The 288,358-nt window shown below is 44.9% G+C and overlaps 1 protein-coding gene across 1 annotated transcript; it reads right to left on the bottom strand.

The window, feature by feature from the left end:
* Positions 1 to 60,506: 60,506 nt before the first annotated feature.
* Positions 60,507 to 226,445, bottom strand: cntn1b (contactin 1b). The gene is made up of 25 exons (XM_060903505.1): positions 226,419 to 226,445; positions 221,621 to 221,781; positions 164,355 to 164,419; positions 163,573 to 163,614; positions 163,306 to 163,432; positions 162,863 to 163,044; positions 138,435 to 138,530; positions 137,820 to 138,026; positions 137,513 to 137,612; positions 136,863 to 137,044; positions 136,405 to 136,529; positions 131,749 to 131,866; positions 131,503 to 131,653; positions 129,831 to 129,958; positions 98,855 to 99,027; positions 98,478 to 98,601; positions 91,289 to 91,456; positions 90,277 to 90,426; positions 90,076 to 90,146; positions 89,706 to 89,937; positions 80,603 to 80,715; positions 65,255 to 65,444; positions 64,793 to 64,908; positions 60,879 to 61,035; positions 60,507 to 60,660 (listed from the first exon to the last, which is right to left on the bottom strand). Exons 1-25 carry the CDS (start codon positions 226,443 to 226,445, stop codon positions 60,578 to 60,580), a joined length of 3,288 nt encoding a protein of 1,095 aa, XP_060759488.1. The 3' UTR covers positions 60,507 to 60,577.
* Positions 226,446 to 288,358: the final 61,913 nt, after the last annotated feature.

Raw genomic sequence — 288,358 nt, 5'->3', positions numbered from 1 at the left:
TGCCTTTGTGATAACCTTATTAGCTGGTAAGGCGCGAGCCTGGGCTACTGCTATCTGGCAGAGACAGGGACCTGAGTGCCTTGATTTCCAGCTGTTTTCTGAAGAGATGCTTTGGGTCTTCGATCAGGCAGACATCAGTACCGATGCAGCCCGAAAGCTCATGTCTATCCGGCAAGGAGGAAGCGTCGCAGATTACGCCATCTCGTTCCGGACGCTCGCAGCAGTAAGTGGATGGAATGAGACTGCCCTGGTGTCAGCCTTCCACCATGGTCTGTCTGACCCCATCAAGGACAGTCTGGCCTCTATTGGATGCCCAAGTGACCTCGAAACCCTCATCTCACATGCTATTCGTCTGGACAACAGGATGAGAGAACGCCACCAAGCCTTGAGCCCCCCCATCCTCCCTACCTCTACCTGGAGACCGTCTACCTCCTTCAGTGACTGTCCAGAACCCATGCAAGTGGGTCGTACTCGCCTCTCCGCATCTGAGAGGGAGCGCAGAAGGAGGGACAAGTGCTGCATCTACTGTGGCAAGCCTGGTCACTTCCGAGCATCATGTCCCAAACTCTTAGGAAAAGGACCGCCCCGTCCAGCCGAGGGAGGGCTGTCACGGGGCCTACCCTCTCTCCCGGACTCCCTGGCCAAGGAATCTACATCCCGGTCTCCATCTCCTGGGGTGAGTCTGTCCACTCTTGTCAAGCTTTGTTAGACTCAGGGGCGGCTGGGAACTTTATGGATATTCACTTCGCCCAAAGCATCAATATTCCGACTGCACCTCTTGAAGTCCCACTGTCCGTGTCTGCCCTCGATGGCCAAGCGTTAGGTGATGGAAGAGTCACCCAAGTTACTTCTCCAGTCTTCCTCCAGTCTCAAGGTCACAAGGAAGAAATATCCCTGCACCTGATTCCTTCACCTGAGTTCCCAGTTATTCTAGGCCTTCCTTGGCTTACTTGCCACAACCCTCGCATAGACTGGGTAACAAGCCAGGTTGTGGAATGGGGCCCTGCATGCCATGCCTCTTGTCTGCTCTCTAGCTCTCCTGTGTCTCCTGCCGAGCCCCCTGATCTCACCGAGTTATCTCAAGTTCCCACAGAGTACTGGGATCTCAAGGAGGTATTCAGCAAGAGCAGAGCCGCCGTTCTTCCTCCGCACCGGGCCTACGACTGTGCCATCGACTTGCTCCCTGGGACTACCCCTCCTCGTGGCAGATTGTTTTCCCTCTCTCAGCCAGAACGCAAGGCCATGGAGGAATACCTCAAAGACGCCCTGGTCTCTGGGTTCATTCGACCCTCCACCTCACCTGCTGGTGCCGGCTTCTTCTTTGTCGGCAAGAAGGATGGGGGGCTCCGACCATGTATTGACTACAGGGGCCTGAACAAGATCACTGTGCGCAACCGATATCCCCTTCCGCTGATGTTCACTGCTTTCAACCTGCTCCAAGGCGCCACCGTCTTCACCAAGTTGGACCTACGGAACGCATACCACCTCATCCGTATCCGACAGGGAGACGAGTGGAAGACTGCCTTTAACACCCTGTCTGGGCACTACGAATACCAGGTGATGCCCTTCGGACTCACCAACACACCAGCTGTTTTTCAGGCCCTAATCAACGACGTCTTAAGGGACATGATTAACCTGTACGTTTTTGTCTACCTCGACGACATCCTTAACTTTTCCAAGACCGTGCAGGAGCACCGCCACCATGTCCGCCAGGTTCTCCAGAGGCTGCTACAGAACAATCTGTTCGCCAAGGCCCAGAAATGCGATTTTCATGTTCCCGAGGTCTCCTTTCTGGGATTTATTGTACGGACAGTTCAACTCCAAATGGACCCTGCCAAGACCCTGGCCGTCCGGGACTGGCCTACTCCCAAGTCCGTTAAGGAGGTTCAGCGGTTCTTAGGATTCGCTAACTTCTACCGCAAGTTCATCAGGAACTTCAGTTCTGTAACAGCACCCATGTCGGACCTCACCAAAGGGACAGGTGGATCTTATGTCTGGTCTCCTCAGGCGGAAAAGGCGTTCAAAGACCTCAAGGACCACTTCTGCACTGCACCCATTCTGGTCCTCCCGGACATCTCCCAACCATTCATCGTGGAGGTGGACGCCTCGGACAGTGGTGTCGGCGTGGTGCTCTCTCAACGTTTGGAAGAAAAGCTGCACCCCTGCACTTACTTCTCCCACCGCCTGAGTCCTGCGGAGTCCCGGTACGATGTGGGGGATCGAGAACTGCTAGCGGTCAAACTGGCCCTTGAGGAGTGGAGGCACTGGCTGGAGGGAGCGCAACATCCATTCCTGGTTTGGACTGACCACAAGAACCTGGAGTACCTCCAGCAAGCCAAGAGACTGAACCCTCGACAGGCTAGGTGGGCCCTGTTTTTCAGTCGGTTTGACTTCACTCTCTCGTACCGCCCCGGTTCCAAGAACACCAAACCTGACGCACTGTCCAGGCTGTTCTCTGCCACTAACAGGGAGAATGAAGTCGGGCCTATTATCCCTGTGCCCCGGATTGTGGCCCCTGTCCGCTGGGGTATTGAGGAGGCTGTCCGACGAGCCCAACGCCAGGACCCCGGTCCTGGGACGGGGCCACCGGGCCTCTTGTACGTCCCACATCAAGCCCGGGCCAAGGTTCTCCACTGGGGTCACTCTTCCCCTCTCACCGCCCACCCGGGAGCTCGGAGGACCCTGGACTTCCTGAAAAGACGCTTCTGGTGGCCTAACATGGAGAAGGAAGTAAGGTCATTTGTCCTGTCCTGTGAGGTTTGCACCAGAACCAAGAACCCACGACAGCGTCCCCAGGGTCTCCTGCATCCTCTGACCATTCCCCGGCATCCCTGGTCCCACATGGCAGTCGACTTCATCACGGGTCTCCCTGAGTCACAAGGTAACACGGTCATTTTGGTCATAGTTGACAGATTCTCCAAGGCCTGCCACTTCATACCACTGTGCAAACTCCCCTCTGCTCTTGAAACAGCGAAACTTATGTTTAATCATGTCTTCCGAGTCTTTGGTCTTCCACAGGACATCGTCTCAGACCGAGGGCCCCAGTTCTCCTCCCGAGTGTGGCACGGGTTCTGCAAGGTCATCGGAGCCACTGCCAGCCTCTCCTCTGGGTTTCACCCACAGTCCAATGGTCAGACTGAGAGGCTCAACCAGGACCTGGAAACCACCCTGCGAGGCCTGGCTATGGATAACCCGACATCGTGGAGCACCTGGCTGCCATGGGCAGAGTACGCCCACAACACCCTGCAGTCATCGGCCACCAAGCTGTCGCCATTCCAGTGCCAATTCGGGTTCCAGCCACCTCTGTTCTCTGACCAGGAGGACGACGTGGGGGTGCCCTCGGTCAACCAATATGTGAGACGGTGTCGCAAGACCTGGAGCAAGGTCAGGAAGACCCTCATACAGACCTCCAGAACCAACCAGACTCAGGCCAACCGCCATAGAAGACCTGCACATGCTTTCCGCCCTGGGCAGCGAGTTTGGCTGTCCACTAAGGACCTTCCACTGCGGGTGGAGAACCACAAGCTTGCTCCTCGCTACATTGGCCCCTTCAAGGTGGTGCGCAGGGTGAACCCTGTCTCCTACCGGCTCCAGTTGCCCCGGACTCTGAGGATCAACCCCACTTTCCATGTTTCCCTGTTGCGGCCCGTACTGACGTCTACGTATGCCCCTGCCCCTAGGAACCCCCCACCCCCCTGCATCTTCCAGGGTCAGACTGTGTTCACTGTGCATCGCCTGCTTGACTCCCGCCGGGTCCGCGGCGGGTTGCAATATCTGGTGGACTGGGAGGGCTATGGTTCTGAGGAGCGCTGCTGGGTTCCTGCTCGGGATGTCCTAGATAAAGAACTGTGTCGGGACTTCCATTCGGCCCATCCGGATCGCCCTGGGAACGTCAGGAGACGCTCCTAGAGGGGGGGGTCCTGTTAGGACTAGGACTGTTTTGGCCTCTAGAGGCCGCTGTTATTTCCTTTTCGTGTCATGTTTATTTTGGCCTCTAGAGGCCGCCACTGTTCCTGTGTTTTGTGTTTGTGTTAATTGCCTGTTTAGTCCTGATTATCTTCACCTGTGTTCAATTTAGTTTGTGTATTTATACCCCCTGAGTTCAGTCCTCTTGTCACGGAGTCTTTGTGCTGTTATGCTTATCTCCAGTTTCCTCTGTACCGTGTTCTTTGTTTTTCACTTTGCTTTTCTTTTGGACCTAGTAGTTACTGTGTTTTTGGATCTTCTGAGCTTTGGTATTTTTGCCTTTTCTTTTCTGGTTTTTTGGCTTTTGTTTTGTACTTTTGGATTTTTTTTATTTTTTCCCTTATATCTTCTGAGCGTTTTTGGATTATTACTTTTTGGATTTTTTGTGTATATATTGTAAATAAACCTTTTGATACTTTTTTCTACTTCTGCCTCACGCCTCTGCATTTGAGTCATCCCCCTGGTGGCCTAGTGGGGGTTTGCTGGATTATCACACCAACGAACCAGGTTCGAATCCCAGCAAAACCCTAACATATAAGGGAAATATGGATTTTGGAGGTTGGTTATACAGGTTTGATTGACCAAAGGTTGACATGTATGCCAATTTGAAGATCGAGATGGTGATTTTGAGTTAAAGAACAGGCATGTACAATTGGCATTACATATTGGAATTTTTTTTAAATCAAGAACTATAAGTTCATCTCGGCCTAAAAAATTTGGGCAGACGCTCCCACGCAGCACATGCCAGCAATTCCCCCTGTCCCCGTATGAAATGAGCAATAAGTAGGAGAGTTATGCATGGTATCATACCTAAAATTTTATCAGAAATATAGATATGATACTATGATTCTCCCCAACATGCTACATTAGACAAGCTAACCTCATTTATAAAAAGATACACACATATATGACGTGTATTTGATATATGTGATATGTATATTCATACATTGTTACTTTACGGAAATCTTCAATAAGTTTGGTCTTTTCATGACAGCCTGTTGTAGACCTAAATATAATGCACATGAACTGACACTACTCACCTCAACATGTCCGTTACAATCATTTAAGCCACCATGGGCAATGCTGAAATCACTGCTGCAAACAGTACATCGCATGAAACTGTAATTATTTTTTACCCTTATTAGACAGGGATATTATTAGACAGGGAGATTCTTTTGTGTAATCTGAGCTGAAGTGGGTTTTGTACTTTGTTTTTTTGGGGCGCGCTCTCTCTCTCTCTCTCTGCCATGCCGATCCTGTAGGCCGCACTGACTCAACTGAAAACTCCGGGTCCTCAAGAAAAGGGATAAAAGCCTGCCCACACTGAAAGCTGATTGGTTTATTTTGCTGAGTAACCCAATCAGGATGCTCTTTGTCTGGCATGCGCTACATGAACAGGCACACAGGCAGTGTTGCCACATTGGGCGGTTTTAAGTGCATTTTGCAGGTTTTGAACATATTTTGGGATGGAAAACGTCAGCAGTATCTGGCAACACTGCACACAGTCTCCCTCGCGCGCGCACATTCTATGTGTGATGCAGACCTTAATGTTGCGCGCGCACGCTATTGCTCGCTTCTATCAATATGCAGGAGACTCCCGGAAGTTCCGGGAGACTTGGGATGTCTGCGTTATAAGGTGACCACAGATCGTTAATCATACCCCCCCCCGAGAATTTCTCAATGGATTTACATTGATCTCAAAAATGATCATTTTGGTCTGAAAAAGTCGGAAATCCGCCGATCGGCGGAAAATTCTCATCCCTGTATATATTTGTGACACCTCACCGAATCCAGGGACGCATGTCGGCCGAAACGAATCCGAGATAATCGCAAAAGAAGCATTTTTTTTCGAAATTTGTGATTTTCGTTTTTTTTCCATCATGTGCAAGTTGAGATCTTGAAGAATGCAATCAGTATTTCAGATAATAGATTGTTTTGTTGGAAAAGCATACATTTTTTGTTGCAAATTGTCTCGTTTTTGTCAGGACTGTAGCCTGCTGGGGGGTGTGGGTAAATTACCATATGGGCCATTCACATGATGATTTAAGTCTTTTTTTTTTTTTTTTGCGAATCAGCTGTATGATACGAGCTGAGCTCGTGGCTACTTAAGCTGCATACAAGCATGTAATTTCACTATGGAATGAGCAAGCTAAACAGAGCGCAGAGGAGCTGAAACACCGCGAAACAAACAGACACACGGTATTTACATCGGAGATAACCATTTCTAGCAAAAAAACCGCAACCAAAAGGAAGTGTTTTAGGACTACATTCCATCGGAGGCATTGGTGTGTGCAAGGCGACGTTTCTCTTTCTGATGGGGTAAGTTTATTAATCTAAGGCTGTGTGGTTATTTTTGCATCTAACAGAGAGTGTTGTGGTTTGGTTACATGAAACTAGCGTTGTGTTAGTTGTGTCATCATCGTGTTATCTTTCTTTCTAACGGTGTGAGTAATTTGTTATTTTTGCATGTAATGGAGAGTGTTGTGGTTTGGTTACATGAAACTAGTGTTGTGTTAGTTGTGTCATCATCATGCTATCTTTCTAACGGTGTGAGTAATTTTTCAACCACAAAACGTTAAAGTACACTTTAGGACTTATTTTTGTACTTCATAATTGTTTTGGGCATACTTTGCATGGAAGGAAAATTGACGTGGTGATCTTTGTTTACATGAAAGTAGCATCATAGGGGGTAGGGCTTTCCTTAATGTCATGCAAATGGGCACCATTATGTGCCTGCCCTGCACCCGGAGTAGCTAAGATGGAAAACTTTGAGGGCGATTTTCTCCCTTTTCTGAGGGCGATTTTCTCCTTTTTCTGTTTTAAGAGGTATGCACTTTCAAAAGGCCACACATTCTTCAAATATTGTCAGATCTCCAAATGGAAGGCATCATTGGAAAGCTTAGAAACTGTACTTTCTGAATCTGTCAATAACTCAAAATGCCCCTGGGCCAACATTTGTCCCTGGATAACGTTATCTGACACATTTTTTATTTTCAACTAGCCAGCCGGGCTGGCTAGTGACAGGAATTACCCGCCAAATGAAAAATTAAGTTGCCTCGGGCGACCGGACCACCGCGAATTTCGAGCCCTGTATATATATTATATACTGTATATATACACACACACACATACATTATATATATTTTATATATTGTGGCAGTGGGGACGTGGTCAAGCATCGGTCTGTGACCGGAGGGCGGAGTCAGGGAAGGTAAGTGGCAGAATCACTACACCTGATGTGAGTTAACCTGTGTTTGTGTGTCTTCCCAGCAACCACGCCCTATATAAGGAGAGAGAGGGCAGAGGAAGGGAGCTCTCTCCCACACCAGAAGACTTGTGTGTGTGTGTGTGTGTGTGTGTGTGTGTGTGTGTGTGTGTACACGTGCGACTGGGAGAGTGTGAAGTTAAAGCTGAAAAGCTAAAATAAAAGAGTTTTGGAACTCAGTTCTGGCCTGCCGTACTTCTGTGCTCCACCCACCCACTCTGACTTCTACAGTGGTGCCAAAACCCGGGGACCGAGCACAGAAGAGAACAGCCCCATGGAGTCCTCCCCCTTCGCAGACCTGATCCACGCCTTCACCACGGCCCAACAGAGCCAGCACCAGGCGCTGCTCGCCCTCCGAAAGGAACAAGAACAACGGTTCGAGGTACTGGTGCTGGCGCAACAGGAAGATCGTCAGGCGTTCCGGCACCTCCTCGCGTTGGCGGGGGCCACCATCTCCACCACTGCAGGTCCACTCCACCTCACCCTGACGAAGATGGGCCCGCATGACGACCCGGAGGCCTTCCTCACGCTATTTGAACAAGCAGTAGAAGCCTCGGGGTGGCCGGTGGAACAGCGCGCGGCGCGCCTCCTCCCCCTGCTAACGGGCGAGACGCAGCTGACCGCGCTACAGCTCCCCGCCGACAGCCGGCTGGTCTACGCGGACCTGCGCCGGGCCGTCCTCCAGTGTGTGGGGCGCACCCCCGAACAACATCGTCAGCGCTTCCGTGTTCTGCACCTAGAGGAGGTCGGCTGCCCATTTGCGTTTGGCCAGCAACTCCGGGACGCCTGCAGGCGGTGGCAGAGAGCTGACAACCGCGACGCCGAGGGAGTCGTCGACCTGGTGGCACTGGAGCAGTTCATCGCACAATTTCCCAAAGGAATGGCGGAGTGGGTCCAGTGCCATCGCCCGGCGTCGCTGGATCGGGCCATCGAGTTGGCGGAGGATCATTTGGCGGCTGTTCCCGCCGCAGGATCACAAATCCCCTCTTCGCTTCTCTCCTCTCGCTCTCTCTCTCTCTCCCCCTCCCCCTCCCCTTCTATGTCTCGTCCTCGCCCCGTTCCCCCACCGTGGAGGCGGGGGCCGGCTCCCTCACAGCCGGTCCGCCGCACCCGCAGTGCCCTCCCGTTTCCTACTTCCGTGTCTGTCTCTCCCTCCCCTCAGGTGAGTGAGCCCCAGAGTTCCGGTGCAGAGAGAAATCCCGGGCCGGTTTGCTGACGCTGCGGGGAGCCGGGCCACCTCCAACAGCAGTGCTTGGTGATGGAGGTGGGTGCAGTGGTTCGGATCCCCGACGCGCCAGGAGCCGCCCTCGATCGGGCCAGAGCGTATCGCGTACCGGTGAGTATCCAAGTGGATACATATCAGGCTTTGTTGGACTCTGGCTGCAATCAGACCTCAATTCACCAAAGCCTGGTGCAAGACGAGGCATTGGGGGGAGCACAGGGGGTGAAGGTGTTGTGTGTGCACAAGGATGTTCACAGCTACCCTTTAGTGTCAGTCCACATTTTTTTCAGAGGGGAAAAGTTTAGAGTAAAGGTGGCGGTTAATCCTCGCCTCACCCACTCGATAATTTTGGGGACTGATTGGCCGGGATTCGGGGCATTAATGAGTCATTTAGTAAAGAGTGGGTCCTGCTGTAGTTCAGCAAGGGGAGGTCCCAGTATTGCTTTGGCGGGAGCAGCTGTCACAGAGCCGTCTACGTCATCTCCGCGTCAGAGTGAGGAGCCGCTGGCTCCTCCTCCCTCTCTCGGGGAATCCCTCATGGATTTCCCGTTAGAGCAGTCGCGAGACGAGACCCTGCGGCATGCGTTTGACCAAGTGAGAGTAATCGATGGTCAAACGCTCCAGCCAAACGCCACCCCGTCCTTCCCTTATTTTTCGATTATGAAGGATAGATTATACCGAGTGACGCAGGACACTCAGACTAAAGAACAAATCACGCAGCTCTTGATTCCAAAAAGCTGCCAGGAATTGGTATTCCAGGCAGCTCACTTTAATCCCATGGCTGGACACTTAGGACAGGATAAAACACTAGCCCGAATAATGGCCCGGTTCTATTGGCCGGGGATTCACGGTGATGTCCGTAGGTGGTGTACGGCGTGCCGCGAATGCCAGTTAGTAAATCCAGTGGCCATTCCAAAAGCACCTTTGCGCCCTCTACCATTAATTGAGACCCTGTTCGAAAGAATTGGGATGGATCTCGTCGGGCCATTAGATCGGTCAGCACGAGGGTACCGCTTTATATTAGTTATGGTGGACTATGCAACGTGATACCCGGAAGCAGTGCCTCTTCACAATATCTCAGCACGCAGTATTGCGGAGGCGCTCTTCCACGTTATCTCCCGAGTTGGAATCCCGAAAGAGATTCTGACTGATCAAGGCACCTCGTTTATATGTCACGAACACTGAACGAAGTGTATGGGTTGTTGGGTATTAAGCCAATCCGCACCAGCGTGTATCACCCACAAACGGACAGTTTAGTTGAACGATTCAATCGCATCCTCCAAAATATAATTAAGAAATTCGTAAGCGAGGACGCACGTAATTGGAATAAATGGCTCGAACCCTTGTTGTTTGCAGTGCGAGAGGTCCCACAAGCCTCCATGGGGTTCTCCCCATTCGAATTGTTATATGGGCGTAAGCCGTGCGGCATTTTAGATGTGCTGCGAGAAAATTGAGAGGAGGGACCTTCACCAAGTAAAAATGAAATTCAATACGTTATTGACCTGCGCACAAAACTCCACACACTCACGCACCTAACCCAGGAGAATTTGCGGCAGGCCCAAGAACGGCAAACCTGCCTGTATGACAAGGGTACGCGCCTTAGGGAGTTCGCACCGGGAGATAAAGTACTCGTACTGTTGCCTACATCGAGCTCCAAATTAATCGGCAAGTGGTAAGGACCCTTTGAGGTCACACAGCGAGTCGGGGATGTCGACTACGAGGTGAGGCGAACGGACAGGGGTGGGGCGCTACAGATTTACCACCTCAATCTGCTCAAACTCTGGAACGAGGAGGTCCCCGTGGCATTGGTGTCGGTGGTTCCGGAGAAGGCGGAGCTGGGGCCGGAGGTTCAAAAGGGAGTATTGGCATCGCATACCTCTCCGGTCCCCTGTGGAGACCACCTCTCCCCGACACAACTTGCGGAGGTTGCCCAGTTGCAGACCAAATTTTCGGACGTGTTCTCGCCCCTGCCCGGCCGCACCGACCTCATAGATCACCACACTGAGATGCCCCCGGGGGTGGTAGTGCATAGCCGCCCTTACAGGCTATCCGAACACAAGAAAAAAGTGGTTCGGGAAGAACTCGAGGCCATGCTCGAAATGGGCATCGTCGAGGAGTCCCACAGCGACTGGAGCAGCCCGGTGGTCTTGGTACCCAAGGCCGACGGGTCGGTCTGGTTCTGTGTAGACTATAGAAAAGTCAATGCGCAGATCACCCGTTGGTATCTGGCACTCCAACCCTTTAACTTCAAGGTGGTCCACAGGCCGGGGGCGCAGATGGTCATGGCGGACTTTCTCTCCTGTCAAGGGGGGGGAAGTCGGCTGCGGGCCGGACGGCTGCCCGGCCTGAGTCGGGCGGTGGTGGTATGTGGCAGTGGGGGCGTGGTCAAGCGTCGGTCTGTGACCGAAGGGCGGAGTCAGGGAAGGTAAGTGGCAGAATCACACCTGATGTGAGTTAACCTGTGTTTGTGTGTCTTCCCAGCAACCACGCCCGATATAAGGAGAGAGAGGGCAGAGGAAGGGAGATCTCTCCCGCACCAGAAGACTTGTGTGTGTGTGTGCGTGCGACTGGGAGAGTGTGAAGTTAAAGCTGAAAAGCTAAATTAAAAGAGTTTTGGAACTCAGTTCTGGCCTGCCGTACTTCTGTGCTCCACCCACCCACTCTGACGTCTACACACACACACACACATATATATATATATATATATATATATATATATATATATATATATACACACACACACACACACACACACACACATATATACTGTGTGTGTGTGTGTATATATATATATATATATATATATATATATATACAGTATACACACACACATACAGTTAGGTCCATAAATATTTGGACAGAGACAACATTTTTCTAATTTTGGTTCTGTACATTACCACAATGAATTTTGAACAAAACAATTCAGATGCAGTTGAAGTTCAGACTTTCAGCTTTAATTTAGTGGGTTGAACAAAATGATTGCATAAAAATGTGAGGAACTAAAGCATTTTTTAAACACAATCCCTTCATTTCAGGGGCTCAAAAGTAATTGGACAAATTAAATAATTGTAAATAAAATGTTCATTTCTAATACTTGGTTGAAAACCCTTTGTTGGCAATGACTGCCTGAAGTCTTGAACTCATGGACATCACCAGACACTATGTTTCCTCCTTTTTAATGCTCTGCCAGGCCTTTACTGCAGCGGTTTTCAGTTGCTGTTTGTTTGTGGGCCTTTCTGTCTGAAGTTTAATCTTTAACAAGTGAAATGCATGCTCAATTGGGTTGAGATCAGGTGACTGACTTGGCCATTCAAGAATATTCCACTTCTTTGCTTTAATAAACTCTTGGGTTGCTTTGGGTCATTGTCCATCTATATTATTGTAATGCTTCTTAGTTAACGTGATGTATGAGACCACTATATTACTGGAGTAATCAGAGCTAGGTTCGACTATAAGGAGAGAATTGGCAACGACCAGTATTTAAATGAAGAAAGAGGTAGTAACATTTATTAAACACACAAAGATATTGAACCACAATAGAAAAAAGTAAAGCCCTTAGTAGTCAGTCAGTATAAACGTTTAGTCAGTCAGTTACCCAATGTTCAATACAGTTCAATAAAGTTCAATCCCAAAGTTCGATGTCCAATGTTTTACCCCAATGTTCAAGCTCAAAAGCTTCAGTTGAAAGTTCAATAAGTGTCCTTTAAATCCTAAAAAAAAGGGAAAAAAAGTAGAAAAATGGAAGAAAAGGATCTTCCTTGTACGTACTTTGTATTGTTGAATAAAGAAAAAATGAAAACAAGGCCTTTTAAATCACTACCCGGGTAGTATATGTGACCCCTCACCGAATCCAGGGACACATGTCGGCCGAAACGAATCCGAGATAATCGCAAAAGAAGCATTTTTTTTCGAAATTTGTGATTGTTTTTTTCCATCATGTGCAAGTTGAGATCTTGAAGAATGCAATCAGTATTTCAGATAATAGATTGTTTTGTTGGAAAAGCATACATTTTTTGTTGCAAATTGTCTCGTTTTTGTCAGGACTGTAGCCTGCTGGGGGGTGTGGGTTAAATTACCATATGGGCCATTCACATGAAGATATAAGTCTTTTTTTTTTTCCACGAATCAGCTGTATGATCTGAGTTGAGCGCATGGCTACTTAACCTGCATACAGGCGTGTGATTTCATTATGGAATGAGCAAGCTAAACAGAGCGCAGAGGAGCAAACACCGCGAAGCAAACAAACACATGGTATTTACATCGGAGATCACCATTTCTAGCAAAAAAAACCGCAACCTCGTTTTCCAGATTGAATGGAATACTTGAATGATTGGATGATACACGGACCGTTCTAGGATTACATTCCATCGGAGGCATTGGTGTGTGCAAGGCGCCGTTTCTCTTTCTGAAGGGGTAACTTTATTAATCTAAGGCTGTGTGGTTATTTTTGCATGTAACGGAGAGTGTTGTGGTTTGGTTAAGCCTAGGTCACAACCGGACGTACGATTTTTTGGCCATGTGATTTTTGGTGTTTCCCAAATCACTGCAGTTTTTTTTTTTGTTCACGGAGAAAGACGCACGTTGGCCGTAAGTTTGTCTTGCAACCTGAAAAAAACGTAAGCGCCCGTAGAGTTTGTTTGACATGACAAAGAACCTCTGCGGCCGGTCTGCGGCTGGAAAATCAGCACATCACACGTGTGTTCTCGTGCTTTTCACACGCGCGCTCTTGTGCATTTCATGCGTGCTCTCCGTGTGTTTCTTGCGGTTTTTGCGTGTAGACCGGCTGTAGGAGCACATACGGCCGGTTGTGACCGAGGCTTTACATGAAACTAGTGTTGTGTTAGTTGTGTCATCATCGTGCTATCTTTCTTTCTTACGGTGTGAGTAATTTTTCAACCACAAAACGTTAAAGTATACTTTAGGACTTATTTTTGTACTTCATAATTGTGTTGGGCATACTTTGCATGGAAGGAAAATTGACGTGGTGATCTTTGTTTACATGAAAGTAGCATCATGCTAGCTCGTAGGGGGTAGGGCTTTCCTTAATGTCATGCAAATGAGCACCATTATGTGCCCGCCCTACACCCAGAGTAGCTGACATGGAAAACTTTGAGGGCGATTTTCTCCCTTTTCTGTTTTAAGAAGTATACACTTTCAAAAGGCCACACATTCTTCAAATATTGTCAGATCTCTACATGGAAGGTATCATTGGAAAGCTTAGAAACTGTACTTTCTGAATCTGTCAATAACTCAAAATGCCCCCGGGCCAACATGTGTCCCTGGATTCTGTGATCTGCCACATATAAGTGATGGAGATTTCAAAATCTTATCTGTAATCCAAGGAAATGTAGCCAGGATGCGTCCAGGTCACGGCTTCACAGATTGATGGACACACACAGTTACACTCCTCAGCGGAATCACTGGCTCGCCGTATCTCTCTCTCTCTCTCTCTCTCTCAAATGTGGCAGAAGAATGCACAACAAAAAAAAACCAATCTGCACACGGCAGTGTAAAATACCTCATTAGTGCCATGCAGAATTGTTTCACTTCATACCTTAAGTATAAACACTTAAACTCAAATATCACTTCTATAGCTTATGAAAACCAAATACTGAAGCAACTGTGCAATACAGTACCAGTTCAGTAAAATGACAGTGTGTCATTTGTAATCAAAGTGAATACATATACATTCATAGTAAACCAGATACCATATCAACAGTAAGCCATTTGCAACTTGGTACACGTTGCAAACATCATAAGAAAGATGCCAATACTCCCTTTTGAACCTCCGGCCCCAGCTCCGCCTTCTCCGGAACCACTGACACCAATGCCACGGGGACCTCCTCGTTCCAGAGTTTGAGCAGATTGAGGTGGTAAATCTGTAGCGCCCCACCCCTGTCCGTTCGCCTCACCTCGTAGTCGACATCCCCGACTCGCTGTGTGACCTCAAAGGGTCCTTACCACTTGCACAGGGTACACGTGGTCAGAAAAGAAAGCGCCGTTCTAAACTAACATGGCGGTTTAAAACAATAAAATTACGTTTCAAAATATCTCCAACTGGTTTTTTAACTCTACAGATGTCACACATAACATAAAGTACAACATTAATCCATCAAAATAGTTCGTTTTACCTCAAGAGTAAAAGGAAGCTAGCCAGTGCTAATACACTGGCATGCACTTTTTTCTTTTTTTACAGGGACACTCACCGGAGATGAAATGATAAAAACACAAAATACAGCTTCAGAAACGGTACATCAACTGAAAACCTCTTCTTGAATGTTAGAAACAAGGGATTACTTCAAAAATTAACTCGAGTATCAGAATATTGTTCAGTCTCTCATCTTTTCCCGCTCATTGCAACTCTATCTGCCGCTGAAAACAAAATCCCGCCATGGTGTCTTCTTCTAGAGTGTAATGCACTGATTTACTATCGGCACAGCGCCATCTAGTGACGGGGGAAATACTTCTAACTACATGCAATAAGCCAGTGCAATTTAGGTGGGCTACATCCTCCCCTCCTGAATGTGCATGCGCCTCTGCATGTACTCCTAACTTAAACAGTGGTTAAGTGGCCTACGTCTAAGAGAGCAGGACTAATCACGGGAGATAAATCTAAAGCTTTAGTAAAAGCTTGGTCAAGTCCTTTGAACAAAGACTGCATTACTAAAGTCAGGGGATTTCCTAACGTCTGGTACGTAAGTCGGTCAGGTTCTGCCCTATGTCTGGTTGATCGTCTCACTTCTGTGTCTTCCCTCTCTTGGACATCATCCACTCTAGGATCCTCAAGCTCATGTTCAGATGACTCATCATGGTTTCTCTTTTTTCCAGATTCCTGCTCAACTCTTCCTTCTGTTTCAGGCACTGTTTCCGACTCGTTCTCCTCTTCCACAAGGCTTGTCTTTTCCTTCTCCTCTTCTAGATCAGCAGACGATTCACCCTCTTCCAGTTCATCTTCATGGGAGTTAGAAGACTCATCCGCGCTGAGCTCTTGCTGCTGACTTCCAGCAGGCTGGAACACCTCGGCTTCAGGTCAGAGGTTGGACGGTGCGGGATTCATTGGAGCAGTTGCTCTAGTCTGAGGGATTTCATGCACAATGGTGATTGACGGGTAAGTTGTGTCAGGGGCACCAGAGCAGTCGACTTCTTCCTCACTTTCACAGGGATCTCTCAACAGCTCGCCCTCCTCACATGCTGGGCTCTGAGCAGGTTGGGTTGCAGTTTTCTTTTGCTTGTGCTGAGTCACTTCTGTTCCGATGGATGGCGTCAGGAAGCCACAAGGTAAGAGCACGTCACGGTGCAGCGTCCTTTGGGGACTATCAGAGTTGACTGGGGCGATGACATAGACAGGAGAATCATTGATGCACTTCACCACTTTGTAAACAGTTTGGCTCCAACGATCCGTTATCTTGTGTTTTCCCCTCAATCCAATGTTCTTGACCAAGACACAGTCTCCTTCCTCCAGGACAGTTTCTCTTACTTTCATGTCGTATCTTTCTTTGTTTTTCAGGGCGATTTTCTCACTGTGTTCAATTGCAATTTTGTAGCTCTCTTGCAGGTTCTCCTTGAGACGTTTCACATAGTCTGTGTGAGTAACTTTGTTCTGACCCGCTGGATTGAGGCCAAATGCAACATCGATAGGTAAGCTTGGCTGTCTCCCAAACATTAGCTGGTAGGGAGAAAAGCCTGTTGTGTCATTTTTGGTGCAATTGTATGCGTGTACTAAAGGTTGAACATAGTCACGCCACTTGACTTTGTTTTCTTCCTCAAGGGTACCCAGCATCTCCAAAAGCGTACGGTTAAACCGCTCCACGGGATTACCATGTGGATGGTAGGGAGTAGTTCTTGTCTTTTTAATTCCTAAGAGGAGGCAAAGGTCTTTGATTACTGCAGACTCAAAGTCGCGACCTTGGTCGCTATGTAAACGCTCAGGCAGGCCGTAATGGACAAAAAAGTTGTTCCACAAAGCCTTGGCTACTGTCTTGGCCTTTTGGTTAGTGGTCGGTACGGCAACAGCGTACTTCGTAAAATGGTCAGTGATGATGAGGATGTTCTTCATTCTGCGGCCATCAGGCTCCAAGGACAAGTAGTCCATGCAGACTAGTTCGAGCGGTCTGCTGGTCCGGATATTTACTAGACGGGCTGTTTTCTCAGCTTTTGCTTTGCGACGAACGCATCTCTCACAGGTTTTTACTTTCGCATCTACGTCCATGGCCATCCTCGGCCAATAGAAATGCATGCGGACAAGATCAATTGTTCTTTCAAATCCCATGTGTCCAACTAGGTCATGGAGACTTTCAAGAGCCGTTTCACGATACTTCTTGGGAAGAACCAGTTGGAACAATGGCTCTCCTTTGTTGACCCTCTAGCGATAGAGGACGGCATTGTCAATGATGAGTTGATCCTGGACCCATAGCATTAGTTGGACTTCTCGGTCCTCTTACTGCCTCACCCTGTACGACAGCCTTTTTCCTCCACTGATGATGTCAATGACCCTGCTGATTACTGGGTCAGCCCTTTGCTCAGCAGCCCATTCCAACTGTGACATTCTGGGGAGGGTGCTGGACCCTGGAAGCAAATCAGTGTGGGTGAACTCAGGAGGGATAGCATTCGCATCCATGGCAAAGGACTCGATGATCACAGGTAAGTGGTTACTTTCTTCCTCCTTACAGGGTTTTCCTAAGTTGCGTCTTTGGCAGACAGCCTCGACTGCCTCTTGAGGGAACGTGGCACCACTTTCATCCCTCATGAACTTCGCCAGGAACTGCTGCACTCTGTCGTCTTCGGCCTCAGCACTGGAATCTGCCTGCTCGCAGTCGTGGGGGCGCCTGGATAGACCATCTGCATCCTGGTTCCTCTTGCCAGCCCGGTACTGAATGTTGAAGTTGGACAGGGCGGCAAGCCACCGATGTCTGGCAGCATCAAGTTTGGCAGATGACAGTACATAAGTCAAGGGATTGTTGTCAGTAACAACGGTAAACTCAGCGCCGTAGAGGTAGTCTGATAGCTTGTCGGTTATAGCCCACTCAAGAGCAAGAAACTCTAGCTTGTGAGTGGGGTATCTTCGCTCACATTTTGACAGCCCTCTACTGGCATAGGCTATGACTTTCATTTGCCCGTTTTGTTGCTGATAAAGGGCCGCCCCAAGACCATGGAGGCTCGCATCAGTGTGCAATATGTATGGTAGACTCGAATCGGCAAAGCCAAGGATTGGGGCAGTGGTCAATTTCTCAATGAGGGTTTTGAAAGCTTCCTCGCACTTAGATGTCCACTTCTCTGCAAAAGGTGACTTGAGGTCGGCGTTTGAGAAGAACTTAGTTTTGTTCTTTTTCCTTGCAGGGACATAGCCAGCAGTCAGGTCATTGAGGGGCTTTGCTATTTTCAAAAAGTCTTTGATGAATCTTCTGTAATACCCGGTGAACCCGAGAAAAGACTTGAGCTCCCTGATATTGTTCGGTCTGGGCCAAGTTGTGAGTGTTGAAATCTTGTCAGGGTCAGTTTCAACTCCATTCTCCGAGACAACATGTCCTAAGTATTTCACGGACTTCCTGAAAAAATGACACTTCTCAGGCGACAACTTGAGCCCGAATTCTCTAAGACGGTGTAAGACTCTCATAAGCCACTCTTCGTGCTGTTCAAGGGTTTCTGAGAAAACAATAAGGTCGTCTAGGAAAACAAGAACTTCCTTCAAGTTTAGGGAACTCATGCATTTCTCCATGACTCTCTGGAAAGTGCTCGGAGCGTTGGTTACTCCCTGCGGCATCCTATTGAATTCCCAAAATCCCATGGGAGTGACGAAGGCAGTTTTGGGTTTATCGTCCTCTTCCATTTTCAACTGATAGAAGCCTGACTTTAAATCCATTACAGAGAACCATCTGGATCCTGTTAGGGCTGCAAAGGTTTCCTCAATGTTCGGCAAGGCGTAAGCATCCTTGATAGTCTGCAGATTCAATTTCCTGTAGTCGACACATAGTCGAATTTTGCCACTTTTCTTCTTTATGATGACGACCGGTGATGCGAACGGACCTTCAGACTCTCTTATGATGTTGGCGTCGTACAGCTCTTTCAGGTGGAGATGGACGGGCAGATAGGCCTCACCCTCTGCTTGAAGGGCGTTGGATCGGAAAGGCGGATTTTGTGCTTGACTGCTGTTGTATGTCCATAGTCAAGGTCATCTCTCGCAAAAACTTCAGGAATGGAATTCAGCTTTTCCTTAATCCTTTCTTTCCACTCCTCAGAGAGAGGTGAATCACTGAGATCGAAGGTAATGGGGCTCTCAGTAGGCACGGAGTGCTCAGGGTGGAACTCTGTTGGGCCTTCACCTTTCAGGGAGGTAAGTGGAGAAACGGATAGCGGAGCTGTAAGGTCTGCCAGAGTGCAGTGTGCTGGCACTGTGACATCATGTGTGGTTTCGTTCTTCAGCAGGACAGGAACTTTAAAAGATGTCTGTCTGGGGCTTGACATGACATACTGTATGTGGCAGATCACAGAATCCAGGGACACATGTCTGCCCGGGGGCATTTTGAGTTATTGACAGATTCAGAAAGTACAGTTTCTAAGCTTTCCAATGATGCCTTCCATGTGGAGATCTGACAATATTTGAAGAATGTGTGGCCTTTTGAAAGTGTATACCTCTTAAAACAGAAAAGGGAGAAAATCGCCCTCAAAGTTTTCCATCTCAGCTACTCTGGGTGTAGGGCGGGCACATAATGGTGCTCATTTGCATGACATTAAGGAAAGCCCTACCCCCTACAAGCTAGCATGATACTACTTTCATGTAAACAAAGATCACCACGTCAATTTTCCTTCCATGCAAAGTATGCCCAACACAATTATGAAGTACAAAAATAAGTCCTAAAGTATACTTTAACGTTTTGTGGTTGAAAAATTACTCACATCGTAAGAAAGAAAGATAGCACAATGATGACACAACTAACATAACACTAGTTTCATGTAAAGCCTTGGTCACAACCGGCCGTACCGTGCTCCTACGGCCGGTCTACATGCAAAAAACGCAAGAAACGCACGAGAGCACGCAAGAAACACACGGAGAGCGCGCATGAAATGCATGAGAGCGCGCGTGTGATGTGCTGATTTTCGAGCCGCAGAGGTTCTTTGTCATGTCAAACAAACTCTACGGGCGCTTACGTTTTTTTCAGGTTGCAAGACAAACTTACAGCCAACACGCATCTTTCTCCATGAACAACAACAACAACAAAAAAGCAGCGATTTGGGAAACGCCAAAAATCGCATGGCCAAAAAATCGTACGTCCGGTTGTGACCTAGGCTTAACCAAACCATAACACTCTCCGTTACATGCAAAAATAACCACACAGCCTTAGATTAATAAACTTACCCCATCAGAAAGAGAAACGGCGCCTTGCACACACCAATGCCTCCAATGGAATGTAATCCTAGAACGGTCCGTGTATCATCCAATCATTCAAGTATTCCATTCAATCTGGAAAACGAGGTTGCGGTTTTTTTTGCTAGAAATGGTTATCTCCGATGTAAATACCGTGTGTCTGTTTGCTTCACGGTCTGGTTGCTCCTCTGCACTCTGTTTAGTAACTCATTCCATAGTGAAATCACACACCTGTATGCAGTTAAGTAGCCATGCGCTCAGCTCGGATCATACAGCTGATTCGTGGAAAAAAAAAACAAATGACTTAAATCATCATGTGAATGGCCCATATGGTAATTTACCCACACCCCCCAGCAGTCCTGACAAAAACGAGACAATTTGCAACAAAAAATGTATGCTTTTCCAACAAAACAATCTATTATCTGAAATACTGATTGCATTCTTCAAGATCTCAACTTGCACATGATGGAAAAAAACAAAAATCACAAATTTCGAAAAAAAATGCTTCTTTTGCGATTATCTCGGATTCATTTCGGCTGACATGTGTCCCTGGATTCGGTGAGGGGTCACATATGAGCAAAATGTCAGCCCACTTAGTAGTGAGCGAGAGGGGAAGTCAACGAGCAAGGGAGCCTCAGGGAAACTATTTACATTTCTGGTGTAGCCGTCTAACACCATTTTTTGGCCTGGTGGGATGACTACAGCTTTCTTGTGCAGGAGTTTCACAACACCCACTCTGTCACTGTGTGCGGTTTTGCTCTTGTACAGACTGAGAAGGTGCTTGACAAGAACAGCATACGCACAGGTTTCTTGAACAGGCGCACTGGCACTTTCATCAAACCCTTCGTACAAAAGGTCCAGAGCATTAGTGCCAACGAGGACGGAGATGGCACTGTAATCGGGAACGATGAGGGCCAATGTAGTTACAGTCTTGGGCCTACCGACAAAATTTTCAGGGAACGTTATCTCAACTTCAATGTAGCCTGTATAAGGCACATGCTGGCCTGCTGCTCCCTCTACATCAATTATGTTGTCTAAGGGACAAACCGGATGAGAAGGTAAGTAGGTATCGTGGAATGACTGGGAGATCGTGGTCACTTGCGAACCTGAATCAATTAGGCACTCATGCTGGATTCCTCCGATGGTGACACTAACCATGGACCTTGAGCCGACTAATCCAGTCATGAGCTCCTCTCTTGTGGGCATAAGGGAGCAACATTTGGCTTTTTTCTTTTTCTTGGGACAAGTGTCTCTTTCAATGGCTCCAGGATGCCCCTCTCCTGAAGCCGTGCTCAGTTTAAATGAACACCATACCTAGCTGCCCACTCGTCCTGCTTCGCTTTCAGTTCCTTGTACTTCAGGTCGACAGCAGCCTTGTTCAGGGAGTTCTCACATGCTTTGGCTATGTGGCCGTCACCTCTGCATCGAAAACAAAACCAGGCCTTGGGCTGAGGTCTGGGCATAACTTGAGGAGTTGCTCTGTGGACTTGGGCTTCAGCTTGGATCGTGGGTTGGTTCGGGGCAGACTGGGGGGCTGCGGGTCTTTGTTTCTTTTCTTTTCTAGGTTCCTTGGAGTCAAGCTGCATTTGCAGCTCAGCAACTTGTTTCCTCAGATTCTCAGTCTCTAGGATGTACGCTTGTAGTATATTGGCTTTGTATTCAGAGACGCAGGGGGTGTTCACCACACTCTGAGCGTTCATTGAGGTCTTGGCTTTGGAGGACCCCAAGTGGCGGTTCATGCGGTCAAGCTTGGTCGCTCGCTTGTCAGTCCGCAACTGCAAGAGAAAGTCAGCGAAGTCGAGGGACTCTTCACTTTTCAGCTCCAGCTGCAGGACAAGGTCATGGTCCCAGCAGCCATGCTTAAACTGCTTCATCAGGTGGCAGTTGACAGCAGACGCCTTGACCCTGCCTCTTTTCACGGCAGTGCTCAGTAGAGTTTGCAGCCTCTGCAAGTAACTGGAAGCGTTTTCTCCAGGGTCTTGGTTTGTATTGAGAAACTTGGCGAATATTTCTTCACCATCTTCAACGATGCCATAAGCAGACTCTAAAAGCCTAGTGTAGTCTCTTGGGTAGGCAGAAGAACCTAACTGCCTCACAACATCTGACGCTGGGGGAAGCAAGCTTTCCAGGATTTTCCTTCGCTGCACCTCGATGGGGGTTTGATCATGGAACATCAGTTCTACATGGAGCAGCCATGTTTCAAAGTCAGCTTCGCCTGGTGGCTTAGGCACTTTGCCTGAGAAGGAGCGCAACCACTTGGACTGATTCTGAGAGTTGGGGGCATTATTCTTGATCACATGTTCAACGACGATGCGTCTCACCTCTGGCGGGTTCAGCACGTTCTCGTCCAGCTCTTCAAACGCGGGGAGCACGTAACTCTGCTTTGCCACAGCATGGGGTTTCGCCTTAGCCTGCTTAGGTGTCTCTAAGTAGGGTGTCGTACAGAGAGAGGTCTTTCTAGATCTAGTGATGAGGGGAGTCGCGCTATGGACAGAGTCAGCGTCGCTACTGTCATCTAGGTTGCTGGAGTCGCTAGAGTCTTGAGCTGTCAGAGTGAGGGCTTCGACACCATTTATGTACCATGTTACAGTGTCGGTGATATTCTGTATGCTAGAAGGCAATTGGGGTTCGATCGAAGCACTTGCAGCATCAGATTCAAATTCTACAATGGCAGAACATTTACCATCTACTCTGCTTGGTAATCTCACGATTTGAGCTACTTTACCGAATTTCTCGAAAGTTTTGATGATGTCTGCATCAGTATCAGTTTGGTTAACGCTGAATAAGGTGACAGAACGCTCACGTTTAACACCATACTTCTGCTCAAAATCCATGTCTCAAGTTTAAACAATTTCACTCAATGAAACAAAAACAGTGATAATTCACATAATGCTCAGAAAACACCTTGGAATGCTAAATTAAATGGCAAGGTCGTGCTCAAAACTCTCCTGGCTGGCTCGCCACGGAAAGAGATGTAACGCTTCTTAGTTAACGTGATGTATGAGACCACTATATTACCGGAGTAATCAGAGCTAGGTTCGACTATAAGGAGAGAATTGGCAACGACCAGTGTTTAAATGAAGAAAGAGGTAGTAACATTTATTAAACACACAAAGATATTGAACCACAATAGAAAAAAGTAAAGCCCTTAGTAGTCAGTCAGTATAAACGTTTAGTCAGTCAGTTACCCAATGTTCAATACAGTTCAATAAAGTTCAATCCCAAAGTTCGATGTCCAATGTTTTACCCCAATGTTCAAGCTCAAAAGCTTCAGTTGAAAGTTCAATAAGTGTCCTTTAAATCCTAAAAAAAAGGGAAAAAAAGTAGAAAAATGGAAGAAAAGGATCTTCCTTGTACGTACTTTGTATTGTTGAATAAAGAAAAAATGAAAACAAGGCCTTTTAAATCACTACCCAGGTAGTATATAAGTGATGGAGATTTCAAAATCTTATCTGTAATCCAAGGAAATGTAGCCAGGATGCGTCCAGGTCATGGCTTCACAGATTGATGGACACACACAGTCACACTCCTCAGCGGAATCACTGGCTCGCCGTATCTCTCTCTCTCTCTCTCTCTCTCTCTCTCTCTCAAATGTGGCAGAAGAATGCACAACAAAAAAACCAATCTGCACACGGCAGTGTAAAATACCTCATTAGTGCCATGCAGAATTGTTTCACTTCATACCTTAAGTATAAACACTTAAACTCAAATATCACTTCTATAGCTTATGAAAACCAAATACTGAAGCAACTGTGCAATACAGTACCAGTTCAGTAAAATGACAGTGTGTCATTTGTAATCAAAGTGAATACATATACATTCATAGTAAACCATATACCATATCAACAGTAAGCCATTTGCAACTTACTTTGTGTATTACACATCAAATTACATTCATAACATCATTACAATGGCTTTGAGCCTGTAAACATTAGCCCTATAGAGTAACCTCGTAGCTGTAAACATTATCTGCACGCGCTTGCATCGTGTCACGGCATGCCATGCATGCCCACACAGGGTACACGTGGTCAGAAAAGAAAGCGCCGTTCTAAACTAACATGGCGGTTTAAAACAATAAAATTACGTTTCAAAATATCTCCAACTGGTTTTTTAACTCTACAGATGTCACACATAACATAAAGTACAACATTAATCCATCAAAATAGTTCGTTTTACCTCAAGAGTAAAAGGAAGCTAGCCAGTGCTAATACACTGGCATGCACTTTTTTCTTTTTTTACAGGGACACTCACCGGAGATGAAATGATAAAAACACAAAATACAGCTTCAGAAACGGTACATCAACTAAAAACCTCTTCTTGAATGTTAGAAACAAGGGATTACTTCAAAAATTAACTCGAGTATCAGAACATTGTTCAGTCTCTCATCTTTTCCCGCTCGTTGCAACTCTATCTGCCGCTGAAAACAAAATGCCGCTGTGGTGTCTTCTTCTAGAGTGTAATGCACTGATTTACTATCGGCACAGCGCCATCTAGTGACAGGGGGGAAATACTTCTAACTACATGCAATAACCCAGTGCAATTTAGGTGGGCTACATCATGAAACGCCGACCAATCAGTTTGGCTGCATTTGAGCACACAGTATGTCTCTGAATACCTCAGAATTCATCTGGCTGCTTCTGTCCTGTGTCACATCATCAATAAACACTAGTGACCCAGTGCCACTGGCAGCCATGCATGCCCAAGCCATCACACTGCCTCTGCTGTGTTTTACAGATGATGTGGTATGCTTTGGATCATGAGCTGTACCACACTTTTGCCATACTTTTTTCTTTCCATCATTCTGGTAGAGGTTGATCTTGGTTTCATCTGTCCAAAGAATGTTCTTCCAGAACTGTGCTGGCTTTTTTAGATGTTTTTTTAGCAAAGTCCAATCTAGCCTTTTTATTCTTGAGGCTTATGAGTGGTTTGCACCGTGCAGTGAACCCTCTGTATTTACTTTCATGCAGTCTTCTCTTTATGGTAGATTTGGATATTGAGACGTCTACTTATTGGAGAGTGTTGTTCACTTGGTTGGCTGTTGTGAAGGGGTTTCTCTTCACCATGGAAATTATTCTGCGATCATCCACCACTGTTGTCTTCTGTGGGCATCCAGGTCTTTCTGCATTGATGAGTTCACCAGTGCTTTCTTTCTTTCTCAGGATGTACCAAACTGTAGATTTTGCCACTCTTAATATTGTAGCAATTTCTCGGATGTTTTTTTTCTGTTTTCGCAGCTTAAGGATGGCTTGTTTCACCTGCATGAAGAGCTCCTTTGACCGCATGTTTTCTTCACAGCAAAATCTTCCAAATGCAAGCACCACACCTCAAATCAACTCCAGGCCTTTTATCTGCTTGAGAATGGCATAACGAAGGAATTGCCCACACCTGCCCATGAAATAGCCTTTGAGTCAATTGCCCAATTACTTTTGGTCCCTTTAAAAACAGGGTGGCACATGTTAAGGAGCTGAAACTCCTAAACCCTTCATCCAATTTTAATGTGGATACCCTCAAATGAAAGCTGAAAGTCTGGACTTTATGTCCATGTCCATTATATAACTATAACTTGAATATGTTTCAGTAAACAGGTAAAAAAACGAAAATTTGTGTCAGTGTCCAAATATATATGGACCTAACTGTGTGTGTATATATATATGTGACCCCTCACCGAATCCAGGGACACATGTCGGCCGAAACGAATCCGAGATAATCGCAAAAGAAGCATTTTTTTTTCGAAATTTGTGATTTTTGTTTTTTTCCATCATGTGCAAGTTGAGATCTTGAAGAATGCAATCAGTATTTCAGATAATAGATTGTTTTGTTGGAAAAGCATACATTTTTTGTTGCAAATTGTCTCGTTTTTGTCAGGACTGTAGCCTGCTGGGGGGTGTGGATAAATTACCATATGGGCCATTCATATGATGATTTAAGTCATTTGTTTTTTTTTTTCCGCGAATCAGCTGTATGATCCGAGTTGAGCGCATGGCTACTTAACTGCATGCAGGCGTGTGATTTCATTATGGAATGAGCAAGCTAAACAGAGCGCAGAGGAGCAAACACCACGAAGCAAACAGACACACGGTATTTACATCAGAGATCACCATTTCTAGCAAAAAAAAATGCAACCTCGTTTTCCAGATTGAATGGAATACTTGAATGACTGGATGATACACGGACCGTTCTAGGATTACATTCCATTGGAGGCATTGGTGTGTGCAAGGCGCCTTTTCTCTTTCTGATGGGGTAAGTTTATTAATCTAAGGCTGTGTGGTTATTTTTGCATGTAACGGAGAGTGTTGTGGTTTGGTTAAGCTTAGGTCACAACCGGACGTACGATTTTTTGGCTGTGTGATTTTTGGCGTTTCCCAAATACCTGCGGGTTTTTTTTTTTCACGGTGAAAGATGCGCGTTGGTCGTAAGTTTGTCTTGCAACCTGAAAAAAACGTAAGCGCCCGTAGAGTTTGTTTGACATGACAAAGAACCTCTGTGGCCGGTCTGCGGCTCGAAAATCAGCACATCACACACACGCTCTCGTGCTTTTCACACGCGCGCTCTCGTGTGTTTCATGCGTGCTCTCCGTGTGTTTCTTGCGGTTTTTGCGTGTAGACCGGCTGTAGGAGCACATACGGCTGGTTGTGACCGAGGCTTTACATGAAACTAGTGTTGTGTTAGTTGTGTCATCATCGTGCTATCTTTCTTTCTTACGGTATGAGTAATTTTTCAACCACAAAACATTAACGTATACTTTAGGACTTATTTTTGTACTTCATAATTGTGTTGGGCATACTTTGCATGGAAGGAAAATTGACGTGGTGATCTTTGTTTACATGAAAGTAGTATCATGCTAGCTCGTAGGGGGTAGGGCTTTCCTTAATGTCATGCAAATGAGCACCATTATGTGCCCACCCTACACCCAGAGTAGCTGAGATGGAAAACTTTGAGGGCGATTTTCTCCCTTTTCTGTTTTAAGAAGTATACACTTTCAAAAGGCCACACATTCTTCAAATATTGTCAGATCTCCACATGGAAGGCATCACTGGAAAGCTTAGAAACTGTACTTTCTGAATCTGTCAATAACTCAAAATGCCCCCGGGCCGACATGTGTCCTTGGATTCTGTGATCTGCCACATGTGACCCCTCACCGAATCCAGGGACACATGTCGGCCGAAACGAATCCGAGATAATCGCAAAAGAAGCATTTTTTTTCGAAATGTGTGATTTTTGTTTTTTTCCATCATGTGCAAGTTGAGATCTTGAAGAATGCAATCAGTATTTCAGATAATATCAAATCAAATTTCAAATTTATTTGAACAGCGCTTTTAGCAATAAACATTGTCGCAAAGCAGCTTTACAGAATTTGAACGACTTAAAACATGAGCTAATTTTATCCCTAATCTATCCCCAATGAGCAAGCCTGTGGCGACGGTGGCAAGGAAAAACTCCCTCAGACGACATGAGGAAGAAACCTCGAGAGGAACCAGACTCAAAAGGGAACCCATCCTCATTTGGGCAACAACAGACAGCCTGACTATAATATTAACAGTTTTAACAGGTATAACCCTCAACTGTCCTCATGCGGCCATCCTTCACAGGAGTGGGGCGATAAAACCCCGACCAGACACAGGGCACCAGGATGGACCAAGCAGGTCCGAGGGGCAGAAGAGGCCAGCACCTCAATCCCAGGATCAACATGTAACTCAGAGGGACAGATGGGGGGGAAGAGAGAGAGAGAGAGAGAGAAAGAAAACACGTTGTTTCCCTGTGTGTCCCTGGATTCTGTGATCTGCCACATATATGCAGGGCTCGAAATTTGCGGTGGTCCGGTCGCCCGAGGTGACTTAATTTTTCATTTGGCGGGTATTTCCTGTCACTAGCCAGCCCGGCTGGCTAGTTGAAAATAAAAAATATATATATGAAGCGAAGATTCAGACACACCGTCAACTAAAGCCGCCACATATTAAGCGTGTGCTGTGTCTGTGTTAATCGATGTGTTTATCGGCAGGACGGAAACTACTGAAGAATTCCGAATCATATCGTGTACGAGTCAGGCTGTCAGTTTTGTCACTACTGCGCATGCATATGACGCATCTCGTTGAATATCACGGTAATCACGTGTAGTACTGGAGCAGGTGGGTGGAGCACAGAAGCACAGCAGCTTAGAACTGAGTTCTCAATGAACTATTTATTGCTAGCTTTTCAGCCTTTTATCACACGTGTTCTGGTTGGGGCGAGAGAGCTCCCTTTCTCTGCTCTCCTCTCCTTTTAAAGGGCACGGTCACTGGAGAAGACACACAAACACAGGTTAATCCCCATCAGGTGCAATTAGGGATGCAACAATACTCAGTTTAAAACCGAACCGTACGGTACGCCCTACACGGTTCAATACGCCTTTAAAGGTCCCATGGCATGGTGGTTTGTTGATGCTTTAAACGGGCTCGTGGAGGTTTCCGGATGTTATATCCGCAGCCTTTCTCGAAATGAACCCTCGGCACGTAGATATAGCCTCCTGGGAGAAAGCCCCATTTCAGTGCTTTTCCCAGTGCGTCGTTCTGCTAATGAGAAGCAGGAGGCGGGGAAGGGTAGAGGGTGGGGGCGGGTCTTATCATTAATATTCATGACATGTAAACGTGTTACATCTGATTGGCTAACAGCACTGTGACGCTACCTCCAGTGGGTCAGAACAAGCGGATGTGGGTGTCTTACTATGGCGAGAGAGAAGGAACAAACCGCGAAGGGAAAAATACTGCGCGCTGACATCATTAAGGTGCGACGCGAGGAAATAAAATAAATTCAACAAATGTTTGGGTTTTTACTGAACAAACAAACAAATAAAATGAACGAGTGACTTAAAAAAAAAGAATGTGGGTGTCTTAGTAAAAACTGTTTTGATTGGCTATTATAACAGAGCATGCTGCATGCTTTTTGGTTTAAGTAGCGCAGAGTACCTGGCTAACTGCAGGAAGCGGTTAGCTGCACAGCTAATGTAGCCATTGCAAGGCTAACGTGGCACCGATTTTAAAACACAGCAAAACATAAGCTCATAAGTTACAGTCAATTTCCAGACTCAACTCAGTTTAACAGAGCATGCTGTATGCTTTTTGGTTTTGTAGCGCAGAATACCTGGCTAACTGCAGGAAGTGGTTAGCTGCACAGCTAATGTAGCCATTGCAAGGCTAACGTGGCACCGATTTTAAAACACGGCAAAACATAAGCTCATAAGTTACAGTCAATTTCCAGACTAAACTCAGTTTAACAGAGCATGCTGCATGCTTTTTGGTTTTGTAGCGCAGAGTACCTGGCTAACTGCAGGAAGCGTTTAGCTGCACAGCTAATGTAGCCATTGCAAGGCTAACGTGGCACCAATTTTAAAACATGGCAAAACGACTTAACAGTTATACACTTGTTCGGTGTTTGTGGCTGATGCGGCAGGGATGCTTGGTACGGACCCAGGCTTCAGTGACAGTTGATGTGCAAAACCTGCCCTGTAGTGTCCCAAGTTGTGGAAACATTCATCAGGAAAATGCTTCCGACAAACATACACCGTCTTAGGTAGACTCAACGGCGTATTATTGGAGTAAATAAAATTAAGCCACTGCGTCTTCAGGGGCTCTCCCGTCGGCAGTAAAAACAGACTCCTTTCTGTGTTGTCACATCCATGTACAGCGCAACTTCCATGTTTGGTGGCAACTTTTGAGCTGGGCGGGCAATCCATACAGTGGGTGGGAATCCAGAGGGGGGGCGTGGGGATCATCTCCCTTGCTGACGTAGGCAAGGGAAGAGTTTATCAACGCGCCGTTTTGACGCGCCATTCTCAAATGTTGGGCATAGTTTGGTTTACACATTATGAAATTTTTAGCCACTGGGGTGACTTAAGAAGGTCAGAGGAACTCATTTTAACGTTAAAAAACTTCAGAAAGTGAAAATTTCATGCCATGGGACCTTTAAACCACTTTTTTTATTACTATTCTTATTAATATTTTTGTGTTAGAATATGTCTCACTCCGTGTGCCTGCTCCAGCATAACAAGTTACTCACAGCAGAGAACCCCTCCCCGCTACAATTAATAGCCAATCATAGGTTTGTCCCGCCCCCTCCACTGTGATACTGAGCTCAGCCAAAAGTTTGCTACGGCGAGAAACTCAGTCATGGCGACCGCTGACGAGAGGATGAGTTATGAAGATGCTCCGGCTTCACACAAATCTGTGGTGTGCCAACATTTCGGATTTGCAGCTGACTATAATGAGGACGGAGTGAAAACGGTAAACTGAAGTAAGACTGTCTGCAAGCATTGTTTGACCCACCTCCCATACTCTGCGGGAAACACGTCTAACATGGCTAGTCACCTCAGACGCCACCACCCCAATATATCACTTTCTGGAAGCAGAGCATTCGAGCAGGTAACCCCAATAAAAAAAAAAACCAACAGTCTCTCTCAAATGCCTTTCAACAAAAGTATAGCAGCAGCTCAGAAAAACACAAACACGTAAGCCACGCGGTTGGCGTATATATCTGTAAAGATCTGCAGCCATTTTCTACTGTTGGAGGCATGGGATTTCGGTACCTGATGAAAACTGTTGATTCTCATTACAAGCTGCCCTCCCGCATGCATTTCACCAACACTATAATGCCTGGCCTTTATGAAACAGCGCACAAATGTATTGAGCAAGACTTGGCTAATACACAAAGCCTCGCGCTGACCACTGATAGCTGGACATCCCGGGCAACAGGGAGTTACCTCACTGTTACCGTGCATTATATCTCGGACTGGGAACTGAAGAGTGCTGTACTGCAAACTCGTCCTCTTTATGAAAGCCATACTAGCGCGCACTTGGCAGATGAACTAAAAAATACCATGACTGAGTGGAAGTTAGAAAGGCCTAATATGATCATTCCAGTGACCACAGATAACGTAGCCAATATTGTAAATGCTGTTCGTGAGACGACTGGACTGGGGCCACAAATTGGCTGCTTTGCTCATGTTGTAAACCTCGCAGCTAAGAAGGCAGTGTCAATCAACAGTGTGTCCCGCCTCCTCGGGAAGATAAGAAAAGTTGTGAGTTTTTTTCACAAAAGCACCACAGCCCACCATGTACTGACTGTAAAACAAGAGATGTTAAATCTGCCAAACCACAAATTAATCCAAGATGTCACAACTAGATGGAATACAACACATGATATGTTGGAAAGATATGTTGAACAGCAGCCTGCCATCTACTCTGCTTTGTTGGACAAAGATCTGAAGTCCATCAACAAGAACATGGCACTGTTGAGTGATGAGGAGCAAGGACTGGCAGAACAACTCATTAAACTCCTGAAACCACTGAAAACAGTGACAACACTTATGAGTAGTGAAACCACCCCCACCTCATCAATGATTCTCCCTCTGAAGGAACTAATTCTCAAAGCTATGGTACAGGAAGAAGATGGTCCAACAATCAAAGAGGCCAAAGCAGCAATAGCACAGGACTTAGGGAAGAGATACACAGACCCTGACATTCAAAAATACCTGCAAATAGCAACAACCTTAGATCCCAGGTTCAAATCCCTGCTCTCTCTGGATGAAGCATCCCAGGTCAGAATCTTCAAGGATCTCACCACATTAATCCTGGAGCAGGAACCACAGGCATACTGTTGTTTATTTTATTAGGATGTTATGTATGATTTTATTGCATCTTTTTTATTTGTATTATTGAAAATTATTCTGTAATGAAATAAAAAAAACCAAAATACAATTCAATTGCTGTTATCTTAAACAATTATTATTATTATTATTATTATTATTATTATTATTATTACAGAGTCAAGATGAGGCTACACCATCTGAAGAGAAAGCTACATCTTCTCCCCCTCCCCAGAAGAAGACAGCTATAGCAAAGCTTTTTGAAGGGTTTTTTTTAGAACCCAAGAGGGGCAACTAAAGACCTCTCTGAATGCTGAGGAGGAGGTCAGGTCATATAGGTTTGAAAGTGGGATCCGTGTGGATGGGGACCCATTTGATTGGTGGAAGGTCAATGAAAGTAAGTTTCCCAGTGTTGCAAAACTTGCACAGTGCTACCTGTGTGTCCCTGGGACATCTGTTGCAAGCGAGAGAATTTTCTCCACTGCAGGGGACATTGTTAATGCAAACCGCTCCCACCTAGCTTCAGAGAATGTAGATAAACTGATCTTTCTTCAAAAAAATCTTAACATAGAGGAATAAATAGAGGAGAAGTAGTGGTTCTCTGACACTGCACTTAACTCTCAGAATGAGTTTCTGTTGTTATATCTAAAACAACAATGTTTCTTGTTTAAAAAAAATCCTGGCTGATGATGTTGATACCAGTGCACTTCTGACAGTCTTTAATTTAACTTTGTTTTTTTATGGACTGTTTCAGTATTGAAGACTAAGTTCCAAATTATTTATTGGAATGCACTGGATGAATATCATGCAGTTTCTTTTACAGCTGAAAATATTTTATTTTTACACTACACAGAGTATACCTGGCTTACTTGAATAAGTTTTAATTCTTTGTTTAAATAAAAGAAATTGTGGAATTTTCAGGTTTTCTTGCTTTTATAATATTCAAAGCATATCGAAACCGAACCGAAACCGTGACCCAAAAACCGAGGTATGAGCCAAACCGTGGGCATAGTGAACCATTGCATCCCTAGGTGCAATGATTCCACCACTTACCTTCCCTGACTCCGCCCTCCATTCACAGACTGCCGCTTGGCCACGCCCCCACTTCCACATCACATTATCAAATTCAATAGATGTGGCCACATTAGTGCCCATTTAAACACGTGTTTTTGTTGTTGTTTACATCTACATCTGCCAAAGCTACGTTGCGATGTGGAATTTTCTGAAAGGTGAACAGAAACCGCCAGAGACGGGGACAAAGCGACCTCGGTCTGAAGAGGAGAAACGACAAAGAACTTATAAGCAAACGTGGGACCAGGGTAGGCCTTGGCTGCGATATGATTTTTATGGAATAATTCATTTTTTCCAAGTTGATTCCTAGTCAATATGAAGCTCCTAATGCTTTCTCTCTCATAAATGGTTAAATACAGAAATCATGTTGGACATATTTTGGGTGCTATAGTCATGATAGTAAGTATATTTGTTTTCAATACTCATACACCAAGTTGCCAAGTTTTCCAATATATTATTATTTGTTGATATTATATTATGGTGCTCTGTGTTGTTCTTATTTATGTATTTAAAAACAGTGTCAAAATACTCGGGTCTTGAAATAAATGCACATTAGTCATGAACAATGGTAACTACTCTCTTTTGCGTTATTTTTGACAGAAGTAAAATTCATACATGAACAAATTTTGGCTAGTTGATTTTCTGTTTGGCTAGTTACAACCCCGATTCCAAAAAAGTTGGGACAAAGTACAAATTGTAAATAAAAACGGAATGCAATGATCTGGAAGTTTCAAAATTCCATATTTTATTCAGAACAGAACATAGATGACATATCAAATGTTTAAATTGAGAAAATGTATCATTTAAAGAGGAAAAATTAGGTGATTTTAAATTTCATGACAACAACACATCTCAAAAAAGTTGGGACAAGGCCATGTTTACCACTGTGAGACATCCCCTTTTCTCTTTACAACAGTCTGTAAACGTCTGAGGACTGAGGAGACAAGTTGCTCAAGTTTAGGGATAGGAATGTTAACCCATTCTTGTCTAATGTAGGATTCTAGTTGCTCAACTGTCTTAGGTCTTTTTTGTCGTATCTTCCGTTTTATGATGCGTCAAATGTTTTCTATGGGTGAAAGATCTGGACTGCAGGCTGGCCAGTTCAGTACCCAGACCCTTCTTCTACGCAGCGATGATGCTGTAATTGATGCAGTATGTGGTTTGGCATTGTCATGTTGGAAAATGCAAGGTCTTCCCTGAAAGAGACGTCGTCTGGATGGGAGCATATGTTGCTCTAGAACCTGGATATACCTTTCAGCATTGATGGTGTCTTTCCAGATGTGTAAGCTGCCCATGCCACACGCACTAATGCAACCCCATACCATGCAGGCTTCTGAACTGAGCGCTGATAACAACTTGGGTCGTCCTTCTCCTCTTTAGTCCGAATGACACGGCGTCCCTGATTTCCATAAAGAACTTCAAAATTTGATTCGTCTGACCACAGAACAGTTTTCCACTTTGCCACAGTCCATTTTAAATGAGCCTTGGCCCAGAGAAGACATCTGCACTTCTGGATCATGTTTAGATACAGCTTCTTCTTTGAACTATAGAGTTTTAGCTGGCAACGGCGGATGGCACGGTGAATTGTGTTCACAGATAATGTTCTCTGGAAATATTCCTGAGCCCATTTTGTGATTTCCAATACAGAAGCATGCCTGTATGTGATGCAGTGCCGTCTAAGGGCCCGAAGATCACGGGCACCCAGTATGGTTTTCCGGCCTTGACCCTTACGCACAGAGATTCTTCCAGATTCTCTGAATCTTTTGATGATATTATGCACTGTAGATGATGATATGTTCAAACTCTTTGCAATTTCACACTGTCAAACTCCTTTCTGATATTGCTCCACTATTTGTCGGCGCAGAATTAGGGGGATTGGTGATCCTCTTCCCATCTTTACTTCTGAGAGCCGCTGCCACTCCGAGATGCTCTTTTTATACCCAGTCATGTTAATGACCTATTGCCAATTGACCTAATGAGTTGCAATTTGGTCCTCCAGCTGTTCCTTTTTTGTACCTTTAACTTTTCCAGCCTCTTATTGCCCCTGTCCCAACTTTTTTGAGATGTGTTGCTGTCATGAAATTTCAAATGAGCCAATATTTGGCATGAAATTTCAAAATGTCTCACTTTCGACATTTGATATGTTGTCTATGTTCTATTGTGAATACAATATCAGTTTTTGAGATTTGTAAATTATTGCATTCCGTTTTTATTTACAATTTGTACTTTGTCCCAACTTTTTGGGAATCGGGGTTGTACTTTGGAAGGTAACTGGTCCGGCTGGCTGGTGAAAAAATATATGAATTTCTAGCCCTGACTTTTTATATATATATATATATATATATATATATATATATATATATATATATATATATATATATATATATATAAATAATATTTATATTTATTTATTTTTTCCAGCTGAGAGGTCCGTATGGTGAAATACCGTGACCGAGGCCCTCTGGGCCGAGGTCAGTATTCAAGGCCGAGGTCACGGTATTTCACCATACAGACCGACCTTAAGTTGGTAAATAATATATTTATTTTTTTTCTTTCCCAAATTCTAACAGTAAACAGAGCCAAGATTTTGAATCCTCATTCACGGCTGTAATGCCAATTGCTTTCTCCTCAGTTTAAAAGTGCACTTCCATGGCAGGAAAAAAACTACATTTTGCCGCCTATGTAGTCCCCTATTTATACAAACCGAGTCATTCAGGATTCAGCCATGTTTTTGCTCGACCAAAGTTATCCAATATTATGACCTTTATGTTGCATAAATACAGTAAAGCCATTTGGTGAAACTTTGAAGAAGAGATTGTACTGGTTTAAAAGTTTTTACCTAATGTAATATGCATTAGGATAACATGGTACAAAATGGGCCTCATTAACTAATGAGATCAAACTGTTAGCAAGTTAGAGGTTTTTAGCTTTCTCCTGAAATGTTTTTTTTTATTTTGTCTTCCTCAGGGTAGTAAAACTCGCTTTCGCTATAAACACTGTCATTATCGCTATCCATGATGTAAAACTAATGCTATTCTCCTGAGAAATAATATATTTATTTTTTGCTTTACCAAATTCTAACAGAAAACGAGAGCGCCCGAAAGGGAAAACCGAGCCGAGCCGCCATTTTGAATCCTCATTCATGGCTGTAATGGAAATTGCTTTCTCCTCAGTATACAAGTGCACTTCCATGGCAGGGGAAAAAACCCTACATTTTGCCGCCTATGTAGTGCCCTATTTATACAAATAGGAACCATTCAGGATTCAGGCATGTTTTTGCTTGGTGTTAGCAAATTACAGTTTTTAGCTTTCTCCCGAAATATTTTATTTTATTTCTTCTTCCTCAGGGTAGTAAAACTCGCTTTCGCTGTGAAGACTGTCATTATTGCTATCCATGCTGTAAAATTAATGCTATTCTCCTGAGAAATGCTGGCAAAAATTTATAAGATTTTTGATAATCTTATAAATAAATCTTATAAAAAAAAGATAAAAGTTGACAAAAAATGCTACTATGTTTGTTGTTGTTATGAACGAGTGAGTCGCCAGAGGTCCGTAACCGGGGTCCGTACCATAGGATACGGACCCGCTCGCCAGCTAATCAGAGCGCAGGATTTGGACCGCGAAAAAAAATATATATATAAATATTTTGCACAGGCAGTGTTGCCAGATTGGGCGGTTTTGAAATCTACTTTGCAGGCAAAAAAATGGCTTGGGCTGGTTGACAAAAATTGGGCAGGTTTGACATTAGTTCGGCAGGTTTTTATCAGATGTTTATAAATATTTCGCACCAACGTTCTGTGTGAGAATGCAGCCAGAGACACTTATACAGCCTTAGAAGGACTTTGATGCAGCACATTCTATGTACTATCTACGTCAGGGGTCACCAAACTACGGCCCACGGGCCAGATCCGGCCCGCCACCCCCCTTTGACCGGCCCCCCAGCCCCTCTGCCCCCCCATCACTTGAACCGGCCCTATGAGGCAATCCCCAAAAGTGGTCATGGCCTATTTTTTTTAATTGCTTTTTGGCAAATAATAACATGTCTGCATCTTGTATTTTGTTGATTTTATCAATTAAAATTGATATTTAGTTATAAAATGAACTATTCATATTTTCCGAATTTTCGTCATATGCTCGCGATCAAGCAGTGACAGGCAGCGCATGCGCAGAGAACTGTCAGTGTTCAGGACAGCAAAATGGCTAGCGGTAAGCGAAAAGCTGACAGAGAGTGCAGAGTTTTTAAAGAGCAGTGGACCACCGATTATTTTTTCGTTCAGTGTAAGGACCGTGCAGTTTATCTTGTATGTAAAGAAAGTGTGTCGGTTTTCAAAGAATATAATCTGCGTCGTCACTACGAAACCCGCCACAAAGAGTATGCTAGTTTGCAAGGGCAAACAAGAGAAGACAGGATTCGGAGGATGAACTGCAGACTGGCTGCACAACAGAATGTATTCCTTCGCCAAACCCAGATCAACCAGGCTGCTGTCCGAGCTAGCTATAAGGTAGCTCACCTACTAGCTACCCATGGAAAGCCGTTTACTGATGGGGACTTTGTTAAAGTATGCATGCTTGCTGTGGCCGAGGAGGTGTGTCCCGACAAGAAGGATGCGCTCAACGCGGTGAGTCTCTCCGCACCTACTATGACCAGGCGAACCGAAGATTTGGGGGACAACGTGTATGACCAGCTGAATGAGAAAGCGTCAGAATTCGAGTTTTTTGCTTTGGCCATGGATGAGAGCAATGACGTGCAGGACACAGCACAACTGCTGTGATCTATTGATCTATTGCTCATATTATTATCAGGGATGCAAACAGCGCACCTTTTGGCGGATGGCGCCTTTTTCACGGCTGAATCGCGCAGATCTGACTTTTTTTTTTAGGGGGGGGGGGGGCGTTGGAGTGTCTGATTATAATTTCAAAGTAAATTCTGTATTAAAATTACTAAATAAGCAAATCCGTTACAGTCCATGAAACAGGAAGTATAAGGATGAGGAAAAAACAGTTTAAATCGGGAAGCTGCGCACATTTGTGCAGCCTGAGCGGCAGGACTGCGCAAATGTGCGCAGCTTCCCGATTTAAACTGTTTTTTTCCTCATCCTTATACTTCCTGTTTCATGGACTGTAACGGATTTGCTTATTTAGTAATTTTAATACAGAATTTACTTTGAAATTATAATCAGACACTTCAACGCCCCCCCCCCCCCCCCCCCAAAAAAAAAAAAAAAATTCGGATCTGCGCGATTCAGCCGTGAAAAAGGCGCCATCCGCCAAAAGGCGCGCTGTTTGCATCCCTGTATTATAATTTAACTCTTTTTTAAAATGTGTTTATTTTATAGGCCTATTTATTTGACCTTTATTAAGTGCTGCCTACAATTATTATTTATATTATTAATAATATCAACAGGCCTACCTACAATTTATAATTTTCCACTCACCTTTGCCAGTGTCAATCACCTCAAATAGGCAGATGTTTCTTACCTTGACAGCTTTGATATTATTTTTATTAGAAAATAAATAAATGGAATATCAGTGGTATTTCAAATTAAAACAAAGTGTGAAGACTTGATTACTACTTTTGCAAACCACTAGTAAAGATAAACAAATATGTGCCAGGAATCAAGTGTTGATATAGTAGTATGGATATAGTAGTGGGGATGGCCGTGCCAGGCTAGTAATCTCTACTACACAATGAGGCCTGCTGGTGGTCATATTTGTCTGGGTCATACAATTCTATGTGATATAGCTGACCCGACCCCGGCCCCCATCACAGTCAGGAATGACAATGTGGCCCCCAGAGAAAAAAGTTTGGTGACCCCTGATCTACGTCCACTAGTCTACATCCAATCCAATCCATATTAAACTAAGCCAAATGATGTTCTTGAATATGCGAAGGAAATCAGGAAAAACAGCCATCTTTGGTCAACTGAAGCAAGTCATAGACTTAGTTTACCCAGTACCCCTTAGGTATTTTAAACAACCAAAATCGAGCATTGGCCTAAATTAATCATTAACAATAAACATTCATCTCATTAAGTATTATTTAAACAAAAAAATGTCGATGTAACTGTAAGACTAATATGAATGTGTGTAATGTAGTGCAGAAACTGAACTCATAAACTAGTAAATAAGAATGACGCAATCCATTCTCCATTTTCTCTTCTCATGTTACATTCAGCCATGCATCGTAGCCTAACTTTTTTTTTAATTGAAGTATATAAAACAGGTACAATCTAACAAATCCACAAAAATCAGGATAACAGATGAAGAAAATACATGGATGTAGACAAAAATAAATTAAGCAGAATAACAAGGCCTATAAAATTAATAAAACAAACAGGATAAATAAAAAGAAATACATAAAAGACAAATAAAAAATAAATAACCTCAGCAATGCAGATGTTATATATGCATCGTAGCCTAACATAGCCTACATAATATTATGCGTGTGCGTCACCTACTGGTGCATGTAGGATTCAGAACACAGCAGATGATTGCAAAGTTATAACCTGATTCAACCATACGTAGCCGAGTACCAGACAGCAGATTTTTCACCTCCAGCACTGATGGTCTCATGTTGCCATTTAGAAGTTGTTTGCATTGTTGTTCGATTTACAAATAGTATACTGGTCTTCTCATCTCATCTCATTATCTCTAGCCGCTTTATCCTTCTACAGGGTCGCAGGCAAGCTGGAGCCTATCCCAGCTGACTACGGGCGAAAGGCAGGGTACACCCTGGACAAGTCGCCAGGTCATCACAGGGCTATACTGGTCTTTAGCTGCATATTTTTACAAGATAGGCATCAAGCACAGTTTACACTTTGGGCAGTTTTAAGTGCATTTTGGTGGGTTTTGAACATATTTTGGGCTGGAAAACGTCAGCAGTATCTGGCAACACTGTGCACAGGATTGTTTTCCTCTGATGACAGAAACAAGGCTCCAATTCTCTCTGCTCTTAATCTGTTCTGTTCTTTCAGGATTTATCGTGCATGTTACTCCTTGTTGAGTTTTTATGCCCGAGTTGTTTGAAACCAATCTGGGTTTTCTGTGTCGAATAAGGAAGCTGCTTCACCTGTAAGAAAGTCAAACACTTTCATGAAGGAGCTAACTCGAATGCGAGCAGGAAAAAAAAAGGAGATTTTTAAGCTAAGTCTTCCATGCTCACTTCCGACTTTCTGTTTTTGTAAAATACATTTTAAATACAATCGTTACTTTCTCTGGAGTTTTCAGGCTTAGCTCCTCTCTTCGTATTCTTTAACCACTCATTTCCTTGTTGTTCTTGAAGCATTTGTTAACATTTTTCTTGAAAGTGGGGAGGCGGTAATGCCTTTATCTATTTCTCTGTTTGAACAAGCAAAGACAGAGCAAAAATGAACCATACTGAAGACAGATTAAGCCCTGCTTACATGAAAGACGGTGTCTGTCTGACCCCAGCTGTAATTATCACGTGATGCGTGACATCATGCACAAGGGGTCTGTAAACAGTACGCGTACCATACTACAACAGCAGGGGTATATAAAATAACTTGCAAAGCAGTAAATGAAACTGAGACTAAGAAAACAGCCAAGACATAATGGCGGATACGTAGTGAAGGACGTTTTTAGGAACAAAAATAAAAGATCAAAACCCCTAATTTTTGTGGTGCTAGTTCGTAATATATGCTCATTCCAACTTGCTCGGTCGGGCATGTCGGGGACATATCCCACTTGCCCGAATGCATGTTTCATTTGCCCCGGGCAATCGGGCAGTCCTTAATGTCGAGCCCTGTCAGACTGAAACTGAGAACTTGTTTTTTTTTTAAATATATGCTCATTTTGAATTTGATGTCAACAACATGTTTCAAAAAAGTTGGGACAGGGGCATATTTACCACTGTGTTGAATTGAATAATGAATCAAAAAGAAATTTGATGATACAAAACTTATATTTTTTTATGCTTACAAAATCAAGTTATTGTAACTGTTACTTGATTTTGTAAACATCAGAAATATATAAAGTTTTGTGTTGTCAAATTTCTTTTTGATTCATTACTATATGGCAGTTCTATTAAAATTTTTAGTATTGATTACCATCCCTTCAGACTCGATTTTGCTGTTTACAATAAATTGGAAATTCCTCCCCAAATGCCTTGAAACTGTGTCCCAGATAACCCCAGTTTTCCATTTTTTCTCGACTATGATTTATGGTGAAGGGCTTCAGCCTTTTTAACTGTACCCTCCTATTCTCTGCCTTTGAAAGTGTTGTTAAAAGTAGAGGTGATGCAACGCAGTGGTAAATATGTCCCTGTCCCAACTTTTTTGAAACATGTTGTTGACATCAAATTCAAAATGAGCATATATGTAAAAAAAAAACAAGTTCTCAGTTTCAACATTTGATATGTTGTCAGTGTACTATATTCAGTGAAATATAGGGTTTCCTTGATTTGCAAATTATCGCATTGTTTTTATTTACAGTTTACACAGTGTCCCAACTTTTTTTGGAATTGGGGTTGTATTTAAAATGCTCTCATCATGGAAGACTGGATATTCCCACTGCCAACCAGGAATTTTATCAAAACATTCAATAATGGGGGGAGGAGGGGTAACAGGAGGGCAGAGGATGGGAAGGAGCAGTATATTGCCTAACAATAAGCAATACTAACATTGCCTAGTTAGTACTGCTTATTAGTATTGCTTATTACCTAACAATAAGTAATACTAAGCAGTACTGGACAATGTGCAATATAAAGTGCAATATCTCTCATGCTGCCCCCCCCCCTTTCCCCCTCACCCTTTCCTCTCTTCCCCATAGCTTTTTTTTTTTTATATTTGTAAATACTTAATTGAATTTATCTATTAGTTTTTTTCTCTATTTATCCTGTAATGATGCTGCTGGAATCTTAAATTTCCCTGAGGGAACCCTCCCAAAGGGATCAATAAAGTTCAATCTAATCTCATCTAATATATTCATCAGTTTTTAAAGGTTTGTCTGGAACGTTACGAAAACAAATTTTCCGCAATGTTCTGAAAAGATGTGATGACAAATTCTACCATTTAAGGAAACATTGGAATTTGCAACATTATTTATAAATGTTCCTACATTCTCAAAACACACAGAATACACTGTGCTAGTTCATCTAAAATGATTAGCTGGATCATTCAGTTTCTTATTAAACAGGATTACTGCACTGTGCTGGGAGGCTAATTTCAGACACAATTTAAATTAAGGGTTTAGCACCTACACTTATTTCTAGCTGTTTCACTAGCTAATGTTTGTTAGATATTCTATCTATCTATCTATCTATCTATCTATCTATCTATCTATCTATCTATCTATCTATCTACCTGTCTATGCCTGTCTATGTATCAGTCTATGTATCTATCTGTATATCTATCAAACCTTCTGTCTAGCTATCTATCAATCTGTTTGTCTATCTGTCAAACTGTCTATGTATGTCAGTCAGTCAGTCAGTCAGTCCATCTACCTACCTATCCCTCCATAGTTTATGTATATTAAATTGGATATATGAAGACGTTTAAACCAAAGCTATACCAGAGAGCTGTTACAAGAACCTCTACATTATACAACTAGCAATACCTACTAAAGTATGTGTAACATGGGCAAGGGGTTGCTCGATTGGCAGTAGGTGCCTTTAATGGGTGCGGTGTAGCGTAGTGGGCATGGTTGTAATTAAGATCAGGTGCCCTGGCAATTGGCATGACACCTTAAGAGTAGCAGCGTTTCCCACTCGTGTCATTTTTTGGGGCTTTGTCTGCCTGTCGTCGTGCTTCGCCTCTGTCTGGTTTGTTTGCCTTGCCTGCCTGTCGTGGTGCCCCATCTCCGTTTGGTCGGTTTGCCTCCTTATGAGCTGGCCTCTTGCTCACTGGCCTCGTGTTTTGCATCTCTTTGGAGAGAAATCCACGTTAGTGATTTGCTGTAATCCTTCGTGCTGCCGTAATCCTGTGGCGTGTTGTGCTCTGCCTGTGTCCAGAGAACGTAAGTGCCGGTTTTCTTTTTAACGCGTTGAGCATTTATATACATTACATTCATGCGGCATGAATTTATTGTAGCGTGAACATTAGTGATTGGCTGAGGACCGCAAAACCTAGTGCATCAACTTTGCTGTGAAGGCGACCGACTAACCCCTGATTCTACGTTGTGGCTGACATTCATACAGGTAGTGTAGGTTTTAACATCTTACCCCGTTCAGACTGCCTCTGTGACCAAAGTATGTAAAATGACAGCCGTGTGAACCTGATTTTGGTATATTATAACCATGTTTCCTTGCAGGTGGAGCACTCTACGCCACCCCAGCCACTGTTTTTCCTGTGCCCCATTTTTAGTTTAAAGTGTGTGTGTGTGCGGTGTGTAAGTTGTGGGTCATTTGGGTTAGTGTTGAAGGGTAACAATTTTTGGTTTTGGCCACTTTGTGTTTTCGTTGCTTCACTGGTTTGTTTAAATTTATTTTCCTTTTTCTTTGTGTGGCCATTTGCATGCAGTGTAACCACAGTCAGTGATTTGTGCATTTTTGTATTGTTTTCTTGTCTGCTGAACTGTTTGAAACATTAAGATCTGTCCATTCTGATTGTTGTTGCCCTCAAGGTGTGTAGCCCAAGGAGTGTGTGTGTGTGTGTGTGTTTATTTATATTTTTATTGAAAAAATAAATTGTTTATTTTAATACTCCAGTCTCTCTCTCTCCTTCATTGTTCCCTTTATTGGGATCCCCTGCTTGTGGGTTTGGTTAAAGTTCAGATTTAATAGTAAACTGTACTGGTTGGTACTCCCCCTGGGGGTTACATATGATTTTAAATATAAATTATACCCAACATGTCATTAAAAGCTGGCTGCTTTCAGTGTTACTGAGTCTCGTTCCAGCTGTAATGCGACCCCGAACCCAGGAACACGGCTAACAGCTGAGCTAATGTTGCTACCGAGCGAATACCGAGCTCGTGCTGGAGTCACCGGAGTGTCCATGACGGACTGTTTTACTCAGAGTCCTGATATGGAGGAGGACAGATTCTGCTTGTGGTATAGTGAGTACCTCAGGGACAGCATTGTCAGTCTGGATCATCAAGCCTGGATCTAGCAAAGAAACATCTACAGAGGGCGTCTGTACTGGGTCTAAATACAAACAACCAAAACATCACACGTCACCCTGCAGTCAGCAGCACAGTCTCTATAATATACACTCAGAGAGAGAGATGGGGTACCTTGGGTGAGAACTGTGTCCGGGAGCTCCGCTGTTCTCTCACCATCGTCGCGCTTCTTCAAAAAACAATAAACGCCTATGGCCGTGACTGCAGCTCCAGCCGCATACAGCAGGGGGCACAGTGGAAAATCTGCAGACCAACGGCGAATTAAACTCATATGATTTATTTTAGCGCTGAATTTGGTGAAACAGCCTGTTGGTAAGAAGGTCGAGTAAACACTGAAATTCTGCAGTTCTGTTCTACACTTTGTGGAAGCAGAGTGTTCTGTTCCATCACTATGACAGCATGCATTCTGGAAGATGCACAACTTCCATCCACCTGTAGGGCTGAAGGGCTGGAAAGTCCAGTGGTACATTCAACATCAGCATCAGTTATCAATTATGGAAATCTGCTCTTTTTAAGATGTTTTAAGGCCAGACTTCCACTGCCTGATTTGACTTGCCTGATTCATCCTGATGCCCTACCTCTGGCTGGAGTCTCATCACATTACTCCTGTGGAGGACAGCCCCATATGGACAGTCGAAAGTCACATTTGGAAGATGGCTCTGGACACTTACAGTTTTGCACTCAAGTATCGATCAGTGAACAGTTGATAACTTAAACAAAATAGACTTTGTGTTAAAACTATAATAAATTTCCTGGTTACACAGTTGCACTTTGTGACTATATAGGACACAGTTATAGAAGCAAGTTATTTATAAATCACACTATCTGTTATCACCCAGATGAGGATGGGTTCCCTTTTGAGTCTGATTCCTCTCAAGGTTTCTTCCTCATGTCATCTGAGGGAGTTTTACCTCAGGATTACTCATCAAGGATAAATACATTTATTAGGGATAAAATTAGCTCATATGTTTAAAGTCAGGCGGCATGGTGGTGTAGTGGTTAGTGCTGTTGCCTCACAGCAAGAAAATTCTGGGTTTGAGCCCAGTGGCCAACGGGGGCCTTTCTGTATGGAGTTTGTATGTTCTCTCCATGTCTGTGTGGGTTTCTTCTGGGTGTTACAATTTCCCCCACAGTCCAAAGACATGCAGGTTAGGCTAAGTCTGTCCATTCATCCATTATCTGTAGCCGCTTATCCTGTCCTACAGGGTCACAGGCAAGCTGGAGCCTATCCCAGCTGACTATGGGCGAGAGGCAGGGTACACCCTGGACAAGTCGCCAGGTCATCACAGGGCCGACACATAGACACAGACAACCATTCACACTCACATTCACACCTACGGTCAATTTAGAGCCACCAATTAGCCTAGCCTGCATGCCTTTGGACTGTGGGGGAAACCAGAGCACCCTGAGGAAACCCACGCAGACACGGGGAGAGCATGCAAACTCCACACAGAAAGGCCCCTGTCGGCCATTGGGCTCGAACCCGGACTTTATTGCTGTGAGGCAACAGTGCTAACCACTACACCACCGTGCCAACATTAGGCTAAGTGGTGGTTCTAAATTGACCGTGAGCATGAATGGTTGTTTGTCTCTATGTGTCAGCCCTGCGATGACTTGGCAACTTGGCCAGGGTGTACCCCGACTCTCGCCCATAGTCAGCTGGGACAGGCTCCAGCTTGCTCACAACTCTGCACAGGATAAGTGGTTATGGATAATAGATGGATGTTAAAGTCTCTATTTTTCTGTAAAGTTGCTTTGCGACAAGGTCTGTTGTTAAAAGTGCTATACAAATAAATTTGACATGACTTCAACATTTAGGTGAATTGTTCTCTTCTCTTACTGTCCCTAAACTAACTATTGTGTGTAATATACCTTCACTAACACACAAGTATGACTCTGTTTCTAAACAAAGCATATCTAGAGTCATAACAGCTCCTTCTTTTCCTCTTATATATAAAGCATCATTAGACACAATATTTTCAATTGTACTCATGAAACAAACCTGAAAACAAACAATAAACAAATATAAAATGATTAATTTATTAGCTTACCACTATAAGTGTGGAATCCATTTTATGTATACCTTTATTCATGATATTTACTGAATCCATTTTAATTAATAATTCCGGGGCGGCACAGTGGTGTAGTGGTTAGCACTGCCACCTTACAGCAAGAAGGTTCTGGGTTTGAGCCCAGCGGCCGATGGGGGCCTTTCTGAGTGGAGTTTGCATGTTCTCCCCGTGTCTGCATGGTTTCCTTCGGGTGCTCCGGTTTACCCCACAGTCCGTAGTTAACATGCGGTTAGGTTAACATGGGGCAGCCCTGGCCTGAAGGTTGGGCTGAAGTGCCCTTGAGCAAAGTACCTCACCCCCAACTGCTCCCTGGGCGCTGTAGCATAGCTGCCCACTGCTCTGGGTCTGTGTGTGCGCTCATCACTCACTTGTTTGTGTTCACTGCTTCAGACGGGTTAAATGCAGAGGCGACATTTCACTGTGCTTAAGTCTGTGCTTGAGTGTACGTGTGACAAATCTAAAATATTACAGATTACAAAGGTGTGTTAAACACACAGATTAAAGGTGTGTTACAAACACATTAAAACAGATATCAGTAAAAATGACAGATGGAATAGTATGCAAATATGGCATCAGTATGAAAGACTTTAATTTCTTAAAGCAGTATGTTAAAATCAGCACATGCATTCTCTTCAGCTGATAAACTTGGATAAGCAGTAAAAACAACAGCACCGTTTATATGGTTGGGGACATTTACTGTAATTGGACTTTAGATCATTAGGAGCCATTATGTCACTACTTTATCTAGCAGGAGCGCGTGCGCGCGCGCACACACACACACACACACACACACACACACATGCCCGTTAGTGTTACTCACAGGACAAAATTCAGACAAAATCTTACATTTTGATCCATTTGAACATAATATGCCCTTGTGGGAAGAAAAGTGTATTAAAGTGCATTTCAGAGAATCTTCAGCAGAATGTTTTCAGGAGGATCAATAAAGATAGTTTCCCTGGACTTGCACCACTTGCCTGAGCCTACCTCTCTGCCCCATGTACAAGCACAGTGACACTTAAAAAAATAAAAAATAAGGAGAAATTGACCAGGAAAATCGCAATCGGTACACCTCTAATAAATAGCATGTTAATGTATAGTCATGGTCCCCTGAATTACTCCTCAAATCCATTATCTTTTGGTGTTAAAATTAGCAACAATATAATGGCATATTAAGTACACTGTTGTCTATAAACCACCTTTTTTACACCTGCTTTGCTTCAAATAAAATGTACTTCAAATAATTCACTTCTACAGTTTCAACGTACAACCCCGATTCCAAAAAAGTTGGGACAAAGTACAAATTGTAAATAAAAACAGAATGCAATGAGGTGGAAGTTTCAAAATTCCATATTTTATTCAGAATAGAACATAGATGACATATCAAATGTTTAAACTGAGAAAATGTATCATTTAAAGAGAAAAATTAGGTGATTTTAAATTTCATGACAACACCACATCTCAAAAAAGTTGGGACAAGGCCATGTTTCCCACTGTGAGACATCCCCTTTTCTCTTTACAACAGTCTGTAAATGTCTGGGGACGGAGGAGACAAGTTGCTCAAGTTTAGGGATAGGAATGTTAACCCATTCTTGTCTAATGTAGGATTCTAGTTGCTCAACTGTCTTAGGTCCTTTTTGTCGTATCTTCCATTTTATGATGCGCCAAATGTTTTCTATGGGTGAAAGATCTGGACTGCAGGCTGGCCAGTTCAGTACCCAGACCCTTCTTCTATGCAGCCATGATGCTGTAATTGATGCAGTATGTGGTTTGGCATTGCCATGTTGGAAAATGCAAGGTCTTCCCTGAAAGAGACGTCATCTGGATGGGAGCATATGTTGCTCTAGAACCTGGATATACCTTTCAGCATTGATGGTGTCTTTCCAGATGTGTAAGCTGCCCATGCCACACACACTAATGCAACCCCATACCATCAGAGATGCAGGCTTCTGAACTGAGCGCTGATAACAACTTGGGTCGTCCTTCTCCTCTTTAGTCCGAATGACACGGCGTCCCTGATTTCCATAAAGAACTTCAAAATTTGATTCGTCTGACCACAGAACAGTTTTCCACTTTGCCACAGTCCATTTTAAATGAGCCTTGGCCCAGAGAAGACGTCTGCACTTCTGGATCATGTTTAGATACGGCTTCTTCTTTGAACTATAGAGTTTTAGCTGGCAACGGCGGATGGCACGGTGAATTGTGTTCACAGATAATGTTCTCTGGAAATATTCCTGAGCCCATTTTGTGATTTCCAATACAGAAGCATGCCTGTATGTGATGCAGTGCCGTCTAAGGGCCCGAAGATCACGGGCACCCAGTATGGTTTTCCAGCCTTGACCCTTACGCACAGAGATTCTTCCAGATTCTCTGAATCTTTTGATGATATTATGCACTGTAGATGATGATATGTTCAAACTCTTTGCAATTTTACACTGTCGAACTCCTTTCTGATATTGCTCCACTATTTGTCGGCGCAGAATTAGGGGGATTGGTGATCCTCTTCCCATCTTTACTTCTGAGAGCCGCTGCCACTCCAAGATGCTCTTTTTATACCCAGTCATGTTAATGACCTATTGCCAATTGACCTAATGAGTTGCAGTTTGGTCCTCCAGCTGTTCCTTTTTTGTACCTTTAACTTTTCCAGCCTCTTATTGCCCCGTCCCAACTTTTTTGAGATGTGTTGCTGTCATGAAATTTCAAATGAGCCAATATTCGGCATGAAATTTCAAAATGTCTCACTTTCAACATTTGATATGTTGTCTATGTTCTATTGTGAATACAATATCAGTTTTTGAGATTTGTAAATTATTGCATTCCATTTTTATTTACAATTTGTACTTTGTTCCAACTTTTTTGGAATCGGGGTTGTAAGTTAAATGTATTAATCTAAATGCAGGTAAACAACGTGTTGTTTTTGTTGATTTTTTTTTTATCTAAATGTGAGTCGGAGCTTACCCGTCTGTGTTCTCGTTTCTTGAAGGCCGATCTTGTGGCCGATTGTTTTGAAACAATCTGACTTTCAGTTGTTCGTTCAGTTCTCCCTTCATTCGCTTCTTCCACGTAAGGGCAAGATGGCAGCAATATTCAGTTTAGAAATAAGATGGCTGCTCCACTCATTCTCTATTTTGTCCATACTGAGTACTCTGCAATTACTGCTTAGCTCAGGCAATTACTAAAACCCGGGACGGAACAGGTCATCACCAGTTTTAGCAACAACTGCGGGGAGCTAGGTCACTGCTCAAGCGATATGTCACGTCCTGTTCCATCCCAGATTTTAGCAACAACCCTCGGCTCACTCCGGGAGGACTGGTGCATCTGAACTTTGCTTTTTTTAAAAATAAAAATAAATAAATAAATACTTTTCGTGTAGTTTTCTTTTTGCTTAATTGTTGATACTGCACCCTCTTTCAATACGGGCTTATAGCCAATGCTCCTCAACAGATCACAGGTTTCGTACAAGTCCTCAGTAAAATGTGCAGAGCAGAGGAAAGACCACTTCATAGGCACCCAATGTGCCCGTGAACTTCTTCCAAAACGTGTCCAAGTCTTTGCAGTTTGAACATTCTTGGACCATGAATGCAACGTAAATCCACCTTCTGTTGTGTTGCTGGCAGGTGCAGCAACACATCTACATGGCATGCTGGCAGGTGCAGCAACACATCTACATGGCATGGTGATAAATTAGCTCAAAATGGAGGATCGGAGTTGCAGTCAGCTCTGTGCTTTAGTATAGTGGAAATGGCGATGAGACCGATAGACTTCCTACTGTGACATTACGGACGTCAAGGTCATTCACTCAGACCGCTACCTATATAAATCACTTTAATCGTAAAAATTACTATATTAGATTTATTGTTAACGCTTAAAACTATTCCTGTGCCATTCTTGAGGTCTCAAGGCATTTATAAACGAAAGTGAGGCCATGAGTCTGCATATATATTTTAAGACATGCAAAGCACCTCTTCAGAACACCATTTAAATGCTCAATAGCACATCTTGTTTTGCAATGCAGAGTGTTGAAGTGTGCCAGGTGTATTCGGTGCAAGAAAAGGGGTCATCAGCCAGGTAGGAGTAGATAGGTGCTATCTCCTAATATTATGCGATCTGGCTGGTTGGTTTGGAGCTATCTGTAGAGAGCACTTTCCCTCAGGACGTGCCACTTCACGAGTTTGTAATGATGAGGTCAGCCTCACCCACAAATTGTATGTTTATGCTGTGCCTCCCCTTTCTGTTGATGTACTTCCACTATCTCTCATGGGATGCTTGTATATACACAAGTGCAGTCGATAACCCCAATAGTATTGGGCATGTTCCCCAAATGTAAGAACTTGTGCTTGGTCTGGGAAATATGGTCATCCCTTGGAATTGAAACAAACTAATTGGCCAAGCTGGCCAAAGTGATTGACACAGCTTTCACTCCATCACTCACAGTTGATTTGTCCACTCCTATACTGTCACCAACAACTTAGTAGAAAGACTCAGATGCATAGAAGTGCAGAGCAATGAGGACCTGTTCTTCCACAGACAGACTGTGACTCCTTCTGGTTCTGTGTTGAAGTTTTGGCCTGATGAGGTCTGCAATGTACTTAATATGAGCATTCCCAAACCAAAACCGAGCATAAAATTCCTCACTGATGTATTGCTCTAGTGGTTTTATACACGCAACATGCACCCTTTGACTGTATTTCTTCAAGGATTTTCAAGGATCTTCAATTTTCTTGCCAAGATCTTCAAGGATCTACAAGAATCTTCAAAGTTCTTTTCAAGGTCTTCAAGGATCTTTAGAATTCTTGTCAAGATCCTGAAAGTTCTTGCCAAGATCTTCAAGGATCTTTGAAATTCTTAACAAGCTCTTCAAGGATCTTTAATATTCTTGACAAGATCTACAAGAATGTTAAAAAACAAAACCCACATTCAATTCCAAACTTGATGCCATCATAACAATGTATCATGAACACAAAGTTATGTTGAACATTCAGGAAAAAGCAAACAGATGGCAACATAACAGTATCCTCATCAATCTGTTTGCTTTTTCCTGAATGTTCAACATAAGTTTGTGTTCATGATATGTTATGTTATAGCATTAATGAAAAATTGTTTTGTTTGGAATTGAATGTGGGTTTTGTTTTTTAACATTCTTGTAGATCTTGTCAAGAATATTAAAGATCCTTGAATATCTTGTCAAGAATTCTAAAGATCCTTGAAGACCTTGAAAATAACTTTGGAGATTCTTGTAGATCCTGGCAAGAAAATTGAAGTTCCTTGAAGATCTTCTCAAGAAGTTAAAATATCTTTGTAGCTCCTTGAAGATCTTGCCAAGAATTTTAAAGATCTTTGAAGATCTTTTGAGGATCTTTGTTGAGATCCTCAATAGGATCCTCAAAGGCCCTCACAAAGAACTTCCCAGATCCTTGAACATCCTTGAAAGATTTTCACTAGGGAGGAGAACTGACCAACAAGATGAAAAAAGACAGATGGGTTGAAATCACCCAGAATGTGAATGCCACAGTGTCTGGCCAGAAGAGGACCATTGATCAAGTAAAATTTAAATGGAAGAATCTGAAGGCCAAAGCAGCAAAGGACCATGCAGAAGCAAAAAAAACCAACCAACCAACCAACCACCAAAAAAAAAAAAAAACCACACCAAATCAGGCAACAAGCCCCTTAGGAGAGGTAAATACACTGAATTGGTACTTGACATCCTTGGAGGAGAAAACTCACAAGCTCTACATGGGATTCAGGGTGTTGCAGGGGATGGTAAGCCCACAATTTGAGAGGAAAGCAAGCCAGTTCCTTCTAATGCAGAGGAAACATTCATTCTTGATCTCAGTTCTATTACTGTGGAGGAAGGGGGATCCTCATTAGTAGAGACAGTAGCAACTGTGACAAGAGCTCAAAAAAGAGGCTTGAAGCATTCTTTGGCAAACAAAAATGATGATGATGCCCATAGAGCACTTCTTCAAGGAGAGATGGAAAGAGCAGAAGCACAGACTCATCTGACAGAGGAACAAATTACTTTATCCCAACTACAACAAACCAAAGCCAAACTTCAGATCCTCCACCTAAAAGCACAGCTTCAAACTTTTGGTCATTCCACAAACAAAGCACCTTCAATGTGTGTTTTTTTTCCCTCCCCAACTACTGGACATTTTAAATTTGAACTTGAAACACATGGTCAAAATATCCACAATTTAAGTAATTTTAAGTAATATATTGTTGTTGTTTTTTTTTGTGGGTCAGATGTGGTTGACTTTAGAAGATAGTGAAAATGGGATGGGGTGTTTGTGCTGTTTTCTGTCCTGTTTTTTTTGTTGTTGTTGTTGTTGTTTCTTCAAATAAATACACTTTGAGTGATCCCATGCTGTCTACTCTACTTTTTTTTTAACATACCTAGTCGCCTTCAGTGTGATATACAGACCTGTTTAGAGCACTTGTAATCCAGATTTGGTAATCTTGCAAAGTTTATATCTGGATTGAACCCAAATTTTCTTTGAAAAACCAGGACAAAAGTAAGATGGATTATGTGATCCTGTATGGCAAAATGAAGGATTTCAAAATCCAGATCATTTTGATTCAGGTTAAACATTTTGAACAACTGGGCCCAGAGACTGTAGTGTGTGAAAATCCCAGGAGATCAGCAGTTCCTGAAAAACTCAAAGCAGCACACCTGGGACCAGCAACCGGTTCATAGTTAAAGCCACAAAGATCACACTTTCCTCATTCTAATGTTTGATGTGAGCATTAAATGTCCTCTTGACCTGTATCCACATTGCATTGTGGCCAGGTGATTTGCCAATTGGATAACTGCATGAATGTGGTGATCCCAATAAAGTGGATGGTGAGTGTACATAATCACTTCTCTTTACCAACGGTTTACTAATATTGTGCATAACATGAGTTGATACAGAAATTAAGTTTGATATTCAATTTTTTTTGTTGTTTAATTCAAATTGTTCAGTTTTAAGACTACTTAACCTAAAGCTCTTGCTTTTATGTGATGTTGTCTTGCAACCAGCAGGTAACAAGCATGAAGGCAAAGTTTGATGTATAGGTGGTTTAAAGGTTATGATGTGTCTTTTCAACTTTTTGCAAACTGCATAGATAAAATGGCAATTCTGAATATGGTCCTTTTTGATATTGTGACCAGGGTAAGAAAGCATTTACTCAGGATCTTTTGTTGTTTAAAAAACAGTTTAAGAAAATGTGATAGGAGTTTTAAGTGATCATTAACTAAAAGCAGCAACTCAATAGGGAGAAATGATTCCTACCTTTCTGTGTGGAGTTTGTATGTTCTCCCCGTGTCTGCGTGGGTTTCCTCCGGGTGCTCCGGTTTCCTCCACAGTCCAAACACATGCAGTTAGGTTAATATGGGACAGCCTTGGGCTGAGGTGCCCTTGAGCGAGGCGCCTAACTCCCAACTGCTCCCCGGGCGCTGTTAGCATGGCTGTCCACTGCTCTGGGTATGCGTGTGTGTGCTCATTGCTCACACGTGTGTGCATGTGTGTGTTCACTGCTTCAGATGGGTTAAATGCAGAGGAGGATTTTCACAAGTGTGTGATGAATAAAGTTGTTCTTTCTTTCTTTCTTTCTTTCTTTCTTTCTTTCTTTCTTTCTTTCTTTCTTTCCTGCCTACCTACCTACCTACCTACCTACCTGTCAGTTACAGCGCTGAAAACATGAGTCCGGAGCAGCCTCCAAACATAGCTGCTCCAGACTACACTTCCCAAGTGTCACAGTGCCCCTCATCACCAGAATTCTAACCTCAACACCTGTCTCTAATTCACCAGCAATAACTTTCCCTATATCAGCTCAACGGGGCGGCACGGTGGTGTAGTGGTTAACGCTGTTGCCTCACAGCAAGAAGGTCCAGGTTCGAGCCCCGTGGCCGGCGAGGGTCTTTCTTTGCAGAGTTTGCATGTTCTGTCCGTGTGGGTTTCCTCCGGGTGCTCCAGTTTCCCCCACAGTCCAAAGACATGCAGGGTAGGTTAACTGGCGACTCTAAGTTGACCGTAGGTGTGAATGTGAGTGTGAATGGTTGTCTGTGTCTATGTGTCAGCCCTGTGATGACCTGGCGACTTGTCCAGGGTGTACCCCACCTTTCGCCCATAGTCAGCTGGGATAGGCTCCAGCTTGCCTGCGACCCTGTAGAACAGGATAAAGCAGCTAGAGATGATGAGATGAGATATCAGCTCAACTCTCACACTCTGACTTTGTGAAGTATTGTTCTATGACTTTACCGAGCCATTTGACTATATGCCTGACTTCCTGTTATTGAACTCTATGTTTATTTCTTATTTATTTCTCTGGCATGATCTCTGATATTCTTTCACTGATTGGCCAACCCTTGCCCATCCCTGACTATGTCTCCAGTTTCCAGATTTGGCTTTGTTTATGGTTTGCGACGCACCCGCTCTCCCTTGCATTTGCATCCGTAAGTGCCTGCACCCTGACACTACCCACATATATCTTTCTAATCTTTCACAAGCATTCAATATTGATTAAGCAAAGGCCTGCTTCAAAGTTCACATGCAAAAAAAAAACAAAAACATGATCATTATTATTAGAGCAGCAGCTACAATTATTGACAATCCATAATTATTGACTCCTTTTCAGATGTACCAATAAAAAAAGCAATTTTACAAAGGTAATTTTCAGTTACAGTGGTGCTTGAAAGTTTGTGAACCCTTTAGAATTTTCTATATTTCTGCATAAATATGACCTAAAACATCATCAGATTTTCACACAAGTCCTAAAAGTAGATAAAGAGAACCCAGTTAAACAAATGAGACAAAATATTATGCTTGGTCATTTATTTATTGAGGAAAATGATCCAATATTACATATCTGTGAGTGGCAAAAGTATGTGAACCTTTGCTTTCAGTATCTGGTGTGACCCCTGCCCCGTGCAGCAATAACTGCAACTGAACATTTCCGGTAACTGTTGATCAGTCCTGCACAACGGCTTGGAGGAATTTTAGCCCATTCCTCCGTACAGAACAGCTTCAACTCTGGGATGTTGGTGGGTTTCCTCACATGAACTGCTCGCTTCAGGTCCTTCCACAATATTTCAGTTGGAATAAGGTCAGGACTTTGACTTAGCCATTCCAAAACATTAACTTTATTCTTCTTTAACCATTCTTTGATAGAATGACTAGTGTGCTTAGGGTCGTTGTTTTGCTGCATGACCCACCTTCTCTTGAGATTCAGTTCATGGACAGATGTCCTGACATTTTCCTTTAGTATCCGCTGGTATAATTCAGAATTCATTGTTCCATCAATGATGGCAAGCCATCCTGGCCCAGATGCAGCAAAACAGGCCCAAACCATGATACACCACCATGTTTCACAGATGGGATAAGGTTCTTATGCTGGAATGCAGTGTTTTCCTTTCTCCAAACATAACACTTCTCATTGAAACCAAAAAGTTCTATTTTGGTCTCATCCGTCCACAAAACATTTTTCCAATAGCCTTCTGGCTTGTCCATGTGATCTTTAGCAAACTGCAGACGAGCAGCAGTGTTCTTTTTGGAGAGCAGTGGCTTTCTCCTTGCAACCCTGCCATGCACACCATTGTTGTTCAGTGTTCTCCTGATGGTGGACTCATGAACATTCACATTAGCCAATGTGAGAGAGGCCTTCAGCTGCTTAGAAGTTACCCTGGGTCCTTTGTGACCTTGCCGACTATTACACGCCTTGCTCTTGGAGTGATCTTTGTTGATCGACCACTCCTGGGGAGGGTAACAATGGTCTTGAATTTCCTCCATTTGTCCACAATCCTCCACAGTCTGTCTGACTGTGGATTGGTGGAGTCCAAACTCTTTAGAGATGGTTTTGTAACCTTTTCTAGCCTGATGAGCATCAACAACGCTTTCTCTGAGGTCCTCAGAAATCTCCTTTGTTCGTGCCATGATACACTTCCACAAACGTGTTGTGAAGATCAGACTTTGATAGATCCCTGTTCTTTAAATAAAACAGGGTGCCCACTCACACCTGATTGTCATCCCATTGATTGAATACACCTGACTCTAATTTCACTTTCAAATTAACTGCTAATCCTAGAGGTTCACATACTTTTGCCACTCACGGATATGTAATATTGGATAATTTTCCTCAATAAATAAATGACCAAGTATAATATTTGTCTCATTTGTTTAACTGGGTTCTCTTTATCTACTTTTAGGACTTGTGTGAAAATATGAGGATGTCTTGGGTCATATTTCTGCAGAAATATAGAAAATTCTAAAGTGTTCACAAATTTCAAGCACCACAGTACAACAGTTATTATTGGTTAATTAATCAACTGGATGACCTCCCCTTCACCCTTTGATCTTGTCTGATGACAGCTGAGATGGATTTTTTTTTTTAGCATGATCAGCAATTTGAGGAAAACCTGGACGTTATTATCGCAGGTAAGAATGGTAGAAAGATCATGGACATGGTTTTATTTTTCAAATTCACCAATATTTTATGATATCCTTGTTGAAAACTACTTTGTTTCTTACTCTTTCAATTGGCAGTCGCCATTTTGTATCTAAACACGCATTTGAGAAGTCATGTGAGGTGTTGATAATAGTGATCACTTTCACCAGTGTCCACCATTATCAACACCCTGTGGAATTCTGACATTTACAACTGTTATGTATCGGTCTTTGTGTAACATTATTGAAGTAGATGAAGTACTTTTTTTTTTTTTAAAGTGCTGTGATTTATATTTTTTTCTGATTCATAACAGAATGGAATGCTTAGAGTATTTGGAATCCTATTGCAATAAATGGAACGAGACCACAATTAAATTCCTAGCATATAAAAAAAATTACATGCTTGAAATATTCAGATTTTTCTATTCCATTCAGGCATTTTGTTTGTTGTAAATATCTACCACATATTACAATATCAGTAGACATTCTTTCTATTACGTTCATTATGTCTTATATTAAATATAGTTAGTTTTTTTTTTCTTTATCAGACATCTAATTTTTGGGTTTGTTTACCTGACATGTTTCGACGTACAACTTCCGTCTTCCTCAGAGTGTCACCGGATGTTATTGGTGACGCATCTTTTATCAGCTGCTGTTTCTGAAGGCGTGGCCTTCCTGTCTGGTTTGACAGGTCGGTCACGCCTTATACTGTCTGTTCATCCCCTGCAAGATGTCACTCCAGGTATGGGAGAGCATGTATGCTCCCTCATCCCGGTTGATGGTCCTCGGGCTTCGCTTACGGATCTCCATGGCCTCCCTGATCCAGCGCTGATGTTTGTTATCTTCTGTGCGGATGACTCTGGCATTCCCCCAGTCCATAATGTGATTTTCCCTTTTGCAATGATCTGTTATAGCTGACTTATAATTTTCCTGTTGTGCCTTTTCTTTTATTGTTCGGGTTTGTCTTGTAGCTGTCTCCTTTTCGCACTCTTTCTTATGTTCATTTTTTCTTGTGTTGAAACTCCTTCCTGTCTCCCCAATATAAGTTTTATTGCATAATTGACATGGAATCTCATATATGGTGTTGCATCTGTTGTCCGGATGTATTCTGTCTTTGGGATGAACCAGGATCTGACAGAGTGTTGTGTGTGGTTTGACAGGTGTGTTAATGTTGTGTTTCCTCATTACTCTTTGAATGCGTTCAGTTATTCCCCTGATGTATGGTAAGGTAACTACTCCCCTGTGTTCTTTTTTGTTAGTTTGTTTTTTCTCTTTCTTCTGTGTTTTGTTGTTCTTAACCTGTTCCGCCCCTGATAACAAACATCAGCGCTGGATCAGGGAGGCCATGGAGATCCGTAAGCGAAGCCCGAGGACCATCAACCGGGATGAGGGAGCATACATGCTCTCCCATACCTGGAGTGACATCTTGCAGGGGACGAACAGACAGTATAAGGCGTGACCGACCTGTCAAACCAGACAGGAAGGCCACGCCTTCAGAAACAGCAGCTGATAAAAGATGCGTCACCAATAACATCCGGTGACACTCTGAGGAAGACGGAAGTTGTACATCGAAACATGTCAGGTAAACAAACCCAAAAATTAGATGTCTGATAAAAAAGAAAAAAACAAAAAAAAAACAAAAACTAACTATATCAGTAGACATTTTATATTTTGGTTAGAGATTCCCGTGGTAAATAAAATGGTGTACATCTAACGGTCACAAACCCCACTTAGCGATGAGCAATAACCATAGACTAGCACCGAATTCTTGCACCATTCTGTGTTGATGTAAATACACAAGCCACCTCCACAAGTCTTACTGCACAGAGCTGCATCTCTGTCAGCTCGGAATGACCAGCTGAATGGCGGTGTTTGGAACTCGGTCGCTGAGCCACATTTCCATGAAAACAAGGACACAGTAGTCTTTAAACTCACACTGGGTAGTCCGTTGGAGTCGGATATAGTCTAGTTTATTTTCCAGGGAACAGACATTGGAGAGTAGAATAGATGGGAGAGCCAGCCAGCTAGGGTTAGCTGTTAGCCTAGCACGGACACCCCCATGCTTGCCGCGTTTCCGCCTCCTCGCACACTGCTTTCAATGACTCCTCCCCATGTCGTGGGCCTCAGGCAAAGTCGAGGACTGGAGGCTTGTTCCTCACAGCAAGCCGAGGTCACGTAGCTTCTCCAGCAGATCATCTTTTATGATGTTTTCTGCATGGTATCTGTATTGTAGGAGTGTCTGGCGATGGTAGACATGAACACCAGTTGATCTGGTGTCCATGTGCTATACAGGGTCGAGCAGAGGAACAAAATGACGCACACAAAAAAAGCACTATTTTGGATCCGGAGAAGCCACTGTGTCCATGTTACCACTGCACTGCCATCTTAGAGTAGAGTAGAGTAGGCTGCAGTATAAAGATGATCATTTGCAACATATGTGCCAAAACCTACAGCAATACATTTGCATATATCAGGCACATGTGAACTCATAGTTGTATGCCTAATGAATCTTTTAAGTGTTGTTTCCCTGAATGTACAAGAACTGTTTCTAATTTTCAGCCTTCAAGTCTCACACTTATCACACCTATAAAGATTGAGGGGGCTGAAGTGGATAGTGCAGCAGATTTCATGTTTAATCATATTTTGTTTCTTAATGATATTCTCAAAATGAGATCATTCTTTCATAATTATGAGACACACAGCTCATCATGAGAAAATATCTCATTTTTAATTTGGTAAATGCCATGAGGTTCTGTATTAAGTGCAAATAGTCTTTCCTGACCACATTCAATATATTATGCTTTCTCTATTATTACATTTTTAGGCACCTCATTGGTATCAACCCTGAGAGGGGAGCAAAGGCCAGCCAGGGTAAGGTGGTGTCCAAGAAGACAGGGAAGCTGGTCCAGAAAAAGGGAGCAACTGTGAAACTCTATGTGGCCACCCTTATTATAAACCTCATGAAGTTTGAGTGGGGCTTTATATAGCCCACAACACATCCTCCACACAGGCCTTCACTTTCATAAAGGAATTTCCCACATTGTAATCACCTGTTCATGTTGTCATTTTAAGGTAATGAGTCTTAGCATTCTGATCTGTTCAGTCTGCAGTTTGAGGTTTGTTCTTTTACTCAATATGTATTTACCATGATTATAACTCATGAAAGATGGATACTGAAGGCAAGGTACATTCAGTATGGTATGCAAGTTGTATACAGATTGTTGAGAAGCTGTTTGACATGATTGTTCTTGATTGTATTTTACAAGAATTTCATGACTTGAAATTGGTTAGGTGTTGTATGTATTTGATGCAGTGGCTTTAATAGAGATGGCACGGTGGTGTAGTGGTTAGCACTGTCGCCTCACAGAAAGAAGGTTCTGGGTTCGAGCCCAGCGGCCAACGGGGGCCTTTCTGTGTGGAGTTTGCATGTTCCCCCCGTGTCTGCGTGGGTCCCCTCCGGGTGCGCCGGTTTCCTCTACAGTTCAAAAACATGCAGTTAGGTTAACATGGGGAAGCCTTGGGCTGAAGTGCCCTTGAGCAAAGTACCTAATCCCTAACTGCTCCCCGGGCGTATGGCTGCCCACTGCTCTGTGCGCGCGCGCGCAGAGGATGAATTTCACTGTGCTTGAGTGTGCATGTGACAAATAAAGGCTTCTTCTTCTAATGGTGTATAGCCATCTCATCATAGTTCAAGAAGAAAGGAAACTGAATTCAGGGTAGGAATGATGTTTTTATGGATTTATTTTGCAAAAATTTAATTACTTTAAATTTGTCAGTTACTGAATGTGTTTGACAGTGCACTGACTTTAATAAAAGCCTTTTGTTGTAAGGCCATCTTTTGTACATGAGCCGTTTCTATACTAGCACTTTTCAGGGGTTTTTCATTTTGAAATGTAAGATTTTTAAATCATTTGCTTCTATAGCAGTGCTATACTGTAAAGATCACATTCTACAGTACTTTATTACATTTGATGGTAATAAACTGTTTATGGAGATTACAGTAAGAACACAAAAATAGCAGCAAACATTATTATACTGTAAAGCTTATTCTATACAGCACAGTACTGTAATTTTTACAGTAATATACTGTTGTACATTACAGTAGGTATACTGTAGAAAAGGTTTCAAGGTGGCAACTGTAACTGCTAGTAGTTTACTGTAACTTAACAGGGAAATTTTAGTCCACATGAACAAAATTTAAAATATATGAAACAGTAAATTAAAAAGAATTTTGCTGTTTTTATTTTTTATTTTTACTAAATCCAATTATCAATATTGCAAAACTTGTGTCTACGGTGATGTTTTCATGTAATCATATGGACTCATCTCTCACACCAATATGGATTTTAATATTGGTACTTTAATACTTCAATTTGATCTACACATTAGGAAGGTTATACGACATACAAATAATTGCATAATGAAATAAATCGCACATTTGTCAATAGAACATAGAGATTTGGGTTTTCCTACACGCCTTTTGATTCAACTTGAGAAATTATAGTCTCCTAAATGCCCAGGTTCATGCAGGTGAACACCAGCAGCAGCAGAGCTACAGCGCAGATAGGCTGAGAGTTCACAATAGCTGCACCTGTGACAACATGACAGAAAAAGTGAAAGGTACAGGAAGGGATCATTCCAGACATTAGCTTAAAATATAGTCTATATGAATAATGTCAGAGAACATTTAAAGGAACTTGGCATTCAGAGTTCAAGATCATGCTGGCAGTAACTGAACATAACACAATACTTTGCTGAACAATCATTTGGACACAAGTGAGAGTGGAAAAAAAAAGATTCTCAGCACACCTTGCACCTGTATCTGTGATATAGGGCCATCTCCTCCTTCACAGCGAGGCCGTATCTCTATTATGTAGTCTCCGGTCTCAGGCATGGGGAAGTCAATGTAGTGCCTGCCGGTGGTGTACAGTTTCCCATAGCGCTCCCCTTCCTTCCTAAACAAAATCTAAAAAGCAAAGAAGAGAAGCTATGAACATCACACCAAGAGCCACAATAGACACAGTAGCCCTCATTTACAGTGGTGCTTTAAAGTTTGTGAACCCTTTAGAATTTTCTATATTTCTGCATAAATATGACCTAAAACATCATCAGATTTTCACATAAGTCCTAAAAGTAGATAACGAGAACCCAGACGAGACAAATGAGACAAAAATATTATACTTGGTCATTTATTTATTGAGGAAAATGATCCAATATTACATATCTGTGATTGCAATTAGCAGTTAATTTGAAGGTGAAATTAGAGTCAGGTGTTTTCAATCAATGGGATGACAATCAGGTGTGAGTGGGCACCCTGTTTTATTTAAAGAACAGGGATCTATTAAAGTCTGATCTTCATAACATGTTTGTGGAAGTGTATCATGGCATGAACAAAGGAGACTTCTGAGGACTTCAGAAAAAGCATTGTTGATGCTCATCAGGCTGGAAAAGGTTACCAAACCATCTCTAAAGAGTTTGGACTCCACCAATCCACAGTCAGACAGATTGTGTACAAATGGAGGAAATTCAAGACCATTGTTACCCTCCCCAGGAGTGGCTGACCAACAAAGATCACTCCAAGAGCAAGGCGTGTAATAGTCGGCAAGGTCACAAAGAACCCCAGGATAACTTCTAAGCAACTGAAGGCCTCTCTCATTGACTAATGTTAATGTTCATGACTCCACCATCAGGAGAACACTGGGTTGCAAGGAGAAAGCCACTGCTCTCCAAAAAGAACATTGCTGCTTGTCTGCAGTTTGCTAAAGATCATGTGGACAAGCCCGAAGGCTATTAGAAAAATGTTTTGTGGACAGATGAGACCAAAATAGAACTTTTTGGTTTCAATGAGAAGCGTTATGTTTGGAGAAAGGAAAAACACTGCATTCCAGCATAAGAACCTTATCCCATCTGTGAAACATGGTGGTGGTAGTATCATGGTTTGGCCTTGTTTTGCTGCATCTGGGCCAGGACGGCTTGCCATCGTTGATGGAACAAAGAATTCTGAATTATACCAGCGAATTTTAAAGGAAAATGTCAGGACATCTGTCCATGAACTGAATCTCAAGAGAAGGTGGGTCATGCAGCAAAACAACGACCCTAAGCACACTAGTCGTTCTATCAAATAATGGTTAAAGAAGAATAAAGTTAATGTTTTGGAATGGCCAAGTCAAAGTCCTGACCTTAATCCAGTCCTGACCTTAATCCAACCTGAAGCGAGCAGTTCATGTGAGGAAACCCACCAACATCCCAGAGTTGAAGCTGTTCTGTACGGAGGAATGGGCTAAAATTCATCCAAGCCGGTGTGCAGGACTGATCAACAGTTACTGGAAATTTTTAGTTGCAGTTATTGCTGCACAAGGGGGTCACACCAGATACTGAAAGCAAAGGTTCACATACTTTTGCCACTCACAGATAAGTAATATTGGATCATTTTCCTCAATAAATAAATGACCAAACATAATATTTTGTCTCATTTGTTTAACTGGATTCTCTTTATCTACTTTTAGGACTTGTGTGAAAATCTGAGGTTTTAGGTCATATTTATGCAGAAATATAGAAAATTCTAAAGGGTTCACAAACTTTCAAGCACCACTGTATATGGTGCTGCTTTAGGACAACAAATTTGGCATGCTACAACAACAACAACAACAACAACAACAACAAAAAACAACCCACATTTCATTAGTCTAGATTTTATCAAAGGGGGAGGATTCAATACAGAAAAGCACACTTTCATATGGGACAATTGCAACCAGACTAATTGATCATTCATCAGGCGTGCACATGTGCTGTAACACCATGTTTTCAATAAAACACAGACTGTTTAACCACCCTTCCAGTATTTTTGTTTCATCAAAATAATTAAATTAATTTAATTCACATTTATTGTAAGTAACATAGTATTTTGAATGAATTAATACACTACACTGGGATTCTTCCCTAGTGATGCTCTGTCAGGTCATAACTGCAGCTGTCTTCTGTTCCTGCTTGTTCTTGAGGCACCTGGCCTTCAGTTTTACCTTCAACAAGTGAAATGCAAGTTTCAGGTCATTGTCCATCTGCACTGTGTAGCATTATCCAATGAGTTTTGAAGCATTTGGCTGAATGTGAGCAGATAATACAGCCTTCAGAATTCATCCTACTGCTTTTGTCAGCAGTCACGTCACCAATAAATACAAAAGAACCAGTTCCATTGACAGCTATACACGCCCACACCATGAGTTGATGTGGTATTGCTTTGGGTCATGAGTAGTTCCTTTCCTTTTCCATATTCTTCTCTTCCCATCATTCTGATACACGTTGATCTTTGTGTCGTCTGTCCACAGGATGTTGTTCCAGAACTGTACAGACTTTTTGGCAAACTCTAATCTGGTCTTTCTGAATTTGAGGCTTACCAGTGGTTTATATCTGGAAGTAAACCCTCTCTATTTACCCTGGTGAAGTCATCTCTTAACTGTTGGCTTTAACACAGATAAACCTACCTCCTGGAGGCTTTTCTTTATCTGGCCAACTGCTGTAAAAGGGATTTTCTTCACCATGGAAGGAATTCTTCTGTCATCTACCACAGTTCTTTTCCATGGTATTGTGTGTCTTTTGGTGTTCCTGGTGTTCATAAGAAGTCGTCAACTGTCTAATTACTGTTAACCTCTAATTATGTTGGTCCTTTATTGATTGATTGTGTCTGAATACCTTTTTCCATATCAATATAGTTTTTAACCATCTTTTTAATATGTATATCCTATATTTTGTTCGTATTTATAATTAGAAATTCAAAAGATATGTCCACTTCAAAAGTATACACATATGCAGCTGATGTACATTATACAACAAAATAGTGTCCAAATACTTATTTCCCCTCACTGTACATCAAAAACCAAATAAAAGTGATTCCTGCTGGTCTCAAGAACTGATGTGTCTCGTGCATGTTGTAGACAATTGTGGTTCTATTAGTCAATGGGTTTACTAGTGCATCTCAAGGAATTAGAATATCATGAGAAAGTTCAATATTTTCCATCAGTTATTTAAGAATGTGAAAATTTAATATATTCTCGACTCATTACATGCAAACTAAAATGTTTCAAGCATTTTTCTCTTTTACTTTTTGGAGCTTTATGGAGATGCCACTTTCCAGCAGGACTTGGCACCTGCCCACAGTGCCAAAACTCCTACCAAATGGTTTCCTGACCATGGTATTACTGTGCTTGATTAACCAGCTAACTTGCCTGATCTGAACCCCAGAGAGAATCTATGGGCTATTGCCAAGAGGAAGATGAGAAACACCCGACCCAAAAATACAGACAAGCTGAAGGCCACTATCAAAGCAACCTGGACTTCAATAACTCCTCAGCAGTGTCACAGGCTAATCGCCTCCATGCCATGCCGCATTGATGCAGTAATTCATGGTAAAGGAGCCCCAATCAAGTACTGAGTATATAAATGAACATACTTTTCAGAAGTAGGGCATTTCTGTATTGTAAATACTTTTTTAATTGATCTTTGGAAATGTTCTAATAATTTGAAAAACTGGATTTCTGATTTTCATGAACAATAAGCCATAATGATCAAAATTTTAAAAAGCCTTGAAATATTTCATTTATCGTGTAATGAATAGAGAATATATGAAAGTTTACCTTTTTGAATTCATTTCTGAAAAAAAAAACTTTCATGACATTCTAATTATTTGAGATGCACTAGTATTTGTGATACTCCAAAGGAAGACTCACTTTGTATCCTTCCACATAAGACTCATTCCAGTAGTTGTAGATGTGATCCCAGTAGATATACAGCCATTTGCGTGTAAAGCTGACATATTTGTATACTCTTAGACGTCGATTTGGAGCTGAAAAAAATCAATAGATTATAAAGACACAGTCATGTGCAGTTGAGTCCAAGGACACAATACATATCTATAAGCCTTGGTTAGATAAGACAGGTCTGATTTTGTCATAGGAATTAGAAAGTATTGGTCATGCAAGTATCATGAGTGACTAGCAGTCTGTATATTCATATAATGTATGTTACGTATGCCAGGATGCATAACTTCTATATCCTTGTAAAGACTAGAAAGGTTACATTTATAAAACATTCTTAAAGTGCATCATTGTCTTTATTTGTAAAGCATTTTAAAATTAATATACTACATTCACATTGTGTGTAAATACCCAAGGATTCCATTATATGCTTACGTGGTCTCCTCGTAAACATCTCACAGTGCTCACTGGGTGGTCCAAGTCCAGCTCCATTGTAAGCACGCACCTCAATAAGGTAGTGTGAGTCAGGCCGCATGTTCTCCAAACGAGTCTGGTTAACTGAGCTGTGGACCAGAACACGTGAAGCTGCTGCTTCGTTGTCGTCATATTTCCTCCAGTAGCGTATCTGAACAGGAAGCAGACGCAGCCATTAGAGCTATACTTGGCAATGAGGTGCTTGAAGGATATGATTGTTAACTGTTGATTTAATTCCCATGTTAAAGTGTGCACTGAAACTGGGATCCTGTGGGACCTCAAAAAAGTTACACATACAGGCTAGGAAGTTTAACTCTTAAGTCGGCAGTGTGAGGCAATCAGAAATGAAGATGGGAGAACAGAGACATTCCTTCTGAATTCAGGGGAACTTTTTGGCAGGCAAATTACAACCCCGAGTCCAAAAAAGTTGGGACAAAGTACAAATTGTAAATAAAAACAGAATGCAATGATGTGGAAGTTTCAAAATTCCATATTTTATTCAGAATAGAACATAGATGACATATCAAATGTTTAAACTGAGAAAATGTATCATTTAAAGAGAAAAATTAGGTGATTTTAAATTTCATGACAACACCACATCTCAAAAAAGTTGGGACAAGGCCATGTTTACCACTGTGAGACATCCCCTTTTCTCTTTACAACAGTCTGTAAATGTCTGGGGACTGAGGAGACAAGTTGCTCAAGTTTAGGGATAGGAATGTTAACCCATTCTTGTCTAATGTAGGATTCTAGTTGCTCAACTGTCTTAGGTCTTTTTTGTCGTATCTTCCGTTTTATGATGCGCCAAATGTTTTCTATGGGTGAAAGATCTGGACTGCAGGCTGGCCAGTTCAGTACCCGGACCCTTCTTCTACGCAGCCATGATGCTGTAATTCATGCAGTATGTGGTTTGGCATTGTCATGTTGGAAAATGCAAAATCTTCCCTGAAAGAGACGTCATCTGGATGGGAGCATATGTTACTCTAGAACCTGGATATACCTTTCAGCATTGATGGTGTCTTTTCAGATGTGTAAGCTGCCCATGCCACACGCACTAATGCAACCCCATACCATCAGAGATGCAGGCTTCTGAACTGAGCGCTGATGATAACTTGGGTCGTCCTTCTCCTCTTTAGTCCGAATGACACGGCGTCCCTGATTTCCATAAAGAACTTCAAATTTTGATTTGTCTGACCACAGAACAGTTTTCCACTTTGCCACAGTCCATTTTAAATGAGCCTTGGCCCAGAGAAGACGTCTGCACTTCTGGATCATGTTTAGATACGGCTTCTTCTTTGAACTATAGAGTTTTAGCTGGCAACGGCGGATGGCACAGTGAATTCTGTTCACAGATAATGTTCTCTGGAAATATTCCTGAGCCCATTTTGTGATTTCCAATGCAGAAGCATGCCTGTATGTGATGCAGTGCCGTCTAAGGGCCCGAAGATCACGGGCACCCAGTATGGTTTTCCAGCCTTGACCCTTACGCACAGATTCTTCCAGATTCTCTGAATCTTTTGATGATATTATGCACTGTAGATGATGATATGTTCAAACTCTTTGCCATTTTACACTGTTGAACTCCTTTCTGATATTGCTCCACTATTTGTCAGCGCAGAATTAGGGGGATTGGTGACCCTCTTCCCATCTTTACTTCTGAGAGCCGCTGCCACTCCAAGATGCCCAGTCATGTTAATGACCTATTGCCAATTGACCTAATGAGTTGCAATTTGATCCTCCAGCTGTTCCTTTTTTGTACCTTTAACTTTTCCAGCCTCTTATTGCCCCTGTCCCAACTTTTTTGAGATGTATTGCTGCCATGAAATTTCAAATGAGCCAATATTTGGCATGAAATTTCAAAATGTCTCACTTTCGACATTTGATATGTTGTCTATGTTCTATTGTGAATACAATATCAGTTTTTGAGATTTGTAAATTATTGCATTCCGTTTTTATTTACAATTTGTACTTTATCCCAACTTTTTTAGAATCGGGGTTGTATGTTGCTGTTTTCAACTTTTTATTAAAGAGCCTGAAACAAGCACAAAACCCCCCATCATTTTCTTATTGTACCCCATTTTGAACCAAAGACCAAATTTTGTATTGATGTCAAATTTCTCTTTGGGTAGTCACAATATTAAGACACTTACCCATATGACTACAGCATCTCATCTCATCATCTCTAGCCACTTTATCCTGTTCTACAGGGTCGCAGGCAAGCTGGAGCCTACCCCAGCTGACTACAGGTGAAAGGCGGGGTACTGTACACCCTGGACAAGTCGCCAGGTCATCACAGGGCTGACACATAGACACAGACAGCCATTCACACTCACATTCACACCTATAGTCAATTTAGAGTCACCAGTTAACCTAACCTGCATGTCTTTGGACTGTGGGGGAAACCGGAGCACCCGGAGGAAACCCACGCGGACACGGGGAGAACATGTAAACTCCGCACAGAAAGGCCCTCGCCGGCCACGGGGCTTGAACCCAGACTTTCTTGCTGTGAGGCGACAGCGCTAACCACTACACCACCGTGCCGCCTGACTACAGCATAATCATAATATATTATTATGACCCATATGACTACAGCATAATCATTATTTACATCTAAAGTGCTAATTGTTGATTAACTTATTATTGATCAGGAGCTTAATGTACTGTGTTTAACAGAAACATGGTGTTGTATCTGACCAGGTGGGTGGAGCACAGAAGCACGACAGGCCAGAACTGAATTCTCAAAAACTCTTTTATTTTCAGCTTTGCCTTTCACACTCTCCCAGCCACACACACACACACACACACACACACACACACACACACACACGTGTTCTGGTTGGGGAGAGAGCTCCCTTTCTCTGCTCTCTCCTTTTAAAGGGTGCGGTCACTGGGGAAGACAAACAAACACAGGTTAATTCCCATCAGGTGCAGTGATTCCACCACTTACATTCCCTGACTCCGCCCTCCATTCACGGACCGATGCTTGGCCATGCCGCCGCTGCCACATACCCCCACCACCCGACTCAGGTCGGGGAGCTGTCCAGCCTGTAGCCGACTTCCCCCCCCTTGCCGGGGGAGGAAATCCACCACGACCATCTGTGCCCCCGGCCTGTGGACCACCTCAAACTTAAACAGCTGGAGTGCCAGATATCAACGGGTGAGCCGTGCATTGGCATCCTTCATGCGGTGGAGCCACTGCAGGGGCGCGTGGTCTGAACAGAGGGTGAAAGGGCGCCCCAGCAGGTAGTAGCGGAGGGCGAGGACTGCCCACTTGATGGCGAGGCATTCCTTTTCGATTGTGCTGTACCTGCCCTCATGCACCGACAGCTTCCGGCTGATGTACAGCACTGAACGTTCCTCCCCCTCCACCTTCTGGGACAGAACAGCCCCCAGCCCTCTGTCTGATGCATCCATCTGCAAAATAAAGGGGAGAGAAAAGTCAGGGGAGTGTAACAGTGGCCCTCCACACAGTGCAGCCTTTACCTCCAAGAAAGCCTGCTGGCATTGCTCCGTCCACTGGACCGGATCTGGTGCTCCCTTTTTAGCGAGATCAGTCAGCGGGCTGGTGACGTCTGAATAATTAGGTATAAACCTACGATAGTAGCCAGCCAGCCCCAGGAACTGCCTCACCCCCTTTTTGGTTTTGGGCCTCAGGCAGACCGCAATCACTGCTGTCATTAATTTGGGGATGCACCTGCCCATTGCCCAAGTGGAAACCCAGATACCGTACTTCCACCCGCCCAATCGCACACTTCTTCAGGTTGGCTGTGAGACCCGCTCACCTCAGCAACCTAAGGATGGCCCTTCGGTGTTCTAAGTGCCGTGGCCAGTCGTTACTGTAAATATCATCATCCAAGTAGGCAGCCGCATAGGTGGCGTGGGGGTGGAGTACCCTATCCATAAGCCGCTGGAATGTAGCGGGTGCCCCAAACAGCCCAAAAGGAAGTGTGACGAACTGGTGTAAGCCAAACGGTGTGGAAAAGGCTGTTTTCACTTGGGATAGTGGAGTCAAGGGGATCTGCCAATATCCCTTTTTCAAATCCAGTGTCGAATAAAAACGAGCCATGCCTAATCGATCGAGCAACTCGTCAATACGAGGCATTGGGTACGCGTCAAATTTAGACACCGCGTTGACTTTTCTATAGTCCACACAGAACCGGACCGACCCGTCAGCCTTGGGAACCAAGACCACTGGGCTGCTCTAGTCACTGTGGGACTCCTCGACGATGCCCATTTCGAGCATGGCCTCGAGTTCTTCCTGAACCACCTTTTTTTTTGTGTTCTGGCAGTCTGTAAGGGTGGCTGCGCACTATTACCCCCGGGGGCGTTTCAATATGGTGTTCTATGAGGTGGGTGCAGCCGGGTAGGGGCGAGAACACGTCAGAAAATTCTGTTTGCAACTGGGCGACCTCCGTGAGCTGGGTCGGGGAGAGGTGGCCTCCACAGGGGACTGGAGCAGTGGGCGATGTCAAATTTCTTTTTTGAACCTCCGGCCCCAGCTCCGCCTTCTCCGGAACCACCGACACCAACGCCACGAGGACCTCCTCGTTCCAAAGTTTTAGTCGATTGAGGTGTTAAATCTGTAACGCCCCACCCGTCCATTCGCCTTACCTCATAGTCGATGTCCCCGACTCGCCGTGTGACCTCAAAGGGTCCTTGCCACAACACGAGTACTTTATCTCCCGGTGTGAATTTCCTAAGGCGCGTGCCCCTGAGGTACGGGCGGACTTGACGTTCTTGGGCCTGCCACAAATTCTCCTGGGTTAGGTGCATGAGTGTGTGGAGTTTGGCGCGCAGGTCGATGACGTGTTGAATTTCGTTTTTACTGGTTGAAGGTCCCTCCTCCCAATTTTCCCGTAGCACATCCAGAATGCCACGCAGCTTACGCCCGTATAATAATTCGAACTGGGAGAACCCCATGGAGGCTTGTGGCACCAGAACTAAAATCAAGCGATATCCTCATGTTGACCGATCTAATGGCCCGACAAGATCCATCCCAATTCTTTCGAATGGGGTCTCGATTAATGGCAGAGGGCTTAAAGGTGCTTTAATGGCCGCGGGATTTACTAACTGGCATTCGCGGCACGCCGTACACCACCTACAAACATTGCCGCGAATCCCTGGCCAATAGAACCGGGTCATTATTTGGGCTAGTGTCTTATCCTGCCCCAAGTGTCCAGCTATGGGATTAAAGTGAGCCGCCTGGAATATAAATTCCCGGCAGCTCTTTGGGCTTAAAAGCTGTGTTATTTGTTCCTTAGTCTGAGTGTCCTGCGTCACTCGGTATAACCTATCTTTAATAATGGAAAAATAGGGGAAGGACAGCGTGGCGTTTGGCTGGAGAGTTTGACCATCAATTACTCTCACTTGGTCAAACGCATGCCACGGAGTTTCGTCTCGTGACTGCTCTAACAGGAAATCCGCAAGAGAATCCCAGAGAGAGGGAGGAGGAACATGCTGCTCCTCACTCTGACGTGGTGATGATGTAGACGGCTCTGTGACAGCTGCTCCCGCCAATGCCACTCTGGGACCTCCCCCCGCTGAACTATGGCAGGCCCCACTCTTCACTAAATGCATAATTAATTCCCGAAATCCCGACCAATCAGTCCCCAGAATTATCGAGTGGGTAAGGCGAGGATTAACCGCCGCCTTTACTCTAAATTTTTCCCCTCGAAATAGAATGTGGACTGACACTAAAGGGTAGTTGTGAATATCCCCGTGCACACACAACACCTTCACCAATTGTGCTCTTCCCAATGCCTCGTCTTACACCAGGCTTTGGTGGATTGAGGTCTGATTACAGCCGGAGTCCACCAAAGCCTGAAATGTATCCCCTTGGATACTCACCGGTATGCAATACGCTCCGGCCCAATTGAGGGTGGTCCCTGGCACGTCGGGGATCTGGACCACCGCGCCCACCTCCATCACCGAGCTCTGATGCTGGAGGTGCCCCGGTTCCCTGCAGTGCCAGCATAACGGCCCAGGCTCTCTCCCTGCACCAGTGTTCTGGAGATCACTCACCTGGGGGGGTGGGGGGGGGGGAAGACAGACAAGGAAGTAGGAAACGGTAGGGCACCGTGGGTGCGGCGGGCCGGCTGGGGTGGAGCCGGCCCCCGCCTCCGCGGTGGGGGAATAGGGCGAGGACAAGGAACAGAGGGAGAGAGAGAGAGAGAAGAGAGGGAAGAAGGGGAGACACGCTGTCCCGTCATCAGAACGGCCGCCATATGGTCCTCCACCAGCTCGATGGCCTGATCCGGTGACGCCGGGCGATGGCACTGGACCCACTCCGCTGTTCCTTCCGGAAGTCGGGCGATGAATTGTTCCAGCGCTACCAGATCGATGATTCCCTTGGCATCGCGGTTGTCGGCCCTCAGCCACCGCCAGCAGGAATTCCAGCGTTGCTAGCCAAATGCGAACGGCCGGCCGACCTCCTCCAGGCGCAGCGCGTGGAAGCGCTGCTGTTGCTGTTCCGGGGTGCAACCCACGCATTGGAGGATGGCCCTGCAGAGGTCCACGTAGACCAGCCAGCTGTCGGCGGGGAGCTGTAGCGCGACCAGCTGTGCCTCACCTGTTAGCAGGGGGAGGAGGCACGCTGCGCGCTGTTCCACTGGCCAACCCCATGCCTCTGCTGCCTGCTCAAAAAGAGCAAGGAAGCCTTTGGGGTTGTCATGCAGACCCATCTTCGATAGGGTGAGGTGGGGAGGGTCCGTGGCGGTGGTGATCGTGGACCCCACTGACGCGAGCAGGTGCCAGAACACCTGGCAATCTTCCTATTGTGCCAGCACCAGGGCTTCGAACTGTTGTTCCTGCTCCTTCTGGAGAGCGATCAGCGCCTGGTGCTGGCTCTGTTGGGCCGTGGTGAGGGCATGGACCAGGTCCTTGAAGGGGGAGGACTCCATGTGGCTGCTCCCTTCTGCACTCCGTCCCGGGTTTCAGCACCACTGTTGTATCTGACCAGGTGGGTGGAGCACAGAAGCACGGCAGGCCAGAACTGAGTTCTCAAAAACTTTTATTTTCAGCTTTGCCTTTCACACACTCCCAGCCACACACAAGTGTTCTGGTTGGGGAGAGAGCTCCCTTTCTCGGCTCTCTCTCTCCTTTTAAAGGGCACGGTCACTGGGGAAGGCACACAAACACAGGTTAATTCCCATCAGGTGCAGTGATTCCACCACTTACCTTCCCTGACTCTGCCCTCCATTCACAGACCGATGCTTGGCCATGCCCCCGCTGCCACACATGGATTAAGCCAAATGAATATATAACATTAAGTGAAGGTAGTCCTCCTGGATACAGTCATCTACACCAGCCTCATCTAACTGGCAGAGGAGGAGGAGGTGTTGTGGTTATTTAAAATGATTATCTAGGCGTAACACAGAAACCTGGTTATAAATTTAATATGTTTGAAGTTCTTCATACTAATATAATGCATGTAGCCTCAAAAAATAAGTCTATCCAGTCAATTCCATTATTTATTATTTACAGGCCCCCGGGGGCATATTCTGAGTTTTTTTTTTTTTTTCTGAATTTGTGGCTATTATCTCAGACCTTATTTCCTTAGACAAAGCCTTAGTTGGTGGAGATTTTAAAATTCACTTTGATAACCCTGAAGATCCTCTGAAAACAGCATTTGTGTCCATTTTAGATTCAGTAGGGGTTAATCAGAACGTCACAGGACCTACACACAATGGTGGTGACACTCTCAATCTAATACTAACATTTGGGTTAAATATAGTCACACTTCCACAGTCTGAAATTACCTTAGATCATTATCTCATCTTATTCAAAATATGTCTGAGCAATGATATATGCACCTCACCAGGCTACTGTATTAAATGTACATTCATGTCAACTACTGCACAGAGTTTTATAAATAATCTCCCATAGTTATCAACTTTGATTGGTCAGACCCTGCAGAACTTGATCAGGAAACTGAATGTTTCGAGTCAATGTTCCACAATACTTTAGATGATGTAGCTCCACTTAAAAGAAAAATGATGACATAAAAAAAATTAGCACCCTGATATAACAATTACACTCACACTCTAAAACAGACCACTTGAAAATTACAACGTAAATGGCATCAAACAAAATTGGTAGTGTTCAAATTAGCATGGAAAGAGAGTATCCTGAAGTATAGATAAGCTCTTAGTGTTGTGAGATCAGTGTATCTCTCCACCCTAATAGAGGATAACAAAAATAATCCTAGATTCTTATTTATTACTGTACCAAAATTAACTAAGAAAAATACCACTATATACACATGTACACCTGCAATATGTAGTAGCACCTACTTCATGAATTTTTTCAATGATAAAAATTGAAAATATCAGACAAAAAATTCAAACTATTAATTTAAGGCCAGACAATTTACCGGTAAGTAACCCTGTAGTTAACAATATAAATGCATCAGATCAGCAATTAGAATGTTTTACTCCCCTTCGAGAAATCAAACTAATTATTCTCCATTAATCTTCACATCAGGTGGCATGGTGGTGTAGTGGTTGGCACTGTCGCCTCACAGCAAGAAGGTCCTGGCTTCGAGCCCAGTGGCCGGTGAGGGCCTTTCTGTGTGGAGTTTGCATGTTCTCCCTATGTCTGTGTGGGTTTCCTCTGGGTGTTCCGGTTTCCCCCACAGTCCAAAGACATGCAGGTTAGGCTAATTGGTGGCTCTAAATTGATCATAGGTGTGACTGTGAGTGTGAATGGTTGTTTGTCTCTATGTGTCAGCCATGCAATGATCTGGCGACTTGTCCAGGGCGTACCCCGCCTCTCGCTCATAGTCAGCTGGGATAGGCTCCAGCTTGCCTGCGACCCTGTAGAACAGGATAAGTGGCTACAGATAAGGGATGGATAATCTCCACATCAAAATCTTCAACTTGTGTAACTAGATCCCTTATGAACACGACTCTTCAAACAGATAATACCAGAAGCAATTGAACCACTTCTAAAAATAATAAATTCTTCCCTTAGAATTGGCGATGTACCCAAATCTTTTAAAATACAGTGGTGCTTAAAAGTTTGTGAACCCTTTAGAATTTTCTATATTTCTGCATAAACATGACCTAAAACATCATCAGGTTTTCACACAAATCCTAAAAGTAGATAAAAAGAACCCAGTTAAACAAATGAGGAAAAAATATTACACTTGGTCATTTATTTATTGAGGAAAATGATCCAACATTACATATCTGTGAGTGGCAAAAGTATGTGAACCTTTGCTTTCAGTATGTGGTGTGACCCCCTTGTGCAGCAATAACTGCAACTAAACATTTCTGGTAACTGTTGATCAGTCCTGCACACTGGCTTGGAGGAATTTTAGCCCATTCCTCTGTACACAACAGCTTCAACTTGGGGATGTTGGTGGGTTTTCTCACATGAACTGCTCGCTTCAGGTCCTTCCACAGCATTTTGATTGGATTAAGGTCAGGACTTTGACTTGGCCATTCCAAAACATTCACTTTATTCTTCTTTAACCATTCTTTGATAGAACAACTTGTGTGCTTAGGGTCATTGTCTTGTTGCATGACCCACCTTCTCTTGAGATTCAGTTCCTGACATTCATGTCCTGAATCTCAGGACATCCTGAGATTCAGATGTCCTGACATTTTCCTTTAGAATTTGCTGGTATAATTCAGAATTCATTGTTCCATCAATGATGGCAAGCCGTCCTGGCCCAGATGCAGCAAAACAGGCCCAAACCATGATACTATCACCACCATGTTTCACAGATGGGATAAGGCTCTTATGCTGGAATGCAGTGTTTTCCTTTCTCCAAACATAACACTTCTCACTGAAACCAAAAAGTTCTATTTTGGTCTCATCCGTCCACAAAACCTTTTTTCCAATAGCCTTCTGGCTTGTCCACATGATCTTTAGCAAACAGCAGATGAGCAGCAATGTTTTTTTTTTGGAGAGCAGTGGCTTTCTCCTTGCAACCCAGTGTTCTCCTGCTGGTGGACTCATAAACATTCACATTAGCCAGTGTGAGAGAGGCCTTCAGTTGCTTAGAAGTTAACCTGGGGTCCTTTGTGACCTCACCGACTATTACACACTGCTCTTGGAGTGATCTTTGTTGGTCGACCACTCCTGGGGAGGGTAACAGTGGTCTTGAATTTTCTCCGGTTGAACACAATTTGTCTGACTGTGGATTGGTGGAGTCCAAACTCTTTAGAGATGATTTTGTAACCTTTTCCAGCCTGATGAGCATCAACAATGCTTTTTCTGAGGTCCTCAGAAATCTCCTTTGTTCATGCCATGATACACTTCCACAAACATTTTGTGAAGATCAGACTTTGATAGATCCCTCTTCTTTAAATAAAACAGGGTGCCCACTCACACCTGATTGTTATCCCATTGATTGAAAACACCTGACTCTAATTTCACCTTCAAATTAACTGCTAATCCTAGAGGTTCACATATTTTTGCCACTCACAGATATATAAAGGCTCACTCACAACCCGCCATACGTGCTACTATGGGCAGTCTACGGTAAAAAATTTGGCAAAACCATGCTTGACACTTGCGTGAAACTTGCGTGTGTTTCTGCAAAGCCAGATGAAAGACACCAGCTTAATTGAACTGAAGAATGTGTAAAGGACATTAGACACTGGATGCTTATGATCTTCCTTCTGCTTAACTCTGACAAGACAGAAGTACTTATACCGTACTTGGACTCCATGCAGCTAGAAGGAAATTTTCTGATTACGCAGTAACTCTGGATGGCCTTTCTGTTTCTTCATATGCAGCTGTAAAAGACCTCAGTGTGATCATTGACTCCAGTCTTTCATTTGAAACTCATATCAATAACATTACCTAGATAGCTTTCTTTCATCTCAGAAACCGCCACCTCTGTTTTTTACCATGCACCGCGGAGACCGCACATCTGCTTCCGGTAAAAACAAAGGTGGCGGTGTGTGTGTTTATGTTAACAACAGATGGTGTACGGACGTACAGGTGGTTGAAAAACACTGTTGTGCGGACAGTGAAGTGCTGATAGTGAAGTGCAGACCCTTTTATCTACCGAGGGAGTTCAGTGCTGTGTTTATGCTGGCTGTTTACATCCCGCCGCGGGCCGACTGCACTACAGCGTTAGGACTACTACGTGACATCGGCAAATACGAGACCACACACCCAGATGCTGTGTTCATTGTGGCCAGGGATTTTAATCATTGCAACCTCAGGACTGTGCTACCAAAGTACCATCAACACGTGAGCTTTCCGACAAGGGACAACAACATCCTGGACCATGTCTACAGCAACGTGAGAAATGGCTACAAGGCTGTGCCCCGCCCCCACTTTGGACAGTCTGACCACACCTCTGTGTTCCCCTACCCAGCTTACAAGGCCCTTCTCAAACAAGCCCCACCAGTGTGTAAAACTGTTAAAGTTTGGAATGAAGAGACTGATCTGGTGCTCCAGGACTGCTTCAGTTCTACAAACTGGGATGTGTTTAAGACTTCTGCTTTGAGAGAAGACTGTTCTGTGGATTTAGAGGAATATGCATCTGTGGTCACCAGCTACATCAGTATGTGTATTAATGACATTGTCCCCACCAAGCGCTGCAAAATATATCCTAACCAAAAACCTTGGATTAACAGTGAAGTACGCTCCATGCTACATGCATGCTCCACTGCTTTTGCCTCTGGCGACGCAGATGGATATAAAAAAAAAGGCCAGATATGACCTACGCAGATCCATCAGGGAAGCCAAGAGGCAGTACAGACTGAAGCTGGAAGGATATTACAACACCTCAGACTCCAGATGCATGTGGCAGGGCCTGCAACACATCACCAATTTCAGCAGAAGAACAGCAGGGTCACAGCCAACCACAACACATCACCAGATGAGCTGAACGAGTTCTATGCTCGCTTCGACACCCTCAACACCAACCAACACCGAGGGATTCTACCAACAGAGGCAGCACAGAGCTCTTCACCTATTGTGACCATAACCAAGGTGAGCAAGGTCTTCAGGAGGACTAACCCCCGAAAGGCAGCCGGCCCTGACAACATCCCCGGCTGTGCTTTGAGGGCCTGCTCCACACAGTTAGCAGAGGTCTTCGCAGACATTTTCAACCTGTCCCTCTCCATGTCTTCTATGTCCACATGCTTCAAGACCACCACCATAGTGCCCCTCCCAAAGAAAAACAATATAACATGCCTGAATGACTATCACCCAATTGCACTCACTTCAGTTGTAATGAAGTGTTTTGAGAGGATAGTCATGTCATACATCAAAAAGGGCATCCCAGACACAATAGACCCCCTTCAATTTGCATATTGTCAGAACCATTCAACTGATGATGCCATCAATGCAGCCATCCACACAGCCTTGTCACACCTGGAACACAGGGGCACCTATGTTCGAATGCTGTTTGTGGACTACAGTTCAACCTTCAACACCGTCATCCCCAGCAGACTGACAGAGAAGCTCTCCACCCTTGGACTGACATCCTCCCTCTGCCGCTGGGTCCTGGACTTTCTCACAAACAGACCCCAAGCTGTCAGAGTCGGTACCAGAACATCCAGCACCAAGACAGTGAGCACAGGGACCCCCCCCCCCCAAGGCTGTGTGCTCAGTCCACTCCTGTACACCCTCTTCACCTATGACCGCACCCTCACCCAGAGCAACACTTCCATCATCAAGTTCGCTGACGACACCACTGTCATTGGGCTGATCACTGGCGGAGATGAGAGAGCCTACAGGGAGGAGGTGGCTCAGCTGGTCTCCTGGTGCCAGGAAAATAACCTCTCCTTGAATGCTGAGAAGACCAAGGAGATGATTATTGACCTGAGGAAGAGGAGGAGAGACCAGCACGCCTCACTGCACATCAATGGGACACAGGTGGAGAGGGTGAAAACATTTAAATTCCTCGGGACTCACATCAGTGAGGATCTCACCTGGACACACAACACACAGCAGACCATCAAGAAGGCTCAACAGAGACTCTTCTTCCTGAGGAAGCTGAGGAAATTTGGACTGTCCACCAAACTCCTCAGCAACTTCTACAGGTGCACAGTGGAGAGTGTCCTGACAAATTCCATCACTGTGTGGTACGGGAACTGCACAACTCAGGACAGAAAGGCTCTCCAGCGTGTCATTAAAATGGCACAGTTCATCTGTGGAGCTGTCCTCCCCCCACTACAGGACATTTACAACACCCGGGTCACAAAAAGGGCACAGAGCATCATCAGGGACCAAACACACCCACAACACAGACTATTCATGCTCCTACCATCTGGCAGACGCTACAGGAGTGTGAAAGCAAGGACTACTAGACTGACAAACAGTTTTTACCTCCAGGCCATCAGGCTTTTGAACCACGGATTATAATCACCATCTACCTCTATATTTCAATCAGGCTTTGAACCACGGATTATATTAGCAATTTTGCACAAGACATTGCACAGTATATCTACCTCTATGTTTGCACATTGTTTGTTTGCCTCTCCTTTTTTTAAAATGTTATCTTCATTTTTCATTCTACCTTTATATTTTGCATTCCATATGCACTTTATATTTTATATTTCATATTTTATATATATATATATATATATATATATATATATATATATATATATATATATTTCTTTTTATATTGGTAAGCATAATTTGGTCGGGCAGTTGCAAAATAAGAATTTCATTACCCAATAATAAACCGCTGTATCTGTTATTGTGTACATGACAAATTAACATCTTGAATCTTGAAATATTGCTGAGATAAGAAATATCACTACATGATCCAGAAAAAACTAGTTCCTGCTTTTGTTACCTCTAGGTTGGATTATTGTAATGCCTTACTGTCTGGATGTTCCAATAAGTGCATAAACAAGCTCCAGTTAGTTCAAAATGCAGCAGCAAGAGTTCTTACTAGAATTAGAAGATATGACCACATCACCCCTGCGACCCTGTAGAACAGGATAAGTGGCTACAGATAATGGATGGATGGATAAACCATATCACCCTGTCTTATCCACACTGCATTGGCTCCCAATCAAATTTCATACTGATTATAAAATACTACTATTGACCTTTAAAGCACTGAATGTACCCGAGTGAACTTCTGATCCTTTATGACCTGTCACGTCTACTTGGATCAAAAGGTGCAGGCTATCTGCTGGTACCTCATATAGTGAAGGCTACATCAGGGGGCAGAGCCTTTTCTTACAAAGCCCCACAGTTATGGAACAGCCTTACAAGTAGTGTTTGGGACTCAGACACAGAGTGTTTAACTCTCAGCTGAAAACATATCTGTTTAGTCAAGCCTTTTGTAAATAGTTTTTATTAGGTAAAGGAGATCTGGAGGGTCCTCAGGCATAGAGTGTTTTGGTAAACTGGGATGTATAGATGCTGTCAAAACCCCGCCCCACTCCCTCACTCACTTGGGTTTGTTGATGGTGTAGTGTCTGGCTACTTTCTGTCCCAGGGTGCCCCTCATGTCTGTGTTACCTTCTGGCTCTCCCCTTTTAGTTACGCTGTCATAGTTAGTTGTGACAGAGTCCCTGCTTGCATTCAGTTCAAAATGTATCCTGTTCTTACTCATGAGGTGATGTTGGGCATACCTAACAACCTGTGTTTTTTCTCTCTCTCTCTCCCCCTCCTCTCTGTCTGTCCCTCTAAGTTACATGTTGATCCTGAGACACCAGTAAGTTGTTGACCTCTTCTGCTCCTTGAACCTGCCTGATCCATCCTGATGCCCTACGTCTGGCTGGAGTCTAACCACATTGCTCCTGTGGAGGATGGCCCCATATGGACAGTCAAAAGTCGCACTTGGAAGATGGCTCTGGACACTTATGGTAATACATTTATGGCTGAGGACTACAGTTGACTTGTCAACTTTCAGACTGCAGTTGTCATGAGCAGTTTTGCACTCAAGTTTCCATCAATTAACAGTTTATAACTTCAACAAAACAGACTTCATGTAAAAACTATAAAGATTTTCCTGGTTTCACATACTTTGTGACGATATAGGACACAGTTATGGAAGTGAGTTTTTTTTTATAATCACACTATCTGTTATCACCCAAATGAGGATGGGTTCCCTTTTAAGTCTGGTTCCTCTCAAGGTTTCTTCCTCATGTCATCTGAGGGAGTTTTTCCTTGCCGCCATCGCCACAGCCTTGCTCATTAGGGATAAAATGAGCTCATGTTTAAAGTCTTAAATTTTCTGTAAAGCTGCTTTGCAACAATGTCTGTTGTTAAAAGCCTTATACAAATAAACTTGACTTGAATTTATTCAGTTCAAAAGCTTTATGAGTAATTATTTGTTGATAACTACAAAAAAAGCTGTGTGTTTTTTTGAGGACTTGCCTGGTAGCCATCCACCCAGTGAGGAGGAACTTGAAAAACATGTAACCACCACACTAGAGCCTCAGTGGAGGTAACCTGGCGGGCATAAACATCCAGGGGTGCCTCTGCGGGGGCTGCAAAAATGTAACATGGATCATCAAACATTTATCTGACAATTACTAGAGAGCAAAGGTTTATGAAACAGTGTAAGGGTATTTTTTTGTTATTTTACATAATCACTAGGAGTGAAGCGTACTGTCATCAGTACGAAGTAAATGCAATAGTTCTGTCAACTATTTTTAAATGGATCTTTCTGCTTCTGTATCAGAGCAGTGGATTTTTACACTTACATTTTTAGCACAACTAACCATAAAATATTTGAGTCATTACTCATTTTTACACACAAAATAAATGCTAAAATTATGTCCCTCCCTTTTTGTGATTTTAATATTCATATGGTAAAAAAGCAATTGCAAAATTACAAAATTAAATTCCCTTCTTTGAAACTGTTATGCAAAATGTTTAATGAAAAAATATTTTAGTAAATTTTTTTTGACCATTTAATATAATTTTCCCCCTGTAATCTGTCTACAATTGCTATATTCTTGCTAACTGTGACACTATCTAAATGATTTCCAATACATTTTTTTCAAAGCTCAACAATCTATAAGACCAAATCAGAAAAGTTGGGAGGATAAGGAAAATACAAACAAAAGCAAAAACAAACAAACAAACAAACAAACAAACAAACCCAGTGAATTCTACATTTACTTTGACTTATATTTCATTGCAGACAGAATGAACTTAAGATATTTCATGTTTTGTTGGTCAACTTCATTTCATTTGTTAATATACATCCATTCCTGCATTTCAGGCCTGCAACACATTCCAAACAAAGTTGGGACGGGGCAATTTAGGGTTAGTAATGGGGTAAAACAATTAAATAATGATGTGATTTGAAACAGGTGATGTCAACAGGTGACTGTAATCATAATTTGGTACAAAAATCAGTCTCCAGGAAAGGCCTAGTCTTTGAGGAACAAAGATGGGCTGAGGATCTCCAGTTTGTCAACAAATGTGTGAGAAAATTATTTAAATGTTTAAAACCAATATTCCTCAAAGAAAGATGGGAAAGATAATGCAGAAAAGTACACTGAAGTTTTTGGGCAACATGTGCTGCCTTCAAGATGACCTCTTTTAAAGGGATATTTCAACAAGGCAATGCAAAACCACATTCTGCCCAAATTACAAAAGCGTAGCTGTGGAAGAAGAGGGTGCCTGTCCCCAATAAAGAATGTGTGGAGAATTCTGAAACAAAAAATGTGACAACAGCGACCCCATACTGTTACATGTCTTAAAGTTTGAATTTACTGCAGCATGTCCTTATCAAAAGACCTGAGAGTGTTAGGGTAAAGATCTCGTCGAAAGATAAAATCAAGTATGGCTTTATATCACACACATTAGCAGCACATTGTAACATAAACTTGTATCTCTTGTAACCCTGAAATTGGGAAAAGGTTAGAAAATCCTGAGAAATGTCAGTAACATCTGAATAAAGCAAAGGTGTAATAAAAGTGAAATTCATAATTAATAATATTAATTCCTCACTGCTATGAGTTATCTCATGTTAGGTAAATATTTTGAAGCCTTTGTGAATTTTGCACTGACTGTGGGCAAAGTTTGTTTTTATGAGTCCATTTGTCATTACCATAACATTCCTCCATAACTGACATTGAATTTCCTTAACAGAATAACACACATTTTACTTACAATTATTAATATTTCTTTCCACAAGTAGTTTGAAAATATAACTATAAATGTAGCAAAAGTTTGTGCACCCTGACCATCACACCCATGTATGCTTGTTGAAAATCCCATTCCAGATTTATTCCCCCTTTGAAATTATAGTAAGCGCCACTCTTCTGGGAAGGCTTTCCACTAGATCTTGGGGCATGGCTGTGGGGATTTGTGTTCATTCAGCGACACGATCATTAGTGAGGTCAGGTACTGATGTTGGGTGAGGAGGTCTGGGGTACAGTCAGTGTTCCAGTTCATCCCAAAGGTGTTCAGTTGGGTTGAGAACAGTCAGGGCTCTGTGCAGGACATTCGAGTTCTTCTGCTCCAACCTTAACACAACAACATGTCTTCATGAGCTCACTTTGTGCACAGGGGCATTGTCATGCTGGAACAGGTTTGGGCCTCTTCATTCCAGTGAAGGAAATTTGTAATGTTACAGCATACAGAGACATTCTATGCAATTTTGTTATTCAGAATTTGTAGTAACAGTTTGGGGAAGAACCACACATGGGTGTGATGGTCAGGTGTCCACATACTTTTGGCTATACAGTGTAGCTGAAGAAAGTCTCAGCTTCAGTCATTAAGAAATTTTATTTATAATCTTACAGACTAAACTGTGAATACCTGAGAGAAAACAATAAAATGTTATATTTTAAAAGATTTGGTACAGGAATATTTGCGATAATTACACTTATGGGGAATTTTTTTTTTCAGAACTAAAAGGAAAACAGGCTTATAGTTAATTTTATTGATATGTTACAGCGAGGAGGGACAAGTGCTGAAAACTAAAATGAACACAGTCTGTATATTCTCACACGAACAAAAAGAACAGAGCACATTACTCCAAGTCTAAGGTCCCTTCACTGGCTTCCAGTAAGCTACAGAATTGACTTTAAAGCATTGCTGCTGGTGTACAAACCTCTAAATGGTACAGGGCCCAATTACCTCTCTGATATGTTGCAGCGGCCTAACCCAATCAGATCTACCAGATCGCAGCAGCAAAATTTACTGGTAAAACCTGTTGTTAAAACAAAGTGTGGTGAAGCAGCTTTTAGCTACTATGCAGTACAGCTATGGAACCAACTCCCAGAGGACATCAAAAATGCTCCTGCTGTTGGCAGCTTCAAATCTAGACTAAAAACCAAGCTGTTTTCAGATGCTTTCTGCTAACTGATAAATATATGTGTTTGTATTATGTATATGTGTGTATATATGTATATATATATCAGCTGGATAGTACAGTGGTAATGCTCACTGACTACGACGCAGGAGATCGGGGTTCGAATCCCGGTCGGGGCAAAACATCATCCAGTAAGGGTTCTTAGGCAAAAACCCCTCATGATATATCAGCCTACCTCAGGAATGAGTGAAGACATAACTGATAGAGTCATACCGGCTCAGACGTCGCCCGGGTCAACAAGGTCTGCGTCAGTTGCTAGGGAACCAGGGCAAACTGATGAGAAATGGGCTACTGGAACAAGACATCGATGGACGAGGACAGAAAATACGGATTTGCTGGAATGCTACTATACAAGCAATCCCAAAGAGAGGGGATACATGCAGCGAATGTGGGACCATTGGATACTTCGAAACCCACAATCAAGGCTAACAAAGAAACAGCTATTAACCCAGTGTTCCAACATCCGTAATCGAAATCTACTATCTACTATCACAACTAGAGATTAATGAAATACAACAACAATGCTACGGCAAGGGGGAGCCAGGAAGACAGGTCAGCGGGGAGATGTCATCACCCCCACAACCAGAGATTGGGTACCAAGCCCCAACAGCTAACAGCCTCAACACAAGAGCTGCTGACCTGAGAAGGAAGATCGTGACCCAACTGGAAACCTGGAGCCCCCGACGAATACCGAAGCTGAGTTGCCAAGTACCTTCAGAAGATCTACTAGTAGATGTGAATGCTGCTCTGAAGACAATCTCCACAAGAACCATCACTGAGACCAACAAGCTGATACACAGTACAGCAACAGTAATCATGGAGATGCTTGGACACAAGGTGGGCTCGGGACATAACAAACAGTATCCACCATGGAAGAGACAATTAGAGGCCAAGATAAAGGCAGCACGGAGAGAAGTTAGCCAGCTAGCTGAACTACAGAAAGGGAACATGGTGAATAAAGGGGCACCAGAGGCACTCGAAACTGCCAAACAGCGACTAACAGCTCTGGCCACCCGGTTGAAGAGATACACCAAGGAGGGAGAGGCCAGGAGAATAAACAAGCTGTTCTCCACTGAACCAGCCAAGGTGTACTCTCAGTGGCAGGGGAACAACAACCGGTCAGACCCACCAAGAGCTGAGGTGGAAAAATACTGGAAAGACATATGGGAAAGAAAGGCATCACACAACACCGATGCCCAATGGTTAGTGGACCTAAGAGCTGACCACAGCAACCTCCCAGAACAAGAACCAGTAACCATCTCAGTCCAAGAAAGTCCAAGAAAGAGTGTCAAAGATGAAGAGCTGGACAGCACCAGGCCCCGATATGATCCATACGTACTGGCTGAAGAAGCTAACTGCACTCCATGAACGCCTAGCAGCACAGATGAACCAGCTGCTGAGGGATGGAACCCATCCAGAATGGCTAACCCAAGGCAGGACAGTCCTAATCTTGAAGGACCCCCAGAAGGGACCCATCCCATCCAACTACCGGCCAATTACCTGTCTCTGCACAACATGGAAGGCCCTGTCAGGCATCATTGCGGCAAAAATGAGTAAGCATGTGGCTCAATACATGAGCGAGGCACAGAAAGGAATTGGCAGTAACACCAGAGGAGCCAAGCACCAGCTACTGGTCGATAGAACAGTCACCCGAGACTGTAAGAAGAGACAGACCAACCTGTGCACTGCCTGGATTGACTACAAGAAAGCCTACGACTCAATGCCACACACATGGATACTGGAATGTCTGGAACTGTATAAGATCAACAGGAACCTAAGGACCTTCATCCAGAACTCAATGGAAATGTGGAAGACAACCCTAGAGGCCAACTCAAAACCCATTGCCCAAGTCAACATCAAGTGCGGCATATACCAAGGAGATGCGCTATCACCACTGCTGTTCTGCATAGGCCTGAACCCCCTCAGTCGGATCATCACGAAGAGCGGCTACGGGTACCGATTCTGTAGTGGGGCAACAATCAGCCACCTGCTCTACATGGATGACATCAAGCTGTATGCCAGGAACGAGCGAGAAATAGACTCGCTGATCCACACCACCCGGATCTACAGCGATGACATAGGGATGTCATTCGGATTGGACAAGTGTGGCCGGATGGTCTCAAAGAGAGGCAAGATGATCCAGACTGAGGGGATTGACCTACCAGAGGGCAACATAGGTGATATCCAAGACAGCTACAAGTACCTTGGCATCCCACAGGCTAATGGAAACCATGAAGAGGCCACAAGGAAGTCAACCACAGCCAAATACCTCCAGAGAGTAAGGCAGGTCCTGAAAAGTCAGCTGAATGGTAAGAACAAGGTCCGAGCCATCAACATGTACGCACTACCAGTCATCAGATACCCCGCTGGTATCATAAACTGGCCAAAGGAGGAGATAGAAGCCACAGATATCAAGACTAGAAAGCTCCTCACCATGCATGGAGGGTTCCACCCCAAGTCCAGCACCCTGAGACTATACACTAAGCGGAAAGAGGGAGGCCGAGGGCTAGTGAGCGTCAAGACCACGGTCCAGGATGAAACATCGAAAATCCGAGAATACATCAGAAAGATGGCCCCAAAGGATGAACTGCTAAGTGAATGTCTCAGGCAGCAGAACCCTGATGAGAGTGCAGAGGAGGAGGAGGAACAGACAACCTGGAGAGACAAACCCCTACATGGCATGTACCACCGCCAGATAGAGGAAGTGGCTGAAATCAAGAAATCCTACCAGTGGCTGGATAATGCAGGACTGACAGACAGCACAGAGGCACTAATCATGGCAGCACAAGAACAGGCCATAAGCACAAGAGCCATAGAGGCCAGGATCTACCAGAGTAGATCAGACCCAAGATGCAGACGGTGCAAAGAAGCCCCTGAAACAGTCCAGCACATAGTAACGGGGTGTAAGATGCTAGCTGGATCAGCGTACATGGAGAGGCACAACCAAGTGGCTGGGATAGTATACAGGAACATCTGCAACCAGTATGGAATAGAAGTACCCAAGTCCCAATGGGCCATACCACAGAAGGTGGCTGAGAACAACAGGGCCAAGGTTCTGTGGGACTTCAGCTTCCAGACTGACAAACAGATCCTGGCTAACCAACCGGACATAGTGGTGGTGGACAAAGAGCAGAAGAGGGTGGTGGTGATAGATGTGGCGATCCCAGCTGACGCCAACATCAAGAAGAAGGAACATGAGAAACTTGAGAAGTATCAAGGGTTGAAAGAGCAGCTGGAACGGATGTGGAAGGTCAAGGGTTGCGTGGTCCCCGTGGTAGTGGGGGCACTTGGGGCAGTAACCCCCAAACTGGGAGAGTGGCTCCAGCAAATCCCAGGAACAACATCTGAAGCTTCAGTCCAGAAGAGTGCAGTACTAGGAACATCGAAGATACTGCGCAGAACCCTCAAACTCCCAGGCCTCTGGTAGAGGACCCGAGCTTGAGGATGACATGGATACCACCCCCCCGCCGGGGGTGAGAAGGAGATTTTTTATATATATATATAAAATATGTGTATATGTATGTATGTATGTGTGTATGTATGTGTATGTATATATGTGTGTATATATATGTATGTGTATATATGTGTGTATGTATATATATATATATATATATATATATATATGTGTGTGTATATGTATATAGGTATATGGATATGGTATGCAGTATATATTTATTTTTGTAATTATATATTTATATGGATAATCATGAAGTGTATATATGGTATATATTTTTATAGGTGTATTAATGTAGTTTGGATTTCGGGGTAGTTAAAAAGGGGTGGGAAATTAAAAAAAGTATTGTACTTCTTCCCACTCCTTTTTCGAACAATGTGCGGTGTATTGTAATGTATTAGCTCTTTATGTTATTTTATTTATTCTTTTGTCACTTTTTTCATTTTCTTTCTTTTGTATGTACAAATAGTTACATACATTTTTATACATGTTCGAAATAAATAAATAATTTCAAATTCAAAAATATCATCATCTTTACGTTTTAAAATTTACTTAACTTTTACAGTCTTTGCATGTTTTAAACTTTACTTAACTTTTATTCCATTATATTCTGCTGTTTTTACTGAACTTTTACTTCATTTTATTACTTTATTTCTACTATTGTTTAATTCTTATATTATTTTTATTTTTCTCTCTTCTTCCCCCTTTATTTTATGTAATTTTTTTTCAGCTTTATTGGGAACATTAACCGTATGAAATACATAATAAATTACACAAAAAATGTACAATAATTTACAAAAAAGAAAAAAAGGTAATGTCACCCAAAGGGGTCAGCACGAACGGGAAAACCCATGCGAGGTACCGCCCACTTTTAACAATAAAAAAGTGAAATCAAGAAACTATTGTTCACAACACATACATTTATGATAAATATGATTTATAATAAAGTCAGTGCGCTAAGTTTGATGACACGCATAAGATCGGACGGCGGACCAGGTGCACGGTCTCTCTATATCGTAGCAGGTTTTGAGTAGTTTACACAGAAATCCTACAACTTATGGCCCTTTTCCACTACCCTTTTTCAGCTCACTTCAGCCCGACATGGCTCGCGTTTCGACTACCTCAGAACAGCACGACTCAGCTCGCTTCAGCCCTGCTTAGCACCCAAAACTCGCACGGTTTTGGAGTGGGGCTGAAGCGAGCCAAACCGAGCTGAGTGAGGCTGGGGGCGTGAGGAGGAGTGTCCTCACATGCCCACACACGCCCCGCGAGCACGCTGGGATCTGTAAACACCGTAAACCCGGAAGAAGAATAATTACGAGAATTTCTGAAGCCTTATGCGCCTCGCCTCATCTATACGCTCTTGCCAGTATCTGTTGGCGTTGTCGGTGACAACAAGCCACAGCACCAAGACCAACACTAATGACTCCATGTTTATTGTTTACTATCCGGGTCGTGAGACTACCGCTTAAAAGATCACTGATGTCACTGTTTGCGCTGCTTAACGACATCATGTGACGTCCACCCACTTTCGCTAACTCCACCCAATGTGTCCACCCACTTCCAGCCAGCACGGTTCAGCACGGTTGTAGTTGAAATGCAACTTCAATAGCCCCGCTCAGCTTGACTCAGCCCGGCACGGTTCAGCCCGACTCAGCCGCGTTTGTAGTGGAAAAGCGGCAATAGTTTCTAAAAGAGTTCGGGCTGCTGAAAATAGCGCTGGGTGCAGCATAGCAAACAGAGTTCCATAGTTTCACAATTTTATTGAAGTATGAGGCCTGGAATGTTGAAGTTTTGCAGAAAGGAGTTTTCAAATTTAGAGCATTACTTTGCCTTGTGCGGCCGTGTGTTACAAAAGAGACAAAGTTGTGTACATTTAGGTCAGTATGACCATACAGGCATTTATAGAAAAAAATTAAGTCCTTTAATTCTCTATCATACACCAGAGGTAGGAGGTTAAGCCTCTCTAGCCTCTCTCCATATGAGAGTTCACCGACGCGGGTTCTCAGTATCCATCGCGTGGCCCTTCTTTGCACTTGCTCGATCCTTGCTTTCAAGTACTGTTGGCTTGGTGACCAGACTTGAGTAGCAAAGCATAGCTGGGACTTGACGAGGGAGAGATATAATGTTCGTCTCACTGAACCGTCCGTGAGTAACGAACACGTACGCTTCAGGAGTCCTAGGAGTTTATTTGCTTTTGCGACGACTGCATTGACGTGCGTTTCCCAGGAGAGTGTCTCGTTAACAATTTTATTTTTATTTTCTATTGTTTACTGTTTTGCCTTTACCTCTGTAAAGCACATTGAACTGCCACTGTGTATGAAATGCACTATATAAATAAACTTGCCTTGCCTATATTCTAGCTTTTTGAAACTTTTTGTACTCAAATTGTACAAAAAGTTGCCAGTTTGATTCCCTAGACCAGCAGGAATGGCTGAAGTGCCCGTGAGCAAGACACCTAACCCCCAACTGCTCTGGGTATGTTGTACATTGCTCTGGATAAGAGTGTCTGCTAAATGCCTGTAATGAACGTAATATTATCAATTTTATTATCAGTTCTAAATTAATATACTGGACTTCCTTGAAATAAACTTTCTTTATTAATCAGGCTTTATTGTGATTTTGCCTGAATCCTGAAAGTTCCCTTCTTTGGTCATCATGTTCCTAGTCAGAGCCAAGGAGTGGTGCCTCACCACTCTCCGATGAGTACACCACTTTGGTCAGGTTGTGTGGTCCCTCTCCTTTGTTGTTATAACCTTTCACTTGGACTTGTATCTCAGTGTTGGGTATAATGCCGTCCTTGTAGACATAGCGTCTCGCCTCTGGGTCAGCCACTGTTGACCACTTCCATTCGTAGTCTTCATGGGGTTTGAAACCTACTACATAGCCAAACTTTTTACCAAAAAAGTACTGGGGCTTCATGGGCTATGAAAAGGCATGAGAACATGATGTAAATGTTAGTCTGGCAATACTGCTGGGTATTAATACTATGTCAAGGAATATTAAAGACTGACAAAACTGTGTCAAGGAATATTAAAAGAAATACAGAATAATTAGACTTACTGTCCAAGTCACTATGAGCTCTCCGTTCAAGCCTATATAACCATCAACATCATTAGGTGCCATGGTGGGAACTGAAAGTATACAAAGCTGGTTAACCTTATTTCATTAGCAGATTTTTTTTGTAGTTCTTTATGAAAACAGTCAAAACAATGATACAGAAATTAGCAATACTTTAGCATAAATCAGCACATGTGAACTCACTGGCATCCCAGGTTTTAATTTTGATGGAGGGCACACTGCACTCTCCTTCTCCTAGCTCATTGATGGCGTATACCCGAAATTCATACTCCATCCAAGGATACAGGTCAGTGACCTTGGCTGCCTCAGCTTTCCCATCCAAGAACACAGGAGCTAAACAAGATAGACTTTATACCATTAATTTCATCGAATTCAGTAAATACTAAACCACTGTGCAAATTAGAATACTAATTTTGTAAGTACTGTTTTCTATCTTTGTTTCAATAGTTTCAGCTCTGCCTGTATAACACAGATACCACTAGTATCCCTCTAACATGCAAGATGACTGTGGTACATATCCTGCTGTCGTTTAGTGCATCACTTGTGTACCTCCTTAAAAATTAACGATACGTATCCACATGGTGCAATACCAATAGTGGGGACAGAATACAATAGTGACACATGTGACACTGTGTCTGTAACTGTCTAAACAAAGTAGTGTTGTGCCTCAGATAACATATTTACTCTATGTACTATTGTAGAACATTATTGAGTACTAACACTAATCGTTTTTCTGATTATGGTTAATGTCTGAATTGTAAAAATCTCTTGTGTAGCCTTCAAACCTACAAAAAGGTCTGTTTTGTGTATCGGTCTTATGAATTTTCTAGATTACTGAATACTTTTGAATCTAAGGCTATAGTTTTTGATTTGAGACACAGCTCATGACAACAGGTCACCATGACTGTGGAAAGTTAGAAAAAAAAATGACAGAGCTCAATAGCGTATTTAACATCCTGTGAATGAAATTACTAAACACTACAGTTTGACTTGAAAAATTAGATGAACAGGGATTTTTTTGGCTCTGACATGTCATACAGTGGATGTCAGTTTTAATGCTACAGACACGTATATATAAGATACACAGGCAAATACTGTATGTGAACAATGGCATTCAAGGTGCCACTGCTTAGGCATATGCACACCGTCATGCATCAAATATGAATTGGTCTATAAACTTTTGCTGTGGACTCACATGTGACTGCAGTTTTCCAGTCCTCTGGATCTAGAGAGTAGAAATCTCTGGTTTCAATGATGTGCTGGGTGAGCGGACTACCATGATCTGAGCCCAGACTCCAAACCAACTTCACCGATGTATCTCTGATCTCTTCCACACGCACACCTCCAGGAGGACCAGGCCTACCTGACACATGAAAAGATGTATTCTCAGTCAAGTATCAAAGAAACCGAATTTTGTTTTAGACTAATTTTGTTTTAGAAATTATAGATCACCAGTCAATTGCAGAGCATTACATACACACATTCATATACTCATTCTCACCTAAAGGAAATGTGAAGTAGCCAATCTAACTGCTGGATATGTTTTTGGAATGTAGGAGGAACCCAGAGTACCTGCAGTAAACCCACAAGTACATGGGTACACTGCACAGATGGTAACTCTGGATCAGACCAACCAAACAAAAGGGGTTTCCAAGAAGCTTGTTCTTGTCCCCCTGGAAGTCTTAACAAAAATGGAAAATTATGTAATAGCATACTTGTCAACCCCCAGAAAATGAAAAGCAGTAGATCAGATTGCGCAACCCAGTCATGCCCTTCTGGGGAGGGGGGTCCCCTGGAAAATGGGAGGGGGGATGATATAAAATGGTCCATCCTCCTGCGTGCCATATTTGAAGAAAATTGATCGGGAAATCGGACCGACATATTTCACAAAATGTATGCTTCTCACCTTGCTTCAATACTTTGACGCATGGATTGATCTGATAACCAAGTTGCCTTGAACTTGTCATAGTGATTTTTTTTTTCCTTTGGATAATTCATTATTCGTGATCACCAGAGCATTTGTTGTTGTTGTTTTTAAACAAACACTGGCGCAATTTGTTGTAGCATGGTGAAATGGAATGGTATGGTGCATCAGAGCGATACAGTTTAGATTCAGCATCATTATCCTGGCACAGATTTGGGGGAGGGGCGCACCCGGCCAAAAAAAATTTGTTTTAGTATTGCAGATACCGAGATCAGCCCATCGTATTTTGCTTTATTAATAAGGTTTAAAAAAATAAACAAAATAAATCATTATGTGGGATTGAGCTGAAGAGTTTATGGTATAAATTTATATTTAATAGTAGGTCCTAGTTTAGGATTTTTCGTTCGTGACACGAATGCAGTGAAAAGCAAGCTGGGCGAGTCCTGTTGGATTTTAACAGGACATGGGAACTTCGTGCATCGACAATAACAGTGTGGGAAATAAGGCTGGACCGGCAGACATTGACCAGTAATTTTCGCATTTGTCTGTCTGTATTTCAAAAGCATCAAACCGGAAAGCCCATGAAAAATTGTAAAGATATGGGTCTAATCTACTTCTAATTTTTGTCCAAATGTTACACTGGGCATTATGTCATAACACACAGTAGCCTGTGATTGGCTGATCGCAGACGCTCTCTCATCAGCGAGTAGAAGTGCATTCTGGCATAACACCACATGACACTTATTAGTTGGGTAGGTATGCCACGAATGGTAAAACAAAATAGACTACTACAGGTTTTGGACCCTGACAAAAAGTGTTTTTCCCATTGTATTTTAACCCTCTGGGATTGAGAGCTTCACCGGCGAAGTTCAGCAGGTTTAGAATGAGTAGGTAATGGATTTAGAAAAATATCTTTGAGCTGGTTTATATATCATACAAGCATGATCAACATATTGAGAAACTTTATACTTGACACTTTCCTATATGCCCACTACCAAATAATATTAAATTAGATGAAACATAAAACTTGTAACCTTACTCAGTCACACCGGAGTCAGAGCACTGAGTTACCATATCAGAAAAATTGTTTTTGATATGGTAATTTTCTTTCAGAGATTTCATACTACGTTGGTACTGGATTCAGGGGCATGTGGCCAAATATGCGAATTGTAGTTGAAAAATTAGTCTACTGCAGTGGTTCTCAACCTGAGGCCCACCTGTTCATATGTGTAACGAGTCAGGGCCCATTAAAAAAAGATCCCCAATTATTTTGGCTCATCTATTCTATTAGAATCTAATAACCTATTGTAACATGTATTAATGGGATGCAACATCAGTCCCTGTTACAGATGGGAGTCCAGGAAATAAATTCAATAAAAACAAACTGTTAGGGTTGCTGGAGGTATGGTGAATTAGGACCCAAAAGCAGAATAAGCACACAGGCAGTAATCCAAGAAGCGTAGTGGGTTTAATCCAGAAGAAGGCGTGGCAAAAATGTAAACAAAACTTGATTAAGAAACAATAATGAAAATAGTCCAGGTATAAAAAGAAAACGTGAAACTTGACTTGAAAACCACTTTTTTGGGGCGGGCCGCCGCCGACGACGACCCATTACAAACCGGCTAGAGTCTACATACGAGACGCTCTGACACTGTCTGCGGCTGAGAACGGCGTTTAAAAAGGCAGCGGTGATGATCAGGAAGTGAAAGCAGGTGAGCACTCGCTGAACGGGGAAGCAGGCAGGATGGAATTCCCGTCCCGGATCCAAATTGGAGCTGACGTGGAAGATCCGCAAGTTCAGGAGCGGATGTCCGGAGTGGAGCGTGACACAAACTGTTTTTAATTGTCGGTATTGTATTTAAAACTGTATGGAAATCTGATGTCAATGGTCTGAGCATGGGTTTCTCCATGTTGACTTGAAGCTGTTTTTTTTTTTTGTTGGAAGAGTGTGTTGGTGATGACCAGTTGTTTCTCAGCACAGAGGGTTATAAGTAGGGCCATTTGAATTTTCCTTTGCTGTACTGTGGTGAACAATGACTTTAGTCCATGCTACATAGTCATTCCCCACATGGGCATTAAAGTCACCAAGGAGAAACAGTTTATCGGAGTGCAGACCAGACAGAATAAGATGGCTAAGCTGCTCATACAGTTCCTCCTTAGGCTCATCTGGGTAGGTCATGGTCAGGGCATTGTGCTGATGAGGGTACTGTACCCCTCACACAACTTCAAGCACATAGTCAGAAACCTGTCGTTGGTACCTTGAGGGAGCTTATCAATAAGTTTTAAATATTGATTACAGATACCAAAGCCAACTCTTCACTGCTGAGGTTCATTTGCTTGGTAACCAAACTAGAAGAATGTATACCCAGACCCACATTCTTCAAGCAGAGAAGAGTCTGGAAGTCATGTTTCATTAAGTGCTGCTATGTTGACGTTTTAGCGGCCAAGTTCTCCTGCCAGTATGGCTGTTTGGTATTCTAGGTTGTTTGGATTATCCTGAAGGGTATGGACATTCCATGCTGTGATAACATCTTTCTTGCGTTTGATGTGCCTTTGAGTAAGATTTTTTTTTCTATTTGGTTGACCACAAAGTTGGAAAATCAGCCTGGCATGAGCAAATACAGTTAAATAGGCTTTGTTTAGGAATCCATTTCTATTCCCTTCCCCTTCTAGGGAAATCAGTGCTGTCCCAAATGGGCTGCTTTGTCACTCAGGTAGGATACAAGTTGAGTGGTCATTCAAGTCGACTGCAAAGTAACCATCACACCTGAGCTGCCTACATGGAAACTCCTGGCTAGAGGCTCCCAGTGGTATCCTTCACTTGCCTCCTTTGTCATTTGTTCTTCACCATAGGGCTTTTAATACAGAGAGAAAACCCCTGCACAATAGATAAGGGGTAACGGGGCTGTGCTGGCCCGACACTCCTCTCTTCCTATGGACATTAAAGACTGCAGGTACATACTCACAATGTGCAGAAGATGGACATGGGTGCAGTAACTGACCAGGATCCACAACTGCAGATTGCTCTCCCAGCTGGTCACAGCAGCTGTCTCAGTTCATCCACCTTCACCCACTTGGGTTCCACCACTGACTGCCCTCTAATGGGCCTTGAGGTGCATGTTGACTCACAAGGAGCTCATCCGCCCTTTGACAGAGCTTGTTTTTTTTCATCCTGGTGGATGGCATGCCCCCTCCTCACCAGCATACACTGGTGGGGGAGCCAGTTTAGTCACCGACAACTCGACCACGCGGCAGGTTGTACTGGGTTAAAATGTTACCAGTAGCAGACTTCTGTCTGACCTGACATCCTACAGTATATTACCAGTCATTTTTGATGAACTATGCTTATCATCCAATTAATAGATAGATGGATTTGATTAATGAAATGTTATTAAACCGTCAGATGTCAGATTTGTTGTTAAAAGTTGCTTAAAGCTTTATGCACATTCATTCGCACAAAGCATAGAAATTTACTGCTGCATGCCCAATGGACCATGCCTGGCCATTAGGGCAACCATGCAAGAAAGACGGCAGTAACTGAAATAGAGGGAAAAGTAAAATATGCAATGTGGACATATGCTTATTAATCACTTTATATTTATATTACCATTGGATGAAAAGACAGTTAGCTGTTTCTCCCTCTCCATGGTCATATGAAGATGGGCCCAGTGTCATGCTGAGGATTTGTAATTGGTTCACAACAAAAATAATCTTCTTGATCAAGTGCTATTTTAGATGCTTTCAAATATGCTTACAGAGCCATTTTGTTATAAATAAACCAAATTTGTAGTGATTGATCTGATAATTACAACTAGGATAGATTGTGCAGCAATATAGAGGCAATACAATAAACTCATTTTAAAATGTTATTTCCTTCTTCAGTCCACATTGTCTATCTCTCAAATTATTAGAAGCTTAAAATCAAGCACTTGTGTTTAAAGGCAGTAGTCTCAATGAATATTGAAAATTCACATTTACCTCTATTAAAAGAATATATTTGTCAACTTTAGGCATTAACTACACATGCAGTTGCCTCCAAAAGTATTGGAATGTCAAGACCAATTCTTTTGTTTTGTTATACACTCAAAACATTCAGGTTTCAGATCAAAAGATGAATATGAGATGATAGATCACAAATTAAGCTTTCATTTCCTGATATTTGCATCTACTAGTAGATGTGTTAAACAACTTAGAATATGAGACTCATTGTGGCAGACCACCCAATTTTTGCATGAGTAAAAGTGTTGGAACAAATAGTCTTAAATTAATTTCAAGTAAAGAACACTTAATGTTTGGTTGCATATCCCTTACTTGCAATAACTGCATTAAGTCGGTGACCCAGTGACATCTAATTCTTTGGTGATTCTTTTCCAGGATTGTAACATAGCTTTTTTCAGTTGTTGCTTGTTTTGAGAGTTTTTTCCTTTCAGTCTCCTCTTCAGGAGGTGAAATGCTGCTCAATTGGGTTAAGATCTGGTGATTAACTTGGCCAGTCTAAACCTTCCACATTTTCCCCTGATGAAGTCTTGTGTTGTGTTGCAGTGTGCTCTGGGTCATAATATTGCTGCATAACAAAGCTCCTCCCAATTATATTGGATGCATTTCAGTGTAAATTCATCTCATCTCATTATCTCTAGCCGCTTTATCCTGTTCTACAGGGTCGCAGGCAAGCTGGAGCCTATCCCAGCTGACTATGGGCGAAAGGCGGGGTACACCATGGACAAGTTGCCAGGTCATCACAGGGCTGACACATAGACACAGACAACCATTCACACTCACGGTCAATTTAGAGTCACCAGTTAACCTAACCTGCATGTCTTTGGACTGTGGGGGAAACTGGAGCACCTGGAGGAAACCCACGCGGACACGGGGAGAACATGCAAACTCTGCACAGAAAGGCCCTCACCGGCCACGGGGCTCGAACCTGGACCTTCTTGCTGTGAGGCGACAGCGCTAACCACTACACCACCGTGCCGCCCTCAGTGTAAATTGTCAGACAGAATATTTCTATAGACTTCTGAATTCATTCTACTGCTACCTTCATGAGTTCCATTATCAATAAAGATTAGTGGGTCCATTCCAGGAGCAGTCATGCAAGCCCAAGCCATGGCACTATCTCCACTGTGCTTGGCTAATAAGCACATAAGTTTTGGATCATGAGCAGATTCTTTCTTTCTTTACACTTTGGCCTTTCCATCACTTTGGTAGAGGTTAATTTTGGTCTCATCAGTCCATAAAACTCCGTTCCAGAACTTTTGTGGCTCATCTCTGAATACAGTGTGTATTCTGATCTGGTCTTCTGATTGTTACTGCTGATGAGTGGTTTGCATCTTGTGGTATGGCCTCTATATTTCTGCTCATATAGTCTCCTTCAAGAGGTGGATTTGTAATACCTTCAACCTTCCTCTGTGGAGGTTGTTGGTGATGTCACTAACTGTTGTTTTAGGGTTTTTATTCACAGCTCTCACAATGTTTCTGTCATCAGTTCCTGTTATTTTCCTTGGCCAACCTGTTCAGTGTCTGGTTGTTGGTACACCAGTGGTTTCTTTCTTTTTTAGGACATTCCAAATCATTGTATTGGCTCTGCCTGATGCTTGGGCAGTGGCTCTGATTGGTTGTCCCTCTTTTCTCATCTTCAAAATGGCTTGCATTATTCCCATAAACAGCTCTTTGGTTTTCATGTTAGTTTATGAAATTTCACTCTGTGCTTAAGTCTGTGCTTGAATGTACATGTGCCAAATAAAATATTCTTCTCCTTATCATTTTTTTAACAAAAATAAAAAATGCAGTCTTCACAGGTGAAACCCAGGGCTCAAACAAAAATTAGACATTCAGAGCTTTTAAGTATTTAATCAGACAATATAAAAGGACACACTTGGGCAACAAGAAACATTTGTCAGTCACGTGTTCCAATAATCTTTGATCACTTGAAAAATGGGTATCTTAAAACAAAAGGTGCCATGTTCTAAGTTGTTTAATATCAGGAAATGATAGCTGAAATTCTGATCCATCATCTCACATTCATCGTTTGTTCTGAATCCTGAAAGTCTTCAGTGTATAGTAAAAATAAAATAATTTGCTATGCTGTTTCAATACTTTCAGAGGAGACAGTAGGTAATAGGTAATCAGTTTATGTACCTACTAAAGTCACCAACTCTGAATATATCCTTAAGTACTTTGGGCCCCTAATAAAAAGAACACTCCTAAAAGAACAATAGGCTTTTGAAGTCTATTGATGCAACAAATTCATATCAAGAAAAATTCAGATTTTTTTACTTGAATTTTCACTACTCTATATTTAGAGCACAAACAAGAAAAAAATTCTTAAAATGTACCTCAATTAAGTTGTCTACATTTATAATTATTGAATATTGCAACCTTTGTGGTATGACATAACCGAGATTTCATTTAACAAACTTTTATTTTCTTTATTTGAGCAGGATCTTCATTCAACACCAACCTTTGACATAGACGTTAGCAGAAGCAGTGGCATTGTCAACAATGGTCTGTGCTGTACAGATGTAGTGCCCTGCATGTCTAACTTGAATGTTTTTAATCAGCAGGTATCCACTGGGCTCCTGATCCTATACGCATATCCATAAATATGTGAATTAATAACAATAAGACATTACACACAAAGTTACATATCTAGAATTTCCCATTATTATGTTGCAAAAACATATTAGGCTTGATAATGATATCTATGCATCAGTGTCTTTTCAACAATTTATTTTAATCTCAATAAATAATTAAACATAATAAATAAATAACAGCTTTCATAAATGTTTTTTTTCAGCATGAAGCATTGTGATCCATGATAAAAGCTTTCATTCTTACCATCAGCTGCGTATAGTGTTCATAGTCAGTGGCAAAGTTGATAATGTACGAGTCCACTGACCAGATGAAGGTGATATCAAAGCTGGGATCATATGAGGCAGAGCACTGAAGGACTGTATTCTCACTCACAGTCACCTCCACATCTGAAGGTGCTACAGTGATCTTAGTTGCCTCTGAGAAATGCACATACACAGACCAGTTAAGCAGTGCTTTCACATACCCAAAAATTGAGTTAAAAATTTAAGTAAGGACTAAAATAAATTGAGCCACAATTTATATAAGCCACAATTATTTTTAAAACAAGCAAGACCCTCCCACAGCAAAACAATGTACAACCCAGTTACAAAAAAGTTGGGACACTGTGTAAAACATAAATAAAAACAGAATGCAATTTGCAAATCATGGAAACCCTGTGTTTCATTGAAAATAGTACAAAGACAACATATTAAATGTTGAAACTGAGAAAATTCTTTTGAAAAATGTATTTTGAATTTGATGTCAGAAACATATTTCAAAACAGTTGGGACAGGAGCATGTTTACCACTGTGTTGCATCACATCTTTTAACAACACTCTGTAAACTTTTGGGAACTGAAGAGACCAGTTGTTGTTGTTTTGAAAGAGGAATGTTGTCCCATTCTTGCCTTATATACAATTTCAGTTACTCAACAGTTCGGGGTCTCCTTTGTCATATTTTGTGCTTCATAACACACCAAATGTTTTAAATGGGAGAGGTTTAGACTGCAGGCAAGCCAGTTTAGCACCTGGACTCTTTTACTACGGAGTCATGCAGTTTTAATATGTGCAGAAAGTGGTTTGGCATTGTGTTGTTGAAAGAAGGAAGGCCTTCCCTGAAAGAAAGATTTTGGCTGGATGGCAGCATATTGCTCTGAAATGTGTGTATATCATTCAGCATTAATGATGCCTTCCCAGATGTACAAGCTACCCTTGTCATGTGCACTAATGCAACCTCATACCATCACAGATGCTGGCTTTTGAACTGTGCACTGATAATAAGCCAGATGGTCCCTCTCCTCTTTAGCCTGGAGGATGTAATGTTCATGATTTCTAAAGAGAATTTCTACTTTTGATTTGTCAGACCTCGGGACAATTTTCCACTTCGCCTCAGTCCATCGTAAAAGAGCTCGGGCCCAGAGAAAGTGGCGGTGTTTCTGGATGTTGTTTATATATGGTTTTAACTTGCATTTGTGGATGCAGTGATGAACCATGTTCACAGATGATGGTTTTCTGAAGTGTTCCTGAGCCCATACAGTGATTTCCACTTCAAACACATGCCTGCTTTTAATGCAGTGTCGCCTGAGGGTCTGAAGATCACAAGCATCCAATGTCAGTTTTCAGCCTTGTCTCTTGCATCCAGAGATTCCTCCAGATTCTCTGAATCTTTTCATGATATTATGTACTATAGATGACGTGATCCCCAAATTCTTTGCAATTTTACATTGAGGAACGTTATTCTTAAATTGTTGCACTGTTTGCCCACGCAGTCTTTCACAGAATGGTGAACCCCTCTCCATCTTTACTTCTGAGAGACTCCGCCTCTCTGAGATACTCTTTATATACCCAATCATGTTACTGATCTGTTGCCAATTAACCAAATTAGTTTTTTTAGCATTACACAACTTTTTCAGTCTTTTGTTGCCCCGTCCCAACTTTTCTGAAATAATGTTGCTGACATCAAATTCAAAATGAGCATATATTTTTTCAAAAAACAATAAAATTTCTCAGTTTCAACATCTGATATGTTGTCTTTGTACTATTGTCAATGAAAAATAGGGTTTCTATGATTTGCAAATATTCACATTCTCTTTTTATGTATGTTTTACATAGTGTTCCTATTTTTTTGGAATTGGGGTTGTATTTGTTTTTACATGAAAACCACTATTATGGTGTTAAAAATCTTAAAGTTCTTTTAGGCTCATCTTATGTGTGATTTCTGTCACTATGAGTTTCATGATGTAACAAATCACAAATATGAATTTCACTACGTTTGCTTCAATCCTGACTGTTACAAACATCCTGAGAACACAACCCCAAATCAGAAAAAGTTGGGATGGGATGTTGAAACTTAAATTAAAACTGAAAACAATGATTTGCAAATAATCTTTGACCTGTATTGCATTCAAAACAATACAATAGCACATTATTTGTTGTTTTACCCCATGAATAATGTTGTTGTTTTCAAAATAAACACATTTCAATTCTGACTTTTCCAACACATTTCAAAAAAGTTGGGACAGGAAAGGATTTACCATGTTATAATGTATCTATTCCTTCTCCCAACACTTAAAAGATGTTTTGGGACTAAAGACACCAAGTGATGAAGCATTTCAGATGTTATTTTGTTCCATTTTTTTCTGCCTGCAAACAGGTTTTAAGGTGTGCAGTAGTACAAGGTTGTTGTCATATTTTTCAGTTCAAAATTCTCCACACATTCTCTACTGGGGATAGAGGGGGCAGACATGCTTCTTCCACAGCCATGCCTTTATAATGTGTGCAGAATGTGATTTTGCATTATTTTGTTGAAATATCCCTGGAAAGGATGTCATCTTGAAGGTTGCATATGTTACCCCAAAACCCCAAGATACTTTTGTGTATTATTCTACCAACACGGAAGTGTAATTGTGATAGTGAGGGTGTGGTCAAGCATCGGCTGTTAACGGCAAGGAGCCAGGTTTGAACCAGCAGGTAACATGTGACAAGTTACACCTGTGTTGTGTCTTATTAATGTGTGTCTCTGTATGTCTTTCAGACAGTCATTTACAAGAGAGAGAGAGCTGAGCCACCCAGCACTGTGCTTGTGAGTTTGACAGTCACTGAAAAGTGAAAATACAGTGAAAACACCTGTTCTTGAAGCCTGCCTTCCAGTTCCTCATTATACCACCTCAGAAAATTGTTACACTGGTGTCAAAACCCAAGATTGAGGAACATAATGCCATCATTGAGTCCTCACCACTCAAGGAGTTTGTCCATGCCCTTGCCACCACCCAACACAACCAGCAGCAGGCACTGGTCACCATGCACCATGAGCAGGAGCAGTGCTTCGAGGCATTGCTCCAGGCCCAGCAGGAGGACCGTCAGGTGCTCCTGCATATCATCACACCCACAGGTGCCCCAGCCACTGAGTCAGTGGATTTCCCCCACATCACCCTCATGAAAATGGGGCCACATGACAACCCCAAGGCTTCCTAGCACTCTTTGAGTGAGCTGCGGAGGCGTGGGGATGGCCAGACAAGCAGCAAGTGGCTCACCTACTGCCACTCTTCACTGGCGAAGTGCAACTCGTGGCCCAGCAACTGCCTGCTCACAACAGGCTGGAGTACTCTGACCTGAACTGCGCAATCCTGCAGCATACCGGCTGCACCCCTGAGCAACACCATCAGCGCTTCCATGTGCTGATGCTGGAAGAAGCTGGTCAGCCATTCGCTTATGGCCAACAGCTCCAGGATGCCTGCCGGCGGTGGTTGGGGGTGGAAGATTGCAAAATTGAGGGGGTCATCAACATGCTCACACTGGAGCAATCGCTTGGCTGCCAAGAGGAACAGCAGAGTGGGTCCAATGTAACTGCCCAGAGTCATTGGACAGAGCAATCAAGTTGGCTGAGGACCATCTGGCGGCATTTCTGGGAGCAGGTGCTCCCACAGCTTCTCTCTCTTTCTCTCCCCCTTTCTCTCCTTGTTCCTCACCTGTCTCAGCCTCACAGAAACAGGGGCCAATTCCCCCAAAATCTGCTCCCCACACTCGTCTTTCCTTGTGTCTCTTCACCCCTTTCTCCTTTGGTGTCTGTGCTGCTGCTAACCTTCTCTCTCTCTCCAGAGGTGGACCCCTCCATGCCCACTGAAATCAGGAGCAAGTGCAGGCAGACCTGTCAGCACAGCAAAAAGGGTGAGATTTCCCAGAATCAGTATTTCTGCAAAGGGGCAGGAATTCTGATTCGCATTCCTGATGTGCCGTGGGCTTCCCCCGATCGAGCAGGAACATACCGCATCTCTGCAAGTATTCAAGGCAGCACACATTAGGCTTTGATGGATTCTGGTTGAAATCAGACCTCCATGCACCAAAACCTGATTCAGTGCGGGGCAATGGGAAATGCATGATTGGTGAAGGTGAGGTGCGTACATGGGGATGTCCACAAATCCACTATTGTCTGTCACTTTTCATTTCCAGGGTGAAAAACATAGTGTGGCGGTGGTGGTTAGCCTGAGCCTCACCCATCCACTTATCCTGGGGACAGAATGCCTGGGGTTTAAAACATTAATAAAACAGTTATTAGTGGATGGGTCCTGCAGGAGCATGTTACAGGGGAATCCCATGGCAACATTGGCTGGGGAGGTGGTCCCAGGGCTATCCACATCAGTTCTGTGTCATAATGACATGGAGAGTGGGGAAGGCGTTGCCCCTCCTCTCTCTTTGGGAAATCCCTCTGGGGATTTCCTACTAGAGCAAACATGGGCTGAGACTCTGAGGCATGCTTTTGACCAAGTGAAAGTAATTGATGGTCAAAACCTCCAGCCTAATGTTGTGCTTTCCTTTCCATATTTTTGTATTATTAAGGATAGGCTATATCGAGTGATGCAGGACATTGTACAAAGTAAAGAAGAGACGATACAGTTGTTGGTCCTGAAAAGTTGAAGGGAACTTTTATTCTGTGCAGCTAACCATAATCCTATTTCTGGACACTTAGGTCAGGACAAAACATTAAATCGTCTCATGGCCAACTTCTACTGGCCAGGAATTCACGATGATGTCTGCAGGTGGTGTGCAACTTGTCGCAAATGTCAGCTGGTAAATCCAGCAGCTATGCCAAAACCACCATTGCACCCATTACCATTAATCGAGATTCCCTTTGAAAGAATTGGCATGGATCTTTGCAGGCCATTAGATTGATCTGCATGCAGGTATTGCTTTGTGTTAGTCATAGTGGATTATGCAAAGCGATACCTGGAGGCAGTGCCTCTTCGCAATATCTCTGTATGTAGTGTTGCAGAGGCACTCTTCTGCATTATCTCCCAAGTCAGGATTCCAAAAGAAATCCTGACTGATTGAGGCACTACATTTGTCACATACACTACATGAACTGTATGAATTATTGGGGATTAAATCAGTTCATACCAGTGTTTACCATCCGCAAATGGACAGGCTGGGTCAAACAGTTTCATCAAACACTTAAAAACATGATTTGTAAGCTTGTTCACGGGGATGCTAGAAACTGGGATAAGTGGCTAGACCCTCTGTTGTTTGCAGTACGTGAGGTCCCACAAGCCTCCACTGGGTTTTCCCTGTTTGAATTGCCGTATGGGCGCAAGCCCTGTGGTGTCTTAGATGTCATTAAAGAAAATTGGGAGGAGGGACCTTCTCAAAGCAAAAATGAAATTCAGTACATTCTTGACTTGAGAGCAAAACTCCACACACTGAGTCACATAACCCAGAATAATTTGCTCCAGGCACAAGAATGTCAATCCCACCTGTACAACAGAGGGACACAGCTAAGGGAATTTGCACCGGGAGATAAAATTCTCATTCTACTGCCCACATTGAGCTCAAAATTACTCGCCAAGTGGCAAGGGCCTTTTGAGGTCACATGGAGAATAGGGGAAGTTGACTATGAGGTCAGGCACACAGATAGGGACAGATAGGCACAGATAGGGAGAGATGCATGTCAAATTTCCCACCTCAGTATCCTAAAACTGTGGAGAGAGGACATGACTTTGGTGATGGCAGTTCCTGAGAGGCTAGAGCTGTGACCGGAGGCAATTCCAAAATGTGTGGCCCAATTCACCCCAGTGCCATGTGGAGACCACCTCTCACCATCCCAGAGAGCACAGGTTCGCAGGTTGCAGGAGGAATTGTGTGAGGAATTGTGTGATGTGTTTTCACCCCTCCTTGGTCACACTGACCTCAAAGAGTTCCACACAGAGACTCCCCCAGGCATGTTAGTGTCAATTCCCTGAATACAAGAAAAATGCAGTTCGAGATGAACTCAAGGCGATGCTTGACATAGGATTAATTGAGGAGTCGCACAATGATTGGAGCAGCCCAGTGGTCTTTAGCTCCCAAGACTAATGGAATGGTCCGGTTCTGTGTGGACTATAGAAAAGTCAACGCAGTGTCTAAATTTGATGCATATCTAATGCCTCACATTGATGAACTGCTCAATCAGTTAGGCATGGCTCACTTTTATCTGACATTAAATTTGACAGAGGGATACTGGCAGATCCCCTTGACTCCATTATCCTGGGAAAAAATGGCCTTTTCCACTCTGTTTGGTTTACACCAATTCTTCACCCTTCCATTTGGGTTGTTTAGGGCCCCAGCGATTGTTTCAGCATCTCATGGACTGAATCCTCTATCTCCACAATACATATGCTGCTACCTATTTAGATAACATTATTATTTATAGTAATGATTGGCAGCAGCATTTACAACATTTACATGCTGTTCTGAGGTCACTGAGGCATATGGGGCTCACAGCTAACCTGAAGTAATGTGTGATTGCTCAGGTGGAAGTATGGTATTATGGGCTTCTACTTGGGTCATGGGCAGGTATGTCCCCAAATTATTAAGACTAAGCAATTGCAGCCTGCCCAAGACCTAAGATCAAAAAGGGGATGAGGCAGTTCCTAGGGCTGGCTGGCTATTATAGGCAGTTTGTGCCTAACTTTTCAGATGTCACCAGCCTGCTGACTGACCTCACTTAATGGAACAGTCCACCGTATTTCCATAATGAAATATGCTCTTATCTGAATTGAGACAAGCTGCTCCGTACCTATCCGAGTTTTGCGCGACCTCCCAGTCAGTCAGACGCACTGTCACTCCTGTTAGCAATGTAGCTAGGCTCAGTATGGCCAACGGTATTTTTTGGGGCTGTAGTTAGATGCGACCAAACTCTTCCGCGTTTTTCCTGTTTACATAGGTTTATATGACCAGTGATATGAAACAAGTTCAGTTACACAAATTGAAACGTAGCGATTTTCTATGCTATGGAAAGTCCGCACTATAATGACAGGTGTACTAACACCTTCTGCACACTTCGGCAGCGCATTGATATCTGAGCTCCGTATCAATGCGCTGCCGAAGCGTGCAGAAGGTGTTAGTACGCCTGTCATTATAGTGCGGACTTTCCATAGCATAGAAAATCGCTACATTTCAACTTGTGTAACTGAACTTGTTTCATATCACTGGTCATATAAACCTATGTAAACAGGAAAAACGCGGAAGAGTTTGGTCACATCTAACTACAGCCCCCAAAAATACCGTTGGCCATACTGAGCCTAGCTACATTGCTAACAAGAGTGACAGCGCGTCTGACTGCGTCTGACTGACTGGGAGGTTGCGCAAAGCTCGGATAGGTATGGAGCAGCTTGTCTCAATTCAGATAAGAGCATATTTCATTATGGAAATATGGTGGACTGTTCCTTTAAAAGGGGACACCAGATCCAGTCCAGTGGATGGAGCCATGCAAACAGGCTTTTGCTCAAGTTAAAGCGGTTTTATGTGGGGGGCTGCTGTTGCAATCACCTGACTTTTCTCTCCCTTTTGTTTTGCAGACTGACATGTCAGACAGAGGGCCGGGTGCTGTACACCAGCTACAAGCTCTCGATGCGAGAGTCAAAGTATAGCACCATAAAGAAGGAGTGTTTGGCTATCAGGTGGAAAGTCCTCACTCTCCAGTACTACCTGCTAGGATGCCCTTTCACCCTCTGTTCTGACAATGCCCTACTCCAATGGCTCCACTGCGTGAAGGATGCCAATGCATGGATCACTTATTGGTGTCTAGCTCTTCAGCCCTTCAGGTTTGAGGTTGTCCACAGGCTGGGGGTGACTCCCCAGCCTGAGTTGAACCAGCAGGTAACATGTGACAAGTTACACCTGTCTAATTACTGGCTGTCTATTAATGTGTATCTCTGTGTGTCTTACAGACAGCCAGTTACAAGAGAGAGAGAGAGCTGAAAAACCCAGTGCTGTGTTTGGCAGTCATTGAAAAGTGAAAGTACAATAAACATACCTGTTCTTGAAGTCTGCCTACCCGCTACCCACCTCAGAGCATTGTTGCAGTAAGTTACCTTTGCCCAGGGCACTGACAACCCCATATCATAACAAACCCTGGTTTTTGGACTTGTTCCTGGTAACACTCTGGATGGTCCTTTTTGGCTTTGGTCCAGAGCTTCCAAAAATTAGATTTCTTCCAAAAAAGACCTAGAATACTGATTCGTCTGACATGTCATACATGTTTCCACTGTATGATGGTCCAACCCAGATGCCTCCAAGCCCAGGGAAGTAAATGGCACTTCTGAACACAGTTAACATAAGGCTTCCTTTTTGAATAGTAAAGTTTTAACTGTCATTTGTGGATGTAACACTGTAGTGTACAGCTTGACATAGGTTTGCCAAAGTAATCCTGAGCCCACATGAGCTGTGGGAAGTCATGGCCTAATGGTTAGAGAAGCAGCTTTGGGATGAAAAGGTTGCTGGTTCAATTCCCTGGACCAGCAGGAATGGCTGAATTGCCCTTGAACAATGGCCTAACCACTAGGCTGTTTTGGGGATGCTGTGTATCACTCTGGATAAGAGTGTCTGCTAAATGCCTGTAATGTGATGTAATATCAGCTAATGATGGTTCTTGATGCAGTGCTGTCTGAGGGATTTGAGCTCATGGGTGTTCAGCATAGGCTTGTGCCTTTATGCACCAGATTCCTGTAATTATTTATGCACCAAAGAGGATGAAATATCAAGTCAAGTTTATTTGTACAGCGCTTTTAACAATAAACATTGTCGCAAGGCAGCTTTACAGAATTTGAATGACTTAAAACATGAGCTAATTTTATCCCTAATCTATCCCCAATGAGCAAGCCTGTGGCGATGGTGGCAAGGAAAAACTCCCTCAGATGACATGAGGGAGAAACCTCGAGAGGAACCAGACTCAAAAGGGAACCCATCCTCATTTGGGCAACACCAGACAGCATGACTAACATTAACAATTTTAACATGAAGACAGTTTCGTTGATGTTAAACTCTACATTGATGGAAACTTGAGTGCAAAACTGTTCATGACAACTGCAGTCCTAAAGTTAACAAGTCAACTGTAGTCCTCAGCCATAAAAGCATTACTGTAAGAGTCCAGAGCATCCTACAGGTATAACCCTCAACTGTCCTCATGGGGCCGTCCTTCACAGGAGTGATGTGATAAAACTCCGACCAGACACAGGGCACCAGGATGGATCAAGCAGGTCCGAGGAGCAGAAGAGGCCAGCATCTCAATCCCAGGACCAACATGTAACTCAGAGGGACAGATATCAAAATCCCTTCATATATATAGGTTTTGGTTGAGATGGGGATTGAACATCTTAGACCACAAGGCTACCCTCAGAAGGAGACAGATGCAGAGAATTAGCAGTTTCAAAATGGAAGTCTTTACTGAGAGCACCTGATCAAATTACAAAAAATCCAAATAAATCTTTAGCATGTATAACTCCAGAACCAATAAGGCAAAAAGGTCAGTCATTAAAATGCACAAAAAATTAGGAATCCAAAAATGGCAAAACAGTTCTTGGCACAAAAATTCAAAAATCATTCATAATCAGCAGTCCATGATAATCTAAACGATCAAGTCCCAGGTTACAAAATCCAACAGAAAAATCACAGGCTTCTAAGTGTCCAAAAAATAAGTCAGAGTTCAAAGTTTGTCCAATAGAGATAGTCCAAAGCAAAACAATCCTTTTCTTAGCTAAAACAGATGCAGTGGTTAAAAAAGGCAGTTCAGAACAGTGGAGCAAACAGTTATAGTGAAAACCAAGGACAAGTACTCACATGGTGGCTCACAGGAGAACTCAGCAGAGTGAAAAGAAAACAGACTCATATAGGCCAACCAATCAACTACTCGCCATCAATGATTCAATTAACCAATAGCATGAAGACAAGTGTATCCCAAGAAAAACAAGGGTAAAAGAAAATACAATGCTGAATGGTGACATCTAGTGGCCAGGTAAATGAACAGCAGGCTAAAATGTCCACAGAACCTGACAGAACCTCCCCCCAAGATCGTCTCCTGATGATCCCAGGCCGATCAGGACGCAAGCAATGGAAGTCTCTAACCAAGGAGCGGTCAAGTATGTCTCTGGACGGCACCCAGGAGCGCTCCTCCAGCCCATACCCCTCCCAGTCCACCAGATACTGAAGAGACCCACGGACACGGTGGGAATCCAGGAGCCAGTTGACTGTGTATGTAGCCCGGCCATCGATGAGCTGAGGAGGAGGTGGCGGCCGAGGAGCAGGAGACAGCGGTGAAGTGACCACTGGGCAGAGACGGGAGTCATGGAAGGTCAGGTGGACCCTCATGGAGCAGGGCAGCTGTAGAGTGTAGGCCACAGGGTTGACCCGGCGGAGCACCTTGAAGGGACCAACGAACCGCGGCACCAGCTTCCGGTTCTCCACCCTCAGAGGAAGATCCCGAGCTGAAAGCCAGACCCTCTGGCCAGGTCGGAAGGTGACCAACCTCTGACGGTGATTGGACTGCTGCTGGTACTGTCGGGAGGCTTTCAGCAAGGCACGTCTGGCTCTACCCCACGTACGCCGACACCGCCGCACAAACTGCTGGGCAGACGGGACCCCTGCATCCACCTCCTGTTCAGGGAACAAAGGCGGTTGGCAGCCAAACTGACTCAAAGGGCGACATACCTATAGCTGAGCATTTCAGCGTGTTGTGAGCGTATTCAGCCCATGGGAGTTGGGAGCACCAGGAGATGGGATTGGTCGAGACCATGCATCTCAAGATGGCTTCAAGGTCTTGATTCAGTCTCTGTCTGCCCATTAGACTGGGGATGGAAGCCAGACGAGAAGCTCGCAGTCTCCCCGATTAGCTTGCAGAAGGCTTGCCAGAAGCAAGAGGTAAATTGGGGTCCACGGTCTGAGATGACATCCTGGGGGAGACCAAAGACTCGGAACACATGGTCACATTAGTCTGGCAGTTTCAGAGGCAGAGGGCAATTTGGGCAAAGGCAAGAAGCGACAGGGTTTAGAGAATCTATCAATAATAAAGAATGGTGGTGTTACCTTCAGAGGTAGGCAGGCCAGTGATGAAGTCAAGGGAGATGTGCGACCATGGTCTGCGAGGAATGGGCAAGGGGTGGAGCAGGCCCTGGGCCCTCTGGCATGGATCCTTTCCCTGGACGCAGTTGGGACAGCTGGCCATGAAGATCTGCACATCCTCCTTCATATCTGGCCACCAGAAGCGATGCTGAAAGAACTCTAGTGTTCGAGATGACCCAGGATGGACTGCCAGTTGGGAGGAATGACCCCACTGGAGAACTTGACCACGTGCAGACCTGGGAACAAACAAGAGACCTGCAGGAACATTATCAGGGCCAGGGTCATTGCACAGTGCTTGCTGAACTATAGATGTTATGCCCCAGCGGACTGGTGCAATGAGCCGTGAACTTGGGATGACTGTCTCAGGGGGGCTCCCTAGACTGCCTGGCTGGAATTGGCGTGAAAGTGCATCAGGTTTGAGATAGTTGGAGCCTGGTCTGTAGGAGAGCGTGAAGTCAAATCTGTTGAAAAGAGCCCATCTTGCCTGGCGAGGGTTCAACCGCTTAGCCTGCTGGATATATTGCAGATTCTTATGGTCAGTCCACACTAGGAAGGGATGATGAGCCCCCTCTAGCCACTGTCTCCACTCTTCCAATGCCAGCTTAACTGCCAGGAGTTCCCGGTTGCCAATGTCATAGTTCTCCTCTGACTGAGACAATTTGCGAGAGAAATAGGCACAAGGGTGGACTTTGCCGTCAGAGGATCTCTGGGATAAGACTGCTCCAACCCCTACATTAGAAGCATCCACTTCCACAATGAATGGTTGAGTGGGGTCAGGATGACAGAGGATGGGAACGGAGGTGAAGCGCTGCTTGAGAGCCCTGAATGCCTGGCCAGCCTCAGGAGTCCATGAGAAGGGGGAGTGGCATTTTTGAGTGAGCGCAGAGATGGGGGCAGCAATGGAGCTGAAGTTACAGATGAACCTCCGGTAGAAATTTGCAAAGCCCAAGAATCTCTGCGTCTCCTTGATTGTGTTGGGGACAGGCCAATCATGTACTGCTTCCACCTTCTTAGGGTCCATGAGAATCCTCCCCTCAGAGACAACATAGCCAAGAAAGGACACCTTGGGAACATGAAATTCACATTTCTCAGTTTTAACAAAAAGGTTGTTCTTGAGGAGGCGACTGAGAACCTGTCGGACATGCTGGACGTGCTCGGAGGGGGTCTTAGAAAAAATCAAAATGTCATCTAAATAAACAAAAACAAATCTGTCCAGCATGTCACGAAGGACATCCTTAATTAGGGCCTGGAACACAGCAGGGGCGTTTGTGAGTCCAAAGGGCATGACCTGGTATTCATAGTGGCCAGTTGGGGTGTTAAACGCAGTCTTCCACTCATCTTCACGAATTCAGACCAGATGGTAGGCGTTGCGAAGATCCAATTTGGTAAAGATGGTGGCGCTTTGCAGGAGTTCGAAAACTGATGACATTAGTGGCGGGGTAACGATTACGGATAGTAATCTTGTTGAGTCCTCTGAAATCGATGCAAGGCCTCAGGCCTCCATCCTTCATGCCCACAAAGAAGCCAGCTCTGGCTGGAGAAGAGGAGGGTCGAATGAAGCCTGAGGACAGTGACTCCTTGATATACTGTTCCATGGCTAGGCGTTCTGGCGCAGAGAGTGAGAAGATGCGACCCCTAGGTGGACAAGTGCTGGGCAGCAGGTCAATGGCACAATCATAGGGTCTGTGAGGTGGTAGAGCCACTGCTTTTCCTTTGCAGAACACTTCTCTCAAGTCATGATACTCGGGAGGCACTCGGGAAGGGTTTGGGACAACTCGAGAGGCTTGAGAAACTCAGGACAGGTACTTGAGACAAGACAGCTGGCATGGCAAGTGGGGCCCCACTGGAGGATTGTGCATGAGCCCCAATCTAGATGAGGGTTGTGGCGAGTCAGCCAGGGGAATCCAAGGACTATGGGAAACTCTGGGGACCGGATTAAATGGAATGACAGTTCCTCCTGGTGACTGTCGATCCGTACATGAACAGTAGAGGTCATTAGATCTACAAGACCCCCACCCAAAGGCCATCCATCTAAGGCAGTCACTGACAGAGGGGGATCAAGGCCAGATGTGGGAATCCCAAGATGTTGTGCTAGAGAGAGGTCCATGAAATTGCCGGCAGCACCAGAGTCAATAAAGGCCTGGAGAGAGAGTGCAGCTGGTGATCCCAGGAGAGAGTTACAGGAACAAAGAATCCGGTGGACGGGAGATCAGGAGATGATGTCACCCCCGTCACAGATCTCCTGGGGCTGGACGGGGTTTGGCTTTTCCCAGGAGTTCTGGGCAGGTGCTGCAAAAATGTCCAGGCTTTCCGCAGTAAATGCAGCAACGCTCCCTCATTCGCCTATCACGTTCTGCCTGAGACAGTAGAGTTCTCCCCAGCTGCATGGGCTCCGGTCCTCCATCAGAGGAGTCGACTGCTGCGCTGCTACGGACTGGAACTGCTTGGTAAAAGGAGCTTTTCGGGGCTTTGTTTCGTTCCTGCAGCCGATTGTCCAACCGGATGACTCGAGAGATCAACGACTTGAGGTCTTCAGCCTCCTCCCATGAAGATAGCTCATCCTTGATGCGGTCAGCCAATCCACTGTAGAAGGTAGCGAGCAAGGCCTGCTCTCCCCAGCCGCTTTCCACTGCTAGGGTGCGGAACTGAATGGCATAGTCCGCTGCTGACTGACGGCCTTGGCGAAGTTGGAGAAGTTTGTTGGCTGCTGTGCGACCACTGACTTCTGGGGAGAAGACCTTCAACATCTCCTTGGAGAAGGACAAGAAGGAAGTGCAAACAGGGCTGTTGCTTTCATAGAGGGCTGTGGCCCAGGCCAGGGCTCTTCCAGTCAAGAGTGTGATGATGTAGGCCACTCGGGAATGCTCTGTTGGGTAGGCAGCAGGCTGGAGGTTGAAGGACAGACGGCACTGGGTTAGAAAGCCCCTGCAACCTTTAGGGTCTCCACTGTACCTCTCTGGGGCAGGCAGGCGGAGCTCACGGCTGGGCACAGGAAGAGACACTGTTGGCTCATTGGAAGATGTGGCTGTAGGGGCTGGAAGAGCTGAAGGGGCTGGTTGTGTAGGTTGACGAAGTTGGAGGGCCTGGTGGATCTCGGTCAGCATGCCAGCTTGTCTTCGCATTTCAGCCCCCCACTGGGCTAAGACCTCTTCATGACGGCGCATGGTGTCTTCTTGGCTGGTGACGGCTGCTACCAGGTGCTGGAGGGGGAGTGCCGGGTCGTATGCAGGGGCAGTTGCTGGTAAGGGGTCAGGCACTGGCACAGAATCAGATTCGGGAAGTGGTATATCCTCTGCTCCATCCATTGCTGGCTGAGTTCTTCTGTCACGGTTTTGGTTGAAATGGGGATTGAACATCTTAGACCACAAGGCCACCCTTGGAAGGAGACAGAGATTCAGGACAGAGATGCAGAGAATTAGCGTTTTCAAAATGGAAGTCTTTACTGAGAGCACCAGATCAAAATTACAAAAAAATTCAAATAAATCTTTAGCATGTATAACTCCAGAACCAATAAGGCAAAAAGGTCAGTCATTAAAATACACAAAAAATTAGGAATCCAAAAATGGCAAAACAGTTCTTGGCACAAAAGTTCAAAAATCATTCATAATCAGCAGTCCATGGTAATCTAAACGATCAAGTCCCAGGTTACAAAATCCAACAGAAAAATCACAGGCTTCTAAGTGTCCAAAAAATAAGTCAGAGTTCAAAGTTTATGTCCAATAGAGATAGTCCAAAGCAAAACAATCCTCTTCTTAGCAAAAACAGATGCAGTGGTCAAAAAAGGCAGTTCAGAACAATGGAGCAAACAGCTATAGTGTAAAAAAAAACCAAGGACAAGTACTCACATGGTGGCTCACAGGAGAACTCAGCAGAGTGAAAAGAAAACAGACTCATATATATATAGGCCAACCAATCAACTACTCGCCATCAATGATTCAATTAACCAATAGCATGAAGACAAGTGTAACCCAAGAAAAACAAGGGTAAAAGAAAATACAATGCTGAATGGTGACATCTAGTGGCCAGGTAAATGAACAGCAGGCTAAAATGTCCACAGAACCTGACAGCTAGACCTTTCCTGAATACTGATTTTGTACCAAATCATGATTACAATCACCTGCTGACATCACCTGTTTCAAATCACATCATTATTTACATACCTCTGTTTCATACCTTATTTATATACCATTATTTACATCCATTATTTATATACCTCATTACTAACCCTAAATTGAGTTTGCCCCAGTTTGTTTGTTTGTATTTATTTATTTTTTGGAATGTGTTGCAGGCTTGAAACACAGGAATAGATGTATATGAACAAATGAAATGAAGTTGACCAACAAAACATGAAATATCTTGGGTTCATTCTGTCTGCAATGGAATACAAGTCAAAGTAAATTTAGAAATCATGGCTTTCTTTTTTTAAATTTGCATTTTCATACCATACATGGATACATGGGGTTGTATAACTCAGGGTCCAGGATGTGATAGTTATTAATGTAGTAGATGCTGGTTTGTTGATGGCTTAGTGACAGGCTGCCCTCATTCCTTTGTTAACTTCTGGCTATCCTTCTTAGTAATGTCAAGTCAAGTTTATTTTTATAGCGCTTTTCACAATAGACATTGTCACAAAGCAGCTTTACAGAATTTTAACGACTTTAAACATGAGCTAATTTTATCCATAGTCTATCCCCAATGAGCAAGCCTGTGGCAACGGGGGCAAGGAAAAACTCCCTCAGACGACATGAGGAAGAAACCTTGAGAGGAACCAGACTCAAAAGGGAACCCATCCTCATTTGGGTGATAACAGATAGTGTGATAACATTTTTAACAGTTTTAACATGAAGTCTGTTTTGTTGATGTTATAAACTGTTCATTGATGGAAACTTGAGTGCAAAACTCTTCATGACAACTGCAGTCCTAAAGTTAGGAAGTCAACTGTAGTCCTCAGGCATAAAAATATTACTGTAAGTGTCCAGAGCCATCTTCCTTTTGACTGTCCATTTGGGGCCATCCTCCACAAGAGCAATGTGATGAGACTCCAGCCAGACATAGGCAGGATGGATCAGGCAGGTCCGAGGAGCAGAAGAGGTCAGCATCTCGAAGAGAAAACACAGGTTGTTAGGTATGCCCGATGTCACCTGATGAGTAAGAGCAGTATACATTCTGCGCTGAGTGCAAGCAGGGACTCCAGCAAAACTAACTATGACAGCATAACGAAAATGGGAGAGCCAAAAGGTAACACAGGCATGAGGGTGCCCTGGGACACTACACGGTCAACAAACTCGAGTGAGCAAGTGAGTGGGGGGCTGCCAGCACCCATACATCCCAGTTTACTAAAACACTCTATGCCTGAGGACCCTCCAGATCTACTCCTTTACCTAATAAAGTTGGCAAAAGGCTTGACTAAACAGATATGTTTTCAGCCTAGACTTAAACACTGAGACTGTGTCTGAGTTCCAAACACTACTTGGAAGATTGTTCCATAACTGTGGGGCTTTGTAAGAAAAGGCTCTGCCCCCTGATGTAGCCTTCACGATATGAGGTACCAGCAGATAGCCTGCACCTTTTGATCTAAGTAAACGTGGTGGGTCATAAAGGACCAGAAGTTCACTCAGGTACTGTGGCGCAAGACCATTCAGTACTTTAAAGGTCAATAGTAGTATTTTATAAACAATACGAAATTTGATTGGGAGCCAATGCAGTGTAGATAAGACAGGAGTGATGTGGTCATATCTTCTAGCTCTAGTAAAGACTCTTGCTGCTGCATTTTGAACTAACTGGAGCTTGTTTATGCACTTATTGGAACAGTAAGGCATTACAATAATCCAACCTGGAGGTAACAAAAGCATGAACTAGTTTTTCTGCGTCATGTAGCAGGGGCGGACTGGCCATCGGGAGTAGCGGGAGTTTTCCCGGTGGGCCGGTGGTTCAGTGTGGGCCGGCGGAGAAAAAAAAATCCAGTTGCGCTGGCCTTTAATATGATAAGCAATGTTAACAGTTTCTCTAGTGTCTGGATAATCAGCATTGGCTTACATGGGTGTCAGTCGTGGGGCTGTTGGCCAATCACAGCTGAGCCGAAGGCCGAGGGTTTTGGTCCAGCCCCCTTCTCCCTCTTCATCTGTCAATCAATTAATCAGCCGTGCAAAAATGGAGAAGAAACGCAAGGGAGGAGCACAAAAATTAAGAGAAAATAAAAGGCACGCACTACAAGCAGATGCGGTCAAGTGTCAGAAACTGACAAATATATTTTCTGTTGCTGCATCATCTGCACTATCCTCAGCCGCACCTGCAGCTCTCGCAGCATCGCTGTCTGGAGGACAACATGACCCGGAGGGGGATGCTACTCAGGTGGGCGGCTGTAATGTTATAACATTATTTAGCTAGCTTGCTAACTTTTAGCACAACACATTTAGGCGAGTACAGCTGTAAAAACGTCATTACTGTGTATGGACTACAGTAGTACTGCTAGGCCTAGTATACTAACAACATAACATTTTTTAACCATCTTAGCCCTATTATCAAAAAATAGATATTTTTTACTGATAATTTGGTTTAGTGGTTTACTAAAACAATACTAACAGTACTAATCTCTTATTTAGACTGAAGATGATCCAGCTACTGCTAGAGGAAGCCAAGCCCAGGAAGTCAGTGCTCTCTCTTCAAAAGTTGATTTTTTTACAAGGCCAAAACCAGAGGACTTAGATTATTTCTTGAGTCATCATCCCCAGCAGAAGGCAGAGAAGGCTATAGTGCAGAGAGCTTTTTCTTGCAAAGATGGCACAAATAGGAAATGGCTTTCATACAGTGAAGACAAACAAGCACTCTTCTGCTTCCTTTGTATGGCATTTGCTAAGGCAACAGATAGCAGTTTGTTCATCACTGGCATGACAGACCAGAAACACATACATGAGAACATGTATGTGTTTCTGGTCTGGAACATGAGAGGAGCAGTCTACACAGAGGTTGTGCAGAAGCATATTTCCTTAGGTCCTCAAAACGCAATGTTGAGAACCTTCTCATGGGACATCAGATGTCTCTTTGTAAAGTGCAGGTGCACAAGAGGCGGCAAGTGTTGGAGAGCATCATAGATGTGGTGAAGCTCATTGGAAAAAGAGGTTTGAGCTACAGAGGGTCACAGTCGGAGACAGCATACATGCTTGATGATGATACAGTGGATCATGGCAACTTCTTGGAAATTATTGTGTTGCTTTCAAAATATGATGCTTGCCTCAAGGAACACCTCACTCTTTGCATAGAAAAGAGTAAGAAAATACACCAGTCTGGATCCAGAGGTGCTAGAGGTTCTCTCATTACTTTCCTGTCCAAAACAGGACAGGAAATACAGTGAGGCAAAAAAGTATTTAGTCAGTCACCAATTGTGCAAGTTCTCCCACTTAAAAAGATGAGAGAGGCCTGTAATTTTCATCATGGGTACACTTCAACTATGAGAGACAAAATGAGAAAAAAAATCCAGAAAATCACATTGTCTGATTTTTAAAGAATTTATTTGCAAATTATGGTGGAAAATAAGTATTTGGTCAATGACAAAAGTTCATCTCAATACTTTGTTATATACCCTTTGTTGGCAATGACAGAGGTCAAACGTTTTCTGTAAGTCTTCACAAGGTTTTCACACACTGTTGCTGGTATTTTGGCCCATTCCTCCATGCAGATCTCCTCTAGAGCAGTGATGTTTTGGGGCTGTCGCTGGGCAACATGGACTTTCAACTCCCTCCAAAGATTTTCTATGGGGTTGAGATCTGGAGACTGGCTAGGCCACTCCAGGACCTTGAAATGCTTCTTACGAAGCCACTCCTTCATTGCCCGGGCGGTGTATTTGGGATCATTGTCATGCTGAAAGACCCAGCCACGTTTCATCTTCAATGCTCTTGCTGATGGAAGGAGGTTTTCACTCAAAATCTCACGATACATGGCCCCATTCATTCTTTCCTTTACACGGATCAGTCGTCCTGGTCCCTTTGCAGAAAAACAGCCCCAAAGCATGATGTTTCCACCCCCATGCTTCACAGTAGGTATGGTGTTCTTTGGATGCAACTCAGCATTCTTTCTCCTCCAAACACGACAAGTTGAGTTTTTACCAAAAAGTTCTATTTTGGTTTCATCTGACCATAAGACATTCTCCCAATCCTCTTCTGGATCATCCAAATGCTCTCTAGCAAACTTCAGATGGGCCTGGACATGTACTGGCTTAAGCAGGGGGACACGTCTAGCACTGCAGGATTTCAGTCCCTGGCGGCGTAGTGTGTTACTGATGGTAGCCTTTGTTACTTTGGTCCCAGCTCTCTGCAGGTCATTCACTAGGTCCCCCCATGTGGTTCTGGGATTTTTGCTCACCGTTCTTGTGATCATTTTGACCCCACGGGGTGAGATCTTGCGTGGAGCCCCAGATCAAGGGAGATTATCAATGGTCTTGTATGTCTTCCATTTTCTAATAATTGCTCCCACAGTTGATTTCTTCACACCAAGCTGCTCTATTGCAGATTCAGTCTTCCCAGCCTGGTGCAGGTCTACAATTTTGTTTCTGGTGTCCTTTGACAGCTCTTTGGTCTTGGCCATAGTGGAGTTTGGAGTGTGACTGTTTGAGGTTGTGGACAGGTGTCTTTTATACTGATAACGAGTTCAAACAGGTGCCATTACTACAGGTAACGAGTGGAGGACAGAGGAGCCTCTTAAAGAAGAAGTTACAGGTCAGTGAGAGCCAGAAATCTTGCTTGTTTGTAGGTGACCAAATACTTATTTTACCGAGGAATATACCAATTAATTCATTAAAAATCCTACAATGTGATTTCCTGGATTCTTTCCCCCCATTCTGTCTCTCATAGTTGAAGTGTACCTATGATGAAAATTACAGGCCTCTCTCATCTTTTTAAGTGGGAGAACTTGCACAATTGGTGGCTGACTAAATACTTTTTTGCCCCACTGTACATATATGTGAACATATTTGTTCCACCTCCATCATCCGCCTCCAGCATCCACCTCCATCATCTGCCTCCAGCATCCACCTCCATCATCCACCTCCAGCATCCACCACCATCATCCACCTCCAGCATCTGCCGCATCATCCACCTCCAGCATCTGCTGCATCATCCACCTCCAGCATCCGCTGCATCATCCACCTCCAGCGTCCACCGCCATCATCCACCTCCATCATCCGCCTCCAGCATCCACCACCATCCTCCTCCCCCATCATCCGCCTCCAGCATTCACCACCATCATCCACCTCCAGCATCTGCCGCATCATCCACCTCCAGCATCTGCCTCCAGCATCCGCCGCCCTGGCATCTGAGTGGGCCAGTCAGGTACTAAATTCCCGGGCCACTTTTTTTGCCCCAGTCCGCCCCTGTCATGTAGTGACATTAAATTTCTTATCTTAGCAATATTTCTAAGATGAAAGAAAACTATTTGGGTAATGTTATTGATATGAGTTTCAAATGAAGGAGTGGGGTCAATGATCACACCGAGGTCTTTTACTGCTGCACATGAAGAAACAGAAAGGCCATCCAAAGTTACCATGTAATCAGAAAACTTACTTCTAGCTGTGTGTGATCATAGTACAAGTACTTTTGTCTCATCAGAGTTAAACAGAAGGAAGGTAATAAGCATCCAGTGTCTAATGTCCTTTACACATTCCTCAATTCTATTAAGCTGGTGTCTCTCATCTGGTTTTGCAGAAACATACAATTGTGTGTCATCAGCATAACAGTGGAAACTAATAACATGTTTATGAATAATATCACCGAGAGGTAACATCTGTAAAGAAAAAAGCAGTGTGCCTAAGACAGAACCTTGTGGAACTCCAAACTCTTCCTCAGTATGTCGAGAAAAATCACCATTTACATCAAGATACTGATAGCGATCAGTTAAATAAGACCTGAGCCAGGAGAGGGCCATTCCCTTAACTCCCACAACATTTTCTAGTCTATCCAGGAGAATGGAATGATCAATGATATCAAATTCTGCACTACAGTCAAGCAACACAAGCAGCGAGATACAGCCCTGATCAGATGCCAACAGTAGATCATGTACTACTTTAACCAGTGCTGTCTCTATGCTATGATGAGGTCTAAATCTTGACTGATACATTTCATAGATGTTATTCCTATGTAAATATAAGCATAACTGCTGTGCTACAGCTTTTTCTAGGGTCTTGGAGATAAAGGGGAGGTTTGATATTGGCCGATAATTGGACAGCTGACAGGGATCAAGGTCAGGTTTTTTAATCAGGGGTTTGATAACTGCTAGTTTAAAGGATTTGGGTACATAGCCAATCCTAAGAGAAGAAGTTATTATTTTTAGAAGCTGTTCAATTACTTCAGGTATTATCTGTTTGAATAGACGTGTAGGTAAGGGATCTAGTACACAAGTTGAAGATTTTGATGTGGAGATTAATGAAATTAGTTTGATTTCTCTAAGCAGAGTAAAACATTCTAATTGCTGATCTGATACAGTTATAGTTAATTACAGTGTTACTTAAATTGTTACTTAAATTGTCTGGCCTTAAATTAGTAGTTTGAATTTTTTGTTGGATATTTTCAATTTTATCATTGAAAAAATTCATGAAGTCGTTGCAACTACATACTACAGGTGTGCATATGTCTATAGTGGTCTTTTTCCTGGTTAATTTTACTACAGTGTGAAATAGGTATCTAGGATTATTTTTGTTATCTTCTGTTAGGGTGGAGAGATATGTTGACCTAGCAGCACTAAGAGATTTTCTATACTTCAGGAAGCTCTCCTTCTAAGCTAATTTGAATGCTACCAATTTTGTTTCCTGCAGCATAGGTCATAGTCTCAGAACAGGCCTAGTTAATTTCTGACAATCCAGAGCCAAGGCCAGGGAGCAGAAGAACAGGCTAAACCGATTGTCTGGTAGCTGCACAGAGTCGTCACTCAGGGTCCACTACATCAAGACTGTGTCTGTTCCCTGAGCTCAACAAAAAAGTAGAAACATTCAGAGAGTTTGTTCCAGTAACCTAATCAATATAAAATTATATCATACTGACTGTACAGCGACTGCCAGCACCTTTGATCTAAAGGTGGGGCTATTAAATATTAGATCTCTTACATCTAAAGCGCTAATGGTTAATGAACTCATTACTGATCAGGAGTTTAATGTACTTTGTTTAACTGAAACATGGATTAAGCCAAATGAATATATAGCATTAAATGAAGCGAGTCCTCCTGGATACAGTTATATACTGTACACCAGCCTCATCTAACTGGCAGAGGAGGAGGCGTTGCGGTTATTTATAATTATTATCTAGGTGTAACACAAAAACCTGGTTATAAATTTAATACATTTGAAGTTCTTCATACTAATATAAATGTATGTAGCCTCGAAAAAATAGGTCTACCCAGTTAATTCTGTTACTTATTATTTACAGGCCCTCGGGGCCATATTCTGAGTTTCTTTCTGAATTTGCAGATTTTATCCCAGATCTGGTTATTTCCTTAGACAAAGCTTTAGTTATCGGAGATTTTAATATTCACTTCGATAACCCAGAAGACCCTTTGAAAACAGCGTTTGTGTCCATTTTAGATTCAGTAGGGATTAATCAGAATGTCATAGGATTGACCAATAATGGTAGTCACACCCTCGATCTAATACTAACATTCGGGTTAAACGTAGAAAATATAGTCATACTTCCACAGTCTGAAGTTATCTCAGATCATTATCTCATCTCATTCAAAATATGTCTGAGTAATAATATATGCACCTCACCAAGCTACTGTATTAAACGTACATTCACGTCAACTACTGCACAGAGCTTTATAAATGATCTCCCAGAGTTATCAACTTTGATTGGGTCACTGTCAGTCCCTGCAGAACTTGATCAGGCAACTGAATGCTTAGAGTCAACATTCCGCCATACCTTAGATAACGTAGCTCCTCTTAAAAGGAGAATGGTCAGAGACAAAAAATTAGCACCCTGGTATAATGATGACACTCGCACTTTAAAACAGACCACTCGAAAATTGGAATGTATATGGCGTCAAACAAAATTGGTAGTGTTCAAATTAGCGTGGAAGGAGAGCTTCCTGAGTATAGAAAAGCTCTTAGTGCTGCTAGATCAACATATCTCTCCTCCCTAATAGAAGATAACAAAAATAATCCTAGATTCCTATTTAATACAGTAGCAAAATTAACCAGGAATAAGTCCACTATAGACACATGCACACCTGTAATATGTGGTAGCAACGATTTCATGAATTTTTTTAATGACAAAATTGAGAATATCCGACAAAAAATTCAAACTACTAATTTAAGGTAGATGTAGATGACCCTGTAGTTAACAATATAGCTGTATCAGATCAGCAATTAGAATGTTTTACTCCCCTAAAAGAAACTGAATTACTTTCATTAATCTCGGCATCAAAAGCTTCAACTTGTGTACTAGATCCCTTACCTACACGTCTATTCAAACAGATAATACCTGAAGTAATTGAACCGCTTCTAAAAATAATAACTTCTTCTCTTAGGATTGGCTATGTACCCAAATCCTTTAAACTAGTAGTTATCAAGCCCCTGATTAAAAAACCTGACCTTGATCCCTGTCAGCTGTCCAATTATCGGCCAATATCAAACCTCCCCTTTATCTCCAAGATCCTTGAAAAAGCTGTGGCACAGCAATTATGCTTATATTTACATAGGAATAACATCCATGAAATGTATCAGTCAGGATTTAGACCTCATCTTAGTACAGAGATAGCTCTGGTTAAAGTAGTAAATGACCTCCTGTTGACAACTGATCAGGGCTGTGTCTCGCTGCTTGTGTTGCTTGACCTTATTGCAGCATTTGATACCACTGATCATTCCATTCTCCTGGATAGACTAGAAAATGTTGTGGGAATTAAGGGAACGGCCCTCTCCTGGCTCAGGTCTTATTTAACTGACCGCTGTCAGTATGTTGATATAAATGGTGATATTTCTAGATGTACTGAGGTAAAGTTTGGTGTTCCACAAGGTTCTGTCTTGGGTCCACTGCTTTTTTCTTTATATATGTTACCTCTGGGTGATATTATTCATAAATATTGTATTAGTTTCCACTGTTATGCTGATGACACACGGTTGTATGTCTCTGCAAAACCTGATGAGAGACACCAGCTGAATAGAATTGAGGAATGTGTAAAGGACATTAGACATTGGATGCTTATTAATTTCCTTCTGCTTAACTCTGACAAGACTGAAGTACTTGTACTAGGACCACATGCAGTTAGAAGTAAGTTTTCTGATTACACAGTAACTCTGGATGGCCTTTCTGTTTATTCACGTGCAGCAGTAAAAGACCTCAGAGTGATTATTGACCCCAGTCTTTCATTTGAAACTCACATTGATAACATTACCCAGATAGCTTTCTTTCATCTCAGAAATATTGCTAAGATAAGAAATTTAATGTCACTACATGACGCAGAAGAACTAGTTCATGCTTTTGTTACCTCCAGGTTGGATTATTGTAATGCCTTACTGTCTGGATGTTCCAATAAGTGCATAAACAAGCTCCAGTTAGTTCAAAATGCAGCAGCAAGAGTCCTTACTAGAACTAGAAAATATGACCACATCACACCTGTCTTATCCACACTGCATTGGCTCCCAATCAAATTTCGTATTGATTATAAAATACTACTGTTGACCTTTAAAGCACTGAATGATCTCACACCACAGCACCTGAGTGAACTTCTGCTCCTCTATGACCCACCACGCCTACTTAGATCAAAAGGTGCAGGCTACCTGCTGGTACCTCGTATAGTGAAGGCTACATCAGGGGGCAGAGCCTTTCTTACAAAGCCCCACAGTTATGAAACAGCCTTCCAAGTAGTGTTTGGGAATCACAGTCTCAGCGTTTAAGTCTAGGCTGAAAACATATCTGTTTAGTCAAGCCTTTTGTTAATAGTGTTTGAGGTAAAGGTGTAGATCTGGAGGGTCTTCAGACAGAGTGTTTTGGTAAACTGGGATGTACAGTATGGATGCTGTCAGTCCCCCACTCGCTTGCTCACTCGAGTTTGTTGACGGCGTAGTGGCTGGCTGCTTTATGTCCCGGGGCTCCCTCATCCCTGTGTTACCTTCTGGCTCTCCCTTTTTAGTTATGCTGTCATAGTTAGTTGCCAGAGTCCCTGCTTGTACTCAGTACAATATGTATACTGTTCCTACTTGTTCAGGTGACATTGGGCATACCTAACAACCTGTGTTTTCTCTCTCTTCTCCCCCCCCCCCCCCCCAAATCTGCCCCTCTGAGTTACATGTCTGTCTTGGGATCGAGATGCTGACCTCTTCTGCTCCTTGGACCTGCCTGATCCATCCTGGTGCCCTGTGTCTGCTTGGAGTCTCATCGTATCGCTCCTGTGGAGGGCGGCCCCATGTAGACAGTTGGGGGTCGCGCATGGAGGACGCTCTGGACTCTTGCAGTGATGCTTTTGTGGCTGCGGACTGCAGTTGACTTGCTGACTTTGGGACTGCGGTTGTCGTGAACGGTTTTGCGCTCGGGTTTCTGTCGGTGGGGGGGTTTATAGCATCAACGAAGCTGACTTTATGTTAGGACTGTTAATGTTATCGTCATGTTGTCTGTTGTTGCCCAAATGAGGATGGGTTCCCTTTTGAGTCTGGTTTCTCTCAAGGTTTCTTCCTCATGTCGTCTGAGGGAGTTTTTCCTTGCCACCGTCACCATAGGCGTGCTCATTGGGGATGGATTAGGGATAAAATTAGCTCATATTTTAAGTCGTTCAAATTCTGTAAAGCTGCTTTGCGACAGTGTTTATTGTTCAAAGTGCGATACAAATAAACTTGACTTGACTTGACTTGACAGTGATCCAATCAAAGCTGATAACTCTGGGAGATTATTTATAAAACTCTGTGCAGTAGTTGACGTGAATGTACGTTTAATACAGTAGCATGGTGAGGTGCATATATTATTGCTCAGATGTATTTTAAATGTCATGAGACAATGATCTGAGAACTTCAGACTGTGGAAGAGTGACTATATTTTCTGTTTAACCTGAATGTTAGTATTAGATAGAGAGTGTGACCACCATTATGGGTAGGTCCTATGACATTCTGATTCACCCCTACTGAATCTAAAATGGACACAAATGCTGTTTTCAGAGGGTCATCTGGGTTATCGAAGTGCATATTAAAATCCCAGACAACTAAAGCTTTGTCTAAGGAAATGACCAGGTCTGAGATAAAAATCTGCAAATTCAGAAAGAAACTCAGAATATGTCCCCGGGGGCCTGTAAATAATAAGTAACAGAATTAACTGGGTAGACTTATTTTTCAAGACTACATTCAGTGGTATGCAAAAGTTTGGGCACCCCTGGTCAAAATTGCTGTTACTGTAAACAGTTAAGCAATTTGAAGTTGAAACGATCTCCAAAAGGCATAAAGTTAAAGATGGCTCATTCCCTTTATATTTTAAGCAAAAACAATTTTTTTATTTTCATCTTTTGCATTTTCAAAATGACAAAAAAGGAAAAGGGCCCAAAGCAAAAGTTTGTGCACCCTGCACAGTTAGTACCTAGTAATACCCCCTTTGGCACAGCTTGTAAACACTTTTTGTAGCCAGCTAATAATCTTTCAGTTCTTACCTGGGGGATTTTCACACATTCATCCTTGCAAAAGGCTTCCAGTTCTACAAGTTTTTTGGGCTGTCTTGCATGCACTGCTCTTTTGAGATCTATCCACAGATTTTCAATGATGGTTAGGTCAGGGGACTGTGAGGGCCATGGCAAAACCTTCAGCTTGTGCCTCTTGAAGTATTCTATTGTAGATTTTGAGGTGCGTTTTGGATCATCGTCTTATTGTAGGACCCGTTCTCTTTTTAACTTCAACTGTTTTACAGATAGTGTGATGTTTGCTTCCAGGGTTTGCTGGTATTTATTTGAATCCATGTTTCCCTCCACCAATGAAACGTGCCCTATGCCACTGGCTGCAACACAACCCCAAAGCATGATCGATCCACACCCATGCTTCAGAGTTGGAGAGGTGTTCTTTTCCTGAAATTTGGCACCCTTTTTTCTCCTTTTTTCTTTGCACATTGTGGCCAAAAAGTTCTATTTTGATTTCATCAGTCCACAGGACTTGTTTCCAAAATGCATCAGGCTTATTTAGATGTTCATTTGCAAACTTCAGATGCTGAATTTTGTGGCTAGGACGCAGGAAAGGTTTTCTTCTGATGACTCTACCATGAAGGTCATATTTGTTGAGGTGTTGCTGCATAGTAGAACAGTGCACCACTACTCCAGGGTCTGCTAAATCTTTCTGAAGGTCTTTTGCAGTCAAACAGGTTTTTATTTGCTTTTCTGGCAATCCAACGAGCAGTTCTTTCAGAAAGTTTTCTTCATCTTTCAGACCTCACCTTGATCTCCACTTTCTTTTAACTGCCATTTCTTAATGACATTCCAATCTGAGGAAACAGCTACCTGAAAACACTTTATGTTCTTGTAGCCTTCCCCTGCTTTGTGAGCATTAATTATTTTATTATTCAGACTACGAGGGAGTCCGGGTTCGAGCCCCGTGGCCAGCGAGGGCCTTTCTGTGCGGAGTTTGCATGTTCTCCCCGTGTCCGCATGGGTTTCTTCTGGGTGCTCCGGTTTCCCCCACAGTCCAAAGACACGCAGGTTAGGTTAACTGGTGACTCTAAATTGACCGTAGGTGTGAATGTGAGTGTGAATGGTTGTCTGTGTCAATCAGTGCGTTTACATGCACATAGAGAAAATCGAATTTCTGCCGTAGCTCGACTGAAATCGAAGTTCTAAATGCCATGGAAACACCTTAGCTCGGCTGAAATCAAACCGAACTGGATTTCTCGTAATCGAGCTACGCGACCTAGATTATGCGATTGTAGCCGAGCTACTTAGTGCATGTAAACCCTATCGAGCTACGTAGTCGAGCTACTTAGTTCAGCACTGCCCCTTCCGGAAATGACGAGTGACGAGACCACAAGTAGGAAACACAACAGCCTCGGTCAGCATGACAACAGTAGTAGTAGCGAGCAGCAGAAGAGGTCAGGAGGAACAACATCTCTCGATGTTGCTGTCCTCGTCGTCATTCTTCTTGTGAACACGGAACTAATAACTTTGTTTATACTCTTGAATAGCTCTTCTTCATGATGACAACCGGAAGTGTACCAACACGATGGGGCATGTAGCGCCACCTGTGGCTCGGGTGCACAATGTACCTCATACAATAGCTCGATTTCCTTGTGTGCATGTAGGATTGGATTTCTCTGGCACCCCTGCTGGGACCCTTAGCTCGATTACCGACAGTAGCTCGATTTGGATGTGCATGTAAACGCACTGTATGTGTCAGCCCTGTGATAACCTGGCGATTTGTCCAGGGTGTACCCCGCCTTTCGCCCGTAGTCAACTGGGATAGGCTCCAGCTTGCCTGAGACCCTGTAGAACAGGATAAAGCAGCTAGAGATAATGAAATGAGATGAGATGAGATGAGATGAGATGAGATGAGATGAGATGAGATGAGATGAGATGAGATGAGATGAGATGAGAATGTGAGGGAGTTGCTTAGAGGAGCCCATGGCTGTTGATTTTAGGGACAAGTTTGAGGAGTCAGAGAATTTATACAGCTTTGAAATCTGCATCAACTGACCTTTCCTAATGAAGAATTTGAACAAGCCACAGCTCAATAAGCCAATTAAGGTCTGGAACCTTGGTAAAAGTTACCTGAGAACTCAAATGTTCTGGGTGCCCAAACTTTTGCATGGTGTTCCTTTTCGTTTTTCACTCTCCAATTGTACAAAACAACAATAATACACAAATCTTGCAGAAAATGCTGAAAAGAAATGTATCGTCTTTACCTTTATGCCTTTTGGTGACCAGTTCATCTTCTACTCACTTAACTATTCACAGGAACAGACATTTTCAATAAGGGTGCCCAAACTTTTGCATGCCACTGTACATTATATTAGTATGAAGAACTTCAAATATATTACATTTATAACCAGGTTTTTGTGTTACACCTAGATAATCATTATAAATAACCCCAACGCTGCCTCCTCTGCCAGTTAGACGAGGCTGTTATATATAACTGTATCCAGGAGGACTAGCTTAATTTAATGCTATATATTCATTAGGCTTAATCTTTGTTTCTGTTAAACACAGTACATTAAACTCCTGATCAGTAATAAGTTCATTAACAATTAGCGATTTAGATGTAAGAGATCTAATATTTAATAGATCTACCTTTTGATCAAAGGTGCTGGCAGTGGCTATACAATCAGTATGATCTAATTTTATATTGATTATATTACTGGAATAAACTCTCTGAGTATTTCTACTTTTTTGTTTAGCTCGGGGAACAGACACAATTTTGATGCATTAGACCCTGATTGACGACTCTGTGCAGCTAGCAGACAGTCAGTTTAGCCTGTTCATCTGCTCCCTGGCCTTGGCTCTGGATTGTCAGAAGTTTACCAGGCCTGTTCTGAGACTATGAGCTATGCTGCAAGAAATGAGAGCAGCACCTATGGATACCGTCTGCCCTAACAGGCTGTAGTGCCCTCAAAATTAGTCCAATTATCTATTAAGCCCACACTGTTTTCAGAGCAACACCTGGACAACCAGCAGTTCAATGACCATAACCTGCTGTAAGCTACATCGCCACACCACATTAGGATGGGACCAGCGCATACTACAGCATCAGACATCGCCTTCGCTAATTTAAACACCTCTACAAAGTTACTCTTGGTAACCTCAGACTGACAAAGGTGCATATCATTAGCTCCTACATGGATAACTATCTTTGACTAGGACCCTAAGATTACCTGTTATGTCTGGCCCCCTGGCCCCCGGTATACACCTGACTAAAGCTGCTGGTGCCTCAAAAGGCCTAGCTAATTTCACCTGCTGTATGATAGAGTCTCCTATAACCAGAGCTCTTTCAGGTTTCTCAGTGGGTGTATCACTGAGGAGGGCAAACCTGTTCGACACGTGAAGCGGAGAGGAGTGGTGCTCCCATGGGCGACCCTCAGTGGTAGCTTTGGCTCTACGCTTATGCCACCGAGTCGTCACCCATTCGTCCCGCTGTGAGGTTTCTAATGCCAGAGTTGGGGAATTACTAACTCCACCTAGGACATACAGACTTTCCCCTGCAGAAACTACACTGTTCTCATTCTCACTAACCCTCTCTAAAGTCTGATACACACCTCCAAACCTGCAATCTTCTCCGTCAGAGAACTAACTAATCTGCACTTCTCACAAATAAAGCTATCACTAGTGACAGAGGAAGCATGACTAAACATCCTGCACTCAGCACACTGAACAAGCTGAAGGTGTGCCATGATAAATGGATTCATGTACTGTACCTTAATCGAGGATCTATTGATATTAAAGCAGATCCGATGTGGATGGCCTCCCAATGCTGTCATAGCTAATCCTGCCAGAGTATACATCCACTTAAAGCACTAAAGGATAAACAAATATCTAATAGACAGAATCTATTAGATATCTAATTCCCAGTTCACAGTTCTTTTCTTTTGTGCAAACTCTTAAGTCGCACCACTTAGAAGCCCATTTCACTCAATTATTAACAGTACTGGAAAAGTCTTTTTCAGGGTCATAAGTTGTTACCTATTTAGCACCTCATGAAACCTTAAAGTGTACTGTCATGTTCTGTCATAAGTAGTAGAATCTCCTAATATTTGCTGTGAACTTACATTGTTATGCCAAATTTAAGCCAGTGTCCTAGGTATACAACATAAAAATATGCTTGATAAAATATTGTTCAAACAGAAATGAAATTTAGAAAGTAGATTACATTAAAAGCTGCCTTAAATTTATTCATGTACTTTTTAATCTAAAGACATAAAAGATGGAACAACTGTAAAAACACAATCACCAACCTTTGATACTAAGAGTCCCTGTGCTGTTGGCCCTTCCACGGTCATTCTCTGCATAACATGTGTATAAACCATCATCAGCCTTAGTCACATTCAGAATCTCCAGACTCCCATCATCCCAAACAAACACACTATCAAATAAAAGGAGACAGTTACTTTAGAAAACAACATATAATATAATATAATATAATATAATATCATATAATATAATATAATATAATATAATATAATATAATATAATATAATATAAGAGCATTATACTGCACATGATATACAGTAACAGGGTAATATAAGTAAGGGGAACATTCAGGCAACTTTGTTTTTTTTCTTTAATATACTGTACTTCCAATGCATTAAAGGCATAACACAATGCCATTATCTCTATCTGCAGCACATGTATCGTAAATAACAAAAACAATATATCACAGTGTATTAAACTTAAATAGCTGTATTTGTTACAATAAATTTGATACTAAGGCAAACCAGTGCATATAAAATAATATCTAGGCAGTGGTCTGTGCATTACAGATTAAGTAGGAACATGACAACAAAGTTTATGCTCTTGCTTAAGGCCCGGTCCCACTGGCCGATGGACACAAAACGTATGCAAAAAGGACACAGCGGACGAGCAAAATTTCGGGGGTGGCTCTATCCGTTTTCATCCACTCCAGAAATGTACAAAATTGGCGAAAATTTGCGAAAACAGAAAGGAAAAGAACGGACGTGGGTAGTATATAGCGGGGATGTTAAACGCATGTTCATAGGAAGCCTAGCGGATGAAAGCGGATGGAAGTGGATGACAGCTCCGAAGGGGTTACCGGTGATAACTGAGAAGCGGACGCATAGCAGAAAGAGCGGATGCATAGCAGATGAAGGGGATGCATCACGTACGCCTAACGGAAACAAAGGGGATGTTGCGCGGATGTATATCGGATGCAGACCGTTCACTGCGCATGCGGGGGGTATGAATTGCATCTGCTCCGCGGATATAAAGGGATGCAGCATGCACGCCGTCAGCATAAAGCGGAAAGACGTGCTGGCGGCTACATCGATACATCTCTACTACTAGATGATTTTCTCCCCCTTTTTATACAAAATATCGATTGTCCGCTAGGTGTCCTTCTACATACTCTAGACATACTCCAGACATCCTAAATATACGAGATACATCCCAGATATAAACGCTTTGTCCGTTTTGAATACTTTATATACGAGATGCATACGCTTACATCCTTTCTATTTCCGTGCTACTAACGATGAATAGACGTTTCATGTACCTTATCTTTCCTCCCTCTTTCCGTTTTCAGCTGCAGCGGATGTGAGTTGCGAGGATGCCCAGAGGATGCAGAGAGGATACAGCAGACGTTTAACGGATGATAACGGACATAGAACGTTTGTTGCTCGTATATGTCGCGGATTTACATCGTACACGGCGGAAAGTTCATCTGTTCTAAAAGTTTTGTGCAGCTCAAAACTTTTTGCGCGGATGAAATCACAGTGGACGGATGCTCGATGGATAGAGCGTATGAAGCACGTATGCAATGAGTACACAATGGATGCATAGCGTTTTCCAACGGATGGCAAAGATTTTTTTACGTTTTACATCCTCTTTGCATCCATAAGTGCAGTGGGACCGGGCCTTTTGGTGTAGAGTGGAGTCTGAAAATAAACTTACCGGGATGAGTTGGAGAGTGTTTCAGAGCCACGTTTCCAAATAAACCTTGGCTTTGGAGCAGCTCGTGGTTTACACTCGATCACCACACGCCCATTTTCAGCACCCAACAAAGTCTTTTTTACTGGGTTGTAAATGAATGTTGGTGCACAGGCTAGGAAGAGGGTATCAAAACTTTTAAATGGCTAATTCTTTAAATGTTATAAAGGAAACACTTGCTGTTGTGTGGATCTGTGCAATGCAACTCACAGACCACACGCAACTCTGCATTAGCGTAGATGGTTCCCCAGTTGTTCTCAGCAATGCACTGATACATGCCCGAGTCTTCAAAAGTAAGACTGGAGAACTTCAGCTCCCCTTTGCCATACTTAAGTAAAGAAGGAATATAACAATAATTATTAGAAGGGTACCAATTTTTGACCTTTATGAGGCATTGGGTATTGTATGAATCTTTTAAAAAACAATACTGAAAGATTTATGTCAGGCTTATGATAAAACCTGTGAGATGACAAAAGCTTTTGATTTTCTTTGTCTTTATAATGCATGAAAGACATATGAACCCTGCACTGTAATCATTGACTGTATTTTTCATTTCAGAAAATTAGAAACCTTTTTTTTTTTTTGGTCTTACTAAGAGCACCTTAGCATCTTCATCAGCTATGATCTTCTGTCATCTTCGTGGGCCATTTAGACTGAAAACTCTTATGAAGAATCATTCCAATTCAGCATGACATATTTTTAAATTATATAGACTGGATTCAGAAACTATTCAGATTAAAAATCAAAAACTGAATTTTCTTATTCATTAAAGTATTCAGATATTTTGTTGTGGCACTCCAAACTGTGGCCAGCTGCATCCTGTTTGCTTTAAGTATCTTGATATGTGTGTGGAATTCAACTGAAGTTGAATTTGCAATTTACACTGCACTATCAGGACAAAAACCAAGCCATGAAGTCCAAGGAACTGTCTCTGGATCTCCGTGATCAAATTGTGACAAGGCATAGATCAGGGCAAATATATAAAACAATTTTGAATGCTTTCAGTGTCCCAGAGCCACAGTGGCCTTAATAATTTTGAAATAGAAGTATTTGGGCACAACCTTAAACCTTCCTAGAGTTGGTCAACCAGCCAAATTGGGCATCTGGGAAAGAAAGTCCTTGGTCAGGCACGTAAGAAAGATGTGAATAGTCACTCTAAAAGAGTTCTAAAAGTCCTGTGCAGAGATGAGAGAACCTGCAACCATCTCTGCAGCACTAATCAGGCTGCCATATTTGTGTACATTTGCGTATGCACCAAAGTTTCACTCACAACACACTAGGCAGCGTGCACCTCTAATGACAAGCACCTGCCCCAGATTTAAGTGCAATCAGCGCATGCATAAAAGGAAGCTATCTACACCTATACAGTGTGAAGTACTGAGTTCCTGAGTGGTGTTAGTATCTTGTCTTCCTGGTTTTTGACTTAGGTTCTGTATTTCTGGTTTCTACATTGTCTCTTGCCTAAGACTGTCTGTGCCTCACCTGATTCTTTGCCTGTTTACTGTTCATGACTTTGCCTGCTGATTTGGACTGTATGTCTGTTTGTTATTCTTTTAATAATAAACTCTTCCTGCACTTACATCTGTCTCCATTCAATCCATTTTCTGACAGAATATTTCACAGAATCATGTATGTAGCAGAAGAGAGCAGGCATGCTGCTCAACACCATGCCCGAGTTTCCATGCCTCAGCCCAGATCAATAATTTTTCTGCAACAAGTAGAATTGAACACACCAGCATGCTACAATGGAATGGATTGGATTTCTGCTTCAATGCAGTTTTTTTTTTGACAGTCTAGTTGAGCCCAAACCTCCAGAGGCATTATGGGTCTGCTACATGATTTTTGCCTCACCGGACCAACATGCTGGTGGGCCCAATGCTTAGTAAAGACGCAGCACCCATGCCTCTGGAACACCCAGGCATTCATTGAGGAACTCAAGTCCTGGTTCCAGACCTCCTGGTTCCCACGCAGCAGTAGAGGAGGATGCTGTCACTCCAGAGCTCCCTCCAGAGGTCGACAGAATAGCAGAGGAGGAGGCTGTTGCGCCAGAGCCAGCACCAGAGGCCGACAGGGCAGCCTCAGCTTCACTGCCCATTACAGAGCCTGTACCAGAGGCTGACAGGGTGGCCTCTGCTCCATTGCCAGCTCCAAAGCCAGCAACATAGGCCAACAGGGCAGCCGCTGCTCCAGATTTCAGCACAGACAAGCTCTTCACCATGCCACCCAGCTTTAAAGACGTCACCGTGCCACCCGGCTTCAGTGCGGATGAGCTCTTCGCCCTGCCGCCTGGCTTTGAGGACATTGTCGCTCTGCCACCAGGCTTCAGCATGGACGAACTCCTCACTGCACCACTTGGCTTTGAGGACATCATTGCCATGCTGCCCAGCTTTGAGGACATTGTCACTCCACCACTGGACTTCAGCAAGGACAAGAATATTGCTCAGACAAAACCTATGCCTGTCCCTGACATATGGGTCCACATCCATGCCCAAGTCCATGCCCAGCCTGGACCCCAAGCCCATGTGCATGCCTTGTCCAAAGTCCAAGTCCTGTCCAGAGCCCATATCTCGACCGGAGCCCAAGTCCTGTCTAAAGCCTGAGCCCATGTCCAGTCCAAAACCCAAGCCCATGTCCAGTCCAGAACCTGAGCCCTTGTCCATGCCCTGTCCGAAGTCCATGCCCAAGCCCTGTCCAGAGCCCGAGCCCTTGCCCAAATCCATGTTCTTTCCAGAGCCCAAGTCCATATCCAGGTTCTATCTGGAGCCCATGTCCATGTCTTGTCTGGAACCCAAGCCTCCATCTGTGTCCTTGCACCTATTCAAGGCCCGACCTAAGACCAAGACCCCATCTAAGCCAAGAATCCAGTGGCATGTCTGTCCAGAGCCAGAGCAGAGCACTGATGGCACAGCGTCCAGTGCTAGGTCCTCATCCCCTAAACACACTCTTCTGCACATCCATGATATGGCGAAGTAATCTGTCAGAAAATGGGTTGAGTAGAGACAGATGTAAGTGTAGGAAGATTTTATTATTAAAAGAATAACAAACAGGCATACAGTCCAAATTGGCAGGAAGAGTCATGAACAGTAAACAGGCAAAGGGTCGGGCAAGGCACAAACAGACAGTCTTACCGTAGATAAGAGACAATGCAGAAACCAGAAATACAGAATGTGAGTCAAAAACCAGGAAGACAAGATACTAACATGGCTCAGAAAGGGTCACTCGGAAACTCAATACTTCATACCATATAGGTCTAGGCAGTGTCCCTTTATGTGCACACTGATTGCACTTAAATCCGGGGCAAGTGTATGTCATTAGAGGTGCACACCGCTCAGCGTGTGCATGAGTGAAAGTTTGGTGAACATGCAAATGCATGCAGATGTGACAAAGGCCTTCATGGCAGAGTGGCAAGATGGAATGCTGTTGAGTATAAGGCATATGACTGCCTAAATGACTCTGGCAAAATGTGGAAATTTTTTCTCTGATCTGATAAAATGAAAATTGAACTCTCTGGGCAGAATAGCAAGCACTATGTCTGGCAAAAAGCTGGTACTGCACATCACCTGGCTAATACCATCCACACACTGAAACATGATGGCAGCATCATGCTATAGGGCGCGCCTCAGCAGCAGGGACAGGAAACTGGTAACAATTGAGGGATGAAGGAATGCACCCAGATACAGGATCATCCTTGAAGAAAACCTCCTGCAGACTGCATGCAAACTTAAACTGGAGTCTTCTTCTTCTTCTTTTGGCTGCTCCTGATTAGGGGTTGCCATAGCGGATCTTTCGTCTCCATTGCTCCCTGTCTTCAACACAACAATGACCTTAAACATACAGCCAAAACAACACTGAAGTGGCTTCAGGGCCGATCTCTGAATGTCCTTCAGTGGCCCAGCCAAAGCCCAGACTTAACTCCATTGAATATCTGTGGAGAGACATGAAGATAGCAGCTCACAGACTCTTACCATGCAATCTGATTGCGTTTGAGAGGATCTGACATGAAGAATGGGGTAACCTGCCCAAATCCAGGTGTGCAAAGCTTAAATTCCTGCTAATGGGGCTTCTACAAAGTATTGAATAAAGGGTCTGAATACTTTTGTGAATAAAATATTTCAGTTTTTGATTTTCAGTCGGCGGCACAGTGGTGTAGTGGTTAGCGCTGTCGCCTCACAGCAAGAAGGTCTGGGTTCGAGCCCCGTGGCCGGCGAGGGCCTTTCTGTGTGGAGTTTGCATGTTCTCCCCGTGTCTGCGTGGGTTTCCTCCGGGTGCTCCGGTTTCCCCCACAGTCCAAAGATATGCAGGTTAGGTTAACTGGTGACTCTAAATTGACCGTAGATGTGAGTGTGAATGGTTGTCTGTGTCTATGTGTCAGCCCTGTGATGACCTGCGACTTGTCCAGGGTGTACCCCGCCTTTCGCCCGTAGTCAGCTGGGGTAGGCTCTAGCTTGTCTGCGACCCTGTAGAAGGATAAAGCAGCTAGAGATAATGAGATGAGATGAGATGAGATGAGATGAGATTTTCAGTCAGTTTTCAAAAATCTCTGAAAATGTTTTCACTTCAGCATTATCGATGATTGGTAAAAATGTCAGTCATATTAATTCAAACTCAAATCCACAATATAATAAAGTCTTCAACAAGTAAAAGGGTCTGAATTCTTTCTGAATCCACTGTATGTCAGCAAATAAATTATTTTAGTGACCTCAAAGTAAAGTAGTAATCAAATTTGTACTGATAATGCTGATATGGTGCAGTATGTGTACATTCAATAATTGCCTTCTAAAACATTTATGCATCACTTCTGAATGTGTTACATAGGCCCTTCAAATAAAGTTTTATCTAGAATTTCACAACAGAAAGAGAACTGACTGAATATCCATCCTTCAACCAGCGAATCCATGGTAATGGCTTGCCCACAGCCCTGCAGGAAAGAGTAAGCTCACTGCCGACATCTTTCTCTGTGTCATTGATATGCTCTGCCCACTCTGGAGCACCTGGTCAGAAAATCATATTAAAGCAAGAATTAAAATATGCATAAAAACATTCATATATTTCATGTTTAAATATTAATTTCATGTACTGTATTCTGCTGCACATTCACTCATAAATGTTACTTTTATTATAGTTCTAAAATTTAAATTTGATGTTGTCTGCCTGTTCTTTGTCCCTCACCTGGAATACTTATGACGAATATTGCATTTACCCTAATAAACAACAGAGTTCACAAACTTTCATCCTGGCTCTCAATCATGCACAGTCAAGCTTTAATACATACAGTCCACAAGAATGGCAAGATCAAAACAAGTGAAATAAAAACTTGCCCTTACCCTCCACATAAAGCCACTGGCGGTACCAGTCCATGCCCTTGACGTTGAGGGCCTCACATTCATAGCTACCCTCATCCTCGTATTGCACATTGATGAGGTGTAGCAGAGCACCATTCATGCTTACTTCATAGTTTGGTGGCAGATCTGCATCCAGCTTCCTCCAGCGGATGTGTGGAAGAGGGCTGAGAAGCACACAAACATGACACACCTATGAGTAGTGGCCTGCCTGTTGTTTTTATTGGACCTTCAGACTAGAGGAAAGATTTTGCTACAAGTAAATAGTGTATATTGATTATGTCTTCACAATGCTGATTTGAATAAACATTAAGAATCAAGGACATGGCATGGTGTATTTAATTCATATATTGACATGGCACTTGTGGAAAGCTTATGGCTTGTGCATGCTTGGCTTGGTTTATAAAGTATAGATTGCGATGTTGTCCTACTCCAGTCAGTCTGCTAATTCTTGTTACTTTTATAACATGTATGATTGAATGATGTGATGTCAATAGAGTCCTAATACAGTCCCACAACTCAAAGTGTCCAGAGGAAAGCAGCAGAAAAAAAAGTAGCTACAGTAATAGTTAAACTGAATAGATAAACTGAAAATAAATTAGAAAAGTCACACTAGATCTGATTTGGTGGTTTACTTTCCCAGAGCGAAGCACTCCAGTGTGACATTTTGCCCTACCAGGGCATATGTCTTAGGAAATCTGACTCGAATGTCTGCAGGATATCGTTTAACTTCCTCTGAAAAGATATAAGGAAGAGGTTAATTATTGTATGTATTAAACTCATCAGAAAATCACAAAGGGTTTGTACCACTTACAGTAGAAATGGTCTGCCAGCATAATAAAGGTGCTTTGATAATCTTACTATTTTATTTAAATCAGTGGAAATATTTATCAGAGCTAATACTATTGTTGGCTTTTAATTGTTGTGCATACACAGACTCACTTTCTAGCTCTGGCTCCAGAGCGAAGGGTGTGCTGAAGACACTTTTGCCAATGGTAGGGCTGGACACAAAACATGAGTAGTTGCCAATGTCAGAGGGCTCTACTTTAGCAATGTAGAGGTTGCCTGTGGTCTGAGACACAAAGCGCCTCTGATCAGGGATAATAAAGTTGGGGAAATCATTGTAGATCCATCGGTACATCACCTCATCTGATAAAAATACAAGGAACAAATAAAAATTAAGATCATATGTTAAAATCATGGGATTTCAATGGATTGTCCTGTTGTCCTGTCTTTACTGCACTGTCTTGCAATGTTTGCTGTACCAGGTGTATATGGTTGAAATGACAATAAAGTCACTTGGCTTGACTTGAATTGTATAACAGAATATACTGATGATAAAATCTAGAATTTGTGTATTTTATGAACACATAATTACGCCGATGCTTTTTTTGTATCATGTTTAATCTTAATATAAGATTAAACATGCACTGAACATTTTTTTATGTTTTAATGCATAATTGTTTAAAGTTTTTTTTTAAAGTTTTAATATTTTTTATGATATAAAGTATTTACAATTAACACTGGATAGGTATAGTTGTAAAGAAAATCTCTTACTTGGGTAGCGAGAGGGTGGATCACACAGGAGGACAACCCCCTGTCCTTCTTTAACATACACAGTCTCTCTCTCATCAGCAGGAAATTGGTTCAGAACTTGGAAGAAAAAAAAACAAAAACAAAAATATTAAATGCAGCATCAGAAGGACAGGTTACAAAGTACACTGAAGTAAAATAAAGTCTGGAATAAAGCTCAAGATTATATAAATTCATAATATGCTTTTTTAATCTTCATTATATTTTCTTCTCAATTTACTAGGCCCGGCGGCACGGTGGTGTAGTGGTTAGCGCTGTCGCCTCACAGCAAGAAGGTCCTGGGTTCGAGCCCCGGGGCCGGCGAGGGCCTTTCTGTGTGGAGTTTGCATGTTCTCCCCGTGTCCGCGTGGGTTTCCTCCGGGTGCTCCGGTTTCCCCCACAGTCCAAAGACATGCAGGTTAGGTTAACTGGTGACTCTAAATTGACCGTAGGTGTGAATGTGAGTGTGAATGGTTGTCTGTGTCTATGTGTCAGCCCTGTGATGACCTGGCGACTTGTCCAGGGTGTACCCCGCCTTTCGCCCGTAGTCAGCTGGGATAGGCTCCAGCTTGCCTGCGACCCTGTAGAAGGATAAAGCGGCTAGAGATAATGTGATGTGATGTGTGATTTACTAGGCCATGGTGTACAGGCACCCTACTAGGTCTGAATATGTTCTTCTTATTGGGGTAAAATCATGTTGAACTATTTTTGAAGTATTACCTTAGTGAAATGTATAGGATTTTTCTTTTTATATTTAATATTAAGGGGCCAAGCTCTCTAGATTTTGTAAGGATTTTCTTCTTCTTCTTCTTAATAATAATAATAATAATAATAATAATAATAATAAACAGCAAATGTGCTCCAATGCTAATGTCTTTCTTCAGGTGTTTCTTATTATTAGATATCCAAGCACAAAGTTCCAGAACCCTTTTGTTTATATTATGAATTTTCTTCTTCTTCTTTCATATTGAATCATGCAGACCGAACCATAAGTTATAGATATGTGAAATATGGTGAATAGATAGTACTTCTTCCTGCTCCTCAGGGAAGTGAGATGGGCCCAATGGTCCTTATGGAAACACTATAGCACAGGGTTTTATATTTTGGTCCATATCTTAAGAACCATAAGCCAAACAAACAAAATATTTTTTTTCTGATTCCATGATTCTCCCAAACAAAAAAGTCTCAATAACCCTATAGCTATGCCTGCTTAGATTTTTATTGTTACTAATTTGTATAATATACAAAACCTACTTTTGCTAACTAGTCTATTATTTGGATCGCCACAAAATTGCTGTCGAAGTCTTCAGCAGATTATAAAACTCAGTAATTCTCAAATGAGATCTGTGACCAAGATGGATACAACTTGCTAATCAATTCTTAGTTGACTGAGCCTAATTTACTAAAACAGCAGTAATTCATGATTAGTTAGAGACATGCATGCAAGACTGAAAGGCCTATACAGGACAAGAATCAGACAAGAAACAGTTTTGGGTGTAATTTATTGGAGGTGGGGTTCAGATTTTTATTTTTTATTTTTAAGGAGCCGTAAGTCCAGTCAAGTTTGCGTACTGAATCTCTGTGGTAATCTTTAAGTGGAATTTTGATAATGACTTGATTGCTTAAAAAAACATGGCCATCATCAGCCAATCAGATTTCAGCAGGCATTTAACAGGGTTAACAGTGAACTATCCTCAGGATATTTGGATTCAGGTTTTTCTAGAGTACCACAAGGGGGCACTATCCATATTTTTGCACAAATATTGTAATTATGTTGACAGAGAAATTGTATTTTCTCATTCTTCTTTTCCTGAAATTATATATTTAAAAACAAATAAACAACAACAACAACAACAACAACAACAAAAACTGGACCATATATCCCCAACCACAGTAATTTAAGATCATTTCCGCAATATGAAAAAAAAAAAATTTGTAAACTTCTTTTAGAATTGTTACCCTATGGTTACAAAATCTGTGTGACAGGTTCTGAACCCATTATCACAAAACATGTTGAGATTTATAAACTATACGGCTGCCATGTCAATCAATTCTAAGGAAGTTCAGCCTAATATGAATGGTTGCATGAATTAGTGAGAAACTTGGATTACAGTACAAGATTCTGAGGGCATATGCAAAGTTTGGGCTTAAGTTCAGAAAATAGTTTCTCAGAAAATGATCAAGCTGAAATTTTATATATCATCTCAAATTCTATTTGTATAGCACTTTTAACAATGGACAATGAACTTTACAGAAATATATAAATTCTGGATTTAATTTTTTTTTTTTACAAATTTATCCCTAATGAACAAGCCTGAGGTGACAGTGGTAAGGAAAAAGTCCTTGAGATGACATGAGGAAGAAGCCTTGAGAGGAACCAGACTCAAAAGATCCTCATCTGGTTGGCACCGGATAGTGTGATTAAAAATAATTACAGTAGTCACAAAGAAAAGCATTATTTAGTTTTTCTTAGACTATTCTTACTATTCCCTTTTTCTTCTACCTGATTTTCTGTGAATAATTCCTCAAGAACCTCGTAATGGAGAACCATTGTTCAAACTTTGTTGTGTAGGTCTTGTAAATGACACTTAGAGACTGTCCACATGGCAATGGATTCAGGTGAATCTGATAAAATTGTTTATCGTTTCGGCCTGGCGTCCACACGGCACCGGCGTTTTGGGTGCCCCAAAACGATATTTTTTGAGAACGGGTTCCAGAGTGGAAAAATCTGGCAACGGCGCCGTTGCGAAGTCGTCTGGATGAGTAGAACGGATTTGTTTACGATGACGTCACAACCACATGACTAGAACAAGCAGCACTCTCGCTGTTTTGTATGAACCACTGCATTGCATTCACTTTTGTATACAGCTTTTCTTTTAAATAAACAAGTAACTGAACCATTTCTTGAATTTCTTTTTTTTATTGGATAAGACTGCTTTTCAAAATGTTCACACATGATATAAAAAGTTATATAAATTATATAGAAATGCTTTACAAAATGTTCACACACAATAAGAAAATTAAGTTATATAAAACTATGCACACTAATAAAACTAATTTATACACACAGAAGGCACGATTTCCTCATGTAGTCACAGCCATCTTCTTCTTGTTGTTGTGTGTTTGTTCCTGAGAGTGCATCACGCCGGGTAGAAGAAGGGGTTTATGCGCATGCGTCCTACTTCTTCTATTGTTCTGGTGTCTCCGATGGGACCGTCTTACAGCACACGTAGAGGTGTGGCATGTGTATTGCATTGTTTTCAGCAAGCGTTGCGTTGCCATATGTACCTGATATTTTACTGATCCGTTGCCCATGTGGACGCGATATTTTTTTAAATAAAATCTCGTTGCCATTGTCGTGTGGATGTAGCCTTAAGCTACAGTATGTTAATTTTTTCTACACTTTATACATAAGATATTAAAGAAAAACTAGTAAAAAATTTCCCATTGAAATGAATGGTGTAATCTTCATTACTTTAACATTCTATAACTGTCATTGCTACAGCTCTCTCTCCTTCATCTATCTTATCTGTCTGTCTGCCTGTTTCTATATTTATTTCTATCTTCTTATCTAACTTTTCCATCTCTATCTACATTTATTTCTCTCTACACTCTATACCCGTCATACTCAAAAGGCGGCCCTCGTGCAAAATTTGACCCGCCAGCCATCTATTTCTGGCCCTCCAAACTTTTTTGTGTTAAACACGCCGACAGCTGCTTCATGCCGATTTGCGCTGTTCAACATATCTACAGAAAATCATACCGTATCTGACCCAACATGCCTTAGATTGTATACTCTGTAGCCTACTTCTGCACGTATTGTATATGATTATGCCCACGATTGTAAGTCGCTTCAGATAAAAGTGTCTGCCAAAATGCAATGTAATGCGGACATGAACGCGCGTCTTAAATGAAGTCACGCTTGATCCTCCAAAAAAAGCTAGGACCCTCCAGCTCCATGGCAACGATAAACAGACAACCTCTAGCCGTCGCAATCTGAGACAAAAAAAAAACGTTTGCCAGTCGTAGCAGCCGAGAACGATCAAAATTAAGAAATGAACAAGAATGGCGTTTTCAAAGTTCGCTTCTAAAAGAAAAACGGAGAGCGAAAATCGGCTTTTCAAAGAAGAATGGACTGAAAAGTTTGCATTCTTTCTCCCTCTGACCAGCTCAAGACCCATGTGCTTAATATGTCAGGAAACTGTCGCTGTGGTGAAGCTTTTCAATGTGAAACGTCACTATGAGACGAAGCATAAGAATTTTGAAGATACATTCCCTCAAAATTCAGAGTTAAGAACAACAAAAATAAATGCACTGATAGCATCACATCAAGCTGCAAGCAGGATTCTTGTCACATCTATGACACAACAGCAAAAAGCAACAGAGTGCTCACTTCGAGTGGTGTGGATTTTAGGTAAGCACAAGAAGCCATTCACGGATGCAGAAGTAATAAAAGACTGCATGCTTGAAGTAATGGACACAATGTTTGAAGGCAAACAGAAAGAGGAAATGAAAGCTAAAATTAAGCAAATCCCCCTCTCTGACTCCACAGCATGCAGACGCACTGAAATACTGTCTGGTGATGTAGCTAAGCAGCTGTGTGATGGGATAAAAAATGCAGAGTGCATTTCCCTAGCTGTGGATGAATCCACTGACATCACTGACAATGCTGAGTTGATGGTGTTTGTGAGGTATTTTGATGAGTCAAAAAGGGAGTTTGTTGAAGATGTGTTAGGCATGGCAAATCTTTGTGGTCAGACAAGGGGTGAAGACATTTACAATGCAACGATGGAAATGCTGAATGAAAAAGGAATTGATGTGAAGAAAGTTGTGTCAGTGGCTACTGATGGAGCGCCATCTATGATGGGTAGAGAGAGAGGACTAGTTCAGCGCCTGAAACTTCTTCACCCTCACCTCATGTCCTACCACTGCATAATTCATCAGTCCATTCTTTGTGCAAGTCTTGGAGAAATGTATGCTGAAATCATGACAACAATGATGAGACTTGTAAATTTCTTGAGAGCATCATCTTCACTGCAGCATCGATTGTTACGGTCATTCCTGACAGAGGTCAATGCTGCATTTGATGATTTGCTTTTGCACGACAATTTCAGATGGCTGAGCAAGGGCAAGGTCCTGGAGCGGCTTTGGGCCATTAGGAATGAACTTCAAGTTTTTCTGTCAGAACAAAAAAGTGCAAAAGCAAAACTGTTCTTAGATTTCCTGCAAACTCCAGAAAAGATGGAAGTTGTGGCATTTTTGACTGACACGACATCTCACATGAATAACCTAAACCTGAAGCTCCAAGGGAAGGAAAACACTGTGTGTGAGCTGATATCAGCAGTGCGGGCTTTCCAGAGGAAACTGGAGGTCTTCAGGAGTGACCTACAGGTAGGCTGTTCAACATTCTCTACTACACACATCTGTATTTAAGTATCTTTTTTAAACCTCATGCACTTTAAAATAATAATTACAGAAACCCTGAGCCTCGTATTCTTTTTTATTTTTATTTTTTACAGGAGGAATTGCTCCGTTTCCCCAAACTTTTGGAACAGACCAAAGAAAAAGGTGCTCATCAGAAACATGTTCCATTTGTGGAGAAGCTGATTGAAAATTTCAAGACACGCTTTGATGACTTCATATTGGGAGAACAAGTCCTTCTGTGAGGGCGGCACGGTGGTGTAGTGGTTAGCGCTATCGCCTCACAGCAAGAAGGTCCTGGCGAGGGCCTTTCTGTGTGGAGTTTGCATGTTCTCCCCGTGTCCGCGTGGGTTTCCTCCGGGTGCTCCGGTTTCCCCCACAGTCCAAAGACATGCAGGTTAGGTTAACTGGTGACTCTAAATTGACCGTAGGTGTGAGTGTGAATGGTTGTCTGTGTCTATGTGTCAGCCCTGTGATGACCTGGTGACTTGTCCAGGGTGTACCCCGCCTTTCGCCCGTAGTCAGCTGGGATAGGCTCCAGCTTGCCTGCGACCCTGTAGAAGGATAAAGCGGCTAGAGATAATGAGATGAGATGAGATGAGATGAGATGAGATGAGATGAGATGAGATGAGATGAGAAGTCCTTCTGTGCATTGGCAATCCATTTCTGGTCAGAAATGTGAGAGAGTTCACTTCAGAAGCACATCAAATCTTCCCATGGATCCCAGCTGCTGCACTGCAAAGTGAGCTAATTGACCTGCAAGAGAACATTGCACTTAAAGAGACTCAATGTGACATCATCACCTTCTGGTCAAAGATGGTAACTGCAGCTAATGTTCCTCTGCTGCAGAAGATGGCAATTCACATTCTGACAATGTTCGGATCAACCTACCACTGTGAATCTGCGTTCTCAACAATAAACTTGGTGAAGAACCAGTACCGCAGTCGACTCACAAATGAACATTTACACCAGTGTGTCCGCCTGGCCATCACACCATTTGAGCCAAGGTTCCAAACATTGGCCAAAAACACACGTTGACATTTCTCACATTAAGCAGTGTTACAAATATTGAGTGTGAAACAGTTCATTGCATTGAGATCTTCTTTGTTAACCAAAGCACTGGAAGTGAAAAGGCCTGTTGGCTATTTGTAATATTGTAATATTGATAACAGGGTTATATTTTGTTTTATTCAGCTATTTAATTTAATCTTTGTCAAAATGTGAAGTATATTTTTGTTTTTGTTCATATTTATTGTTTTGAATTTAAAAAGAAGTTTTCAAATGAATACGTTGTAGCCTATTACGGCATGTATGGTCTCAATAAATGGCCCTGTTTACATTACTGAAAAAAATGTTTGTGGCCCTTCAGCATTTGTATTTGAGTACCCCTGCTCTATACTGTCTCTCTCTCCTAAATAAGTTGGAATTCCCACCCCATATTGTGTTTTATTTAATGCACTAGTCTGTTTGCTGATCTTTTTAATCTTATGTACTGGGTTGTGTTTGCAGGCCTGGGCTATCAATCAATCAAACAAAAAAATGTAATCTATTTTATATTATTTCAAGGAAAGTACTTTGTATAAATAAAATCTCTCTCTCTCTCTCCTCTCTCTTTACCTCTTTCTGTCTGTGCGCTTACATTAAATATTTTAAACTTTGTAATATTTTACTATGTATTTATTTTGAACTTTTTAGTTTTTGCTTATCATAATTTCCCTTTATAAGTCTATTCTATATTGTGAAAGTACAATTGTGTAAACTGGAACTTATGAGCAACTTATGAATATGAACATGAGTTATTTCTGAATTCATTATAGTTTTAAGTCTATTTTGTTCAATTGTTCAGTGATGGAGACTTGAGTGGAAAACATTTCTTAGCAATTGCAGTCCTGAGGGCTATCCAAGGAAGAATATCTACAGCCTTTATGGTAACATTGGTGACATTAAAAGATGAATAAAGACAATAAGAAATAACATGACAGACCAGTTATCAGAAAATCAACTTTTAGCTGGTAACTGCACCACACAGGCATGGATTATATTCATGTATTACTTTTGCACAGTCTGGATTATGTTTGTAACGTTCCCTGACTGGGGAGAATGCTGGACAGGGAGGCAGATACGGTTCAGATTTTCTCTGCCTTATTTCCAAAAACAAAACCTCACTTTCCAGTGGATTATAAATGAATGTAAACAGGGCAGACAAACAGGAAATAGCACACCAACAGTCAGCCACAAACTCTGGACAGAAGCACCTCTCCCCACTCCTCTCCCCATTTTATCTGCTTCCTGTCACTGCAAAAAGACACACAGATACAGCACACTAATTATCAGCAGATGCTTCCACTTTGCCACTCACATTCCCTGACTTCGCTCTCCATTCACAAACCAACATTTGACCATGCCCCCACTGTCACATACCCCTACCGCTCAACTCAGGCCAGAGAGCCGTCCAGCCTGCACCTGACTCCCCCCTCAATGGGAGAGGTAGTCCACCACCACTATATGTGTCCCTGGCCTGTGGACCACCTCAAACTTAAAAGGATGCAGAGCCAGATACCAACAGGTGATCCGTGCACTGGCATCCTTCATGCAGTGGAGCCACTGGAGCGAGGTGTGTTCCAAGCAGACAGTGAAAGGTTGTCCCAGCAGGTAGTAGCAGAGGGAGAGGACCACCTATTTAATGGCCAAGCACTCTTTCTCGATGGTGCTGTGCTTCATCTCTCGCATGGAGAGCTTGCAGCTGATATACAGCACCAGGCATTCCTCTCCCTCCACCATTTGGGACAAAACAGTCCCCAGCCTTCTGTCCAATACATCAGTCTGCAAAATAAAAGGGAGAGAGAAGTCAGGGGAGTGTAAAAGTGGTCCCCCACACAGTGCAGCTTTTACCTGGGTGTGGCAGCGGGGGCGTGGCCAAGCGGCGGTTTGTGACCGGAGGGTGGAGTCGGGGAAGGTAAGTGGCAGAATCACTGCACCTGAGGTTGATTAATGTGTTTGTGTGTCTTCCCCAGTGACCGCGCCCTGTTTAAGGAAGAGAGCGAGAGCAGAGAGGGTTCGCTCCCCAACCAGACAACTGGAGTGTGTGTGTGTGTATGTGTATAGTAAGGCTGAAAAGCTACAATAAACTGGTTTTGTGAACTCAGTTCTTGCCTGCCGTCCTTCTGTGCTCCACCCACCCATCCGAACTGCTACAGTGGTGCTGAAACCCGGGATTGGAGCGCCGAAGCAGAACAGCTCCATGGAGTCCTCCCCTTTCGCCGAGCTGATCCACGCCCTCACCACGGTCCAGCAAAGCCAGCACCAGGCACTAGTCGCCCTCCAGAAGGAACAGGAACAGCGGTTCGAGGCCCTGGTGCTGGCTCAGCAGGAAGAGCGACAGGTGTTCCGGCACCTCCTCGCATTGGCGGGGTCCCCCGCCGCGGGGCCGTCCCCCTTCACCCTGATGAAGATGGGCCCGCAGGACGACCCTGAGGCCTTCCTCATGCTCTTTGAGCAGGTAGCAGAGACCTTGGGATGGCCGATGGAACAGCGCGTGGTGCGCCTCCTCCCCCTGCTAATGGGAGAGGCGCAGCTAGCCGCGCTACAGCTCCCGGCCGACCGCCGGCTGGCCTACGCGGACCTTCGCCGGGCCATCCTCCAGTGTGTGGGGCACACCCCCGAGCAACAACAGCAGCGCTTCCGTGCTTTGTGCTTGGAGGAAGTCGGCCAGCCGTTCACGTTTGGCCAGCAACTCCGGGATGCCTGTGGGCGGTGGTTGAGGGCTGACAACCGCGACGCCGAGGGGATCATCGACCAGGTGGTGCTGGAGCAGTTCTTCGCGCGTCTACCAGCCGGAGCTGCAGAGTGGGTCCAGTGCCACCGCCCGGCGTCGCTGGATCAGGCAATCGAGCTGGCGGAGGACCATTTGGCGGCTGTCCCGACGGCAGACCACCTCTTCTCCCCTCTCCTCTCTCTCTCTCCCCCCCCTCCTCCTGTGTCTCATCCTCGCCCCGTTCCCCCACCGCAGAGGCGGGGGCCGGCCCCACCCCAGCCGGCCCGCCGCACCCGCGGTGCCCTCCCGTTTCTCCCTTCTGTGTCTGTCTCTCCCCCCCCTCAGGTGAGTGAGCCCCAGAGCACCAATGCAGAGAGGAAGCCCGGGCCGGTTTGCTGGCGCTGCAGGGAGCCGGGCCACCTTCAACAACAGTGCTCGGTAATGGAGGTGGGCGCAGTGGTTCGGATCCCCGATGCACCAGGAGCCGCCCTCAATCGGGCCGGAGCGTATCACATACCGGTGAGTATCCAAGGGGATACACATCAGGCGTTGGTGGATTCTGGTTGTAATCAGACCTCAATCCACCAAAACCTGGTGCAAGACGAGGCATTGGGGGGAGCACAATTGGTGAAGGTGTTGTGTGTGCACGGGGATGTTCACAACTACCCTTTAGTGTCAGTCCACATTTTTTTTGAGGGGAAAAATTTATAGTGAAAGCGGCGGTTAATCCTCGCCTTACCCACTCGATAATTTTGGGGATGGATTGGCCGGGATTTGGGGAATTAATGAGTCACCTAGTGAAGAGTGGGTCCTGCCATAGGGGAGGTCCCGGTGTCGCGTTGGCTGGAGCAGCTGTCACAGAGCCATCTACGTCAGCTCCGCATCAGAGTGAGGAGCCGCTGGCTCCTCCTCTCTCTATCGGGGAATCCCTTGCGGATTTTCCATTAGAGCAGTCGCGAGATGAGACTCTGTGGCATGCATTTGACCAAGTGAGAGTAATCGATGGTCAAATGCTCCAGTCAAATGCCACCCCGTCCTTCCCCTACTTCGCAATTATGAAGGATAGATTATACCGAGTGACGCAGGACACTCAAACTAAAGAGCAAGTCATGCAGCTGTTGATTCCGAAGAGCCGCCGGGAATTGGTATTCCAGGCGGCTCACTTTAATCCCATGGCTGGACACTTAGGGCAGGATAAAACACTAGCCCGAATAATGGCCTGGTTCTATTGGCCAGGGATTTGCACCGATGTCCGTAGGTGGTGTACGGCGTGCCGCGAATGCCAGTTAGTAAATCCAGCAGCCATTCGAAAAGTGCCTTTGCGCTCTCTCCCATTAATCGAGACCCCGTTCGAAAGAATTGGGATGGATCTCGTCGGGCCATTAGATCAGTCAACACGAGGGTACCGCTTTATATTAGTTCTGGTGGACTATGCAATGCGATACCCAGAAGCGGTGACTCTTCGGAATATCTCAGCACGCAGTATTGCGGAGGTGCTCTTCCGCGTAATCTCCCGAGCTGGAATCCCGAAAGAGATTCTGACTGACCAAGGCACCGCGTTTGTCATGTACACGAAATGAACTGTATAGGTTGTTGGGTATTAAGCCGATCCAAACCAGCGTGTATCACCCACAAATGGACGATTTAGTTGAACGGTTCAATCGCACCCTCAAGAATATAATTAAAAAATTCGTAAGTGAGGACACACGTAATTGGGATAAGTGGCTCGAACCCTTGTTGTTTGCAGTGCGAGAGGTCCCCCAAGCCTCCACAGGGTTCTCCCCATTTGAATTGTTATACGGGCGTAAGCCACGCGGCATTCTAGATGTGCTGCGGGAAAATTGGGAGGAGGGGCCTTCACCAAGTAAAAATGAAATCCAATACGTTATTGACCTGTGTGCAAAACTCCACACACTCACCCACCTAACCCAGGATAATTTGCGGCAGGCCCAAGAATGACAAACCCACCTGTATGACAAGGGTACGCGCCTCAGGGAGTTCACACCAGGAGATAAAGTACTCGTACTGTTGCCCACATCAAGCTCCAAATTAGTCGCCAAGTGGCAAGGACCCTTTGAGGTCACACGGCGAGTCGGGGACGTTGACTATGAGGTGAGGTGAACGGACAGGGGTGGGGCATTACAGGTTTACCACCTCAATCTGCTCAAACTCTGGAACGAGGAGGTCCCCATGGCGTTGGTGTCGGTGGTTCCGGAGAAGGCGGAGCTGGGGCCGGAGGTTCAAAAGGGCACATTGGCATCACCTACCTCTCCGGTCCCCTGTGGAGACCACCTCTCCCCGACTCAACTCGCGGAGGTTGCCCAGTTGCAGACCGAGTTTTCGGATGTATTCTCGCCCCTGCCCTCACCAACCTCATAGAGCACCACATTGAGACGCCCCCAGGGGTGGTAGTGCATAGCCGCCCTTACAGGCTACCCGAACACAAGAAAAAAGTGGTTCGGGAAGAACTCAAGGCCATGCTCGAAATGGGCATCGTCGAGGAGTCCCATAGTGACTGGAGCAGCCCGTTGGTCTTGGTACCCAAGGCCGACGGGTCGGTCCGGTTCTGTGTAGACTATAGGAAAGTCAACGCGGTGTCTAAATTCGATGCGTACCCAATGCCTCATATTGATGAGTTGCTCGATCGACTAGGCACAGCTCACTTTTACTCGACACTGGATTTAACAAAGGGTTATTGGCAGGTCCCCTTGACTCCATTATCCTGAGAAAAAACGGCCTTTTCCACACCGTTCGGCTTACACCAATTTGTCACACTTCCTTTTGGGCTGTTTGGGGCGCCCGCTACATTTCAGCGGCTGATGGATAGGGTCCTCCACCCCCACGCCACCTATGCAGCCGCCTACCTCGACGATATCATTATCTATAGTAATGACTGGCCGAGGCACCTCCAACATCTGAGGGTCGTCCTTAGGTCGCTGAGGCAAGTGGGTCTCACAGCCAACCCGAAGAAGTGTGCAATTGGGCGGGTGGAAGTACGGTATCTGGGCTTCCACTTGGGCAATGGGCAAGTGCGTCCCCAAATTAACAAGACAGCGGCAATTGCGTCCTGCCCGAGGCCCAAGACCAAAAAGGGGGTGAGACAGTTCCTGGGGCTGGCTGGCTATTATCGTAGGTTTATAGCTAACTATTTGGATGCCATCAGCCCGCTGACTGAGCTGACTAAAAAGGGGGCACCAGATCTGGTCCAGTGGACGGAGCAATGCCAGCGGGCTTTTTCTGAGGTAAAGGCTGCACTGTGTGGGGGGCCACTTTTACACTCCCCTGACTTTTCTCTCCCCTTTATGTTACAGACGGATGCGTCAGACAGAGGGCTGGGGGCTGTTTTGTCCCAGGAGGTGGAGGGGGGAGGACCGCCCAGTGTTGTATATCAGTAGGAAGCTGTCGGTGCATGAGGGGCGCTACAGCACCATTGAAAAGGAGTGCCTAGCGATCAAGTGGGTGGTCCTCGCCCTCCGTTACTACCTGCTGGGATGCCCTTTCACCCTCTGTTTGGACCACGCGCCCCTCCAGTGGCTCAACCACATAAAGGATGCCAACGTGCGGATCACCCGTTGGTATCTGGCACCCCAACCCTTCAACCTCAAGGTGATCCACAGGCTGGGGGCGCAGATGGCTGTGGCAGACTTCCTCTCCCATCAAGGGGGGGGAGTCGGCTGCAGGCTGGACGGCCGCCCGGCCTGAGTCGGGTGGTGGGGGTATGTGGCAGCAGGGGCGTGGCCAAGTGGCGGTTTGTGACCAGAGGGCGGAGTCGGGGAAGGTAAGTGGCAGAATCACTGCACCTGAGGTTGATTAATGTGTTTGTGTGTCTTCCCCAGTGACCACGCCCTATTTAAGGAAGAGACCGGGAGCAGAGAGGGTTTGCTCCCCAACCAGACAACTGGAGTGTGTGTGTGTGTGTGTGTGTGTGTGTGTATAGTAAGGCTGAAAAGCTACAATAAACGGGTTTTGTGATCTCAGTTCTTGCCTGCCGTCCTTCTGTGCTCCACCCACCCATCCGAACTGCTACACTGGGTAAAGGCCTTGTTGGCATGGCTCCATCCACTGGACAGAATCTAGTGCTCCCTTTTTAGTGAAATCAGTCAGTGGGCTGGTGATGTCTGAATAATTAGGCATGAACCTACGATAGTAGCCAGCCAGCACCAGGAACTGTCTCGCCCCCTTTTTGGTATTTACCCTTGGGCAGGCTGCAATTGCTGCAGTATTATCAATTTGGGGACGCACCTGCCCATTACCCAAGTGGAAGCCCAGATACCGTACTTCCACCCGCCCAATCACACACTTCTTCAGGTTAACCGAGAGTCCTACATGCCTCAACAACTCTAGTATGGCCCTGAGGGGTTGTACTGTATATGTCATAATCATAACTGTAAATAATAATGTCATTGAGGTAGGCTGTGGTGTAAGCGGCATGTGGACAGAGGATTTTGTCCATGAGCCACTGAAATGTTGCAGGAGCCCTGAATAAACAGAATGGAAGGGTGACAAACTGGTGTAAACCAAACAGGGTGGAAAAGGCCATTTTTTTCTCAGAATAGGGAGCCAAGGGGATCTGCCAATATCCCTTCGTTAAATCCAGTGTCAAATAAAAATGAGTCACACCTAACCAATCAAGCAGTTCATCAATGCGAGGCATTGGGTAGGCATCGAATTTAGACACCACCTTGACCATACAGACCCAGACCAACCCATCAAATTTGGGAACCAACATGACTGGGCTGCTACAGTTGCTGTGCGACTCCTCTATTTTTCTATCTTGAACATACAGCACCCTCCACAATTATTGGCAGCCCTTGTTAAGATTATGTTCTTAGGCTTCTAATAAATTCATAATTTTTAAAATAATATAGGACAACAATGCAAAAAAAAAGAGAAAAATCCAACCTTTACTTCAAGTGCATTTATTCAGTGGGAAAAAAAATCCCACATTAAAAAATAATTCTTTTATATGAAATCATGTGTGCCACAATTATTGGCACCCATGATGTTAATACTTTGTACAACCCTTTTTGCCAACAAGACAGCACTTAATCTTCTCCTATAACATTTCACAAGATGGGAGAATACAGAGAGGGGGATCTTCAACTATTCCTCTTTGCACAATCTCTCTAAATCATCCAGAGTCCTGGGTCCTCTCCTATGCACTCTCCTCTTCAGCTCACCCCACAGGTTTTCAATTGGGTTGAGGTCTGGGGACTGAGATGGCCATGGGAGGAGCTTGATTTTGTGTCTGGTGAACCATTTTTGTGTAGATTAGGCCACATGTTTAGGGTCATTATTTTGCTGAAAGACCCAGTGACGACCCATCTTCAGCTTTCGGGCAGAGGCCACCAGATTTTGATTTAAAATGTCCTGGTATTTCAAAGAGCTCATGATGCTATGCACCCTAAAAAGGTTCCCGGGGCCTTTGGAAGAGAAACAGGCCCACAGCATCACCAATCCTCCCCCATACTTCACAGTGGGCATGAGGTGCTTTTCCGCATACTCATCTTTTGTGTTATGCCAGACCCACTTAGAGTGTTTGTTGCCAAAAAGCTCTATCTTGGTCTCATCTGACCAAAGCACATGGTCCCAGTTGAAGTCCCAGTACCACATAGCAAACTCCAGATGTTTATGTTTATGCTTGTAAGTGAGAAAAGGCTTTTTCCATGCATGCCTCCCAAACAGCTTGTTGGCATGTAGATAGCGCCAGATAGTTGTTATGAAGACTTTGTGACCCCAAGATGCTACTCTTTGATGCAATTCTCTAACAGTGAGCTTTGGAGAACTTTTTACTTCTCTTACCATCCTCCTCACTATGCGTGGTGGCAAGATAAACTTGCATCCTCGTCCAGGCTTGTTTGCCACTGTTCCGGTTGTTTTAAACTTCTTGATGATTCCTCTGACTGTAGATATGGGCAGTGTAGTGTATTTTATACTAATAGAGTACACTGCCCTCTTGTGGAATTGGTAGAGTATGTCCAAGTCTGTAATGTGTGTTTCCGGTTGGTTAATGTCTGAGTAAAGTCCGAGCCTGCACGCTAAGTCCGGTCTCTGTCTGACTTTTTAAACCCACATCAATATATTACAGTTTGGCGACGAGGATGGGATATTAAAAGAAAGGAAAACATCCCAGAAGATGAGAGACAAAGTTATAACCAGCAGATCACAAGAAAAGAAAATTGTGGCACCAACGTGAGTGGCTAACAAACGAGCTAACAAGCTAACGTGACTGCAAGTTATTAACAATGGGACGGACTGCAGCAATGGCCCTTATTGGCAGTATTTCGGAATACAAAGAGGAAGATTTTGAATCTTACCTAGAGAGACTGGAACAGTGGATGGCCATGAATACAGTGGCAGATGAAAAGAAAGGCAACGTTTTCTTGTCACTAATTGGAGCCGATGACTACAAACTTTTGAAAAGTTTACTCCTGCCAGATAAGCCAAGTACGAAAAGTTATGCACAACTCACCAAAGCACTCAGTGACCATTACAAGTCCAGGCCACTTGTCATTATGGAGAGGTTTCGATTTCAGAAGAGAAATCAACAAGAGAGTGAATCAGTGAGTGACTTTATAGTAGCTCTGAAACAGCTGTCTACGAACTGTGATTTTGGTGCTCACCTCGATGATGCCCTCTGTGATAGGTTTGTGAGTGGACTGAGATCAGAGGCAATACAGAGGAAATTACTGGCAGAGACTAATGTAACTTTTAAAAGTGCATGTGACACGGCGCTGTCCATGGAGATGGCTTCACGCAACACTTTGGAATTCGCTGGGAAAATGAAAGAGAGTGCAACAGTTAAAGTGTTCAACCCAAGTAAAAAGAGAGATGACAAGAGAAAATCATGTGACACAAGCTACAGCAAAAGTACACCCTGGCAAAAGAGCAGCGTGGATGACAAGCAGCAACAGCTACGTCAGCCCTGCTACAGATGCGGAGGTAAGCATCCAGCTACTGTGTGCAGATTTAAACAAGAAAGATGTCACCATTGCACAAAAGTGGGACACATTGCACGCATGTGTAGGAATAAAGGGACACTGCATAGGACCCAGTATGTCGGACAGGAGGCTGAAACAAGCCCGGCAGAGGAGGATAATGAAAATTCGTTTGGACTGTACACAGCATACAAAGCTTCAGATGGTAATGATGGCTATGTGGTTGATGTGAACACTGAAGGCCAGAACATACAGATGCAATTAGACACAGGAGCATGTGTGTCTCTTATGTCAGAGATCACCTACAAGGGATCATTGGCTCACTTGCCACTCTCCCCATGTAAAATACCGCTGTCTACTTTCTCTGGAGAACCCATCCCAGTGTTAGGGAAGGTCAAGTCAAGTCAAGTTTATTTGTATAGCACTTTTAACAATAAACATTGTCGCAAAGCAGCTTTACAGAATTTGAAGGATTAAAACATGAGCTAATTTTATCCCTAATCTATCCCCAGTGAGTAAGCCTGTGGCGATGGTGGCAAGGAAAAACTCCCTCAGACAACATGAGGAAGAAACCTCGAGAGGAACCAGACTCAAAAGGGAACCCATCCTCATTTGGGCAACAACAGACAGCATGACTATAATATTAACAGTTTTAACATGAAGACAGTTTCGTTGATGTTGTAACTCTTCATTGATGGAAACTTGAGTGCAAAACTGTTCATGACAACTGCAGTCCTAAAGTTAGCAAGTCAACTGTAGTCCTCAGCCGTAAAAGCATTACTGTAAGAGTCCAGAGCGTCCTCCAGGTGTAACTTTCAACTGTCCTCATGGGGCCATCCTCCACAGGAGCAATGCGATGAGACTCCAACCAGACACAGGGCACCAGGATGGATCAAGCAGGTCCGAGGAGCAGAAGAGGTCAGCACCTCGATCCCAGGACTGACATGTAACTCAGAGGGACAGATTTGGGGGGGAGAGAGGGAGAGAAAACACAGGTTCTTAGGTATGCCCTTAAAATGACACAAGTATGGTAGGCTCGCAGAGACAAGAGTCTTGACATCAGGCATAATACACAACAATGGCATGTTAATATGGTTAAAAAATATCATGACCTGCTCTGGCTGGATGCTTGATTGGGTGATGGGAGCACACTCCTCAGCAATGATGGGGTGCAGATGGGACCCTTAGGGCTGGCCAAGACAAGGTGGTGGTGAATGTAGAATTTGGACAACAAGCAGCCAGCATACCACTGGTTATCATGAAGGGCGACCAACCAGCACTACTGGGCAGAAATTGGCTCAAGGAATTTAGACTGAACTGGAAAGAAATACTCCAAGTCAAGGCAGCAGGAGACGTTACTGATCCAGAAGTGGCAGTAATCCTACAGAGGCACAAAGGGGTATTTGAGGAAGGCCCCAGCACCATCCGTGAGTTTAAGGCCTCGATCAAGATAAGGCCAGAAGCACAGCCAATATTTAAGAAAGCAAATCTGGTGCCATATGCTCTAAGAGAGGCTGTGGAAAAAGAACTGGATAGACTAGAAGCTATGGGAATTATATCAAAAACAGACAAAAATGAATGGGCTGCACCTATAGTGACTGTGCCGAAGGCGGACAAATCGATATGGATTTGTGGAAATTACAAAGTGAATATAAATCAGTGTGTGGAAGAGGAAACTTATCCATTGCCCAATACTGAAGATCTTTTTGCAACACTGGTTGGAGGCAAGTTGTTCACTAAGCTGGATTTATCACATGCCTATCAGCAGTTGGAGTTGGATAAGGACTCAGAAAAGTACCTTACAGTCAACACACATCGGGGGCTCTACGCTTACCACCGGCTGGCATATGGAGTCTCAAGTGCCCCGTCCATCTTCCAGGCAGTGATGGATCAAATCCTACAGGGAATAGAACATGTGACCTGTTTCCTGGATGACATCTTAATAACAGCAGGTTCAAGAGAAGAACATCTGCGTAAACTGGAGGAAGTGCTGAGCCGTCTGGAAAAGTACAATGTGAAGGTTAAGCAATCAAAATGTAAGTTCATGACAGACAAAGTGGAATATTTGGGACACATTGTGGATAATGAGGGGCTCCATGTCACAGAAGAGAAAGTGAAAGCTATTGTAAACGCACCTAGTCCCACCAATGTCACAGAGTTACGTTCCTTCCTGGGACTACTGAACTATTATGGCAGGTTTGTGAAAAATCTGTCTATGTAGCTGCGACCTTTGCATGATCTACTGAAACGGGAAAGTGTTTGGAAGTGGACATCGGACTGTGAGGCTGCGTTCGTAAGTGCAAAAGATCAACTACTTCAGAGCACCATAGTGGTTCATTATGACACTCGGAAGCCATTGAAACTAGCCTGTGATGCTTCGCCTTATGGTGTCAGTGCTGTCATCTCCCATGTGATGGAGAATGGAGAAGAAAAGCCCATAGCATTTGCATCTCATACATTAACCGTGGCAGAAAGCAAATATGCTCAAATCGAGAAGGAAGCCCTCTCTATTATTTTTGGAGTGAAGAAGTTTCACAAATATCTCTATGGGAGGAAGTTTACTCTCATTACTGACCATAAACCCCTCTTGGCAATCTTTGGGCCAAAGTCAGCTATTCCCACACTAGCCACTTTGAGAATGCAGCGGTGGGCGCTCATATTGATGGCTTATAACTATGAAATAGAGTATCGCCAGTCTGCAGACAATGCAAATGCAGATGTCCTCTCAAGGTTGCCAAGCAAAGTCAAGGATAACACTGCAGAAGAAGGGAAAATCTTCTATTTCTCTATTATGGAGGATTTACCTGTGAAGGCCAGTAACATTGCACAGTGCACAAACAAAGATCCTGTGCTTAGCCGAGTGAGGGAGCTCACTCTAAATGGATGGCCAAGTCATGCAAGGGAGGGGACATTTAAACCATTCTTTATAAGAAGAGCTGAACTATCAGTGGAGCAAGGATGTGTTCTCTGGGGAATGAGAGTTATAGTCCCTCCAGCTCTCAGACTAAAACTGCTACATGATCTTCACCAAGGTCATCCTGGCATGTGCCGCATGAAAGCCTTAGCAAGAGGCTACATGTGGTGGCCCTGTTTGGATAAGGACATTGAAAAAGCTGTACAAGAGTGCAGTGCATGTCAGACCATGAGACAACTACCAGCAGCGGCCCCACTGCATTGATGGAAATGGCCAACTCGGGTGTGGCAACAGATACACATAGATTTTTGCGAGAAGGATAAACAGTATTTTTTGGTTCTTGTTGACAGTCACTCAAAATGGTTGGAGGTGGTTCACATGACAACCACAACATGAGCTAAGACTACTGAAGTTCTGCACACCATTTTTGCATCTTATGGACTGTCTGAGGAAGTGGTTTCGGACAATGGGCCACAATTCACATCCAGTGAATTTAAGCAGTCTTTGAGAGGAAATGGCATCAAACAGACCTTGGTCCCAGCTTATCATCCCGCTTCTAATGGGGCAGCTGAAAGGTCAGTGCAGACAGTTAAATCTGCGTTGATGAAGCAAGTGTTGGCAGATAAAGGGGTCTCTTACATTGCAGCATAGACTAGCAAATTTCTTACTGATGTACTACTGATGTACTTACTGATGCACACCACACACAGTAACAGGTGTTTCACCAGCTGAGTTGTTTCTTAAACAGCAGATGAGGACCCAGTTTAGTCTTCTGAAGCCAAGTCTCTCTGAAACTGTTGAGGAGAAACAACTAAGTCAGAAGAAATACCATGACAAAGGAAGAACCAAGTTGAGAGAGTTGTCCGAGGGTGATCATGTGCGTGTGAGAAATTTTTTAAGGGAAAGGGGACATGGATCACAGGAAAGGTTGTAAAACGACTCGGACCTGTTTCTTACCTGATGAACGATGGTGTGAGAGAGCGCACAGTGCATGTTGATCACCTGTTACTCTCGCATGAAGAAGTTGTGGATTGCAACACTTCAAGTGATGATACTCACCTGACACCAGATCTGGATTCACCACAACCAAGCAGCAGCACCCAGGAGGCAGATGTGAGGATTTCTACTCCAGTACCAGCTCGCTCTCTGGTGAAGCCTCCAACTCTCCCTGCAAGACTCAGCCCTGTAGCCTGCCCTCACTCTCCAGCCCAGTACAGGAATACTCCAGTGAAACCAGTAGAGCCAGTGGCTGTCTCAGCTGCCACCCAACAACCTGGGCATCGCTATCCAGATCGCTTGCGGGTTCCACCAAAAAGACTGAATTTGTAAAGAGCAAGGGAACTGTATCCTTTTGGGGTCAAGTGTTCTGATTATCGTAGTTGTTTCTGAATAGTTAATTATTAGTTAATAAGTTGAAGCTAATTGTTCTGTCTATGAGGCTGCTGGAATAGGAAAAAAATAAATAAAATGAGACAACACAGTTTTAATTTGCAGAAGAAGACCCTTTAAGTTTAGGTTAAGCAAATGTTATGTTCACAGTATTCATGCTGATTGCAGTATCTTGAGTTTTGGGGGTTAAAGTTTAAAAGGGAGGAGTGTAGTGTATGAGAATATACTAATAGAGTACACTGCCCTCTTGTGGAATTAGTAGAGTACGTCCAAGTCTGTAATGTGTGTTTCCGGTTGGTTAATGTCTGAGTAAAGTCCAAGCCTGCACGCTAAGTCCGGTCTCTGTCTGACTTTTTAAACCCACATCAATATATTACAGGCAGGTGTAGGTAAGTGGCTATTTTTTTGTAGCCATTGCCTGACTTATGAAGGTCGACACACATCTGCCTTACTTGAATGTGTGTTCTCTTGTCTTTCCCATGTTGAAGAATGGATAAGAGAAATAGGCCTCTGTGTCACATCATATTTATACCCCAGGGAAACAGGATGTGATGAATTACTAATTAAAGGTTCCTAGATACTCTGATCAACTTTATAAACTACAGTAGAAATGACAGAAATGCTTCAATTACATTTATTTTCTAGGAATTGTTATGGGTGCCAATAATTGTGGAACAGGTGATTTTATGAAAAATAATAATTTCTTAGTCAGGGATTTTTTATTTTTTTTAATTCATTTGAGTTAAATGTTACATTTTTCTACAATTTTCAGTGTGAGATTATGCTTCTGCAATAAAATGTAATTTATTTTAAGGCTTTTAACACAACCAGGGGTGCCAATAATTGTGGAGGGTGGTGTAACCTTAAGTTTGTCTTGGATGATAGATTTTTTGTGTTCCGGTAAGTGGTAGGGGAGGCTGCGCACCATCACCTCTGGGGCATCTTGATGTGGTGTTCTATGAGGTGAGTGCAACCAAGAAAAGGCAAGAAGAAGAAGAAAAAGAAGCAGCCTTTATTTGTCACATGTACACTCAAGCACAGACTTAAGCATACAGTGAAATGTCTCCTCTGCATTTACCCCAACTGAAGCAGTGAACACATGCATGCACACGCAAGTGAACAATGAACACACACACACATACCCAGAGCAGTGGGCAGCTATGCTACAGTGCCCATGGAGCATTTAGGGGTTAGGTACCTTGCTCAAGGGCACTTCAGCCCAATCTCAGGCCATGGCTGCCCCATGTTAACCTAACCACATGCCTTTGAACTGGGGGAAACCGGAGCACCCAGAGGAAACCCACACAGACATGGGGAGAACATGCAAATTCCATACAGAAAGGCCCCTGTTGGCCGCTGGGCTCGAACCCAGAACCTTCTTGCTGTGAGGTGACAGTGCTAACCACTACACCACCGTGCCACCTCCTTTTGCAACTTGGTAACCTCTGTGAGTTGGGACGGCGAGAGATGGTTTCCACAGGGGACTGGAGCAGGTCGTGTGGTGGATTTTGTTTAAACCTCTGACCCCAGCTCCTCCCTCTCTGGAACTACCATTGCCAATGCCATGGGGACCCCCTCAGTCCATAATTTGAGCAGGTTGAGGTGGTATATCTGCTGCGACCTGCCTCTATCAGTTTGCTTCACCTCATAGTCAACGTTCCCAACTCACCATGTGACCTCAAAGGGCCCCTGCCACTTGGTGAGTAATTTACAGCTTGATTTAGGTAATAATATGATAACTTTTTCTCCTGGTGTGAATTCTCTGAGGCATGACCCATTGTACAGCTGGGACTGGTGCTCTTGTGCCTGCCACAAATTCTCCTGGATTAGATGACTGAGTATGCAGAGTTTTGTGTGCAGGTCAAGAACATATTAAATCTCTCATCCTGCTCCCACCTCCTGTTCCTCCCCTCCCTCCTGGTACCGCAGAGCCCGCTGACTGCACATTGCTGGAGTGGTTTAAGCAGTGCTTAAGAGGCTATAAAGAGGGTAGTTGGGTTTTCTCAGAGCATGATAACTGATTCCTCCCTTCTCTCCCTGCACAGGTCATCTTGAGGATGAAGAGGAAGACAACAGAGAAATCAGCGCTCACACCAGCAATCACCCCCGCTCCTGCTTTCACCAGCAGAGTGATGAAAGACCCAGACGCAGCCAGCCTCCACTTACAACCCTGTGCTAGGCCAGCTCTGGCTCTCCACCGCCAGCACCTGTTACACTTCTCTCACCCCTCACACTTCCTCTGTCTTTTTCTAAAAAATAAAAGAGCACTTACCTTTTCCACTAAACCCTGGGTTGAGTGTCTGTGTTCCCTGCCACAGCAGTGAGTGCCACACCATTTAAAAGTTACATATGCTGCCCCCAGAGAGGGAAGTGCTACTATATTTTAGCTAGCTAGAATTAGCAGGCTAGCTGTATTTAACAGCCCCAGGGATCCACAAAGCCTCATGGAAAGATCCTGCTTACAGCCTGTGATCCAGTATACACAGAGGGCTATGAAATTACATTAGGTTAACCCTTTCCCTTCACCCAGAACTTATCTTTTAGCTAGATAGCTAATGTTAGGTGATTAGCTCATTCTGTTGGATATGTACTGTTTATGATAATGAGCTCTTGTTGGGAGATTTTGCTCTTTCATCTGTTACTCAGTAGCTCAGGCACATTGATGTGCAAAATGAATGTTTGTTTTGTTTTGGTTACAGGTTCTGTCCTTGCCCAGTTTAGTTTCCTATTTCCTGATCCTGTGCCGCTATTATAGTTCTGAGTTTGCTTAGTTCTTTATATCTTTCAGTTTTTATATTTGACTGTATTTGCATCCACACCTTCTTGTCTCTGACACACATTCCAGAATCTTTAAATTAGTTGTTGAATTGTGTTTGTATTGTATCACTGTTTATTTGCTTCACGTATATTACTTGTTTTATTTAAAATATAAATAGTTTTGAACTGCTGGACTGCTTTATACAAAATTCCTGGCAGTAAACATTCTGCCTTGAGAGAAATCTATGCTAATTTGGTGTTTTATTAAGTGACCATATGTGCAAAATAATGAGTCATAAATAATTCTCATGTGGTTAGGCTTCAAGGCGCATATAATACAATTAATCAAATGAGATGAAAATCAAAAGCATTTTATTAAGATGTTCCCTATTTTGATATCAAAAATCTATTTTGTATAATTTGACACAAAATAGCTATCCAAACAGATAAAATAAAGACTTTATGTAGCACCATTCTTACTCACTGCCTGGAGTATAGTTGAGTCTTCACTATCATTGTGAGCTTTAATACCTAATTTGGTAGTATTGCAGAACTTGTAGAACAGATTTAGAGTCATCAGAGGCTTACTGCATAGTGTTATCCTCGGTAACTGTGAATGTCACCACAAACTTTTTTTTCCCTTGTAACAGCTGCAGACAATTGAGTCTCAAATATTAGGGGTGTGTCCCAAACTATATACTACTACACTAAATAGTATGTTAATGTATCAATGCCATTCAATCATTCTATTTATAGTGCAATATATGGTCTAAGTCTCATTAGTATGTGACCAGCATACTGAAACAATGTAAGTATCATTCCACCTAGCACTTAAAGAAGTGCTTTAGTCTCCATCAAAAACATACTATGCTCATTCTGTTTGTTTATCTGTTCCTTTGTTTGAAGATAGCCAGTATCTCAGCTGTTCAGAGAACCAGGGGAAGTTCTGCCAGTACAGAAAAGAGCCTTTACACATGTCTTCCTTGTATCTGGAGAGATGGGTGGGTTTAGTTAAGCTGAGCTTGATGGGAGAAGGGAACATGGTGCAGGGCAGGATTTGATAAATAACCTCTAAAGGTTATTTATCAAATCCTGCCCTGCACCACGTTCCCTTCTCCCATCAAGCTCAGCTTAATTAAACCCACCCATCTCTCCAGGATGAGAGGACAGGGGGATAATCCATTTTTGGATTGTCAATAAATAAATTAAAGAGAAACATTTACAAAAGGATGTCACTTACATCCAAACCTCACAGTGGCCTCTTTGCTGACGACTGTGCCATAAACGTTCTTAGCCACACAGACATATTTTCCAGCATGCTTACTCTTGTCGGGATTAGTGATTACCAGGTTTCCTCCCACTAAACTGTAATGTTCATCCGGCTGCTCCAGTAGCTTTATCTCCCAGTTATTATGCCACCACCTGCAAAGAAATAGTGATCGTTAACCTACATATGGTGAAAGGAAAGCTAGGGTATATTTTTGTATATGCTTTAATTTAGTGGCAAAGTATATGATTATTTATTTAAAATATTCATTAGATTCAGCAACAAGCTTGACTCATTGACATCATGGTATCAAAACCAGGAAATAAGTGAAAACTCGGTCATTTTTTATCATTAATATGACTACACACAGAACATAGAGTCAAGAGTCTAACAGCCCTGTAAAAAGTAGGTATTACTTGACAATGGCTGGTGGGTTGGCTCGCACTCTACAGTTCATGGAGATTTTGGTTTCAGGAGAATCCTCAGCATATATGGTGTCTAAGGGCTCCTCCTCAAATATGGGTCCAAATCCTGTGGCCTCCTCTGAAGCAGAAAGAAACATTTTTATAGTAAAAACATACAACCAATACAAACAAGTTGTATATACACTTATGCTGTCCTCTGAAATAAAGGCTGATTGGATGACTATTCATATTTTGGAAGCAGAAACAGATGTGACTTACTGTCAAAGATTCTGGGCTCAAAAAATCTAGGCTTGATGGTATCTACATAAGAAAAATAAACACCGAAACTACTGATTTCAGTCATGATAATGTTTTAATTAAGTTTTAACTTGAGGAATACATTTCAAAGTGAATATTTAAAATAAAGACATATACACTGATCAGCCATAACATTATCGCTATTGATGGGTGAAGTGAATAACAGTGATTATCCCACTAAAATGGGACAAGAGGTGGGATATATTAGGCAGCAAGAGAACAGTCAGTTCTTGAAGTTGATGTGCTGGAAGTAGGAAAAATAGGCAAGCATAAGGATCTGAGTGACTTTGACAAGGGTCAAATTGTCATGGCTAGATGACTAGGTCTGAGCATCTCCAAATTGGCACATCTTGTGGGGTGTTCCTGGTATGCAGTGGTTAGTACTTACCAAAAGTGGCCCAAGGAAAGACAACTGGTGAAGTGGAGACAGGGTCATGGGTGTCAAAGGCTCACTGATTCACATGGGGCATGAAGGCTAGCCCATATGGTCCAATCCCACAGAAGAGCTACTATAGCACAAACTGATGAAAAAGTTAATGCTGGTTAAAACAGAAAAGTGGCAACATTCACTTTTTCAGCAGTTTGTACTACAGTAGCTCTTCTAATATATCCCATCCCTTGCCAGGTTCCATTGTAATGAGATAATCAGTGTTATTCATTTCACCTGTCAGTGGTCATAAAGTTATGGCTGATCAGTGTATATAGCACATATACTGTAGATTTCTGTATTGGAATATACCTACCTGCTGATAAAAGCAAGGAGAAAAAGGTCAGCAACACAAGTGGGGACCCCATTATGATGCCACAACTGACAGGTGATAAAAAGCAGAAAGCATCCTATTAATAGGATACTGGACAATTAGATCCCATAAGCAAAATGCAATTCATTTTCATCTTTGCAAATTTTATTATTTGTTATAATATATAAAGGGATTCTCTCATGTTTCTTTGATGTGCTTGTTTAGGAATGAACAGAAGAGCAGACAAATAAATCAGTGGAGTCCAGTATATTGGATGTTCAGAGTCTGTGAGGGTTAATATGATAAACTTTCACTGTTGTGTTTTTTGCTTGCTTGTGTTGACTTAGCAGTTAACCAGCTGGTATAATTTACTTTTAACCACTATCTCTATTACAATATCATTCCAATCTGTGTAGACATTGATGTAACAATTTACATTTGAATAATATTGCACATTTCAATACAGGATAATTATAGCAAATAAGTGAATTAATGGTGATAATTTATTTTACAGTGCACAATATAGCCAGAGAGCTCAAATCAGTGCATACAGCTGGGATACAGCCAATTAGCCATCCATGAATTGAAAGTGCAATTTACTTCCCCATATTATTTTGCAGTCAATTAATAGAACAAGCAAACTTATATTTATAAAATAAGCAATATATACACAATAACTTATGTATTCCACTTAAACAGAGAAGCACTGACTGCCCTCCAGACCTCAGACTCCAGACCTCAGTCTGGTCAGTGCCTGATCTCACTAATGCGCTTTCAGCTGAATGAACACTAATCTCCACAGCCACACCTCAAAATCTAGTGGAAAGCCTTCTCAGAAGAGCAGGGATTATTAGAACAGCAAAGGGGAATAAATCTAGAATTTAATTTTCAACAAGGACATATTGGTCCTTGTTGAAAAGGTCAGGTGTCTACAAACTTTTTCCCATATAGTGTACTGTATGGGCGGCACGGTGGTGTAGTGGTTAGCGCTGTCGCCTCACAGCAAGAAGGTCCGGGTTTGAGCCCCGTGGCCGGCGAGGGCCTTTCTGTGCAGAGTTTGCATGTTCTCCCGGTGTCCGCGTGGGTTTCCTCCGGGTGCTCCGGTTTCCCCCACAGTCCAAAGACATGCAGGTTAGGTTAACTGGTGACTCTAAATTGACCGTAGGTGTGAATGTGAGTGTGAATGGTTGTCTGTGTCTATGTGTCAGCCCTGTGATGACCTGGCGACTTGTCCAGGGTGTACCCCGCCTTTCGCCCGTAGTCAGCTGGGATAGGCTCCAGCTTGCCTGCGACCCTGTAGAAGGATAAAGCGGCTAGAGATAATGAGATGAGATGAGTGTACTGTATATCATTGGAAAATTGATTTGCTTCATTTTAAAAAATTCTAATCACAGTCTTGGAAATCATTACTAAAAAATCTCACATTAACTTAATGCAAAGAATCTCCCACAGAAGCATACACACAAAGATCTATGTACTGTATATACACTCAAAACTTCATACCCTTAGACACAAACAATATTTTCATTGTATATCTACACATAAGAATAGTTTCTGTATACAAAATAACGTTTCATACAATATTAAGAAACCTACACTCTTATGTCTATCATATGTCTGTCTGCATGTAGCCATGGGGCATAAACAAAAGCCCCAGGTGGGGGAAGATTAAGGTCACACTTATGAAGGAAAAGATGTGTAGTAACTGGTGTTTTTTGTTTAAAAAAAAAAAAGACAATGAAAGCTGGCTTATAAATCAGCTCTGTTTGCCCCAGCATCTTCTTTTAATGCTGTGCAACACTTCCAGTGCATCAACTAAGACACTTAAAACATTTTAAAATAACAGTTTCTCTGTGTGACATGCTCAGTGTGGACGATCACCTGGGTAGAGCATAAACTGCTTTTTCTCCTCTATTTTCATATTATACCATTTGATTTTCACTTCACTTAGCTCACATCATTCACACTAAGCTCTATCAGGATTGTGCTTTGCATTCTATGGGAAATCAACATAGATTTCTTCTTCTTCTTCAAACTATAGTTAGGCCCTTAAATTCAAGTACAAAGAAAATCACTGTTTCCAAAACTTTTGTAAATGCAGTGGAAGATTTTGATTCTGTTTGTCTTATGCAAACTTTTACACACAACTTTACTAAAAGATTGATAAATAAGGCTCATTGTCCACAATGTATCACATATGTAACACTGCAAATGTAACATCACTGTAAATTATTCACGTGATGAAAAATTAGGTGGTGAAGAGGCCAAAAGAAATGGCCCAGGATTGCATATTATTATACTTTTAACTGCATATATTTTTAAATTGTGCATGTGTGTGTGGGTGAGAGAGAGAGAGAACGAGAGAGCGTGTGAGTGAGTGAGAGAGAGAGAGAGAGAGAGAGAGAGAGAGACAGAGAAATGTATCTACATATATGTTTAATGTTATTCTGTACTCCGATGCATTTCTCTCTCTCTCTCTCTCTCTCTCTCTCTCTCTCGCTTGAAAGTATATCCTTCATCACTGACCTTGGCATAATGGTCTCCAATGATTTGTCCTGGTCAAAGCACATAGAAGTCACTGTTTCTAAAGCAAACAAAATTCTTGGTCTCCTTAAGAGAGTCTACTGGGACATACGAGACTCCAGCACCAGAAAGCTGCTATACTGTGCAACCGAAGCTGGAATATGGTAGTAGTTTGTGGTCACCTTACACTACTAAGCATCGAGCCCTCTTAGAGAATGTCTAGCGAAGAGCAACTATATTCGTATTGAACTATCCCCAAAACATGACATATAGAGAGAGACTAATTGAACTTAATTTATTGCCTTTAGAATATCATAGAGAAATATCAGATTTACTTCTATTTTTTTAAGTCCAGAAACCACCTGTGCACTTTTGAACCATATTATCGTACATGCAATTATGACCTTAATAATTATAATTTTATTTGCGAACATAATCAGGATTACTATAGGAAATCATACTTTGTCAGGACTGTTGAATTGTGGAACTTGTTGCCATCTAGTACAAAGGAAATTAACCTATTTACTACTTTAAAGAACAATCTAATTAATATTTATTTGTCTAAGCGAGGAACTCCAGGTTAGATATTAATTTAGCTTGATATACATTTTACTCCTTTGCCATATTCTTATTTACTTGTATGTACTTTTAGAGTATATTCTTAATGTATGTAGTATTGGAGGGGGTTAGATCGCAATTGGGATGCAAGTTCTGTTTCTTTCCCCCCATCACACCCCATTTTAGATTGAATTATCTATTTTGAGTTAATAATTGATCCTCTTTCTTTTATTTGTATTGTAATGTATTTTTGGTGATGAATTCATTAAAATCTAAAAATAAAATAAATCTAAAAAGATGCCAAACTGAGTATATGGGCAGTGGTTAGCACTGTCACCTCACAGCAAGAGCCCAGTGGCCGACGGGGGGCCTTTCTGTGTGGAGTTTACATGTTCTCCCCATGTCTGCGTAGGTTTCCCTCACAGTTCAAAGACATGTGGTTAGGTTAACATGGGATGGCCTTGAGCTGAAGTGCCCTTGAGCAAGGTACCTAACCCCCAACTGCTCCCCGGGTGCTGTAACATAGCTGCCCACTGCTCTGGGTATGTGTGTGTGCTCATTGCTCACTTGTGTGTGTGTGAGTGTGTGTGCGCATATGTGTGTGCATTATGTGTGTTCACTGCTTCAAATGGGTTAAATGCAGAAGATAATTTCACTGTGCTTGAGTGTGCATGTGACAATAGTGGCTTCTTCTTCTTCAAACTATAGTTAGGACCTTAAATTCAAGTTCTCAAAAAATAAAAATAAAAATAAAAATGGGGAAGTAGGGCTAATAGGGGCAAAGTCTGAATAAGTTTGGGTTACAACTGAGATTTTTCAACCATGTGTGGGATTGAAACAAGTACACCTCTATTCTCAATCATGAAAGCGATCATGTTGCATTAAAACAACAGAAAATAGACTGCTGCCAGCCTAGTCTTTGACACAACGGTTATAATTACAGTTCCAGAGGTGCATCAACAAAGTAAACGTGTATTTCTATTAAAGTAAAAACAAATTTAGCTTACTTGTTAATTTTAATTATGAAATACTTTATACAAACACTGCATTATACTCCTATCTGACCCATTTGTCTTTCCATAGTCATAGCTCTGCCTCGCATAGCCTTCCTTCCTGCTGTTCCCACCGGCGGCTGGTCAAAAGAGATAACTCTGGAAGATAAATTCAGCGCTTTGTGACTGTTTTTTTTAATGATATTTGAGAATTTGTACAAAGCAAATTAATTAAAACCATAGCTTTGTTTTCATACTGTGGTCAAAGTAAAAGCAAACGTATTAACCCATCACTTCATGATTTCAGGTCGGAAAGACAATAAAATAAGCAGTATTAAGATTATCAAGTACTGGGTAGAAGTAGATGAGTCAGTAAGCGCAGAGAGCCGCCACCCTACCCAACCCATCCTTCCCGAGAGCGCGCGCACACACACACATGCAGCAGCATCAGCACCAGGCAGGATGCGCAAGCTTTCCTGCATTGCGGCACTCTGAATATTTCTCTTTCAAGCTTTCTTACTCTGTGATAAATAATTTCAGTCGAGTTAACATCATGTCATGCGAAACATGTATAATCGAAGCAAGGGGGGGGGGGGGGGGGGGGGAAATCCTACCTGCACGACACGCTTAAACGCAGAAAAAAATATTCCCATAAAGCTCCGGGGTCAGGACAGAACAGGAGGACAGGACAGGAAGGACGCTGCTACATCTCCCCACAGCCCACTGACTGTAACAGGACGATACAGACGCGCAGTTAGTTGTGAGGGAATGGAGAAGAGGATTATCCTGGAGTAATAATACAGCGGTCTTGTCCAAATGCGCCCTAAACACTGCAGTAATCTCCCAAACCCGCACTTTGGTGACGTCATCGAGATGCGGTCCTATAGAGGAGCGAGGTGATTAGGACAGCCCATCAGTGCTCAAGAGCTCACAGCCTTTTTTAAAGTTAGAGTTTGAGATTATCTTCTGAACAGATATTACTTTATTTCATTATAACATGGGGAAAAAACTTCTTGCTGTGTTACAATACTGTAGGTAGCCTATATTAATGGAGTTTTACATTATTACACCAGTAGGTGTTTAAACCTTTCATAAAATGTTGAACTAATTAATTATCGAAATATGAATCACACTTTATTCACACAAAGCTGAAATATGTTAGAGATAAAGGGCACTTGCTCTTCTTGAAAGCGTCTGAGTCATTACCTTTGGATGATGTTTCATAAAGTTTTGAATACTGCATGCATCTGAAACACGAGCTACATTCTCAGGTTTCGTACAGAATGTTATTTTAGACCATTAGAGATGTTAATGAGGTTGAATGTACATAAACCCCATACTGAAACTGTTTATCAAATGCCTGTTCAGCAGGAATGCATCTGGTTTATATATTAATTCCCATTTAACTTCACTTAGTTCTCCTTTCATACCATATAGCTTGTTCTAACCTAAAGTACAATTATATTAGCATACTAAAATTGTTCGGAGGCAAACTTGCAATCACAATAGCACATTAAATATATTAATGCAAATATTACAACATAAAATGTTCTGACTTATCAGGTTTATACCCACCATGTTTTCTAAATAGGCAACTTAATTCATCTGAAATATTTTCACTTAGAGAGATAGTTCAAGAAATGCATATACATTTTTTATATATAATTTTTTATACATATACCTTTATGGCGGCACAGTGGTGTAGTAGTTAGCACTTTCGCCTAACAGCAAGAAGGTTCTGGGTTCAAGCCCAGTGGCCGACAGGGGCCTTTCTGTATGGAATTTGCATGTTCTCCCCATGTCTGCATGGGTTTCCTCTGGGTGCTCCAGTTTCCTCCACAGTCCAAAGACATGCAGGTTAGGCTAAACTGGTGGCTCTAAATTGTCCATAGGTGTGAATGTGAATGATTGACAGGAGAAAACCTCTATAATAATCCAGTAGAAGGCAACAGGAAACAACTTCACTTAGCAAATGTTCCCTAGAAACTTTGATGGCTAAAGTTGTCAGAGTGGCCATGTTACTGTAGTGATATGCTAAAATGGATGGATACCTTTATACAACCCCAATTCCAAAAAAGTTGGGACAAAGTACAAATTGTAAATAAAAACGGAATGCAATAATTTACAAATCTCAAAAACTGATATTGTATCACAATAGAACATAGACAACATATCAATTGTCAAAAGTGAGACATTTTGAAATTTCATGCCAAATATTGGCTCATTTAAAATTTAATGACAGCAACACATCTCAAAAAAGTTGGGACGGGGCAATAAGAGGCTAGAAAAGTTAAAAATACAAAAAAGGAACAGCTGGAGGACCAAAGTGCAACGTATTAGGTCAATTGGCAATAGGTCATTAACATGACTGGGTATAAAAAGAGCATCTGCACAGAGCTTTATAAATGATCTCCCAGAGCTGTCAACTTTGATTGGGTCACTGTCAGCCCCTGCAGAACTCGATCAGGCAACTGAATGCTTAGAGTCAACATTCCGCCATACTTTAGATAATGTAGCTCCTCTAAAAAGGAAAATGGTCAGAGACAAAAAATTAGCACCCTGGTATAATGATGACACTCGCACATTAAAACAGACCACTCGAAAATTGGAACGTAAATGGCGTCAAACAAAACTGGTAGTGTTCAAATTGACGTGGAAGGAGAGCTTCCTGAAGTATAAAAAAGCTCTTAGTGCTGCGAGATCAACATATCTCTCCTCCCTAATAGAAGATAACAAAAATAATCCTAGATTCCTATTTAATACTGTAGAAAAATTAACCAGGAATAAGTCCACTATAGACACATGCACACCTGCAGTATGTAGTAGCAACGACTTCATGAAGTTTTTTAATGACAAAATTGAGAATATCCGACAAAAAATTCAAACTACTAATTTAAGGTTAGACAATGAAAGTGAACTTGTAGTTAACAATATAACTGTATCAGATCATCAGTTAGAATGTTTTACTCCCCTAAAAGAAACTGAATTACTCTCATTAATCTCTACATCAAAAGCCTCAACTTGCGTACTAGATCCCTTACCGACACATCTATTCAAACAGATAATGCCTGGAGTAATTGAACCGCTTCTAAAAATAATAAATTCTTCTCTTATGATTGGCTATGTACCCAAATCCTTTAAACTAGCAGTTATCAAACCCCTGATTAAAAAACCTGACCTTGATCCCTGTCAGCTGTCCAATTATTGGCCAATATCAAACCTCCCCTTTATCTCCAAGATCCTTGAAAAAGCTGTGGCACAGCAGTTATGCTCATATTTACATAGGAATAACATCCATGAAATGTATCAGTCAGGATTTAGACCTCATCATAGCACAGAGACAGCACTGGTTAAAGTAGTAAATGACCTACTGTTGGCGTCTGATCAGGGCTGTGTCTCGCTACTTGTGTTGCTTGACCTTAGTGCAGCATTTGATACCATTGATCATTCCATTCTTCTGGATAAACTAGAAAATGTTGTGGGAGTTAAGGGAATGGCCCTCTCCTGGCTCAGGTCTTATCTAACTGATCGTTATCAGTATGTCGATATAAATGGTGATATTTCTAGACGTACCGAGGTAAAGTTTGGTGTTCCACAAGGTTCTGTCTTGGGTCCACTGCTTTTTTCTCTATATATGTTACCTTTGGGCGATATTATTCGTAAACATTGTATTAGTTTCCACTGTTATGCTGATGACACACAGTTGTATGTCTCTGCAAAACCTGATGAGAGACACCAGCTTAATAAAATTGAGGAATGTGTTAAGGACATTAGACACTGGATGCTTATAAATTTCCTTCTGCTTAACTCTGACAAGACTGAAGTACTTGTGCTAGGACCACATAAAGCTAGAAGTAAGTTTTCTGATTACACAGTAACTCTGGATGACATTTCTGTTTCTTCACGTGCAGCAGTAAAAGACCTCGGAGTGATTATTGACCCCAGTCTTTCATTCGAAACTCACATTGATAACATCACCCGGATAGCTTTCTTTCATCTCAGAAATATTGCAAAGATAAGAAATTTAATGTCATTGCATGATGCAGAAAAACTAGTCCATGCTTTCGTTACCTCCAGGTTGGATTATTGTAATGCCTTACTGTCTGGATGTTCCAATAAGTGCATAAACAAGCTCCAGTTAGTTCAAAATGCCGCAGCAAGAGTCCTTACTAGAACTAGAAAATATGACCACATCACGCCTGTCTTATCCACACTGCATTGGCTCCCAATCAAATTTCGTATTGATTATAAAATACTACTATTGACCTTTAAAGCACTAAATGGTCTCGCACCACAGTACCTGAGTGAACTTCTGCTCCTCTATGACCCGCCACGCCTACTTAGATCAAAAGGTGCAGGCTATCTGCTGGTACCTCGTATAGTGAAGGCTACATCAGGGGGCAGAGCCTTTTCTTACAAAGCCCCACTGTTATGGAACAGCCTTCCAAGTAATGTTCGGGAATCAGACACAGTCTCAGCATTTAAGTCTAGGCTGAAAACATATCTGTTTAGTCAAGCCTTTTGTTAATGGTGTTTATGAGGTAAAGGAGTAGATCTGGAGGGTCCTCAGACATAGAGTGTTTTGGTAAACTGGGATGTATGGATGCTGTCAGTCCCCACTCGCTTGCTCACTCGAGTTTGTTGACGGTGCAGTGGCTGGCTGCTTTATGTCCCGGGGCTCCCTCATGCCTGTGTTACCTTCTGGCTCTCTCCTTTTAGTTATGCTGTCATAGTTAGTTGCCGGAGTCCCTGCTTGTACTCGGTGCAATATGTATACTGTTCCTACTTATTCAGGTGACATTGGGCATACCTAACCACCTGTGTTTTCTTTCTCTTCCCCCCCCCCCCCAAATCTGTCCCTCTGAGTTACATGGAGTCAACAGGAAATCTTTTGGTGGAGACGGTGGGGACCTCGACTGGCTATCGTAGCCTGCAGGGAATCGGCCGTCAGACGTTCTGTCGCATGTCCCAGACCCGGTGAAATGTAACTGAATTGTCTTGGCCAGGCCTAAGGGTCCCATCTGCATCTCATCATTGCTGAGGAGTGTGCTCCCATCACCCAATCAAGCATCCAGCCAGAGCAGGTCATGATATATTTTTTACCATATTAACATGCCATTGTGCGTCATGCCTGATGTAAAGACTCTCGTCTCTGCGAGCCTACCACACAGATTTAATACTTGTCATTTTTAGGGCATACCTAACAACGTGTTTTCTTTCTCTCCCCCCCCATCTGTCCCTCTGAGTTACATGTTGATCCTGGGATTGAGATGCTGGCCTCTTCTGCCCCTCGGACCTGCTTGATCCATCCTGGTGCCCTGTGTCTGGTCGGAGTTTTATCGCCCCACTCCTGTGAAGGACGGCCCCATGAGGACAGTTGAGGGTTATACCTGTTAAAACTGTTAATATTATAGTCAGGCTGTCTGTTGTTGCCCAAATGAGGATGGGTTCCCTTTTGAGTCTGGTTCCTCTCGAGGTTTCTTCCTCATGTCGTCTGAGGGAGTTTTTCCTTGCCACCGTCGCCACAGGCTTGCTCATTGGGGATAGATTAGGGATAAAATTAGCTCATGTTTTAAGTCGTTCAAATTCTGTAAAGCTGCTTTGCGACAATGTTTATTGTTAAAAGCGCTGTACAAATAAACTTGATTTGATTTGATTTGATCTTGGAGTGGCAGCGGCTCTCAGAAGTAAAGATGAGAAGAGGATCACCAATCCCCCTAATTCTGCACCGACAAAATAGTGGAGCAATATCAGAAAGGAGTTCAACAGTGTAAAATTGCAAAGAGTTTGAACATATCATCATCTACAGTGCATAATATCATCAAAAGATTCAGAGAATCTGGAAGAATCTCTGTGCGTAAGGGTCAAGGCCGGAAAACCATACTGGGTGCCCGTGATCTTTGGGCCCTTAGACGGCACTGCATCACATACAGGCATGCTTCTGTATTGGAAATCACAAAATGGGCTCAGGAATATTTCCAGAGAACATCATCTGTGAACACAATTCACCATGCCATCCGCCATTGCCAGCTAAAACTCTATAGTTCAAAGAAGAAGCCGTATCTAAACATGATCCAGAAGTGCAGACGTCTTCTCTGGGCCAAGGCTCATTTAAAATGGACTGTGGCAAAGTGGAAAACTGTTCTGTGGTCAGGCGAATCAAAATTTGAAGTTCTTTATGGAAATCAGGGACGCCGTGTCATTCGGACTAAAGAGGAGAAGGATGACCCAAGTTGTTATCAGCGCTCAGTTCAGAAGTCTGCATCTCTGATGGTATGGGGTTGCATTACTTCATGTAGCATGGGCAGCTTACACATCTGGAAAGACACCATCAATGCTGAAAGGTATATCCAGGTTCTAGAGCAACATATGCTCCCATCCAGACGACGTCTCTTTCAGGGAAGACCTTGCATTTTCCAACATGACAATGCCAAACCACATACTGCATGAATTACAGCATCATGGCTGCGTAGAAGAAGGGTCCGGGTACTGAACTGGCCAGCCTGCAGTCCAGATCTTTCACCCATAGAAAACATTTGGCGTATCATAAAATGGAAGCTACGACAAAAAAGACCTAAGACAGTTGAGCAACTAGAATCCTACATTAGACAAGAATGGGTTAACATTCCTATCCCTAAACTTGAGCAACTTGTCTCCTCAGTCCTCAGACGTTTACAGACTGTTGTAAAGAGAAAAGGGGATGTCTCACTGTAGTAAACATGGCCTTGTCCCAACTTTTTTGAGATGTGTTGTTGTCATGAAATTTAAAATCACCTAATTTTTCTCTTTAAATGATACATTTTCTCAGTTTAAACATTTGATATGTCATCTATGTTCTATTCTGAATAAAATATGGAATTTTGAAACTTCCACATCATTGCATTCTGTTTTTATTTACAATTTGTACTTTGTCCCAACATTTTTGGAATCGGGGTTGTACCTTGGGCAGCACAGTGGTGTAGTGGTTAGCACTGTCACCTCACAGCAAGAAGGTTCTGGGTTCAAGCCCAGTGGCTGGCAGGGGCCTTTCTGTGTGGAGTTTGCATGTTCTCCTGGGGTCTGCGTGGGTTTCCTCCGGGTGCTCTGGTTTCCCTCACAGTTCAAAGACATGCAGTTAGGTTAACATGGGATGGCCTTATGTTGAAGTGCCCTTGAGTAAGGCACCTGACCATCAACTGCTCCCCGGGCACAGTAACATAATTGCCCACTGCTCTGGGTATGTGTGTGTACTCATTGCTCACTTGTGTGTGTTCACTGCTTCAGATGGGATAATTGCAGAGGACAAATTTCACTGTGCTTGAGTGTGCATGTGATAAATAAAGTCTTATTTTTCTTCTTCTTGGGTTCTTAACAACAAAGAAGTGTACATTAAGATAGAAATGTTAGAATAGATAATAGAAATGCTGAAAAGCAAAGATGTGTTAAAAGTAATTAAAATACACTTTTCTACATTTTAGTATTTTTAAAAAGAGTAGTAAACAGTAATACTCCAAACAAAGTCACTATTTGGTGTGATAACCCATTGCTTTCTAAAAACACATCAGTACTCTCAGGTACACTTTGTGCAGTTTTATATGGAAATTAGCTGGAAAGTTTCCCTGAAAACATGCTGTAGAAATAGTTAAGGTGGGTGGAGCACAGAAGCATGGCAAGCTAGAACTGAGTTTGCAAAAACCCTTTTTATTTTAGCTTTTCAGCTTTTAATCATTCTCCCACACACACACACACACACACACACACACACACACACACACACACACACACACACACAAGTGTTCTCGTTCGGGGAGAGCCGCCTTCCTCTGCTCTCCCTCTCCTCTTATAGGGCACGGTCACTGGGGAAGACACACAAACACAGGTTAATTCCCATCAGGTGTAGTGATTCTGCCACTTACCTTCCCTGACTCCGCCCTCCATTCACAGACCGATGCTTGACTACGCCCCCGCTGCCACATACCCCCACCGCCCGACTCAGGCCGGGGAGCCATCCAGCCTGCAGCTGACTCCCCCCCCCCCCCCCTTGACAGGATAGGAAATCTGCCACGACCATCTGCGCCCCTGGCCTGTGGACCACTTCGAACTTAAATGGCTGGAGTTCCAGATACCAACGGGTGATCCATGCGTTGGCATCCTTCATGCGGTGGAGCCACTGCAGGGGCACAGTGTCCGACCAGAGGGTGAAAGGGCGCCCCAGCTGGTAGTAGCGGAGGGCAAGGACCGCCCACTTGATGGCAAGGCATTCCTTCTCTATGGTGCTGTACCTGCCCTCGCGCACCGACAGCTTGTGGATGATGTACAGCACTGGACGGTCCCCCCCCTCCACCTCCTGGGACAGAACAGCCCCCAGCCCTCTGTCCAATGCATCTGTCTGCAAAACAAAGGGGAGAGAAAAGTCAGGGGAGTATAACAGTGGCCCCACACACAGTGCAGCCTTTACCTTAGAGAAAGCCCGCTGGCATTGCTCTGTCCACTGGACCGGATCTGGTGCCCCCTTTTTAGTGAGATCAGTCAGTGGGCTGGTGACGTCCGAATAATTAGCTATAAACCTACGATAGTAGCCAGCCAGCCCCAGGAACTGTCTCACCCCCTTTTTGGTCTTGGGCCTCAGGCAGGCCGCAATCGCTGCTGTCTTATTGATTTGGGGAAGCACCTGCCCATTGCCCAAGTGGAAGCCCAGATACCGTACTTTCACCCGCCCAATCGCACACTTCTTCGGGTTGGCTGTGAGACCCTCTTGCCTCAGCGACCTAAGGACGGCCCTTAGGTGTTCTAGGTGCCGTGGTGTAAGGATTTATTCTTAATTGTAAGAATTTATTCTTAATTGTAAGGATTTATTCTTGATCTCAGTTTAACCAAGACTGACATGTGCAAATATTTGGTGTTTAATCTTATGTGGAACATTCCATTGCCCTGTGCTATCAAGAATAGGCTGTGCGTAATATTGATATCCTTGATATCTGTCTGAACATTCTGCTGATATGAAATGTGTAAGAACTTTCTGCTTATTATTGATGTAATTAAGATGTGACCTGCTCAGACCAAGGTCCCCTCACACACACACACACACACACACACACACACTCACTCACTCACATGCAGTCTGCACACACACACACACACACACACACCACACACACATATACACACACACACACACACACACCACACACACGGGATAAAAGCCTTCTGTATTCTCTTGTCTTCGGCGAAGCTGTGAATAGAGACTGTGAAACTAATTTTTGGGATCCTGTCTTGTTTCATGATTTGCTCCAGAGCTCTGGGTGACACGAAGGGACCGATCTGCGAGAGGGTAATCGCTCCGGTTGGGGCAAGAGGAAGAGACGGTGAATCTCTTACCTAACACGTGGCCAGTCATTACTATAAATAATGTCGTCCAGGTATGCGGCCACATAGGTGGAGTGGGGGTGGAGGACGCTATCCATAAGCCGCTGGAATGTAGCGGGCACCCCAAACAGCCCAAAAGGAAGTGTGACGAACTGGTGTAAGCCAAACGGTGTGGAAAAGGCCGTTTTCTCTCGGGATAGCGGAGTCAAGGGGATCTGCCAATATCCCTTTGTCAAATCCAGTGTCGAATAAAAACGAGCCGTGCCTAGTCGATCGAGCAACTCGTCAATACGGGGCATTGGGTATGCATCAAATTTAGACACCACGTTGACTTTTCAATAGTTCACACAGAACTGGACCGACCCGTCAGCCTTGGGAACTAAGACCACCGGGCTACTCCAGTCACTGTGGGACTCCTTGATGATGCCCATTTCGAGCATGGCCTCGAGTTCTTCCCGAACCACCTTTTTCTTGTGTTCGGGCAGTCTGTAAGGGCGGCTGCGCACTACCCCCGGGGGCGTCTCAATGTGGTGTTCTATGAGGTGGGTGTGGCCGGGCAGGGGCGAGAACACGTCAGAAAATTCTGTTTGCAACTGGGCTACCTCCGTGAGCTGGGTTGGGGAGAGGTGGTCTCCACAGGGGATCAGAGCGGTGGGCGATGTCAATTTTCCCTTTTGAACCTCCGGCCCAGCTCTGCCTTCTCTGGAACCACCGACACCAATGCCACGCGGACCTCCTCGTTCCAAAGTTTTAACAGATTGAGGTGGTAAATCTGTAATGCCCCACCCCTGTCCGTTCGCCTCACCTCATAGTCGATGTCCCCGACTCGCCGTGTGACCTCAAAGGGTCCTTGCCACCTGGTGATCAATTTGGAGCTTGACGTGGGCAACAACGCGAGTACTTTATCTCCTGGTGTAAATTCCCAAAGGCGCATTCCCCTGTCGTACAGACAGACTTGCTTGACGTTCTTGGGCTTGCCGCAAATTCTCCTGGGTGTGGAGTTTGGCGCACAGACCGATAATGTATTGAATTTCATTTTTGCTTGTTGAAGGTCCCTCCTCCCAATTTTCATGCAGCACATCTAAAATGCCGCGTGGCTTATGCCCGTATAATAATTAGAACAGGGAGAACCCTGTGGAAGCTTGTGGGACCTCTCGCACTGCGAAAAACAGGGGCTCGAGCCATTTATCCCAGCTGCATGTGTCCTTGCTTACAAATTTTCTAATTATGTTCTTGAGGGTGCAGTTGAACCATTCGACTAAGTCATCCGTTTGTGGTTGATAAACACTGGTGCGGATAGGCTTAATTCCCAGTAACCCATACAATTTGCACAGTGTGCGTGACATAAACATAGTGCCTTGATCAGTCAGAATCTCTTTGGGGATTCCAACTCGGGAGAGAACATGGAAAAGTACTTCCACAATACTGCGTGCTGAGATATTGCGAAGAGGCACTGCTTCCGGATATCGTGTTGCATAGTCCACCAGAACTAAAATAAAGCGATATCCTTGTGTTGATCGATCTAATAGCCCGATGAGATCCATCCCAATTCTTTCGAACGGTGTTTCGATTGATGGCAGAGGGCGCAAAGGTGCTTTTGGAATGGCCGCTGTATTTACTAACTAGCATTCGCGGCATGCCGTACACCACCTATGGACATCGCCGCGAATCCCTGGCCAATAGAACCGGGCCATTATTTGGGCTAGTGTCTTATCCTGCCCTAAGTGTCTGGCCGTGGGATTAAAGTGAGCTGCCCGGAATATAAATTTCCGGCGGCTCTTTGGGATCAAAAGCTGTGTTATCCGTTCTTTAGTCTGAGTGTCCTGCGTCACTCGGTATAATCTATCCTTAATAATGGAGAAATAGGGGAAGGACGGGGTGGCTTTTGGCTGGAGCGTTTGACCATAGATTACTCTCACTTGGTCAAACATATGCCGCAGAGTCTCATCTTGTGACTGCTCTAACGGGAAATCCACGAGGGATTCCCCGAGAGAGGGAGGAGGAGTCTGCTGCTCCTCGCTCTGATGCAGTGATGACGTAGACAGCTCTGTGACAGCTGCTCCCGCCAAAGCCACACCGGGACCTCCCCCCGCAAAACTATGGCAGGCCCCACTCTTCACTAAATGTGTCATTAATTCCCCAAATCACGGCCAATCAGTCCCCAAAATTATCGAGTGGGTAAGGCGAGGATTAACCGCCGCCTTTACTCTAAATTTCTCCCCTCGAAATAGAATGTGGACCGACACTAAAGGGTAGTTGTGAACATCCCCGTGCACACACAACATCTTCACTAATTGTGCTTTCCCCAATGCCTCGTCTTGCACCAGGCTTTGGTGGATTGAGGTCTGATTACAGCCGGAGTCCACCAAAGCCTGATACGTATCCCCTTGGATACTCACCAGTATGCGATATGCTCCAGCCCGATCGAGGGCGGTCCCTGTTGCGTTGGGGATCCGGATCACCGCGCCCACCTCCATCGCCGAGCACTGATGCTGGAGGTGCCCCGGCTCCCCGCAGAGCCAGCATACCGGCCCAGGCTTTCCCTCTGCACCAGTGTTCTGGAACTCAGAGGGGGGAAGACACAGACATGGAAGTAGGAAATGGTAGGGCACTGCAGGTGCGGTGGGCTGGCTGGGGTGGAGCCGGCCCCCGCCTCCGCGGTGGGGGAATGGGATGAGGATGAGAAACGGAAGGGGAGACAGAGAGAGGGAGAGGGGAGAAGAGGAGACATGCTGTCCTGCCATTGGAACAGCCGCCATATGGTCCTCCGCCAGCTCGATGGCCTGATCCAGCGACGCCGGGCAATGGCACTGGACCCACTCCGCGGTTCCTTCTGGAAGTCGGGCAATGAATTGTTCCAGCGCTATCAGATCGATGATTCCCTTGGCATCGCAGTTGTCGGCCCTCAGCCACTGCCGGCAGGCGTCCTGGAGTTGCTGGCCAAACATGAACGGCTGGCCGGCCGACCTCGTCCAGGCGCAGCACGCGGAAGCGCTGCCACTGCTGCTCCGGGGTGTGCCCTGTGGAGGTCAGCGTAGATCAGCCGGCTGTTGGTGGGGAGCTGTAGCACGGCCAGCTGCGCCTCACTCATTAGCAGGGGCAGGAGGCGTGCCGTGCGCTGTTCCACCGGCCAACCCCATACCTCTGCCGCCTGCTCAAAAAGAGTGAGGAAGGCTTCGGGGTCATCATGCGGACCCATCTTCATTAGGGTGAGGTGGGGAGGGTCCATGGCGGTGGTGATGGTGGGCCCCGCAGATGCGAGCAGGCGCCGGAACGCCTGGTGATCTTCCTGCTGTGCCAGCACCAGGGCTTCGAACCGTTGTTCCTGCTCCTTCCGGAGGGTGACCAGCACATTGTGCTGGCTCTGTTGGGCCGAGGCGAGGGCATGGACCAGCTCCTTGAAGGGGGAGGACTCCATGAGGCTGTTCCCTTCTGTACTCCGTCCCGGGTTTCAGCACCACTGTAGAAATAGTTACGGCAGGCCAGAACTGAGTTTGCAAAAACCCTTTTTATTTTAGCTTTTCAGCTTTTAATCATTCTCCCACACACACACACACACACACACACACACACACACACACACACACACGTGTTCTCGTTTGGGGAGAACCCCCTTCCTCTGCTCTCCCTCTCCTCTTATAGGGCGCAGTCACTGGGGAAGACACACAAACACAGGTTAATTCCCATCAGGTGCAGTGATTCTGCCACTTACCTTCCCTGACTCCGCCCTCCATTCACAGACCGACACTTGACCACGCCCCCGCTGCCACACATGCTCTCATGGGGCCACTGGGATTTTGCACATTGACAGCATCGTGGGTTTTCCTGCAGTGTCCCAGCATGGGATTCATGTGGGCATATCAGAGTGTGGGCTGCCTACAGACACCATGCACATATGGGCCATTTTGGGATTTGTATGGGTTACCTCTTGCCCGCACTGCCCAAAATTTGCCCATAAAGGGACAATGTGGGAATTTTTGCATCCTCAAGCATCTTGGAAAGCCTGCCACAATTCTTGGATCTTGCCTTTCACACTTGTATCTTTTTTGCAGGTAAAACCTAGCAGTCTTCACAGTCTTTTCAGATATGTTTTATATCTGAAAAGTGGTGCATGTCCTATGTTGCTTTAGTTATTGAAATACAAACATTCCTCTGTAGTGTTTAACATAATAATGATAAACATTTGTGAATCTAATTATTATTATTATTAATCATTCATCCATTATCTGTAACCGCTTATCCTGTGCAGGGTCACGGGCAAGCTGGAAACTATCCCAGCTGACGATGGGCGAGAGATGGAGTACACCCTGGACAAGTCGCCAAGTAATCGCAGGGCTGACACATAGAGACAAACAACCATTCACACTCAATTTAGAGCCACCAATTAGCCTAACCTCCATGTCTTTGGACAGTGGGGGAAACCGGAGCACCTGGTGGAAACCCACGCAGATACAAGGAGAACGTGCAAATTCCACACAGAAAGCCCCTGTCGGCAACTGGGCTCGAACCCAGAACCTTCTGGCTGTGAGGTGACAGTGTTAACCAGTACACCCCTGTACCACCATTATCATCATCATCATCATCAATAATACTATTATACAAAATATAGAGTATATGTAGCCTGTGGAATTTTGCAGAGGACACCCGCCAGATCTGCAGGTGACAGATGGATGTAAAAACAGAACAGAGTTATTAGGCACACAGGCAGACAAATCCAAAACATGGATCAAAATTGTACTCAAAGTCAGACTAAGGTCAGGCAAGGCACTAACAGAACATCAAAGACAAGGATAGGAGGAAAAAGAATAAAAACACTAAACAAAGGCAAAACCAGATCATCACTATGAAGGCTTGGGAATGTAAGTCAATTATCATACTGAGGATTACTTCAGAATGAATATGTAAACTGAGAGTCCTTATATAGTGTGGCTGTGATAAGGAACAGGTGTGTGTGTGAGATTAATAATCAGGGGCCTGTGAGCGATGAAATGCAGGATGGGTGTTGTAGTCTGTGGTAGCCATGTGTGGAGGTGAACTGTGGGAAAAATGTTGGAGTGCTCGCAGGTTCAGGTGTGACAACACCATTTTTTTTATTAATTAAACAATATATAAATTATATAAATTTAATTGTAATATATGTACATTTTCCAAACAAGCAAAACTTGTAGAACTAAAACTGCATGGTTAAAGTTGTTTAGGAGTGTACAGTACTGTCTACATGTGTTGAATAGATACAATCACTTTTTTTAGGAAGCAGACTGATACACTAGCATGCAATTTTTAAAGCAGTATTCTATACAAGTAACAGGCACAGGTGGAGAAAGTTCTCACACACACACACACACACACACACACACAGTTAGAATGCAGGCATTTACAGATGTCTGTGCAGAGGAGAGCGGGGTGCAGACTGACAATCAAAGCCAAGACTAGAGACTAGAATCAGAGTTGGTAAACAAGCAAGGGTCGGTCGATTGGTGAACAACACAGGGAAGATCAGGCAAAAAGCAAAAACGTGAGAGGAAATGCGAAAGGGTCAGAAATACAAGAGGCAGTCAGAAGAAACAAGGCTTGGTATGTACTGAGCAGGTAGAACAATACTTTGCACTGGAGTGTTTGTTTGGAGAGCTTAAATGGAAGGGCAGGTGATTAAGAAAATGAGAGACAGCTGAGTTTCAGTAGGCTGGAGCCAGAGAGTGCTGTGTGTCTTGGGAACTGTAGTTCAGAGTGTCCATGTTTGTAGTTTGTTCTTTGTCAGCGGGTTTACTGACAGACCCCCCCCGAGGAGCTACCTCCAGGAGCTATATTCTTTATTGGATGACCCTTACCTCTGGGTACTGGTTTGTTAGAATATTGAGCATGAAACTCTTGTTTCAGAAGTGGGTCGAGAATGTCCCTGGCCCTGACCCAACTTTGTTCCTCGGGCCCATATCCTTCCCAATCTACCAGGTACTCGACTTGATCTCCTCTTCGTCTTGAGTCAAGGATCTTATTTACCTGGTAGATGGGCTGTCCCTCTAGATTGAGTGTAGGGTGCTCCTGGACTGGTGTGTTGCTGGCAAGGGGCCTCGGGATAGTAGGTTTCAGGTGTGATACATGTAAGGTAGGAGATACTCAGCTGTGGGGGGGGGGGGGGGGAGTTCAAGACGGTATGATACTGTACTTCATTGATGCGGCAAAAAACCTTAAATGGCCCAATGTAGCGTGGCTGGAGTTTTCTACAGGTGTTGGGTTCTTTCAGATTCTTCTTGGCCACCCATACTCTGTCGCCAGGGGAAAAGTTTGGAGTCTCTCCTCTATGCTTATCCGCCATACTTGCCAACTTTTCAAAATTCTCATGGGGGAGAAAAGTGCATGAATGACATTTTCAATTGGACGAGGGTATGATGCATGGTTGAAATGATAAAAACAGTGGATCCCAATTAATTGCAAACCATTTGAAATTTATACAATTAAAGAGTTTTTGAATAGTTGATATTGTTCTATCAATTACTATAGGTTATGGGATTCATGTATTAGGCATGAGATAGCACAGAGTGAAAAATCTGAAATAATACTTGTCTTGAATTTTAATATAATAACCATGAAAGGGAAGTCTTAAATCAGATTTTTAGCTGAAAAATCTCATGCCTGAATATTGTACAGAGACCCACAGAAAATAACACAAGTGATGCTTTAGAAGAATGTTTATAATTTCTTAAAATAGTCACAGTGAATGAAAGTATTACTGGATTGCATCAAATGTGTTTTCCTTCTGTAAGCTCATGCAAAAATACAGAGAACTATAATATCATATATAAATTAAATTTAATAAAATTTGACCAAAATAGTAACAACTCAATTAAATAAATACTGCACTGTCTTAGTGCTACTAAAATGCATCTCTCTTACTAAACACTTTCTAACGGAAAAAGCACTAGAAATACTATCAAAATCCTATCGGAATGCATCAAAGGAATTTGCTCATTTGCAAACTTTGACTAAAAATTTTCAAACAAAATTTAAAAATGGCACTATAAATTCTACCATACTATCAAAATATACACCACAAAGAAATTCACTCGAATGCAAAATTTTAGTACTACCAAAATACACTCACTAGTAATCTTTCACTTAAAACCTCAAAACTCTATCAAAATCAATCACTTTCCAGATAATTCACTTGTAAACTTTCACTTAAAACTTTAAAACAAAAATTCAAAATAGCACTAAGACACTACCACACTATTAAAATACACTCATCAAACAAATTCTCTGTCATGCAAAATTTCACTAAACACTTTAGAAGTTGTACAGTTTGTTTCTGAAATGGTATGGAAGACTAGTTTAATTTCACACTCAAATGTCCATTATATTCTGATTTAAGGTATCTTTACCTTAAAATGTGTAACCGGCAGGTCGAACATTTGCTTATCCATGGAAATTCATTCTCCCATGCAAACTGGTATTTGCATTAATATTTTTGCCGTTTGGTATTGGGTTTAGTGGCCATGATGAATGACTGCTTGTAAAAAATGTCGGACAGGCTGGGTGAATCCTACATTACGGAAGTGACTGTCGTTCTGTTCGCTGATTGGTTAAAATCAGTTGATGTCAGCAGTGTTTCTCATACAATTCTGATTGGACATAATCATGGGTATTTTTAACTTGGCGCTAGGGATTTCCCAAAACCAGGAGATTATCCAGTTTTTAAAAAATACGATCGGGAGGCGGGAGACAGAGGCTAAAATCGGAAGGGTTGGCAAGTATGATCTGCATATTCTTTATACTTGGCGCAGACTGATTCTAGACACTGATGGACCTCCTCCCAGATGGTTTGACTGCATGTGAACCAGTTATTGATGGCTTGTACCTGGCTGGGTGTGTCGTCCCAGGGAAACAAGGGTGGTTGGTAGCCGAGTATGCACTGAAACAGTGTTAACTGGGTAGCTGAGTGTTTAAACGAGTTCTGTGCATACTTGGCCCAAAGAAGGAAGCGTGCCCAGTCCCCCTGGTTACGCATGCAGTAGATCCTCAAGAAACAACCAATCTCCTGATTTGCTTTCTCTACTTGGCTGTTTGACTGAGGGTAATCGCTGGACATGAGACTTATGGATACTCCCAACCTCTCCATGAAGCTTGTCCAAAAACATGAAATAATAATAATAATAATAATAATAATAAATTTTATTTATAAGCACCTTTCAAGGTACCCAAGGACACTGAACAGTAAAAAACAAACAATAAAAAGCAAAACAATAAAATAACAACAATAATAAAATAATAAGAAATCAATAATAATAATAACAACATTATTAAAACTCAAAGAGAAAAGGCCAAGCTAAAGAGATGTGTTTTTAGCTGTTTTTTGAAAGAGGACAGTGTTGAGCATTGGCACAACGCTAGTGGCAGGGCATTCCACAGCTTAGGGCCATTTACACTGAAAGCCCTGTCACCCATAGAGCAGAGCCGAGAGTAAGGGACTGCTAATAGGTGGGTATCTGTGGAGCGAAGATTTAAAGGTAACTGATATGGAGTTAGGAGATTTGATAAATAGGGAGGGGCCAGGTTATGTAGGGATTTGTAAACAAGTAAGATAATTTTGTACTGAATGCGGTATTTAACTGGGAGCCAGTGCAGGTTGTATAGAATAGGAGTGATATGATCCTAGGGCCTGGTGTAAGTGAGTACCCTAGCAGCTGAGTTTTGGACATATTGCAGCCTATGAATTGGGATCCCCAGTCACTGACTACGGTATATCCTTGGGGATGTCATAGTACCTGAAGACTTGTTGAAATAAAAGCTCTGCAGTCTGAGAGGCTGTGGGGATGCCTGGCAACAGGATGAGTTTCAATGCCTTTGAAAATCGGTCAATGGTTACCATTACAGTGGTGTTGCCTTTACAGGGAGGGAGATCTGTGATAAACTCAATTGCTAGATGTGACCAGGGTCTTTGAGGAATCAGTAGAGGACATAATTTGCTGGCAGGGGGGTGTTCTCAAAACCTTCGCTTGAGCACATTCGGAACATGAAGCGATGAACTGGTTGATTTCCGTGAGCATGTTCTCCCATCAGTACTTGTTCCTTAACACTTGGTGTGTGTGTTGACTGCCTGGATATGCAGTGGTGGGAGATGCGTGTGCCAGTGGCGGCTGGTAGTCTTTCAAACAGGGGAGGCTGGTTGGTTACGATATTTCCAGATTTTAAAAGAAAAAAGAAAAAACACATCAATTTTGCCCATACTCTTGCCTTTGATCTGGCTGATTGTTGGCAGGGTCACAAACTGTGAAATAACAGGTTCTTTTGGCCCATTAGCCTACTGTCCAATATACATGATGGTGGTGTTGGGGGGTATATTTTAAAATTTAATATTTTAAAATTGTGGCATGTTGTTTAAAAATTGATCATTATTGAAAGCAGCTCTTTGTCAGGAACCTCAGCAGTAATAGCAGAGTGTTCTGGAATAGGCACAAGCACTGACCTTGGGGAGCCAAACATAGAGCTGGGTGCCACACATTTCATTCAATGACACTTTCCCTATATTTTACTTATTTTGACTGAGAAATGTTTTATTGACAATTTTGATAACCCTTCACCTTTAATCCAGGTCTGTAGTGTGAAATGTTCTCGGCTGTGTTTTTGTATAAAAATGTTTTCCAAATTGTAGCTGTGTTTAATTCATATCCAGAGAAATATATATTCCAATATAATATACTCAGCATAAACATTTTAAATAGATTCTATATTTTTGGTCCATCCATGACATATTACTAAAGTAGCCTATTTACTGTTGTTGATGTGGGTCACTTGCTGTTAGCCAATTCACTTTCTCGTACCAGGAGAGCTGAAAGGAACTAGTATTATTCCCTACCTTTTTCACCAAGTCAATTTGAGGCGTCGGTCTACCCTGCTCTTTAATTTTAATTTTTTCCTCGAAAGGAAGACTGGCAAATGGCTTCGCCAAAATTAAATCAGCAATGCTCGGCATCCGTGCGCAGTTTTCTTGCTAGCTGACTAGCCCCCTCAAGTTCAAGTTCAGTCACTCAAATAAACGAAATTTCTGGAACTAAGATAGCAAACTTGACAACACTATATTTACACTTTATTTACAATGAAAATACATACAAACTAAAAAAGCTGGTAGAAAACGTATGTAATGAATGAAATCGAAATGTAAGCTGATCTCTTACAATACACCACAGCACTTGCGAATCTGCATGAGACTGAACTGAAATTCACCGCTCCCTGTCTATATTTGAAACGAGCTGTCAATCAAAGAAAATATCCGGCCGCTTTCACCAATTACCAGTCTCCTCATGGAAACTGCCATGTCCCTCCCACTGTGAGGCTCGGAGTCCGTGGGCGGGCATTTTCGCAGTATTTGTCCAATAACCGTCTTGCATTTTGAGATTGAAAAGCGCATCGCTCCCAAATGCCATTGAAGTCCACTGAGGCTGGGAGTCCGTGAGACTCCGTGGGCGGGCGTTTTCACAGTATTTGTCAAATAATCGTCTTGCATTTTGATATTGAAAGTGCATCACTCCCAAATGCCATTGAAGCCCACTGAGGCTGGGCTGCATCGTGCTGTCACGAGGGGGAGAAACTCACGCACACATTAGGCGAACTGGGGAAAGTTATAACAGAATGATTTCGCACTGTAGTTGGATTGAGCACATATATTTCTATGATTCTGGATCTGAAATAGCAATGTTATAAGGTCGGCTATAACATAAGCCTAGCGCAATTCATCCTACACGATGTTCGTCATTTTTAGAGGAGGCTGAGCCTCCCTCGTTGTCTTAGAGCAATCGCCCGTGGCGTGCGCCCAGGTGAGGAGTCTGCTGCAAAGATGCTTGGGTACGTAGAGAAAACCAGGTCGGAGATGAATGGGATGGGTTTGAGGCTGAGACTTGCTTATTTCCTTGTCCAGTTCCCAGGTGATGGACTGTACAAAACACTATGGTGGGAGGATGGGATGAGAAACTGAGTCTTGGTGGGATGGACCGAAAGCCCTGGATAGAGCAACTGCTTTAGTATTTTTGGAACCTGGATGGAATAAAATGGTGAAGTTGAATCAGGTGAAGAATAATGCCCACCTGGCCTGATGTGGATTTAGCCTTTTGGCTTTCCTGAGATATTCTAGGTTCTTGTGATCTGTGAGAATTACAAAGGGGTGAGTAGCTCCCTCTAACCAATGCCGCCACTCCTCGAGGGCTAGTTTAATGGTGAACAGTTCTCTGTTCCCCACATCATAATTCCTTTCTGCTGAAGTTAGTTTCTTTGAAAATAAAGCTACTGGGTGTAGCTTTTATTTTTCCCCAAAACGCTGGGAAAGGATGACCTCTACTTGAATCTGAACTGAATGGGTGCGTGTGATGACAAGCCCGTCGCCTATGGGTCCTCCATCGATGGTCCTAATGCTGAGTGCACTGTGCAGAGTAGTAGTAAGCAGGTTGAGCATCTGCACTATGGTACTGCTGATAAAGTTCCCCTCTGCCCCTGAATCAACAAAAGCAGAAAGGACGTATGTGGAGGATGCCACCTTTAGTAAAATTGGAACCTTAAAGGATTTTGAGTTTAATTCTCTCACCAGACTCATAGATCTTGCTGGTGTTTCTGCTGGGGCCACATGGGCTGGTCGGACCGGACAGTGCTGGATGTTAGCCTTCCAAGTAATGTTCAGGAATCAGACACAGTCTCAGCGTTTAAGGCTAGGCTGAAAACATACGGTATCTGTTGAGTCAAGCCTTTTGTTAGTGGTGTTTATGAGGTAAAGGTGTAGATCTGGAGGATCCTCAGACATAGAGTGTTTTGGTAAACTGGGATGTATGGATGCTGTCAGTCCCCACTCGCTTGCTCACTCGAGTTTGTTGACGGTGTAGTGGCTGCTGCTTTATGTCCCGGGGCTCCCTCATGCCTGTGTTACCTTCTAGCTCTCCCCTTTTAGTTATGCTGTTATAGTCAGTTGCTGGAGTCCCTGCTTGTACTCAATGCAATATGTATACTGTTCATAGACGTCGCCAGACCCATTTTAGGGTAGCTCCAGCCACCCTATCTTATGGCAAAGCCACCCTATATTTTTTGCCCTTTTTAAAATTATTTATATTTTTATTTTTTTTTCCCAAAAAAAACAAAGGCAGTAAAGCACTGAACATGAGCCATCAAGAACGCAAGTTAATCCGAACAACAGTTTCTGCTTGCTTATTTATTGTTTAATGCAATATTATTAATATCGTTATGATTCCTCCTCATTGGCTCTGTGTCAAGCGTCACATCGAGTGGTAGGCTAGTAGGACTTAAAAAACTACGCGGGCATTCTGCAGCAGGCGCGGTGCAGGCTTCCATTGAGTTGGGCTTGCAGAGAGTCAGAATTCTATGCTTTCATTTGCAGACACACACGGTGAGATTGTAATTTGATGTCAGTGGTTTGCATTTGCTTAACTTTACCTAGGCTATATTGAGCAATGGGTAGTGAGGAAAGACGATATTGTAGCTTTTCTATTTCAACTGTAAATCTGGCACGTTAGCATGGTGAACAAACTTACTAAGCTGTGTGGGTTGTAGCCTACTAGCATTAGTTTTGGCATGGGAAAAGATTATCTGTCTGTCTATCCTTTGAATTGATTGACAGCCTTAGTAGGTGCTCTGAAAAATGTTCGGCGCACGCTGCGCGCGCACAATACCTTTTCTCCTCTGGGTGCTAAGCTACCCCTGTCTCTCAAACCTAGTGACGTCCCTGATACTGTTCCTACTTATTCAGGTGACATTGGACATACCTAACAACCTGTGTTTTCTCTCTCTCTCCCCCCCCAAATCTGTCCCTCTGAATTACATGGAGTCAACAGGAAATCTTTTGGTGGAGAGGGTGGAGACCTCGACTAGCTCTCGTAGCCTGCAGGGAATCAGCTGTCAGACATTCTGTCGCATGTGGGTCATTCCACATCAATTCAACCGGGGCCCGCGCACTTAGGTCTCAAAAAATTCTGAAAAAATCACCAGATGTACCCATGTTACCTAGGAGAAACACTGTAAATTTATTTGAATGTAAGATGTATACTTTTCATGTTACAGCCAGTTTTACTGGGGGAGGGGGGTGTCAATTTTGTGCAGACTCTTTTTTTTTGTCAAAGTTCACAAGCCCATAGCTCAAGAACTAAACCATGTAGGAGGCTCAAATTTTGCATGCTGGTACATAAATAGGAATAGTATGTAGCAAAACTGTCATTTTGGGTCTGGATGATCCTGCATGGTCATAGCACTCCCTCAAAGATGATCAAAATTTTATTGGAGTTTTTGGCTGTGCTCTGTTTAGGCCTTCAGAAAACATATTTTTACCCAACATAGGCTCTTGATTTTTTTTCCCTTATTGAGATAAGTAGAAACACTCTCAAAAAAAGCAATAAACAGAAAGGAAACTCTATCAGTGTTTGAACAGAAGACCTCACAAGTCTGACAAATCATTTAGGTATCCTTTTCAAGTTCAACGATTCAATTTCAATTCAATTGATGTGGAATGACCCATGTCCCAGACCTGGTGAAATGTAATTGAATTGTCTTGGCCAGCCCTAAGGGTCCCATCTGCATCTGCCTGCACTCACTCTGATCTATAATTCCAACTGTCTCATTGCTGAGGAGTGTGCTCCCATCACCCAATCAAGCATCCAGCCAGAGCAGGTCATGATATTTTTTAACCATATTAACATGCCATTGTTGTGTATTATGCCTGTTGTCAGGACTCTTGTCTCTGTGAGCCTACTACACAGACTTAATACTTGTGTTATTTTTAGACTTTGACACCTGTTGCCTACACTTATTCAGGTGACATTGGGCATACCCAACAACCTGTTTTCTCTCTCTCTCTCTCTCTCTCTCCCCCCCAAAAAAATCTGTCCCTCTGAGTTACATGTTGGTCCTGGAATCGAGATGCTGACCTCTTCTGCTCCTTGGACCTGCTTGATCCATCCTGGTGCCTGTGTACCTGGTGCCTTTTTTTTGCTCCTCCTACTCAAGCGAGTAGGACGGTTTTTGCTTTGCTCCTGCTTGAACTCCTCTTTTTTGCTTTTTTTCACTATTTCTCTATTTTTTCTTATTTGCTTTCTTTTTACTTACATTCAACAAGATAACTTAGAAGTTAGACAAAGCAACTGACACAGAAGACTGGATTATAGCAAAATGGGGAAACCAAGGAACTCTAGTAACAAATGGACTGAGCTTGAAAAAAGAATTTCTAGCCTGGAATCTATGATTAATGCCCGTCTATTAAGGATTGACGGGAGTCCAGCAGCCGATACCGCTAAAGGGAATGCGGGGAATGTTCAGCATCTGAATGATGGGAACTTGGATGAATCGGTTGACTTCACAAAGCAAAATGTGAGTACTGATTGCTGGAAAAGACAAGGTGCTAGACCCAAAAACAAAAGGGCATTAACTTCAACTCCATTGCGGTCTGATGCTGTCAAACCTACAGTCTATGAATACCACTGGGCTGAAAACTACAGATATACACAGCCCATTACACTCCAGAACAGATTTCAGTGCCTTACAGACATGGAACCAGTAGTTCCTAGAAAGTGGCAGAATTTGAATAACAAAAATAAAGCTCGCAGTAGAGGTAGAAAGCAGCTGCCAACACCTGTTAATCCTACAACCCTTGTTGTGGGTGATTTCACTGTGGAAAATATTGGAGGAGAGTCCATGGTTGTGTGCTGTTTTCCTTATGCTTCCATCTCAGAGACTACAGACAACATTTCAAAAATGCTGTCAAACTACAAATCAATTAAACGCATTATTGTGCATGTTGGAGCAAATGATGTTTTCAGGGAACAGCTCACTGTGAGGAAATCTTTCAAAGACCTTTTTTCTGCCCTAAACAGACTTGGAATGCCTTTTTTTTTATCAGTGGTCCATTACCAGGATCTGTGATCAGCAATTACGGGTTTTCCCGACTGCTCAGTCTCAACACCTGGCTTGCAAAGACATGTTTTTCCTCTGGCATTAATTTTATTGACAACTTTAACCTTTTCTGGAAACGCAAAGCCTTTTTCAGCCCAAATAGCACAGAACTCAGCTGGACTGGTGCCAAAGTCTTGGCAGACCATTATCAGCACTCTGTCCACCATTCCATGCCGACCTTGGGTACACTCTCTGATAAGCGCTCTGTAGCTGCACTGAAAGGAGCTAACAACACTGATACGAACTCTGTTTGGGTACAAACTGAACCTCCCAGGGACATCAACAAAGGCTCAAAAACAGTACGGAAACACACTGTTGAGGTTCAAACTCAAGCAGTGAATCTGCAGGCAGAAAGAAGCGGGACTAACGCTCACTCTGATGGATTCAAGCAAAACTCCTTGTCACCAACGAAGGCAACTAAGCCCCCAGCAACTACAGAGGATCATGCTGACTCATCTGCCCCCAATACATCTCATCTCATTATCTCTAGCCGCTTTATCCTTCTACAGGGTCGCAGGCAAGCTGGAGCCTATCCCAGCTGACTATGGGCGAAAGGCGGGGTACACCCTGGACAAGTCACCAGGTCATCACAGGGTTAACACATAGACACAGACAACCATTCACACTCACACCTATGGTCAATTTAGAGTCACTAGTTAACCTAACCTGCATGTCTTTGGACTGTGGGGGAAACCGGAGCACCCGGAGGAAACCCACGCGGACACGGGGAGAACATGCAAACTCCACACAGAAAGGCCCTCGCTGGCCCCGGGGCTCGAACCCAGGACCTTCTTGCTGTGAGGCGACAGCGCTAACCACTACACCACCGTGCCGCCCTGCCCCCAATACAGTTCAGGAAAATGATCAGAGGGTGGATCTATCACCACACACATCCCCGTCACTTTCCAAGGCTAGCAACATGATATCTGAGCTAATGGGTAAGCTGGCAGAACTATCAGAAAGACAATCAGATAAACAAGCATCACCACAACCTCCTGAGACTGGCAATAGGCAATCACCAACAACAGCAGTGGATGTAACCCCAAGCCCCTCTGTATCTCCTTCACCCCCCAGACTGCGTTTTCCTGAGAAAATGGAGAGACTATTGTTTTTAAGCCGAGTGTCTTTGGCAAGCTCAAGAGGACACTCAAGTCAAGTACCGTACACAGAGCTGTCTCATGGTCAGGCCTTGTGTACCCCAAAATCTCAAATGATATATCCAACTGCCACAACACCCAAGAAACAGAGGGCACCACCTTCCCCTGTGATTACAGATAAGACTCAAGGACCATGTGCACAGCTACAGTTCACCAGCAGCAGTGAAGACCTTCATGTTGGAACAAACTGATATAATCTGGGTCCAGATGGTAGTTTTGAAAATAAGCTGGGACCCACGACGTACTTTTCTATTCCTGTGCTAACAAGAAGGAGAGGTGTTCTTATTCATCCTATCAATGGGGTAAACTCATCAAATCTCCTTCCAGTTCCAAAACAACCACAGAATGCTTCTGTGGAAATTATCCCCACATTCACTGTAAAACTAGCTCTTCAGAATGTAAGATCACTTACTAAGCCTTTTTTAATTAATGACTTCATCGGTACACACAAATTGGATTTTATGCTTCTTACTGAAACTTGGCTTGAACAATCAAGTAGCTCTATTACTCTTATTGAAGCAACTCCCCCACTCTTTGATTTCATGAGTGTTGGAAGAGCCAATAAACGGGGAGGAGGAATAGCAAATATATACAAGGCATGTTTTCAGTACAAACAGACAACTCTTGGTGATTTTTACATCTTTTGAATACCTAAGTGCAATCCTAAAATGTTCTTCTAACATATTAGTGTTGACTATTTACAGACCACCAAGACTTTCTGCACCACTGTTCCTAGAGGAGTTTGGGGAACTGTTGTCAAATATTTGTTTAGAGTTTGACAATCTTATTATTTCTGGGGATTTTAATTTCCATGTTGATAATCCAGATAACACACATGCAAATGAATTTCTTACACTGATTGATGCCTTCAACCTAACACAACATGTACAAGGGCCAACACACTCCCATGGCCACACCCTCGACCTTGTCATCACTAAGGGTCTTAATGTATCTACTGGTGTCATGGACCTGGGTATATCTGATCATTCCTGTGTTTTCTTTGACGTTTCCATTTCCCCTCACTTTCAAAACAAGTCTGTGACTGTAAAAAAGAGGGTAATTACCAGTGGCACAGCAGCTCTTTTTGAGCAGGCACTCTCAGAACTCCCATGTCAATCTTCAGATTGTGCAGATGATCTAATGGAAATTTTTAATTCAAGAATGAATCATATTATGGATGCTATTGCTCCTTTTAAAACCAAAAGAGTCATAGACAAAGGAAAAGCACCCTGGAAACTAAATCCAACAGTTAAAATGTTAAAGAGGGAATGTAGAAAGTCTGAAAGAAAATGGTGTAAATCTAAACTCCAGATTCATTATCAAATCTACAAAGGGATGTTATGTAAATACAACTTAGAAATTTCTAAAGCAAGACAGTCTTTTTTTGCTGACATTATTAATAGGAATATCAACAATGCCCGTGTGCTATTTTCTACAGTTGAAAAGCTAACAAACCCATCAAAACAAATGCCTTCTGAATTTCTCTCAGTTAATACATGCAACGACTTTGCATCTTTTTTCAAAGGAAAGATTGATAAAATACATATGAATATAGCCACACAGGTGCAAACACTTCAAAATCTGGAACCACTGGATAACGAGAGAGGGGGTCATAATACAATGTCAACATTTATTTTAATTGATGTTGAGACTCTGAGAAAAACAGTACAAAGTCTCAGCTCCTCCACATCTGAACTGGACATTTTACCTACAGTCTTTTTCAAATCTGTTCTTCACCTAATATCAGACGAGGTACTTCAGATTATCAACACCTCCTTATGAACTGGCATGTTTCCCTCATATCTGAAAAAAACGGTTGTAAAACCCCTACTGAAAAATAATAACCTGGATGTCTCAGTACTCAACAACTACAGGCCCATATCCAATTTGCCATTCGTTGGTAAAATAATTGAAAAAATTGTTTTTAATCAATTAACTGCCTTCCTGACATTAAACGGATGTTTTGATAAGTTTCAGTCAGGTTTTCATGCCAATCATAGCACTGAAACAGCTCTTACTAAAGTCATGAATGACCTACGTCTTAATTCTGATGCTGGTAAAACATCAGTCTTGGTGCTTTTAGACTTAAGTGCTGTATTTGACACGGTAGATCATTCCATACTGTTACATCGACTGAAGCATTGGGTTGGATTTACTGGTATAGTAATCAACTGGTTAAAATCTTACCTACAACAAAGATTTTTTTTTATGTGGCCATTGGAGGCCACAGTTCATCACCCGTGTCCTTGAACTGTGGGGTTCCCCAGGGCTCAATCCTGGGACCATTACTATTCAAACTTTATATGCTCCCACTTGGACAAATTATTAAGAATAACTCAATAAACTTCCATAGCTATGCAGATGACACTCAGCTTTACTTAGCTATGTCACCTAATGACTATGCCCCTTTTGAGTCTCTTCATTGATGCATTGACCAAATTAACAAATGGATGTCTCACAATTTTCTTCAGCTGAACGCAGATAAAACTGAAGCAATTATATTTGGCAAAAAGGAGGAAAGGCGTAGGATTGCCACTGTTCTTGAAACTAAGGGGCTTAAAGCAAAGGATACTGTCAAAAACCTTGGTGTCCTTATTGACAGCAAACTTAACTTCAACAGTCATATGAAAGTGGTAAAAAAGTCTGCATTCTATCACCTAAAAAACATTTCTAAACTCAGGGGTCTCATGTCAAAACATGATCTAGAAAATCTTATTCATGCTTTCATCTCCAGTAGGGTTGATTACTGCAATAGCCTTTTCACAGGTCTTCCAAAAAAGACCATCAAAGAGCTTCAACTAATCCAAAATGCAGCAGCAAGGGTTCTTACAAGAACAAAAAGGGTAGTCCATATCACTCCAATCCTAAGGTCTCTGCACTGGCTCCCAGGGAGCTACAGAATTGACTTTAAAGCACTACTTCTTCTATTTAAAACATTAAATGGGATGGGACCCAGCTACCTACTGGATATGTTTCAATTATATGCACCAACTAGGTCTCTAAGATCACAAGAGAAAAACTTGCTAGTAATACCAGCTGTCAAAACGAAGTGTGGTGAAGCAGCCTTTAGTTGCTATGCTGCTAAGCTTTGGAACCAACTTCCAGATTATATCAAAAATGCTCCTACTGTTATTAGTTTTAAATCCAGGCTCAAGACAAAGCTGTTTTCAGATGCTTTCACTTGATTAATTTTTACCTAAGTAATTAATTTCCTTTAACATAATTTCTTTTAATTTTGATTTCAATGATTTTACTTTCTTTATTTTAATTTCTTTTTAATCTTGGATTTTAATGATTTTACTTTTACTTTAATTCTTTGTTACTGTGATCCTCGTAGATTTTGTCTGCGGGACGATTTTTGGTGATCCTCGTAGATTTTGTCTGCGGGACGATTTTATTTGGTGATCCTCAGATTTTGTCTGCGGGACGATTTTATTTGGTGATCCTCGTAGATTGTGTCTGCGGGACGATTTTTGGTGATCCTCGTGGAAGAGCCATGGGAAGAGCGCGCTTTATGTGATCCTCGTAGATTTTGTCTGCGGGACGATTTTATTTGGTGATCCTCATAGATTTTGTCTGCGGGACGATTTTATTTGGTGATCCTCGTAGATTTTGTCTGCGGGACGATTTTTGGTGATCCTCGTGGAAGAGCCACGGGAAGAGCGCGCTTTATGAGTTAAACCCATAATAATAATTAATCTCGAGGTTGATTCCTTTTTTGAACTTTTTCATTTTATTATTTTATTTCTACTATTGTTAAATTCTTATTATTTTTCTTCCCCAATTATTTTATCTCATCTCATCTCATCTCATCTCATTATCTCTAGCCGCTTTATCCTTCTACAGGGTCGCAGGCAAGCTGGAGCCTATCCCAGCTGACTACGGGCGAAAGGCGGGGTACACCCTGGACAAGTCGCCAGGTCATCACAGGGCTGACACATAGACACAGACAACCATTCACACTCACATTCACACCTACGGTCAATTTAGAGTCACCAGTTAACCTAACCTGCATGTCTTTGGACTGTGGGGGAAACCGGAGCACCCGGAGGAAACCCACGCGGACATGGGGAGAACATGCAAACTCCGCACAGAAAGGCCCTCGCCGGCCCCGGGGCTCGAACCCAGGACCTCCTTGCTGTGAGGCGACAGCGCTAACCACTACACCACCGTGCCGCCCAATTATTTTATGTAATTTTATTTTCTATTGTTTACTGTTCTGCTTTTACTTCTGTAAAGCACATTGAACTGCCACTGTGTATGAAATGTGCTATATGAATAAACTTGCCTTGCCTTGCCTTGTGTCTGGTTGGAGTCTCATTGCATTGCTCCTGTGGAGGACGGCCCCATGAGGACAGTTGAAAGTCACACCTGGAGGATGCTCTGGACTCTTACAGTAATGCTTTTATGGCTGAGGACTACAGTTGACTTGCTAACTTTAGGACTGCAGTTGTCATGAACAGTTTTGCACTCAAGTTTCCATCAATGAAGAGTTACAACATCAACAAAACTGTCTTCATGTTAAAACTGTTAATGTTATAGTCATGCTGTCTGTTGTTGCCCAAATGAGGATGGGTTCCCTTTTGAGTCGGGTTCCTCTCAAGGTTTCTTCCTCATGTCATCTGAGGGAGTTTTTCCTTGCCACCATCGCCACAGGCTTGCTCATTGGGGATAGATTAGGGATAAAATTAGCTCATGTTTTAAGTCCTTCAAATTCTGTAAAGCTGCTTTGCGACAATGTTTATTGTTAAAAGAACTATACAAATAAACTTGACTTGACTTATGTTTGGGTCTCCTGCTGTAGAAGCATAGACCCTCCTTGTGTCATCTAGCATGCTCAGCACGGGTTAACCTAGTGCGTGAAACCTCCATGGGTGAGCTGTCCTCAGATGGTGGAACAGACCTGGCATGTTCATGGATAGAAGGTTGGTGCTTTAACAGTTGGTCGATATGAATAGCTACAGTGGCATGCAAAAGTTTGGGCACCCTTACTGAAAATGTCTGTTACTGTGAATAGTTAAGTGAGCAGAAGATGAACTGATCACCAAAAGGCATAAAGGTACAAATGACATTTATTTTCAGTGTTTTCTGCAAGATTTGTGTATTATTTTTGTTTTTTATAATTGGAGAGTGAAAAAAGAAAAGGAACACCATGTGAAAGTTTGGGCACCCCAATACATTTGAGTTCTCAGGTAACTTTTACCAAGGTTCCAGGCCTTAATTAGCTCATTGAGCTGTGGCTTGTTCAAATTCTTCTTTAGGAAAGGTCAGATGATGCAAATTTCAAAGCTGTATAAATTCTCTGACTCCTCAAACTTGTCCTTAAAATCAACAGCCATAGGCTCCTCTAAGCAACTCCCTCGCATTCTGAATAAAGTAATTGATGCTCGCAAAGCAGGAGAAGGCTACAAGAACATAGCAAAGTGTTTTCAGGTAGCTGTTTCCTCAGATCGTAACGTTATTAAGAAATGGCAGTTAACAAACAGTGGAGATCAAGGTGAGGTCTGGAAGATGAAGAAAACTTTCTGAAAGAACTGCTCATTGGATTGCTAGAAAGGCAAATAAAAACCCCTGTTTGACTGCAAAAGACCTTCAGAAAGATTTAGCAGACCCTGGAGTGGTGATGCACTGTTCTACTATGCAGCAATACCTGAACAAATATGACCTTCATGGGAGAGTCATCAGAAGAAAACCTTTCCTGTGCCCTAGCCACAAAATTCAGCATCTGAAGTTTGCAAATGAACATCTAAATAAGCCTGATGCATTTTGGAAACAAGTCCTGTGGACTGATGAAATCAAAATAGAACTTTTTGGCCACAATGTGCAAAGGTATGTTTGGAGAAAAAAGGGTGCCTGTGGCAGTTCTTGTGTATGGGCAGAGCACAGAAGATGGCAGGACAGAGCTCAGGTTGATAAACCGTTTTATTGTCACACACTTTTCAGTCATAACTTAGTTTCGAAAACAGAGACAGACACACACACAACCGGCGTCTGGTTCGGGGAAGCTCCCCTGCTCTCTGCTCTCCCTCTTTAAATAGGGCGCGGTCACTGGGAAGACACACACAAACACAGGTTAATTGATGTCAGGTGTAGTGATTCTGCCACTTACCTTCCCTGACTCCACCCTCCTGTCACAGACCGGCACTTGACCACGCCCCCGCTGCCACATACCCCCACTGCCCAACTTAGGCCGGGCGGCTGTCTGGCCTGCAGCCGACTCCCCCCCCCGACGGGAGAGGAAGTCCGCCATGACCATCTGCGCCCCCGGCCTGTGGACCACGTTGAAATTAAAGGGTTGGAGTGCCAGATACCAACGGGTGATCCTCGCGTTGGTATCCTTCATGCGGTGGAGCCACTGGAGGGGCACGTGGTCCGAAGAGAGGGTGAAAGGGCACCCCAACAGGTAGTAACGGAGGGCAAGGACCGCCCACTTGATGGCCAGACACTCTCTATGGTGCTGTAGCACCCCTCATGCACCGACAGCTTCCTGCTGATGTACAGGACGGAGCGGTCCTCCCCATCCCCCTCCTGGGACAAAACCGCCCCCAGCCCTCTGTCTGACGCATCGGTCTGCAACATAAAGGGGAGAGAAAAATCAGGGGAGTGTAAAAGTGGCCCTCCAAACAGTGCAGCCTTTACCTCAGAAAAAGCCCGCTGGCATTGCTCCGTCCACTGGACCGGATCTGGTGCCCCCTTTTTAGTGAGATCAGTCAGCGGGCTGGTGACGTCTGAATAATTAGGTATAAACCTACGATAATAGCCAGCCAGCCCCAGGAACTGTCTCACCCCCTTTTTGGTCTTGGGCCTCAGGCAGGCCGCAATTGCTGCGGTCTTGTTAATTTGGGGACGCCCCTGCCCGTTGCCCAAGTGGAAGCCCAGATACCGTACTTCCACCCGCCCAATCGCACACTTCTTCGGGTTGGCTGTGAGGCCCGCTCACCTCAGCTACCTAAGGACGGCCCTTAGATGTTCGAGGTGCCTCGGCCAGTCATTACTATAGACGATGATGTCGTCGAGATAGGCAGCCGCATAGGTGGCATGGGGGCTGAGGACCCTGTCCATCAGCTGCTGAAACATATCGGGCGCCCCAAACAGCCCAAACGGAAGTGTGATGAACTGGTGTAAACCAAACAGTGTGGAAAAGGCAGTTTTTTTTCTCGGGATAGTGGAGTCAAGAGGATCTGCCAATATCCCTTCGTCAAATCCAGTGTCGAATAAAAGCGAGCAGTCCCGAGTCGATCGAGCAACTCATCAATACGAGGCATTGGGTACGCGTCGAATTGAGACACCACATTGACTTTTCTATAGTCCACACAGAACTGGACCGACCCATCAGCCTTGGGTACCAAGACCACCGGGCTGCTCCAGTCACTGTGGGACTCCTCGACGATGCCCATTTCGAGCATGGTCTCAAGTTCTTCCCAAACCACCTTTTTTTGTGTTTGGGTAGCCTGTAAGGGCGGCTACGCACTACCACCCCCGGGGGCGTCTCTATGTGGTGCTCTATGAGGTTGGTGCGACCGGGCAGGGGCGAGAACACATCCGAAAACTCGGTCTGCAACTGGGCGACCTCCGTGTCGGGGAGAGGAAGTCTCCACAGGGGACCAGAGAGGTACGTGATGCCAATGCCCCTTTTTGAACCTCCAGTCCCAGCTCTGCCTTCTCTGGAACCACCGATACCAATGCCACGGGGACCTCCTTATTCCAGAGTTTAAGCATATTGAGGTGGTAAATCTGTAGCGCCCCACCCCTGTCCGTTCGCCTCACCTTGTAGTCAACGTCCCTGACTCGCCGTGTGACTTCAAAGGGTCCTTGCCACTTGGCGATCAATTTGGAGCTCGATGTAGGCAACAGTACGAGTACCTTATCTCCCGGTGTGAACTCCCTAAGGCGCGTACCCTTGTTGTACAGGCGGGCTTGCCGTTCTTGGGCCTGCCGCAAATTCTCCTCGGTTAGGTGGGTGAGCATGTGGAGTTTTGCACGCAGATCCATAACATATTGAATTTCGTTCTTACTTTGTGAAGGTCCCTCCTCCCAATTTTCCCACAGCACGTCTAGAATGCCGTGCGGCTTACGCCCATATAATAATTAGAATGGGGGGAACCCCATGGAGGCTTGGGGGACCTCTCGCACTGAAAACAACAAGGGCTCAAGCCACTTATCCCAATTACGTGCGTCCTCACTTACGAATTTTTTAATGATATTCTTGAGGGTGCGATTGAACCGTTCCACTAAACCATCCGTTTGTGGGTGATACACACTGGTGCGGATCGGCTTAATCCCCAATAACCCATACAGTTCGCGCAGTGTCCGTGACATAAATGTGGTGCCTTGATAAGTCAGAATCTCTTTCGGGATTCCAACTTGGGAGATAACACGGAAGAGCGCCTCCGCAATACCGCGTGCTGAGATATTGAGCAGAGGCACTGCTTCCGGGTATCGCGTTGCATAGTCCACCAGAACTAATATAAAGCGGTACCCTCGTGCTGACCAATCTAATGGCCCGACGAGATCCATCCCAATCCTTTCAAACTGGGTCTTGATTAATGGTAGAGGGCGCAAAGGCACTTTTGGAATGGCTGCTGGATTTACTAACTGGCATTCGCGGCACGCCGTACACCACCTACGAACATCGCCGTGAATCCCCGGCCATTAGAATCGGGCCATTATTTGGGCTAGTGTCTTATCCTGGCCTAAGTGTCCAGCCATGGGATTAAAGTGAGCCACCTGGAATACTAATTCCCGGCAGCTCTTTGGAATTAGAAGTTGTGTGACTCGCTCTTTAGTTTGAGTGTCCTGCGTCACTCGGTATAACCTATCCTTCATAATCGCGAAGTAGGGGAAGGACGGGGTGGCGTTCGGCAGGAGCGTTTGACCATCGATTACTCTCACTTGGTCAAACGCATGCTGCAGAGTCTCGTCTCGCAACTGCTTTAATGGGAAATCTGCGAGGGATTCCCCAACAGAGAGAGGAGGGGCCGGCGGCTCCTCACTTTGCTGTGGAGATGACGTAGACGGCTCTGCGACAGCTGCTCCTGCCAAAGCGACACCGGGACCTCCCCCTGTTAAATGGCAGGACCCACTCTTTACTAAGTGTGTAATTAAATCCCGAAATCCCGGCCAATCAGTCCCCAAAATTAAAGAGTGGGTAAGGCGAGGATTAACCGCTGCCTTCACTATAACTTTTTCCCCTCAGAAACAAATGTGGACCGACACCAAAGGGTTGCTGTGAATGTCCCCATGCACACACAACACCTTCATCCCCTGTGCTCCCCCCAATGCCTCAGTTTGCACCAGGCTTCATTGTCCACCTCCATTGCTGTGCACTGCTGTTGGAGGTGGCCCGGTTCCCCGCAGCGCCAGCAAACCGGCCCGGGCTTCCTCTCTGCACTGGTGTTCGGGGGCTCACTCACCTGAGGGAGGGAGAGACACACAGAAAGGACAAACGGGAGGGCACTGCGGGTGCAGTGGGCCGGCTGGGGTGGTGCCGGCCCCCGCCTCCACAGTGGGGGAATGGGGCGAGGACGGGACACAGGAGGAGGGGGAAAGAGAGAGAGAGAGAGAGAGAGAGAGAGAGAGAGAGAGAGAAGAGGAGAGACTGTCTGCTGTCCTGCCACCAGAACAGCCACCAAATGGTCCTCCCCCAGCTCGATGGCCTGATCCAGCAACGCCAGGCGGTGGCACTGGACCCACTCCGCGGTTCCTGTGGGCAAGCGCACGATGAACTGCTCCAGCACCACCTGATCGACGATCTCCTCTGCGTCGCGGTTGTTGGCCCTCAGCCACCGCCAGCAGGCGTCCCAGAGTTGCTTGCCAAACGTGAACGGCCGTCCGACTTCCTCCAAGCGCAAACCATGGAAGCGCTGGCGCTGCTGTTCAGGGGTGCACCCCACACGCTGGAGGATGGCCCAGCGAAGGTCCGCGTAGGCCAGCCGGTGGTCGGCAGGGAGCTGTAGCGCGGCCAGCTGTACCTCTCCCGTCAGCAGGGGGAGGAGGCGCGCTGCGCGCTGATCCATTGGCCACCCCGAGGTCTCCGCGACTTGCTCAAAGAGCGTGATGAAAGCCTCGGGGTCATCCTGCGGGCCCATCTTTGTCAGGGTGAGGGGGGACGGGCCCGCGGTGGAAGCGTCGGTTGTCCCCGCCGACGCAAGGAGGTGCCGGAACGCCTGTCAGTCCTCTTGCTGGGCCAACACCAGGGCCTCGAAGCGCTGCTCCTGCTCCTTACGGAGCATGACTAGCGCCTGGTGCTGGCTTTGCTGGGCCGTGGCGAGGGCGTGGACCAGGTCGGCGAACAGGGAAGACTCCATGGGGCAGTTCGGCGTTGGTGTTCCAGTCCCGGGTTTTCGGCACCACTGTGGCAGTTCTTGTGTATGGACGGAGCACAGAAGATGGCAGGACAGAGCTCAGGTTGATAAACCGTTTTATTGTTACACTTTTCAGTCGTAACTTAGTTTCGAAAACACAGACAGACACACACACAACCGGCATCTGGTTCGGGGAAGCTCCTCTGCTCTCTGCTCTCCCTCTTTAAATAGGGCGCGGTCACTGGGAAGACACACACAAACACAGGTTAATTGATGTCAGGTGTAGTGATTCTGCCACTTACCTTCCCTGACTCCGCCCTCCTGTCACAGACCGGCGCTTGACCACGCACCCGCTGCCACAGTGCCAAATTCCAGGAAAAGAACACCTCTCCAACTCTGAAGCATGGGTGTGGATCGATCATGCTTTGGGGTTGTGTTGCAGCCAGTGGCACAGGGCACATTTCACTGGTCAAGCGAAGCATGGATTCGAATAAATAACAGCAAACACTGGAAGAAAACATCACACCATCTGTAAAAAAGTTGAAGTTGAAGAGGATGGGTCCTACAATAAGACGATGATCCAAAACACACCTCAAAATCTACAATGGAATACCTCAAGAGGCACAAGCTGAAGGTTTTGCCACGGCCCTCATAGTCCCCTGACCTAAACATCATTGAAAAGCTGTGGATAGATCTCAAAAGAGCAGTGCATGCAAGACAGCCCAAGAAACTTGTAGAACTGGAAGCCTTTTGCAAGGACGAATGTGTGAAAATCCCCCAGGTAAGAACTGAAAGATTATTAGCTGGCTACCAAAAGTGTTTACAAGCTGTGATACTTGCCAAAGGGGGCGTTACTAGGTACTAACCATGCAGGGTCCCCAAACTTTTGCTTCGGGCCCTTTTTCTTTGTCATTTTGAAAATGTAAAAAGATGAAAATAAAAAATTATTTTTGCTTAATATAAAGGGAATGAGTCATCTTTAACTTTATGCCTTTTGGAGATCAGTTCATCTTCAACTTGCTTAACTGTTCACAGTAACAGCAATTTTGACCAGGGGTGGCCAAACTTTTGCATACCACTGTAAGTGTATGGTGGTGGGGGTGTGATGAGATTAGGATCCAGAAGCAGAACACACAGACAGTAATCCAATAAGTAATGTGATTTAATCCAGGGAAAAGGGCATGGCAAAAAAGGTAAACAAGCAGTATAGAAAAAACAAATGGCAAAAATAGTCCAGGAAAGGAAAAAAAACAAGGCAGGCAAGGACAAAACACTAGCATATAGAAAAAAAACCCCCCCACACACACCAAGAAGCATAAAAGGCACAGAAATGGTGAAAAAAAAAAGTGACGAGACATTCTGGCGAAGTCCCTGTCTGAGAACGGTGTTTTTATAGACAGCAGAGAAAGCCAGGAAGTGAATGCAGGCAAGATGGAATTACCATCCCAGATCCAGATTAGCGCTGACCTGGGAGATAAGTAATCTCCGGAGTGGAAGTCTGGGGCAGAGCATGACAGTAAGTCAATGAGGGAGTCCAGAGTGAGGTTCTCATCTCTACAGGCCAGTTCACTGATGATCTCAGGGCACAGACCCTGGCAAAAAACTGCTTTCAGGGCTGGATCATTCCATCCGCTGGCAGCTGCTAGCATCCTGAAGTCAAGAGTATATTCTGCAATGCTTCGAGAACCTTAAGAGCTGGTGAGTAGACTCTCCCCAGCCTCAATCTCCTCTGGTTCATGGTCAAAAACTCTTGACTAGGGAGAGGAACTACTCATGAGACTTAGTTTGCTCACTGCCCTTGTTCCAAATGGCAGTTGCCCAGTGGAGTGCTTTGCCAGTGAGAAAAGATAGACGCTTGGTGATTTTGTGCTCATCAGATATCAGCTCATCAGCATGGTGGCAAAACACATAGAACATTGAAGTAAAAAAACCTTTACATGCAATGGCATCTCCAGCGAACTTCTCTAGCATGGAGAGTTGTAGCGCAGGGCTAGGAGGAGACTCAGGGTGTGCTAGGAGGGCCTGCGACATCACAGTTGCAAGTTGTGTCATCCGAGTGTTGAGGTCAGCGAGCATCTGTTGACATTCTCCAAGCAAACGCCTCTGCGTGTTCAGAGCAGTCTGCTTAGTATCCTCTACTACATCCATGTTCAGCAAAGTATCCTGTTAGAATGCAGGCACTTACAGATGTCTGCTCAGAGGAGAGAGGGGTGCAGACTGACAATCAAAGCCAAGATGAGAGGCTAGAATCAGAGTCAATAAACAAGCAAGGGTCGGGCAATCACTGAACAACACAGGGAAGATCAAGCAAAGAACAAAACTATGAGAGGAACCACAAAAGGGTCAGCATTACAAGAAGCAGTCAGAAGAACCAAGGCTTGGCATGTACTGAGCAGGCAGAACAATACTTTGCACTGGAGTGTTTGTTTGGGGAGCTTAAATAGAGGGACAGATGATTAAGGAAATGAGAGACAGCTGAGTTTCAGTAGGCTGGAGACAGAGAGCACTGTGTGTCTTGAAAGCTGTAGTTCAGAGTGTCCATGTTTGTAGTTTGTTCTTTCTCAGCGGGTTTACTGACACACACACAAAATGCACCTTAAAATATTGGAATATCGTGAATAAGTAATTTCTTAATTTAATTCAAAAAGGTAAACTTTCAGGGCGGCACGGTGGTGTAGTGGTTAGCGCTGTCACCTCACAGCAAGAAGGTCCTGGGTTTGAGCCCCGGGGCCGGCGAGGGCCTTTCTGTGTGGAGTTTGCATGTTCTCCCCGTGTCCGCGTGGGTTTCCTCCAGGTGCTCCGGTTTCCCCCACAGCCCAAAGACATGCAGGTTAGGTTAACTGGTGACTCTAAATTGACTGTAGGTGTGAATGTGAGTGTGAATGGTTGTCTGTGTCTATGTGTCAGCCCTGTGATGACCTGGCGACTTGTCCAGGGTGTACCCCGCCTTTTGCCCGTAGTCAGCTGGGATGGGCTCCAGCTTGCCTGCAACCCTGTAGAAGGATAAAGCGGCTTGAGATAATGAGAATGATGAGATGAGAAGGTAAGCTTTCATATATTCTACATTCATTGCACGTACAGTGAAATAGTTCAAGCACTTTTTGGTTTTACTTATGATAATTATGGCTTATAGTGCCATAATCATCATCATCTTATAGTGTTCATGAAAATCAGATATCCAGTATGTCAAAATATTAGAATATTTCTTAAGATCAATCAAAAAAGAATTTACAATACAGAAATGCCCAACTTCTGAAAAGTATGCTCATTCACTGTATACACCCAACACTTGGTTGGGGCTCCTTTACCACAAATTACTGCATCAATGCAGCGTGGCACAGAGGCAATCAACCTGTGGCACTGCTGAGGTGTTATTGAAGCCCAGGTTGCTTTGATAGCGACCTTCAGCTCATCTGTATTTTTGGGTCAGGTGTTTCTCATCTTTCTCCTGACAATGGTCTATAGATTCTCTATGGGGTTCAGGTCAGGCAAGTTAGCTGGCCAATCAAGCACAGGAATCTTGTCAGCAGATGGAAGATGCTGATTTCCTTTTCCAGCAGGACTTAGCACCTGCCCACACTTCACTTCACTTTATTTATTTAACCAGTAACATACACTCAGGTCACTATTGACCTGAGGTAGTCCTGGGATCATCATACACTATGTCAACTGGGACATGTTCTTGAAGTGTGTGTCCAGTGATAAGCCTTGCAGCTCTGTTTAACAGCCTTTCCAGTTGTAATGTTTGTGTTTTACACCACATAATAACATAAAACAACATCATTACAAAATGAATCGCAATTACAATACCATAAATACACAAATGTAAACATACAGTAAAAGAATTACAGTGATGTGGATTTACGGGTGTTACTGGTAATGCTCTGTTCAAATGTCCTAAGCTGTAATATATTTCATTGATTCAGAAGTAGAGTGTTCCATAGTTGAGCACCGTAATACTGTAGGCTGCTATGATATGAAACTACTTTAGCCAAGGGACAATGAAGCAGGTGGGGGTCGTAATCCCTTAACCATTTAGCCTCAATACGTGTTCGGACTCTCAGTGTTGGAGGAGACTTCCATCTGAACAGTGATGACATGTACGACGGTGCCCTTCCACGTACTGACTTGAAAACTGTGGCAAGAGTATTCATTTCTGTCTGTTTAGTCACCGTCTCTAGCCCTGCCTCAGCTCGCAAGATATCAACTGGGACATGTTCTTGAAGTGTGTCCAGTGATAAGCCTTGCAGCTCTGTTTAACAGCCTTTCCAGTTGTAATGTTTGTGTTTTATTACCCACTACTAAACTTGGAAGCCATGCTGTGGCACAGTAGTCCAGATGAGACAATAACAGTCTGACACATAATTTGAAGTATTTCCTTTGTAACAAAGGCTCTGGCACGTCCCATGGCACCAAGACCACCAAGGATTTTTTTCGTGATTTTCACAACATGTGCTGCCCACTGGAATGATGGATCAAGAGTGATGCCCAAGTAAGTGAACAAGTTGACTTGTTCATAGACGTTCACCCCATCTGTTATGCTGACTGATCTCCCAACTTGCTTCAGTTTCTGTGGAAGTCCGAATAGCATTGATTTGGTCTTTTCCGGGTGGAGTAGCAGTTTGTTTTCATTTAACCAGTCTATGACTCTCTTCATATCCTTAGAGACCATCTCTTCACACTCCCTCATGGAACCAGCTGAATAGTAGAGGACTGTATCATCAGCATACATATGAATGCTGCACTTTTCAATGACGTTGGGTAAGTTATTTACATACAAGCAAAATAAGAGGGTACCCAGCACACTTCCCTGGGGTACCCTGCAGGTGACCTGAGTTTTTTTTTTAATTTTGACCTTGTAGATGTGTACATTGAAACCGATCTGCAAGGTAGGAAGTAAACCATTTTGTTGCATCACTGTCAAAGCCGAGCTTCTCAAGTTTACCCAGCAGGATGTCATGGTTCACTTGAGAAGCTCGGCTTTGACAGTGATGCAACAAAATGCCCACAGTGCCGGAACTACTACCAAATGATTTGCTGACCATGCTATTACTGTGCTTGACTGGCCAGTAAATAAAAAGAGAAAACAGTGATTTCTAAAAATTGACTGACTTGTATTTCATTGCAGACAGAATGAACCCAAGCTAATTCATGTTTTGTTGGTCAATTTAATTTCATTTGTTCATATACATCTTCCTGCATTTCAGGCCTGCAACACATTCCAAAAAAAGTTGGGATGGTGCAATTTAGGGCTTGTAATGAGGTAAAACAATGAAATAATGATGTGATTTGTAACAGGTGATGTCAACAGGTGACTATAATCATGATTTGGTACAAAATCAGTATCCAGGAAAGGACTAGTCTTTAAGGCGCAAAGATGGGCTGAGGGTCTCCAGTTTATCAAATTTGTGAGAAAATTATTGAAATGTTTAAAACAATGTCCCATAAAGAAAGAAATGAAGTGATTTGGATATTTCACCCTCTGTGGTGCATAATTTCATTAAACTCTTCAAGGAAGCTGGAGGAATTTCAGTGTGTAAAGGGCACAAGGCTAATCTGAACACCTGTGATCTCCGATCCCTCAGACAACACTGTATCAAGAACCATCATTCATCTATAGCTGATAGAACCACATGGGCTCGGGATTACTTTGGCAAACCTTCGTCAAGGACTACACTACAGAGTTACATCCACAAATGCCAGTTAAAATGTTACTGTGCAAAAAGGAAGCCTTATGTTAAGTGCCATCAACTTCTCTGGGCTCAGAGGCATTTGGGATGGACCATCACACAGTGGAAACATGTATTGTGGACATATGAATCAGTATTCCAGGTCTTTTTTTTTTTAGGAAATGTGTGCTGTGTGCTCCGGGCCAAAGCTAAAAAGGACCATCCAGACTGTTACCAGGAACAAGTCCAAAAGCCAGGGTGTGTCATGGTATGGGGTTGTGTCAGTGCCCTTGGCAAAAGTATCTTACATTTCTGTGATGGAGCATGAATGCAGAAAAGTACACTGAGATTTTGGAGCAACATATGCTGTCTTCAAGAGGACATCTTTTCCAGGGAGATTTTAACAAGACAATGTAAAACCACATTCTGCACACATTACAAAGGCATGGCTGTGGAAGGAGAGAGTGCTTGTCCCCTCTGTCCCCAGTCAAGAACGTGTGGTGAATTTTGAAATGAAAAATATTACAATGATGACCCCGTACTGCTGCACACCTTAAGACCTGTTTACAGGGAGAATGGGGCAAAATAACACCTGAAATACTTCATCACGTGGTGTCTTCAGTCCCTTAGGCCCTGGTCACACCGCCCGAACTTTGCTGGAGCGTTCCTTGAACGGTGGGGGGGGGGGGCCGAATTTCGACAACGCTCGTCACCACGCACAAAATGGGAAAAAAATCGAAAACACGGGTGTTGGCTTAGCGGTGCACCGCTGAAGCCGGCGTTGCTTTAGCGTTGGTTTAGCGGTAGCGAGCGGTAGTGAGCGTTGGTTTAGCGGTGACGCGAGTGTTGGTATAGCGGCGTTCTGCGCATGTGGGCTTTGGCTCGGCGGGGGTATAAAGTTGGTTTAGCGGCATACCGCTTGTGACTACGGAGCTGAACGGATCGTTTTGATACAAGTTCTGATAGATTTTTGATAGAAGCTCCACCATCAGCTTGTCATACAGTCCATGTTCAGGCCTTCTCAGTATCCACTGTCTGACCCACACAACTCTGTCTCTCCTTCTTCTCTCTCTTCTCCTTCTGTCAACAGCTTGTTGCAATCTGAGGAGGTTCTGATTCTGCTGCTGGACTAGTGCACCAATCATAGCAAGTCTCTCAGCATCCATGGTAATACAGTTTTACTGTAACTTTGAGCAAATTCGATATAGATGAGGTCTGAACTCAACGGCAGCTCGATTCCAAATGAGCTCCTGGTCCATTTCTCCCCGTATTTATAGCCAAATTCTGGTCCCGCTCCGACACCTCTATACCAACGCCAAACCAAAGTTCATCGCTGCCATGGATAGTTGCTTCAACGCCTGACACCGTTCCAGCAACCCCGTGTCCGCTCATAAAACGCTTACAACCGCTTGTGGCAGTGGGGGCGTGGTCAAGCATCGGTCTGTGACAGGAGGGTGGAGCCGGGGAAGGTGAGTGGCAGATTCGCTACACCTGACGGTAATTAACCTGTGTTTTGTGTGTGTTTTCCCAGTAAACCGCTCCCTATTTTAAGAGGCTGAGAGAGAGCAGAGGGAGCGCGACCCGGGAGTGGAGGCTGAGAGTGTGTCTGTGTGCTGCGAGTTCTTTTAGACTGAAAAGTTTATTAATAAAATACGCAGTTACTACCTCCAAACGTTGTCCTGCCGTCCTCTGTGCTCCACCCACGCATTGTCCGCGCTACAGTGGTGCCGAAACCCGGGAAAAGGTGGAGCACCAGTGCTACAGCTCCATGGAATCCTCCCCGTTCGCGGACTTGGTCCACGCCCTCGCCACGGCTCAGCAGAGCCAGCACCAGGCACTCGTCACGCTCCGAACGGAGCAGGAGCGCCGCTTCGAAGCCCTGGTGCTGGCTCAACAGGAAGATCGAGAGGCGTTCCGGCGGCTCCTCGCGTCGGCGGGGTCCACCAGCGCCCCGGCCGCGGGCCCATCTCCCCTCACTGTGACCAAGATGGGCCCGCAGGACGACCCCGAGGCTTTCATCACCTTGTTCGAGCAGGTCGCCGAAGCCTCGGGGTGGCCGATGGAGCAGCGCGCGGCGCGCCTCCTCCCCCTCCTGACTGGAGAGGCGCAGCTGGCCGCATTACAGCTCCCCGCCGACCGCCGGCTGGCCTACGCTGACCTTCGCCGGGCCGTCCTCCAGCGCGTGGGGCGCACGCCGGAGCAGCAGCGCCAGCGCTTCCGCGCGCTGCGGATGGAGGAAGCCGGCAGCCCGTTCGCGTTTGGCCAGCAGCTCCGGGACGCCTGCTGGCGGTGGCTGAGGGCCGAAGATCGCGACGCCGAGGGAATCATCGACCAGGTGGCGCTGGAACAGTTCGTTGCCCGCTTACCAGCCGGAACCGCGGAGTGGGTCCAGTGCCACCGCCCGGCGTCGCTGGATCAGGCCGTAGGACTGGCGGAGGATCATCTGGCGGCTGTACCGGCGGCAGGACAACGGATGACATCGTCTTCTGTCTCCTCTTCTCTCTCTCTGTCTTCCCCCCCTCTCTCTCTGTCTTCCCCCCCTCCTCCCGTGTCCCGTCCTCGCCCCATTCCCCCACCACGGAGGCGGGGGCCGGCCCCACCCCAGCCGGCCCGCCGCACCCGTGGTGCCCTCCCGTTTCTCCCTTCTGTGTCTGTCTCTCCCCCCCCTCAGGTGAGTGAGCCCCAGAACACAGTTGCAGAGGGGAGGCCCGGGCCGGTTTGCTGGCGCTGCGGGGAACCGGGCCACCTGCAGCAACAATGTGCAGCGATGGAGGTGGGGGCGGTGGTGCGGATCCCCGACGCGCCAGAGGCTGCCCTCGATCGGGCCGGAGCGTATCGCATACCGGTAAGTGTACAAGGGGCTACATATCAGGCGTTGGTGGATTCAGGCTGCAATCAGACCTCGATCCGCCAAAGCCTGGTGCAAGACGAGGCATTGGGGGGAGCACAAGGGGTGAAGGTGTTGTGTGTACACGGGGATATTCACAGCTACCCGTTGGTGTCAGTCCACATATATTTTAGAGGGGAAAAATCTATAGTGAAGGCGGCGGTTAATCCTCGCCTTACCCACTCTTTGATCTTGGGGACCGATTGGCCGGGATTTCGGGGTTTAATGGCACGCCTAGTAAAGAGTGGGTCCTGCCGGTTGACGGGGGAGGGTCCCGGTGTCGCTTTGGCTGGAGCGGCGGTCGCAGAGCCGTCTACGTCACCTCCGCGACAGGGGGAGGAGCCGCCGGCCCCTCCTCTTTCTATTGGGGAATCCCTCGTGGATTTCCCACTGGAACAATCGCGAGACGAGACTCTGCGACACGCGTTTGACCAAGTGAGAGTAATCGATGGTCAAACGCTCCAGCCGAACGCCACCCCGTCCTTCCCCTATTTTTCCATTTTGAAGGATAGATTATATCGAGTGACGCAGGACACTCAGACGAAAGAGCGAGTCACCCAGTTATTAATTCCAAAGAGCCGCCGGGAATTGGTATTCCAGGCGGCCCACTTTAATCCCATGGCTGGACACCTCGGGCAGGATAAGACACTCGCCCGGATAATGGCCCGATTCTATTGGCCGGGGATTCGCGGCGACGTCCGTAAGTGGTGTACGGCGTGCCGCGAATGCCAGTTAGTAAATCCAGCGGCCATTCCAAAAGCGCCCTTGCGCCCCCTACCATTAATCGAGACCCCGTTCGAAAGAATTGGGATGGATCTCGTTGGGCCATTAGATCGGTCAACACGAGGGTACCGCTTTATATTAGTCCTGGTGGACTATGCAACGCGATACCCGGAAGCGGTGCCTCTTCGCAATATCTCAGCACGCAGTATTGCAGAGGCCCTCTTCCACGTCATCTCCCGGGTTGGAATCCCGAAAGAGATTCTGACTGACCAAGGCACCTCGTTTATGTCACGAACACTGAGCGAACTGTATGGGCTACTAGGTATTAAGCCGATCCGCACCAGCGTTTATCACCCACAGACGGACGGTTTAGTTGAACGGTTCAATCGCACCCTCAAGAATATTATTAAAAAATTCGTAAGTGAGGACGCACGAAACTGGGATAAGTGGCTCGAACCCTTGTTGTTTGCAGTGCGAGAGGTCCCCCAAGCCTCCACGGGGTTTTCCCCGTTTGAATTATTATACGGGCGTAAGCCGCGCGGCATCTTAGATGTTCTGCGGGAAAATTGGGAGGAGGGACCTTCACAGAGCAAAAACGAAATTCAGTATGTTATGGATCTGCGCGCAAAACTCCACACGCTCACCCACCTAACTCAGGAAAATTTGCGGCAGGCCCAGGAACGGCAAGTCCGCCTGTACAACAAGGGCACGCGCCTTAGAGAGTTCACTCCGGGAGAGAAGGTACTCGTCCTGTTGCCCACATCGAGCTCCAAATTAATCGCCAAGTGGCAAGGACCCTTTGAGGTCACACGGCGAGTCGGGGACGTCGACTACGAGGTTAGGCGAACGGACAGGGAGGGGGCGCTACAGATCTACCACCTCAATCTGCTGAAACTCTGGAATGAGGAGGTCCCCGTGGCGTTGGTGTCGGTAGTTCCTGAGAAGGCGGAGCTGGGGCCGGAGGTCCCCAAAGGGTCATTGGCATCACGTACCTCTCCGGTCCCCTGTGGAGACCACCTCTCCCCGACCCAACTCGCGGAGGTCGCCCAGTTGCAGGCCGAGTTTTCGGATGTGTTCTCGCCCCTGTCCGGTCGCACGAACCTCATAGAACACCACATAGAGACGCCCCCGGGGGTGGTAGTGCGTAGCCGCCCTTATAGACTACCCGAACACAAAAAAAAGGTGGTTCGGGAAGAACTTCAGGCCATGCTCGAAATGGGCATCGTCGAGGAGTCCCACAGTGACTGGAGCAGCCCAGTGGTCTTGGTTCCCAAGGCCGACGGGTCGGTCCGGTTCTGTGTGGACTATAGAAAAGTCAACGCGGTGTCTAAATTCGACGCATACCCAATGCCTCGTATTGATGAGCTGCTCGATCGACTAGGCACGGCTCGCTTTTACTCGACACTGGATTTGACGAAGGGATATTGGCAGATCCCCTTGACTCCATTATCCCGAGAGAAAACGGCCTTTTCCACACCGTTCGGCTTACACCAGTTCGTCACACTTCCGTTTGGGCTGTTTGGGGCGCCCGCTACGTTTCAGCGGCTGATGGACCGAGTCCTCCGGCCGCACGCCACCTATGCGGCCGCGTACCTAGATGACATCATCATTTATAGCAATGACTGGCAGCGGCACCTGCAACACCTGAGGGCCGTCCTTAGGTCGCTGAGGCGGGCGGGACTCACTGCCAACCCGAAGAAGTGTGCGATTGGGCGGGTGGAAGTACGGTATCTGGGCTTCCACTTGGGCAACGGGCAGGTGCGTCCCCAAATTAATAAGACTGCAGCGATTGCGGCCTGCCCGAGGCCCAAGACCAAAAAGGGGGTGAGACAGTTCCTGGGGCTGGCTGGCTACTATCGTAGGTTTATACCTAATTATTCGGACGTCACCAGCCCGCTGACTGACCTCACTAAAAAGGGGGCACCAGATCCGGTCCAGTGGACGGAGCAGTGCCAGCGGGCTTTCTCTGAGGTAAAGGCTGCACTGTGTGGGGGGCCACTCTTACACTCCCCTGACTTCTCTCTCCCTTTTTTGTTGCAGACGGATGCGTCGGACAGAGGGCTGGGGGCCGTTTTGTCCCAGCAGGTGGAGGGGGAGGACCGCCCAGTCCTATACATCAGCCGCAAGCTGTCAGTGCGTGAGGGGCGCTACAGCACCATTGAGAAGGAGTGCCTGGCGATCAAGTGGGCGGTCCTCGCCCTCCGTTGCTACCTGCTGGGGCGCTCTTTCACCCTCTGTTCGGACCACGCGCCCCTCCAGTGGCTCCACCGCATGAAGGATGCCAACGCGCGGATCACCCGTTGGTATCTGGCACTCCAACCCTTCAACTTCAAGGTGGTCCACAGGCCGGGGGCGCAGATGGTCGTGGCGGACTTCCTCTCCCGTCAAGGGGGGGGGGAGTCGGCTGCGGGCCGGACGGGCGCCCGGCCTGAGTCGGGCGGTGGGGGTATGTGGCAGTGGGGGCGTGGTCAAGCATCGGTCTGTGACAGGAGGGTGGAGCCGGGGAAGGTGAGTGGCAGATTCGCTACACCTGACGGTAATTAACCTGTGTTTTGTGTGTGTTTTCCCAGTAAACCGCTCCCTATTTTAAGAGGCTGAGAGAGAGCAGAGGGAGCGCGACCCGGGAGTGGAGGCTGAGAGTGTGTCTGTGTGCTGCGAGTTCTTTTAGACTGAAAAGTTTATTAATAAAATACGCAGTTACTACCTCCAAACGTTGTCCTGCCGTCCTCTGTGCTCCACCCACGCATTGTCCGCGCTACACCGCTCCACCGAAGTTTGTGCTACGTTTAATTGCCGCCCGGGCAACGCTGGCGAAGCAGCGGTGGTCCAGTGTTCAAGATTTCTGCGTTGGCCTAGCGGACCCAAACGTCCACGAACTTGCATCTAGCGGTGCCAAACTTTGACTGGGCGTTGGTGGAGCGGGGGTGAACTTTGCCGGGGTGGAAAATTGCCCCCTCCTCACCGCTCGCAATATTTTGTGCAGCTCAAAACTTTCGGAGCGGTAGGAGGGCCCCTCAAGAAACATCAGCGGTGGCCGAGCATATACGGCGTTGCTTTAATGGGGGCCAACTTTTGTTAAACGGTGGTGAACGGTTACGAGCGGTGATGAATTTTTTTCACCGCTCCAGGAACGCTCCAGCAAAGTTCGGGCGGTGTGACTGGGGCCTTAACATCTTTAAGTGTTGTGAGAAGGAATGGAAACATGATAAAGTGGTACATGCTTTCCTGTCTCAACTTCTTTTGAAAGGTGTTGCAAGAATCAAAATTGTACCATTTATTTTGAAAAAAAAAGTAAAATTCATGAGGTAAAACATCAAATATTGTGCTGTTATATTGTTTTGAGTGCAATACAGGTCAAAGATCATTGTTTTCAGTTTTAATTTCAATATACCATCCCAATTTTTTTCTGATTTGAGGTTGCACTTACCATGAATAAACTCAAGCAAGACATTGAAAAGAGTTGGTAAAGGAAATAGTGTGTGTGATGATGCATAGTATGAACTCCGTTTACTGTGACCAGGCTGCTATGTAGAGCAAAATAGCAAAATTAGAATTACTTACATACATACATACATACATACATACATACATACATACAGTTAGGTCCATAAATATTTGGACAGAGACAACATTTTTCTAATTTTGGTTCTGTACATTACCACAATGAATTTTGAACAAAACAATTCAGATGCGGTTTAGACTTTCAGCTTTAATTCAGTGGGTTGAACAAAATGATTGCATAAAAATGTGAGGAACTAAAGCATTTTTTTAAACACAATCCCTTCATTTCAGGTGCTCAAAAGTAATTGGACAAATTAAATACCTGTAAATAAAATGTTCATTTCTAATACTTGGTTGAAAACCCTTTGTTGGCAATGACTGCCTGAAGTCTTGAACTCATGGACATCACCAGATGCTGTGTTTCCTCCTTTTTAATGCTCTGCCAGGCCTTTACTGCAGCGGTTTTCAGTTGCTGTTTGTTTGTGGGTCTTTCTGTCTGAAGTTTAGTCTTTAACAAGTGAAATGCATGCTCAATTGGGTTGAAATCAGGTGACTGACTTGGCCATTCAAGAATATTCCACTTCTTTGCTTTAATAAACTCCTGGGTTGCTTTGGCTTTATGTTTTGGGTCATTGTCCATCTGTATTATGAAACACCGACCAATTAGTTTGGCTGCATTTGGCTGGATTTGAGCACACAGTATGTCTCTGAATACCTCAGAATTCATCCGGCTGCTTCTGTCCTGTGTCACATCATCAATAAACACTAGTGACCCAGTGCCACTGGCAGCCATGCATGCCCAAGCCATCACACTGCCTCTGCCGTGTTTTACAAATGATGTGGTATGCTTTGGATCATGAGCTGTACCACACCTTTGCCATACTTTTTTCTTTCTATCATTCTGGTCGAGGTTAATCTTGGTTTCATCTGTCCAAAGAATGTTCTTCCAGAACTGTGCTGGCTTTTTTAGATGTTTTTTAGCAAAGTCCAATCTAGCCTTTTTATTCTTGAGGCTAAGGAGTGGCTTGCACCGTGCAGTGAACCCTCTCTATTTACTTTCATACAGTCTTCTCTTTATGGTAGATTTGGATATTGATAGGCCTACCTCCTGGAGAGTGTTGTTCACGTGGTTGGCTGTTGTGAAGGGGTTTCTCTTCACCATGGAAATTATTCTGCGATCATCCACCACTGTTGTCTTCTGTGGGCGTCCAGGTCTTTTTGCATTGATGAGTTCACCAGTGCTTTCTTTCTTTCTTTCTTTCTTTCTTTCTTTCTTTCTTTCTTTCTTTCTTTCTTTCTTTCTTTCTCAGGATGTACCAAACTGTAGATTTTGCCACTCTTAATATTGTAGCAATTTCTTGGATGTTTTTTTTTTCTGTTTTCGCAGCTTAAGGATGGCTTGTTTCACGTGCATGGAGAGCGCCGTTGACCGCATGTTTTCTTCACAGCAAAATCTTCCAAATGCAAGCACCACACCTCAAATCAACTCCAGGCCTTTTATCTGCTTAATTGAGAATGACATAACGAAGGAATTTCCCACACCTGCCCATGAAATAGCCTTTGAGTCGACTGTCCAATTACTTTTGGTCCCTTTAAAAACAGGGTGGCACATGTTAAGGAGCTGAAACTCATAAACCTTTCATCCAATTTTAATGTGGATACCCTCAAATGAAAGCTGAAAGTCTGGACTTTATGTCCATGTCCATTATATAACTATAACTTTCAGTAAACAGATAAAAACAAAAACAAAATTTGTGTCAGTGTCCAAATATGGACCTAACTGTACATACATACATACATACATACATACATACACTAGGCCTTTTTAGCATATCGGGCCGAGATGCAATGTTTCCTTACCGCTATGCCCACAATATTGCCAACACGCCTGTAAAAGTTGCTGCTACACGAATAAAAGTAGGCATTTCAGATGCTCGCTGGCCATGCTGTGAAAAATGTACATGCAGATGATCTTTTAAGTTTCCAAATCTGTCATTGTTTAACTCTTGAAATATTTATTGTGAATACCATCATTAAAAAGCTTATAATTTCTGCTTTCCAAAGAAATTCATCTCATTAAGATCTGTTCAGTAGTTTGGGAGTAACGCTGAAGTTGGTACAACAGAGTGCACTCTCTGCTCAGGTGACATCAGGAAACTGCCAGTGATTTTTCAGTCATGGGAAAGTGGTCAGGCTCTCTTCTGATGATTTTCCAACTGGATTACTCATGAATATCAATCAGATAACCCCTAGAGCAGTGGTTCTCAAACTGGGGGGCGCCCCCCCCGGGACACTAGAGAACTAGAGACCAGAGTTTTAAGCTGTGACACATGGAACGTGGGGTGGATGAGTCGCATGGCGAGTGGTAGTGCCAGTCTGACGGAACATGGGTTGATTACCTTTTTGATGAGGAAGGGTCCTAGGTACCTGGGAGCCAGCTTGCAGAAGACGAAGAGAGACCAACAGGCTTGACAGGAATTAAGGCATTTGGCGGACTTGAGGTACTCCAGATTCTAATGGTCGGTCCAGACTAGGAAGGGGAGCTCCAACCCCTCGAGCCAGTGCCTCCACTCCTCCAAGGCTAGTTTAACAGCCAGTAGTTCTCAGTCGCCGATGTCGTAATTCCGTTCAGCTGGGGATAGCCGGCGGGAGAAGAAGGAGCATGGGTGGACCTTTTCGTCACTGGCCCTCTGGGATAGTATAGCTCTGACCCCCCCACTTGAATTGGGTCTTGGTCAAGGTCAGGGCTGAGAGAGGTCCGGCCACCTTGCTGAAGTTGCGAATGAAGTGCCTGTAGAAGTTGACGAATCCTAGGAAGTGCTGGAGCTCTCATCTCAAAGATGGGGTGGGCCAATTGGCAACTGCCTCGAGCTTGAGGGGGTCCATCTGGATCCTTGCCAGGGAGATGATGAATCCCAGAAATGAGACAGAGCTCTGGTGAAATTCGCTCTTTTCCGCCTTGATGAACAACTTGATCTCTAGCAGGCGCTGGAGGACCTGCTGGACATGACCCCGATGTTCCTCCAGGGAGCGGGAGAAGATCAGGATGTCATCCAGGTACACAAAAATGAAGATGTTTAGGAAGTCCCTTAAAACATCGTTAACAAGTGCCTGGAAGACTGCGGGCGCATTGGTCAGGCCGAAAGGGACCACGAGGTACTAGTGGTGGTGTTAAAGGCCATCTTCTACTTGTCCCCCTCCCTGATCACTCACTCACTCACTATCCATTTTACGTCACTGGACCACTGAACTGCGGGTATGACGTTGCATGGTTTTGCTCCTCCACAACCCTCTATCATATGCATAGCCCGGGGTCAGTCCCAACGCCTTCAGGTCTCCCTTCAGCACCTCACTCCAGCTCTTTCTAGGTCACCCAGGTGGCCTACGTCCATCGACTTCCAGGGTGTATATACGACTCAGCCAGGTGTTGTTCCTCTGGACGTGGCCAAACCATCTGAGGCGCTTCCGTCGAATGGTATCAGCAAGATCTTCTAAGTATCTTCTAAGCAAGATCCTGACGAGATTGTATGCATTGCATAGATCAAGCTTGGTGAATACCTTGGCTCCCTGGAGTAGTTCAAAGGCCATGGTCATGAGCAGTAGTGGGTAGCGGTTCTTGACTGTGATGGCATTGAGACCTTGATAGTTAATGATGCAGGGGCAGAGCGACTTGTCCTTCTTTTCCACGAAGAAGAATCCCACCCCTCCTGGGGAAGAGGAAGGATGGATGATCCCAGCTGCCAAAGATTTGGAGATGTACTTCTCCATGGCTTGCCTTTCGACAGAAGAGAGAGAGTAGAGTTGTCCTTTGGGTGGCGCTGTCCCGGGTAGGAGGTCAATTCCACAGTCATAGGGTCTGTGAGGAGGGAGGGACACTGCTTGGGATTTGCTGAAAACAAGTTTGAGATCCAGATATTCCAAAAGCACGTGAGAGAAGTCGGGGAACTCGCTGGCTGAAGGCTGTGGTGGTTTGGCGGGAGGCAGAGCGGAGTTCAGACAGGAAGCTAGGCAGGACTGGCTCCAATCTAGGATGGTGTTATCAGCCCAGTTAAGGTGGGGATTGTGCTGCATTAACTATGGTAATCCTAGGGCGATGGGTATGTGGGGGTTGTTCAAGACGTGAAGCTGGATGGTTTCTGAGTGGTTACCGGAAATCCTTAGGGTGAACGGGGTGGTAAGATGGGTGATGTTGGTCAAGCTAGTGCCACTGAGTGTCAGGACAGTGAAAGGGATGTCAAGAGCAGGTAGCGCAGACGCTTGGCAGTGGCAGAGCAGATCAGGTTCCTGTCTGCCCCTGAGTCGACGAGGGCCTGGAGGTGGTGATGCTGGTTGTCATGGATAATGATGACAGGAAGTAACGGATGATTAGCGGGGGACTGGTTCTGAGCGTTGCCCACCAGGGCCCCTTGATTCACTGGTGGGCTTGTCCTTTTAGCAGGCAAGCTCGACAGATGTGTCCCAGCTGACCGCAGTAGAAGCAGGCCCCCATGCTCCACCGGTGATGTCGTTCCAACGCTGACACCCGAACCTGGTCTACCTGCATGGGTTCCATGGACATGGTGGGAAGTGGAGAGGAGGTGAATCTGGTGCGGTTCTTCTCTCTCCTCCATTGCTGGATCTGAACATTGATGCGGTTGGCGAGGTCCATAAGGCTGGAGAGGTCTTACAGCAGTTCTCACGATACCAATTTGTCCTTGATGGCGTTGGACAAGCTGTGCAGGAGCGCGTTGATCTGGGCATTCTCATTCCAATCGCACGAAGCCGCCAACATCCGGAACTTGATGGCATAATCTGAGGTAGACCGGGACCCCTGCTGCAGCTCCACGAGCTCTCTGGCTGCCTTCTGGCCAGACAGAGAGCGGTCAAAAGTTCACCTCATCTCCTTGGAGAAATCCTTGAAACTGGAACAAAAGGGTGCATTGGCATCCCAGACCACTGTTCCCCACTCTCTGGCCTTGCCGGTGAGGAGCATTGTTGTATATGCCACCTGGGAGCATTCTGTGGGGAAGGCCAGAAGTTGCAGTTCTAGGATCAATGAACATTGAGACAAAAATGATCTGCAAGTACCTGGTTCTCCATTGTAGGGCTGAGGCGCTGGAAGTCTCGGTTCGTGGAGTAAGGCAGGAGCTGAAGTAGGAGATGGCTGAGCAGGGGTAGGCACAACTTGACAGTGCTGCATGGTGAGAAGGTTGAGTGCGTTGGGCAGGGTGGCAAGGTTCTGGGTAATTTGTTGTAAGTCTTGTTGGTGGGTCCTGAGGAGAGTCCCTTGCTGCTGTATAGCTGTTCTCAGATAGGTCAGTTCTGCTGGATCCATGTTGGCCAGAACGTACTGTTACACTGTTAACCCAAAAGCACTTTCAATGCAACAGGTTTAGTAAATACCACTTTTAACAAATAGTTTTATTTTATTACTTAAAGCTATTAGTATATAAATGAAATATTGGAGTGTCAAGTGGTTTACTAATACAACATAGTTCGACAAACTAAGACCGTCAAGTTTTAATGTTGCCCTGTTGTGATTGGTTCAAATCTGGGTCAAGAAACAGCCCATGGAACAAGTAACATTTTTTTGCACACGGAACCAGTTCGGGGATCTGTGGACTCTGCCCGCTCATTTTCTGCCTGAGTGAGGTGAGTTGTGATTTGAAATGTACTTTTTCTTCTGTTTAGATTGCCTTTGAGTTGTTCTCGTGTATTTGTAGCCTACATAGGCTAAGGCTACAGGCTATTCAAGTGAGCATTGAAGTCCTTCTGAATTCATGAAGCGAGAAGAGCTAATGCTACCCTTTTGCTATCGTCAGAGATATCTGTTATTACAAGGTCTCGTAAATGTGACGAGATCAAATGCGTGGGACAGAATCCATTCTGTAACTTTATTTGCTGTTGGAATGTAGCAGCTAGCACTCTGGCCGAACTATTTTCAAAGTTTTTCTTGTCACACTGTTCCATTAACATTCACAGCTGATGGACTAGCATTCAACTTCTGGTACATAAAGTAGCATAACAAGGACAGAATCCTGGGCATAAACGGTTCAGCGCGACGCGATGGTATCACTTTCAGTAGGGACAAAAAAGATTCATTATGTTGTATTTCCTTTCCACCGTCTCTGGTGACACTTCATAATCTCGTTTGCCACGCAACGTAGCATAACAAGGATAGAATCCTGGGCATTAACGGTTCAGCGCGACGTGATGGTATCACCAGAGACGGTTAAAAGAATATTTGGTATCACTCAAGACCATCTCTGGTAGGCTATCACTGTCTGTTTCAGTAGGGACAATTCATAATATCGTTTGCCATACTGTTTTTGTTTAAAGGCTTACAATGATTTGGAAATGCAAGTATTGCCCTGCCATCTGTGAGAAAAGAGGACAGCTTTTTAAACATTATAGGCTGAAACATGGGACATATGCAAGAACTGAGCCCTTCCCATGCTTGCATCAGGACTGTATGTGTACATTCAGGTCACTCAATGCACTCCGTTGCCATTTTTCCAAATTTCACAGAAGCCTTGATCAACAGCCAACTTTAGATTCCCAAATTAAGTTTCGCTGTTTGTCATATGAATTCACTGAACACTGCACTGAAACAGAATACTTTGCTCATCTGCAAAATACTCACCTAAAAGTAAACCATAAAGTTGATTGTCCTTTTAAAGACTGTACATTTCAGAGCAGTGTATACTCCACATTCAACGCACACAAAAGTAAAACACATAGAGAGCATACTTGGAAGAATTTTAGGTCTGAAATAATTGTCAGTACAAACAGTGATGCTTGTGATGTGATAGCCCATGGAAGTCAGGATGAGGTAGATCAATTGGTAACTTCTGACACAGAAGATGCAGAGCTTGTGGAAGAAACTTGTGAGGACATTTGTGGCTTAGCAAAACAACTTGAACATAATCTAGCATCTCTGTTCTTGAAAATGCAATCTATTCTGCATATCCCAGAGAGTGCTATTCAAGAAGTCATAAAACACCTTTGCCAAATACATGACCTATCACAACCACTACTGTACAGCAATGTTAAGACAGTGCTTCAGAAACATTATCCAAATGCAGATGAATCAGTTGTAAAAGAGATAATCTGTGCTGTTTCAAAAAGTAATGTGATGACATCATTGTGTGGCAAGCATGGATCTCTAGGAACTACCAAAAGGAAGGCAGCCTATGTGAGGACTAACTATCCCCTGGTGATGCCTATAGAATATGTTGTTGAAAAAGGCACAAAAACAGTTATGTATGTGCCCATACAACATATGCTGCAGCAACTCTTAAACAAATCTGACATTTTAGATAAAGCAATGTCAGAAAAGGTGCATGTTCCACGTGTATATAGTTCATATGCCGATGGAGAGCACTTTAAGGAAAATTGTCTTCTTTCAGGGGATGAGTTCACTGTTGCACTGATACTATATTTTGATGATTTTGAAGTAGCCAATCCTTTGGGAACATCGAAATGTAAACACAAAATGTGTGCAGTGTATTGGATGATTGGAAATGTACCTTCCAAATATAGGTCAACGCTAAACTCTATTCAGCTTGCTCTTCTCTGCAACACATCCACAGTCAAACAGTGTGGTTATGAGAAAGTTCTTCAACCTCTTATCCATGACCTTGTCTCATTAGAACAGCATGGTGTTTATGTGGAGCAACTAGGCAAGAGTGTGAAGGGAACAGTCTTGTTTGTAGCAGCTGATAACCTTGCTGCGCATTCACTTGCAGGTTTCCATGAGAGCTTCACTGTAAACAAATTTTGCAGAGTTTGTATGGCATCCAGAAGTGACATTCAGCAACGAGAGGTAAGCTCTGGATTTTTTCAACTTCGAGATAAAAACTGTCATGATAGGCATGTACAAGAGGTGATAAAAGACTCTAACACAAGTAAAAACTCTGGTGTGAAAGGACAGTGTCCTCTAAATAAAAATCTGCAACACTTCCATGTGGTCAAAGGTTACCCTCCAGACATTTTACATGATGTCTTGGAAGGAATTGTCCCAGTTGAGGTGTCACTTTGTCTGACAGACCTGATTTCCAAGAAGTATTTTACATTGGATATGCTAAATAATGCCATACGATCATTTAATTACACATTTACAGACAAGACTAATCAGCCTCAAACTATTGGCAAAGGATTTTCCACCAAAGGGACCATTGGTGGAAATGGTCATGAAAACTGGTCTCTCATCAGGCTTCTCCCACTTTTTATTGGTGACCTTGTCCCTGAGGGAGAGAGCTCCTGGGAAATTCTCTTGCTCCTCAAGGATATTGTGGAGCTTGTTGTGGCAACTAAGCATACTGATGACACTATACATTTTCTTGAATGCAAGTTGGAAGAGCACAGAGAGCTGTTGCAGTCAATCTTTACAAACTTTACATTGCGACCAAAACATCACTATGTGGAACATTATCCTCATCTGATTATGAAATTTGGTCCTTTGACTGATGTTTGGACTATGCACTTCGAGGGGAAGCACAAATTCTTCAAAAAAGTAATTAGAGAGACCCAGAATTTTAAAAATGTGGCTCTGACACTTGCAAATAAACACCAGAAAGCACAAAGCTACTATTTAGATTGTGGCTCATTTTTCAGACCAGCGGTTGATATGACAAAGGTTTCAGTGGTCTTGGTCACATCTTTTCCCAGTGATGTTCAGAGAGTACTCCCTCAGAACACTCCTGGATCAGTGTTTGTTGCATCATCTGTGTGTATCAATGGAATCAAGTATAACCCAGATATGATGCTCTGTATTGGTTCCTTTTCAGGTCTCCCTGAATTCGGTCAGATTACACAGATTGTTGCAGCTAGCCCAGACATTTTGTTTGTCTGCAAAAAAATGACAGCATGGTACCATGAACACTTTCGGTCATACGAGCTATGCTACACTGATGGCACTGCTATGTGTGTTGTGAAGGTATCTGATTTAAATGATGTCTTCCCATTGTCAGCATACAAAGTACAAGGCAAGCATATGGTTACTCTCAAGCAATATGTCATTTGCTAAAACTGTCAATGTTTCATGTTTTTCCACAGATGTCTACCCAGCAGAACCTGAGAATAAGAGTTATTTTGTGTGATGGGGACATAAGAAAAATTACAGTGGCTCCTGTTCCAAATACAGTTGATGATTTAATAGATTGGATGAAGAAATCACTGGAACTTGATTACAATTTCACTCTACAATTCGAAGACCCAGAATTCAACGGTGCACTCTGTAACCTTACAGACATTTCTGAACTCCTTCAAACCTCTAAACCTACCATCCGAGTTGTTCCTATTCTTGTTCTCTCCCCAGTGCCACAAAGTGAAGAAGCCAGTGAAGTCAGCAGCCAACCTGACACTGAGATCTTGTCCAACTCATCTCTTGAGGGTCGAAAAGCATGGACTGAGGTATTTTACATTCCAAAGTTCCCTGTGGATGTTGAATACAGGCTATGGCAAGGAAACCTGATGTATCTTCGTGATGGCACTTACCTGAAAGTCACAAAGGATATGAAGCATGATATTCTTGAAATGCTGGCGGAGACAATGTACGGTTACAAAGCTTATCCAACAAAAGAGGAGTTTGAGGTTGTTGCAAAAGCCTTGATAGCAGAACACCCCTGTCTTAAGGAACGAGGCTCATCATCTGGCTTCCAGGGATGGATAAACAGTCTTAAGTTCAAAATGGGGAATTATAGAACAAAAATGCGCCAGCTAGGACGGCCTGATGTAACAGTTAACAGTGGAAAACGTGGAAAACCTAATGCTGATGGTGAATCTTCTGACAAAAACATAAAGAAGCCAAAAAAAGGGGAGGTCAACTTCCTCCCAGAATTTCCAAACGGAATGGATGTTGCCAGGCTTGAAGCTGTCCGAGTGGCCATGGTCAATGAAATGCAGAAGAGAAACCCAAATGATTCTCTTATTAGAAATAACATGGACATTTCATTTGCTCTTCGAAGAGAGGAGGTTGTGAAGAAAATGCCTGACATTAGCCAGATGACCCAACGCTGGCCAGCACTTTTCACTGAAAGCCAGGTTTGTGAAAGTGTCCTGTATATTTACTGTGTTATTTGTGTTACAGAAGTCATTGTACAATATGTTCAGAGCTATATGAGTGTTATAAGTCCTAATGATTTCATATTTAATATTTTTCAGGTGTACTTGGAATTTAACAGAATTGTTGGTAGGAATCTTAAAGAGGAGTTCTATGGTGTTCTTGATGGACTGTGTCCAAGCTTGATGGAGCTCTTCAAGAGGAAACCAGGTTGGATAGGCAAACAATTAGCTGAGCTACTACAGCAGACAAAGGTGGGTTGATATTTCTGTTTTTCTCTTGACCTGAAATTATGATTAGTTCATCCATATTACAAATTGCTACTACAACCTTCTCTTGTCTTTTTGTTCTTCTCTATGTGAACAAAACCATGTGTGTTACACCCATTTGCAGAGCACCGAGCCAACAGCTGTCAGATGCCTTGCCCTGAAAGGACTCGCAGTCATTCTTGGAGATGATTGTGCTATGTTTTTCAAGAGCAGCTCAGTGAGTATTTTTTTGTTGTTGTTGTTTGAATCCGTTTTTCCATTCTCTGATGTTCTTATTTACGATACGATACAATATTCACTTTATTGTCAGTTGACACTGAAATTCATTTTGCATCCCTGAGCAAGACAGGGCATATAAATATACATGTGGAGCATATAGCACCAGGCAAACATGAAGGCTTAGAGCCACACTACAGGCGGTTGCCTGTAGTGTGGCTCTAAGCCTTCATGTTTGCCTGGTGCTATATGCTCCAAATCAAAATAAAATCAAATGTATTTGTATAGCGCTTTTAACAATAAACATTGTCGCAAAGCAGCTCTACAGAATTTGAACGACTTAAAACATGAGCTAATTTTATCCCTAATCTATCCCCAATGAGCAAGCCTGTGGCGATGGTGGCAAGGAAAAACTCCCTCAGACGACATGAGGAAGAAACCTCGAGAGGAACCAGACTCAAAAGGGAACCCATCCTCATTTGGGCAACAACAGACAGCCTGACTATAATATTAACAGTTTTAACAGGTATAACCCTCAACTATCCTCATGGGGCCGTCCTTCACAGGAGCGGTGCGATAAAACTCCGACCAGACACAGGGCACCAGGATGGATCAAACAGGTCCGAGGGGCAGAAGAGGCCAGCATCTCAATCCCAGGATCAACATGCAACTCAGAGGGACAGATTGGGGGGGGGGGGGGGGGGAAGAGAGATATACACATGTATATTTATATTTATACATACAGTATAAGCATGACAAAGGACACGAACACACACACATAACTTGGAGACATTATCTTCATGGAGTAATTGCACAACATGCAGAAGAAGTGATTCATGTATGAAGGAATGTTTAAGCCTGTTGCGGTTGAAGACAGGAACGGTAAAATATCTATTAGAGGGTAGTAATTGATATTCTTGGTGTAGGATGTGTGTGATGTCAGTGGAGATGCATCTGGCCAGCCTGAGCATACTCTTGTTCTGTGCTTCCTGGGAGAGGTGTGCTATGGGCAGCCCAATTATCTTACAGTAGATTTTGATTTGATGTTGGTGGTGATGGCCACAATGGCAGGTGCAGCAGGGTGTTTCTGTAGTAGTCTGTGCTGATGTGTTTCTGTAGTACTTTGTGCTGTTGGGTTATGATTGTATTGATGATGATGTTTCATTTCAGTTGATTTTAACTAGATATTTCTTGCACCATAGGAAGACCTTGTCGACACTCCGGTGGGAATCATCTGCTACGACGAGAGCACTGCAAGCACAGCATTGCCACCACTAAACCCCTCAAGAGTGGGTATTATCCTTGAGGGCAGCATAGTAATGGAAGCACTCTCCAGCCTACCTCAAGCAATGTGTCTCTTGTTTGGCCTTACTTATGCACTGCACCTGCAGTACCCAAAGTGCTTCAGAAACACTTTTATCTTCATTCAGCAGGTAATGTTAAATTTAGGTCGAAATGAGCTACCTCCCAAGATCCAAAGGCTTAAGAATGACCTTGCAGTGTAGGACACATTTATAGACACATGGCACAGTGCATCATGTCTACTGTATGTCTGACCAAGTTGATATTGCACTCAAAGGAGGAAATTTTTCCTTTGTTCTTCTAACTCTTCATTTTGTATGTGATACTTGTACTTGCTGTGTTTGGTGGTGTTTACTTTGAAATAATTCTACAGAGGACACATTTGACAGTTGCTGTTTCTCACCAACTCTGGTCCACTGCATTTTTCTTTGTAATGGCACACTTTGTTGCACCTCCAGTGCTGCTGCATGTATTTTTTTAATTATTATTTGTTTGTTTGTTTGTTTTTATAAACTTGAAAATTGTGTCTGCATTGTTCTGAATATTGCATCTGGTATTTCGTAAAGAGTGCTTTACTTTGTGACACACTTTGTTGCACCTCCCGAGCTGCTACATGTTTTTTTTATTCATTGTTTGTTTTTAAAAACGTGAAAATTGTGTCTGCATTATTTTGACTATTGCATCTGGTATTTTGTAATGGCAGCTTTATTTTGTGGTACACTTTATTGAACCTCCAGTGCTGCTACATGTTTTTTTTTTCCTCCAAACTTGAAAATTGTGTCTTTTTTTTTTTACTTGTAGCACTTGAAAACTTGAACATTAAATATGCGTTATGCAGATATGTTTTAAATAAAATGTTAAAAAAAATACACTGCATTGTGTGGTCCTTGACAACAGAGAAATTGCACTGCTATGTTTTTGTCCCAAGAGGATATTAAGATTTTAAATATTAAAGCAGTTAAGTGAATTAGACTTATTGTATTAAGTTCTGAGCATTCTAGTCTTAAGTAGACTGCACAGTTTTTGTTTAGTTCATTAATTAAGTCGTTCAAGTTGATTGTACTTGACAAATTCATTTTCTCTACTCTTCATAACTTAAACCACTTAAGGCAATCGCTTTACTAAAGTCGTTTAAGTGTACTCAACTTATCCGGGTTTACAGTAGGGGTGGTGGAGGTGTGGTGAAATAGGATCCAAAAGCAGAATACGACTCAGACAGTAATCCAATAAATGAGGTGGTTTTAATCCAGGGAAAAAGTAGCAAAAATAGTCCATGTAAAAAAGGAGACAAAAACTTGGCAAAACAAATGAGGCAGACAAGGACAAGAAAAACACTAGTGCAAAAAACCATGAACAAGGGAAAAACACTGGAGAAAAAAAAACATGAAAAAGCATTAAGGCACAGAAATGGCTAGGGAAAACAAACAAGATGTTCTGGCAAAAACAGAGTCTGAGAACAGCCTATTTATACACAGCAGTGAAAACCAGGAAATGAGTTCAGGGGAGAAGGAGTTCCTGTCCTGAATCTGGATCAGCGCTGGCGTGAGAGATCCATAATCTTCAGAGTGGATGTCTGGGGCAGAGCATGACATTTTCTTCTGGTGAAGCCATTCTTTTGTTGATTTCAATGTATGCTTGGGGTCATTGTCATGCTAAAAGATTAAATTCCTCTTCCTCTTCAGCTTTCTAGCAGACACCTGAAGGTTTTGGGCCAAAATTGACTGGTATTTAGAACTGTTCATAATTCCCTCCACCTTGACTAAAGCCCCTGTTCCAGCTGAAGAAAAACAACCCCAAAACATGATGCTGCCACCACCATGCTTCACTGTGGGTATGGTATTCTTTTGGTGATGTGGAGTTCTGTTTTTGCGCGAAACGAACCTTTTGGAATTGTGGCCAAAAAATGAAACCTTGGTTTCATCAGACCATAACACATTTTCCCACATGCTTTTGGGAGAGTTGATGGTTGTTGTTTTTTTTTTTTTGCAAAATTTAGCCAGGCCTGGATGATTTTCTTTGTAAGAAAAGGCTTCTGTCTTGCGACCCTACCCCATAGTCCAGACATATGGAGCATACAGGAGATTGTTGTCACTTGTAATACATAACCAGTACTTATATGTAGTGAAAATTCATTATGTCTGATTATTATAACCATTCTTTAAGTTCGTTTCTTAAGAAACTGTCAACAAATGAGGTAACATCCTAAAAATATGTGTCTTAAGAAACGAACTTAAATAATAATAATCTCATCTCATTATCTCTAGCCGCTTTATCCTGTTCTACAGGGTCGCAGGCAAGCTGGAGCCTATCCCAGCTGACTACGGGCGAAAGGGGGGGTACACCCTGGACAAGTCGCCAGGTCATCACAGGGCTGACACATAGACACAGACAACCATTCACACTCACATTCACACCTACGGTCAATTTAGAGTCACCAGTTAACCTAACCTGCATGTCTTTGGACTGTGGGGGAAACCGGAGCACCCGGAGGAAACCCACGCGGACACAGGGAGAACATGCAAACTCCACACAGAAAGGCCCTCGCCGGCCACGGGGCTCGAACCCGGACCTTCTTGCTGTGAGGCGACAGCGCTAACCACTACACCACCGTGCCGCCATAATAATAATAATAATAATAATAATAACAACCAGTACTTGCCAGAAATTCCTGCAGCTCCTTCAGTGTTGCTGTAGGCCTCTTGGCAGCCTCCCTGACCAGTTTTTGTCTTGTCTTTTCATCAATTTTGGAGGGACATCCAGTTCTCAGTAATGTCACTGTTGTCCCATATTTTCTCCACTTCTTGATAACTGTCTTCACTGTGCTCCATGGTATATGTAATGCCATGGAATTTTTTTTTGTACACTTCTCCTGACTGATACTATTCAGCAATGAGATCCCTTTGATGCTTTGTAGCATCTTGCCCCTTTTCCACCAAAGCAGTTCCAGGGCTGGTTCGGGGCCAGTGCTTAGTTTGGAACTGGGTTTTCTGTTTCCACTGACAAAGAACTGGCTCTGGGGCCAGAAAAACCGGTTCCAGGCTAGCACCAACTCTCTGCTGGGCCAGAGGAAAGAACCGCTTACGTCAGCAGGGGGGCGGAGTTGTTAAGACCAACAACAATAACAAGACCGCGAAAGAGCACCATTTTTAAGCGACGAGAAGCAGCAGCTGTACAAATGCGAAGTCAGCCATTATTATTATTGTTGTTGCTGCTGCTGCTGCTTCTTCCGTGTTGTTTTTGCTTCGATATTTGCGCCAAGGTTTATGCAAACGTAGCGACATAACTGATGTATACAGCGACATAATGACATATACAACGACATAACTGACGTATACAGCGACGTAATGACGTGGCTTCTCTTAGCACCGCGAGCTATGGAAAAGCAAACTGGTTCTCAGCTGGCTCACAAGTTGAACGAGTTGTGAACCAGCACCAGCACTGGCCCTGAAACAGCCCTGGAATTGATTTGGTGGAAAAGGGGTATCTGTGAACCATAGCTTTTGCTGGAGGATGCCAAAGAGTAAATGTCAGGGAAATCCTACTAGGACAGCTGAACTTTATTTGGGGTTAATTAGAGTCATTTTAATTGATGGTAGGTGTGTACCCAAAAATACTGAATACTGTAATTAAATCGAAAGGTGCTTCAACAAAGTATTAGTTTAAGGGTGTGCACACTCATGCAACCAGCTTATTGTACGTTTTTTTTATTTTTTATGTTTTTCCCCTAACAGATTTGTTTGTTTTTCAATAGAATTGTACAAATTATAGGTCACATTAAAGGTGGGAAAAGTTTTGAAATTATTTATTGTGGTCTCATTTTTTTCACATCAGAAAAACCTATAATTTTAAGGGAGTGTGTACACATTTTATATCTACTGTAGCTGCCCGAGTAGCTCTGTGTGGAGATTGTCACTGATCATGCTAGTCTGGTTTACCTCCTTCCTTATGCTGGGTTTGTGGTAAAATGCCATCCATATTAAAAGGTGCTTATGTTAGGACTAGGACTGTTTTGGCCTCTAGAGGCCGCTGTTATTTCCTTTTCATGTCGTGTTTATTTTGGCCTCTAGAGGCCGCCACTGTTCCTGTGTTTTGTGTTTGTGTTAATTGCCTAATTATCTTCACCTGTGTCCTTAATTAGTTTGTCTATTTATACCCCTGAGTTCAGTCCTCTTGTCACGGAGTCTTTGTGCTGTTATGTTTATCTCCAGTTTCCTTTGTACTGTGTTTTTTGATCTTCTTAGCTTTTGTATTTTTGCACTTTGCTTTTCTTTTGGATTATACTCTTTGGGTTTTTTTTGTCTTTTGTTTTGCCCTGTATATAGTGTATATAGTTTAAATAAACCTTTGGATTCTTTTTCTACTTCCGCCTCACGCCTCTGCATTTGAGTCATCCCCCTGGTGGCCTAGTGGGGGTTTGCTGGATTATCACACCAACGAACCAGGTTCGAATCCCAGCAAAACCCTAACAGAAAGACTCCGTCATGACCGACTCAGCAGAGGCTGCTTCAACTGTCTACCCGGCCAACCTTCAGGGAATTATGGCAGCTTTGACACGCTTCGGAGCAACCATGGACGCTCATGGACGTACGCTCACCAGCCAACGTGAGGCCCTCGCTCGCCACGAGGAACTGCTTCAGCAAATTGGGAAAACCCTGGCACAGCTGACATCTCTGCCTGCATCTCCTGCTCCTGATCCAGTTCCTGCTCCTGATCCAGCTCCCACTCCTGCTCCAGTGCCTCCTGCAATGCTGCCTTCTTCACCTCGCGAACCCAGCCTTCCTGCACCACAGAGGTATGACGGCAAGCACAGTGAGTGCCGAGAGTTCCTTACCCAGTGTCAACTCACCTTTGAGCTTCAGCCTACCACCTACACTACGGATCGCCGCAAGATTGCCTTTGTGATCACCTTATTAGCTGGTAAGGCGCGAGCCTGGGCTACTGCTATCTGGCAAAGACAGGGACCTGAGTGCTTTGATTTCCAGCTGTTTTCTGAAGAGATGCTTCGGGTCTTCGATCAGGCAGACATCAGTACCGACGCAGCCCGAAAGCTCATGTCCATCCGGCAAGCAGGAAGCGTCGCAGATTACGCCATCTCGTTCCGAACACTCGCAGCAGTAAGTGGATGGAACGAGACTGCCCTGGTGTCAGCCTTCCACCATGGTCTGTCTGACCCCATCAAGGACGGTCTGGCCTCTATTGGATGCCCAAGTGACCTCGAAACCCTCATCTCACATGCTATTCGTCTGGACAACAGGATGAGAGAACGCCACCAAGCCTTGAGCCCCCCCAGCCTCCCTACCTCTACCTGGAGACCGTCTACCTCCTTCAGTGACTGTCCAGAACCCATGCAAGTGGGTCGTACTCGCCTCTCCGCATCTGAGAGGGAGCGCAGAAGGAGGGACAAGTGCTGCATCTACTGTGGCAAGCCTGGTCACTTCCGAGCATCATGTCCCGAACTCTTGGGAAAAGGACCGCCCCGTCCAGCCGAGGGAGGGTTGTGACGGGGCCTACCCTCTCTCCCGGACTCCCTGGCCAAGGAATCTACATCCCGGTCTCCATCTCCTGGGGTGAGTCTGTCCACTCTTGTCAAGCTTTGATAGACTCAGGGGCGGCTGGGAACTTTATGGATATTCACTTCGCCCAAAGCATCAATATACCTACTGCACCTCTTGAAGTCCCACTGTCTGTGTCTGCCCTCGATGGCCAAGCGTTAGGTGATGGAAGAGTCACTCAAGTTACTTCTCCAGTCTTCCTCCAGTCTCAAGGTCACAAGGAAGAAATATCCCTGCACCTGATTCCTTCACCTGAGTTCCCAGTTATTCTAGGCCTTCCTTGGCTTACTCGCCACAACCCTCGCATAGACTGGGTAACAAGCCAGGTTGTGGAATGGGGCCCTGCATGCCATGCCTCTTGTCTGCTCTCTAGCTCTCCTGTGTCTCCTGCCGAGCCCCCTGATCTCACCGAGTTATCTCAAGTTCCCACAGAGTACTGGGATCTCAAGGAGGTATTCAGCAAGAGCAGGGCCGCCGTTCTTCCTCCGCACCGGGCCTACGACTGTGCCATCGACTTGCTCCCTGGGACTACCCCTCCTCGTGGCAGACTGTTTTCACTCTCTCAGCCAGAACGCAAGGCCATGGAGGAATACCTCAAAGATGCCCTGGTCTCTGGGTTTATTCGACCCTCCACTTCACCTGCTGGAGCCGGCTTCTTCTTTGTCGGCAAGAAGGATGGGGGGCTCCGACCATGTATTGATTATAGGGGCCTGAATAAGATCACTGTGCGCAACCGATATCCCCTTCCGCTGATGTCCACAGCTTTCGACCTGCTCCAAGGCGCCACCGTCTTCACCAAGTTGGACCTACGGAACGCATACCACCTCATCCGTATCCGACAGGGAGACGAGTGGAAGACTGCCTTTAACACCCCGTCTGGGCACTACGAATACCAGGTGATGCCCTTCGGACTCACCAACGCACCAGCTGTTTTTCAGGCCCTAATCAACGACGTCTTAAGGGACATGATTAACCTATACGTTTTTGTCTACCTCGACGACATCCTTATCTTTTCCAAGACCGTGCAGGAGCACCGCCACCATGTCCGCCAGGTTCTCCAGAGGCTGCTACAGAACAATCTGTTCGCCAAGGCCCAGAAATGCGAATTTCATGTTCCCGAGGTCTCCTTTCTGGGATTTATTGTACGGACAGGCCAACTCCAAATGGACCCTGCCAAGACCCTGGCCGTCCGGGATTGGCCTACTCCCAAGTCCGTTAAGGAGGTTCAGCGGTTCTTAGGATTCGCTAACTTCTACCGCAAGTTCATCAGGAACTTCAGTTCTGTGGCAGCACCCATGTCTGACCTCACCAAAGGGACAGGTGGATCTTATGGCTGGTCTCCTCAGGCAGAAAAGGCGTTCAAAGACCTCAAGGACCGCTTCTGCACGGCACCCATTCTGGTTCTCCCGGACACCTCCCAACCATTCATCGTGGAGGTGGACGCCTCGGACAGTGGTGTCGGCGCGGTGCTCTCTCAACGTTCGGAAGGAAAGCTGCACCCCTGCGCTTACTTCTCCCACCGCCTGAGTCCTGCTGAGTCCCGGTACGATGTGGGGGATCGAGAACTGCTAGCAGTCAAACTGGCCCTTGAGGAGTGGAGGCACTGGCTGGAGGGAGCACAACATCCATTCCTGGTTTGGACTGACCACAAGAACCTGGAGTACCTCCAGCAAGCCAAGAGACTGAACCCTCGACAGGCTAGGTGGGCCCTGTTTTTCAGTCGGTTTGACTTCACCCTCTCATACCGCCCCGGCTCCAAGAACACCAAACCTGACGCACTGTCCAGACTGTTCTCTGCCACTAACAGGGAGAATGAAGTCGGGCCTATTATCCCTGTGTCCCGGATTGTGGCCCCTGTCCGCTGGGGTATTGAGGAGGCTGTCCGACGAGCCCAACGCCAGGACCCCGGTCCTGGGACGGGGCCACCAGGCCTCTTGTACGTCCCACATCAAGCCCGGGCCAAGGTTCTCCAGTGGGGTCACTCTTCCCCTCTCACCGCCCACCCGGGAGCTCGGAGGACCCTGGACTTCCTTAAAAGATGCTTCTGGTGGCCTAACATGGAGAAGGAAGTAAGGTCATTTGTCCTGTCCTGTGAGGTTTGCACCAGAACCAAGAACCCACGACAGCGTCCCCAGGGTCTCCTGCATCCTCTGACCATTCCCCGGCGTCCCTGGTCCCACGTGGCAGTCGACTTTATCACGGGTCTCCCTGAGTCACAAGGTAACACGGTCATTTTGGTCTTAGTTGACAGATTCTCCAAGGCCTGCCGCTTCATACCACTGTGCAAACTCCCCTCTGCTCTTGAAACTGCGAAACTTTTGTTTAATCATGTCTTCCGAGTCTTTGGTCTTCCACAGGACATCGTCTCAGACCGAGGGCCCCAGTTCTCCTCCCGAGTGTGGCACGGGTTCTGCAAGGTCATCGGAGCCACTGCCAGCCTCTCCTCTGGGTTTCACCCACAGTCCAATGGTCAGACGGAGAGGCTCAACCAGGACCTGGAAACCACCCTGCGAGGCCTGGCTATGGATAACCCGACATCGTGGAGCACCTGGCTGCCATGGGCGGAGTACGCCCACAACACCCTGCAGTCATCGGCCACCAAGCTGTCGCCATTCCAGTGCCAATTCGGGTTCCAGCCACCTCTGTTCCCGGACCAGGAGGAGGACGCGGGGGTGCCCTCGGTCAACCAATATGTGAGACGGTGTCGCAAGACCTGGAGCAAGGTCAGGAAGACCCTCATACAGACCTCCAGAACCAACCAGACTCAGGCCAACCACCATAGAAGACCTGCACACGCTTTCCGCCCTGGGCAGCGTGTTTGGCTGTCCACTAAGGACCTTCCACTGCGGGTGGAGAACCGCAAGCTTGCTCCTCGCTACATTGGCCCCTTCAAGGTGGTGCGCAGGGTGAACCCTGTCTCCTACCGGCTCCAGTTGCCCCGGACTCTGAGGATCAACCCCACTTTCCATGTTTCCCTGTTACGGCCCGTACTGACGTCTACGTATGCCCCTGCCCCTAGGAACCCCCCACCCCCCCGCATCTTCCAGGGGCAGACTGTGTTCACTGTGAATCGCCTGCTTGACTCCCGCCGGGTCCGCGGCGGGTTGCAATATCTGGTGGACTGGGAGGGCTATGGTCCTGAGGAGCGCTGCTGGGTTCCTGCTCGGGATGTCCTTGATAAAGAACTATGTCGGGACTTCCATTCGGCCCATCCGGATCGCCCTGGGAACGTCAGGAGACGCTCCTAGAGGGGGGGGTCCTGTTAGGACTAGGACTGTTTTGGCCTCTAGAGGCCGCTGTTATTTCCTTTTCATGTCGTGTTTATTTTGGCCTCTAGAGGCCGCCACTGTTCCTGTGTTTTGTGTTTGTGTTAATTGCCTAATTATCTTCACCTGTGTCCTTAATTAGTTTGTCTATTTATACCCCTGAGTTCAGTCCTCTTGTCACGGAGTCTTTGTGCTGTTATGTTTATCTCCAGTTTCCTTTGTACTGTGTTTTTTGATCTTCTTAGCTTTTGTATTTTTGCACTTTGCTTTTCTTTTGGATTATACTCTTTGGTTTTTTTTTGTCTTTTGTTTTGCCCTGTATATAGTGTATATAGTTTAAATAAACCTTTGGATTCTTTTTCTACTTCCGCCTCACGCCTCTGCATTTGAGTCATCCCCCTGGTGGCCTAGTGGGGGTTTGCTGGATTATCACACCAACGAACCAGGTTCGAATCCCAGCAAAACCCTAACAGCTTATGTGCCATGCATGTACCATGCGCCGGTCCCTGAGTTAGATCTGGCTAGTCATGTATTGTAATTGAATTACTGAAGCTGAAAATAAAGCCAACACTTGGTGAACATCAACTGGTTGTTTTATTCTTATTCTGTAAATATGTCACCAATATAACCAGCGGTTATGATCCATACAAAATTCCTTGAAATGATTGGAGTGAGGGTGTAGATTTGTGAGGGTATAGATTAGCGTTCACATTAGCTACATGTTGGAATATACTGTACCTTCTTTTTCTCGAAGAGTCCCAACACAGAAGAACAGTTTAAAAAAAAAACCTACAAAAGCAAGAAAACCTTCTTTGTGTAAAGAATTTTTCCTGACATCAGCTTTTGGGAACAGAATGTTGCGAAAGCCAAAGCATTTATTCTTAAAGGACTCCTAGCCGAACTGTGGGCTAGATGGTATTCCCGGCTGTCCATGTCTCAACAACTCCAAGGACATCTAGTTACAGATCTATTTGCACTCCATCATGTACAGTGTTCAGCGTAAATGAGTACACCCCCTTTGAAAAGTAACATTTAAAACAATAACTCAATGAACACAAGCAATTTCCAAAATGTTGACAAGACAAAGTTTAATATAACATCTGTTTAACTTATAACGGGAAAAAGTAAGGTTAATAATATAACTTATATTACACATTTTTCAGTTTTACTCAAATTAGGGTGGTGCAAAAATGAGTACACCCCACAACAAAAATGACTACATCTAGTACTTTGTATGGCCTCCATGATGTGGCAGTGGGGGTGTGGTCAAGCGGCGGTCTGTGACCAGAGGGCGGAGTCAGGGAAGGTAAGTGGCAGAATCACTGCACCTGATGTCTGTTAACCTGTGTTTGTGTGTCTTCCCTAGTGACCGCGCCCTATATAAGGAGAGAGAGAGCAGAGGAAGGGAGCTCTCTCCCCAACCAGACGACTGATGTGTGTGCATGTGTCTGTGTGGATGAGAGACTGTCATAACACTGAAAAGTGACAAAGAGTTTTTGTAACTCAGTTCTGGCCTGCCGTACTTCTGTGCTCCACCCACCCGCTCAAAGCATTACAGTGGTGCTGAAACCCGGGAAGAGCACAGAGAAGAGCAGCCCCATGGAGTCCTGTCCTCCCCCTTCACGGACCTGATCCACGCCTTCACCACGGCCCAACAGAGCCAGCACCAGGCGCTGGTCGCCCTCCGAAAGTAGCAAAAGCAAAGGTTCGAGGCCCTGGTGCTGGCGCAACAGGAAGATCGTCAGGCGTTCCGGCACCTCCTCGCGTCAGCGGGGTCCACCACCTCCACCGCTGCGGGCCCTCCCCACTTTACCCTAACGAAGATGGGCCCGCACAATGACCCCAAGGTCTTCCTAGTGCTCTTTGAGCAAGCAGCAGAGGCCTGGGGCTGGCCGGTGGAACAGCGCAAGGCGTGCCTCCTCCCCCTGCTAACAGGCGAGGCACAGCTGGCCGTGCTACAGCTCCCTGCTGACAGCTGGCTGGTCTACGCAGACCTACACCAGGCAGTCCTCCAGCGTGTGGGGCACACCCCTGAACAACAATGCCAGCGCTTCCGTGCTCTACACCTAGAGGAGGTCAGCCGGCCATTCGCGTTTGGCCAGCAACTCCGGGATGCCTGCCGGCGGTGGCTGAGGGCTGACAACCGCGACGCCGAGGGAATCGTCGATCTGGTGGTACTGGAGCAGTTCATCGCCCGACTGCCAGAGGGGACCGTGGAGTGGGTCCAGTGCCATTGCCCGGCGTCACTGGATCAGGCCATTGAGCTGGCAGAGGACCATTTGGTGGCTGTTCCAATGGCAGGACAGCATATCTCCTCTTCTCCTCTCTCTCTCTCTTCCTCTCCCCTTCTGTTCCTAGTCCTTGCCCCGTTTCCCCACCACGGAGGTGGGGGCCGGCTCCACCCCAGCTGGCCCGCCGCACCCACGGTGCCCTCCCATTTCCTGCTTCCGTGTCTGTCTCTCCCCCGCCCTCAGGTGAGTGAGCCCCAGAGCGCCGGTGCAGAAAGAGAGCCCGGGCCGGTTTGCGGGGAGCCGGGGCCCCTCCAGCATCAGTGCTCGGCAATGGAGGTGGGCATGGTGGTCCGGATCCCCGACGCGCCAGGAACCACCCTCGATCAGGCCAGAGCATATCGCATACTGGTGAGTGACCAAGGGGATATGTATCAGGCTTTGGTGGACTCCAGCTGTAATCAGACCTCAATCCACCAAAGCCTGGTGCAAGACGAGGCATTGGGGGGAGCACAATTGGTGAAGGTGTTGTGTGTGCACGGGGATGTTCACAACTACCCTTTAGTGTCGGTCCACATTCTATTTTGAGGGGAGAAATCTAGTGTAAAGACGGCAGTTAATCCTCGCCTTACCCACTCGATAATTTTGGGGACTGATTGGCTGGGATTTCGGGAGTTAATGACTCATTTAGTGAAGAGTGGGTCCTGCCGTAGTTCAGCAGGGGGAGGCCCCGGTGTGGCATTGACGGGAGCAGCTGTCACAGAGCCATCTACATCAGCACCGTGTCAGAGTGAGGAGCAGCAGACTCCTCCTCCCTCTCTCGGGGAATCCCTCGCGGATTTCCCGTTAGAGCAGTTGCGAGATGAGACTCTGCGGCATGTGTTTGACCAAGTGAGAGTGATCGATGGTCAAATGCTCCAGCCAAATGCCACCCTGTCCTTCCCCTTTTTCTCCATTATGAAGCATAGATTATACTGCATGACGCAGGACACTCAGGCTAAGGAGCCGCTTACACAACTTTTGATCCCAAAGAGCCGCCGGGAATTGGTATTCCCGGCGGCTCACTTTAATCCCATGGCTGGACACTTGGGGCAGGATAAGACACTAGTCTGAATAATGGCCTGGTTCTATTGCCCAGGGATTCGCGGCGATGTCCGTAGGTGGAGTACGGCATACCGCGAATGCCAGTTAGTAAATCCAGCGGCCATCCCAAAAGCGCCTTTGCGCCCTCTACCATTAATCAAGACCCCATTCGAAAGAGTTGGGATGGATCTTGTCGGGCCATTAGATTGGTCAACACGAGGATATCGCTTTATTTTAGTTCTGGTGGACTATACAACGCAATACCCAGAAGCAGTGCCTCTCCGCAATATCTCAGCACGTAGTATTGCGGAAGCACTCTTCCACGTCATCTCCCGAGTCGGAATCCCCAAAGAGATTCTGACTGATCAAGGCACTTCGTTTATGTAACGCACACTGTGCGAACTGTATGGGTTACTGGGAATTAAGCCGATCTGCACCAGCATTTATCACCCACAAACGGACGGTTTAGTTGAACGGTTCAATCGCACCCTCAAGAATATAATTAAAAAGTTTGTACACGAGGACGCACGCAATTGGGATAAATGGCTCGAACCCCTGTTATTCGCAGTGTGAGAGGTCCCACAAGTCTCCCCGTTCAAATTATTATCTGGGCATAAGCCGTGCGGCATCCTAGATGTACTGCGGGAAAGTTGGGAGGAGGGACCTTCATTGAGCAAAAATGAAATCCAATACGTTATTGACCTGCGCACAAAACTCCACACAATCACACACCTAACCCAGGAGAATTTGCAGCAGGCCTGTATGACAGGGGTACGCGCCTTAGGGAGTTCGCACCAGGAGATAAAGTACTCATACTGTTGCCCACGTCAAGCTCCAAATTGATCGCCAAGTGGCAAGGACCCTTTGAGGTCACACGGTGAGTCGGGGATGTTGACTATGAGGTGAGGCGAACGGACAGGGGCGGGGCACTACAGATTTACCACCTCAATCTGCTCAAACTCTGGAATGAGGAGGTCCCCGTGGCGTTGGTGTCGTTGGTTCCGGAGAAGGCGGAGCTGGGGCCGAAGGTTCAAAAGGGAACATTGACATCGCCTACCTCTCCGGTCCCCTGTGGAGACCACCTCTCCCCGACCCAACTCACGGAGGTTGCCCAGTTGCAGACCAAATTTTCGGACATGTTCTCGTCCCTGCCTGGCCGCACCCACCTCATAGAACACCACATTGAGACGCCCCCGGGGGTGGTAGTGCACAGCCGCCCTTACAGGCTGCCCGAACACGAGAAAAAGGTGCTTCAGGAAGAACTCAAGGCCATGCTCGAAATGGGCATCGTCGAGGAGTCCCACAGTGACTGGAGCAGCCCTGTGGTCTTGGTTCCCAAGGCTGACGGGTCGGTCTGGTTCTGTGTGGACTATAGAAAAGTCAACGTGGTGTCTAAATTCGATGCGTACCCAATGCCTCGTATTGACGAGTTGCTGGATCGACTAGGCACAGCTCGCTTTTACTCGACACTGGATTTGACAAAGGGTTATTGGCAGATCCCCTTGACTCCACTATCCCGAGAAAAAATGGCCTTTTCCACACCATTTGGCTTACACCAATTTGTCACACTTCCTTTTGGGCTGTTTGGGGTGCCCGCTATGTTCCAACAGCTTATGGACAGGGTCCTCCGCCCCCACGCCACCTATGCAGCCGCGTACTTAGACGACATTATAATCTATAGTAATGACTGGCCACGGCATCTGCAACACCTGAGGGCCATCCTTGGGTCACTGAGGTGAGCAGGTCTCACAGCCAACCCGAAGAAGTGTGCGATTGGGTGGGTGGAAGTATGGTATCTGGGCTTCCAGTTGGGCAATGGGCAGGTGCATCCCCAAATTAATAAGACAGCAGCTATTGCGGCCTGCCCGAGGCCCAAGACCAAAAAGGGGGTGAGACAGTTCCTGGGGCAGGCTGGCTACTATTGTAGGTTTATACCTAATTATTCGGACGTCACCAGCCCGCTGACTGATCTCACTAAAAATGGGGCACCAGATCCGGTCCAGTGGATGAAGCAATGCCAGCGGGCTTTCTCTGAGGTGAAGGTTGCACTGAGTGGGGGGCCACTGTTACACTCCCCTGACTTTTCTCTCCCCTTTATGTTGCAGACGGACATGTCAGACAGAGGGCTGGGGGCTGTTCTGTCCCAGGAGGTGGAGGGGGAGGATCACCCCATGCTGTACATCAGCAGGAAGCTGTCGGTGCGTGAGGGGCACTACAGCACCATAGAGAAGGAGTGCCTCGCCATCAAGTGGGAGGCCCTCACCTTCCGCTACTACCTGCTGGGACGCCCTTTCACCCTCTGTTTGGACCACGTGCCCCTCCAGTGGCTCCACCGCATGAAGGATGCCAATGCATAGATCACCCGTTGGTATCTGGCACTCCAGCCCTTTAATTTCAAGGTAGTCCACAGGCCGGGGGCACAGATGGTCGTGGCGGACTTCCTCTCCCATCGGGGGGGGGAGTCGGCTGCAGGCCGGACGGGGTGGGGGTATGTGGCAGCGGGTCCGTGGTCAAGCGTCGGTCTGTGACTGGAGGGCAGAGTCAGGGAAGGTAAGTGGCAGAATCACTGCACCTGATGTCTGTTAACCTGTGTTTGTGTGTCTTCCCCAGTGACCGCACCCTATAAAAGGAGAGAGAGAGCAGAGGAAGGGAGCTCTCTCCCTAACCAGACGACTGATGAGTGTGTGTGTGTGTGTGCGTCTCTGTGTATGAGAGACTGTCATAACACTAAAAAGTGACAAAATAAAGAGTTTTTGTAACTCAGTTCTGGCCTGTCATACTTCTGTGCTCCACCCACCCGCTCAAAGCGTTACACATGATTTTTAATGACAGCACCAAGTCTTCTAGGCATGGAATGAACAAGTTGGCAACATTTTGCAACAGCAATCTTTTTGCTCGTTTTTGTTTGTTTGTTTTTGTTATTGAGTTATGTCCGAGTTGTTTGTTTGGTACCAAATCTGGGTATTCCATATCGAATAAGGAAGCTGGTTCACCTGTAAGAAAATTAAACACTTTCATGAAGAAGCTAACTTCAATGCAAACAGAAATAAAATGAGATTCTTAAAGTGTATGTAAAGCCTTAAAATGAAAAAATATATATATTTATAATTTTTATAAATGCACATGCTGTGCTACGCACTTCCTGGTTCCCGAGTTGTTTGTGACGAGTTTTTTTTCCGCGAGTGTTGGTGTTAATTAATAATTTTTTAAATTTTTTTTCTACAAATAATTTTCCAGTATCATCTTCATTTTTTATTGTACTTTCACTTTCCTTTTTGTACTTTCCACTTTCGCTTTCCTTTTTCCATTTTTTTCTCTCTCTTTTTTCAGAAGAACGCCGAGACCATAAGCTTTCTTTTTTTCTCCTCCTGTGTAGAGACCACAAGCAGAGGCCATGCACATCGGATCTGCTTTAAAATCAACAGATCTTTGATTAAGATGCATGAATCCTTTCATCATGGCACACTTTCAGCCTGTTCAGTGTGCTGAGTGCAGTATTGTAGCGCGGATATTGTGTGGGTGGAGCACAGAGGACGGCAGGACAACGTTTGGAGGTAGAGAAAGCGTATTTATTAACCAACTTTTCAGTCTAACTACAGCGTAAGCACACACGCACACAGACACACACTCAGCCTCCAGTCCCGGGTCGCGCTCCCTCTGCTCTCTCTCAGCCTCCTTAAATAGGGAGCGGTTTACTGGGAAAACACACACACACAGAAAAACACAAGTGAATTACCGTCAGGTGTAGCGATTCTGCCACTCACCTTCCCCGGCTCCACCCTCCTGTCACAGACCGGCGCTTGACCACGCCCCCGCTGCCACATACCCCCACCACCCGACTCAGGCCGGGCGCCCGTCCGGCCTGCAGCCGACTCCCCCCCCTTGACGGGAGAGGAAGTCCGCCACGACCATCTGCGCCCCCGGCCTGTGGACCACCTTGAAGTTGAAGGGTTGGAGTGCCAGATACCAACGGGTGATCCGCGCGTTGGCATCCTTCGTGCGGTGGAGCCACTGGAGGGGCGCGTGGTCCGAACAGAGGGTGAAAGAGCGCCCCAGCAGGTAGTAACGGAGGGCGAGGACCACCCACTTGATCGCCAGGCACTCCTTCTCAATGGTGCTGTAGCGCCCCTCATGCACTGACAGCTTGCAGCTGATGTATAGGACCGGGCGGTCCTCCAACTGCTGGGACAAAACGGCCCCCAGCCCTCTGTCCGACGCATCCGTCTGTAACAAAAAAGGGAGAGAGAAGTCAGGGGAGTGTAAGAGTGGCCCCCCACACAGTGCAGCCTTTACCTCAGAGAAAGCCCGCTGGCACTGCTCCGTCCACTGGACTGGATCTGGCGCCCCCTTTTTAGTGAGGTCAGTCAGCGGGCTGGTGACGTCCGAATAATTAGGTATAAACCTACGATAGTAGCCAGCCAGCCCCAGGAACTGTCTCACCCCCTTTTTGGTCTTGGGCCTCGGGCAGGCCGCAATCGCTGCTGTCTTATTAATTTGGGGATGCACCTGCCCGTTGCCCAAGTGGAAGCCCAGATACTGTACTTCCACCCGCCCAATCGCACACTTCTTCGGGTTGGCAGTGAGTCCCGCCCACCTCAGCGACCTAAGGACGGCCCTCAGGTGTTGCAGGTGCCGCTGCCAGTCATTACTATAAATGATGATGTTGTCTAGGTAAGAGGCCGCATAGGTGGTGTGCGGCCGGAGGACCCAGTCCATCAGCCGCTGAAACATAGCGGGCGCCCCAAACAGCCCAAACGGAAGTGTGATGAACTGGTGTAAGCCGAACGGTGTGGAAAAGGCCGTTTTCTCTCGGGATAATGGAGTCAAGGGGATCTGCCAATATCCCTTTGTCAAATCCAGTGTCGAGTAAAAGTGAGCCGTGCCTAGTCGATCGAGCAGCTCATCAATACGAGGCATTGGGTACGCGTCGAATTTAGACACCTCGTTGACTTTTCTATAGTCCACACAGAACCGGACCGAGCCGTCGGCCTTAGGAACCAAGACCACCGGGCTGCTCCAGTCACTGTGGGACTCCTTGACGATGCCCATTTCGAGCATGGCCTGAAGTTCTTCCCGAACCACCTTTTTTTTGTGTTCGGGTAATCTATAAGGACGGCTACGCACTACCACACCCGGGGGCGTCTCTATGTGGTGTCCTATGAGGTTAGTGCGACCGGGCAGGGGCAAGAACACATCCGAAAACTCGGCCTGCAACTGGGCGACCTCCGTGAGTTGGGTCGGGGAGAGGTGGTCTCCACAGGGGACTGGAGAGGTACGTGATGCCAATGACCCTTTTTGGACCTCCGGCCCCAGCTCCGCCTTCTCCGGAACTACCGACACCAATGCCATGGGGACCTCCTCGTTCCAGAGTTTCAGCAGATTGAGGTGGTAGATCTGTAGTGCCCCCTCCCTGTCTGTTCACCTAACCTCATAGTCGACGTCCCCAACTCGCCATGTGACCTCAAAGGGTCCTTGCCACTTGGCGATTAATTTGGAGCTCGACGTGGGCAACAGGACGAGTACCTTATCTCCCGGAGTGAACTCTCTAAGGCGCGTGCTCTTGTTGTACAGGTGGGCTTGCCGTTCCTGGGCCTGCCGCAAATTCTCCTGAGTTAGGTGGGTGAGTGTGTGGAGTTTTGCGCGCAGATCCATAACGTACTGAATTTCATTTTTGCTCTGTGAAGGTCCCTCCTCCCAATTTTCCCGCAGTACATCTAAGATGCCGCATGGCTTACGCCCATATAATAATTCAAACGGGGAGAACCCCGTGGAGGCTTGGGGGACCTCTTGCACTGCGAACAACAAGGGTTCGAGCCACTTATCCCAGTTACGTGCGTCCTCACTTACGAATTTTTTAATAATATTCTTGAGGGTGCGATTGAACCGTTCAACTAAACCGTCCGTCTGTGGGTGATAAACGCTGGTGCGGATCGGCTTAATACCCAGTAGCCCATACAGTTCGCTCAGTGTTCGTGACATAAACGAGGTGCCTTGGTCAGTCAGAATCTCTTTCGGGATTCCAACCCGGGAGATGATGTGGAAGAGGGCCTCTGCAATACTGCGTGCTGAGATATTGCGAAGAGGCACCGCTTCCGGGTATCGCGTTGCATAGTCCACCAGAACCAATATAAAGCGGTACCCTCGTGTTGACCGATCTAATGGCCCGACGAGATCCATCCCAATTCTTTTGAACGGGGTCTCGATCAATGGTAGGGGGCGCAAGGGCGCTTTTGGAATGGCCGACAGATTTGCTAACTGGCATTCACGGCATGCTGTACACCACTTATGGACATCGCCGCGAATCCCCGGCCAATAGAATCGGGCCATTATCCGGGTGAGTGTCTTATCCTGCCCGAGGTGTCCAGCCATGGGATTAAAGTGAGCCACCTGGAATACCAATTCCCGACGGCTCTTTGGAATTAACAACTGGGTGACTCGCTCTTCCGTCTGAGTGTCCTGCATCACTCGGTATAACCTATCCTTCAAAATGGAAAAATAGGGGAAGGACGGGGTGGCGTTCGGCTGGAGCGTTTGACCATCGATTACTCTCACTTGGTCAAACGCGTGTCGCAGTGTCTCGTCTTACGATTGTTCCAGTGGGAAATCTGCGAGGGATTCCCCAATAGAAAGAGAAGGGGCCGGCGGCTCCTCACTCTGTCGCGGAGATGACGTAGACGGCTCTGCGACCGTAGCTCCAGCCAAAGCGACACCGGGACCTTCCCCCATCAACCGGCAGGACCCACTCTTTACTAGGCATGCCATTAAACCCCGAAATCCCGGCCAATCAGTCCCCAAGATCAAAGAGTGGGTAAGGCGAGGATTAACCGCCGCCTTCACTATCGATTCTTCCCCTCTGAAATATATGTGGACCGACACCAATGGGTAGCTGTGAATATCCCCGTGCACACACAACACCTTCACCCCTTGTGCTCCCCCCAATGCCTCGTCTTGCACCAGGCTTTGGCGGATCGAGGTCTGATTGCAGCCTGAATCCACCAACGCCTGATATGTAGCCCCTTGTACACTTACCGGTATGCGATACGCTCCGGCCCGATTGAGGGCAGCCTCTGGTGCGTCGAGGATCCGCACCACCGCCCCCACCTCCATCGCTGCACACTGTTGCTGCAGGTGGCCCGGTTCCCCGCAGCGCCAGCAAACCGGCCCGAGCCTTCCCTCTGCAGCTGTGTTCTGGGGCTCACTCACCTGAGGGGGGGGAGAGACAGACACAGAACGGAAAAATGGGAGGGCACCACGGGTGCGGCAGGCCGGCTGGGGTGGAGCCGGCCCCCGCCTCCGTGGTGGGGGAATGGGGCGAGGACGGGACACGGGAGGAGGTGGGGAGACAGAGAGAGAGAAGAGGAGAGAGAAGACGATATCATCCGTTGTCCTGCCTCTGGAACAGCCGCCAGATGATCCTCCACCAGTCCTACGGCCTGATCCAGTGACGCCGGGCGGTGGCACTGGACCCACTCCGCAGTTCCGGCTGGTAAGAGGGCGATGAACTGTTCCAGCGCCACCTGGTCAATGATTCCATCAGCGTCGCGATCTTCGGCCCTCAGCCACCGCCAACAGGCGTCCCGGAGCTGCTGGCCGAACGCGAAAGGGCTGCCGACTTCCTCCATCCGCAGCGTGCGGAAGCGCTGGCGCTGCTGCTCCGGCGTGCGCCCCACGCGCTGGAGGACGGCCCGGCGAAGGTCGGCGTAGGCCAGCCGGCGGTCAGCGGGGAGCTGTAATGCGGCCAGCTGCGCCTCTCCCGTCAGCAGGGGGAGGAGGCGCGCCGCGCGCTGCTCCATCGGCCACCCCGAGGCTTCGGCGACCTGCTCGAACAAGGTGATGAAAGCCTCGGGGTCGTCCTGCGGGCCCATCTTGGTCAAGGTGAGGGGAGACAGGTCCGCGGCCGGGGCGCTGGTGGACCCCGCCGACGCGAGGAGCCGCCGGAACGCCTCTCGGTCTTCCTGCTGTGCCAGCACCAGGGCTTCGAAGCGGCGCTCCTGCTCCTTTCGGAGCGTGACGAGTGCCTGGTGCTGGCTTTGCTGAGCCGTGGTGAGGGCGTGGACCAAGTCCGCGAACGGGGAGGATTCCATGGAGCTGCAGAACTGGTGCTCCACCGTTCCGGGGTTTTGGCACCACTGTAGCGCGGATATTGTGTGGGTGGAGCACAGAGGACGGCAGGACAACATTTGGAGGTAGAGAAAGCGTATTTATTAACCAACTTTTCAGTCTAACTATGGCGTAAGCACACACGCACACAGACACACACTCAGCCTCCAGTCCCGGGTCGCGCTCCCTCTGCTCTCTCTCAGCCTCCTTAAATAGGGAGCGGTTTACTGGGAAAACACACACACAAAAACACAGGTTAATTACCGTCAGGTGTAGCGATTCTGCCACTCACCTTCCCCGGCTCCACCCTCCTGTCACAGACCGGCGCTTGACCACGCCCCCGCTGCCACAAGGATGTTTAGTCATCCTTCCTCCGTCACTAGTGATAGCTTTATTTGTGATAAGTGCAGATCAGTTAGCTCTCTTACATTGAAAATTATAGTGTTAGAAGCGCGTATCCAGGGTTTAGAGAAGGTCAGTAAGAATGAGAACAGTGTAGTTTCTATAGGGGAAAGTCTGGATGCCCTAGGTGGAGTTAGTAATCCCCCCAACTCCGGCATTAGAGCCCTTACAGCGGGGCGAATGGGTGATGACCGTCATCAGCAACCAGAGGAGCCTGTTCAGTGACAGAATGCTCCTTCCCAAGTGCAGGACGAATAGACTCAAAAACTCCTTTGTCCCTCATGCCATCAGACTACAACTCCTCTCTGGGGGGGAGGAGGGGTAACAGGAGGACAGAGGACGGGAAGGAGCAGTAGCCTAGCCTAGCCTAACAATAAGCAATACCGGACAATGTGCAATATAATGTGCAATATAAAGTGCAATATCTTTCCTGCTTCCCCCCCCACACACACACACACACTTACCCTAACCCCACTTCTCCCCCTTTCCCCCTCCCCCTTCCTCTCTTCCCCATATCTTATTGTTTTATATTTGTATATGTAAATATGGAATTTATTTTAATTTATCTAGAAGTTTTTCTCTATTTCTTTTCTCTGTTTATCTGTAATGATGCTGCTGGAATCTTAATTTCCCTGAGGGAATACTCCCAAAGGGATCAATAAAGTTTTTATCTATCTATCTATCTATCTATCTATCTATCTATCTATCTATCTATCTATCTATCTATCTATCTATCTAGTTAGTTGCCGGAGTCCCTGCTTGTACTAAGTGCAATATGTACGTATACTGTTCCTACTTGTTCAGGTGACATTGGGCATACCTAACAACCTGTGTTTCCCCCCCCCCCCCCCCCCCCCCCCTCAAATCTGTCCCTCTGAGTGACATTCCGGTCCTGGGATCGAGATGCTGAACTCTTCTGCTCCTCGGGACTGCTTGATCCATCCTGGTGTCCTGTGTCTGGTTGGAGTCTCATCACATCGCTCCTGTGGAAGATGGCCCCATGTGGACAGTTGAAAGTCACACCTGGAGGATGCTCTGCACACTTACAGTTATGCTTTTATGGCTGAGGACTACAGTTGACTTGCTAACTTTAGGACTGCAGTTGTCATGAACAGTTTTGCACTCAAGTTTCCATCAATAAAGAGTTTATAACATCAACGAAACTGTCCTCATGTTAAAACTGTTAATGTTATAGTCATGTTGTCTGTTGTTGCCCAAATGAGGATGGGTTCCCTTTTGAGTCTGGTTCCTCTCGAGGTTTCTTCCTCATGTCGTCTGAGGGAGTTTTTCCTTGCCTCCGTCGCCACAGACTTGCTTATTGGGGATAGATTAGGTATAAAATTATCTCATGTTTTAAGTCGTTCAAATTCTGTAAAGCTGCTTTGCGACAATGTTTATTGTTAAAAGTGCTATACAAATAAACTTGACTTTATATATATATATATATATATATATATATATATATATATATATATATATATATATATATATATATTTATACACCGTACACATACACACAAAACCCCGATTCCAAAAAAGTTGGGACAAAGTACAAATTGTAAATAAAAACGGAATGCAATAATTTGCAAATCTCAAAAACTGATATTGTATTCACAATAGAACATAGACAACATATCAAATGTCAAAAGTGAGACATTGTGAAATTTCATGCCAAATATTGGCTCATTTGAAATTTCATGACAGCAACACATCTCAAAAAAGTTGGGACAGGGGCAATAAGAGGCTGGAAAAGTTAAAGGTACAAAAAAGGAACAGCTGGAGGACGAAATTGCAACACATTATGTCAATTGGCAATAGGTCATTAACATGACTGAGTATAAAAAGAGCATCTTGGAGTGGCAGCGGCTCTCAGAAGTAAAGATGGAAGAATCTCTGTGCGTAAGGGTCAAGGTCAGAAAACCATACCGGGTGCCCGTGATCTTCGGGCCCTTAGACGGCACTGCATCACATACAGGCATACTTCTGTATTGGAAATCACAAAATGGGCTCAGGAATATTTCCGGAGAACATTATCTGTGAACACAATTCACCGTGCCATCCGCCGTTGCCAGCTAAAACTCTATAGTTCAAAGTAGAAGCCGTATCTAAACATGATCCAGAAGCGCAGACGTCTTCTCTGGGCCAAGGCTCATTTAAAATGGACTATGGCAAAGTGGAAAACTGTTCTGTGGTCAGACAAATCAAAATTTGAAGTTCTTTATGGAAATCAGGGACGCCGTGTCATTAGGACTAAAGAGGAGAAGGACGACCCAAGTTGTTATCAGCGCTCAGTTCAGAAGCCTGCATCTCTGATAGTATGGGGTTGCATTAGTGCGTGTGGCATGAGCAGCTTACACATCTGGAAAGACACCATCAATGCTGAAAGGTATATCCAGATTCTAGAGCAACATATGCTCCCATCCAGACGACGTCTCTTTCAGGGAAGACCTTGCATTTTCCAACATGACAATGCCAAACCACATACTGCATCCATTACAGCATCATGGCTGCGTAGAAGAAGGGTCCGGGTACTGAACTGGCCAGCCTGCAGTCCAGATCTTTCACCCATAGAAAACATTTGGCGCATCATAAAACGGAAGATACTACAAAAAAGACCTAAGACAGTTGAGCAACTAGAATCCTACATTAGACAAGAATGGGTTAACATTCCTACCCCTAAACTTGAGCAACTTGTCTCCTCAGTCCCCAGACGTTTACAGACTGTTGTAAGAGAAAAGGGGGATGTCTCACAGTGGTAAACATGGCCTTGTCCCAACTTTTTTGAGATGTGTTGTTGTCATAAAATTTAAAATCACCTAATTTTTCTCTTTAAATAATACATTTTCTCAGTTTAAACATTTGATATGTCATCTATGTTCTATTCTGAATAAAATATGGAATTTTGAAACTTCCACATCATTGCATTCCGTTTTTATTTACAATTTGTACTTTGTCCCAACTTTTTGGAATCAGGGTTGTATATATATATATATATATATATATATATATATATATATATATATATATATATATATATATATACAGGGGCAGCAGAGTGGTTTAGCACTGTCGCCTCACAGCAAGAAGGTTCTGGGTTTGAGCCCAATGGCCAGCGAAGGCCTTTCTGTGTGGAGTTTGCATGTTCTGCACGTGTTTCCTCCGGGTGCTCTGGTTTCCCCCACAGTCCAAAGACATGCAGGTTAGGTTAATTGGTGGCTCTAAATTGACCGTAGGTGTGAATGGTTGTTTGTCTCCATGTCAACCCTGCGATAACCTGGTGACTTGTCCAGGGTGTACCCTGCCTCTCGCCCATAGTCAGCTGGGATAGGCTCCAGCTTGCCTGCAACCCTGCAGAACAGGATAAGTGGCTACAGATAATGGATGGATGGATATATTACCTTGACTCGTCTTCTTCTGCTTATCCGGGGCCGGGTCGCGGAGGCAGCAGTCTGAGCATGGAAGCCCAAACTTCCCTTTCCCCAGACACCTCAGCCAGCTCCTTGGGAAGAACACCGAGGCGTTCCCAGGCCAACCAAGAGACATAGTCCCTCCAGCGTGTCCTGGGTCTTCCCTGGGGCCTCCTCCTGGGGCGACATGCCTGGAACACCTCCCCAGGGAGGCGTCCAGGAGGCATCCAAAATCAAATCAAATCAAGTTTATTTGTATAGCGCTTTTAACAATAAACATTGTCGCAAAGCAGCTTTACAGAATTTGAACGACTTAAAACATGAGCTAATTTTATCCCTAATCTATCCCCAATGAGCAAGCCTGTGGCGACGGTGGCAAGGAAAAACTCCCTCAGACGACATGAGGAAGAAACCTCAAGTGGAACCAGACTCAAAAGGGAACCCATCCTCATTTGGGCAACAACAGACAGCCTGACTATAATATTAACAGTTTTAACAGGTATAACCCTCAACTGTCCTCATGGGGCCCTCCTTCACAGGAGCAGTACGATAAAACTCCGACCAGACACAGGGCACCAGGATGGATCAAGCAGGTCCGAGGGGCAGAAGAGGCCAACATCTCAATCCCAGGATCAACATGTAACTCAGAGGGACAGATTGGGGGGGGGGGGGGGGGGGGGGGGGGGGGGAGAGAAAGAAAACACAGGTTGTTAGGTATGCCCTAAAAATGACAAGTATTAAATCTGTGTGGTAGGCTCGCAGAGATGAGAGTCTTTACATTAGGCATAACACACAACAATGGCATGTTAATATGGTAAAAAATGTCATGACCTGCTCTGGCTGGATGCTTGATTGGGTGATGGGAGCACACTCCTCAGCAATGATGAGATGCAGATGGGACCCTTAGGGCTGGCCAAGACAATTCAGTTACATTTCACCGGGTCTGGGACATGCGACAGAATGTCTGACAGCCGATTCCCTGCAGGCTACGATAGCCAGTCGAGGTCTCCACCCTCTCCACCAAAAGATTTCCTGTTGACTCCATGTAACTCAGAGGGACAGATTTGGGGTGGGGGGGAGGGAAAGAAAACACAGGTGGTTAGGTATGCCCAATGTCACCTGAATAAGTAGGAGCAGTATACATATTGCACCGAGTACAAGCAGGGACTCCGGCAACTAACTATGACAGCATAACTAAAAGGAGAGAGCCAGAAGGTAACACAGACATGAGGGAGCCCCGGGACATAAAGCAGCCAGCCACTACACCGTCAACAAACTCAAGTGAGCAAGCGAGTGGGGACCGACAGCATCCATACATCCCAGTTTACCAAAACACTCTATGTCTGAGGACCCTCCAGATCTACTCCTTTACCTCATAAACACCATTAACAAAAGGCTTGACTAAACAGATATGTTTTCAGCCTAGACTTAAATGCTAAGACTGTGTCTGATTCCCGAACATTACTTGGAAGGCTGTTCCATAACTGTGGGGCTTTGTAAGAAAAGGCTCTGCCCCCTGATGTAGCCTTCACTATACGAGGTACCAGCAGATAGCCTGCACCTTTTGATCTAAGTAGGTGTGGCGGGTCATAGAGGAGCAGAAGTTCACTCAGGTACTGTGGTGCGAGACCATTTAGTGCTTTAAAGGTCAATAGTAGTATTTTATAATCAATACGAAATTTGATTGGGAGCCAATGCAGTGTGGATAAGACAGGCGTGATGTGGTCATATTTTCTAGTTCTAGTAAGGACTCTTGCTGCTGCATTTTGAACTAACTGGAGCTTGTTTATGCACTTATTGGAACATCCAGACAGTAAGGCATTACAATAATCCAACCTGGAGGTAACGAAAGCATGGACTAGTTTTTCTGCATAATGCAATGACATTAAATTTCTTATCTTTGCAATATTTCTGAGATGAAAGAAAGCTATCCGGGTGATGTTATCAATGTGAGTTTCGAATGAAAGACTGGGGTCAATAATCACTCCGAGGTCTTTTACTGCTGCACGTGAAGAAACAGAAAGGCCATCCAGAGTCACTGTGTAATCAGAAAACTTACTTCTAGCTGTATGTGGTCCTAGCACAAGTACTTCAGTCTTGTCAGAGTTAAGCAGAAGGAAATTAATAAGCATCCAGTGTCTAATGTCCTTAACACATTCCTCAATTCTATTATGCTGGTGTCTCTCATCAGGTTTTGCAGAGACATACAACTGTGTGTCATCAGCATAACAGTGGAAACTAATACAATGTTTACGAATAATATCGCCCAGAGGTAACATATATAGAGAAAAAAGCAGTGGACCCAAGACAGAACCTTGTGGAACACCAAACTTTACCTCGGTACGTCGAGAAATATCACCATTTATATCAACATACCGATAACGATCAGTTAGATAAGACCTGAGCCAGGAGAGGGCCATTCCCTTAACTCCCACAACATTTTCTAGTCTATCCAGAAGAATGGAATGATCAATGGTATCAAATGCTGCACTAAGGTCAAGCAACACAAGTAGCGAGACACAGCCCTGATCAGACGCCAACAGTAGGTCATTTACTACTTTAACCAGTGCTGTCTCTGTGCTATGATGAGGTCTAAATCCTGACTGATACATTTCATGGATGTTATTCCTATGTAAATCTGAGCATAACTGCTGTGCCACAGCTTTTTCAAGAATCTTGGAGATAAAGGGGAGGTTTGATATTGGCCGATAATTGGACAGCTGACAGGGATCAAGGTCAGGTTTTTTAATCAGGGGTTTGATAACTGCTAGTTTAAAGGATTTGGGTACATAGGCAATCATAAGAGAAGAATTTATTATTTTTAGAAGCGGTTCAATTACTCCAGGCATTATCTGTTTGAATAGATCTGTCGGTAAGGGATCTAGTACGCAAGTTGAGGCTTTTGATGTAGAGATTAATGAAAGTATTTCAGTTTCTTTTAGGGGAGTAAAACATTCTAACTGATGATCTGATACAGTTATATTGTTAACTACAAGGTCACTTTCATTGTCTAACCTTAAATTAGTAGTTTGAATTTTTTGTCGGATATTCTCAATTTTGTCATTAAAAAAATTCATGAAGTCGTTGCTACTACATACTGTAGGTGTGCATGTGTTGATAGTGGACTTATTCCTGGTTAATTTTGCTACAGTATTAAATAGGAATCTAGGATTATTTTTGTTATCTTCTATTAGGGAGGAGAAATATGTTGATCTCACAGCACTAAGAGCTTTTCTATACTTCAGGAAGCTCTCCTTCCAAGCTAATTTGAACACTACCAATTTTGCTTGACGCCATTTACGTTCCAATTTTCGAGTGGTCTGTTTTAATGTGCGAGTGTCATCGTTATACCAGGGTGCTAATTTTTTTGTCTCTGACCATTTTCCTTTTTAGAGGAGCTACATTATCTAAAGTATGGCGGAATGTTGACTCTAAGCATTCAGTTGCCTGATCAAGTTCTGCAGGGGCTGACAGTGACCCAATCAAAGTTGACAGCTCTGGGAGATCATTTATAAAGCGTGCAGTAGTTGACGTGAAAGTATGTTTAATACAGTAGCGTGGTGAGGTGCATATATTATTACTCAGACATATTTTGAATGAGATGAGACAATGATCTGAGATGACTTCAGACTGTGGAAGTATGACTATATTGTCTACGTTTAATCTGAATGTTAGTATTAGATCAAGGGTGTGACCACTGTAGGTATCATGCCGCCATTCTGTCTCTAAGAACTACAACTCCCAGTCCTCTTCCGCGTGACCTATGTCACGCGTGGGCGGGATCATCTACGTCAGTCCGCCATGCGCGCATAAGTCCAGGCGGAAGCTCCGCTCTTTGTCTCTCGTGTCCAGATTCCAAGGAATCTAGACGCACAAAAGAGATGCTCTCAAACCCAAAAACACCTCTTTCTTGCAAGATCCATCATTCAGCGCGATTTCTTACCCTTGGCCAAGGTAAACTCTAGAGTCGCACGATCTTTAAACTCAACCTGAGTTACAACGGTTTATTCATATTAGAAGTGACGTCACGACTGCAGCTCAAACGCAGTTTTATTTTATAATTAGGAGCGACCAGATTCCTCCTGATTAAAGCGCTGTGCATATTATTCTGATCAGAGACTTTTCCTCATGAACGATGGAGGTCGGACAAAGAATCCTCTGCGTTCACGGAAACGACCCAAGTGATCCGCTGGACCAGGAAGCTCTCCGCGCTTTCTACACGAGTGGTTCACGTGCTTCATGAACAGCGAAGCTCTGCAATGGCGAACATCTTCTCAGAACTTTGCTAGAGGCAAGATATTGAGTAAAATATATTGGGCATAATAATTAAGCTAGTTTTAGGAAGTTGCTTTATTGCAAGTGTGAATTTAAACCCAGGTTTATTCATTACACTATTAGACACGCAGCGTGTCGAATTGAATTGTTCTGTTTGTTTAATCTCATTTATTTTCAGTTGATAGGCTGTGCATGCTTCTCTCTCTCTTATTCTTACTAACATTTTAATTTCATTATTATACATCTTGATCTTATCAAGATTTCAATGGATTCAGTATGGTTATGAGCTAGTGGGTTAGCTACAGCTTCCCTTTGTCTGCTTAGCAACACAAGCTAATCAAGGCCCTACCATGTGCTCAGCAGGCCATCAGGCCTGATAAACCACACCTCAGCTAGAAATCCACAAGCTAGCTTTTTGTTCAGGCCACATGGCCACTCACAAACACATCCTAGTTAGCTACGGCTAATTCCTTTGTCTTTAGCAACACGTGCTCAGTAGACCTCACCAGGCCTAACAAACACACTTTAGCTAGGCCATAGGGCCTTTCACAAACACACACTAGCAACACAAGGCTAATCTAGGCCTCCACCACGTGTATTTAGCTACACGAGGCTAAACACATGGTCAAGTCCTTCCCACACACACACACACAAGCACACATTAGCAACAGAGCTAATCCTTTGTTCTATTTAGATAACATTCCTTTGTTTTAGCTAGCAACAAGCTAGGCCATACACACACACACACCATATCATATTTGTATATATTGATTATCCATCTTTATCTTTGTTATAATAAATCCATTTATTATCAAAGCTGTGTGTATTCATCTTGTTGGTGTTCCAATATTTCTGAAGTCCCCAATCTCTCAAAGAATTCAAAAAGGTGCATATAAGTTATGTAATATGGTAAGTGATCGTAATAATTTGGAAATATACCATAATTTAGCTGTTTGGTAATTTATTATTAAGCACCAGGATTAATGGTATGATTCACTAAATGATTCATTGAATGATTCACTAAATGATTCACTGAATGATTCACTTCAAATGAGACTGATTCTATGGTATGATTCAATTCAAATGAGTCAAAGTAAACGATTCAATGGGATTGATTCATTTTAATTATTAACCTTCAAATTTAATGAGACTGATTTAATGAGATTGATCACTTAATTTCAATAATTAACTGATTGCACCCACACCACCATTATGGGTCGGTCCTATGACATTCTGCTTAATCCCGACTGAATCTAAGATGGACACAAACGCTGTTTTTAAAGGGTCTTCTGGGTTATTGAAGTGAATATTAAAATCTCCGACAACTAAAGCTTTGTCTAAGGAAATAACCAGATCTGAGACAAAATCTGCAAATTCAGAAAGAAACTCAGAATATGGCCCCGGGGGCCTGTAAATAATAAGCAATGGAATTAACTGGGTAGACTTATTTTTTGAGGCTACATACATTATATGAGTATGAAGAACTTCAAATGTATTAAATTTATAACCAGGTTTTTGTGTTACACCTAGATAATCGTTATAAATAACCGCAACGCCTCCTCCTCTGCCAGTTAGACGAGGCTGGTGTATATAACTGTATCCAGGAGGACTCGCTTCATTTAATGCTATATATTAATTTGGCTTAATCCATGTTTCTGTTAAACACAGTACATTAAACTCCTGATCAGTAATGAGTTCATTAACCATTAGCGCTTTAGATGTAAGAGATCTAATATTTAATAGCCCCACCTTTAGATCAAAGGTGCTGGCAGCAGCTGTACAGTCAGTATGATCTAATTTTATATTGATTAAGTTACTGGAACAAACTCTCTGAAAATTTCTACCTTTTTGTTGAGCTCGGGGAACAGACACAGTCTCAATGTAGTGGACCCTGAGTGATGACTCTGTGCAGCTAGCAGACAGTCGGTTTAGCCTGTTCATCTGCTCCCTGGCCTTGGCTCTGGATTGTCAGAAATTAACTAGGCCTGTTCTGAGACAATGACCTATGCTGCAGGAAACGAGAGCAGCACCTTCCCGAGTGGGATGGATACCGTACCGCCCTAACAGGCCAGCAGTGCCCTCAAAATTAGCCCAATTATCTATAAAGCCCACACTGTTTTCAGAGCACCACCTGGACAGCCAGCAGTTCAGCGACCATAACCTGCTGTAAGCTACATCGCCACGCCGCATTGGGATGGGGCCAGAGCATATTACAGCATCGGACATCGCCTTCGCTAATTTAAACACCTCTACAAAGTTACTCTTAGTAACCTCAGACTGACGAAGGTGTATATCATTAGCTCCTGCATGGATAACTATCTTTGAGAACCTGTGCTTGCCTAGGACCCTAAGATTACTTGCTATGTCCGGTGCCCTGGCTCCTGGTATACACCTGACTAAAGCTGCTGGTGCCCCTAAAGGCTGAGCTAATTTCACGTGCTGTATGATAGAGTCCCCTATAACCAGAGCTCTTTCAGGTTTCTCAGTGGGTGCATCACTAAGGAGAGCAAACCTGTTCGACACGTGATGCGGAGAGGAGTGGTGCTCCCGTGGGCGAGCCTCAGCGGTAGCTTTGGCTCTACGCTTATGCCGCCGAGCCGTCACCCATTCGCCCCGCTGTAAGGGCTCTAATGCCAGAGTTGGGGGATTGCTAACTCCACCTAGGGTGTCCAGACTTTCCCTAACAGAAACTACACTGTTCTCACGCTCACTAACCTGCTCTAAAGCCTGGACACACGCTTCTAGCACTGTAATCTTCTCCGTCAGAGAGCTAACTAATTTGCACTTATCACAAGTAATGCTAATAAAGCTATCGCTAGTGACAGAGGAAGAATGACTAAACATCCTGCACTCAGCACACTGAACAGGCTGAAGGTGTGCCATGATGAAAAGATTCACGTACCTTAAATGAAGATGTGTTGATATTAAAGCAGATCAGATGTGGATGGCCTCCGCTTGTGGTCTTTACACAGGAGGAGAGAAAAAGAAAGCTTCTGGTCTCGGCATTCTTCCGAAAAAAGAAAGAGAAAAAAACGGGGGAAAAAAACGGAAAAAAGGAAAGCGAAAGTGAAAAGTACAAAAATGAAAGCGACAGTACAATAAAAATGAAGAGGATACTGGAAATTTATTTGTAGAAAAAAAGTTAAAAAAGGATTAGTAATTAACGCCAGCACTCGCGGGAAAAAAGGACTCGGCGCGAACAACTCAGGAAGCAGGAAGTGCGTAAACCAGGAAGTCTCATCCAAAGAGATGCCCGAGCCACCTCAGCTGTTTCCTCTCGATGTGGAGGAGCAGCGGCTCTACTCTGAGCTCCTCCCGAGTGACTGTGCTTCTCACCCTATCTCTAAGGGAGCACCCAGCCACCCTGCGAAGGAAACTCATTTTGGCCACTTGTATCCGCGATCTTGTTCTTTCGGTCATTACCCAAAGCTCATGACCATAGGTGAGAGTCGGAACATAGATCGACCGGTAAATCGAGAGCTTCGCCTTTTGGCTCAGCTCCTTCTTCACCACGACGGACTGGTAAAGCGACCGCATCACTGAGGAGGCCGCACCGATCTGCCTGTCGATCTCATGCTCTATCTTTCCCCTCACTCGTGAACAAGATCCCGAGATACTTAAACTCCACCAACCTGGAGAGGGCAAGCCACCCTTTTCTGGTCAAGAACCATGGCCTTGGACTTGGAGGTGCTGATTCTCATCCCAGCCGCTTCACACTCGACTGCAAACCGCCTCAGTGCATGCTGAAGGTCCTAGTTTGAAGAAGCCAACAGGACAACATCATCTGCAAAAAGCAGAGATGAAATCCTGTGGTTCCCAAACAGGATTCCTTCCAGCCCCTGGCTGTGCCTAGAAATTCTGTCCATAAAAATTATGAACAGAACCGGTGACAAAGGGCAGCCCTACCAGAGTCCAATATGCACTGAGAACAGGTCTGACTTACTGCTGGCAATTTCGAACCAGACTCCTGCTCCATTCGTACAGGGACCAGACAGCCCTTAGCAAAGAGCCCCGAACCCCATACTCCTGAAGCACCCCCCACAGAATACCACGAGGGACACGGTCGAATGCCTTCTCCAGATCCACAAAGCACATGTGGACTGGTTGGGCAAACTCCCATGAACCCTCGAGCACCCTATGAAGGGTATAGAGCTGGTCCAGTGTCCCACAACCAGGACAAAAACCGCATTGTTCCTCCTGGATCCGAGGTTCGACTATTGGCCGAATTCTCTTCTCCAGTACCCTGGAGTAAACCTTCCCTGGGAGGCTGAGAAGTGTGATTCCCCTATAATTGGAGCACACTCTCCAGTCCCCTTTCTTAAAAAGAGGGACCACCACCCCAGTCTGCCACTCCAGAGGCACTGTCCCCGACCGCCACACAATGTTGCAGAGGCATGTCAGCCAAGGCAGCCCCACAACATCCAGAGACTTGAGATACTCAGGGCGGATCTCATCCACCCCCAGTGCCTTGCCACCGAGGAGCTTGCTAACCACCTCAGTGACTTCAGCTTGGGTAATGGACGAGTCCACCCTTGAGTCATCAGCCTCTGCTTCCTCAATTGAAGATGTGATGGTGGGATTGAGGAGATCCTCAAAGTTTTCCTTCCACCACCCGACAATGTCCCCAGTCGAGGTCAACAGCTCCCCACCCGCACTGTAAACAGTGTTGGCAGAGTACTGTTTCCCTCTCCTGAGGTGCCGGACAGTTTGCCAGAATTTCTTCAAGGCCGACCGATAGTCCTCCTCCATGGTCTCACAAAACTCCTCCCAGTTCCGAGTTTTTGCCTCCGCAACTGCCCGAGCTGCGGCACGCCTGGCCTGCCGATACCCGTCAGCTGCCTCAGGAGTCCCGGAGGCCAACATGGCCCAATAGGACTCCTTCTTCAGCTTGACGGCATCCCTTACTTCCGGTGTCCACCACCAGGTTCAGGGATTGCCACCACGACAGGCACCGGAGACTTTGCAGCCACAGCTCTGAACAGCCACGTCGACAATGGAGGCAGAGAACATGGTCCACACAGACTCAATGTCCCCCGCCTCCCTTGGAAGTTGGGAGAAGCTCTCCCGTAAGTGGGAGTTAAAGACCTCCCCAACAGAGTGCTCGGCCAGACATTCCCAGCAGACCCTCACCATACATTTGGGCCTGCCAGGTCTGTCCGACTTCCTCCTCCGCCAGCGGAACCAACTCACCACCAGGTGGTGATCAGTTGACAGCTCAGCCCCTCTCTTCACCCGAGTGTCCAAGACATAGGGCTGGAGGTCCGATGAAACGACAACAAAGTCGATCATCGACCTCCGACCTAAGGTGTCCTGGTGCCACATGCACTTATGGACACCCCTATGCTCGAACATGGTGTTTGTTATGGACAAACCGTGACTAGCACAGAAGTCCAATAACAAAACACCACTCGGGTTCAGATCGGGGAGGCCGTTCCTCTCAGTCACTCCCCTCCAAGTGTCACTGTCATCGCCCACGTGAGTGTTGAAGTCCCCCAGTAGAACAATGGAGTCCCCAGTCTGAGCACCTCTCAGTACCTCTCCCAGGGACTCCAAGAAGGCCAGATACTCTATACTGCTATTCGGCCCATAGGCACAAACAACAGCAAGAGCCCTCTCCCCGATCCGAAGGTGCAGAGAGGTGACCCTCTCGTTCACTGGGGTAAACTCCAACACATGGCAGCTGAGCTGGGGAGCTATAAGCAAGCCCACACCAGCCCGCCGCCGCTCACCATGGGCGACTCCAGAGAAGTGGAGAGTCCAGCCCCTCTTGAGGAGCTGGGTTCCGGAGCCCAAGCTGTGCATGGAGGTGAGCCCGACTATCTCTAGCCAGTACCTCTCAACCTCCCACACAATCTCAGGCTCTTTCCCCCCCCAGCAAAGTGACATTCCATGTCCCAACAGCTAGCCGCTGTGTCCGGGGATCAGGTCGTCAAGGCCCCTGCCTTCGACTGCCGCCCAATCCACACTGCACCGGCCCCCTACTGCTACCTCTGTGGGTGGTGAACCCACAGGAGGTCGGGCCCACATCACCGCTTTGGGCTGAGCCCGGCCGGGCCCCGTGGGCAAAGGCCCAGCCACCAAGCACTTGCATACGAGCCCCAACCCCAGGCCTGGCTCCAGGATGGGGCCCCGGCAGAGCCATACTGGGCGACATCATGCTCCTTGATTGAGTGTTATCCATAAGGGGTTTTGGTGAACTGCTCTTGGTCTGGCCTGTCACCTAGGACCTGTCTGCCTTGGGAGACCCTAACAGGGGCATAATGCCCCCGACAACATAGCTCCTAGGATCATTCAAGCACACAAACCCCTCCACCACAATAAGGTGGCAGTTCTAGGAGGGGACTATATATATATATATATATATATATATATATATATATATATATATATATATATATATACAATTATTTTCTTTCAATAATTACATTGAATAAGTCTCGTCTCGTCTCGTCTTCTTCCGCTTATCCAGGACCGGGTCGCGGAGGCAGCAGTCTAAGCATGGAAGCCCAAACTTCCCTTTCACCAGACACCTCGGCCAGCTCCTCGGGAAGAACACCGAGGCGTTCCCAGGCCAGCCGAGAGACATAGTCCCTCCAGCGTGTCCTGGGTCTTCCCCGGGGCCTCCTCCCGGGGGGACATGCCTGGAACACCTCCCCAGGGAGGCGTCCAGGAGGCATCCGAAAAAGATGCCCGAGCCACCTCAGCTGGTTCCTCTCGATGTGGAGGAGCAGCGGCTCTACTCCGAGCTCCTCCCGAGTGACTGTGCTTCTCACCCTATCTCTAAGGGAGCGCCCAGCCACCCTGCGAAGGAAACTCATTTCAGCCGCTTGTATCCGCGATCTTGTTCTTTCTGTCATTACCCAAAGCTCATGACCATAGGTGAGAGTCGGAACGTAGATCGACCGGTAAATTGAGAGCTTCGCCTTTTGGCTCAGCTCCTTCTTCACCACAACGGACCGGTAAAGCGACCGCATCACTGCGGAGGCTGCACCGATCCGCCTGTCGATCTCACGCTCCATCCTTCCCTCACTCGTGAACAAGATCCCGAGATACTTAAACTCCTCCACTTGAGGCAGGACTTCTCCACCAACCTGGAGAGGGCAAGCCACCCTTTTCCGGTCGAGAACCATGGCCTCGGACTTGGAGGTGCTGATTCTCATCCCAGCCGCTTCACACTCGACTGCAAACCGCCCCAGTGCATGCTGAAGGTCCTGGTTTGAAGAAGCCAACAGGACAACATCATCCGCAAAAAGCAGAGATGAAATCCTGTGGTTCCCAAACAGGATTCCTTCTGGCCCCTGGCTGCGCCTAGAAATTCTGTCCATAAAAATTATGAACAGAACCGGTGACAAAGGGCAGCCCTGACGGAGTCCAACATGCACTGGGAACAGGTCTGACTTACTGCCGGCAATGCGAACCAGACTCCTGCTCCGTTCGTACAGGGACCGGACAGCCCTTAGCAAAGAGCCCCGAACCCCATACTCCCGAAGCACCCCCCACAGAATACCACGGGGGACACGGTCGAATGCCTTCTCCAGATCCACAAAGCACATGTGGACTGGTTGGGCAAACTCCCATGAACCCTCGAGCACCCTATGAAGGGTATAGAGCTGGTCCAGTGTTCCGCGACCAGGACGAAAACCGCATTGTTCCTCCTGGATCCGAGGTTCGACTATCGGTCGAATTCTCCTCTCCAGTACCCTGGAGTAAACTTTCCCTGGGAGGCTGAGAAGTGTGATTCCCCTATAATTGGAGCACACTCTCCGGTCCCCTTTCTTAAAAAGAGGGACCACCACCCCAGTCTGCCACTCCAGAGGCACTGTCCCCGACCGCCACGCGATGTTGCAGAGGCGTGTCAACCAAGACAGCCCCACAACATCCAGAGACTTGAGATACTCAGGGCGGATCTCATCCACCCCCGGTGCCTTGCCACCGAGGAGCTTGCAAACCACCTCAGTGACTTCGGCTTGGGTAATGGACGAGTCCACCTCTGAGTCATCAGCCTCAGTCTCCTCAGTGGAAGACATGACGGTGGGATTGAGGAGATCCTCAAAGTATTCCTTCCACCGCCCGACAATGTCCCCAGTCGAGGTCAACAGCTCCCCACCCGCACTGTAAACAGTGTTGGCAGAGTACTGCTTCCCCCTCCTGAGGCGCCGGACGGTTTGCCAGAATTTCTTCGAGGCCGACCGATAGTCCTTCTCCATGGCCTCCCCGAACTCCTCCCAGTTCCGAGTTTTTGCCTCCGCAACTGCCCGAGCTGCAGCACGCCTGGCCTGCCGATACCCGTCGGCTGCCTCAGGAGTCCCGGAGGTCAACATGGCCCGATAGGACTCCTTCTTCAGCTTGACGGCATCCCTTACTTCCGGTGTCCACCACCGGGTTCGGGGATTGCCGCCACGACAGGCACCGGAGACCTTGCGGCCACAGCTCCGAACAGCTGCGTCCACAATGGAGGTAGAGAACATGGTCCACTCAGACTCAATGTCCCCCGCCTCCCTCGGAAGCTGGGAAAAGCTCTCCCGGAGGTGGGAGTTAAAGACCTCCCCAACAGAGTGCTCGGCCAGACGTTCCCAGCAGACCCTCACCATACGTTTGGGCCTGCCAGGTCTGTCCAGCTTCCTCCTCCGCCAGCGGATCCAACTCACCACCAGGTGGTGATCAGTTGACAACTCAGCCCCTCTCTTCACCCGAGTGTCCAAGACATAGGGTCGGAGATCAGATGACACGACTACAAAGTCGATCATCGACCTCCGACCTAAGGTGTCCTGGTGCCACGTGCACTTATGGACACCCCTATGCTCGAACATGGTGTTCGTTATGGACAAACTGTGACTAGCACAGAAGTCCAATAACAAAACACCACTCGGGTTCAGATCGGGGAGGCCGTTCCTCCCAACCACGCCCCTCCAGGTGTCACTGTCATCGCCCACGTGAGCATTGAAGTCCCCCAGTAGCACAATGGAGTCCCCAGTCTGAGCACCCCTCAGTACCTCTCCCAGGGACTCCAAGAAGGCCGGATACTCTATACTGCTATTTGGCCCGTAGGCACAAACAACAGCAAGAGCCCTCTCCCCAATCCGAAGGCGCAGAGAGGCGACCCTCTCGTTCACTGGGGTAAACTCCAACACATGGCGGCTGAGCTGGGGAGCTATAAGGAAGCCCACACCAGCCCGCCGCCGCTCACCATGGGCGACTCCAGAGAAGTGGAAAGTCCAGCCCCTCTTGAGGAGCTGGGTTCCAGAGCCCAAGCTGTGCGTGGAGGTGAGCCCGACTATCTCTAGCCGGTACCTCTCAACCTCCCGCACAAGCTCAGGCTCCTTCCCCCCCAGCGAAGTGACATTCCATGTCCCAACAGCCAGCCGCTGTGTCCGGGGGTCAGGTCGTCGAGGCCCCTGCCTTCGACTGCCACCCAATCCACACTGCACCAAACCCCTACTGCTACCTCTGTGGGTGGTGAACCCACAGGAGGTCGGGCCCACGTCGCCTCTTCGGGCTGAGCCCGGCCGGGCCCCATGGGCAAAGGCCCGACCACCAAGCGCTCGCATACGAGCCCCAACCCCGGGCCTGGCTCCAGGGTGGGGCCCCGGCTGCGTCCTACCGGGCGACGTCACGGTCCTGGATTTTTTCTCCATAGGGGTTGAATTGAATAAGTGTATGTTTTAAAGATTATATTTCTGCATTCATCCCACACAGAAAAATATTTCTGTGTGGGATGAATGCAGAAATATAATCTTTAAAACATACACTTATTCAGGGCGGCATGGTGGTGTAGTGGTTAGCACTGTTGCCTCACAGCAAGAAGGTCCGGGTTCGAGCCCCGTGGCCGGCGAGGGTCTTTCTGTGCAGAGTTTGTATGTTGTCTGCGTGGGTTTCCTCCAGGTGCTCTGGTTTCCCCCACAGTCCAAAGACATGCAGGTTAGGTTAACTGGTGACTCTAAATTGACCGTAGGTGTGAATGTGAGTGTGAATGGTTGTCTGTGTCTATGTGTCAGCCCTGTGATGACCTGGCGACTTGTCCAGGGTGTACCCCGCCTTTCGCCCGTAGTCAGCTGGGACAGGCTCCAGCTTGCCTGCAACCCTGTAGAACAGGATAAAGTGGCTAGAGATAATGAAATGAGATACACTTATTCAATGTAATTATTGAAAGAAAATATGAAGTGGGCGATAATAGGGGAATCGACGAACTGTCCAAACGTCTCATATATATATATATGAGACGTTTGGACAGTTCGTCGATTCCCCTATTATCGCCCACTTCATATTTTCTTTCAATAATTACATTGAATAAGTGTATGTTTTAAAGATTATATTTCTGCATTCATCCCACACAGAAATAGTTTCCCTATATTTTGCAGTGGCCATCTTAGAATAAAAATCTACAAACCAATCTGTGTTTCCAATTCTCTCTGGCTGGTGGTGCATGGGACTGCCGTGAACTGGCAGTTTCTCATCTTGGGGGCTCACAGAGATAACCATTTACTCTGGAATACGCTTCATAATCTTTTGTCCCTTCATCCAACATATAAGAATCCAAATCACTATCAGAATTCTCTCCAAAATGTGATTCCTGGTCTGGTCTAACCACTGCTGCGCACAGGAACGAAATTGATACCTGGTTTGTTACACGTGTGACATCACACACCCCTTCAGAATCTTCCAGTTCAGTTTTGGCAGGTTCTGTGAAAATCGGCTGATCTTATTGATTTTACATTAATTTATGACCTTTGGGATCAGCTATGGTTTGAAAACACATGGTTAATCAACATAATGATTGTTGCTTTGTACAAGGAAAAAAAAGTGTGGTTTATGAGCATTACATTCACTTTAAGCAAACTCTTCCATACTCACTTTCTACTTTCTATTATTTTTAAATACAATCACAAATTTCTCTAGTGTTCAGGCTTTGCTCCTCTCATCGTATTCTCTTTAACCACTCATTTCTCCGTTGTTCTTGAAGCATTTGCTTCTTTGTTAGCATTTTTCTAGAGAGAAGGAAGATGGGAATATCTTTTATCTATTGCTCTATTTGAATGATTTGAACAACCAAAAACAGCATAAAAACAAACCATATTGAAGACAGATTAAGCCTTGCTTACACAAAAGATGGTGTCTGTTTGACCCCCAGGTAATTATCACGTGATGCATGTCATGTGCAAAGGGTCTCTCTCTCTCTCTCTCTCTCTCTCTCTATATATATATATATATATATATATATATATATATATATATATATATATATATAATGCCACTACTAGCACAGTTACACTGATATTTAGCATCACTTGGAGATCTCAAACATCAGCGCTCGGTCATCATTTTTCCATCAACATTCAGTGTCATGTTAATGAGAAATCCACTGTAGTAATGGAGACAACACACACACAACTCAAACTTCCATGCAATGCAACTATCCAACACATTTGCTGAGTTAAGGCCGAGATTTGGCTTGGCTAAATAGTGGTCACCAAGATGACAGGAATGATGGTAATGATGAATGTTTGAACAGAGTGAACAGGTGAGACAGCCAGATGACTAAAGAGCAGCTGCATCACTCTTTATGCAGATCCCACTGGTACCACTAACAGCAAGTAGCTGAACAGCATTGTGGATCAAGTAAGAAACCATTAGCCAAAGTGAAAACAGATCAATGTATCCCAATATGTGGAATTAAACGTAATATATTTTTGTAAACATGAGCTGTGGTAAAGAAGTCAAACATATACTAGTAAATGCAGACACTATGTGCTGTACGTAAAGCTGACATGGGCTTCTTATTCACACTTTCTCACAGTTATCAACTTGCACCTGTAGATGGCACCATGATGAAGCTTTCTAAGGTCATTTATGCAATTTACACCATTATGTTCTTATTCTGGCGGCACGGTGGTGTAGTGGTTAGCGCTGTCGCCTCACAGCAAGAAGGTCCGGGTTTGAGCCCCGTGGCCGGCGAGGGCCTTTCTGTGCGGAGTTTGCATGTTCTCCTGTGTCCGCGTGGGTTTCCTCCGGGTGCTCCGGTTTCCCCCACAGTCCAAAGACATGCAGGTTAGGTTAACTGGTGACTCTAAATTGACCGTAGGTGTGAATGTGAGTGTGAATGGTTGTCTGTGTCTATGTGTCAGCCCTGTGATGACCTGGCGACTTGTCCAGGGTGTACCCCGCCTTTCGCCCGTAGTCAGCTGGGATAGGCTCCAGCTTGCCTGTGACCCTGTAGAACAGGATAAAGCGGCTAGAGATAATGAGATGAGATGTTCTTATTCTCAAAATGTCTAAAAACATACTGGACTTTTCAAATTTCTGACCATTGCATATTAAATACACTATTAGAATTCATATATGATTTGAATTTAATCTGAAATTTGTCATTAATTCATACTAATATAGTCTTAATTACATATTTCAGTTTAATCAACATTGACCTTAGGACATAACCCCTTCAAACATAATGTATACAATTGTACACATGAAGTTCCATAGCATTTTTCCTTGTGTCCGAAGGACACACACACACACACACACACACACATACATTCACACACACACACACACATATATATATATATATATATATATATATATATATATATATATATATGAAAGCAAAGGTTAGAATTTTCTATATTTCTGTATAAATATGACCTAAAACATCATCAGATTTTCACACAAGTCCTAAAAGTAGATAAAGAGAACCCAGTTAAACAAATGAGACAAAAATGTTATACTTGATAATTTATTTATTGAGGAAAACGATCCAATATTACCTATCTGTGAGTGGCAAAAGTATGTGAACCTTTGCTTTCAGCATCTGGTGTGACCCCCTTGTACAGCAATAACTGCAACTAAACGTTTCCGGTAAATGTTGATCAGTCCTGCACACTGGCTTGGAGGAATTTTAGCCCATTCCTCCATACAGAACAGCTTCAACTCTGGGATGTTAGTGGGTTTCTGTCCAGAAGGGTGGCATTGCAGGAACACCAGGCTGCCTGGAACACGCTGGAATGGTCATGTGGCTCATCAGGGAGGCCAGAGAGAACAAAGGCAACCTGTCTGTGTTGCGGCTCGACCTGGCGAATGCATATGGCTCCATTCCACACAAGCTGATGCAGCTCACTCTGATGAAATATCATGTACCCAGCAGGATCAGAGACCTCATCGCTGATTCCTACAGCAATTTCAGAATGAAGGTCTCATCAGGAGTAATAACATCAAGCTCGTACAAGATAGAGATCGGCATCATCACAGAGTGTACTATCTCTGTGACACTGTTCTCCCTAGCCATGAACATGCCCACCAAGTCCACTGAACCAGAGTGCAGAGGGCCAAGAATGAAAACTGCTCAATGGCAACCACCTATCAGGGCAGTGAGGATGAAGAAGCAGGGAGTGTGGACAAGATGGGAGGATGTGGTTGAGAGGAAAGTGACCTGGGCTGAGCTCTGGAAAGCTGAGCCTCACCACATCAAATTTCTCATCCAGGCAGTGTACGATGTACTCCCAAGACCAGCAAACCTGCATTCATGGGGCATCGCAGAGTCACGAGCATGCCTTCTGTGTTCCCAGCAAGGAACCCTGGAACACATCCTCAGTTGCTGCAAAAAGGCACTTGGAGAGGGACAGTATGGATGGAGGCATGATCAGGTCCTGAAGTCCATCACTGAAGCCATCAGTACAGGACTTGATTAAACCCTCCAAGAAGACCAGCACCTTTGTCAGAGCGGGAGAGCAGCCCAATCCTACCAAAAGAACAGCATCAGCAGGCATCCTTACCTCGGCACGGGACTGGCAGCTGTTGGTTGACATTGGACGACAGCTGAAGTTCCCCAGCCACATCGCAGACACCACCATGCAACCAGACATTGTTCTAGTGTCTGAGTCAAGCAAGCAAGCTGTGATGCTGGAGCTGGGAGTTCCATGGGAAGATTGCTTGGAAGAAGCTTTCGAAAGGAAGCTCTCAAAGTACGCAGAGCTGGTTAACACCTGTCAGTAGGCTGGATGGAGAGCAAGGTGTCTCCCAGTGGAAGTAGAGTGCAGAGGATTTGAATGAATGAATGAATGAACCCTTTATTGTCACTAGTCACAAGTACCAGCGAAATTGACCATCAACCTGTCCATACATACACACAGTTGACAGAGGGGGAGTAGACAGCACAGGAAGACAGGGATGAAAAGAAAAAAATACAGAGTAACATGAGGAGAGGGGAGGAGAAAAAAAAGCAACCCCCACACTATGCTCCTGTGAGGAGTACAGTGTGGGAACATTAAAAAAACACCTCAGCACATAAGCACAAAATAACACAAGTACACTTTGCAGCTCATTCCCTAGTCAGAGCATTTAGCAATCTGGGCATCGTGGGAGAGAGGAAAAGGAGAGCCATTCGCAGTATTGCCAACACGACAGAGCGAGCCTCAAGATGGCTGTGGCTCAAAAGAGGAGAGCCATGGAGCCAGTAGCTAGCCATCTTGACAAAAGCTAGGGTCTGATCAGCCCTGGCTGGGTCACCTGGAGGAGGGTGTATGATGTTGAAAGACCCAAAACACCCAGTGATTCCAGGAACATCACTGTGGATGTGTCCAGAGGCAGCACAGGAAGATGTATGTTCACAATAATATATATATATATATATATATATATATATATATATATATATATATATATATATATATATATATATATATATACACACACACACACACACACACACACAAAATTGGGGTCAGAAGTTTACATACAGTGACATGAATGTCATCTTGGATATGTCATGGCAATATTTGGGCTTTCAGTAATTTCTTTGACCTGTTCTTTTCTGTTGCAGAATGATTGTACAATATACAACTTTAATTAAAAAAAAAAACACTAGAATTGGGTGCACAAATTTTAATTTTCTTTGGGTTTTCTGAACTCAACGCAGGTCAAAATTATATATACAGGGTCAAAAATGTACATACTCCCACTTAGATTATTAATTCAGAGGTGCTGAAACTTCCAAAATGTCTTTTATCTTGCGAAGGCCGAGGTTTCTTAACTTCCTATTAGTGATCATGATTGACTACAGCTGGTAGTTTCTCTGTGCCTTCATAAAAGGATTTGTTTTACAGCACTCATTGGATTGACCAACACACAGTAAAATGGGAAAGTCCAAGGAGCTCAGTGCAGATCTGAGAAAGAGGATCGCAGATATACACAACTCCAGAATGTCTTTTGGTGTCGTGCTCCGCCCCAGACTTCCACTCCGGAGATTTATTATCTCCCAGTTCAGCGCCAATCCGGATCCGGGATGGGACTTTCATCTTGCCAGCATTCACTTCCTGGTTGCCCTGCTGTGTATAAAAAAGCCGTTCTCAGAAGAGGACTTTGCCTATGTCTTCCTTAAATGGTATCCAGAGTGGAAAATCTACTTGCCGACAAGATCTCTTAGATGAAATTAACCATCTCGTATTTAAGATAAATCAACATAAAACTTCTATTCAGTTCACATGGGTTCCAGCTCATAAGGGGGTTGAGGGTAATGAGAGAGTGGATAAAATGGCCAAAGAGGCCATCAAGGCAAATGAGGTTGAGTTAGAAGTCCCATTAAGCAAGGCAGAAATTAAAGTAATAATTAAAGACAACATCAACAAAATGTGGCAGGAGAGATGGAATACAGAGGAGAAAGGAAGGCATTTATATAATTTACAAAAGGAGGTGGTATTTAGAAGGGGTGGTGAACTGAAACGACAGGAGGAGGTTTGGTTGACGAGGCTGAGGATAGGACACACAAGTCTAAATAGTGGGTTGCATACAATAGGGAAACATCATTCTGGGGCCTGTGCATACTGTGGAGAAGTAGAAAAGGTTGAGCATGTTCTTATACACTGTACACAATATTCCAGTGAAAGAGAGAAGATGGGGAGAACATTAAGGAAATCTGTAACTATAGATAACTTATTAAGTCAGCCATTCACACAATCAGCAGTAACAGCTCTAACACAATATTTAAAGGACACTCACCTAGCAAATAGAATTTAGTATTTTTTTTATAATCAGTCTGCAATGACTTGTTTATTTGTTTATCCTTGTGAAGGGTTTCACGGGAAGATTTGTTTATCCTCATGAATGGTTTCATGGGAAGATTTGTTTATCCTCATGAATGGTTTCATGGGAAGATTTGTTTATCCTCATGAATGGTTTCATGGGAAGATTTGTTTATCCTCGTGAAGGGTTTCACGGGAAGATTTGTTTATCCTAATAATTTATCTCGAGACTGTCCTTTCGTGTCACCAATGGGAGGGGAAATTGAGTTAAGGTACCCAGACCCCAAGAAAAACCCACAGGATTGGATGAATCACTGTGGTTTAGCATTCTACACAAATTCTAGACAATATGGCCGGCTCAGTTTTGATTTATCTGTATAACCAACTTCCAAAATCCTTATTTCCCTTATAAAATCCTTATAAGATGCAAATTAAAATAATTTACCTAAAATTTGAATGATAATTAACAATGATATATCCCAGTTACTTTTTATTCAATATTAATAACAATAAACCCTCAGAATGAATATAAAGCTCCAATGTTTGACAAAAACATAAAGTGTAAATGTTATGCGCTCTTTTATCATCATGGGAATTGATTGTAATTTGGGACAAATTAAGAGGTTTCGAGTTTCTCTAAGCTCCGGTGAGGTGGGACGAGGGCTAATAGGGCATGCCCGCCTTCTGAGCACCAATACACGTCAAGAAGAGCAAGGATTAACTCAAGCATAATGATCAGAATACCGGGGTGTGATCCTAGTGATAGTAGTATCAAAGAGGGGATTGTAAGGTTTTATTTCTTTGTAAGGATAAATAATTGTAAGAATTTATTCTTAATAATTGTAAAGGATTTAGTATGTGACCCTCTGTTTTGTTTAAAATGAACAAGAATACATTCTTCTGTCTCTGGCATTCAAGAAGTGACCTTCTGTCTAAGCTAGACACATTGCTCGAGACGTAATATTGATATCTTTTGGAACATTCTATCAGAACTGTGCTATCTCTGACCTAAGGTTGTGCGTAAATGTTGATATCTTTTAGAACATCTGTTGATATGAAATGTGTACAGAAAATTATGACATGATTGATCCAAGGTTTTACACCCACACACGCCCACAGCTGCATATCCACACAGACACACACACATATAGCTCTAAATAAATATTGAATTTTTTTTTTAAAGAATCCATATAACTTATTTGTATGCCCGTATACTACGTTTATTGAATCAAATCCATATAAAATACGGACATTCTGTATATTCATTTTAATCTCAACGATTAATATTCCTTGAGATCACACCTCAGCCCGGTAGATGGCAGTAATACACATCGATTGTTAACCACCAATAAATCGACAGAAGAAGAAGAAGAGGACTTTGCCAGAATGTCTCATTGGTTTTTCACGTCGTCTCTCCGCCATTATTGTTTCTTGGATTTTTGTTCTCTGTTTTTGCCTGTTTCTTGTCACAGTGTGTGGCAGCGGGGGCGTGGTCAAGCACCGGTCTGTGACAGGAGGGCGGAGTTGGGGAAGGTAAGTGGCAGAATCGCTTCACCTGAGTGTCATTAACCTGTGTTTTGTGTGTTCTCCCCAGTAAACCGCCCTATTTAAGGAGGGAGAGCGAGAGCAGAGGAGATCATCCCCGGACGAGACGCTGTGTGTGTCTCTCTCGCTAGTTGAACGTTATTGTAACCCTGAAAAGTGTGGCAATAAAGCCGATAGTCAAACCTGATCTCTGTCCTGCCGTCCTCTGTGCTCCACCCACACGCGATTCGCGCTACAGTGGTGCCGAAACCCGGGATCGTGGAGCACCTGTCCTGCAGCCCCATGGAATCCTCCCCGTTCGCGGACTTGGTCCACGCCCTCGCCACGGCTCAGCAGAGCCAGCACCAGGCGCTCATCACGCTCCGGAAGGAGCAGGAGCGCCGCTTCGAAGCCCTGGTGCTGGCTCAACAGGAAGACCGTGAGGCGTTCCGGTGCCTCCTCGCGTCGGCGGGATCCACCAGCGCCCCGGCCGCGGGCCCATCTCCCATCACCTTGACTAAGATGGGCCCGCAGGACGACCCCGAGGCGTTCATCGCATTGTTCGAACAGGTCGCCGAAGCCTCGGGGTGGCCGATGGAACAGCGCGCGGCGCGCCTCCTCCCCCTCCTGACGGGAGAGGCGCAGTTAGCCGCACTCCAGCTCCCCGCCGACCACCGGCTGGCCTACGCCGACCTTCGCCGGGCTGTCCTCCAGCGCGTGGGGCGCACGCCGGAGCAGCAGCGCCAGCGCTTCCGCGCGCTGCGAATGGAGGAAGTCGGCAGCCCGTTCGCGTTCGGTCAGCAGCTCCGGGACGCCTGCTGGCGGTGGCTGAGGGCCGAAGATCGCGACGCCGAGGGGATCATCGACCAGGTGGCGCTGGAGCAGTTCATCGCCCGCCTACCCGCCGGAACCGCGGAGTGGGTCCAGTGCCACCGCCCGGCGTCGCTGGATCAGGCCGTAGGACTGGCGGAGGATCATCTGGCGGCTGTCCCGGCGGCAGGACAATGGATGTCATCTTCTCTCTCCTCTTCTCTCTCTCTCTCTCTTCCCCCTCCTCCCGTGTCCCGTCCTCGCCCCATTCCCCCACCACGGAGGCGGGGGCCGGCCCCACCCCAGCCGGCCCGCCGCACCCGTGGTGCCCTCCCGTTTCTCCCTTCTGTGTCTGTCTCTCCCCCCCCTCAGGTGAGTGACCCTCAATCCACAGCTGCAGAGGGGAGGCCCGGGCCGGTTTGCTGGCGCTGCGGGGAACCGGGCCACCTGCAGCAACAGTGTGCCGCGATGGAGGTGGGGGCGGTGGTGCGGATCCCCGATGCGCCAGAGGCTGCCCTCGATCACGCCGGAGCATATCGCATACCGGTAAGTGTACAAGGGGCGACCTATCAGGCGTTGGTGGATTCGGGTTGCAACCAGACCTCGATCCGCCAAAGCCTGGTGCAAGACGAGGCATTGGGGGGAGCACAAGGGGTGAAGGTGTTGTGTGTGCACGGGGATGTTCACTGCTACCCGTTGGTGTCGGTCCACATACATTTCAGAGGGGACAAATCTATAGTAAAGGCGGCGGTTAATCCTCGCCTTACCCACTCTTTAATCTTGGGGACTGATTGGCCGGGATTCCGGGGGTTGATGGCACACCTAGTAAAGAGTGGGTCCTGCCGGTTAGCCGGGGGGGGTCCCGGTGTCGTTTTGGCTGGAGCTGCGGTCGCAGAGCCGTCTACGTCATCTCCGCGACAGAGTGAGGAGCCCCCGGCTCCTCCTCTTTCTATTGGGGAATCCCTCGCGGATTTCCCCCTGGAACAATCGCGAGACGAAACTCTGCGACACGCGTTTGACCAAGTGAGAGTAATCGATGGTCAAACGCTCCAGCCGAATGCCACCCCGACCTTCCCCTATTTTTCCATTTTAAAGGATAGGTTATACCGAGTGACGCAGGACACTCAGACGAAGGAGCGTGTCACCCAGTTGTTAATTCCAAAGAGCCGCCGGGAATTGGTATTCCAGGCGGCTCACTTTAATCCCATGGCGGGACACCTCGGGCAGGATAAAACACTCGCCCGGATAATGGCCCGATTCTATTGGCCGGGGATTCGCGGCGACATCCGTAAGTGGTGTACGGCGTGCCGCGAATGCCAGTTAGTAAATTAAGTGGCCATTCCAAAAGCGCCCTTGCGCCCCCTACCATTAATCGAGACCCCGTTTGAACGAATTGGGATGGATCTCGTCGGGCCATTAGATCGGTCAACACGAGGGTACCGCTTTATATTGGTTCTGATGGACTATGCAACGCGATACCCGGAAGCGGTGCCTCTTCGCAATATCTCCGCACGTAGTATTGCAGAGGCCCTCTTCCACGTCATCTCCCGGGTCGGAATCCCGAAAGAGATTCTGACTGATCAAGGCACCTCGTTTATGTCACGAACACTGGCCGAACTGTATGGGCTACTGGGTATTAAGCCGATCCGCACCAGCGTGTATCACCCACAAACGGACGGTTTAGTCGAACGGTTCAACCGCACCCTCAAGAATATTATCAAAAAATTCGTAAGTGAGGACGCAAGTAACTGGGATAAGTGGCTCGAACCCTTGTTGTTTGCAGTGCGAGAGGTCCCCCAAGCCTCCACGGGGTTCTCCCCATTTGAATTACTGTATGGGCGTAAGCCGCGCGGCATCTTAGATGTACTGCGGGAAAATTGGGAGGAGGGACCTTCGCAGAGCAAAAATGAAATTCAATACGTTATGGATCTGCGCGCAAAACTCCACACGCTCACCCACTTAACTCAGGAGAATTTGCGGCAGGCCCAGGAACGGCAAACCCGCCTGTACAACAAGGGCACGCGCCTTAGAGAGTTCACTCCGGGAGATAAGGTACTCGTCCTGTTGCCCACGTCGAGCTCCAAATTAATTGCCAAGTGGCAAGGGCCCTTTGAGGTCACACGGCGAGTCGGGGACGTCGACTATGAGGTTAGGCGAACGGACAGGGAGGGGGCGCTACAGATCTACCACCTCAATCTGCTGAAGCTCTGGAATGAGGAGGTCCCCGTGGCGTTGGTGTCGGTAGTTCCGGAGAAGGCGGAGCTGGGGCCGGAGATCCAAAAAGGGTCATTGGCATCTCGCACCTCTCCGGTCCCCTGTGGAGACCACCTCTCCCCGACCCAACTCACGGAGGTCGCCCAGTTGCAGGCCGAGTTTTCGGATGTGTTCTCGCCCCGGCCCAGACGCACCAACCTCATAGAACACCACATAGAGACGCCCCCGGGGGTGGTAGTGCGTAGCCGTCCTTATAGATTACCCGAACACAAAAAAAAGGTGGTTCGGGAAGAACTTCAGGCCATGCTCGAAATGGGCATCGTCGAGGAGTCCCACAGTGACTGGAGCAGCCCGGTGGTCTTGGTTCCCAAGGCCGACGGCTCGGTCCGGTTCTGTGTGGACTATAGAAAAGTCAATGCGGTGTCTAAATTCGACGCGTACCCAATGCCTCGTATTGATGAGCTGCTCGATCGACTAGGCACGGCTCGCTTTTACTCGACACTGGATTTGACGAAGGGATATTGGCAGATCCCCTTGACTCCATTATCCCGGGAAAAAACGGCCTTTTCCACACCGTTCGGCTTACACCAGTTCGTCACACTTCCGTTTGGGCTGTTTGGGGCGCCCGCTACGTTTCAGCGGCTGATGGACCGGATCCTTCGGCCCCACGCCACCTATGCTGCCGCATACTTAGACGACATCATCATTTATAGTAATGACTGGCAGCGGCACCTGCAACACCTGAGGGCCGTCCTTAGGTCGCTGAGGCAGGCGGGGCTCACTGCCAACCCGAAGAAGTGTGCGATTGGGCGGGTGGAAGTACGGTATCTGGGCTTCCACTTGGGTAACGGGCAGGTGCGTCCCCAAATTAATAAGACAGCAGCGATTGCGGCCTGCCCGAGACCCAAGACCAAAAAGGGGGTGAGACAGTTCCTGGGGCTGGCTGGCTATTATCGTAGGTTTATACCTAATTATTCGGACGTCACCAGCCCGCTGACTGACCTCACTAAAAAGGGGGCGCCAGATCCGGTCCAGTGGACGGAGCAGTGCCAGCGGGCTTTCTCTGAGGTAAAGGCTGCACTGTGTGGGGGGCCACTTTTGCACTCCCCTGACTTCTCTCTCCCCTTTTTGTTGCAGACGGATGCGTCGGACAGAGGGCTGGGGGCCGTTTTGTCCCAGCAGGTGGGGGGAGAGGACCGCCCAGTGTTGTACATCAGCCGGAAGCTGTCAGTGCGTGAGGGGCGCTACAGCACTATCGAAAAGGAGTGCCTGGCCATCAAGTGGGCGGTCCTCGCCCTCCGTTACTACCTGCTGGGGCGCTCTTTCACCCTCTGTTCGGACCACGCGCCCCTCCAGTGGCTCCACCGCATGAAGGATGCCAACGCGCGGATCACCCGTTGGTATCTGGCGCTCCAACCTTTCAACTTCAAGGTGGTCCACAGGCCGGGGGCGCAGATGGTCGTGGCGGACTTCCTCTCCCGTCAAGGGGGGGGGAGTCGGCTGCGGGCCGGACGGGCGCCCGGCCTGAGTCGGGCGGTGGGGGTATGTGGCAGTGGGGGCGTGGTCAAGCACCGGTCTGTGACAGGAGGGCGGAGTTGGGGAAGGTAAGTGGCAGAATCGCTTCACCTGAGTGTCATTAACCTGTGTTTTGTGTGTTCTCCCCAGTAAACCGCCCTATTTAAGGAGGGAGAGCGAGAGCAGAGGAGATCATCCCCGGACGAGACGCTGTGTGTGTCTCTCTCGCTAGTTGAACGTTATTGTAACCCTGAAAAGTGTGGCAGTAAAGCCGATAGTCAAACCTGATTCTGTCCTGCCGTCCTCTGTGCTCCACCCACACGCGATTCGCGCTACACAGTGTTTTGCACTATGTTTTTGTCTTTTTTTGTGTGTTTGTTGCACTACGTTTCTGTGTCAAGTTTTTTGTCTGGACTATTTTTTATGTTAGCATTTTTTTGTCCTTGCCTGCCTTGTTTTTTGTCCCTAGTCTTTTGGATTATTTTTGGCTTATTTTTCCTATTAAATCTTTTTTATTATTGGAGTTACTGATCTGCGTTCTGCTTTTGGATCCTATTCACCACATCTCACCACCCATAACAGTACGTTCTGGCCAACATGGATCCAGCAGAACTGAACCATCTGAGAACAGCTATGCAGCAGCAAGGAGCCCTCCTTGGGACCCACCAACAGGAACTCAAACAGATCACCCAGAGCCTAGTCACTCTGTCCAGCTGGGAGGCAGCAAGAGAGCTCATGGAGCTGTGGCAGGGGTCTCGATCTACCTTGGATTATGCCATCGAGTTCCGGATGTTGGCAGCATCATGCGGTTGGAACGAGAGTGCCCTGGTCGACGCATTTCTACATGGTGTATCTGATGCCATCAAGGACGAACTTGTCTCTCGGGAACTGCCGTCGGACTTCTCCAGCCTGATGGACTTTGCCAATTGTATTGACGCACGGGTTCAACAACGGAGGAGAGAAAGGAGCCGCCTCAACTTCAACCCCTCTCCACCTCCCGCCTCGTCCGTCGAACCCATGCAGGTAGATTGGGTGTGGGTGTCAGCCGAGGAACGACTGCACCAATGGAGCACGGGGCTTGCTTCTACTGCGGTCAGCAGGGACACATCTGCCAAGCCTGCCCACTAAAAGGACGAGCCCACCAGTGAATCGAGGGGCCCTGATGAGCAATGCTTGGAACCAGTCCCCTGCTGACCGACCATTGCTCCCTGTTATCATCACTCTCAACAACCGGCATCACCATCTTCAGGCGCTCGTCGACTCGGGGGCAGACAGGAACCTGATCTGCTCCGCCACCGCCAAGGATCTCGGAATCCTGTTACACGCCCTCGAGGTCCCTTTCACCATCCTGACACTCAGTGGCACTGGCTTGACCACCATCACTCACCTCACCACCCCGCTCACCCTAAGGATTAGGGGCGGTTCTAGGGGCGGGGCCACAGGGGTCGTGGCCCCGCCTCTAATTTGATTGGCCCCTGAAGTGCCCCTGTTCTGTCAATCAACTGGCGAGAACAACAACCGGAGAATTCAATAATCACTGGTGCAGTTCCACCCCCAAACTGTTGGTGGCAGTGCGCCTGTTGCGTCAATACAACTGAATGGAAGAAGAAACAGACCTGTGGAGTTTTTTTTTCCATTGCTTAATGTTACCACAGCATTTACCATTCCGCTTCCATGCGATCAAAGAGGATGCACAAGTACTAATGCCAGTCAGCGGCGACGAGACTGATGTTCAACTAGGCGAATTCATTCTTTGGTGAGTCAAATCTTCTTGTTGGTTGTTAAGTTTAGGTTTGTATTAAACTAAACTGTAACTACATTAAAGCTGTTGGCTTCTAAACTTGTAAGTCACTGCACTTGTTAGCGATGTTAAGTTGTAATTTGTTTGGTAAGATAGCAATAGCTTTGACCTGTTTATTCAAAGCTCAAGATTTTGTGTTAATCTTAACTATCATGTTTGGCAGATATAGAGACAGAGAGAGCATGAAAAGAAAGACGCAGGGAATTCAGCAGTTTCTTATCAAAAGAAAATCTGAAAGTGAGGGTTTAAACGAGGGCAGCACAAGTACGCAGGCACCAGCACCACAGGACGGTCAACAACTGCAGTACCAGTCTGCTAGCCCAAGCCCCTCTTCACCAGGTCAGAGAAAACATGATGTAGTAGGCAAAACCAGATGACTACAAATAATGCAATGTATTGTACCGGTATTTCTGGAAATGGTATTAATTGAGATTGCATAGAGGAGAAATGCACAGTTTAAGGGTCTACTTTAGTTCTAGACTTGTATGTAGTTCAACTTTAGCTGTAATAGTAACCCTCTAGGTAATGATGCCATGTTGTATGGGTGTAATGTACTTAATTGCATTTTATTTATTAAAATAACTAAATTGGTAGTTGTCAGATGGCATTTTGAATAGAAATACGGGTTATTTATTTTGTGACATATTTCTGTATTAGCTCTATCGGATGGTGCAGGTTCAAATGATGAAAGCCAGAGTGAGGGCGAACCTGACTGCTTCAACCCACAAGAACTACCCGGACCACAGTCCCCAGATAGTGCTTCCTCCAATGGTAAGCTGCGTTCATCTTAAAATATGACTAAAAGATTACAGGCAATGTGTATTGCACTGACTGTGATTGTTTCATTCTTTTCCATTTGCTCTTTGTAGACATGTCCCAGTGCCTAGCAGAGGGGTCAGAGCAGACAAGTTGTGCTGCGTGGTACAAAGACTTTACGTGGCTGGAGTATTCTATCTCTAAAGACTCTGTTTTTTGCTACCCTTGCCGCCACTTCTCACTTCCAAGTGCACCAAATTCTGTATTTAAGTCAGAATCTGGCTTCTGCAATTGGAAGAAAGCACTCTGCAGAAGTGGTGGTTTTAAAGATCACTGTAAATCTGACCATCACAGAAGTGCCATGTTTGCATGGACACAGCACAAACTGAAAAGAAAATGTCCATGATCATATCAATGAACAAAGAAAGGGAAAAAAAATAGCTGAGAACCAGATTTATATCAAAACCATTGCTGAGGTACTGCTCCTAACTGCTGTTCAAAATATGTCTCAGCGTGGGCACAGGGAGTCTGAAGGCTCAGACAATCCAGGCAACTTCCTAGCCATCCTCAATACTATTGCACAACATGACCCACTGATTGAAAAGCGCATGAAGGCACATGGCAATGCGAAATACACCAGCAAAAACATACAAAATGAAATTCTGGAGACTCTTGCAGAGATGGTTCAACAGGAAATAATTAATGAAGTAAAGCAAAGTGAGGTATTCAGCGTTATTGCAGATGAAACAAAAGACCTCCAGAAGAAAGAACAAATGTCTTTTGTCGTAAGGTATTTCTACAATGGTGCCATTCATGAGAGTTTTCTTGATTTTGTGAAGGCTAATCAGCTTGATGCCACAGGTCTAAGTAGTTTGATCATAAAATGCTTTGAAAAGCATGGGCTGGAGTATCGTAGCAACCTCGTTGGTTAGGGCTATGACGGAGCCGCTGTTATGAGTGGAAAGCACTCTGGCATTTGCACACGAATTCAGGAGGTGGCAAAATATGCATTTTACATACATTGTAAGGCTCACTGCTTAAATCTTGTGATTGTGGATAGTGTGAAATCGGTGACTGAGGCAGGTTGTTTTTTTCACTCATTCAAAAATTACACAATTTCTTATCAGGATCTTATGTGCACACAAAATGGCAGGATGTTCAAAGAGAGATGTATGGTGGTCAGCCCTGTGAGATGCCTTCATTAAGTGACACCAGGTGGGCTTGCAGGTACTCAGCTTGTCATAATATGCTGGATAGACTTCCTGCTGTGTACCGTGTTCTTCAACAGATTGGGCAGGAAAAGGATGGTGATCGGGCAACCAATGCTCGTGGTATTGGCACAACTTGATGTGGGATTCATTGGTGTTTTGGTAACATTCTATAAAGTGTTAGGACAGTCCAAATTTCTGTCAGACATGTTGCAGTCTCCCTCACTGGATCTAGCAGCAGCGGTCACTCTTGTGGAATCACTGCTTTGCACTTTACAGCAATACAGGAGTGAGGCTTGTTTTGAGGATCTGTGGAAAGAAGTTGAGGAAACTGCTGTAAAATGTGACCTTAGTTTGGAAACAACTGAGAAGAGGCAGCCAAAGATGAATACCAGATTGTTAGATTACATTTTAATGGCACCATTAGGTGAGCGTAGAGTACATAAAGATGACAAGGAAAGCTTTAAGAGACATGTGTACTACCCAGTGCTTGATTCAATGATTGGTGAGTTGCAGAGACGTTTTTCTGAACCCAACTGCCAAATTATGAATGGAATCCAAGCACTCAGCCCACAAAGTGCTTCCTTTTTAGAGAAAGAGACACTTTTTGCTTTTGCTAAGATTTTTCAAATCAAATCAAATCAAGTTTATTTGTATAGCGCTTTTAACAATAAACATTGTCGCAAAGCAGCTTTACAGAATTTGAACGACTTAAAACATGAGCTAATTTTATCCCTAATCTATCCCCAATGAGCAAGCCTGTGGCGACGGTGGCAAGGAAAAACTCCCTCAGACAACATGAGGAAGAAACCTCGAGAGGAACCAGACTCAAAAGGGAACCCATCCTCATTTGGGCAACAACAGACAGCCTGACTATAATATTAACAGTTTTAACAGGTATAACCCTCAACTGTCCTCATGGGGCCGTCCTTCACAGGAGCGGTGCGATAAAACTCCGACCAGACACAGGGCACCAGGATGGATCAAGCAGGTCCAAGGGGCAGAAGAGGCCAGCATCTCAATCCCAGGATCAACATGTAACTCAGAGGGACAGATGGGGGGGGGAAGAGAGAGAGAAAGAAAACACGTTGTTAGGTATGCCCTAAAAATGTCAAGTATTAAATCTGTGTGGTAGGCTCGCAGAGACGAGAGTCTTTACATCAGGCATAACACACAACAATGGCATGTTAATATGGTAAAATATATCATGACCTGCTCTGGCTGGATGCTTGATTGGGTGATGGGAGCACACTCCTCAGCAATGATGAGATGCACATGGGACCCTTAGGCCTGGCCAAGACAATTCAGTTACATTTCACCGGGTCTGGGACATGCGACAGAATGTCTGACGGCCGATTCCCTGCAGGCTACGATAGCCAGTCAAGGTCTCCACCCTCTCCACCAAAAGATTTCCTGTTGACTCCATGTAACTCAGAGGGACAGATTTGGGGTGGGGGGGAGGGAAAGAAAACACAGGTGGTTAGGTATGCCCAATGTCACCTGAATAAGTAGGAACAGTATGCATATTGCATCGAGTACAAGCAGGGACTCCGGCAACTAACTATGACAGCATAACTAAAAGGAGAGAGCCAGAAGGTAACACAGGCATGAGGGAGCCCCGGGACATAAAGCAGCCAGCCACTACACCGTCAACAAACTCGAGTGAGCAAGCGAGTGGGGACTGACAGCATCCATACACCCCAGTTTACCAAAACACTCTATGTCTGAGGACCCTCCAGATCTACTCCTTTACCTCATAAACACCATTAACAAAAGGCTTGACTAAACAGATATGTTTTCAGCCTAGACTTAAATGCTGAGACTGTGTCTGATTCCCGAACATTACTTGGAAGGCTGTTCCATAACAGTGGGGCTTTGTAAGAAAAGGCTCTGCCCCCTGATGTAGCCTTCACTATACGAGGTACCAGCAGATAGCCTGCACCTTTTGATCTAAGTAGGCGTGGCGGGTCATAGAGGAGCAGAAGTTCACTCAGGTACTGTGGTGCGAGACCATTTAGTGCTTTAAAGGTCAATAGTAGTATTTTATAATCAATACGAAATTTGATTGGGAGCCAATGCAGTGTGGATAAGACAGGCGTGATGTGGTCATATTTTCTAGTTCTAGTAAGGACTCTTGCTGCTGCATTTTGAACTAACTGGAGCTTGTTTATGCACTTATTGGAACATCCAGACAGTAAGGCATTACAATAATCCAACCTAGAGGTAACGAAAGCATGGACTAGTTTTTCTGCATCATGCAATGACATTAAATTTCTTATCTTTGCAATATTTCTGAGATGAAAGAAAGCTATCCGGGTGATGTTATCAATGTGAGTTTCGAATGAAAGACTGGGGTCAATAATCACTCCGAGGTCTTTTACTGCTGCACGTGAAGAAACAGAAAGGCCATCCAGAGTTACTGTGTAATCAGAAAACTTACTTCTAGCTGTATGTGGTCCTAGCACAAGTACTTCAGTCTTGTCAGAGTTAAGCAGAAGGAAATTAATAAGCATCCAGTGTCTAATGTCCTTAACACATTCCTCAATTCTATTATGCTGGTGTCTCTCATCAGGTTTTGCAGAGACATACAACTGTGTGTCATCAGCATAACAGTGGAAACTAATACAATGTTTACGAATAATATCGCCCAGAGGTAACATATATAGAGAAAAAAGCAGTGGACCCAAGACAGAACCTTGTGGAACACCAAACTTTACCTCGGTACGTCTAGAAATATCACCATTTATATCAACATACTGATAACGATCAGTTAGATAAGACCTGAGCCAGGAGAGGGCCATTCCCTTAACTCCCACAACATTTTCTAGTCTATCCAGAAGAATGGAATGATCAATGGTATCAAATGCTGCACTAAGGTCAAGCAACACAAGTAGCGAGACACAGCCCTGATCAGACGCCAACAGTAGGTCGTTTACTACTTTAACCAGTGCTGTCTCTGTGCTATGATGAGGTCTAAATCCTGACTGATACATTTCATGGATGTTATTCCTATGTAAATATGAGCATAACTGCTGTGCCACAGCTTTTTCAAGGATCTTGGAGATAAAGGGGAGGTTTGATATTGGCTGATAATTGGACAGCTGACAGGGATCAAGGTCAGGTTTTTTAATCAGGGGTTTGATAACTGCTAGTTTAAAGGATTTGGGTACATAGGCAATCATAAGAGAAGAATTTATTATTTTTAGAAGCGGTTCAATTACTCCAGGCATTATCTGTTTGAATAGATGTGTCGGTAAGGGATCTAGTACGCAAGTTGAGGCTTTTGATGTAGAGATTAATGAAAGTAATTCAGTTTCTTTTAGGGGAGTAAAACATTCTAACTGATGATCTGATACAGTTATATTGTTAACTACAAGGTCACTTTCATTGTCTAACCTTAAATTAGTAGTTTGAATTTTTTTCGGATATTCTCAATTTTGTCATTAAAAAAATTCATGAAGTCATTGCTACTACATACTGCAGGTGTGCATGTGTCTATAGTGGACTTATTCCTGGTTAATTTTGCTACAGTATTAAATAGGAATCTAGGATTATTTTTGTTATCTTCTATTAGGGAGGAGAAATATGTTGATCTCGCAGCACTAAGAGCTTTTCTATACTTCAGGAAGCTCTCCTTCCAAGCTAATTTGAACACTACCAATTTTGTTTGACGCCATTTACGTTCCAATTTTCGAGTGGTCTGTTTTAATGTGCGAGTGTCATCATTATACCAGGGTGCTAATTTTTTGTCTCTGACCATTTTCCTTTTTAGAGGAGCTACATTATCTAAAGTATGGCGGAATGTTGACTCTAAGCATTCAGTTGCCTGATCAAGTTCTGCAGGGGCTGACAGTGACCCAATCAAAGTTGACAGCTCTGGGAGATCATTTATAAAGCTCTGTGCAGTAGTTGACATGAAAGTACGTTTAATACAGTAGCGTGGTGAGGTGCATATATTATTACTCAGACATATTTTGAATGAGATGAGACAATGATCTGAGATAACTTCAGACTGTGGAAGTATGACTATATTGTCTACGTTTAATCTGAATGTTAGTATTAGATCAAGGGTGTGACCACCATTATGGGTCGGTCCTATGACATTCTGCTTAATCCCGACTGAATCTAAGATGGACGCAAACGCTGTTTTTAAAGGGTCTTCTGGGTTATCGAAGTGAATATTAAAATCTCCGACAACTAAAGCTTTGTCTAAGGAAATAACCAGATCTGAGATAAAATCTGCAAATTCAGAAAGAAACTCAGAATATGGCCCCGGGGGCCTGTAAATAATAAGCAATGGAATTAACTGGGTAGACTTATTTTTCGAGGCTACATACATTATATGAGTATGAAGAACTTCAAATGTATTAAATTTATAACCAGGTTTGTGTGTTACACCTAGATAATCATTATAAATAACCACGACGCCTCCTCCTCTGCCAGTTAGACGAGGCTGGTGTATATAACTGTATCCAGGAGGACTCGCTTCATTTAATGCTATATATTCATTTGGCTTAATCCATGTTTCTGTTAAACACAGTACATTAAACTCCTGATCAGTAATGAGTTCATTAACCATTAGCGCTTTAGATGTAAGAGATCTAATATTTAATAGCCCCACCTTTAGATCGAAGGTGCTGGCAGCAGCTGTACAGTCAGTATGATCTAATTTTATATTGATTAGGTTACTGGAACAAACTCTCTGAAAATTTCTACCTTTTTGTTGAGCTCGGGGAACAGACACAGTCTCGATGTAGTGGGCCCTGAGTGACGACACTGTGCAGCTAGCAGACAGTCGGTTTAGCCTGTTCGTCTGCTCCCTGGCCTTGGCTCTGGATTGTCAGAAATTAACCAGGCCTGTTCTGAGACTATGACCTATGCTGCAGGAAATGAGAGCAGCACCTTCCCGAGTGGGATGGATACTGTCCCGCCCTAACAGGCCAGCAGTGCCCTCAAAATTAGCCCAATTATCTATAAAGCCCACACTGTTTTCAGAGCACCACCTGGACAGCCAGCAGTTCAGCGACCATTACCTGCTGTAAGCTACATCGCCACGCCGCATTGGGATGGGGCCAGAGCATACTACAGCATCGGACATCGCCTTCGCTAATTTAAACACCTCTACAAAGTTACTCTTAGTAACCTCAGACTGACGAAGGTGTATATCATTAGCTCCTGCATGGATAACTATCTTTGAGAACCTGTGCTTGCCTAGGACCCTAAGATTACCTGCTATGTCCGGCGCCCTGGCTCCTGGTATACACCTGACTAAAGCTGCTGGTGCCCCTAAAGGCTGAGCTAATTTCACGTGCCGTATGATAGAGTCCCCTATAACCAGAGCTCTTTCAGGTTTCTCAGTGGGTGCATCACTAAGGAGAGCAAACCTGTTCGACACGTGACGCGGAGAGGAGTGGTGCTCCCGTGGGCGAGCCTCAGC

Source organism: Neoarius graeffei, chromosome 21 (assembly GCF_027579695.1).
Source record: "Neoarius graeffei isolate fNeoGra1 chromosome 21, fNeoGra1.pri, whole genome shotgun sequence".
NCBI classification, from domain to species: domain Eukaryota; kingdom Metazoa; phylum Chordata; class Actinopteri; order Siluriformes; family Ariidae; genus Neoarius; species Neoarius graeffei.
The sequence above is the reverse complement of the archived record's forward strand: the minus strand, read 5'-3'. Positions and strand labels throughout refer to the sequence as shown.

What these genes read in the sequence shown, in the direction of transcription:
- cntn1b (XM_060903505.1), bottom strand. Translation starts at nt 226,445, where the DNA reads ATGCTTCATATCCTTTGTGACTTTCAG. An exon ending in ATCAAGGACAAATTGGTATC is followed by an intron (nt 164,420 to 221,620) that starts GTGAGAACTGCT and finishes ATCACCTGTCAG; the next exon opens with TTGTGGCATCATAATGGGGT. An exon ending in TGAGCCCAGAATCTTTGACA is followed by an intron (nt 163,433 to 163,572) that starts GTAAGTCACATC and finishes TTTCTGCTTCAG; the next exon opens with AGGAGGCCACAGGATTTGGA.